This window comes from Mytilus californianus, unplaced genomic scaffold (assembly GCF_021869535.1).
Source record: "Mytilus californianus isolate M0D057914Y unplaced genomic scaffold, xbMytCali1.0.p SCAF_6, whole genome shotgun sequence".
NCBI classification, from domain to species: Eukaryota; Metazoa; Mollusca; class Bivalvia; order Mytilida; family Mytilidae; genus Mytilus; species Mytilus californianus.
Window position 1 is genome coordinate 37832820 of NW_026262712.1, and position 244930 is coordinate 38077749.

A 244930-nucleotide genomic window follows, 5' to 3' on the forward strand; every position below is an offset into this window, starting at 1 on the left:
GCCACTTTAGTCCTTACAGTAATTTTCTTTTTTAAATGTACTTTTAAATAGTAAGGCTTGATATTGTCATAGTTATTTTTGAGATTAAGACAACTCTCACTAGTCCAATAAGAAGTGGATTCTAAAACTATCACACATTGATTGAGTTAAGCAAACAATTTTAATTTCAATTTTTGTCTCGCCTTAGAGGTATATATTTATATATAAAACGCGGGTTTTATCTACATAAGACTCATCAGTGACGCTCAGATCAAAATAGTTAGAAAGCCAAACAAGTATAAAATTGAAGAGCAGTGAGCACCAAAGATTCCATATGTAAACCAAGCTCTCTGAAGGAAGGTTTCTCCAGGTTCTTCGTATGTTGTGCTGTTGCACCACTGTCCCAGGCTTAGGGGGAGGGGGTTGAACACTCATTCCTTATGTGCCTGTCCCATGTCAGGAGCCTGTGGTTCACTTGTTGACGTTGGTTCATATCTGTTATATTTGTTTTCCGTAAATTGTTTTGTTTTAAATCAGGCCGGTAGTTTTCTCAATTGAATTGTTTCATATTTTTCAAGTTGGTTCCTTTTATAGTCGACTATACGGTATGGATTTTTCTCATTGATGAAGGCCGTACGATTGCCTATCATTGCTTACATCCACTTCATTTCTTATTGGCAATCATACCATATCTCCTTATTTTTTTATTTTTTTTAACTAAATACGTTTAATATTCTCAGGTAATTTAACATGTAAGAATTAGCTTTCAGTACCTGTGACTACTTTAAGATCGGTACTCTTTGTCTTTCATTATAAAAATGTAATTGTTTTGGGCTTAATTCAATATTGATTAGTTGAGCTGTTTCCAACTGAATTGTACAGGTTTTTTTCTTCTTATATTGTGCTGTTACACCAGAGTGTTGAGCGCTGGTAAACGCGTTTAATCAGGCCAAATTCTATATTGGCTTTCCCAAATCAGGAGCTTTCAATTTAGTGGATGTCGTTGGTTACTTTCTGTCATTTTTGTGTTAATTTTACTCTTGTAAAAATGTTTATTTTCGTTTGAACTGTTTTAAATTTTTCAAAGTCGATGCCTTATATACTATAGTATCTGATAATACGGTATGAGTATTTGCTTATTATTGACGACAGCACGAGCCACTGTAGTCGTAATTCACGCCATTTGGACTCTGTTTGATAGTTGGACGCCCCAATTGGATCCAGGTATATTCATGTCGGAGTGTAAGGAATAAATCGAAAAAGAATGCATGCTAAGCATACTAATGCCTTTTGAAGAGAAAATTGAAAATATTTGTTGAACCGGGACAGACTGGCGGACGGACAGACAGAGTGATTGCAATATGAGTGTCGGTACAATATTTTATCAGTGAATGTATCTTAGATGCTAGTGGTAATGAAGTATGGATCAAAACGGGGTAATCTGTACTTGTTAAAAAATATTTTATACTATTTAGAATAATAATTGCATGCCTACTGGATATTTATACAATAGCAAGTCACAAGGATAATGGAAGCTGTGAAACACCATTTTACAATAAAAACTAAGCTTTTTGATACCAAAAAAAAACTAGGAGAAAAACCAAACAAATTATGCAACAAAACAAGTGTTGCTAGAATAATAATATATGTACATAAAGCATAAAATATATAAACAGGTTTTTATTAAATATGGGATTGACTGGTAGCAGGTTAGCCTCGATTACGGGTTCAATTATTTTGTTGGACCCCCTGATCGAATGATTTTAAGACTGGATTGTTCGATTTCACCACCAAGCGTGATGCATTCGCGAGTAAGAGCAGGTGTTGGTTTAATCGAAGAAAGACATGTGTGTCTTTGTATCGGGTACGCTAATTTACCTAGCATATAAAAATGCGACTGTAAGTGTTGGTCATGTACAAAAAGGTATAATCATTTATCATTATCATTTCATCATCCCTAATATATATGTAATATTTGTCGCTGAATATAAGACAAACATCAGTATCATCATCATCATAAGTATTATAGCTTGAGGCTAAATTCTTATCTGATATTTTAGCCAATTTATGTTGAGAACTTATTTTACGCATGCATCTCTTTTCTACATAGTTTTTATAAATGTCCAAGTTAAAGCTAATAGTAATAGATTTCATAGAAGTATGTTTATCAAATGATCATGTCTACTCACAATTAAAACAATTAGAAAGGGATTGACTCGTCCGACTAAAACGAAGCACAAAAACAGCAATTACTAGTATTTCCAAATAAACTCCATGTACCGATCTTAGAGTATTCACAGCTACTGAACACTATCTTAAAAACAACTACAACTAATAAATACAGAATAATTATCCAGTCTAGAATATTAATCAATTATTTCGTACTGTTACACCACTGTATTAGGTAAGTGGGCCCGTTAACATGTTTGACCCCGCCACATTATGTATGGATGTGACTGTCCCAAGTAAGGAGCCTGCAATTCAGTGGTTATCGTTTGTTGCTGTGCTTTCGTTCATTTTTTGTTCATTAATTAGGCTGTTAGTCTTATAGTTGTAGTTGTTTTACATTTGTCATTTTGTAGCCTCTTACAGCTGACTAATCGGTATGGGCTTTGCTCATTGTTGAAGGTCGTACGGTGGCCTATAATTGTTAATTTTTCGGTCATTTGGTCTCTTGTGAAGAGTTGTCGAATTGACAATCATACTACATCTTCTTTTTTTGTACATATCACAAATTAAGTAAAAAAAGTACATAAACACTCTTGAAAAGCAAGACCTTGTGTCATGTCAAAAGCATAGAGTGTCTGTAGGACCATTAGTATTCATAACTGTATAGCAGATTATATGTAGTTTCTATAAAATATAATGATAATTTATCAGTAAAAGATACGTGATTATTTGTTAGTGGAATTATATATAGCTAAATAAATGAATATTTATATTAAAAGAAACATCAGAAACGAGAATATGTGTCCATAAGTTTACACGCCAGTATCACATTTCCGTGTTAAGTGAGCTCTAAATCCAGGAAAAAATCCAATTCAGTTTGTAGTCTTAAACTTTGAAATCTCGTGCGAGATGTCTAAATTAATGTTCAAACATTGTTGTTTTGAAAACTTATATATCAAAGTCAAACGACAATCATTTAATTTTGTTTTGGTGCCATACAATTTGTGATTATGGCCGGATCCAAGATATTTGAAAGAGGGTATAGTTCCCGATAACTGAATTTATACTGCCGAGCGGAGCAACGCGAAAAAAAAATTAGACGATTTTATACTAAACATTTGTATAGATAACAAAGAAAACGTGAGATTTTCAAAATTATTTGGCGATCGAAAGGAGGGAGGGAGTACGCCCTCTACCCCTGTATCTGCGAATGCACGTTTAGGTATAAATGGACAAAAACCTCGTCCCATGCATTATTATAGTTGAAGACTAAAAAATACTATTTGATAAATGTATCAATGATATAAATTTCTGTCAAATTATCTTGAATTAAATTATAGAAAAATATTTTTTTAAAGTTAGTCACGTGCACCTTTTACATTCGGGTGTGTTTGAATCTACTTTTTTAACGTTAAAACTTATAAAAACAAAAAAAGAGATAATTAACTTCTCGCTTCGGATTTCATTATTTTAATATTTTCAGGCTAAATTTTTATTTGGTAGTTTTTAAAATTCACATTTTGAGAAGAACTGAAATATGGGTCAAGTGAAATGACAAGAAATGATGGGTGTATTTGATTACAAGTTGATAGCTTAAGTATTCCATTAAACTATTTTTGTCAATAAAATCATTCAAAGTTTAATAACAAAATATTTAAAGATTAAAAAATGTAGTTGGGATTGATGTTTACATTAAGTCTATATCAGCAAAAAATGCGTTCAAAAAGCAAAAAGTGCATGCAGTGTATGCTCCCCTCCGTCATGACTCAATGCAATAGGACGAAATATGTTGAGTTAGGTCGTTTATGTCGAGTAAAGTCATTTTATTGGAAACCTCTAATAATACACAGACACATTAAACAAACGGTATCCTCTATAGGCAACTGGAACCACAAATGATAACATTTTGATTCCTAAAATGATCTTCAGCCGTGAGGAAAATAATTAGTTAATATGTCTCCATTTGAAAATATTTTGATTGATGCAAAATAGCGTTTGAGAAAAATAAATTTAGTTCCGGAAGAAATTTTATTATTTCCAGGCTATCACTAAATTAAAATACACTTCTGGTTTCGTCCTTTCTTCACCGGTTGTGACATGTAAAAAAATTGTTAAATTGATGTTATGATGAAAGACTTAGAAAAACAATGTTTAGATACAATTTATTAAAAAAATATGTCAACAGAAATACAAAAAGAAAAGGTCTGTATTAATGGTTAGACATGATGACGTTCAAACTATAGTAACTGCATTAAGTAAACGCGCTCATGAAAGTATTTGTACACAGTTGCTTTCAAGATTAGTTGTTATTGTACATGTTGTATGCCTGAAACAGCCTTTGTAAGGAACACATTTTTCGTTTTATGAGTTAAAAGGTAACAATTTGAAAAGCGGTATGTTCATTTATCAACAAACAATATTTTCAAAATATTAAATAGTCTGATAATTTTAACTTTTTTTAACAGCGCACCTGTACATAGAGGTGTGATATTTGAAGTTTATGCTGCACATTATATGGTTTAATTAATTCAGAAATTCTGCTTACGTCATCGTCGTGATCGTAAGAGTAAATTTTGTCGCACGTTCGCAGGTTCTTATTTGTCTACTGACATTTGGACCAATTAGCACATAGATCAGTGACACTTCGATGATAGATGACTTTTGTTATAAAATTATTGTCATCGTTTTTGAAGATAAAGTACGACACAAGTTACATGTTCACTAAATTATATAAAAAAAAAACTTCAAACACACAAGACTTTTAAAAACAATTATGCTGTTAATGAAATATTAAAATTCCTTCCATATTACCTTTGACCTCTTTGAAATTGGGAACACTCATCAACGACTGTTGATATAGACACCGGAGAACCGGGATGCATCGGTATGAAATGTAGTGGTGTCCTCGCGTCCAGACTTTTATCTTATACGTTGGATTTTTCAAGTAAAAAAACCCCTTTACGAATATGTGATAAACGTGCATGTCAATAGGGAGATGTCCAGCTTTATCTGCAAAAGGACGATAAGAGAATAAAAAAAATACCATTTGCAAACTCACCCTCAGCACACCAATATCCTTGTAATCGTTTTTAAAGCTAATTTCCAAAATACGAAAACAGAATAGCCCTATATATTTAGACCTACAATCTGATAACTAAAATAACAGTATGGAAAATGAAACAAAAGCTGTATATTTTGTGAATATCAATGCAGTGGATAGGTTGTTGCACCTATTTTTTTCCTGCGACTCCTTAATGAATTGAAGTTAAAATAAATCGAAAACATTATCGAAACGGTTTGGAGAGGAATGGTGAGTTAATTTTAAAACAGCAATTATATATCCATCAAAAGTTTGAATTTTTCATTTACATGGTAATCAGGGCACCAGTAAATACAATGCTGGAACTTCATTTGGGCAGTATTTCTGTTCAAAATCCACATTGAGATCACAGTCTAAATCAACGTTATCATCAACTGTCTTGTTGAATTTAGATGTACATACTGTTGAAATGAACCGCAATTACAGATACAATTATTTTTAGGATAGTTTGGAATGTCATTGTGGAGATGACCCTTATCATATAACGTATTTGTTACGTTTAGAGGACGTGTTTTTCAACAAACTATCGGCATTCCCATGGGAACCAACTGTGCCCAACTTCATGCCCACTTGTTCTTTTATTCTTATGAGGCTGACTTCATACAGGAACTTCTTAGGAAGAAAGAAAAGAAGTTAGCAGTATCCTTTACTTTCCGCTATATAGATGATGTTCTCACAATACATAATTCAAAATTTGGTGACTATGTTGAACGCATCTTTCCTATCGAACTAGAGATAAAGGATACAACTGGTACAGTTAAGTCTGCCTCATATCTTGACTTACATCTAGAAATTGACAATGAGGGTCGGTTGAAAACAAAACTTTACAACAAAAGAGATGATGTCAGCTTCCCAATTGTGAACTTTCCATTTCTATGTAGCAACATTCCAGTAGCGCCTGCATTTGGAGTATATATCTCCCAATTGATTCGATATTCCCGGGCTTGTATTTCCTATCATGATTTCCTTGATAGAGGTTGTTGCTCACAAGGAAGCTATTAAACCAAGAGTTCCAAATGGTGAAGTTGAAATCATCCCTTCGCCATCACGAGTTGGTTGACCGTTATGGAATATCCGTTTCACAGATGATAACGGATATGTTCCTAATGTTGTTACTACAATCCCGTTCCCTTTTCACGAATGTGACCTACCGAATTAGACTATTTACCGGGTTTGTACTAACACGAGCAACACCACGGGTGCCGCATGTGGAGCAGGTTCTGCTTACCCTTCCGGTGCATCTGAGATCACCCCCAGTTTTTGGTGGGGTTCGTGTTGCTTAGTCTTTAGTTTTCTATGTTGTGTTTTGTAAACTATTGTTTGTCTGCTTGTCTTTTTCGTTTTTTAGCCATGGCGTTGTCAGTTTATTTTCGATTTATGAGTTTGAATGTCCCTCTGGTATCTTTCGTCCCTCTTTTATCAGTACGGCCCTGACGATGAAAGCGATATATACAAACAGGATTATGATTGTGTTAAGGAGTGTCTTGGCGATTCTGAACAGATATGTGGGGATGTATGGAGGTTATCAGTGTATCAAACAGGTAATGAGACTGAATCGTCAATATGCATGAAAACTTTTAGAAAAAGTTGTAAGCTTGATATGGAAAATGATGGTGTAAATCATGTTGTAAATCATTAAATAATCTTTTTTTCCATATCACAGTCAAACTATAAAACAATAATGTTATTTTATTTATCAGCAATTATTCACTGAATGTGTAAAATACTGTGGATTCATTATTATTTGTTGGATACCAATTTTTGTGGATTTCGTTGGTACAGGTGAACCACGAAATTAAATGTTCAACGACTAACAAATTTTCTATAGGCTTGTATGCAGACTTCTGCAAAACCAGGAAAAAAAATATCCACGAACAAGTAAATTTTTCTTAATCCATGAAAATTGGTACCAACGAAAATAAATGAATCCACAGGAAATTCCTTTCCGGAATAAAAAAAAAATGATTCCAGCGTTAACAAACAGAAGTGGGCAATAAATACTTTTTATAAAACTGAATCTTTTATTGGTGTTGAAAACTTTTTAGAAATGAAGGAAATGACGATCACATTGTACATGAAACTCGGAAGTGCTTCTAGATAAAATTATCACCGTTGCTTGTTTCCATTTCTTACAAATCTTTATTGAAAATAGCAATGATTCCTAAACCATATTGTCATAAAAAAACACAGTAAACACCCTTTGTGATGCGGCTACTCGAGGTAAAATGAAATCCATATTTCAATCAAAGCTCTGTATCTGTTGTCTTTCCTGTTCTGTCCTGATATATTGAGGTCAGAGTCATAAGTTAGTGCTACTTTTTGTTTCTTTTGTTTTTCCCATTTCGGTTGGTTATTGTATAATGGGATAATGCCGATAATATTGTTTGTACTCAATATCGTTTATTTTTCACCTAGTTCGGTAAATAAAAACATGAATAATTGCAAACAATAATTATAATCTGACATATTCGGTGAAATAGAAACATTAATCATTTGTCAATGTTGAACGCAACACGTGAAAAATAATTTTCCCCTTTTGACCCTTCTTACGGTGTGAATATTTCACACAACTTATTTGCTTTGCCGTGTCTGTAGTTGCGTTTTAAATTTCCATGAATGTAATTTATGTATTACTGATAAATTATTAAGTTAGGGATTTCGTTACCCCAAATTAATTAATAGCTTTACCAAATTCTTTCGTAGATTCAAAGATTTGGTTAGGAAATGTGGCTGTACCTGTAAAGTTCTTATAAAAACGGGATATCACATCCCATTGTTTACGGTGGTGTTATTTACAAAGCCCATAAATATAGATACGATCCATGTAAACAAATTGATCTTGTGAATAAACTTTTTTTTTTAAAAATGTCAACTTAACACAATAGTTAAATCTTTAAATATTGTTTTATTGGTAATAATATAGATTTTGTTTTTAAAAATTAAAACAAAACTAAATATATATTGCTATATATTTAAAGTTATGGTAACTCATTATCCTACATCCTGTTGATGTTGCTAACTTATATTTTGGCATTGCACAAGGTCATACGTTTCTCGGACTGTTTCTTATTTGCTTTGCCGTGTCTGTAGTTGCGTTTTAAATTTCCATGAATGTAATCTATGTATTACTGATAAATTATTAAGTTAGGGATTACGTTACCACAAATTAATTAATAGCTTTACCAAATTATTTCGTAGATTCAAAGATTTGGTTGGAAAATGTGGCTGTACCTGTAAAGTTCTTATAAAAAACGGGATATCACATCCCATTGTTTACGTAGGTGTTATTTACAAAGTCCATAAATATAGATACGATCCATGTAAACTAATTGATCCTGTGAATAAACTTATTTAAAAAAAATGTCAACTTAACAAAATAGTAAAATCTTTAAATATTGTTTTATATGTAATAATAAAAAAATTGGTTTTGAAAAATTAAAACAAAACTAAATATATATTGCAATATATTTAAAGTTATGGGAACTCATTATCCTACACCTTGTTGATGTTGCTAACTTATATTTTGGCATTGCACAAGGTCATACGTTTCTCGGACTGTTTAAGACGTACTTCACTAAATCTGTTGAATGTGTACTGATTGATACTTTTGTTTGGGAGATCATGACCTATTTATCAGATTGAAATGACTTTAAACTAGCTTTCAGTAACTCATATTTTGGTGTTTTGTATCTATTAGTTTTATATAAGTCGTTTTGTGTCTTGAACCGATCTTTTGATTTAAGCATGTTACTACTGATTTTTATAATTTGTTCTTATGTTGTACTTTTACACCACTGTCGCAGGTAAGGGGAGGGTTGAGCACTCACAAACATGTTAACCCCCGTTTAACCCTGTCACATTCTTTATGTACCTGTCCCAAGTTAGGACCTTGTAGTTCAATGGTTGTCGTTGGTTCATGTGTGTTATATTTGTATTTTGTTTATTGTTTTATAATACGTTAGAAATCAGTTTCCTCGTTTCACATTTTTCATGTCGGTGCATTTTTTAAGACGACAATACGGTATAGGTTTATCTCGTCGTTCAAGACTGTACGGTTGCCTATAATTGCTTACATCCGCTTTGTGGATAGTTGTCTTATTGGTAATCATACCGCATCTCCTTAGTTTTATATTTACCAATATTACTCGTTTATTTTCTTATATCCGATAATTAGCCAACGAATCAATGTTGTTCCTACTATTGAAAATAGAACATATGTATAAAAAAACCGATATAAAGTTAGATTGTAAGTATTTTTTATGTAAAACGTTATTTGATTTTATGTATAACAAATAAGATGACAACAAAGGAATACACTACGTTATATTTTTAAATGTTGTCGATGTGTTGGATGTTGATTGTTTAGTTCGAGTTGTCATTATTTCGGCCTCTATAAATGTGGTCTGTGATTTTGAAAATTTACATACATATATTGTCCAGCAATGGCATAATGATAGATTACATCCATTTTCCTGTGCGCGCAAAAAATTACAGCAACTTGTACAACTACAGTATGGAAAAAGGTAAAATATTTACTGTGCACATATATTGCTGGATTGATTGATTGGCGTTTATCGCCACATTAAGCACTATTATGTTATTTCGTGGCGGTTAGTTTTTATTGGTGGAAGAAGCCAGAGTGCCTGGAGTGAACTAACGATCTTCGGTAGGCAAACTGAAAACCCTAGTCAATTCAGATTAAAGTTGAATGCACCTACCACGTGCGGGATTTGAACTCACAACATCAGAATTGACAGGCTAGTGATACAGTAGTTCGACCACCAGTACTTAGACCCCTGAGTCAACGAGGCCCTTGTTGTTGGAAGATAGTTATGTAACTAAAAAGATGCATGTACAGATTAATCTATTTGATAAACTACATGACTTGGAAAATGTGTTTTTGTTTACATTTCCAATAATTGCAACATACTAGGTCAATCTAAATATTGTCATCTTTCTTTACTTTGAAACTGTCACGATTAAATGTTTATTAAATGTAGTACTGTCTTAAACATTTAATATATCCTCCAATATATATTAGCCACATATAAAAAATACTTTGTGATAAACGAAAGTGAATACAATTTTTTAAACAAATAATTTAGAGTCTCTTTTAATATTGCAAATTAAGTAAGATTTACAAACATTATATAATGTTTCTCTTTACTCTATCACACATAAATAAACTTTATTTTTTTTAAAATGTCTCATCATTATATTGTTGAAACTTAATTTAATAAAAAAAAAAAATCTTTTCTCTCTGTGTTTGAACTTTTATGTAGATAGTCATTTAGAGTTGTTCTGAAATTTAGAGTTACAATGGTGATATCTATAAGTTATCGAATAGCATAAATATTTATGTACCAATAACTGTGTAATTCATGAAACATTCATAAATGGTTTTGTTAGTAACATATTGCAACTGAAAAATATCTTCCTTGACTTTGTTTTTTTAGAAAATTAATACAATTTCAACAATTGTAAGAAATGAGAAGGAGAAAAGAAATATACCACATATTGTTCATTGTTCACTCCTCTTTATAAATAGAATATAGATGCAGTATATATAAATAAGAAGATATGGCATGAATGCCATTGAGACAACTCTCCATCAAAGTCGCAATGCATTAAAAGTTAACAATTATTGGTCAAAGTACGTACGGCCGTCAACACGGAGCCTTGGCTCACACCGAACAGCAAACTGTAAAGGGCTCCAAAATGACCAGTGTGAATTATTAATTCAAACAGGAAAACTAACGGTCTTATTTATTTAAAATTCGTAAGGGTTCCGCGGAACCCAGTGTCTCGCCTACTTTTGCTGTTAATCGCAGGCTCAACAAAAATGAGGAAAAAAATTAATAAAAATATTCCTCTCTATACTATCTTTTGATTGTAAGTAGCTTCTGTCGAAGTTTGGTAAAAATCCAGGATAGTTTATGAATCTAATGAATGTTTTAAAAACTTAAACATGTTAAACTGCAGACTGGAAGAAAACTAAGTCCATTTATAAGTAAAATACGGAAAAAATGGAACAAAATTTTAACAAAATTTCCTTCTAGATACTATAGCTTTTAATCATAAACAAGCTTCTGTCCAAGTTTGGTACAAATCCAGGATAGTTTAAGAAAGTTGTTAAAATTTTAAAAACTTTAACCACAGAGTGAATGTAATGTTAACTGGCAGAAAAACTAAGTCCATTTATAAGTAAAATACGGAAAAAATGGATTTTTTTTTTTACAAAATTTACTTCTGGATACTATCTTATGATCTTAAACAAGCTTCTTTCCGAGTTTGGTAGAAATCCAGGATAGTTTCAGAAAGTTATTCAAATTTCAAAAACTTTAACCACAGAGTGAATGTAATGTTAACTGGCAGAAAAACTAAGTCCATTTATAAGTAAAATACGGAAAAAATGGAATTATTTTTTTTACAAAATTTTCTTCTGGATACTATCTTATGATCATAAACAAGCTTCTTTCCAAGTTTGGTAGAAATCCAGGATAGTTTAAGAAAGTTATTAAAATTTCAAAAACTTAAACCACAGAGTGAATGTAATGTTTTCTGGAAGGGAAACTAAGTCCATTTATAAGTAAAATACGGAAAAAATGGAATTTTTTTTTTACAAAATTTACTTTTGAATATTATCCTATGATCATAAACAAGCTTGTGTCCAAGTTTGGTAGAAATCCAGGATAGTTTAAGAAAGTTATTAAAATTTCAAAAACTTTAACCACAGAGTGAATATTTGTGGACGCCGCCGACGACAACGACGACGACGACGACGAAGACGACGACGACGGAATGTAGGATCGCTATGTCTCGCTTTTTCGACAAAAGTCGAAGGCTCGACAAAAAAAAGATAAACGAAAAACACTTATGAACCACACCAACAAACGACAACCACTGAACTACAGGTTTCTGACTTAGGACAGGTGCATAAAAATGCAGCGGGTTTCAACATTTTAACAGGAGCCAACATTCACCCTAACCTGAAACAGTAGTGTAACATTACAACATAAAAAGACACATTAAAAAAGTGAATTGAAATGGTTTAACTCGATCAAAAAGACATTTAAACCAAAAAAAGTAAAAATACATTGAACGAATAAGTTAGATATATTACGCAATATAAATACAATATTAATAAAAAAATGTAGAAACAGCATCAAAAAGACAGCTCTAACCTGGGACAAAATGGTGTTAAAAATAAAGCAACGTTTACAGGTAAATTTGAATATACAAATTTGGTTGTTAGGAGTACGGAAGTAATATTTTTTTACAAAATTAATAAATTTGTTGTTCACAGTACGAGTACAGAAGTGAAAATTTATCGTTATACTATATACTTATCAAAGGTGGTACATATTAAAAATAGTTAGACGAGATATAACACAAAATAAATCAACATTGATTTACAGAAATGCATACAAAATTGTGTCAACAGGTCAAGTTAACACGAAAGTACGATTTAAGAGTACGTACTCGCAGTTACTGAAAGCTAGTTAAAAGCCAAGAACAATTAACAATAAAAAAAATCATGCATCAGAGACTAAAATCAATTAAAACACCTCCCAGGGGTTAAGTGTTTTAACGCCATGGACAGTCAAATATATCATGTTATATATAGATAAAGCAATCTCTAAATAGAAAATAAACGTGAATGTGTATTTATACACCCCAAAAAACATTCGAAAAGAATACAAATTTACTTATGTTTTAATTTGTTGATGACAAAATCGATGTTAGTGCCAATGTAAACAATATCCACAGAATTTATTACAATATTAATACGATAACCTCAATATTATAAAATAAAATAATGTTGGTGTCTCCGAACTACCCATCTCGTTGCCATGGTTGATGGCGACATTAAAAGATGGCGTGCAAACCTTCGATTTCAAACGTCCGGCAAATCCCATAGAACTACACCATCGAATTTTTGTGAAAAAGATAATATCTTTTATGTAGCAGCTGTTTCTTTCTTCAAATATGCCTTTTTCTTTTAAAAATATTTTAACTGACATACAATCCCACTATGCCTATACCAAAATATCAATGATTTTTTCAAAGTGTTGAGGTCATTTTAAAAATAAGAAACAGCAATCTCGGTATTCATAAGCTTTCAAAGAAGATCTAGACATATGCGAAGTTTTAAAAGATCAATGAACATAATGGGTGAGTCATTGCCATTCTTATAAAGACTGATAGACAAATCTTTTTGTTGCGGCATTTAAAAACTGAAATGATCAAGATCTAAATTATTTCCCTTGACGGTGTCATAGTGCCGGAAATAAAGTAAACAACATTTGGATAACTATTTTGAAATAAACATTTAAAGATGTGAACTTATATCACTTTGTGATTTTGATATTTGAATGTCTCAACAACTCTTCAAATCAAGCACTGTGTGAATACGAATTTTATGTGAAAAAAGGGGGATCACTCTCATATACTTGGTAGTGATATCTTTCGTAAGCTCAAGTTCATTCTCAACTCCACATGTGTGACTACCCTAAACAAATTATTACGTACTTACTTAATTACATTTCTCAAGTGTTTTAAACGACTCAAAGATGACAAGCGCGAGTAAATATAAAAATAAGAAGATGTGGTATGATTGCTAATGAGACAACTCTCCACAAGAGACCAAATGACACAGAACTTAACAACTATAGGTCACCGTACGGCCTTTAACAAAGCGCAAAACCCATTCCGCATAGTTAGCTATGAAAGACCCCGAAATTACAAATGCAAGGCAATTCAAACGAGAAAACTAACGGCCTAACTTTTGTACAAAATAATGAACGAAACAAATATGATACACATAAACAAATGACAACCACTGAATAACAGGCTCCTGACTTGGGACAGGCACATACAAAATGTGGCTGGGTTAAACTAGTTTAAAGGCGCCAACTCTCTCCTAACCTGGGACAGTGGTGTAACAGTACAACATAACAACAAACTCTAAAAAATCAGTTGAAAAGGCTTAACTCATCAGATGGATACGAATTAAATACATCTAAAAATATCACAGATTATACATCCCCACAACAAAAAGTACAGATCTGAGAGTACTCGTAGTTACTGACTGTTAGTTCAAAGCCACTAATAACTAATTAAAAAAGCATGCATCTTAGACTAAAATATCAATCAGTACACTTCCAACATCCGATGGATTTAATGTAAAGACGTCATTAACAGTCAATGAAAATCTAGACTCTGTGCAATGCCAAGATACATGTATCGACAGATTGAAGAGCCATGAATGTACATATGTAAACAAAATAATATTTAGTTTGATTTTAATTACCTGGTGACAAAATCGATAATACCGATAAAAACAATATTCAAAGATCTAGTTACAGTGTTGAATTGGTAACCTTTTGGAATAAGTATATTTAAAGGATCGATAGGCTTACCCGGATCGTATCTAAATTTCCGGGCTCGGTAAACCAGCTCTGCGTAAAAATTAGGATGTGCTATCCTGTTTGAAATAAGTTTTCTACGGGTACTACCAACCTTCAAAACCAAATCTTTATATTTTCAGAAGAATTTATTAAATGTTTTAAGTAATTTGTGGTCACTAAGTCCCTGGTTTTATAATTTACCAGTAATACATAGATTACGTTCATTTCCCGTGTAAAACTGAAATATCTAAATTTAGGAAAGGACAGACAGTACCGTTTATATTTGATTTATTTAAAATAAGTTCCTTTGGGTAAATTTTGGCAGTATATTTATAAAATTTCTGTTTATTTTACGCAAAAATATCATCAAGATAACGGTAAGTGATGTTGAATTTATCAATTAAATGCAAAGAGATATGACTAATTCCGTCCTATTTTGCTTCAGTAACAGGACATTATTTATATGTTGATGAAACCTAGTAGATCTTAGATATCTCAGAATATGATAAATTCAATTAAACGATTTTGCCACAAAATCAGAAACAAAAATACTCTAAATTCGATTTTTTTTAATCTTTCAAATAAAACATTTTAGAGCATTGAAATTATAATACATACTTTGGAAGCGATAATCTCACAATATACATCCGAATCAACAATTCTCTGAAATTTTACAAAAATTTCAAGATCGTTTGAAAGTATCTGAAACATGATTTTCAATCAAGGGAACATTATTCCTACCACTTTAAGAAATTTCTTCTGATTAATTAACCATTCATCATTAAAAAAAGATTTGCCCTGCAGTTTGGATAATTCATTCTATAATGGTTTACTTTTATAAATTTTGACTTGGATGGAGAGCTTTCTCATTGGCACTCATGCAACATCTTCTTATATCTATTTAAATTAGTTTCAAAAGTCAACCAATTGCAATATTTTGAAAAAAATAAACTTGATCTGCCGGGTTTCTACTAGAAATTATATTTTCTGATAGAGATATAACGATCTTTATAATAATATAAAAAAAAGTACTATATGTTATGCAAAAAGTAAATCAACAAAAATACCGAACTCTTAGGAAAATTCAAAACGGGAAGTCCTTTATCAAAGCTAAAACACATCAAACGAATGGAAACAACTGTCATATTCCTAACTTGGTACAGTCATTGCCTTATGTAGAAAAGAGGCGAGAGATACCAGAGGGACATTCAAAACTCATTAGTCGAAAATAAACTGACAACGCCATGCAAAAAAAGACCAACAGACAAACAATAGTACACAAAACACAACATAGAAAACTAAAGACTGAGCAACACGGACCCCACCAAAACCTTGGGGCGATCCAAGATGCTGCGGAAGAGTAAGCAGATCCTGCTCCACATATGTCACCCGTCGTGTTGCTCATGTTAGTACAAACCCGGTAATTCGGTAGGTCACATTCGGGAAAAGGGAACGGTATTATAGTTACTACATAAGTAACTTATCCGCTATCATCTGAGAAACAGATATTCAATAACGATCAACCACCTCGTTATGGCGTCCGTTAATCTTACGAAGGAACTCTTGGTTTAATAGCTTCCTTGTGAGCAGCAACCCTCTACCAAGGGAATCATGATAGGAAATACAAACTCTAGAATATCGTACCGACTGGGAGATATATTCTCCGCATGCAGGCGCTGCTGGAATGTTGCTACATAGAAATGGAAAGTTCACAATTGGGAAGCTAAAATCATATCTTTTGTCGTTAAGTTTTGTTTTCGAACGATCCTAATTATCAATGTCTAGATGTAAGTCAAGATATGAAGTAGACTTAACTGTATCTGTTGTATCCATTATCTCAAGTCACCACATTTTGAATTATTTAGTGAGAGAACATCATCTATATAGAGGAAAATAAAGTTAAAGAAAATGGCATATAGACTCTATATAGAAAAAGTCCATAAGCAAAAATGAAAGACAACAATACAAAACATGACTGTAGCACAATAACACAATGGCGGGATGTATAAATACCGAGCCACGCCCAAAGGATATTACCACAAACGTACTAAACAGTGAAGGTTACAATTGACAAAGACAAATAAAGAGAACAATAAAAAACACGGACATCAGATTTTATTTTATCTCAAATGACGCATTGCTTTTAAATTAACTTCCTGTACACATTTTGTTTTACAATTCTATCAGAATTCTTTAGTATAAAAAGAAGCTTTTATACTGTATTTATCAAAATATTTGTTCAAATAATCGAAAAAATTTCTGCTTTTACATTAGATTTAATTTCCAAACTATCGTCCTCAATTGTGCGAAATCGGAAATGTAAACGTGTATTACTTATTGTTCAAAATGTATTCTTTTTGGAAACTCATCCCCAAAATAGATCATCAATATAGCCATTGGTCTTTTTAATATATGCTGCGGTTAAATATATGTTTTGTGTTTTTAAGCATTGTAAATTTGCATTGATCATTTCATAACACATAATAAATATTAACGCCATTTAGCTAGAGAAGAATCGTTATTCGGCTATCAAATCAGTAATTTTTAATGTTTTGAGACAAGAGTATTTCAGATATGACACAACCTTTATTTTGTTTAAAGGAGCTCCTCAAATCTAACGTATATTCTGCCGTTTAAATTCGTGAAAAGTATCATGGTTATGAAGCTGTTTGGCTTGTTGATGTGTGTTTATTCTGCGGAATCATTAAAGGTAATATTATTTTAGTCTAATTAATACATACTTATTAATATATTTAAATACGAGAGCATAGTACCGACTGTTACGCTCACGAATTTCCATATTTTAATCATTTATCTATTTCTCATTGAAAATTTATTATATTATAGTTTCGTCCTATTATTCCTCATTTGACCAGGACAAGTTTAAAATAAAAAAAAAACATTTTTCTATTGCAATATTAAAAAATTAACTTCACAAACGCTTAATAGCACTCAGCATGAAGATAAAGTCTAAAAGTTTATAATTATCGGTGTTACTGTTTTCAATATACATGTCATTTGAAATTTGACGTGAATTAATTGTATCTAGATTCCAAAAACTATGACAAATATCAAAGATTTTATTAGATTTTGAAGAATGGTGTTTTAATTTATATGTTATAAAATTATGAAAAGAAAAGTAGGGTAAACCGAGATTTATTTAATGACACTACATGGATAAAACTAGAGGATTCTGAAATCTGACAATAAGTCAAAAACGAAACAAGCGAACCTCCTAAATAGTACACGTATATTTGAAAATATAACAGCTGAGGTTATTGCTTACAGGTATTTTTTAATGATGTGGCCTGAAACAGGACTTACCAGGGTTGCTGATTTAACTCAGTGAGGACAAAACGCATGGGTGTTTTGACATAATATACATATACATATTTTCAATAGTATGTTTGTCTACTATGCAACACAACGTTAGAGTTCGTGAACGATTTTTTAAAGACATACATGCATATGTTATTATTCACTCTTGTTCGATGCCTCTGCTGGTGGACCGATAGTCCCCGAAGGCATCACTAGACCTGTAGTAAGTACTTCGGTCCTGGCATAAAAATACGGAATTTGTGTTCCAAAATTGCTTTTACAAAATTTGGATAATTATTTTAAATTAAGGAATATATATCTCTCATGCAAAGATCTGATTCCTTGTCCGGCTGTGGCTATACTTTTTTGTCCATCGTGGTTTATGGCTCCTTTTCTTTTCAATAAGCTTTTGATTTTCAAAATGTTTGCCTCAAACATTACTAAATAGACATAGATTGTCGGAATGCGCAACTGGTGCAGAAAAATTGGTATCGTTTATGCTTCGATACCAAAATGATTACAAGAAAGTAAAAATGTGCGTTTTTAACTTTTTGTTAGACAGTTCTTATATCAAATTCAAGTTTATTCGACCACTACTATAGTTTAATAAACTCTTTAATTATCAGATACTTTAATCTATAGCTGATGTGATTTATCTCATTATAATTTGATGGTAAAATAAAAAAATAGCATGTTAAAAAAATACAAAATATGTCACTAACTAAGGCTTTCTTTCTCTATAAATTTACCCTTCTAAATATATAATTACAAAAAAAATAAAATACTGTTTAACTATTTATTAGAATATTTTTCTACCATTGAACATGTTGAAGTCTGTGGAAGTTTAACCGTATTTGACTTCCTTCCAGCTTTAAAGAAAGTAAAAGATATTTCACATTTTCTGGTCTTTCTAATTTTTGGGTATTGAGAGTTCCTGATAAAGGTGTATGAAGAGAAGTGATTTGAACGCACAAAATTACATATAGTGTGATTTTTTTTCCCTTAAATGTATAACATTGTCTATTTGACTTTGAAACAGCCTTCATTGATTGACTGTTTTAGGCAGATTAGTTTTAATTTACTTATTGCATGAATTGTAAGGACTGTGAACCACATCAATATGATAATATAAGAACATAGTAAGAGACTTGCATTCATATAAATCGGCTCATATGAATTAAAACCACGATAAAGACAAGGCTGATGATGAAGTGTCAGATAAGAGAAAGTACCAATCTGACAATAACCGTTCCTTTTGTTACCAGTATGATTGCATTTTAATTGAAATTAAAGTCACTGAATCATCTCATTGAACTGAGACTAAGGCTGGCCATCCAATTATCTAAGATAACGTCACAAGGCTTTGCATGTTCTGGCTTTTTATATATTCTAATCCTGTCTGAAATGTCTTTAGCTTCCTAATCATTAAATCTCAAGTATATCCGATGAAAAGACGTAATGTAAAAAGTATTAACTTTGTATTGTAACTGTTGATTTTTCAGTGTCAAGTACAAGTTATTGGTGAGTTCCTTTTTAATAGTTCATGTAAATTGTTTCCATATGATACCTTGATTATTTGTATTCTTTTTTTCTCTCGATATTATAAAATCATCAGCAAGATATTATTTACGACATAAAAGGAACTATGAAGGGTTTTAAATAACTGTATTGTGTACAATTTTTCATATTTTTTGCCGCTTTTAAATATGCTCAAAATACATGTTTTCCTTATGTATGTGAAGTGAGCGGCCGGTTCGTTATTCGTTATTCGATATTCAAATTTTCTATGCTGAATATAGTAAAACATTAAACATTTGATAACATTATAGTTATTAGTTAATAGTTGTAAAAATTAAGAGATATAGGAAATCTTTTTTGTGACCAATTCAAGTTATCGTAAATTCTCAAATATAAACCCTTATGTAAATCGAATATTTCTCTTTATGACCTATCGATTTTAATCAATAGGATATAATCAAGAATAAACATTTAAAAGATGATATTTCAAGGAACGAGGGCCAAGGGGTTTTCTAGATCTTCCTGGTCTCTCAATCTTCATAATATTATGCATATAGTTAGTTAATATATAGATATAAATGACATCAAAAGGAATTTGGGTAAACTTTTCGTCTTCTAAGTTTATGGAGGGCTCAAAGTGCAAGTTTGATATTCAAAATTTATAGTGAAAACCTACCAGAGACCGCTGAAAAATCCGTGAGACTCTCCTGGTCTTTCAATATCCACAAAATTGAAAACTATTGTAGACTTTGTATATATACAGATGCTGTTAACTATCTGCATAATATTAGCGAACCGGCCGCTAACTTCACATTCATGTTTTCCTTCTCCATTACACGGAAAAGTAAATTATATGTGTGCAGCATTAAACTTCTACGGTAAGTAACAAGATTAAGAGATCAGGGGGTCTCACCATCGCCCTGTGCCCTTTGTCCTGAATTTTCGACAATTTTTGGCTGAAAAGTGACAATTTAAGCCCTCCTTAGATATCGAAGATGCCTTTATTCTGGGAAATCCTTTTCATACCATCTTTATATATACATAGTCTAAGATATCGTTGAATTTTATGGACATTGAAATACCAGGGGGGGGGGTCTCGCCGTCATTTAAGCGGTCTCCAGTAGGATTTCACTATACATTTCTTTTTGGGGGCTTTCCATAAATATTTATATGTATATTTTTAAATGTTTCTAGAGTGATCGGTTTTTGTTTTTTTTTTGTGCTAAGAAATATTATATATAAAAGTACATCTTTGATTTCGTTTTATTGATAAAAATCTATATTTCATAAAGACAAATATGCAACTTACATAACGGTTTATATTTGACAGCTTGCAGGGGTCATAAAACGATTTCCTACATATCTTTTCACTCTTCTTAACTATGACAATCATGCTTCTAATGTTATCGAATATTTTAATTTTTATGATTTTCAACTAATTTTGAATATCGAACCGACTGCTATCAGCCGGTTGGATATTGAATATCGAATAACGAATAACGAACCGGCCGCTAACTTCACATTCATGTTTTCCTTCTCCATTACACGGAAAAGTAAATCATACGTGTGCAGCATCAAACTTCTACGGTAAGTAACATTTGCATATATATATAGTGATTTATCTTCACATTTCATTGTTTACCAATATGTTCGTGTTAACTCGAGCAGGTATGCAATTGCCTTTTAAACAGGTAGCAATGAGTACGTTGGATGTTTCATTGATACAAATATAAGACTGTTACCACATCATTATAAGTTGAACGGAAGTGATCCCCCGGATATGGAAAACGACATGTGTGTGCTTTACTGTAAAGAACAGGGTTACGTGTACTCTGGAACACAGGTAATGTTGTAATAATACAAAGATACGTTAAACATCTTACAGGGGGTATCCTCCGAAGACAACAGGAACCACAATTAATAACATTTAGAATCATCTTACAGGGGTATCCTCCGAAGACGACAGGAACTGCAATTAATAACACTTAGAATCATCTTACAGGGGGTTTCTTCCGAAGACAACAAGAACCACAATTAATAACATTTAGAATCATCTTATAGGGGGTATCCTCCGAAGACAACAGGAAACGCAATTAATAACATTTAGAATCATCTTACAGGGGGTATCCTCCGAAGACAACATGAACCTCAATTCTAAAATAACATTTAGAATCAGCTTACAGGAGGTATCCTCTGAAGACAACAGGAACCGCAATTAATAACATTTAGAATCATAAAAGGATCTTCAGCCACGAGGAAAATGATTAATCAATATGGATTAATTTGAAAACAGTTGGATTGAAGCACAATTTTGAGAAAAGAACTTCAATTCCAAAATAATTATTTCAAAGCTATCACTAAACAAATATACATTTCTGGCATTTTCCTTTCTTTTCTAAATGCGACATACATGTGAATTTTCAAAATGAATTGTAGAAATTGATGTAATGATGAAAGACTTAAATAAATAATTTAGTAAAAATACTACTTACTGGTAAAAGTAGATAGCATTGACAATAAAAACTTGTCAGCAGATAAAAGGTGTGTATTAATGGTTAGTCATGTTATCGCCAAAATTATATTGTTTTCGTTTAGTTAACCGACTCCTGAAAGCATTGTTACACAGTAGCGATAATTTTTTTACAGTTGTTGTTTACTGATTTTCATATAACAGCCTATGTAGGGACACAATTTTTAGTTTTATGAGTCAAAACGGATAATTTTGAATAAAGAAATAAATTATTTCTTTATTCAACAGATTCAACTTTTTGAAAATATCAAAAAGTCTTATAATGTTAAATATGAATCGCACAGATAAAATTCACAGGGATTCACCTGTATATAGAGTTGTTATATTTGTATACGTTTTAACTGCACCTGATATGGTTAAGTTAATTCAAAAACTCCGCTTACTTCATTGTATACTTAATTACAGGTTCTTATTTGTCAAATGAAGCTTGAACCTATTATAGATCAGCAACACTTCGATAACAGTTTTATTACAAATTTGTTGTCATCACCTTTGAAGATAGAGTACAGAACAAGTAACAAGCTAACTAAATTAACATGATTAATGTAAACAAAATACTTCAAACACAAAAAGACTTGTTGAAATCAAAATGGCTGTTACAGATCTGAATTGGTTTATTATTGTCTGTACAGATGAAAGGAATAACAATGACATAGACATGATAGAGGTCAACAACTATAGGTCATCGCCTTCGACAATGAGCAAAACTCATACAGGATAATCAGCTATAGTCAGCTATAAAAGGCCCCCAAACGACAAATATAAAACAATTAAAACCAGAAAAAAACGGCCCGATTTATGTACAAAATGATAACGAAAAGCAAATATAATAAACAGTTACAAACGACAACCACTGATTAACAGGCTCCTGATTTTGGACAAGCACATACAGGATGAATGTGGCGTAGTGTGTCTAGTTTGAAGGCGCGAATCCTCCCCTCACCTGGGACAGTCGTGTTACAGTACAACATAAGAACATGCTATTAAATTTGTTGAAAAGGGCTTAACTCATCAGATCGATACAAGCAGAAAGACATATAACAAAAACACAGAAAGGACTTGGCAGGGTAGTCATACTACCCCACAACAAAAAAGACACAGTACAGATCTGAGAGTACTAGCAATACTGACAGGTAGCTCAAAGCCAATAACAACTAATAAAATCATGCATCTAAGACAAACATATCAATCAGTACACATCCAACATCCAATTGATTTAGTGTAAAGTAATCATTAACATAAATCCACACTGAGATAACAGTCCCAATCGTCGTTATTATAAACGCGACTATTGAATTCACTCGTCCATACCGTTGACCTTAACTGAAAATACAGATTCAATTATTTTTAGGATGCTAGGCAATGTTTCTGTGGTGATGACCCTTATCAGTACGGTAATGCAAATGTATCCGATATTTATATCATGGATTATGATTGTGATCGGGAGTGTCGTGGCAATTCTGAACAGATATGTGGGGGTCCATGGAGGTTGTCAGTGTATAAAACAGGTAATAAGACTGAAGCGGGAATATGCATGAACATTTTAAGAAAAAGTTGTAAGATTAATATGGAAAATGACAGTGTAAAACATCTTTAAATATTCTTAATTTTCTAATATCACGATTAAACTGAAATAATTGTATTTATCAGCAATTATTTTCCTAAATGTATAAACACAATCCTTTTCTGGAGTGAAAAAAAAATCCACCGTTTTCAAACAGAAGTGGCCAATAAATACTTTTACATAATTGAACCTAACTTTTATTGGTGTTGAAAACGTTTGAGAAATCAAGAAAATGACGATGACATTGTAGATTTAACTAGGAAGTGCTTCTAGCTTAAATTATCACCGTTGCTTGCTTCCATTTCTTACAAATCTTTATTGAAAAATAACAGTGGTTCCTAAATCTACTTGTCATAAAAAAAAACTCGAAAAACCCTTTGTGATGCGGCTTTTCGAGGTAAAATAAAATTCTTGTTTCAATCAAAGCTCTGTAATATGTACATTGCGGTCAGATTCATATTTCAGTGTTTCTTAATGATTCCTTTGTTTTGCCCCATTTCGGTCGGTTATTGCATAATGGGATAATGCCGATAATATTGATTTTACTCCGTATCGTTTATTTGTCATCTAGTTCGGTTAAAAGAAACAGGAATAATTGCAAACATTCATAATAATCTGACACATTCGGTAAAATAGAAACATCAATCATTTACTATTGTTGAACACAATACGACGGGTGCCGCATGTGGAGCAGGGGCTGCTTACCCTTCCGGAGCACCTGGGATCATCCCCCTGTTTTGGTCTTGTTGGTTTTGCGCAGTCTTAAGTTTTTCTATGTTGTGTTTTGTGTACTGTTGTTTGTTTTCGTTTTTAGACATGGCCTTGTAAGTTTATTGTCGAATTACGAGCTTCAATGTACCTTTGGTATCTTTGACCTCTCTTTTGAAATTGCATATATCCATTTAAGACCTACAAATCAATGCACAAAGAACAACACCAATGGATTCAAAATAACGTTAAAAAAAGAACGAGATTCAAGGCGTCAACAAGCTGAATGTGTCCTGCTATTCAGAAAAAAAAATTGTGTTAAAAAGTTGCTTATATTCAGTAAGATTTTCATCCTTTTATCACTAAAAGAGGCGCTTTGCAATATTTTCATTGATTGAACAATTTCAATAGTATAAATCTTTGTCTTTCTTCAATATAAATGACAACAATCAGTTTTTATTCCAACGAAAGAAGCCAGAATAAAAACAAAATCATTAAATTTTGCAATTATATCAGTTAATAAATGATTAAAGGTTCATGTACAAAAAAACGTGAACTACGTATTTACCTCTAATATTTTACAATATAATGAATTGTTTAAAGAAATATTGAATACATTTTTGTAAATAATGTTTTTTTTTAGGATGCCTACCCTTAAAACAAGGACAAATTCAGTATAAGCTAGTCTCAAATAGCACGATACTTACATCACTGGCCAACCAAACCCTGACATCAAGAAGTAAAATTGGATGTGCACGGTATTGCACAATATTTGACAAATGTAAAGTGTTCGTTATTTCCACAAAAACAGGACAGTGCAGTTTGTATAACAGCTTCACCGTTATGTGTGAGGGAGTTAAGCACGTACAGGAATTTCAAGTTTATATGATGAATTAAGTTTAAAATATACTGGTAAAATAAAAAAAATCTGAATAAAAAAAAATTGCCTTAAATTTGTTATGCTACAGTGTATAGCTGTAAAATAGCACACGTTATTTTTAGATATCCTTTGATACTAAGTGCCGCATGGTAACTTTTGTATGACCCTTAAACACATGTCCATTTCCAATTTGATATTTCGCATGAAATAAATGTGTGAATGTTTTTGACTTAGGAATTGAATGTTTCTTTTTGAACATTTACGCGGGTGCAAAAACGTTGACCAAACTATATTGTGTATGAAGTGCAGAAGCGCTTCATTTTAAAAGTGTGCGCATGGCCAACGCGTTTACAACCCTATAAAATTACTAAATAAGCATTCAATTCTTATAATTACATTTTTTTCCTAGGATCATGAAAACACGATTTCTATCAATGTTTTCTTTTTTTTACCTGTGCACTTTATTGTGGAAGCTCGTGTCATCATGAATGTAACATTTCATTTTGAAATAAAGTTTAGTTTCAAAATGACGCAAGATTGCAATCAAAATAGCGTATTATAATGTAACATTCATGTAATGTTATTATTAAGGTATGAAACATTTTGTTCAAAACTGTAAATAACCCTAGAAATATTTTTGATTTAATAAGAAAAACTTTTCTGCGAAGCCTGAAAGAAATGAAAACTAGCGTCTTTGTGCTCATTGGATTTTTCAGTTTAATTTTGCTCAGATGTTGACTAACGCCAACTGCAGAAATAACCAAACATTATTCGTCATGGTTACATTTTTTTTAAATCATCGTTATATCAAATTGTGATTCATTTACATAATGCAAACCTCAAAATATCACTGGAACCTCTGACGATACTTGGTTTGACACAAACAACTGTATCCAAACAATTCATTTATTTCTGTTCAACTTAAATTATTGAACATTGTCTTCAACAATTATTCCGTTGGTAATATAGCTGCTACGTTGTCACCTCAATTCCTCCTCTTGTGTATTTATTGATTATGGCGATGTTTACAAAGAGAAATTGTATACTTTCTAGCAATCAAAAGCAAATAACTATTCAATTATCTTCATATTGCAAACATACTTAGTTTATGTTGAGAACACACTATTTTCGACAATTTACTTATAATCAGATAAGTAGTACATTTATGTGATTTAATAAATGGTAAACAATAATTGATAATAATCGTTTGGTGTAAAAGAATGTTCAGAAATCTGAGGAAAATGTTATGTAAGGAGTGTAATGTCCCTCTAAGGCACGCTTATTCAACTTTACAGTTTTAAATAATGGAGCTAATGGCATGCCTTACGGTACATTTTTTTCAGCACAAAGTAGAGATAACGACCGTTATATATTTTCAATTACAACGATTATATTTATTTTTGTAAAAACCATTGGAGTTCTTGAGGGCAAATATTGCATATTTTGTTATCTCTTGGTGTCTTTTGGCTGTCATTGTAAACTTTTTCAACATTATTTTTTTAAGTTAAGCAGCAAACAAAAACAAATATTTACAAAAAATACAGAACTCCAAGGTATATAATGAAAGGGGAAGTCAACATAACATGACAAAGTCAAAAGCTCGACTATATCAACCACCGGAACGAATGGAAAAAAATAAAAGATCTGTCTGATTCACATTGAATTGGTCAATTTAAAAACAAATACCGTAACCTTGATTATATTTCAACGTTTAAATAATCAAGAATTTTGGAATTTAACTGTGGAAAGTTACCCAATGAAACTTACTTTTAATAAATCGAATACAGGCAGTAGTTATTGTTCTATTCTAGATTCTGATATTTCAGTTTCACACGGGAAACTGTATACACAAATGTACGACAAAAGAGACGCTTTTTCGTTTCCGATTGTTAATTTGGACGGTGATGTTCCTTTGACCCCTTCTTATGCGTGTTTCGGTGTGTATATTTCACCACTTATTCGCCATGCCTGTGTCTGTAGCTGCAGTTTAGATTTCAATGAACGTAATTAATGTATTACTGATAAATTATTAAGTTAGGGATTTCGTTACCACAAATAAGTTAAAACCTTATTACATTCTTTCATGGATACAAAGATTTGGCTAGGTAATTCGGCCGTACCTGTAAAGTTCTTATCAAAAACGGGATATCACATCCTAATTTTTACGGTGATGATATTTACAAATTCCGTAAATGTAGACACGATCCATGTAAACTAATGAATCCTTTAAATCAACTTATTTTTAAAGGTTATCAATTTAACATAGCAGTGAATCTTTATATATTGTTTTATTGGTAATTACGTTGATTTTGTTTTAAAAAAAAATCAAGCAAAGCTAAATATTCATTTAAATATATTTACAGTTATGAGAACTCATTATCCTACATCCTGTCGATTTTGCCTACTTATATGTCGGCATTGCATATGAGCTTCTCAAACTATTTATGGCGCCTTTACACTAAATCCGTTGGAATCGTACTGATTGATACTTTAGTCGCGGAGGACATGATTTATTTATTAGATGTAATTGGCTTTGAAATAGCTTTCAGTAACTGCGAGTACTCTTATATTGTTGCTTTGTGTCTGTTGTTTTTATGTTAGTTGTTTTGTGTCTTAAACCAATCTTTTGAGTTGAGCCAATTGCTACTGATTTTTATAGTTTTTTTCTTAAGTTGTACTGTTACACCACTGTCCCAGGTTAGGGAGTGTTTTAACCCCGCCACATTCTGTATGTGCCTGACCCAATTCAGGAGCCTGTAGTTCAATGGCTGTCTTTGGTTCATGATGTTATATTTGTTTTTCGTAAATTCTTTGTAATAAATAAGGACGTTGTTTTCCTCGTTTAAGTTGTTGGGGCCTTTTTAAAGACAATACTGTTTGAGTTTTTCTCATCGTTCAAGGCCGTATGCTTGCCTATAATTGCTTACATCCACTTCATGGATAGTTGTCTCATTGGCAATCATACCACATCTCCTTAGTTTTATATTTACCAACATCACTCGTTTATTTTCTTATATCCGATAATTTTCCAACGAATAAATGTTGTCCCTTCTACTATTAACAGAACATATGAATATAAAAAACGATATAAAGTCAGATAGTAAGTATTTTTCTTGTAAACAGTGATTTAAGTGTACGTAAAACAAATAAATGACAACAAAGGAATACACTAACATTATGTTTTTAGAAGTTGTCTATATATTGGATGTTGATTTTTTAGGTCAAGTTGTTATTCTTTCGGCCTCCATAATTGTGGTTTGTGGTCTTGAAAATTTATAGAGATGAATGTCAAAAAATGGCATGATGACAAGTGCTTGTTTACATATGTCAGCTATTTGTATGCATCAATTCTTATAATTAAAGAAAAACTAATAATTATTTATTTTTGAAAAAAAATGTCTCATCACTATATTGCATAAACTTAATTCAATAAAACAAATCTTTTTTATCTGGGTTTGTCTCTTTTTATTGTATAAGCATTCATCTGCCAATTCGATACAAAACAGGATGGAAACTATTTAATGGTCATTGTTACAAACACAATTAATAGAAGATTGCAGAGGATTTCCATTTATAAGTCTTCTTCACACTGAAATAAATGTAGTAATGTTCAAACCAAGCACATGTGTTTGCACATATACCACACTTAGTACTTTTTCTGAAAAAGAAAAACTACTGTTGTTATTGTCAACATCTTACACATATAGAACAAAAATAATCACTATATCTTCAAATATACATTTTTGCACGGACCTGTTAAATATGCGGTATGTCATTTACAAAATGCGTATTTGAAAAAAAATAATCATATATTTACATGACCGTGGAAATTCGTATCCTGCTCAAATCTTATAAGTTGCTTTTATTATATATCAAATGATAGCTCATTTATTTGGTATCAACTACAAGTTTCAGAAAATGTCCATTGAATAAGAATCAAATGTTGTTCGGCAACGTCAATTTGTATGTCAAAATTTAAGTTAATCTTTAAAATATCTCAAGTATATCTTATTGGGAATAAACATGCTATTGCTATATTACAATGTTGAGAATACTCATGTATCGTTCAACTGAATTAGCAAACGCAACCAATAAGAGCAGAGCATATGAAACTACCAACATGAAACTGACATCTTATATTATTATATCCTATATACTAATGTTTGAGTTGTTCATCAGTGTTGATTTGAAGACAGTAAATAGACATGAAACAGAAGTGCAAATACTTTTGTTTCTAAGAGTTTATCAATTTTAATAGAACAATTCGTCAAGCATGAGGGCAGAGAGAGTTGGTTCCAATTGCAAAAACAGATAGCTTTGGAAAAATTCATCATTCAAACCTAATATGTAAATTTTCTTTCAAAACGTCTAGCACTTTGATAATTTATATTCTTATTTTTTGTTTTATCATTTCAAATTATACGGACTTTTCCGGTCTCATCCTACAACAAAAGAATTGTTTAACACGTTTAATGCACACTAAGGACGATGTTGTTTGTTTATTTAGCATCCTCATTGTTTAATAGTTATTGTGTCTAAAATATGGCTAGTTAAATAAACATATAAGTTTTAACTTCGACTCGTTGAATATCAAAATATGCATAGTCTTCTCTATGTCAAATTATGAAAAAAAAAAACATTCACACGAATAAAAACTCAACCAGAATGTTAGAGTGTGTCACACATATTGATGATAGGTCGCTCTGTCCGTTCGAGGTCAAAAACACAGTCTTACATAAACCATATTTTTAAAAACATCAAAATTCAAAATCAAGTATGGCTTTGAACTGTTCATTGCCCCAAAAGACATACATTCGCTTGTTATTCATTTGCAGCGTTGCGGCGTTAAAAATATATTATTTTTTTCTTCAGAGTAAAGGTCAAGATATCAAACTAACACCATCAATTAGCATCACGGGTATCTTCAACCTGTCGTAATAGATATCCCGTCCTGTTTTCTCGATCGTTACACAACCAAATGCGACGTAGTTCCTGAGTTCACCCCCGATTTGTGATTGGGATCGTACTTCATAAGCATTGGTTTTCATTTGTGGACTTGTTTGTATTTTCTTTGTTATTCTTTTTGGTCATTGTATTGTCTGTGCTAATCGGATTTGATTGCTCCTTGGCACTTAACTGATTAACAGTTAATGGAGCAACGACACACTTTTAATTTTATCTAACAAAAACAGAAAAGTCTGCACGACCAACGATGCACCGCTATTGACATTAATGGCAAGCCGAAAAAACATACATTGTTATCACTGAAATATCGAAATTGAGAGTGCACCACTATCGTCAACAATTATCGAATGTTATCTATCTCAGTGTTGACATATTTTGTATTATTAAAGAATCCAATAAAACCATTCAACACATATACAAAAGCAATAGATTATGCGAAATGAAATGAATTAAATTAATTAAGCAAAGTTTTAACCATCAATGTAAGTAGAGACAGGATAACTATACTTACAAAAAGATCCCATTAAATAACAAAATATTATACAATTAAAAGACTTTAGTCCCAAGATATCATTTTCAAGAGAATACTGAGAGACAACAAGTATAACAAAACCTACACAACCTACACCACAATCAACCACATTATACATCTATGAAATATAAAATGAAATTAATCATAAACACCTAGAGGTCCCACAGAGCAAACACTCACAATGGGCAATGCTCTTGGCACTGATTCTAAAATTTCTCCTAACTTAAATCGCAGGTTAGTCTTATGACATCGTTTGAAACGTTTTGAAATACAATATTGAACAAGGTGCGTACGTTCAAATTCTATTTACAATTTTCATGTTTTGAGAAAAATTTAATTTTGGGTTTGATAAGCATAGATTATTTATATATTTTATAACAATGACAGTATACCCGACGATTTGTTTCGAATTTGACTACATTTAATGTTCTTTTTTGTTTGATCAGCTTGTCAACGTTTGCATAAGTTTCGGTTTGATCGGCTTTTTATGTTTCTTTGATACATATGACGTGTCTCTGTACTTTAAACATCCCGCCATTGTGTTATTGTTCTATTATAATTTTTGCATACCAAATTATTTTATATCTCTACCTGTGTGACGTTTACATTCTGACGTCAAACACGCGATTCTACGACAGAGTTAATGTTAAAATTACGATTCGGTCCCAGTGCTTAAAATCCCTCGATTCTTTATGGGTTGATTTGGCATACATAAATAAAATACAAAAATAAGTAAGCAATGAACGAGGTTGTTAAATGTGATATATGCTTTTTTGTGCTTCTTTGTTAAATATTTGTTTATTTTTGTTGTGATTAAGATTGTGACACGGTGTTGACTGCTGTACCCCTATTTTGACATTTTTACCTATTATGTCTGTTTGTTTTATTCACACATCGTTGTCAATATAATGGAATTTGATGCGACTGTCATACAAGTGAGAGGATTAACGCTATAAAACCAGGTTCAATCCACCATTTTCTACATAAGAAAATGCCTGTACCAAGTCAGGAATATGTCAGTTGTTGTCCATTCGTTTGATGTGTTTGTGCTTTTGATTTTGCCATTTGATTAGGGACTTTCCGTTTTGAATTTTCCACGGAGTTCAGTATTTTTGTGATTTAACTTTTTTCTTGTCAACGTTTGCATAAGTTTCGGTTCTTAAAATATTTTGGCTTCGAGCATGGATCACTGAAGACATTTATTGTCCAATTGGGAATATGATGGAGTAAAATTGGTACTTTTAATGTTATTTCACGACAAAATAATATCTAAAGGAACTTACCTGGTGATAAGCAAACCCTCCCGTTGTATAATGCACAATATAAAACGGAAGAATATGATGAGAGTTAAATATAACAAGCTCTTTCTTATCTGGTGACATATGGGAGTCATGGCCTTGCTTAAGTGAAGCTCCCTGAATCATGGTAGGACATACAAAGACATTACCAGGTAAGACCTGGCAGAGAAGAAGCTGAGTGGCCCCTGAAATGTAACCCATCGAGTAACCAGGATATTCACTGAAGTAGACACCTCTGCCATAGTACCCGGTATCAGTCCTGTGCGCAAATCCTTGCTGGCCTAGAAAATTAAAAAAAAATGTGATAAAGTTTTATTTTTCAAATGAAACGGTGAAACGAGTATTTCACATCGGGTGTTATAAAATGCTGTTGTTTGATCTATATGCAAATTGTTGCAGATGCTAGTTTGTGCAAAGTATGTTATCAAATCTGGGTCATATACGTAGAAGAAAAAGGTTTACCTGGGACTTTGAAATTGTTTTCAACAATAGACTTTATGTTTGCCTCTTGTGTACCATGAAACGCTAATATTGGATAAGACATCTTGCTTCCTCTGTGCTTTTTCATGTCGTCTATTGCTTTGCTAAAAACATTAAAGTGATAAATATAATTCTCTAATTCTGTGGCAATTTAACCCTATCCGGACCGATAGTATAAAAAAAATTAATCAACGTGTGGTTGCCGATGATCTCAGAAGATGATTGGATGAGTTTAAGGGTCATAACCTTTATCAGCTCACAGGATGAATCAAAATATGCTAACAGGTGTTAATGAAATTGACAACTTTGTGGAATGTGGAAGGCACTCAAAGGGGATTTTCGTTTATCAAAAATGAAAATTTATTTAATTATCATTAGACAAACAGATGCTTACATAATTAAAAACCAATTGTTCAGAGAACAATTGAAGGTCTTTCCACATCAATGTTCTAAATTATTGATGAGAAGCTACATCCAGTTTACTCAAAATTACTATTGGCGTCCAAGCTTTGGTTTCTTCATACTGATTCAATTAATATATGGTTTCTATATACTTTTGCCTGAAATAAGGGAGATAATTGCCAACTTCCGGTTTAGAAAATGTCACTTCCGGTCTCATATGATAGCTTTATTTATACTGATTCCAAAAATATATGGTTTATATATACTTTTGCATGTAAAAAGGGAGATAATTAGCTACTTCCGGTTTAGTAAATGTCACTTCTGGTCTCATATGACAGCTTTATTTACACTGATTCCAAAAATATAAAGTTTGTATATACTTATGCCTGTAATAAGGAAGATAATATGCTACTTCCGGTTTATAAAATGTTACTTCCGGTCTCAAAAGATAGGTTAACCTATGGTCATTCAAAAAATATATGGTTTCTAGGTACTTTTCCATGAAATAAGTGCAAAAAATACTACTTCCGGTTCACTCAAGGTCACTTCCGGTTGACATTTTTCAAGGTCATAGGTCAACCAACAGTTTGCAAAAGACCCTATGGCTTTATCATGTAACAAGTTGGAGTAATAATCAATTAATCTTAAATTGAATCATTTCAGGGACAATAACTCCTATAAGATGTCATTGGATTGTTTCAGACCAAATGTATCATATCTTAATCACAATTAGGCAAACATTTTGCACTTGTTCTTTAATTTGTATCTTTAAAAGTGACAGAGGAGAATAAATAACAAGGAAAAGTCAAAATTTAGAATATGACCTTGACCTTTGACCTTGGCCTCAATTTCATTTAAATGAACCAAGGAACTCAAGTCAATATACCTTAGGTCTCTATCACTTACCATTCATGCTATATATTTATATATCCCTTATGTCAAATACAGAAGGGGAAATAACTCTCATATGGAGTTTACGTACCGCCACGGTCAAAATTGGACAAAACATCCTGAGGATATAACGAGCAATTTGGTAAAATAAATTTGTCGCTTTCTTTTACGGTTACGGAGGAGATGCAGTAACCAGGAAAACAGTGTTCGGGGAGATAACTCTTACAAAAAAAATTGTTCGGCTTAGAATGGGTGAAAATAAAAAGCGCATAAACTGTATGATATTATATAAGAAATATCTAAGCGACATCTTGCGAAACAAAAATTTTACTTGAGAACAAAATTAGGCGGAAGAAAAAAAAAAAAAATAATAATAATAATAATAATAATAATAATCAGAACAAAAACAATAGGTCTTTCCACAGAAAAGTGGAAAGACCTAATTACTCGTGAATTATCGGATTTTTATCCAATCTCGTTAGTTAAATTATCAATTTTAGAGTCCTCGCCGAGGCTCGGACTTTAAAATTTGATAATTTAACTATATCGATTGGATAAATCCAATAATCCACTGGTACCAATGTAAGATCTATATATATCCCTACTTCTCAGTGACACAATCTCCATCGTCAAAACATTTTTTAGTAAGCCTATGTGGATTTAAATCAAAAAGGCATGTTTCAAATTTGATAAAACTATTGTCCGTAAATTATGTGGTTGATATTACATTTTGCATAAACTTATCAGATTTCACTTATCGAAAACTCGTATATTGCAGTGATCTGGAAGGATTTTTTCTCTATGGGCCCAGGGCCCCCCAAAAATAAATTTTTTAGAATTAATGGGCCATGTTGTCAAATGAGTGGGCCATTCGTTAACAATAAAAAAAATAAAAAAAGTGTATATTTCACTGTACTTACAAGTATGATTCTAATTAATATCATGGAAATTGTACCTGTGATTTTGTTATTTCAATTTCAATGAATATACAATAACTTCTTCCAAACCGGGCAATATTTACGATAACCTTTATTTACAATGTTAAAACTGGGACTGTTCCCTTGTTCATGTTCATGTTTTTTTTACATTAAATTTGGTCTTCGTCGATACCATACTTATTCAAGACGTTCCGTATTAGAGGACGTTTCTGGCATTTCCTCTGCACTTGTATTATTATTACTTCATCACGATGACAAGAATAACAGTAGAGAGCAACGTTAATTGATAAGACACAACAACAATTCGCTGAAGGCATGTTTAATGTCAAAACGAGCCAAAGACCAAAAAAACTGACAAGGACGGTTAAGCCCCTTTTATGGAGACAAATTCTATGCTATTCATAAAAAGGCTTTTGGATTTTTCAATCGAAATAATAGCGAGCCTACTTAAAAGATTATAATTAGAGAAGAATTATCGACTGTACTAGCCAATTTTCACAAATTTAAAGTTGTTTATAAAAAATTATATCATGAATGATGGTTAATTACGTTTTTTGGGTAATCAGTCATACCGCATGTTGCTATTATTACCATAGGAAAACACCCGAGACGTCCCAAAAATATATAGGTGCTCATATCATTGTGTACTCACACATGGCGGCACGAAATACGATCGGAAATCCATTTGACGATATCTCAACGTTTCAAAACGAAGTGAAAAATATCATGCACCACGCGGGAGCTTACATTTGTCACTCTATGCGCCATTTCTGGTCGATAAGCGCAATTGGCGCAAGGCGCACGTCCTTCCCGATCACTGATATTGTAATAAGCTTACTAACTTGTATGGTAATTGCCATAAACATAAAGCAAATCACTGCAATTCCTTAACAATTTTACAGATATTGTGAGAAAAAACCTGTTACAATCATATATCGTCTATGTGTCTAAAATAACGACAGTACATTTTGTTTGTAAAATGTAGATTTTACAGATACTGCACATACCATTTGTATAAATATCAGAAGATAAAATAAAACTTTTTTACAAATACATCTTATTTCCGTTATGTATATAATGCTCATATTGACAGAGAATTCTGTTTCACCGTATCATCATTTACGTCGTAAAGTGTCTCTACGGGCTAGGTCTGCACACACATCAAAATCAGTATGTAGTTTTTCCTGCATATATTGTTTGTTAATAATCAAATCAACACACAATTAAATTTCTCTTACCCTTAGTAGTTGTACCAGGTTGCCAATGAAACCACGTACTGTGACTCTTGGCCGATTCATGAACTAGCTAAATCGTGGCAATCTTTCACAAATAAACGTATTCATTAAAAGGATAATCTGTTATCCATTCCTAGTGTCTTCAATTGACTCTACATAACATGTTAAACGATTAAATTTTAAATTAATCGTAATCATTAGACATTTTATTTTTTTCTTAATATGAACGTTAATCATCAAAACAGACATTTTTTAAATATACTCACTGAAAATGTTTCACTAAAGGTGGGTTTACCACATACTGTACTTTATTTACTGTGAAGCTGAAATTTACCAAAGATTCAAAATTTTTCATCTATTCTTTTATGAAACTATTTCCTCATTATTTTATTTTTTATTCGTGTTATATAGTTTGCTAGTGTCGTTTCTCACCAAGGAAACAATTTAAACAGAGTCGGATAATAGTTGTGATTTACCAGTTAAATTTTTGAATCAAAATAATGACAATAAAAATCCTTGGTTATAGCATAGATGTATAAACCCATAGATAAAGCTCGTCAAAAGTTCCCTACTGTTCTCTATTGTTAGATAAAAAGAACTATGACCAAATCGACTGCCTTTGATGTTTCATGTGTGTTGTCCTCAATCAAGTAACTCTAGCTACATCTCTTATCTGTTGATCTGTATTGACCAATACAGCAGAATAGATTTTCTTAATTATCTTCTCGAGTTATGTCCCTTCTGTTGTTAGAATATGTCTATTTTTAGCGCACTGGACAGACAAATAAAATGGTGAAAAAATGGATGAAATCGGTCAGAAATTGCGCATTTTACAAGGGAAATATTGAACTAAATTAAAAAAAATAATTTTAAGGCTTGTATCTTTATATTTTATAAAAACTATGTTCCTGTTAGTTCCTGAAAATGGGAATAGCACGTTGTTGAACTTCTAAAATACACCTTCTCTTTGATATGCTTCATTAAGGTGTCGAACTGCGTCGAATTTGGGAAAAAATTAATAAGAAAGTACATTCTTTTCTTTATTTCATCAGTTTTTCTACATTTTTAGAAGAGAAATTGTCTTTTTAAATCATTTTTATATTTATACGAATAAGTTAGTTACTTAATCATAGATGTATTTTATACATATTTTATACATCTATGGCTAGACTTGCTACATGTCCCTTCCTTATTCTTTTTTTTTAATTTTGCCCCTTTAACAATTTTACTGCTATAACTAGGAGATTACCATTATACTGACATCTGCAGAGGACAATCAGTATACTGGAAGTTAACAGTAAACATATAAATTAGTAAGAAAGAAATAAAAGAAAGGGAATTGTAGCAAGTCTAATCTATGGTTAAATTATAATAATTTCATTCATGATGTTTATTAAATAAGTTTATGTAAAGAGTTTTAGTGTACAACCAAAACATTCCATGTAAAGCATGCTAAATAAATATTATGGAGCATATATTCAACTTTTTCCATGTTTTCTATTAATTATATTTTCAATGGACTTGTTTATAATAGTTAACATACATTGTTTAAATAAGGTTAAATTGTGATAAATTATATAAAATCTAAAAAGGAAAATATGTAAATATGAGGAAAACTTTAGTTCTGGCTAAAAAAAAAATATCCGCATTTATTAATTTCTTTTCGAGAATAATTTGTAATATTGTTTTACCTACAGGAACATTATTTTTTCATAACCAAGTCATTCTAAAATATATATTTTGATTTTATTTCTTTCTGATTTTTAGCATGTTTAACTGCTAAGTAGCTTTTGATTGTCAGTTTTCTATTGTCTAGATTGTCAATCGGCATCTCAATGACCAACTGGTTCATGTCATTATCAGATAAGTGTGAACGCCATTATTACGCACATAGAACCTTTGAAGTCAGTGTTGAGCTTCATCTATGGGTTTATACATCTATGGTTATAGTTAACATTTTCGATGGAATCAGGTTGGCAATTGAAGACTCATAAAAAATCAAAGGCATAAACATCACTCGCAAATGCTGCTTCGAGATCATATAGGTAGCTTTAATGGTTCATCAACGAATATAAGTATTGCATAATGTTTGCCAAATGGTCACCTCATTCACACTCTTTATTGTATGGTAATCAAAGATAAGAATTTAATTTGAATTTAGCTAAACGTCTGAAAGAAAACATGCAGTATCATCACAAAAATATACAACACCATTGTTATTAGATATAAAAAAAGTAGATAGAAATTGTAGTTATAATTCGTTTAAATTCTCTATATTTTGATCACAACTAAATCAGATAGCAATATAACACATGTTAGATCCGAGGGACGTTATTGTATTACAATTATTTGAAATTCGAATAAACCATTTTTTTTTTCCATTTGCCATAATTATAAAATTACCTGTTTCCACTTCCACTTATTAATCTATAAAACTGTGACTCTGCAAGTCTAAAGTGAGTTTGTGCAGCTGATCCTTCTTTATACGCTCTTTCGGGATATAGGTCAAAGTAAACAACTTTGTTTCCATCCAGTGCTTCTTTTTCTCCTTTCATTAATAACTGTCTGTTTGAAACCTAAAATGGTATTCCACAAACGAAGTACTATTAGAAGAAAGAATTTTCATTTTTTCCTTAGTTAAATAATATAAGTTTGAATTAAGTTTTGTATTTTAATTATTTTGGTCTCGGCCATCAAGGAAGAGACATTGATTGTCAAAATATGCATCTGGTGCAGTATTTTTTTTACCGTTGTGGTCATTGACAGTTGTATGATGATATAAGAAAATGCCACATTACACCATCTATGTATTTTATATACAAATTCTAAGATCGTTCTTTATTTTTGTAATTATCTAAAAAGTCATGTTCAGTCTTTCAGTCAATTTTCAGACTTATCCACTTCATTATTCATTATTGTTTAGAAAATTCAGTATGATGTTTTTGGGTACGGGTAAATAGCAACAACTACTGCACAGTCTGAACATCAGCATGATAGACTCAACAGATCTTAATACACTGCTAGCGAATTATCTGAACGGAATAGATGTGCTCAACATAGTCGCCAAAATTTCCACTATTCAGTAAAGCTGAATATAAGTTAAATGATATATTAAATTCACTGTATCCAATGCCTTACATAGGACTGGCATCGTCATCATGCGGGGAAGGCAAATTATGTCGATTCGAACAAGATAGTCGGTAAAAATTGTCGAATATCTAATTACTTAAGCCGTTTTAGTGAATAAGAGTATTGCACAGAATGCACTGATAAAAAATGTAATCACAGGACCAAGTTAACATACAATTTACGTCGGCCTTTCCTTCAAATTTGTAACTTTCACTCGATTTCTGCATTTTTGAGCTATAATGTCAGATCATATTGTGTAACATAGGTTGTCCAACTGTTCACTAACAGTTAGCACAATGGAACAAAACTGATTTGCCATCTTAAATTATATGGTTTTATAGTTTTCTAAAAAAAAATCATGTATGACAAGGGAACTGTACCTCTTAATTATGTGTGTTTTTGTTACAATCATGTCCAAAACCGTAGCAAAATTACAGTCTATTAAAATAAAAGATGTCACGAAAATGAAGATCAAAAATATGTTATACGCTGAAAAATAATGTTCCTAGTTCTATTCAATGTCTACATAAAATATTATGACATCTTCTATGCACACTTTTCATTTTACAGTATAACCAAAATAATGACAACGAATGTACTCTGTCCTGAATCAATATTTGTTCCTTTTGTCACATTTACCATATTTAGCACATTTTTTGCGAGATTCATTACTAGTAATCCTCTTGGACTTTGTGTTTGATCTGGCCTTCCAACCTTTTTTATTCGAGTGCCACTGTTAAGTTTTATTAAGACGAAAAGCATGAAAGGCGTAACAAAGTATAAGCCTGGTATCTTTAATGAGTTTTTGTTGTTACGTCTTTCATTAATTGTGTAATTACTGCTTGTTATTTTTGTTTTAATGCATGGTATAACGGTGAATAAAACGATTAATCATTACATGTATTTCGGGCGAGTTTGTTCTATTCAAGTTAGATAGTTACATTTCTATTATTTTTGCAGTTATTTTTCAGATACTAAGAAATATAAAGAAAAAAGTGCTTGCCTTCTTTTGCAGTTGATTTAGCTCTTCGTCTTTTTTCTTCATTTCATCTTTAGTTTCTTTTAGTTCTTCTTCAAAGTGCTGTTTAGCTTCAATTGCTGATTTAAGAACTTCTCGTTTCTCTTCATCGCTCATTCTGCTAAACACAACTGATGACACCCCTCCCTTTAAAATTCTGTCTGTATTCTTAACAGTTGAAATTTCTGCAATTACAAATAGCAGTACGTGTTAACTCGGTCCAAATGTCATACATTATAGTACTGGCTTTAATAGTACCTATTATACTTTTAAACATATTTCATTTTTCAATGTACCATTATACTTCTCTTTAACCATATATTTTCTAAAAAAAACTTAAAAGCTAAGTAGTTCGAAGATCACATAATTTAAATTATACATTCTAAAGTGCTTTAACTTGAAAAAAATGTATTAACAAAACAACCAACTCTTTTGTAAATTCAAAAAAGGGGGGAGGAGTCCATAACACCTAACAAACCAAAAACTCGACTGTATCAACCAAGAATCATCAGCGACTGGAAAAAACTGTCATATTTTGATTTTGATGGGCTATACCTAAAGCTAGCTAAACCTCCACTTGTATGGCAGTTGTGTGTTTATAATTCCTTTATATTGACTATTGAGAAGATTGTATGAGCAACCCAATCAAACATAAATGACAGTTTAAAAACTACGTTATAGCGCTAAAACTTATGTATCAAAAACCAAATTCGTATTCGTTCCGTTTAATACTATGTAGCAATCCGCAAAACATGCAACAGAGACGGATATTATATTTCGTTGTCTGACAATCAATATGTAGTATTGATTTTAAAGGGTAAATTTTAGAGTATGTGTGGAACGGTTGTGACTCTGGTTTCCAAGCTGAACAATCGCGATGATTTAATGCAATAAAAGGAAGTTTTGATTTGAAGATATAAAATTCACTACTCATAGCATGCACTCAATCCTCTCAGCTGGTAGAACGATACCGTACGGTGTAAGTGCTTTTTATGTTACATTCTTGAATGATCATATTGGTAATGCAGTAAATCTAAGTGAATGTTTGAACGAAGTTTTATATTTTGTAAGCCTTGTTTTTTTCATCATTTTAAAATACTTACTTTTTCTGTGATTCTCTTCTGTTTCGAACGCCTGCAATAAAGTTATTCTATTAACAATACTTCAGTTTATATTACATGGATATGGGTGTACATTCTGTTATATATTATTATGGTTCGACTTCTCTCAGTTGACCCAAGATGAATTTTACTATTCTTTTTAGACCCATTTTTGTCAAACGCATACGTTTCTACGCATTTTAAGATCCTTGGCTTGGAAAAGTTTGAGCGTTTCGTACAAAAGAATTTTTTTTTAATGTTGTTTTCATTTACTTGACTTGTATAAGTAGATCACATATATCTAAATAACTATAGGAATAATGGAATCATTATGAAAATATTATAATTTCGTGTTACCTTCAGCACTTTAATATATAAGTGACATCCAACAATACATCATTTTTTTTTATTTTTAAACTTTTTATGCCTATTGTATACATATTATATTATATATATTAACAGTTAACAAACCTTAACAGTTTCGTGATCTTTATCATACACTACAAACAAAACTTCTGCAATCGCCGAGTTTGGATTTTGCAAGGTGAACTCTTCTACACACTTGTACATAGATTTGGCAACTTGATCAGCAGGATATCTAAGTTTACCTGTTCCCAATGCTGGGAAGGCAATAGAACTACATTTCTTTTTAGCAGCAGTAGAAAAACATTCCATTACAAACTTCTCTAGCTCCTGCAATTTGAATATAACCACATATGGAAAAACCTTTTCTTCTAGTGCTTGATGAGTTATAAGTATTTCGTTTTGAAAAAAAGCAATTAGAGTCATGTGTATACCTTATTCTAAATCAGCTGTTGTAGACGTCTGGACTAATAAGTACTGTTTGCTGTTGCAATGTATGTTTGTTATAAGTGAAATCCGATACTTGTATTCAAGTACATAAATTTTTAAAGCTATACTTTTTAACGTCTAGCACATTTGACTTTTGTTTCCGAATTTACCAGAAAAACGTTGTGCACATAATAAGTAATAATATTCTTTACACATCTTTATTTTTTTAATTGTGGAAACGTGTTGTTGTCATGATCATGATGATGTGAAACAAAGATGACATGCATAGCCCAAATTTAGTGAAAGTTGTATGATGATGAAATTGTATTAAAATAACTATGAAAACTGACACAAATTATTACTGACATAGCTTTAAATGAGAATGCAATATATTGATCAAATGCTATTGACATTAGACTTCAAAGTCTGATATACGTTAAGTAGCAGTTTAATTGACTTTTGCCTGCTTTGTCTGTTTGTTTTGCTCACGCATTGTTGTCAATATAATGGAATACTATGCGACTGTCATGCAGGTGAAAGGTTTGGCTGGCTATGGGACCAGGTTTGATCCACCATTTTCGACCAATTCAGGAATATGACAGTTGTTTTCCATTCGTTTGATGTGTTTGAGCTTTTGATTTTGCCATTTGATAAAGGACTTTCTGTTTTGGGTTTTCCTTGGAATTTCGGTATATTTTGCTATTTTATTTTTTACTTGTTACATGGTATCTAATTAATAAAGTATGAAAAAAACATATCATACGTTACTTATGACATGTTATAACTAATCATAATCAGTTATCCTATAAAGTCAGCTTGAAAAAGTCACTTACTTTGATTTCCGAACCTTCCTTACGCCACTGATTCAAGCTTCCATGACAAACAATTTTACACTGTAAATTACCACCAGATGTCACTGCAACATCTCCATAATTTATACCATTCGGATAGTTCTGTGAGCACTCTTGTTGTAAGGATGGACCACCATTTTTCAACAATGAGGCGGACACTGCGCCATGATCCAGCTTTAGTTCTTTTGACGTTGTATTTACAATTGCTCCAACCTTAATAGTCGTATTTGTTATAAAATCGAAATATTAGGTCCAGTAGCAAGGGTTTTGGAAATTATATCATCGCATTGCATTGCGTTGGAGGTATAATATAAACGAAAAGTTATCGTACTTTTAAATAGTAGTTGGAACTCGCACAATAAATGTTGCCCAAGATGATTCTTGATAATCCGTGCATACTATCACTGTTATGATCTTCTTCAAACGTTAGGGATGTCACAATATTTGTTTTGAACTGTGTGACATACCCTTACATAATTTCAATTTACCATTTTTTTTTTCAAACATACACATTTCTTTTTAAGGTCACGAACAATTTCTTATGAAGATCCACGCAGATTGCTACGACAAATGCGTAAAATAAATCGAAGATGATGATGGACATTTTTAAAACGAACAACAATTTTTTCATGTTTCGTGGACCGATATTGAAAAAATATTAGTCTTTATCCAAATGATTACTTATTGAATTGATTAGTATTCGTATGAAAGCATATTGCCAAGCTCTATTAAATTATCATCCAGCAAGTGCTTAATCTTCTATATCCAATTAAGCTTGGCATTTAGGTTACTACTAAAACATGAAGGCTTGCTTCAGATCTCGATCTTATTTTTTCAAATTGACCAGATATGACGACTTGAAACTAAGGTTTCTGGCCAATGTATCGATTTCAATTTTCCTATTGTCAACTTCCCATTGCTGAATATATACAAAATGTCTGTCCCATCGTTAGACATCGCTATTAACATATTGAGGGCGTGCATGTTCAGCTCATACGGAAATAATAAAATGTAATATCATGTTAAAAACACTTCTAAATAAAGGTAATTTGGAAGATCGACATCAATACGTTATCTTTCTTAAATTTGTTGACCGATACGATACTTCAGTGTCTCAACTCATGACAGACATGTCTTAGAGGTCTTTAATATTATACAGCAAAAGACTAGTCTGATTATTATTTTCAAAAAATTGACAATGGAATCACATGGTGAATGATGTTTGTATAGCAGGTGATACTTGCATAGTCAATGAAGGAGGTTAGCTACGTTTGAAGTGTTGCTGATCAAGATTTGTATATTCAAAAAGGGTGTATGAAATTTGAACTGTTTTCATTCATGTTTTTTTTTGGGCTCTCAGTCAATAAATGTGTTTGCTTTTGCATTCGTTGTAACTTCAGAAATTGTTAACATTTAAACAATTTGCACCATGTTTACTAAATTTGGTATTGAACGTTTATAATGTATAGAGTGTACTGATCTTTTTTATGACAAAACTAAAATATAATACTTCGTTCTCAAATATATACAAATAAGCCGAAATTAAATTATACGTTGCATCTTTACCTTCATTCTTGCTAGCTGTCCTTTAACTATCTTAATCGCAATATTTCCAGCCAATACATGGTGTTGATCACTTACAGCAGTTAAACCTGTAGGCAATATTATAATTAGCTTAAAAATGATGTTTCTTTATTTCAAACAGAGGGTGACTAAGGTCGATTTTTTAACGTATTCCAACCCTTTTGCATCTTAAAAATTGCAGTTTTAAATACAGTATTAAGAAAATGGAATGTTTATAGAATCATAAGTCGTCTATTAAAGTTTGCAAAATGCTTTTACACTAAGTCTTATCGTTTTTGCAAAGTTATCGAATGACCGCGAGTACCCACAAGAATCAAAAACTTTATAAATATATAGTAAACTATTGCATTGCACTTATCGTACATTAAAATAAGCTTCTCTTATTCAAAGATAAGTTTCATAGTTATTTGTCATCTAAGTATCTTACTTAAGGATGTTCCCTTCTCTTGTTTTTGACTTTTTGTGAGATATTCGAATCCTCTACTTTTATCAATGTAATGCCATTAAAAAAAATTCCCGCTAAGCCCTACTTTTTATTTCATTATTCTATCACATATAGTTTCAAAATCCATTTTTGAAAATCTTTTGAAATCCTTATTATTTTTTCATAGCTTTTGAAAGAAAAAAGGTGAATTTTAAATGTATGAAAAATGTAGAGAGAATCGTTTCCCGTCAAATTGTTTATTGCTTATTACTCAAAAACAAGGACACAGACCTTTCATTTTTTTCTGCCTTTTAAGTTCCGTTAATTATATACTTACATTTTATAACAGTCTTTTAAAAGCTTGTTATTGTGAAACAGAACAGCGAACATCTTTAAACATTTGGTCACTAGCGTATATGTTGAAGGTATTACAGAAACACGTGACAGGTAAAGTAAAGTAAGTATTATTTCAATTATTTTGTGTATGATCAAGTCTATCTTACAAACAGCTGCGCCACGAACGCATGATACGCCCGTCGTCTTGTGTGTGAGGTTTTATGCAATAATCATAAATCGTTTCTGAGATAAGGCGCGACATGTGATAACCCCCCTTTTTTATAAAAAAATCAATAACTCTAAAATGAAATTTTGAATCATCACCAAAAAGTATACAGATCTTTAGATTAATAGAATTAAGAAGTGTGTAAAGTTTTAAGCAATAATCATAAATCGTTTTTGAGATACGGGGCGACATGTGACCCCCCCCCCCCTTTTTTTACACAAAACTCAATAACTCTAAAATAAAATTTTGAATCATCACCAAAAAGTATACAGTTCTTAAGATTAATATAACTAAGAAGTGTGTAAAGTTTTCAGCAATAATCATAAATCGTTTTTGAGATACGGCGCGACATGTGAAAAACCCCCCCCCCCCCCCTGTTTTAGTTACAAAGTCCCATAACTCAAAAAGGTTTAATCTTATTTTCATCAAAAAGTAAACAGATCGTTTGACCATCATAAGAAACAATTATGTTAAGTTTCATGAAATTTGGATAAGTCGTTCTCAAGTTGCGGTGCGACATGTGGACGCCGGACAGACGGACAGACGGACAGACAGACAGACAGACATACAGACGGACGCCGGACATTTGTATACCATAATACGTCGCGTCAAAATTTTGACGGGCGCATAAAAATCAATTATATCAATTTGATAATTTGATAATATTTTGTCTTAAAAGTCTGCATTACTGAATTTGTAAATGAACCTTCAATTCACCTTGAGAAGTTGTCTTTGCTAAATGCATATTTGCTGCTTTCTGGAAGAGCTTGACAGTGTCATAAACAACGTCACATAAACATACTGTCTGTATGCAGCTAGATGGATGTACTCTGAAATAATCTTTTACAATTTCAACTATTACATTGGTTGCTGATTCCGGAGGATAGCGAAATATTCCGGTACAGAGTGCTGGGATGGCTATACTGGCAAATTTGTTCTTCTCAGTCACTGCTAGGCATGTTTCGATAGAATGGACTAAATACTTTTCTTCATTATGTTTGCCGCCTTTCCAGGTCGGCCCAACAGCATGTACAATCATTTTACAGCTCAAATCCCCAGACTCCGAACAAAACACCTTTCCATCAGAAAGTGGGCCACATTTTTTAATGTACTGATCACATTCATTTTCAATACTCTTCCCTCCTTCAAAAGAAACGATGAAAGTTTAACCGCGTTGCTGTCATAAAAAGCTTGGAACAGAGACAAAACAATTGCAAAGAAAAAATACAATTCATCAAACAATATTTCACAAAACAGCATTCGGACAACTTAAAAACAAGAACGGAATCAAACTGGTCATGATTCGTAGGAAGACGAAAATATAAAGAAAGAGAAGATCATATACATAACATGTTAATATTTAATTTATATTGGATCAGTAAAACGGTAAACAAAAGTTAAAATCAGCGATTCTCACTATCTTGCTATCTATAAATGTCAACTCAGACTTAAACCCGGACACTAAATTTTGAAGAAAATAAGAATACAATATTTCTTCCAAAAAACAGAACAGATTTTTTCTTTTATTTTCATAATACATGTAATATTAAAACATGATTATAATTAAACTAGAAACGAAATGAAAATGATAACTTACCTTTGTTTACAATGACTCTAGCCAATCCACCTTTATGCTGTAGATCTCTATTTGCCGCGTTAACTATGACGTCAACATCAAGTTGTGTAATGTCACCTTTTATTATTCTGACCTTCTTATTTCCATCAGTAGTGAAGCTAGCTATTTCTGAAGCATTTCCTAGAATCATATCTTCGCTATCATGTCTTGTGATGTCATCAAATTCATCATCACTACTTTCATTACCGTCTTCGCCAATTTGTTTCAATTTGGTCTTCCCCATAACTTTTTTCACAACTTTTTGAAACTTTGAATTTGAAGCTACAGAATTAATGCACTTTAGCAAGTACTCTACTTCTTTAATAGCGTCTTCAAAAGCCTGGCCCTTTCCCTTTACAAAAATACTATCATGTCTAATGATAAAGACCATATTTTGTTGTTTCAATTTATTTTCTAGTTTTTCCATTTCTTCTTTCATCAATTCCTGTAGAAGTTTCATGTCATCAGGAGTGAGCTGATACGTCTTTTCTTGTATTCCATTAATAAATATAAAATCGGAGAGTTTCTTGTGAACCAAATGGCCATCGGATTTCGATAAACAGTATATAGCAACTTCGTTTTGCTGATTTTTTGTTATTTCTAACATGGCAGTGTTTCCATATTCATCTTCTAAATCCTCAATATATCTTACAAATTCGCGTGAATGAAGAACAGGTATGTGCCAGTTTTCTATATCTAATGAGATTTCAATTATAGATTCCTTGAGAATTTCAGCGCATGTCTCTGCTTCGTTGATTGTCATAGAGTGCACATATATAGTATCATCTTGCAGATCCAATACCCCAACATTACCGCTTGTTTGGAATTTACTATAAATCTTCTTTTCAATATCAGGTCGATTTAAATATTGAATGAAATGTTTTGACCTCTCGCCAAAACACACAGAAACGATTTTATTTAATGTTTCAAAAATGTTAACTTTTGCAGCAGTTATGTCAGCTTCCGTTCCGCAAAATGTTACGACATTGCCTTTTGTATCTACTTGTACGTTAATGCCTCCATATTTACTTTTCAATTTATCAGCAAAATGTGTATATTCTAATAGGATCAATTGATGGTGTTTGAAGGAAATCATATCACGTGATTCTTGTGGTTTTCGTGTGATATCTTTCGTGATATCTTCCATCATTTCCTTTATAATTGCTGACAGTGTTTGTACAGGTGTTCTGAGGCCAACAATAAATATATCACACGATGTTGCCTTTTCAACAATAACACTAACTTCATCTTGATTATCTATATTGAGTTCTTTTATTCTAGACATTAGTAACGTGTGCAAATTCTCGGCAACTGAGTGTCTGTCTACTTGCAATGACTGTAAATATGCGTCTATACGTTCCTGAACATCACTGTTCCATGTTTGTGCCAGTTTGTGATGCTTTTGTTTATCATTTGATAGGGTACATTTTACTTGTACGTTCTTATCGTCAGATGACGATGGCCATGTGATTTCGGCATTAATCGCTTGTAACTGTTCGCGAAGCTGCGACTGCGATAGTGTTGAATGAAGTAAGAATTTTAACTTCTTGTTATCGATATTTGTAATGCAAACAGGTCGTGGCACCTGAAATGCTGGTTTGTCATCATTAACAGGGGATCCAAGGCAGTCGTAGAAAACCTGTACTGTTAAATTACAGTTGTCTATTATGTGTGATTTTTCGCATGCCACTGATGCACCTAAAATATTAGAAGCGGAAGTGAATTAGAAATTGGGTTATTGTGTAAACAAAATTATTTTCTTTGTTTTCTAACAGAAACTGTTTTTCTAAATATATTTTTTTTTTCGATAATTTTTTTTTTTTTTTCAATATAGTATAAACTAGTACACAGCAACATGTTTCATACAAAACGCAATCAAAATATATATCATATTTCACTAATGCAAAAAACGATTTAAACTAGTGACGCCATCAGTGACAAACATATGTTTAAAACAGTTTTTCAAGATTTTTTATACAATGACAGGGTTATTGCATGAATTATATGAATCATATAATATATATCTGTAAACATATCTACTCTGGACAATTTTTCCCAATTTACATGCAATAAACCTACATTTAGTCTGCACGGCTGGTAATCTACAAAAGCTGAACAATCGGTTCTGCAATGAAAACCGTTAGAGAGTTTTCCGGTTATGCTTGAGTGGAGTCATTGTAGCCGCTTCGCAAGGTATGTGCATTTCTAAAATCGCAACTTCTAATTCAACTTATCAAACATTGCAAATCGAGGAGTGTTATGCTGTGGTGAATGCTTTCATGAAGATACACATGTATCGTTTACTTTTGTGCATGGAGTTAAACTCCTGCAAAATCAATCGTCCCACGAGAAATTGCCAAAAAAAAGTGACATTAAACTTTTGAGATGTTTCTATTAACAGACCTGCAAGTTCAAATTTCGTTTTTTTTCTGTCCACGGGACTGAATGTCGTTTTGGACGGTTTACACGCTGTCAGAAGTTGATAGACGTCTTAATAAATCTAAAAGCTGTCACTGTTCATTAATTCATGCGTGGGGGATCGGTTCTGATTGATGACATCGTGAATGCTTGAGGGGAAGTGCAAATTAACCTATCTTATCGAAAGTTAATGAATATCACAATCTAGTAATGATAATATATGATAAATTAATAACTTTACCCAAACTTGGGTTTATCATTGATCAATGCTGAATGAATGCGACTTAAATTTCATTAACAAAAATTGCAACAATCACTTCAAATAAAGGCAAGTAACTTGCATAGTTTTAGTGAAGTTCATACTAAATATAAATTGACAATGGAAATGGCTACATCGTAAATATAAGTGGTTTAGATTTATGATTGACTATGCTTTTTCCCGCGTGTATGTAAGACTTTAAACTATGTTTCAGATGGATAGAACACGCCATCATTGTTTGCAGTGTGATCAATCATGAAAAAAAATATTCTCAACGTCAATAGCTGAACTTCCATGTACAATGACTCCACTCAAGCATAACCGGAAAACCCTCTCACGCTTTTTCATTGCAGAACCAATTGTTCTGCTTGTGTAAATTACCAGCCGTGGTCTGTTAAAAGTTTGATACATAAGAATGAAATATTCCAAATGAAGAAAAAACATGTCAGCATCTTCAAATATAAGCCAAACTAAAACTGTTTGTGATGTCATATGTCAGTCATAGCTTCACATCTTATAAATCTTGTGACATATAAATGATTTTAAAAAAAGATATAAATGCAATTGTAATAGGAACAAAAAGAAGAAAAAATTGATATTATTCCTTAGCTTCAGCCTTCAGACACACCGGATTCTGTTGAATAAACACAAAAATAATAAATACTGTTGAAACTAATAAGACAGATATCACAACCCATAACTCTCTATTCTTTAATGGCTTTTGCTCATTTTTCTCTGTTGATTGTATTATTTGGACATTATTCTCTATTCTGTAAACACCATCCAGACCCTCATTGCCTTCAGGGTAATATGTTTAAACGCTGCGATAGGTTATAGACGTATTAAACGATGGATATTCAACCTAAAGTGTAATTAACTTACATTTTGATGTGCAAACAATATAATATCATATAATACACCAGGGTTTATAACGGAGAATTTCATTCACGCTTACATACAAATGTTCGAATTCAATTTTTTAAATATCTATGTTGGTAAAAATACTATACAATGAAAGTTCATATTTTGATCCCGAATTAACTTACTTTTCGGATCCTGAAAATACACAACACAATAGCCTTGATCTGTGTTCATTTCTGTTTTAATGACCCCCTCCACGCCTGACCGTCTCTTGTTATCGAAGTAAAGTTCAATTGTACCATCTGTAGTTTTAGGACTGAAACCTTTCACTATAATACAGTCGGATTCTACTACATTGTGTACTGCTACGCGGTTTCCGTCAAGAGTCCTTTTTTTACAAACAGTTTGAAGTTGTCCAATATCTGCAAAGATAACGGTTAAGGTGGTACATAACACTACAGGGAGATAACCCTGTAAAAAATCAGCTGAACGTTTTAATCACGTTCTACCCGTATGAAAAACATGACACGTACTCCAGTCGGACAGCCGTACTGTAGCCGTACTGAGAACCATACTTATAATATTCATTTGGAATTTTCTTTGAATTGCTTATAAAAGATACCCCGGCTGGACTTTCAGCGAAATTAGCCGTAAACCGGCTCGAAATATTTAAATTAGCAGGAGTCCGGTTCATAAAGTCCAGCTGGACTTTAATAAAAGTACGTCTGAAAAAAAATCCAGCCGGCATTTCTGGCAAAAATATGGACTCTATAAAGTTCAGCTGGACTTTACAAAGTCCGGCTGAACTTTAAAAAGTTCAGCTGAACTCTATAAAGTCCAGCTGGACTTCAAAAAGTGCGGTTTGACTTTTAAAGATGATCTCAGCAGGGGTGAATCCAGCTATTTTCAAAAGGGGGAGGGGGTCCTAACTCAGGATAGGGGGGGGGGGGGGGGGGGGGGGGGTCCAACCATATGTCCCCATTCAAATGCATTGATTGTCAAAATAATTGGGGGTTCCAACCCCTGGAACCCTCCCCCTGGATCCGCCACTGCTCAGTTTTTCTTCAGATGGTTGATTCTTCTGATTTAATTTGCATCATTCATCCCTTGCTATAATCTGAAAATACAAAAAAACAAAACAGATGACATTATGCATATATACTGGTTATTTCTTTTTCTTTTTTAAAAAAATATAACAATACATTTTTTTACACAACAATTCAAAACAGGAAGTGACAGTGACATAACAGACAATGTGAAAACTATTGCATGGATATAAATATTTGATGTAGGTTTAAATTTTATTCTTTTTACACTTCAAAAATAAGAATTAAGCTAATTATAATATTGTAGTTATTTTATTAATATTTTGAATAAAAAGAGCATATCAGATAATATCACCAAAATGGTGGAATTCAATTTATTGTACTTACCAGAATTATGCAATCCAAAACACATGCAAACAGCAATCTTCCTAAATTGTCATTGATGCCAGTCAGAAGGATCCATCTTCTCTATTTAATGTGAAAAGAACTACTTCCAAACATTTGCTTTACATCCAATGATATAAAATTCTCATTTTGTTCAAGAAAGAAGACACATCTTCCTGTTTATTTCAAATTCAAATGTTGTTGTATTGCAATACATGAGGTTGTTTAACATGTTAAGGAGTTGTTTTAAATGTTCCTCTTATGACTAATTGCATGTGCCTTAATTTTGAATATGTGATATATTAAAAAAAGAAAATCATTTATTAATTTGTTTAATAATGAAATTTTTAATAAAAGTGATAGTTATTGCAGATATATGTATTTCGAAATGTGTTCTCCCACATATGGCCTCCATCTCAGTGGAGATAGTACTTCCTGTGACCTGTCCAGATTGACATTAATTGAAAACAGATGGCACATTTCTACAAGACTAACTGCTATTAAATCACAGTTATATGGCTCAAGTTTCTAATTGATGTTAAAGAATGAATGATAATTATTTATTTTATGCATTCATCTAATTAAATATAAATATACTAGAAAATGTATAAATTTGACCTGTAACAGATGTAATAGAAGTAAAAATGTTAAATAATTGTTGTATATTAAACAATTTTTTATTAACTTGGATAAAATTCAATCAGAAGTCACCAAAATTAAATTTTAACTTGTCATCAACAGTCTATGTTAAATATTTCTTAATGGAATTGAAAATCTAGGGAAAGTATCACATCTTATAGTTTGAACTAAAAGTATATTGCATAAAAATATTTCATCATTATTATTACCTGCAAACTTTCATTTTTAACTGTTTTACATTTTGAAAGAATTGTTCCTTTCAAAGAACAGAATCTATTATGGCAAACTTTTTATTTCTGTAAGGGTTACTAAGATTTGGCTGATGAAAATTTTCTAAGTCTAAATTCCTGCTCATAAATGAATGTAAAATTTTCTAAGACAAACATCCTGCTGATCACCCTACAGAAAGGAATAAATTTCCTCAAAAGTCCAGCTGTGTTTATTTTCTTGTAAGCATTACAAAAAGTGCGGTTGGACTTTTAAGAAAATACCGGCTGGCAAATAACCCAAGTATAAGAAAAAGTACGTGTACGGCTCATGTCAGACTGGACTTTTCAAAGTCAGACTGGAATACGGCTCAAGTCCAGCTGGAGTCCAGTTGAACTCCTGTTGAAATTTTCATACGGGCAATGTTGAGGAAACATTAACTTCTCAATGATCAAAATTGGTGTTTGTCAAACTGCTATATATCCAATTTTCCGATAACGTCAATGAAAGTGTGTGGTTCAAGTTTTTTTATTTTTTTTATTTTTATCAAAGGGTCACAGCAAATATTTTGTCAAAATTTTATGAAATTAAACGAGCCAAATTAATTTTAGTCAAGGTGTTTGGTACCTCCTTAAAACGACTAATAAAGAATTCATGGAAAAACTTTTGATGTGTACATGTATGGATTGTATTTTTGTTATCATTGTTATTGACGAAAAGTAAAATCACAAAAATACTGAACTCCGAGGAAAATTCAAAAAGGAAAGTCTATAATCAAATGTCAAAATCAAAAGCTCAAACACATCAAACGAATGGCTAACAACTGTCATATTCCTGACTTGGTACAGGCATTTTCTTATGTAGAAAATGGTGGACTGAACCTGGTTTTATAGCTAGCTAAAACCTCTCACTTGTATGACAGTCGCATCAAATTCCATTATATTGACAACGATGTGTGACCAAAACAAACAGACCGATAGGTAAAAATGTCAAAAATAGGGGTACAGCAGTCAACATTGTGTTATCATCTTAATCACTATAAAAACAAACAAATGTAACAAAGAAGCACAAAAAGGCATACATCTTTAACATCCTCTGGATGGGGGGGGGGGGGGGTCCTTCATTTCTGTTTTCTTTGATTTTTTAAGCCATTTTTCTCTATTCTTTATACTTTTTCCCAATTATTCTCTATTCCTTATATTTTAGCACCTTGTTATTCTCTCTTCTTTATTTTTTTGGTCCATTTATCTCTATTCTATATATTTTTGGCCCATTATTCTCTATTCTGTAAACTCCCATCTACTCCCTCATATTTCAAATGTTGTTTTTTTCAAATTATCTTTAGTTAGCTTGTGTTGCATTGCTGTGTTTGAAGAGTTGTCACCATCAAATTGTGATTTGACGCTCGAAAATATTCGTTTTACTGCATTTGCAACACTTTACGGTTAAATATCTAATTAACGGAGTTAACTCTTTATATACATTTGTACAGTACTAGATTTAGAATAGAGGCCAAAGACACCAAAGGGGTAATCAAATTCACAAGTCGAAAACAAAATGACAATGTCATGGAAAAACAGCGCAAAACCACATAAAGACAAACAACAGCATACAAAATACAAGATAGAAAACTAAAGACTGAGCAGCACAAATCTAACCAAACACCAGGGGTTATCTCAGTTGCTCCCGAAGGGAAGACAGATCCTCTTCCGCCTGTGGCACTCGTCGTGTTGCTCATGAAAGTACAAACCCGGCAACAAGTCTAGTTCGGGGTCACCTTCGAGAAAACGAGCACTGTATTCGGTTACGATATTTGAGGCATGGTGTTTCATATATATAAATAAAATTGACATTACACTGGTATTAGTATTTAGCAGATATATGTTTATATTGATGTGTACATGTATTTTTAATATTATAAATGACTCTTCATATACTTTTTGGTGTCTGTTGCCTCTATTCTTAATCTAGAACTGTATATGAAGAGTTATTTATAATATTATAATAGTGGGGTTCGTGTTGCAAAATATTCTAAATTTCTATGTAGTTGGTTGTAGCTGTTCAGTTGTTTGTCATTTTGTCGTTGTTTTCTTGGTCATGATTGTGTAAGTTTCTCTTGGATTTATAAGTTTGGATTTATTTTTGATATATTCCACCTCATATTTTTTTTTCATTAGCTAATAATTTAATTTTGGATGTAACACGTCTTCTGATTGGCTGAAAGTGTTTTGTCTATCAGCTCATAGACATAATTTTGTCATGTGACCGTGACGTCATCAATGTTTTTATCATGATTTACGCCTTTTTAGAATTAAATTATAAGGAATGACTGTAATATTTTTTCTGTCTATTCGAAATAACCTAAAAAATGTGGTGCACACCTTTAAATAACCCGCTACGCGGGTTATTCAGTGTGCACCACATTTTTGATGTTATTTTTTCATAGACAGAAAAAATATTACACTCATTCCTTAATGATTTAACATTATTTGTTTTATTCACACATTTTTGTCAATATAATAGAATTTTATGCGACTGTCATACAAGTGACCGGTTAAGCTAGCTATAAAACCAGGCTTAATCCACCATTTTCTACATAAGAAAATGCCTGTACCAAGTCAGGAATATGACAGTTGTTTTCCATTCGTTTGATGTGTTTGAGCTTTTGATTTTGCCATTTGATAAGGGACTTTCCGAATTTTCCTTGGAGTTCGGTATTTTTGTTATTTTTCTTTTTACTATAGAAATAAAATAAATTTAACTGTCTACCATGTCTATTATCTTTTTAGAATGCTGCAGATTTTTAAATGTTTCTATAAATTATGATCAATGAAGTATTGTCTACAATATAATATTTCAGAGTTTGAATACGCTCTTTCGTCTCTCTTTTTTAAATATGATACAAACAATGCACATACCGACCGGCTTTGAAAATGTAATGATTGCTGCTCCTGAATCTTGATCTCCAAACTCTACAGATGCCACGTCTTGTTTTGTTCTTGCTTCTATGAAGTTGGTAACATTATCTTCAGATGATTTTACATTCAATCCAGTAATCAGCGCCTTATTTATGTAATATTTTGGCGGGACATGTTTTTTCACATGTAACACAGCTCCTTCTACTTTATGTTCCTTTCTGAATATAACTGAAACATCTAAGAATTCAAGCATTAAAAAGGTTTTAATATGATCTAATATAGTACCGAAGTGAATGCATTTCTGCGTGAAACGAGTATTTCAATTTGATCATGACAGAATGCATAGGTATAAGTTCTTATTGAGATTTAACTATATTTTCATTGTTGTAAATTATGTTTACTATCCAATTCTTACTATCTAGAACAATCTAGAATGTTTCAATCAGTTTTCAAATTACGCAATATATACTATATTCAATATAAGAAATGCACAGGTTTTGAACACGGGCTAACTGTTTATAATTCCTTCTTCACTGCAGACTAATTGATTGAAATGTGCTGAATAAATCTCAGGGAAAATGTTTAAAGAAAGTTACAATGATTATGACTTAATAATTTATTAGTCATTTTTAAAGTCTGTGTGTGCATGTTGTCAAAATATACGATCTAGATGGGGTTCACAGAATAGAGATTACTGGCCTTAAAATAACGAATAGAGAAAAATGAGCCAACAAAGTTAAAGAATAGAGCATAATTGGCTGCAAAAGTATAAAGAATAACTGTGAAAAATATTAATAAGCCAATACACTATACTGATTACAGAAATGAACGATGCACAGAATAAACATAAATGTAGTTATATCTAATGGTAAAATCATTTTCATGAGAATTTTTTCAGAATATCCCTACAATCTACAAAGATAAAACAAAATGCCGTGGAAAAATTATAGAATATAGACATGAAGGAACACCATCCAGACCCTCATATATGATTTAAATTGGTTACAAAAAGTATATTTTTTAAATATGACGACATAATCGGTGTAAGATTTGACACATGATTAAATATTTTGTTTTTTAATCAAGAATAATATTAATGTTTGATTGATGGATCGTCTTTTCCTTAACGTCCAGTGACAAATATTTCATTAATATAACTGAAAACTGAAGAACAATGCATAATTACGCTGCTTATGATAAGGTTTAACAAATCTTTCATGCATGCTTTTAAAGATATCTATAACTTGAGAAATTGTGTAATATTCTATTTTTTTCAACCTCATGACACTATAGATATCCAGATTAATAAGGATTGGAATCTTGGTAACGGGGTGGGTGTTATTGTCCGTAATGATATAAATCGCGGGGAATGTGACAAGGCGACATTTTAATCCCCAAAATTTTTTATTTATTTTCGATCAAAGGGGAAGGGGTACAATTTCTATATGCCACCCACTTGAATGTGCCCCTATTTTTAGCGTCAAAAGCATTTGTTTTGGGTCATCAACTGAACATGTTGAATGCTTATTGGTAACGTGTGGTGGATATGAGCGCAGTCAACACTGATTTAATTCCATCATATTTTTTTCGGAGGAGTCCTAAATAGCTTTATGTGATTGGAATATAATATGATATTGGGGGTATGGAAGGGAGTGACTTTGGCCTTTCAAGTCCCTCTACTCCTGAATTAAGACTAAAACACAGTAGTATTAATATGATATTCAGTTCTATATCTCCAATATATACTAATACAAGAGGCTGTCAGAGAGACAGCAAACGGGATTTTCCTGAAGAGGTCGAATCCTGAACAGTTGAGCAAGTATGGACACAACATTTAAGCTTAAAACAGCTCTGAATTTGGATTGTGATTGAATATTTGATACAGCATGGGTTTGTGACACAAAATAAATGTGGTCAAAGAACTGAAAAATTTGAAATTGAACATTTACCTATTATGGTCCAATATCCAAAATCTAAGTACATTGCTAGAATCAGCATATCAAAGAACCCCAAGAATTCAATTTTTGATGAAATACTTCTTAGTTAAACCATTTCTGTTCAAATGGAAATAACTCAAACTTTATTTATAATGTTTTAAAATTAAATATGATTTAACCATAGACTCTAAAATTAGATATGATGTTATATTTATTTTTAAATTATAATCAAATATAATTTATAATTTTCTAATAAATCTGTCACTCCAATTATTATTGGGTGATTGCATTGACAATTACCAGACGTGTGTTATCTTATCACTTAGTGTAATCAAACTTTATACATATAGTTGATAGTTCCCAATATTTTTTCTTTCATTTGTAACATACTAATATAGATCTGCAAATTATCTTATCTTAATTTTAACTTTTTAACTTATGAATAATAGGTTATTATCTAATGAATTTTCAAATCTGGAACCCCAAACAGGATCAAGTAAAAATTAAAATTAACAGACACAACAAAAATTATATACATATATCACACAGAAAATAAGTTTTTACAGAATAACAAACACACCATAAAATTCTTCAAACAATTTACCAAGGAAAAGAAAAATTAATAATGAAAATCATACTTGCAAATCTGAAGGGTTATTTCCCTTTAAACAGAACTATGGTTCAACATAGTTCTCTAACATTACATATATAATTATTAGTAATGTTATTAACTTCAAAATGTCTATTTCTTAAAAACCTATAAAACTTATCTGTAATTATCTTCAAAGTGTCTAATAATGAACAGTAAATTTCAAACTTCATTTATTCAGTCCTACTAGTAAATTTCAAACTTTATATATACAGTCCTACAGATCTTATCAGAAAACAGAAAATTTTCAAATAAATCTGTCACTCCAATTATTATCATATGCTAAGATATTTCCAAGATCTAATCAAAAATGAAAATCATACTTGCAAATATGAAGGATTATTTCCCTTTGAACAGAACTATGGTTTAACATAGTACTCTAACATTACATATATAATAATTAGTAATGTAATTAACTTCAAAATGTCTAATAATATAGCTTATAATCATCACCACATAGGAAATAGAAAATTTTCAAATAAATCTGTCACTCCAATTATAATTGTGAGATAAGACATTTACCATATGCTTATGATTACAAGAGTAAAATATTTAAAAATACCACTTTTGGATATTAAAAATGGCAATAACTCAAAAAGGAGAAATCCTACAATCGTGAAAATTGAACTTGACCTTCATTTAGTCACGAGAAACAACATATCTAAATTTAAAAAAAATCATCACAGCGTTTTCATGTTATTGAAGAGACACTGTTTGGCAGCCGCCCGCCGTACATCCCCAATTAATAACCGATATTTCCTTCCAAAATCCGGTTAAATATGGCATATTAAATTATTTCTATGCAAAATTTCAACGCGAACGTGTATCGAACGTCTCTTAATTTTGGAAAGCAAAGCACATATACAAGGGAAGGATTTCCATCGAATGTTAACACCTTTAAGTCAACTATGTCGTCTCCACGCAAAGGCATTAATTCTAATTTATTTTTAATTCATTTTACGAAACGTAAAAAAAATGAAAGCAAATTGGCTCTCTATTTATTTTACACCAATACCATTTTTTAAATCTCGAGGCCAAAATAATGTGTACGGCTTGGGTAATATTGTCTTTTATCTATCTCAATATCCAAATAAGAACAATCAAGACATCTAAAGGTCATGATTACCCGGAAAAGTTGAGTGGCTAAATTAACCCCCTGTTTTCAATCGGGTTCAGGGGCTTCGGTGGCCGAGTGGTCTGAGTAGTTACTACTGTAATCACTAGCCAGTCAACACTGAGGTTGTGAGTTCGAACCCCGCTCGTGCGGGTGCACTCGACTCCAATCTTAATTGACTAGGATTGTCAGTTTTCCTATCGAAGATCGGTGGTTTTCTCCGGGTACTCTGGCTTCCTCCACCAATATAAACTGGCCGCCACGAAATAGCCCAAAAGCGGTGCTTAAAAGTGGCGTTAAAACACCAAAAATCAAATCAAATCAAATCAATCGGGTTCGTATTCCTTATTCATTATTGGTCTGTGTAGTGTTTTGTTAAAAAAAAATAAAAATTTTAAGCTATTCAAACGATTAAAATCAACGGCCTGATTCATGACAAAACAATAAACGAAAACAAATATGGCAGATAATTATCAACGACAACCACTGATAATTAAGATGAGGATAATGACGATGGACGGCTTCTTAACGTCCAGCATCAAATTAATATGCATATTCAGGACGAATACATGTTAATGTAATACGAATATTTACCCTGCTTTGCACTAGACCGACACGCTGAGCCGGATTTTTAACATGCTAGTTCACAAGGTAACAGTCCGCAGGAAAACATGTCACCTTAGCCGAACACATAATTCTGACTCCGGGCCGACCAGTCTGTGCCTTTACTCCTTAATGCAGCGTGCTTAGCGGATGAGCAGCAAATACTAATTTTAAAGTCTTTGGTTTGAACGGGCCGGGGTTCGAACCCACGACCTCCCGCACTCAAAGCGAACACGCTACCACGAGACCACCGAGACGGTTCTGATAATTAGACAGGCTTCTGGCTTGGGACTGGCACATACAGAATGTGGCTGGATAACAGATGTTTGTGAGCGCCAAAACCTTCCCTAACCTAGGACAGTGGTGTTACAGATCAACATATAAGAAACAAATTAAAAAATCAGTTGGAAATTGACTCATCAGATTGGGTTGAAACATGTACATACCAGAGCGGCCGTAAATTTTTCTTTTAAACAGGGAGAAGGGTAATTTTTTTGTTAAAATTATTCCTTGTCCCCTCCGCTTGTAAATAGATATATGAAGATGTGGTATGAGTGCCAATGAGACAACTCTCCGTCCAAGTTACAATTTATAAAAGTAAACCATTATAGGTCAAGGTACGGCCTTCAACACGGAACATTGGCTCACACCGAACAGCAAGCTATAAAGGGACCCAAAAAATTACTAGTGTAAAACCATTCAAACGGGAAAACCAACGGTCTAATCTATATAAAAACGAGAAACGAGAAACACGTATGAACTACATAAACAGACGACAACTACTGTAATCAGATTAAGTATGTTACCAAAAAAACTGAAAGAATAACACCTTGCTTACCTTCATTTTCATCAAAAGACACTAAGAACATGTTTTTGTTAGGTACAAATCGAATATCTATAACGTCACAGTTTGCCCCTCGTCTTGATTCAAAATAATACTTGATAGTGTCTGATGATGTTGTTTCTTTCATTCCCCTAACTTCGACAGTATATTTAGTCTCTGTAGCAGAGGCCCGAAGTTCATTTGACTTTTCCATTCTGCTTCTGTAATTATTCACAATAATGTTATATTTGTGAAGCCCCTCATGTGGGTGTCCAAGTAATCACATAATCACAAATTTTTGGCCAATATAATCACATGATCATTAATTATTTTTTTAAACAAGATAATCAAATAATCAAAAATATAGTCCTAGATTATCAAATAATCATATAATCATGAAATATTTGGTCTGGTAATCAAATAATCACTATAAAAACGGCCAAGTAATCACATAATCAAAAACCCCATGAGGAGGCTCATTTGTTTCAAACAAGTATCCAAGTTGTTTAATGTGAATTATGCTTTCGTGCAAAACTCTTCTTATCGCCTTGGCTTTCAAATGTTTGGGTTTGAGAGTTCCTGATGGAGATAAATATAGATAAGCGCTTCGGGCGCACGAAATTAATAAAGTGTCATTAGACAATAGTCTACAGAATACTGCATAAAAAATACTTAGGACGGAGCATTACGAACCATAAATAAAAACCGGGAAATAACATGGGTTTTTCAAAAGGGGAGGCAGATCATGCACCGGATATGGCACCTGTCGTGTTGCTCATAGTGAGTAAAAACTCGATGAAAAGTTTCTCCAGGTGATGCCACATTCCAGAAAAAAGGACAGGATTTTGGCTATGACAATTGGATAATTGGTAATTTGTGATAAAAATATTCTTTATCAGTGGACCAACTTATGATTGAGTCGTCGACGTAAAACTTTCTTTTCCTCTATATTTTTATTATAGTTTTCAAGACGATAACTAAAACACGAAAATGTTAAAAATTTTATTGAAGGGCAATTCCTCAAATAGCCGTTTGATATTTTTGTTTTTTTGTTTTTTTGTTTTTTGTTTTTTTTTGGAAATTGACAGTATATAGTTAATTCTTGACATTCTTAACATGTTTAGCTAGCTAGTTGTCAGAATTTTTCCAATTTGAAAGGATATCGATTTATCCGGCGTAATACTGAGACGATACTTGCATTTTCCTCCATATTCTATTTTAGCTAGCCTTGTTAACCTTGTTGCTTGGCACATTAGATAATCACTTAAATACTTGTTTTAAATAAAGATATGTGTACATGGTGTACCCAAAGAATAATTGAAAACAACTTTTGGTATAAATCGACCAGGTAGTTCTATAGAAGATTACCAGTGGCGGATCTACGGGGCGTAGAGGGCAACGCCCCTTTTTATCGCCAATTCTTTAACTTGGTATTCGCAGATGCACTTTCCTTGTTTTGATAGATAATTAAGAAATGACATTGATTAGCTTAAGATTATATTTTTGGTTCAGGAGGTCTTCATATCTGTATTCTTATCAGTGGCGGATCGTAATATGTAATAATCCAGCCATTTTTAAAATGGGGGTTCCAATCCAGGACAAAAGGTGTGTGTGTGTGTGGGGGGGGGGGGGGGGGGGGGGGTGTTTCCATGGGTTGGGTCAATGCTTTTCAATGGGGACATATGGTTGGAACCCCCCCCCCCCCCCCCCCCCCCCCCCCCACACACACACACACACACACACACACCTTTTGTCCTGGATTGGAACCCCCATTTTAAAAATGGCTGGATTATTACATATTACGATACTGCGATAAACTTATTGTCGCTTTGTTTGCGATGCTATTAAATAACAAAAAAAAATCGAAACGAATTTCAGAAAATACACCATTGTGTCTAACTAGGTCATGATCTTTAATCATTAAGGGACACAATTTTGTAAGCAATGGTAAACTGAAAATAGTTCGACAATTTTCATGCATGTATACAAAAAACCGTGACCATGGTCAATCGAGTGATGATTTAAAATATAACATACAATGACTGCTGCAAGTACGTCACCCTTGTCACGTCATAGCAAGAAACTGTTCTACATATGAACCATACATTTCTAGAGTTCTATTGTAAATATTTTACACGAATGTAGTGAAACTATTTTACCTTGATACTTCTGAGTCGACACTTAGATGATATGAAAACTCAAACAATTGTCAATTTCCTACAATCCCAAATTTACTTTCACTTTTGGTTTTGATTACCTGGTATCTATTTTTAGACATCTCTATGTGTGATGGATTTTCCTAGGCGTTAACATATTGTTTACTTTAATTATGACTACACAATAAATGTAAAATGATATATATATATATATATATATATATATATGTATGTCTGCCTATGTGTAGTGACAACTGTAAATTATACCTTGTCCATCGGATTTCTTATGATTAAGAAATGCCAGGCTTTAGAATATTTATAAAGTGCCTAGAAAATCAACCTAACAATGTTAGAGTAGATTTGATTCTTTACTTCCTCCCCAAGCGGGGCTGGAACCTGTACTTTTCACTTCATACTTCTACGGCAACACGCATTGCGCAGACGCCTTATCCCCTCCTCTAACTATAGCTGATAAAAATCAGCTTTCGTTTCGGGAGGTGGTACCTTCTCGTAGGAATTAAACAAGGACATCTAGACGCAATACACAAAGTATTTCAAGTGTACAGAAATGATCATCTACTCATCTCTTTAGTATAATTACAGGATGCTGTTCTATTTTTAGAAGCATACAATCACTGTAAATTAATATATATGTATGTCTGCCTATATATAATGGCTAAATTATTAGAGAATACAGAAAAAAGACCAGTCCCAGCCAGACCTTCATATTTCATATCTTATAGGTGATTTTATATTCCGTCAATTTCTTATTTCTGTACTGACTCGGTCAATTTATGACACGTTTTGCGGGTCAATAATTAGTATTAATTAAAATGTTTCTCGTTAGGTCTTAACAGTAAAGGAGGGGGACATATAGAAGGACAGCATATAAATTACTTTTACTGTAATAGCGTATGGATAAAAGCAAGAACACATTAAAGCGCATGTGTTCAGTTATTGAATAAAATGATAGACACTTGACGAAGACAACCAACAACCTTTCACATTTGTTTTGGTTTTCTTTTTTAATTGTAACGTTTAACAATTTGTCATATCGGCTTTTATAGCTTAATTACAATACGGTAAGGGTTTTGCTCATTGTTGATGACTCAGTATTCCGCCACCTATAGTAGTTTATATATACCTTATTTTGTCTCTGACTGAAAGTTATAATTATTTTCTTTCCTAAAAAAAAAATGAATGCAATAATAATCTATACACTTAAGGATGTAGTTAGGTGAAATTAAAAAAATCTAGAATTTAAAATTGATACTTATATAAGTCAGAAGAGCATTAGTTAAGGAACAAATAAGCTAAAAATATTGATAGGTCATGGAGGTATTTGAATTTTTTTAAATGGCGGGAAAGGGCTGACTCGGACGTTTACCTTACATTTAGCATTGGCATTATTTGTGTCTCAAATCGGTAATGACCTATTTATGAGCTATTGAAGTTTTCTATGAAAAGAAAAGTGGGTAATATGGGGCAAAATATTTTACCCTGTATCGTAGGAAAAAACCGCACATCTGACAAAAATTCTTAAACCTGACCTGACTACATCCTTAATGTAAAAGAGAGGCGAATGATATTAAAGGGGTAATCAAACTCATAAAGTCGAAAACAAATGGCAAAGCCATTGCAAAAAAAAAGCAAAAGAAAGGTTGTCAATTGTTTTTGGGGGGCGTTGTTGGATTGCTGTTTATCGGTATATACCCCCAAACCATATATTAATCATATGCATTGTATCATTACTTAGTATACAGTAGTTTGATTATGAAAAATTAGCAAAGAAGATATACTAAGTCGAATATTATGATATATTTTTAGAAAGTAATCATTAAAAAGATTTCTTGGTGAAAATATAAATGTAGAAACAAGGTTTTATTGCTTATTTTATAAAAAAAAAAAAAATCAAACACAGAAGACCGTATTACAGGATAATTTACAAAATGCATGATCACACAGAATATGTAATTCGGCAGGATACTATAATATGTTATCTTGTATTAAGATACTCGTTACTTAATTCAACATCTTAAATTTTATTTATAACTGCATTAATTGTTCACCATTAATCAATAACTTCTTTCGATATATCGTTTTGTAAATCTACATGTCAGGGTATCATACAATGTAAGAAAGGAAAGCTACATATAATATTTATTAAAGTTATGTACACCGGTATGTAAACATTATCACGTGTAATTGTTTATAATTGATACATGTGTTGAATGTATATAATAGGTTAAATGTTTTTCATTGGTTGAGTAAGAAGTGACCATGATATTTGAATAAGGTCAATTTAAACATTTCGTGCTATTATTTTGGCCGTTGTGTGAATTGAAGATATTCATTCGAGGTTCGCTTTTGGTGCAGTAAAGTTGTAAGTTTGTGCTTAACCTGAGTATGTCAGAGATTCGAGAAGGTAGTCCAATGTTTGAAGGTGAGACTGAGCATTCACACATTTCCAATGGTAATTCACAAAGTCGCAACCATATAGCAGAAGAGCGTCGTGATTTGGCCGGTACCTTTGAACTTTTTAAAGTGTATTTTGACAATAAACTAGTTGATCTCAAATCTGATTTGGTCCGTGAATAGGACGTTATTTCGAAATGTTAAAAGAAGAAGTTTCGCTAAAAGTTAAGCACGAGGGCAATAAAATCTAACACAAGTTTAACGAAGAAGTCATTACAGAGCTAAACAAGGTTGATAGCTTTGTTCCCCGTTCTGAGACGAAGGTATCACGTATTATAATAGACCTCATAGACAAGGTTAAGGGCAGAAACAAAGTAATACGTATAGCAGATACTTCAGCCAGTGGTTGGGCTACTGTCAGAGAATATGAATCAAATTTAATTACTTCGGATTCCGAAGATGAAAAGAAAATCCGATTGGCAGAGTCCAGAGCCATGCGTACTATTAAAGATAAATCCCGTCGTCCACATCCTAACAAGACAACTTCTAGACCAGTTCCTGTTGAAACTGCTCCTGATCCTTATTATGTCAATCAGTGCAAGCGTCAGAACCCGCCGCCCTTTCGAGTCGGCGTGAGCCGTCCCAACATAGCATGTGACATGCCTGTAAACAATTTGGTCACTGGAGAAAGAACTGTCCGCTACTCAAAAGCAACCAGTTCAACAACAACAATACACCTAATGATAAGTACTTATATTTATTTTTTGATTTTGATAGTGATTATTGTTTAAATCACGATATTGAGATTTTGCTTAAACAAGTAGGATTTTTTGAAAATTTCAAATCTAACACGGGTATTTTCTCTGGTGTAAAAGGAAGGTTTGCAAATAGTATTCGGTACTGGGAGCATATTGGTGCTAATTCTTTTATTTTCGACACATTGAAAAATGGATATCTTATTCCATTGATTGATAGTCCTTCGAACATGTACATGAAAAATAATAAATCTGCTCTTCAGAATAATGAATTTGTTAGCAAATCTGTCAATGAACTTGTTCTTTCAGGTTGCGTTATTGAGGTACCATTTCAACCTTACATTGTCAATCCGCTGAGCGTAGCTACCCAAAAGTCTGGGAAAAGGCGTCTAATTTTAGATTTGAGCACTTTGAATTTATCGGTGAAAAAAGAAAAGATTAAATTTGAAGATTGGAAAATAGCTGTGCAATACTTTCAGAAAAATGATTATCTGTATAAATTTGATTTAAATCTGGATATTTTCATTTGGATATATGTCTACAGCAGCACACTTATTTGGGTTTTTCGTGGGAAGAGAAATTCTATTGTTTTACTGTTTTAGCATTTGGTCTTTTCACGGGTCCCTACATATTTACCCAGTGTCTCAGACCATTGGAGTATTCAAGTATTGGGGAAAAAATGGTAAAACAATCGTTTTATATCCTGATGACGGATTTGGTATGAATAACGACAATAATGAATGTATCAAAGATGCTGAATTCGTGAGACAAATTTTTGGCACTGAGCCTTTTATTGCTCCAGTATTGGCAGTAAAATCAGATGCGACAAGGATGACAAGGCTCTAGTACACTAATGTGTATTGTAGCAGGCATGGTGGTTGTTGATAAGGCCCTAGTGTATATATACATTGTGGAAAGCATGGTTACATTCAACACGGCCCTAATCTATATAATTTATGTTCGCTTTAATTTATGAATTAGAACATAAATATATTTATTAAAGTTATGTACACCGGTATGTAAACTTTACCACGTGTATTTGTTTATAATTGATACACGTGTTGAATGTATATAATAGGTTAAATGTTTTTCTTTGGTTGAGTAAGAACTGACCATAATATTTGAATAAGGTGCTATACTTTTGGCGGTTTTGTGAATTTAAGATATTGTCATTCGCTTTTGGTGCAGTAAAGTTTCCCACCCTCCCACCCGACAAAATGTATTTTTCTTGTGTTATTTTTGAATTATGCTAATAATAATGTGTGTAAGAATAAAATCTTTAGTTTGATTCATAATTTGTATTTGCGTACATAATGAAAATTGTTTTTATCCTTGTAGATTGGGTTTTGCGTTTGTTACCTGCAGCGGCCTAGGCAGACAGTAACAGATGCACTTTAGTTTGCATTTGTCTTAAAAAAAAGCTTTGTTGCACACTGTCAGACGGGCTGATCACATACAAAGGTGTTGAGTTTATTCTATAAATAATATATGTTCGCTTAAATTTACGAATTAGAACATAATCGTATATTGACTCATTTCAATAGTCAATTAAGTCGTTTCCATTAGTAAACTGCTGCTGGTCCTTGTATTGTATGCAGTCTTCATACGTTTACAATATTGAACACCTTCTGTTGGCTACGATTACTGCCATTATAGCTTATAATGGTCACTTTCATGCATACAATCTTAATAGAAACAAAGTGAATATCTTGACAAATGAAGTTCCAACATAGACCGATGGAATTAAGAAGTGAAAGCCTTTCTGTTATGAGACAATAAACGATTTCAAATGGTAAACGTTTTTTTTTTTTTATTTTTTTTTTTTTTTTTATTTTACACTTTTATTTCATTTATTCTTACCTATAAGTGAAAATATATGAAATATCTGACAATTTTACAAAAACTTAGGATGAATAACAAAATTATTATTTTACAGAAACCTTCCATTTTTCAAAAAAATGTACATGAAATATTTATATTTATTTCTAAATTGTATCAAACTTTATTGAAAATTTTAACATTTATCAGTTGGATACATAAAATACCGATACTTTATACAAAATAGAAATGTGTAGTACTAGTTAGCACGCTAAATAATGAAATATTCCTTACTAAATTATATGATAAATCAATGTCTTCCATAAAGTTTTTCGATGATTAATGGCATATATTTTGGAGAAAGAAGAAGAAAACATAATTAGATAAAAACAAGGAAACTTGGATGTTTGGCAACAGTATACATATTCACAGTGGAAATATGTCTTATAAACAGCATTTACTCCTCCTGGAAATGATTGTTTCCTTTTATAAAATTTAGACAAGCACAAATATATATGAAAGCCTACATGTGATTATAATCACAAACAAAACAAAAAATAACAACAGAAAAACATATAACAATATCATTTATATATGATGTATGGTGGTGTTGATTGATTAATTGATTGGTGTTTAATGATACTTTCAGCACTATTGTGCTATTTCGTGGCAAGCCGGAGTGCCAGGAGAGAACCACCGACCTTCTATAGGAAAACTGACAATTCTAGTAAATTCAGATTGGAGTCGAGCGCACATAACACGTGCGAGATACGACCTCACAACCTCAGTATTAACAGGCTATCGTGCGTAGACATGCAATTAGTGTCAACAGCTTATTTGTGCTTCAAATGCTTACGTGCAAAAAAGAAAAAAAGAACTATCAATATAACGTTAAACTTTTAAAATATGTATCTGCAAAATTCCATGGAAAAGAAATAAGGGTCTATACTGGCCCATTGTGTATATGGCAAAATACTGACAATCTTGAACGGAAATAACATTTATTAAAAACTTATACGTGTACTTATTATACAACTTGTGAATGTCGATTTGCTGTTTCCTTATTCATATGTAATTAATCACTGATTCTATTATATTTTTACATGTGCATTCTTTAAGCTGTATTGGTTTTGAATAAAAGACTATATTATTATTTATGTTATTTGTGAAAGGTTACAAACGTTACATTAACTAGATATTAACATGGAAATCCTTTATAACCTGTTATTTCACCTATGACTTATAAATAGTGCTTAAATTGATAAGTTGGTGTCAAAAATTAAAAACGAGAAGATTGTTCTTAAAGTATGAAATGACAGGCGACTGACATTAAAAAAATAATAAAAAGATTACACTGGCCCTCAGAACCAGATGAACTTCTACACCCGAGTGGAAAACTTACTTTATAGTCATTTTTTCGAAGATTAAAATCTATATAAACATTCCAAAAATAAAATGTGCCACACGGCATGCCAAAAGCTGCAAATAGAACAAATTGTAAAATAAATATCCTATAGAAATTTTCAAACATGGAACCCATTGGTATGACATATATGCCTCAGTTCGACAAAATATATTGTTTACGTCTTGTTTTCCTTAAAGTTATAAATAAGTTATCACATATTTGTTACGAATACGGTGTGTTTTGCATAGGTAATAACCTCAAAATTGCCCGGGGCAAAAAAGAGTATATTGGTTATTGTGCCCTGATTCCAAATGACGTGACGTCATTGCATCCTTAACGACAATTGATAACACTTTTGTGATGAAATGTTTAAAAGTTTACCTGTTTTGTTTCATTAAATTGTTATAATTGAACTTTTTTTCTCTTTTCTGTAGAACTTAAATATATGATTAATGGATTATAACATGTCTTTTCCATATTGGCCCTGGTATCATCCCTCGACCCATATCGGCCCTCGGCTAAAGCATAGGGCAGATATGGGAGTCTCGGGATGATACCAGGGCCAATATGGAAAAGGGTATGTTATAATCTATACATATTACACCGAACGAATATTATTGATATGAGTATATGTCTAGATATCATATAACATGCTTAATGTGCACTATCAGCACTTATTCCATCAAATACACTTGGAAATCCTGTAGATGCTCAATTCCCTCACACACAATTTCAAAGCTGTTATACAAACTGCAGTGTCCTGTTTCCGTAGAAGTTACAAAGACTTTACAATTGACAGATATGGAGCAATGACATGCACAATCCATTCTGCTTCTTGATGTCAGGACCTGGTTGGCCCGTGCTGTAAGTATTGTGTTACTGAAGAGTAACGTGTAAAGAACTTGAACTTGTTCCAAGGGTACGAACCCTGAAACAAATTAAAATATTACAAATTCACTTTAAATAAAAAAAAAAGTAATTACGGGCTTAAATGATAGCTTACCACACACTTATATAGAAAATACAATGTTTGAGGCACTTTTTCATCAATTAAGGGAGATAATAAGCCAGTTATATCAAAGTCACTTCCAGTGTCAAATAATAGCTTACTTTACTCTGATTCTAAAAATATATAGATTCTATATACTTTTGCTTTAAATAAGGGAGATAAATTGCTATTCCCGTTAAACCTTTGACCTTGACCCCATTTGTTTTGGTGGACCAAAGACCTCAAATCAAAAGACCCTAGGACTCTTTCACTCATGGTTTACCAGTTGAAATTGCATTTCACTTGTTTTAGACATAGAAGGGGAAATAACTCTCATATGAAGTCTCCGGACTGCATGCATCGGTCAAAACTATTCTTAAGATCCTGAGGATATAATGAACAAATTGGTGAAATAATTTTGTCGTTATCTTTTACGGTTGCGAAGAAGATGTGCACACAAGAAAAACAGTGTTTGGGGAGATAAATTTTACAATAAAAAGTGTTCGGTTAAACAATGTCAGTCTCAAAAGCGCAATAACTGTTCAATATCATATGCAAAAAATCCAAGCGACATCTTGCGAAACCACCATACACCGCAATAAAAAATATGGCGGAAGAATAATAATAATAATAGTTAAAAACCAATTGTTCAGAGAACAATTGAAGGTCTTTCCACATCAATTTTCTAAATAATTGATAGGAAGCTACTTCCGGTTTTCTGAAAGTTACTATAATAACTCAATGTCATTGAATTGTTTCAGACCAAAGAATCAAATCTTCATCGCAATAAAGTAATCATTTGTACTACTTCTTTTAGATATATCTTTAAAAATTGACAGAGAAGATCATAAAACAATGAAAAGTCAAAATTGAGAACACGACCTTGACCTTTGACCTTGACCTCAAATTTATATTTTTGTACCAAGGACCTTTAATCCAAATACTTTAGGTCTCTATTACTTACCATTCATGCGATACATTTAAAATATCACTTATGTCAAATACAGAAGGGGAAATAACTCTCATTTTTTTGTATGGCTTTGGTTTAAATTGGATAAAAGATCTTTAGAATATAAAGTGCAATTTAGAAAAAATAAATTTGTCGATTTCTTTAACGGTTACGGAGGAGATGCTTGAACAAGAAAAACAGTGTTTGGGCAGATAACTCTTACAATAAAAAAAGTCTTGGGCTTAAGTAGATGAGTTTTTAAATCGCAATAACTGTTCAATATCATATGCAAAATATACAAGCGACACTTTGCAAAACAAAATTTCACGCAAGAAACGAATTTGGCGGAAGAAGAAAAAAAAAATAATTAAAAATAATTGTTTAGAGAACAATTGAAGGTCTTTCCACTGCAATTTCCTAAATAATTGATTATTGATAAAAAGCTTCTTCTGGTTTACGTAAAGTTACTATTGGCGTCCAACCATAGGGTTTTTCATAATGATTCAATAAATGTATGGTTTCTATGTACTTTTGCCTGAAATAAAGAGATAATTGCCGACTTCAGGTTAAGAAAATATCACTTCTGGTCTTAAATGACAGCTGTATTTACAATGATTCCACAAATATATGGGGTGTGTATACATATGCCTCTAAAAAAAGGAGATAATTGGATACTTCCGGTTTAGAAAATGTCACTTCCGGTCTTAATTCCTACCTTTATTCACACTGATTCCAAAAAAAAATAGTTTGTATATACTTATGCCTGTAATAAGGAAATAATTTGCTACTTCCGGTTTAAAGAATTCACTTCCGGTCTCCTAGAATAGGTGTATGTATGCCCATTTAAAAAATATATCGTTTTTAGGTACTTTTCTATAGAATTATTGCAAACATGACTACTTCCGGTAACCTAAATATCACTTCCGCATGATATTTTTAAGGTCATATGTCATTTAACTATTTGGAAAAGACCTTATGGCTTTATCATGCACCAATATGATGTAATAATCAATTTATCTTAAAATAAAACAATTCAGGGGCAATAACTCCTATAAGATGTCACTGGATTGTTTCAGGCCAAATGTATCATATCTTCATCACAATATAGCAAACATTTTGCACTTGTTCTTTTTTATATTACGCTAAAAGTATCAGAGAAAATGCAAAAATTAGCAAAAGACAAAATTGAGGACGTTACCGTGACCTTTGATCTTGACCTCATTTTCTAAGTGAGGACACAAGCACCTTGTATAAAAAGACTCTAGGTTTATACGGCATACGGTTTATGAATTACAAAAACATAACGATAAAATTATTTTGTAACAGTAGATAACTCCTATAAGATTTCACCGTACCACTTCGATTCCTAAGGATGTAACGAACAAATGTGAAAAAGAATGTTTTCGTTAACCTTTTTTGGTTACGGAGGAGATACACTAACAAGAAAAACAATGTTTGGGGAATAACTCTTACAATAAAAAAAGTATTCGACTTAACTAGATGAGATTTTAAAGAGCAATAACTGTTCGATATAACATCTAAAATATCTAAGCGACATCTTGCGGAACAACTTTATACCGCAAGAAAAGTATTTGGCGGAAGAAGAAAAAAAATAATGATCAGAACAAAATCAATAGGTCTTTCCTCAGAAAAGTGGGAAGACCTAATAATTAAAAACCAATTGTTCAAAGAACAATTGAAGGTTTTTCCACATCAATTTTCTAAATAATTGAGAAGAAGCTACCTCTGGTAAAATAAAAGTTACTATTTGCGTCCTATCATAGGTTTCTTCATACTGATTCAACTAATATATGGTTTCTATATACTTTTGCCTTAAATAAGGGAGATAATTGCCAACTTCCGTTTTAGGAAATGTCACGTTCGGTCTCAAATGATAGCTTTATTTACACTTATTCCAAAAATATATGGTTTATATATACTTTTGCCTGTAAAAAGGGAGAACATTGTCTACTTCCGACAGTTCAGTATTCCGTTGTTTTATCAGGTAAATGACAACTACTGAACAAACTACAGGTAGACTGAACAAATATGAATCGACTAAAAAAGTAATTGTCTGCACAGTACTGAAAAAAGTATTAACAAAATTATAGAACTTAAAGGTATATTTAAAACGGGAGAAGTCCAAATAAACCTGACAAATCAAACGCTCGACTATACCAACCAACGGAACGTATGGAAAAGAACTATCATATTCCTGACTTGCAAGGCGCGTTTTCCTTATAAAATTTCAATTCCGGTATCTATGTTGAGTTTGTTTACCTGTTTCATACACTGACAATCTCCATCCCTCTCCACATATCTGATTAGAATCACCGAGGCATTCTTGATTACAATCAAATTCCATTAATTAAGTAAAAATCACTTATATTAGCTGCCACGTACTGATAAGGGTCATCCCCACAGTAACATTCAGCTTTAATCTAAAAAAAGAATATGTTTTACCGTTTCCAACAACAGTATGGACGTACAACTTAAGGGAATACGCAACACCTACGGGATTTACCTCTTTAAAAATCAGCTGAACGTTCTACTTTTAAAAATACTATTGGTTATGAGAAATCAAGCTTCTCAAATGATAAAAATGATAAAAATTATTGTTTGTCAAGCTTCTGTATATCCAATGAAGCATGTGTTTTAAAAGTCTCATGTCATATATTTCCAACTCGTAGGTAATGTCACTTGAATGCTCAATTCATTTGCCAAAGGGCCACGTGACACTGATTTCATAACATTATAACCAAATTGTAATCTGTTGATTATTTGATCCCTGTAAAAGAGAGGCGAAAGATACCAAAGGAACATTCAAACTCATAACATAACTGACAGCGCCATGGATTAAAAAGAAATAAACCAAAAGACAAACAGCAGTAAACGAAACATGCAAAACACCACATAGAAAACTATCGACTGAGCAACACTAACCCCCCCCCCCCCAAAAAAAAAAAACCAGCAGTGATCTCAGGTGCTCCGGAAGGGTAGGCAGATCCTAATCAACATGTGGTGAGTTGCTATACAATTTACCCGTTGATCGTTAACCAAAATATAGTATTATCATTAGTTCACATTTGTTGCAATTTATTGCGTAACCCCGCTCATTGCAGAATGCAGAAATACAATTAATAGAATGAAATTAAATAAAATAATGATTATAAAATAGATTTACAGAATCAAAATTTAGCATGTTGAGTGACGGTTATGATTCAGATTACGAACAAATTGTAATTGGCGTCAAGGTTTACACGATGGTTTATTATTAGTTACTCAATAAATCTATCTCCCAATAATATTACTAGTATGTTTTAAATCTAAGACTGAAATTTGTGTGGTTTACCCCATTTTTTCTTTAAATGTCCTATACCAAGTCAGGAATATTGAAGTTGTTATCAAACAGTCCGTTTCTATGTATGTTGGCGTTTGCTTTTGTTGCAGTTCAGTGTTTCTGTTGTTCTGTTTTTTTTTCCTCTTATAGTTGATGTGTTTCCCTCGGTTTTAGTTTGCCACCCGGATTTGTTTTCGCTTAATCGAATTATGACTATTGAACAGCAGTATACTACTGTTGCATTTATTTACCAGAATGTGCGTTTTCAAATAACATACCGAGGTAATATCTAAACGTGATAATATAACTCTAAGTAAAGATAACTACTGAACTTAAAATAAAGCAACTGAATGTTCAGAAGGTACCACTGAAAGGAAAAATGAGGGTCTGGATTGTGTTTAAAGAATAGAAAAGAATACCCCAAAAAATGATTAGAGAAAATGAACAAAAAATATAAAGAATAGAGAATAATTGGGTCAAAAAATATAAAGAATAACTGTGGAACATAAAAGAATTGGGGAAAACAATACTGAATACCGACATAAACAATTTACAAAATAAAAAAAAAAAAAACTAATTGCAGAAAATTTTAAAAGTAAAGTCATTTTCATGAGAATTTTATTGTTAAAGCGTAATAAAGGACCCCCATCCAGACCCTCGATAATGTCAATAACCGCGAATAATAGTTACCTCCTAGAACAGTTTAGCATTCCACAAACACACAATTTATTCAAATAGTTAACGTGGCAAATGAAAAAGTTCAAATTTCACTCAAATGCTGTTAATAGTTTGCCAGACTTTTTTTATTTTTTCGTTTCCGTGATTGTACGGTAGATTGACGGTGATGAAGGATTCTGACAACATATATGACTACTGAACGCCTAACATTGGCTCCACGAGGAGCATGAAGCTAAACAGGCATATGTACACATTACGGTAAAAATGACAATCAAATAAAGCTTTAATATCTTCTTAGATATTATTTAAAACTAAGAGGGCAAAACCATTAAGACACAGATTGAGAATAAATGATAGATAGTCACACACAAAATAAAACTGCAGCGATACCATATCATGAATTAATCAAATGCGTATCCATTGGCTTCATCCGATGCATAAAACAGCCCCTGTCTTCGTCAAGGATGGGACACTTATGATATATTTCGAATACTTAAATGATTTAAATATATTTGTCTTGTTTTGGGTTGTAATAATTCTTATTTTGTGAAGAACCAAACTGATTCTAACAGAAAATACACTGAAGATAATATTACCAAAATGCTTGTCTTTTTGATCGAAAATATATTTGTTGAGTTTGGAGGATTGATATTTCAACAGACAGTCAGTATTCCAATGGTACTTATTGTGCACCCCTTCTTGCCGATTCGTTTTTGTACTCGTAAGAAGCAGAATTCATTTAGAACCTTCTAAAAGACAAAAAGAAAAGGCACCTGTCGAAATTCTTTAATTTTACTTTCAGATATCTTGATGATGTCCTATCACTGAATAATCCATAATTCAGTCAGTACTTGCATCTCATATACCCAAATGAACTTGAAATTAAGGGTACTACTTATACTAGAAGGACAGCTTCATACTTTGATATTTTCCTCAATATTGACACAGGTGGACGACTTTACACTAAAATCTATGACAAACGGGATGATTTCAACTTCTCTATTATCAATTTCCCTTTTCTCAGCAGTAACATACCCTCTGCCCATCGTAAAGTGTTTACATATCTCAATTGATACGTTATGCTCGTGCACGTTCACACTATACTGGCTTCATATACAGGAATTTGCTACTTACGCAAAAACTGTTCCAACAGAGTTATGAGGAGGTATTATTAAAAATGACACTCCGTAAATTTTATGGACACCACCACGAATTGGTTTATGTATACGATGTGTCTGTGTCTAAACTAACTAACGACATTTTTACCACGTCTTAGATTGTGGTTTACAATCTACGTCGTCTGGTCTGCTAAGTACCGAACGTGACCTATTCCTGAATATGACTGTTTTGCCGAGTGTGAATTCTCATTGCTATACGACGTGTTTCGGTATTTAAACACCCAACATTCATGTATTTAGTTATGATATTTCTTTCTCAGTCTGCTTGAATATTGTATTATGTCTTATCGTTTGTGGTATAAATTCTGTATTTTCGGAACATTTCACTATCTTTTAAATGTCAGTATAATCGAGTCACTCGTGGTTCGTCTACAGTGTTTTTGATTTATGTTATTTGTTTTCATGTGTGTTTACTGTTTGGTCTTACATCATCTTGCCTTCTATTACAGTTATTCTTTTCTTATTTTTCATATGTATGTAAAAGCTAAGATACTAAATCAGCTATTTCATTTATATGATTTTAAGTTTAAAGCTACTATCTGCACAGGATTTTTTTATTGTTTATACACAGTTTTGATTTACAAGAAAATACATGTAAAACATACAAGTATGCATTACTCTGTCCTGGATGTTCTTGCGTTTATTTGTACTGTATTCCTGTCACGTAATGTTGTCATTTTAGCGGTATAGTTAGTATTGCCATATAAGTTTTCATGTTTGGCTAGCCATAAAACCATGTTCAGCCTACCATTTTTCTTAAAATGTCCTGTACAAAGTCAGGAATATGGCAGTTGTTATCAAATAGTCCATGTCTATGTATGTTGGCGTTTGTTTTTGTTGCATTTCAGTATTTCTGATGTTCCATTATTTTCCTCTTATAGTTTCCCTCGGTTTTAGTTTGTAACCTAGATTTGTGTTCGCTTAATCGATTTATGACTATTGAACAGCGGTAAACTACTGTTTCCTTTATTTAAATTAACATGTCACTCTAACATTGCACTAATTTCATCTGTTCAGCAAAACTATGCATTCCGATGTTTTACACGAATACACGGATTATGGTTACATACAAGTGATCACTGATCTGTAGTTAGTACATGAATAAAACAATAGCATTTGAGTATTAATGATTATATATTATATAATCTAAAAACTCAAAATAATGTTTTTTTTTGTAGCCATATAAAAAAGAAGGTGTGGTATGATTGCCAATGAGACAACTCTCCACAAGAGACCAAATGACACAGAAATTAACAACTATAGTTCACCGTACGGCCTTCAACAATGACCAAAGTCCATACCGCATAGTCAGCTATAAAAGACCCCGAAATGACAATGTAAAACAATTCAAACGAGAAAACTAGTGGCCTAATTTGTGTACAAAAAATGAACGAAAAACAAATATATAACACATAAACAAACGACAACCACTGAATTACAGGCTCCTGACTTGGAACAGGCACATACATACATACACATGTTAGTGGGATCCCAACCCTCTCCTAACCTGAGACAGTGGTGTAACAGTACAACATAAGAACGAACTATAAAAATCAGTTGAAAGAGGCTTAACTCATCAAATGGATAAAACTACAAATACTACAATTACAAGTGGACGTGACCGGGTACTTATACATCCAAACAACAAAAAGACACTAAGTTCAGATCTGAGAGTACTCGCAGTTACTGACAACTAGTTCAAAGCCACTAACAACTTATAAAGAAAATCGTGCATCCAAGACTAAATTATCAATCCGTACACATCGAACATCCAATGTCATTAGTGTAAAGACGTCATAAACAGTCAGAGAAAAACATGACCTTGTGCAATGCCAAGATACAGGTATCGACAGATTGTTGATTCATGAATGTGTATATGTATATAACAATAATATTTAGTTTGCTTTTTTAATTTACTGATAACAAAATCAATATCAGTACCAATAAAAACAATATTTAATGATCTAATTACAGTGTTGAATTGGTAACCTTTCAGAATAAGTTTATTTATAGGATCGATAAGTTTACCAGGATCGCTTCTAAATTTCCGGGCACGGTAAACAATATTGCCGTAAAAATGAGGATGTGCAATCCCGTTTGAAATAAGTTTTCTACAGGTACAACCAAACTTCAAAACCAAACCTTTATATATGTGGAAGAATTTAGTAAAGGTTGTAAAACCATGTCTACTTCATTACAAAAATAAGTATATTCATGATTTTTAAATCTCAAAAGCATGAAAATTGAAACTAAAAAAAAAAAGTTTGATAATATTAAAAGACAAAGAGACAACCGATTTGTTAATCAATATCTATTTTCTACTGAATGCACCACAAGTTTGCCTAGTAGTACCACAAACTAACGAAACTGACAGAAATTATTGAACGTATTACCATGTGTTTTGATTAAGGAGGTGGCCATTGAATCTGAGAATCATCAATATTTTGGTCTTTTATATCACTTACCTGTCCAGCCTTTGTGAATTACTTTACAAACTAGATACACAAGACATGCATTAGATTTTGGAAAAATTTTAGCCAAATTCTTCCTTAAATAACAGCCAGTGCAATGTTCTGCCAAACATTTGAAAGCCGCGAATGTATAGGACCCGAAACACTTGAAGAGGTATAAGATCAAAAACGACAAACAAATAATATCCAATTCTATCTCAAGTCAACTTTGCCTTAGTTTCATAATAATTAAATTAATTATCAACGAGGAAATCAGTAAAAGTATGTTTGAATAGTGTAGCACTGAATTGTTGATACCATTGAAAGTTCCGATTATGTAGCAGACTTTTATATCTACCTTTAAACGATAGACTGAAAATCATTTTTGCAATGAAAGTTACTTGATTATTTTATTAAATATGTTCCCTTGCTATGATGATCGGCAAAACCTTAAAGTAAAAATTGATGCACCTTCACTTTAATCTAAACATCGATCTCGATACAAGTTAACAAAGCAACACGCTTGGATCATCAAACGCCCTTAAAAATTGTGTTAATCTTTTCAAACTTTAATGAGCATAGTGCAGCAATTGAATAACCAATAAACTATATTTTCTGTTATCATCATCTTTCGGATGCATAAGTACCGCTTTTTCAGAATTTATTCTTTTGTGACTTCGTCTGATATTTGTCTTGATCCGTCTCTGTAAGAATTCCATGTGCAAAAACTAATAATAAACAGGAGTAATTCGGGGATAACTCATCATGGAAAAACCTATTCCTAACATCGCATTGCTAATCTTTTCTTCAAAGTACAAGAAGTGTTCATAGAAATTGTTCGTTGTTTTATTTACTAAAAGACTATAAGGCAAATCAATAATATTCGTTTTTTATATGATTCACTATTTTCTTAGTATTTCTTACAAATGTTTATAATTTAACAACAAAATATGTCACACTGTTTGAGTATCGTTTGTAAAGGTGAGTGAAACTTGAAAACAACTCTTGTAATTATGAGAACTTATATTGAAGGGCGGTACAAAAATTGAAGACGCATCTTTAAGATGCAACGAAAGGACAAGACAAGCAGGCGCATGTGAAGCTAAAGTCTTAATAAAACAAACCTGGCAAAAATCAGGAAGTGATGCTGTAATTGATTTTGTTGTTTTGTATTTGTTTTTTGTTTTCTGATATAAGGTCGCTTCTTTCAAACACTCAATGTGCTTTCATAAATGATAACCACAATACTATTATTAAATGTCATATTGTGAATCAAGAAATGAATATGTACAAAGAAATGAACACAAGGTTTTGTTTTTCCGTTATTGTTTTCTAATATCAGGTCGCTTCTTTCAAACACCCAATGTGCATTTATAAATGATAAACACTATAATATCATTATATGTCATATTGTGAATCAAGAAATGAACACAAGGTTTTGTTTTCCCTTTTTGTTTTCTGATATTTAGTCTCTTCTTTCAAACACCCAATGTACTTTTATAAATAATAACCACAATATTATTATTTAATGTCATATTGTGAATCAAGAAATGAATACAAGGTTTTGTTTTATTTTCTTGTTGCTTTTCTGATATTAAGTCGCTTCTTTCAAACACCCAATGTGCTTTTATAAATGATAACCTCACTAATATTATTATATGTCATATTGTAAATCTAGAAATGAACACAAGGTTTTGTTTTCCCTTTTTGTTTTCTGATATTTAGTCGCTTCTTTCAAACACCCAATGTGCTTTTATAAATAATAACCATAATATTATTATTTAATGTCATGTTGTGAATCAAGAAATGAATACAAGGTTTTGTTTTTTCCTTTTTTTTTTTGCATTTCTGATATTAAGTCGCTTCTTTCAAACACCCAATGTGCTTTTATAAATAATAACCATAATATTATTGTTTAATGTCATGTTGTGAATCAAGAAATGAATACAAGGTTTTGTTTTTTCCTTTTTTTTGCATTTCTGATATTAAGTCGCTTCTTTCAAACACCCAATGTGCTTTTATAAATGATAACCTCACTAATATTATTATATGTCATATTGTAAATCTAGAAATGAACACAAGGTTTTGTTTTCCCTTTTTGTTTTCTGATATTTAGTCGCTTCTTTCAAACACCAAATGTGCTTTTATAAATAATAACCATAATATTATTATTTAATGTCATGTTGTGAATCGAGAAATGAATACAAGGTTTTGTTTTTTCCTTTTTTTTTTTGCATTTCTGATATTAAGTCGCTTCTTTCAAACACCCAATGTGCTTTTATAAATAATAACCATAATATTATTATTTAATGTCATGTTGTGAATCAAGAAATGAATACAAGGTTTTGTTTTTTCCTTTTTTTGCATTTCTGATATTAAGTCGCTTCTTTCAAACACCCAATGTGCTTTTATAAATGATAACCTCACTAATATTATTATATGTCATATTGTAAATCTAGAAATGAACACAAGGTTTTGTTTTCCCTTTTTGTTTTCTGATATTTAGTCGCTTCTTTCAAACACCCAATGTGCTTTTATAAATAATAACCATAATATTATTATTTAATGTCATGTTGTGAATCAAGAAATGAATACAAGGTTTTGTTTTTTCCTTTTTTTTTTTTGCATTTCTGATATTAAGTCGCTTCTTTCAAACACCCAATGTGCTTTTATAAATAATAACCATAATATTATTGTTTAATGTCATGTTGTGAATCAAGAAATGAATACAAGGTTTTGTTTTTTCCTTTTTTTTGCATTTCTGATATTAAGTCGCTTCTTTCAAACACCCAATGTGCTTTTATAAATGATAACCTCACTAATATTATTATATGTCATATTGTAAATCTAGAAATGAACACAAGGTTTTGTTTTCCCTTTTTGTTTTCTGATATTTAGTCGCTTCTTTCAAACACCAAATGTGCTTTTATAAATAATAACCATAATATTATTATTTAATGTCATGTTGTGAATCGAGAAATGAATACAAGGTTTTGTTTTTTCCTTTTTTTTTTTGCATTTCTGATATTAAGTCGCTTCTTTCAAACACCCAATGTGCTTTTATAAATAATAACCATAATATTATTATTTAATGTCATGTTGTGAATCAAGAAATGAATACAAGGTTTTGTTTTTTCCTTTTTTTGCATTTCTGATATTAAGTCGCTTCTTTCAAACACCCAATGTGCTTTTATAAATGATAACCTCACTAATATTATTATATGTCATATTGTAAATCTAGAAATGAACACAAGGTTTTGTTTTCCCTTTTTGTTTTCTGATATTTAGTCGCTTCTTTCAAACACCCAATGTGCTTTTATAAATAATAACCATAATATTATTATTTAATGTCATGTTGTGAATCAAGAAATGAATACAAGGTTTTGTTTTTTCCTTTTTTTTTTTTGCATTTCTGATATTAAGTCGCTTCTTTCAAACACCCAATGTGCTTTTATAAATAATAACCATAATATTATTATTTAATGTCATGTTGTGAATCAAGAAATGAATACAAGGTTTTGTTTTTTCCTTTTTTTGCATTTCTGATATTAAGTCGCTTCTTTCAAACACCCAATGTGCTTTTATAAATGATAACCTCACTAATATTATTATATGTCATATTGTAAATCTAGAAATGAACATAAGGTTTTGTTTTCCCTTTTTGTTTTCTGATATTTAGTCGCTTCTTTCAAACACCCAATGTGCTTTTATAAATAATAACCATAATATTATTATTTAATGTCATGTTGTGAATCAAGAAATGAATACAAGGTTTTGTTTTTTCCTTTTTTTTGCATTTCTGATATCAAGTCGCTTCTTTCAAACACCCAATGTGCTTTTATAAAGGATAACCATAATAGTATTATCTAATGTCATATTGTGAATCAAAAAATGTATACAAGGTGATTAAGAATATACGTCCTCTAGGAAAGAACAAGTAAGACATAAGAAGTGATTATAATCTAACGATTAAAAAGTATTCCAAAACTATCAAAAAAAGGGGCGAAAGATACCAGAGGGAAAGTCAAACTCATAGATCGAAAATAAACTGACAACGCCATGGCTAAAAAATAAAAAGACAAACAGACAAATAGTACACAAGACACAACATAGAAAACTAAAGACTAAGCAATACGAATCCCGCCAAAAACTGGGGGTGATCTCAGGTGCTCCGGAAGGGTAAGCAGATCCTGCTCCACATGTGGCACCCGTCAGTCATACACGTGTAGATATTCATAATAGAGATAAAAGATAGATCATCATACATATTGATAAATTTGTAATTTCGTGTAGTCAGGCAGGGACATCATTGTGTCTTACAGACAGCGCAACAATTTTAAGTTGTACCATTTGTCAAATTTAAAGTATATGAAACTATACTCATGTATATGACAGAGCAGAGGGGGGCATCGTTCATATCTGGTTTTTTTCCCTCATCAAATTATCAGATAGTTGCCAGATTATCTTAGAAATGTAACCCACTGTGGTCATAAAAAGAGGTAGATTTTCAGAGAGCCTCGACTAATTGATTAGAAATCAGTTAACAACATTGACTTAGATGTTACTCTTCCAGCTATATTTAATGAAAAATCCCTAGACACAATTAATGATATTACAAACACGCCAATCGAAGTTTGATATTCAACTATATATAGGAAGATGTGGTATGAGTGCCAATGAGACAACTCTCCATCCAAGTTACAATTTATAAAAGTAAACCATTATAGGTCAACTAAGCTTGATTTAGTTAATGATAATATGATTTAAAAATTTATAACAGGAGAAATGTAAAAGTATCTGTTTCTTCTTCAGAAAGCAAACAAGAGGAGGAGGCTTGCAGTAGAAGATACAGATTCTGACTATTTAATAAAATGTTAAAATGCTAATCAGGAAAATTCAATATTCATTGACAGTCATAATTAAGTCCTGTCATATGAATAAGCTATTCTATCAATGCCTTTGTGTTGGCAGTATTCACATGTCATGCTCTGACTGCTCTTAATTGTTTGAAAGAGTCTGCAAAATATCAAACGAAAATTCAAATATCCACAAGTCGGAGAAAAACAATCGCATTGAACAAAAAAAATAAATAATAGACAGTCTACATTACACCACATATAATGATAGAACAAGAAACAGGTGTCCTGGAGGAGAGCTGATAAATGTTAGTCTAAATATGCATGATATATTTGCAAGCTGAGAGTTGGCCTGAACATAAAACATTTTTTGAATATTTATATAATGTTTCAACAAATATATTATCGAGATATTTCAAGAATATTGGGAAGACATCCATAAAACATTGTTGAAATATTTAATTTACATTTTCAAGAAATATTTCTACCTAAACTTGCCTCTGATATTTTAAAAACATTTGGTAGACATCTATAAAACATATTATAGACATGAAAATGATATTGTTTGAAATGTTTGATATATATGTTGTCTGGATATTTTCAGTTGACACTGAATGATATAAAAATTATGTTATTTAAATATAAAATCAAAATATTTAAAAATAATGTTCTTTAAACATTCAGAACAAATATTTCCAGAAAATATGATATTCACATGAGTACAGCCATACATTTCACGTCAAAAAAAATTTTTGAATGATATTTTTGTGACATTTTGCAATATATTTTAAAAATATCAATACAATGTTTTTGTGCTACCTGGGCAGCTGCATTTGTTTGCACCTGTCCTACGTCAGGAACCTGATGTTCAGTGGTTGTCGTTTGTTGATGTGATTCATAAGTGTTTCTCGTTTCTCGTTTTTTATATAGATTAGACCGTTGGTTTTACACTAGTCATTTTGGGGCCCTTTATAGCTTGCTGTTCGGTGTGAGCCAAGGCTTAATGTTGAAGGCCGTACTTTGACCTATAATGGTTTACTTTTACAAATTGTGACTTGGATGGAGAGTTATCTCATTGGCACTTATACCACAATTTCTTATATATATCTCCCTTTGTTAATACAGTGTAAAAGTCACGAGAAACAACTTTTTTAATGAAAATTTCGGAATTCCGTAACAAAAAATTCGCTGTGTCGACTGTTATATAGAAGGTGCTTACTAATTATTTGATAGATACGATCATCTAATTATGTTTTATAAGCTTTAAATATGAACGGAAAGAATGGATATGATCAATTCATGACACAAAAATCCTACAGATTTAAACAGGTTTTGATTATGTTTATAAATTTTTAATAAGCCCTACGTGGAGTTATGTTTGTTTCCAGTAATGTTCCGTCTTATCAAATCGGAACATTGTACTTGGCATTTTCTATCAAATCCACTGAGGAGGAAATTCAACCACTTTGCCCCGTTCAATACATCGTCTTTTTTGGTCGATTTTACCAACGCATCTTTCAAGGCATACGTACAGAAGGGTGCAGTCCTAACCTGTACAGTAAGTTAACTTGCTAACCAGACATTTTGACTGGTCAAAGTTAACCTGCGACAGGATTTAGGACTGTTGTGACAAGGACCACAATCAAGTTAACTTAAAAAGTGGACTTATTTCTAGGACTGTTTTTATGACTGCCGAAAAAGTAAAGTTTGATACAAGTCCGCTACTATTATAAACCATGCTGGCTCGTATAACAGAATTATTTGACCGTATCAACCAAAACTGTCCATATTTGCACTTTTTTATGTAAATTTATATGGCTGCATAATAAATCAGTAAGTTTTTTTGTCAGGATGGATTGTATAATACAAATACAGCAATATTGGAACCTAATGACTACACAATTTTGTCCGCATCAATATAGAGTGCCAGCATGTCCTCTTTTTATTCAAAATTTTGACTGTTCACAAAAAAAAAATGTTTTGATGTCTTAGGCTGGCTAGTATTACAAAATTATTTGACCATATTTGCACTTTATTATGTAAATCTATATATGGCCGCATAATAAATCAGTAATTATTTATATATCTGGATGGATTGTATGATACAAATGACAGCAATATTGGAATACAATGACGACAAAATTTTGTCTGCATCAATTTAGAGTGCCAACATATCCTCTTTTTATTCAAAATATTCACTTGTAACAAAAATTCAGTAGTTTTGATACCTCAGGCTTGCTCGTATAACAGAATTGTTTGACCGTATAAACCAAAACTGACCACAATTGCACTTTTTTTTTTATGTAAATTTATATGGCCGCAAAATCAATCAGTAAGTTTTTTTTTGTCAGGATGGATTGTATAATACAAATGACAGCAATATTGGAACCTAATGACTACAAAATTTTATCCGCATGCATTTAGAGTGCCAGCATATGCTCTTTTTATTCAAAATATTGACTCACAACAAAACAAAAAGTGGATTTGATGTCTCAGGCTGGCTCGTATTACAAAATTATTTCACCATATCAACCAAAACTGACTATATTTGCAATTTATTATGTAAATCTATATGACTGCATAATAAATCAGTATTTTTTTATATCATGATGGATTGAATAACATGTATAATATAAATGACAGCAATACTGGAACACTATGACTACAAAATTTGGTCCGCATCAATTTAGAGTTCCAGCATGTCCTCTTTTTATTAAAAATATTGACGTGTCACTAAAAATCAGTACTTTTGATATCTCAGGCTGGCTCGTTTAACAAAACATTTTGACTGCATCATCCAACACTGACATCATTGATTATATTTGTACTTTAAAATGAAAAGTATGAAAAGGTATCAGCTGGGAATAGTATACTGACTGACTGTAAGAATATAATGCCGTTTGGTTGATTTTGTTGGTAGCTAAACGTCCAGGGGCAAATATTTCATTCATGTTTAGGACAAGTATATTTTTTATATCGGTAAAGATGAATAATCTGCCAAAATTGACAAGATAGTTCATAAATTTACAACACCTTACATATTTGGACACTACAATTTTCGTTTAAACATTTTTCTGAAGGCAGAATCGTGAATCCAAGGCAAACGAGGTGAATTACGAGGAAAAATATATGCATTGCATATAATTAGATTTACCTAGAGACAGTAGTAAATGAGGAACGAAGGAACGTAAACATCACATTAAAATAATTTTCCAATGCGTTTGATAACCTTCTTTCCTCCTTCCAATTGAAAAAAAAACTTTCCTTTTTTTTATGATAGCTGCATGTATAAATATCGATCAACAAGTAAGAAATTTAACAGCCACTATTTAATGTATATAAGAATATAAAATGAAAAAAGAATTGTTTAATGTGTATGATGTATACAGAGTCACTAACGACTATAATATATTTGCTATACTTGGTGAAAAAGAACAATACGATTATTTTTTTATGATAAAACCTCCGGTATAATATGAAAGTCATAATCACGTCAATCTGTCATAAAAAGACCTGTCCCGAGGTCTGGTCAGTAGCAGACCTGTCCACAGGTCTGGTCTGGGACAGACCTGTCCTCAGGTCTGGTCTGGAGCAGACCTGACCTCAGGACTGGTCAAAAGCTGACTTGTCCACAGGTCTATCTGGAGCAGACTTGTCATTAGGTCTGCAGCAGTCATAAAAAGCAGACCTAGGTCTGGTCTACGACCGACGAAGTTAACTACCTTGACTGCTTAAAATTTCTTAAGTTAACTTGGAAAGCAGTCAAAAAGTCAAGTTAACTATTCTAGATCTTTGGAATAAGTAACTATTTTAAGGAATATAACAATATTTACTTTTGCTTACGATTGTTCTCATCAAGTTCAAATGACAATCAAATGTAATGAATATCAGAATCAGATTTGATAGTATAACATGTTTTGTCTTAATAGCAATTTCATAAAAGAAAATGTTACCTTTATTGTATTTATAAACTCTACAAACATCAACAATCCAATGAAGGTTACATATGTTACCATTTTCGTCAAGATTTTAACGGGAGGAGCAAGTTCCACGTTTCAATAGAGCAACCACTTTACATGTCCAAATTGTGCAATGTCTCCAACGTCTGTCGACCTTCTGGAAAATATAATTATTAGAAAGCTTCAATTGGTTTATTGGTTTATTTCGCGATATTAAAGCTGTCGCAATTGCGCCTCCCGACCATGTCCATTACGATTAATTATTCAGAGAAGCAATGAAAGTTGACATTTGGCTTATTCGGACGATTAACTAAAGGTTTATTATTCAGATATTAATTAAGTATTGATGAGTAATCTAAATTCAAATAAAAGGAGATGACATATAGAAGTTCTTATTTGTCTAATTAACTTGATTATAAATATCTCTTCTCAATACAACAACAAAAATACAAATATGAAGGGGAATTAAGTGTTAATGTTATAATTCCTTTTTATTGTCTCATTCAATTATCTCCATAAAAGCTTCATATCTAAGTTGCAGTTGTTATATATAGTTGGAAAGCAATTGTTTCAACTTTGAAAAAAAAAATACGCATCGGTCGGCGTTGACTTTTTTCAAGAAGATTGTTTAGAAAGGTTAAAGCTGTGACAAGCAATGTTTTCAACAATCGCATTTTCTACATACCTATTATCTAAACTAATGACACAATATAACTATTATTTTCAATGTTTCTTAAGTGATTTTTGTTTACATTTTACACCAAAAATATCCTTATATGTAACCACTCATCATTTAAAGATTTAAATTTTGAAGTTTGAATTGTATTGATTTTTAAGTTTTATTTGTTTGTTTTTCTAACAAAATTGAAGGATAGGGATGAACGATTTCGACATTTAACTAATACTTGAAAACTGGTTAATACTTTTACTCGAAACAATTGTTATATGGAATTTTTGTATAGCCTATTTAAAAGAATGTATTTAATGTTTACTAGTAGATGTTTTGATTTGAATAATTCATTCTAGAGTATTTTTATAGTTCTGTCTAGAGTTCGGGATTTAATTCAAAATGTTAATTTCGATCATTTATTTTCAAGTATAGAATTGTGATTTAGAAATAAATTCAAATGAAAAATAACACTTCATATAATTGCGTACGTCCGAAACGCTTTTCTGGATTTACCATCATCAGAAACGCTCAGGGAACCACATATCGTGGAAAAAAGTTCTTTGAAAAAAGCTTTTTACAAACCAGGTTTCTTTGGTTCTTTTCGTCATCTTATTCATGAAAAGGTCTTTAAGTCAATATAATATTGTTTATTTTTTTCGGTAAATCATATTTCCGGAAAGATATGTTTCTGGCATGTACAGCTCAAATACATATACATATGTAAAATCTAACTAACCGTGTATGGGTTACTCGTGCATACAGAATAACTTCATAAACAGCATCTATTCGCATTATTTTGTATGCGATCCACTGCAAATGATATTAATTTTAGGAATCTGAGTATGTGAAATAATAAACATTACTTCTGACGATTCTTCATCTTCATCAACAGTTTTGTTGACTGGTTTCATGTTACATGTTTGCTTAAGACAACGAGAAGAGATAGATTTTTCGTCTGTATAGAGCAAAACCACAATATATTGGAGGGTTGCTATGATTTTACATAACAGTTACTAAATATGGTGCACAAAAATTATCCCATAACATGCATAATAGTATATGAATTAATAACCAAAACATGTTTTTTTTTATTTAATTTACATGTTAATGTAAAAATCATTGGATGACGGTCTACACTATCTATGCATGTTGTAGAAACCTTAGTGTTTCGACAAATTTTGCTATTTATAAACGGTTAATTTATAGAAAATGAACATAACGATATTTCATGCCAACACAAAATTGATGACTAACGAGATATACAATATAAAAAAAACTCATCAAAGATACCAGATTTAAAATTTTGTACGCCATATGCACGTTTTGTCTTCAAACAACTCTTCAGTGACGCTCGAATAAAAAAAGTGTAAAAGCCAAAATGAAGTATAAATTGAAGACCATCAAGGATCAAATTGCAAACGCTTCTCAAAAACAAAGACATTTAGGCGTGCGTAAAGACGTCTCTTGCAAAGAAACATAATAACAAGTTTGCAACCATATTTATTTTTCATATCAAAAGTGATTAATGATTTAATTGTTTTATTCAGAAGATGATCTTGTTGATTTGCGTACAATCTTTTTCTCTTGGTCCAGATTCATTGACTTCGGAGGTGTAAATGTGTTTCTATCTGCAACTGTGCAGGAAAATTTTAAGGTAATACAATTATTTGTTTATGTTGTTAAGCCAAATTTGTTTACTAAAAAATTGCACTTAAAACAAATTATTAGGAAATAGATAAACTATCTTGAACATGTTGAAAGAATAAAAGGAAAAGGTGCCTCTAAAGGGATTTTCAGTATTTACCTTCATCAGGATTTCCCAAAACGAAAAGAAATTTAAAGGCAGGTATATATTAATACCTGAATAGATGAGGAGCTATATATGACCAAAAGGGATCTATATAACCATAGCCAAATTCATCTAAGGTCAACTTTGCCAGGAGAAGATGTAATCTTAGCTTCTTCATAATTTCTCAGAAATTTATCAAGAAAGTGTTTGTATTTAACCAGATTTTGTTTGTAATGAAGTATTGATATTCAAATTGTATTATCATTTGTTTTTCTTTTGTTACTTATTTAATACAATCAATAAACAATACATCTAGTACAATTCAGAATCAGACTAACTTAAGTTTTTAGTAATATGCTGAATCCTACTAGACATTAAGTAAAAAGCAGAATCCTCCTAGTAAAATCTGGATATTTCAATTCTACTAGTAGATATTTGAAGTCTGATTTGTATGTGATTTTCATTAGTTTAAATCAGAATTCAAATTTCTACTAGGAAATATGGGAACTCCATTTGCACTAAGTGGACCCTTGATCGTACTGAATTCCAATTTGTAATATAACACAAACATTAATCATTAATCGTTATAATCAGTAAGTGAATTTCTATCTATATTACTATCAATCCCCTGTTATACCCAAGAAACAACCGGGCAAAAGTCTAATAATGGAGTAGGTAAATTAATTTACAGCATATAAAAGTATTAAAACTGTAAAGGAGATTTCAAAATACAGATGTATTTGGAATAAGCTGTTGGGTTGCTAGATTTCAAAAGAGTAACAACAATTGATATTTCTAGTATAAATATGCATAACATATTGGAATATATGATTATAAGTACCTGCTAATTATCCATGTCGTGTATTTGTATTTTGTGGATACAAAACTGCCCAAAAATGAAGAAAAAACATTAAGGTACAAATATTATGAGGATTTTATTAACCGTTAGAACTTTATTTCTAGCATGGCAAATTTGTGACACTTTTCAAAATCCGGAGAATACATTCTACGAAGTCGCAAAGTTTAAGTCTGATTTTATTCAAACACATTATATTCAAGACTCGCCGCTCCTAGGAAATCCTTGTGCTAATTTTGGGTCAACAGCATGATTGTACAACGAAACGTTTCTAGATTAATTGACACTTTAGTTAATCTACAAAATTCACATAGTATTAACATAGGCTTAGGACGTCTCTGGTTCATACATTACATGCAATTCGGAATCTTTACAGGCCATATGGGCTCATATTCCCTGTCAGTGTTTTATATCTCCTGAGTCGCAAGTTGAAGAGGATATAGGACTCTGACAGTAGTTATAGCCCATATCCCCTGTAAAGCCCGAATAACAATTATTTTATACCGGAGCTTCCTCATTTGAACATTTTATTCACATGGTATATGGGCTAATATAACCTGTAAAGGTCGCCAATCAAATTGCAGGATTAACCGGTATATTTCACTCCAGTATAATAAACCTACATATTAACAGAGGCTTAGGACGTCTTTGGTTCATAAACACCTACATGAAAATTATGCTCCCACATATCACGAGGCGACTGTGCGGTGAAGAATTTTGATAGAACGTTATTATATGACTTCAATTATCTGCAGGGCAGCTCTAGTTCTAGTGATCCTTGTTTATTATAAAATTTCAAATAGAACAGGATATCTAACGCCTTTTTTTAATAGAAGTCGCATGCTGACAGTTCCAAGGTTGACGATCTGAACCACGGTCAACAACGTAAATGTTTCGCCAAGTTTAAACTTTATTTTGAGCAATTTACTAATATCGAATTAGAATAGGAATAACAGTATCGTGTTTGAAAACTTGCCACCATACTGTTAAATCACAAATTGACAGTGGCTACTTATCAATCAAAGTTCTGTTATATTGTTTAAATATGTGAAAAGTTGCCTTAAATCTGACAGTTAAGGTCTCGTAAATCTCGAACAAGACAACCAATTATTTCCCAAACCCTTCCATCCTAATGTTGTATAAATATTTCATGCGAATTGGGTTATACAACTTTTAGTTATCTTACGACATATTGACATAAGGATAGACAGATGAAAAGACAGATAAACGGCATACGGTATACAATAATACGTCCCATCTAAAAGAGAGTATCTTCTGATTCTCTTATACATCCCATCTAAGACGATGTTATAATTACTACGTGGAAAAGACTTTTTTTTTATAGAAGTGCTTTTCTTTAAATGAAGTCTCTGCATTTATTTTTCACAACTAGTTGGATCTCCTCTTTTTTGTTTAGGTGCGTGTGAATATTGTACAAAGAAAATAACAAAATTGCATTGTGTGTGTATGCATAAATATTGGATAATGCATTCAAATGAACGGTAAATATATATATATATATATATATATATATATATATATGCATATATAAATGGACATCAATAAATTCCAAGAATCACTTTGATGCGATATCACTGGTTTGATCATAGACTGTTAAAAGTTGACCAATTGATAATTCCATGTCTTCTGTATACAAGAAAAGATTATGGCGATGTTGTGAGATTTGAAGAAAAAGAGACCAATATTAAAATGTTTGGTTATGTTTGAAGGATTTTAGTTCAACTATCATTGCAAGAAAAATATTTCACAGACAGTTTTTTTTCAGGAAAATCTGTCAAAATGCACATTTTTAGTACAGTATTTCGACATATAAATCATACACCCAATATGTAGACCGATAGACAGAAGAAAGGACAGACAACTACGTGTAAATAAATATGCCCCTTACTTTTCATCTCAAACATCAAACTGCACATATAGAATAACTCAATTTAACAACCATTGGCACAAGGAATTACCCCATGGTTATTTTAATTGAGAGGCAATAGTAGTTTACTGAAGTTAAAATTTTAAAAAATCCATAAAGGCGATACAAATCAAGGTGGGAAACAAAAGCTGATGGAATCGCATCCAAAAGGTGTGAGATGGAGTACTTTGACTGGAGAAGCGTTTTCTGCTATAAAAACTAATCATAGATACAGGATTTAAACTTTGAAAGCCAGTCAGGTGTTTCAGCTACAAAGACTCATAGTTGCTGCTCGATTAAATTTTTTTTTTGGAAAAGGCCAAAATAAAGTATGAACTTGAAGATCATTGAGGACCCAAAATTTGAAAAAGGGTTTTGTCAAACCAGGCATTACTTATTGTCCTCTCAATTATGTGCCTGTCTCTCCAACCTCGACTAGTATTACAGCACAGCTATATGCATGTCCCTGCGGTCATCATTCTTTTTCCTCAGTTTCGTATGAAGTTTTACAACAACAAAAAAACTCACAAACTTTACTGTCATAAACAACACTGGAATCAGTTATGATAAAAGAACAATTTACAAAATAAATATTTTATTGTATTAGCAAAGTGCATTCATCAATCAATAACTGGGACAAAACATAACAAAACTAATTTTGTAAGAATTAACAATGTGTGTGTATTGAATGATTTTAAATGAATAACATGGGTTAATAATCTTCACTCACTCACTTATTATAAATTGGAGCATAACACATGACACATTCTCTCAAATCTCAATTAAAAATATTTTTCTTCCAACTATCACGTAATTAACTTCCCTTGATCTGAGATCATTCAAGATTCAACTTTGCTTTTATATTTCAAATAATTACAATTTCATTGATGCCTTGCTACAAAAATGTATGTTAAAAACATTTAAAATAACTTGATATGCCGAGAAATATGTTCATAAAAGTAAAAAAAATCTTTAATATAATATATATTTCCTTCATTGAAAATTCCGTTTGAAATCATTACTCTTGATTGAAAGTTTCTAATTTTGGCACTTAACAGATTCAAAAGAATATGATATGTTTTTCTTTCATTGAAAATTCTGTTTGAAATCATTTCTCTTGATGGGTTTTTAATTTTGGCAATTTACAGATTCATAAGTTAACACAATTTTATAATTAATAATAGTACAACAAACGTTTTTAAGATTTTCTTATTTATGAACGTTTTTTTTTTTAAGATTATACACAACATCATACTGCGTTTAAAAAAAAAGATCACTTTCTAAAAAAATATTTCAGGAATGAGTAAAACAATGAGAAATCTTTATCTGTGTAAATAATTTTGTTAATTTCAAAATACCAATACTTTACAGTTGGGTTAGTTCTATTCACACACACATGTATGTATATATATATATATATAAAATAATTTTCACATGTGCAGAAATATATATTCATAAAATAAATAGTAAAATAAGTAAACAAGTTAACAGCTCTAGTTCAATCCATTTCATCCTTCCATTGGGACTCTTCAGGATAACTGATTTAGCGTCGTTAAGGAGAAAATTATGGAAGAAAATTTCATGTGAACGCATATATGACTTGTAAGACAACAAAACTTATTTACTGTGTCATGTGTCCAGGTTGTCACGAACATTATATTAGACAGACCGGGAATAGCCTCTGTGAACGGGTGCGCGTTCATAAAGAACAAATAAAACACCCACAATACAGAAACTCGCCAATAAGTGCCCACCTTGACACTTGTGGTAAAAAACAATTTCAAATAATGCCTATTTTTAAATGTAGACGGGATGAAGCCTATCGAAAGGAGATGGAATGTTATTTCATAACAACGTTCCGATCAAGATTTCTTCCGAGATCTTTTTTAATTATGAACAAGCCTCCTTAACGACATCGGTCATAACGACGCTAAATCAGTTATCCTAAAGAGTCCAAATGGAAGGATGAAATCGATTGAACTGGAACTGTTAACTTGTTTACTTACTTTACTATTTATTTTATGAATATATATATATATATTTGCGTTGGATAAAAACCGTAAGTTTTATATGTGTGCATGCAAAACAAATTTCTTGGTAGAGGGGTCTAAATACAGCACAAACAACACTCTATATATATATATATATATAGAATAATACATGGCAAAATCCGTATCACATGCTATATCATCCTGAGATACCAATATCAGCCCAAGGGCCTTTATTGTCATGTATTATACACGTTATCATATATTTAAACAGGAAAGTATATAGGAACTGCTTACTGATCCAAAGCACCTGGGTTACCTTCAGATTTATTTTTGCCTTGTTTAAAAGTTTTATCAAATATAGGAACTGCTTAATTATTCATCCGAAGCACCAGGGTTACCTAACAATTTGCATCCTGTTGTCTATAGAAATATTTTGTTTATAGTATTTTTTCCTTGTTTGTTTGTGTTTTGTATGGTATTTCATTGATTACTTTTAATCCTCCTTTAGTAATGTTCATTCTGAATAAAACCTACTAATAAAAAAAATAGTAACAATAAACCAACAATTTAATAACAAGTATACTGTAATATATATAAACAAGAGACTACTTTGACTGTCTGGTGAGTAAAATGTGCCCTTTTGAAATATCAAAATTTAAAGTTTAACTATCTCGCTGTTGGTAGTTTTTTATGGTTGCATTTCGTGTGCCAGAAAATATGAAAGCTCAATGTCTGTGACGTCACATGCCAAACAATGACGTCACGCTCTAATGATTGTTTCATTTGGGACCCATTGAAGAAAAATATTTTACTATTTAATCTTCGGTATTTTATTTGAAAGAGATACAGAAAGGATGAGAAGCTTGCATAAATTGAAACATGGACTTCATGTGAATTTAGTCGGAATCACTACATAGATGAGAAATCCGAGTAGGGGTGTGATAAAGGGTAGACATGCCATAAAGGGGTGTAATAAAGGTTTGCGCATCAAAGTTGAGCGATATGGATTGAACAGAAGGCTATTTATCAAATATTCAAAACTACTGTATTTACTACTAATTATATGATAAATATATATATATATATAAATACATTTCTTATTCAAACATAATATGGATGATTATGCACAAAATTGAAAAAAATAATATAGGTCTGACACCCAGGTCTCAAGGGTAAAAAAATAATATAATAAAACCAACTTTCATAGTTTCATTCAGTTATATCAACAGCACAAAAAAGAAAAATTTGCATTATGATGCAATTTTTCGACATATTTTTGTACAAATCAAACGCGCTAGTTAACATTTCGTACAATACGACTAGAACAAACAACATGTGAGAATAATTTTGTACATTACATTTCACTTTTGCATAGTAAATATATTGATGGGTCTGGATTTCTCTATCAATAAGCACCTAAAACGTAAAGCAATTATAAAAAAAAAAATAATAAATCAGTTATTCATTCAAAAATATCTTATATAAGAAAACTTTTTCACCAATATCAATTAAACCAATTTTAAAAACCTGGAGATAGGTTTTTTCAAAAGAACATTTAAAATATGAACTTTTTATTTATATATATTGCATATTTCGGTAAATTTGAAATATATTTCAAAACTTTTTAATCTATTTCACACCCTTTTGTTGGCTATCATTACAGCAGTCATATCTTTATCTTTCTCAAAAGTTTATTTATTTTTCAAAAGCCATATGAAGATGCAGTTTAAGCTTTTCACTGATTAAAATCTAAATGAAAAACTTTGCCTGATGATGTATACAAACAAAACCAAAATGTTTTGCAGTCACAAAAAACAATTTTTAAATATGCCTATTTTTCTTCTTAAGGTATAAGAAAAACATTCTACCAATGTCCTTTTTTAGAGATATGACATTCTCCCCTTTTGACAGTCAAATTTAAAAAAAAAAACTTAAAACATGCTGAATATCTAAAATTGGAAATATATAACTGGTTCTTCTTCCGGAATCAATATTTTCAATTAGGAGTGTGAGACAGTTTGCCAGGCCAAGGTATGTAAAGAACAGGTATAAGTCATATTGATATGAGTAATGTTAAGTCCTTGCATTAACTTGTTAAAACAAAGTAAAAACCTGCTTTAATGGAATATTGCATTTCGACTGTAAGCATACCACTTGTATACAGACATACTGTGAGTATTTTCAGTAATTTATCATTTGTAGGCTTAATACATGTTTTTAACACAAAGGTCCCATGCAGGTTTGTTCAAACTGGTTCACTAAAAAAAAAGCATAAGTTGACTTTATCTATTTGTTGTCAGTTGAATTATGAGATTTCAGAAAAATAAAATTTGTTCAAAGTTATTCTGTATGCATGAAATAGTAATTTTGGTATGCACATTTCAAATTTTTAATTTTTTGTTTTTTTTCCAGAACAAAATACTGTATATTCAAATATTTTTGTGTGCATTTATTATTGCAATTTTTGAAGAATGAACAAAAATGTTATTTTCATTATTGCGATTTTCAGAAAATCTACATACAGATATAAGTATCAGATACCAGAAAGAGAGTTCTAATCATTGCATTACTCAACATGCTCAAGGAGTTGCATTATTTGAATTAATAAAAACCTCGCAATAATTTCTGAATTTACAGTAAAGGGATTTTTGATTATAAGAAACTACATTTTACTACCCGTTTTCATTTTTAAAAGTTACCAAGTAATTCATAAACAATCATTAATACATTTTTTCTTCAGTATTAAAATGAAAAATAAAAAAATTATCACATTTAAAAATATTCTGTTTCAAAACTTATGCTTCTATACAAAGTAATTGAAAACAAGAAATTTGAAATCTACTATAATATGACACCTAACTTGCTAAAAAATCATCTATGACTTTTCATATATGATATTCGAAATACCATAAACATGGAAATTTTCATGCATGGGTTAATTTTTGCAACCATGTAAAATGTGTGAATGGTTTGTAGAATGCAGCAGTGTCAATGTGAGGTGCCAACTTATTGTTAATCAGGAATTTTGCCCAAGCAAGAAAAAAATTTATGTATTGAAATCACAACAATAACATACCAATAGATTCACACTTTAACAATAACCATAACTTTTTTTCAAAATAATCCTGACAATTAAAAACATAACTGTATCACATGTTTTTGGTCTTTTAAATTTAAATACTGGTACATTTTTGACCTCGAATATAAATAAACATTATTAGCACTGTATATCATTGGTTCAATTGTCATGTGTTCATTCTTGGTTTACAAGGATTTGTCAAAGCTTGGTTTACTTTCTGTTGTATAGAATTTTTTATCTTTTAAACCTTTTCCACTTCATGTACTTTTAACATTAAAGAAATACAATAATTGCATATATAGTGTTTTTAATTATCAATGTCTCTTTTCTGAAAACCAAAATGGTGAACAGTACTAAAAGGTAAAAACATCTGAGAAAAAAAAAATTGGAAAAATTCTCTCTTACTGCTGTTTTTATACATAAATATACCCAAAAAAAACCTAGGTAAAACAGAATTTGTTCAAACAAGAATGATCGAACTGCTCATGAAAATATGACACTCAAACTTTGTTCTATAGAATCAGAAGAAAATGTTCGCACAATATATATAAAAGTTACATTACAAAAAACTAAAATCAAAATATACATTTCACACATTATTCATATATGGGACATTTTTTTTTAATCATACTGATTTTTTTGTTCATTAGTATTCCTGCAAATTCTCCATTTTACATTAGATTTTATAAGAGACATAATAAAACTGATTGCTGTTTAATGTTTAAAACAGGCTGATACCTATGATAATTCTATTGCAAATATTTCTATACCTTGTAAATTTGGTTGACTCAAAATTTTATCACTGCCCTGTTGGTTTCAAGAAAAAGAGAGTTGACGACTCTATTACCTTGAATATACATGTAATCCATGACAAAAGCACACGACTTTGGAACTAAAATCAGATAGGATGCTTGCTGATAAAATTCAAACATTTTAATAAATATTTCAATAGAAAATGTATTAAACATAGAACGTATGAAAATATAAATATAATTCTGAGTGCTTGATTTGAAGAATTAAGAACTTTCAGAGGATAAAAAAAGTCTCTGGATTTTTTATATTGAGATCAATGGGAAGAAATGGTGTTAAACTGAATGAAAAACATACTTGAATTATAAGAAGAATTTCCAAATAATAAACTGAAAGTGTATTTGAGTTTTACATAAAAAAAAATCATTATCTACATATATATGTGTACCTGCACACAGGAAAATCATCTCAATTTTGTCTTATTTTCTATAAAAAAATTTACCATGTTATTTAAAGAAAAAATTTCTTATTGATCAATAAAAACGAAAATTCTTTGTGTGAATCCATCTGAAATTTATTAAGATTCCTAAGAAATCATTACAGCTGCCTTTGTGAGAGGAAAAGGACAGATACCATCACAGTATGTTTTATTATATTGCAATGGAACAAAAGCGAATTCAAACATTGATTGTACACCATGCAATAGCTTAGCCCTGACAATAGTGTTGAGTCAAAATTATGATAAAATAAACATCAATATTTGCATATATATTCCATTGATCATTTATCAAGCAAATTCTGCACAAAAACAATAGACAATAAAGTTACATTGACAAAAACATTCAAACAAAGAATCCCCAAAAACAAGAAATTGTCATAACACCATAGAAAGCAATATCCATAAATAAAAAAATACAAATACAAATTTTGAGTCACAATATGCATCCCCATGGTTATAGTTCAATCATGCGCACATTACATGTAAAAACACCAGGATAAATTCAGAATGTAGAAGATTTTGGATAAAAGATGTGCATGTCTGGTCTTTTGAGTAGAGTAAGTAGTTTCCATAGTTTTACATTCAAAATCTGACATATTGTCAAAAATACTTTCAATCTGATCAGTTAATTATAAGCTAACATTTTCCATATACGTTGTCTTAATTAAATCAATAGGAACAAAGCCCCTCAACTTCAACCAGTAAAACAATTATCCCTCTTGCCAATCACACTCTACAATCTTGTCAATGTTAAAGGAAGGAAGTTATATCCCTATTTCTAAACATTAATAAAACAAAACAAACTCTTTCATATCACAAAGAAATAATACTCAATAAAAAACCATCTTCATAGTAAAAGTTAGAAAATCTTGTTACCAATTTTCTTGCATAAATCATAAATGTTAAGTTTATATATGTTTCTTTTTTTAATCCTTGGTTTTTAAATCAAAACTTTTCCGACAAGTGTAACAGCTTTACTTTTACATTTTGGAGTCCCACCTTTGTATTCTTGAGTTCGATGACCACACAAGATAATAAAAGTCATGTATTAACATGTTTAGTATTGACCACTTGTATGAAATTGGGTAACAGTTCAGTAACAATCATCAAGTACTAAAAAAATGTTAATGAATTAGAAAAAAATACTTCAACCTTTAAACATAGAAAATTTTTTAAATAACCTAATTAATGACCTATCGTAGCTATGTTTTAACTCTCATAACTTTGGATAATCTACTTCTGTCTTCAAATAAACTTCTTATGAGTAAAACCTGTGTTAAACCCACGGAAACCATGACAAAGGCTTGTACTGCAGATAGAAAATTTACACGGTTAAAACTATTTTCCTGGGCATTTCTGTCTCTGGCTTCAAAGTTTCGTAACATTGTCTGTGCTAGTTCTGTCTGGTCCAAATTGGATTGTACGTTGTCTATCAGTTTCTGAAAAAGATGAGGTAAATTGTGATATCTGTAAATCATGGTGTGTAGTTAGAATTAGTATATTTTTTCTGTATACAGTCAGAGCTCTGACATAAACAAGTCAGAATAAAATGACTTCCATAGGTCAGATATAATTTGATGTAAGTGTTGTCTCCCTTCTTGCACTCAACAGAATATGACTTGTACAGGTCAGTTTATGTCAGACTTTAATTTATCATAAAATGACTTCCACAGGTCAGATTTTGCACAAAATATTGTGACTTAATATCTTCATATTCTAATAAGATTTATGCCCCTTTTTAATGCATTTTGACTTCGAGAGGTCATTTTTGTTCTGATTTGAAGCAGTCGTTACTACCACTTTGTTATCAATCTCCATAAAAATATGGTGATTACTAGTTTCGAATTAAAGAGTTTTAAAAAGTGGGGCTCATCTGACATCATACCTTCTCCTTTCCAGAATCTAAACATAATATATTTATCTCATCACTTTCAATTATTTCAAAATACAAAGAAAAACCAGGTGAGAAAAAATGGATCATACAATTTTCTGAATATCAAAAGATTTACAAAATACAATATTGGATACATTACATGACAATACTTCAAATCTTCCAAGGAAAAACAAGACACTTATTCATGATAAGACTATGTTAATAAAAGATATATTCTCATCCACTTTAAGCTAAATGTATTAAGAGCAAAACATTTATTATTTTAATATTTCATTGAGGTAAATACTGTTGTGCAAACTGACTCAAACAAGTCACATTATGTTCTGACTTACTAAACGTATTACAACTTTTAAGTCTAGTATTGTCATATTGATTTAAAAATGTATAGGTAAGCCAGATAAAAGACTGAGGAAATTAGGTCCCCATAAGTCACAATAATGAGGACTATAAAAAAGTTTATTTGGTATATTCAATATTAAATGTATTTTGTTTTAAACAGGTCAAATCATGTTCTGACTTAAAAGAGTCAGTCCAAAACTAAAATAAATTTATTGAAATATTTAAGCCGGGCATTGCCATATGATATTAAATGAATGTATGGGAACGTCAGATAAAAGACACAGGAAATATATGTTAAGATCCCCTAAAATAAATAACCATTTGACTTAATTGTTTCTAAAAATTTATCAAATAATAAACTCGAAAATGGCAGATTCAGAAGCAGTCTGAAAGCAAGGACTTTCTTGGATTAAAGGAAGTACACCTAGCTTTGATTGGAAATTTTGTTCTGTAAACTGACTTTAACAGTTCAAATCATGTTCTGACCTCAAAGAGTCTGTCAAAACTAAACTTATTACAACTTTTAAGTCTAGTATTGTCATATTGATTTAAAAATGTATGGGAGAGCCAGATAAAAAACAGAGGAAATAAGGTCCCCTAAAGTCACAATAATGAGGATTATATAAAAAAGTTTATTTGGTATATTCAATATTTAAATGTATTTTGTTTTAAACAGGTCAAATTATGTTCTGACTTCAAAGAGTCAGTCAAAAACTATACTTTAACTAATTATTGCAACTTCTAAGTCCGGCATTGTCATATGCATTTAAGAATGTATGGGAAAAACAGATAAAAGACACCCAATAATAAAGTCACAATAATGAGGACTATAAAAAAGTTTGTTTGGTATATGTAATATTCAAATGTATTTTGTTTACAAGTTTCATCAAATTATCTTAAAATTTTATTCTATTTCTGTATTTTCATGACTTTTTCTTTTCTGTTAAGTTAACACATGGAACTTTTGGTTGTAAAAAATATTATTTTCAAGACCATTTGACTGAATTGTTTCTAAAAAAACTTATCAATTAACATGATTAATTAACTAAACAGTAGCAGATTCAGATAAAGGGAAAAAGGGGGGGGGGGGGAGGGGCTTAGAGGAAGAAGACCTAGTTTTGATTGGAAATTTTGTTTTGTAAACTGACTTTAACAGGTCAAATCATGTTCTGACTTCAAAGAGTCAAACAAAACTAAACTTATTTCAACTTTTAAGTCTAGGATTTTCATATTGATTTTAAAATGTATGGGAAAGCCAGATGAAATAAGGTCCCCTTACGTCACAATAATGAGGACTATAAAATAGTTTATTTGGTATATTCAATATCAAATGCATTTTGTTTTTAAAGATTTTCATCAAATTATCTTAAAATTTTATTTTATTTCTGTATTTTCATGACTTTTCTTTTCTGTTAAGTTTACACATAGAACTTGTGGTTGCCAAAAAAAATAAAATTTTAATAACCATTTGGCTGAATTGTTTCTAAAATAACTTATCAATTAATTAACTCAACAGTAGCAGATTCATATTTAGGGGGGGGCTTAGAGGAAGAATACCTAGCTTTGATTGGAAATTTTGTTCTGTAAACTGACTTTAACAGGTCAAATCATGTTCTGCTTTCAAAGAGTCAGTCAAAACTAAACTTATTAATACAACTTTTAAGTCTAGTATTGTCGTATTGATTTAAAAATGTATGGGAAAGCCAGATAAAAGACAGAGGAAATATGGTCCCCTAAAGTCACAATAATGAGGACTATAAAAAAGTTTATTTGGTATATTCAATATTAAATGTATTTTGTTTTAAACAGGTCAAATCATGTTCTGACTTAAAACAGTCAGTCCAAAACTAAGTTTATTGAAATTTTAAAGTTGGACACTTCCATATGATATTAATGAATGTATGAGAACGTCAGATAAAAGACATAGGAAATATATGTAAGATCCCCTAAAATAAATAACTATTTGACTTAATTGTTTCTAAAAATTTATCAAATAATAAACTCAAAATGGCAGATTCAGAAGCAGGGCTTAAAGGAAGTACACCTAGCTTTAATTGGAAATTTTGTTCTGTAAACTGACTTGAACAGGTCAAATTATGTTCTGACAAATTGACTTAAACAGGTCAAATCATGTTCTGACTTAAAAATATCAGTCAAAAACTAAATTTATTGAAATTTTTAAGTCAGGCATTGCCATATGATATTAATGATATGTATGGAAAAGTCAGATAAAATACACACGAAATACATGCAAGATCCTCTAAGATAAATAACCATTTGACTTAATTGTTTCTTAAAACTTATCAATTAATAAACTCAACAGTGGCAGATTCAGAAGGGGACTAAGAGGAAGAACACATAGCTTTGATTGGAAATTGTGTTCTGTAAACTGACTCAAGCAGGTCAAATCATGTTCTGACTTATAAGAGTCTGTCAAACACTAAATGGATTGCAACTGTAACAGTCGGGCATTGTCATGATTGTGATGTGATTGTTAGAATGTATGGATACAAGTAGGAAAAAAGATCACAAATATTAAGTCACAATTTTTAGAACTATATTAAAGTTAATTTGGTATATATTTGATATCTTAATATTTCATTGAGGTAAATCCTGTTGTGCAAACTGACTTGAACAAGTCACATTATGTTCTGACTTCAAAGAGTCAGTCAAAAACTATACTTTTACTAATTATTGCAACTTTTAAGTCTGGAATTGTCATATGCATTTAAGAATGTATGGGAAAATCAGATAAAAGACACCCAATAATAAAGTCACAATAATGAGGACTGTAAAAAAGTTTATTTGGTATATTTAATATTCAGATGTATTTTGTTTACAAATTTCATCAAATTATCTTAAAATTTTATTCTATTTCTGCATTTTTATGACTTTTTTTTCTGTTAAGTTAACATATGGAACTTTTGGTTGTAAAAAATATTATTTTAAAGACCATTTGACTGAATTGTTTCTAAAAAAACTTATCAATTAACATTATTAATTAACTAAACAGTAGCAGATTCAGATAAAGGGAAAAAGGGGGGGGGGGGGGAGGGGCTTAGAGGAAGAAGACCTAGTTTTGATTGGAAATTTTGTTTTGTAAACTGACTTTAACAGGTCAAATCATGTTCTGACTTCAAAGAGTCAAACAAAACTAAACTTATTTCAACTTTTAAGTCTAGGATTTTCATATTGATTTTAAAATGTATGGGAAAGCCAGATGAAATAAGGTCCCCTTACGTCACAATAATGAGGACTATAAAAAAGTTTATTTGGTATATTCAATATCAAATGCATTTTGTTTTTAAAGATTTTCATCAAATTATCTTAAAATTTTATTTTATTTCTGTATTTTCATGACTTTTCTTTTCTGTTAAGTTTACACATAGAACTTGTGGTTGCCAAAAAAATAAAATTTTAATAACCATTTGGCTGAATTGTTTCTAAAAAAACTTATCAATTAATTAACTCAACTGTAGCAGATTCATATTTAGGGGGGGGGGGGCTTAGAGGAAGAACACCTAGCTTTGATTGGAAATTTTGTTCTGTAAACTGACTTTAACAGGTCAAATCATGTTCTGACTTCAAAGAGTCAAACAAAACTAAACTTATTACAACTTTTAAGTATAGTATTGTCATATTGATTTAAAAATGTATGGGTGAGCCAGATAAAAGACAGAGAGAATAAAGTCCCCATAAGTCACAATAATGAGGACAATAAAAAAGTTTATTTGGTATATTCAATATTAAATGTATTTTGTTTTAAACAGGTCAAATCATGTTCTGACTTAAAAGAGTCAGTCCAAAACTAAAATAAATTTATTGAAATATTTAAGCCGGGCATTGCAGGGCTTAAAGGAAGTACACCTAGCTTTGATTGGAAATTTTGTTCTGCAAATTGACTTAAACAGGTCAAGTCATGTTCTGACTTTAAAAAATCAGTCAAAAACTAAATTTATTGAAATTATTAAGTCAGGCATTGCCATTTGATATTAATGATAATGTATGGAAAAATCAATTAATAAACTCAACAGTGGCAGATTCAGAAGGGGGCTAAAAAAGAAAACATAGCTTTGATTGGAAATTTTGTTCTGCAAATTGACTCAAACAGGTCAAATCATGTTCTGACTTAAAAGAGTCCGTCAAAAACTAAATGGATATGCATAAAATCTGGTTCATAATTTTTGAAAAGATGGAGAGATTAATGAGTCTATATTTTGTTATTCCGACTCACAAATGTCACTATGTGACAAATTTCGGGAATTTTTCTCTCCTTTTGACTGATTCCTATATGTTGTATGGGTGCCATAACTATCACTACAACATGTACAAAGTCAGCACATTCTAAGGGACGCCATCAAAAGACCAATGTAGGATAACAAAACTTAAATCAAATAGTTTGGGGGTGGGGGTGGGGTTAAAGTTGCTGCAAGTTTTGTTTATCCAAAATCAATTTTACATAAATCCATATTGGTCAATCAATCTTTCCCAAATTAAGTTAAGAGGGGGGGGGGGGGGGTGGGTGGGTCAGTGAAAAAACTATGTGATGTGAATTAAGTTTTTTATCCTATATTGAACTTTTGATGTCGTCCCTAATGACTTGACCTATTACAGTATTTCTGTCTGAATTTTTTATGAATATTCTGTATTTACTAATTTAACTACATGTATGTTATTGCAAGTGTATTAATTAGCTTTGTTTATTACTTATATTAAACTAAACCTCTATTAATCAATTATCTTTACTCTGGTTATTGATTATATAAGAAAAACTCTGCCTATTACTATATGACTGTAATCTAAACTCTGATTGTTAACATCCTGGATTGCATATCTGCATGACCATTAAACTCATGGTATACCCATTTTATTTGAGGATATAAAAGTATTGTTTTTTCAATATAACATTTTCAGACACATTGAATCTGTGAAGACAACTTTCAATTTGACTTTAGAAATTAAAGAGTTTGTAAGCAAAATGTTGGGGAAATTTAATTATAATTAAGAATGTTTAAAATTAGTTAAGAAAAAAGCCGACATTAATAATGTTAAAAAAAATTTGAGGAGAAAAAACATACAAATTCAGACCAAATATGGTGAATTTGTTGTCCTTCAAGAAGCCGTACATATAATCCATAATATTTTCACTGTTTTTTAAATACATGTAAAAGTTGAAAGATAACTATCTATTGATTTTTTTTTAAATAGCTTTTTTCACAACACTTATAACTTTGTAATTTATGTTCCATTGTACACTTGTTATTCTTAATATCTTTAAAAATTGTTGTTTGGGAACAAAATCTTTTCAGGGTTTCTTATGGTACTAGCATGACAAGTGCATTCATATTCTAAAATACTCTAAACATTAAAAAAAGTCAGTATTTTCAGATCATTCTGAGTCTTTCTGACCTTATTAAGTCAGAACATTCAGACTTTTATAAGTCAGAACATTCAGACTTTTATAAGTCAGAACATTCAGACTTTTATAAGTCAGAACATTCTGACTTCCAATGTTCTTCTCACTTCTATAGAAACAAAGACTATCTATGTCTCAAATAAGAGGTAAATGCTTCATGTGGCTAAGCATCTGGGGTAAGAATTATAGATGTGTAATTTCAGAGGAAAACAAATATGCCAAAATTTTTTTTTTTTCATATAGATTAGACCGTTGGTTTTTCCGTTTGAATGGTTTTACACTAGTAATTTTTTGAGGCCCTTTATAGCTTGCTGTTCGGTGTGAGCCAATGCTCCGTGTTGAAGGCCGTACCTTGACCTATAATGGTTTACTTTTATAAATTGTAACTTGGATGGAGAGTTGTCTCATTGGCACTCATACCACATCTTCCTATATCCATGTAATTAATAAGATGTGATGCATGTGAGAGGAAAATAATACTGAATAGACAATTCTGTTTGCACAAACACTGATAAATATAATATGTAAAGGTGGTCTCTCAGCAGATTAAAATAAACAAGAAATAATTGTAACAGGATGCTGTTACGAAGTCTCCCAAACAAATTTAAGCTCCAAAAATTCGTCATTCCCATGGTTGCCTGACATTGGGCAAGTTCCAGTACAAATTGGTTTTGTCTAGTAAAGTGATATGCATAAGTGACGCCTAGGGTTTGACCCCGCATGTCATTCAAATCTTCTTGAAATGACGAACAGGAATATCATATGGTTTACCTTTAGGGGTGGTGATCCAGAACATTTCAAAAAGGGGGATGGGGATGACCCCAATGGACTTCCCCTATATTTCATTTGATTTGTTTTATTGTCCTGTGCAAGAATGTATATGGTGTAGGGGTGGGGATCTCGACCGTTTACAAGTTTTCAAACATGAGGGGTTGTGGTGACCCTCAGGGACTCCACCTTTATTTCATTTGATTTGTCTTATTGACCCTTACAAGAATATATATGGTTAAGGGGTGGGGATCCCGACCGTTTACAAGTTTTCACACAGGAGGGGGTGGGGGTGACCCCAAGGGACTTCCCTATACTTCATTTGATTTGTTTTATTGTCCTATTCAAGAAAATATATGATTTAGGGGTGGGGATCTCGACCGTTTACAAGTTTTCAAACAGGAGGGGTAGGGGTGACCCCCAGGGACCTCCCCAACATATCATTTGATTTGTTAAATTGTCCCATACAAGAATATATATGGTTTAGGGGTGGGGATCTCTACCGTTTACAAAATATAAGAACATTTGCAAATGGCAGGGGGTGGGGGTAAACCTGGAGACTAGCCCTGTATATTTCATTCAAATCAATTTGACATTATAAAGAGGAATAGAGAAATGACAGGGATAGGGGTGATCCCTGGAGACTTGCCCTACATTTCATTTGATTTGTTTTATCATGTCCCATGATCATAAATGAAGACCAGGTGTGTGCATCACTTATACACCTTATCGCTATTTGTCCGCCATTATTGGACATCACACAAGTTCCCGTAAAATTTTGACGTCATAATAGAAAATGTCTGACGCCACAATGGAAAAGTGATTGTTGTATGACGTCAAAAGTTCGAGCGGGACAGATTCTCGGGTCAAGCGGGAACAGCGATAAGGTGTATTGTTCTCAAGTTATAACTTTAAAAATAAAAAAAAAAACCCTTGGGTTCTTTAGTTAAACCCCTCCCTTCCTTTTTCTTTTATTAAAATTTTTCCCATTTTCGTTTCATTATCATCATATCAATATTCACAATGATCGTTTTTCTCATAGGGAGAAACGAATCAGAAAGGTTAAAAATCAGTTCGTGATTGAGTTTAAAAATAGAAAAATCACGTGACGATGTTCAGCTCGAAGCAATAATTTTACTTTTTAAATTGCACTGACTGGTTAATAATGTTAATATTGTTTAAGACAACACGAGTTATCTCCCGAAAATAACAATTCATTATCATAACAACATTTTCTGACCTGAACAAGTCAGAATTGTCAAACACCAGGTCATCTAAAAGACCACGCGTCCGTATTTACAGGTCGCGCGCCTTCATGAAACAGCAAAAAAAGCACTTGCAAGGAACTTCTTTATAGGCAAAAAATATAAAAATGCCCATGAAAATACGGAGGTAATATGAATTACCTTTCTAAAAATGCCCACAATGACCTAGATTTTCACTAAAAATCGTAAATAATCAATATAATATTCAATGACTTCTCGTTCGAGACACTTCCAAAACAACGACTCTCAAACACGTGATCTCTTGCAAAAAACCACGTGATCGTATGTGTCGTAGATCGGCGGCAAATTCAAAATAACTTCTGGTTTGACGGACTCGAGTGAAAACTACGCAAAACAAAAATTGACGCGTACAGGTCAGAATTTCAAAACACTTTCTGACTTGAAGAAGTCATTTTATTCTGACTTGTTTATGTCAGAGCTCTGACTGGTATACAGCCTTCATGCCTATGATAATTTATTGGTGTTTCAACTCAAAAGCAAGATGTTTTTCTTGATCTTAGATCTCCAGATACTAACTAGTACAGTCATCTAATCTGTAATTTTACCAATTGTGTCCAGTTCTTGATTGTGACTTTTTTGCTGAGCACGAATTTGCATGGCGGACGATGCATGCAAGTCAGTAGACTTACTCTGTCAAAGCACCTAGTCACATACTTTTTGGTGCTGATGCAATCCCTCAGTTTCTGTTTGTCATCTTGATTTGTCTATCTCTATGCAATTGCAACAATTGTATACATATCTTTTCAAGACCAATAGATTTTGCAATTCATAATCATTAAATTTGCTGAAAGTGTTAAATATATTGGAAATTAAACAAATAGAAAGGAGATAAATGAGATTTATGGTGTCAGGTAGAATCTGCCTCTAAGGGGATTATCAATGTTTGTGCACAAATTCTTGACCAATTCTGCTTGTTGAGCACAAACTCTTGACCAATTATGCTTGTCATGCACACACTCTTGACAAATTCTGCTTTTCTGCCATTAAAGTTTATTCTTTCCATGTGATGTCTTCCAACATTTGTAATAAGAATCTGCCATGGCATTTCAATTTCATTATTCTTTCTATACGATTTAAATTTGCAATGTTTACCATAGTTTAAAAAAAAGAAACTGTTAAACTCATAAGGAAACACTGTTTAACTTCAAATCTGTCAAATTTTTAAAAATCAGATGCATTTTATTGGGTTTTTGTCCAGTTAGCCTCTTCAAAGTGTGTATAAGTCTCCTCCAGTAAGAGTACCTCCAAATGCAAGAATTTAAGCTACTGGGTATGTGTGTGTACTTAATTATGGCAATGTGTGGATGTTCATTTTTGTTTGTCATTTATTGTGAAGTTACTGTTTTGGTGATTAATACACACTGTCACTTCTAAATAAAAAAAGTCTGACATTTAAATACCTGAAAATCTTCTACAGTCATATCAATTAAAGATCCAAGTTCTTCTTTGGCATTTTTCCAATTTGTTGCATTTTCATCATCATTCTCATCTGACAGTATTTCAAAGAAAACCAACTTTGAGGAAAATCTACTGAATGTGTTGTCAAAGCACAGCTGGTAGTCTCCTTCTACATCAGCTGTGAACCTGTAAAATAAATCTAATACCGTAAATTCAAAAATTATTGCAAGGTTTTTATTATTGCTAATAATGCGACAAGGTGAGTATTGCAATAATTGGAACTCGCATTCAGATATCTGATACATACAACAGTATGCAGATTTTCGTGAAATCGCAATAATTAGTCTCGCATTTTTGTCTATTCTTCAACAATCGCAATAATAAATGCCTGCAATAATTTCTGAATTTACAGTAATAATAATAATAATAATAATAATTCTTTATTTAAAGAGGGTTACACAATTAGCTATAACACTAATCTTCCCTGAGACCCTCATGAAATGCAATAAAATATTACAAACAAACAATTACAAAAATAATCAAAAAAACACACACATAAGACAGTCAGGGGTACTACTTGTACAAGTAATTTTTATTTACTTGAAGAAGTAAATAAAATATACTTATACAAGTTAATTATATTGTTTGAATAATCTCCCCTTAATTTTCTAAAAAAATTTACTTGTATAAGTAAATTTTTTTGACAATCCCACAAAAATTCTCAAGTTTTGAGATGTAAAATCATGCCTTTAACAATTTTTCTCAGGTTAGCTCATAATTTTTTATAAGAGTTCAATGTTTCATCTCATTAATTCAACGAAGAAACTGATTGAGCAAAGATCTTAAGTATTTGCGCAAGGCCTTCAAAAATTGCTCCTTGGGGGCTTGTAAATGAGCAGTGTTCTAAAGATAAAAGACAAATGAGATTTTCATTGTCAATGAAATTACACTTAAATGAATAGTAAAGACATCTGCAAAGGACAGACAATTCAAAATTCTGTTAGAGCAAAGAAGTTCTAAGAATTCAAGAAAAGAAGATAGGAATAAGGATGACTTTTTTACTTGTACAAAATGTATAAGTAAAAAAATCTGAATGCCTAAGGGACATAACTAGGCCAAAAAATAATTTACTTATACAAGTAAATAAAATACTCTTGTATAAGTATCCTACAAATTTACTTATATAAGTATATTATAATTACTTCTTCAAGTAAATAAAAATTACTTGTACAAGTAGTACCCCTGACTGTAAGAAAATCATAAGAAATTGTTATGAAAATATATACAATTTTCAAAACAGGTAAGAATTATGAATTCATATAGCATTGGCATCATTCAAATTACCCCAACAATATTTAAAGTTTAAGTAAGTGTGTGAAAATAATTATGCATATAAAATTACACAGCTTCTTCATGTTCTTAATGTTCCAACAAGTAATTTTTTAAATCTTTTTTGAATGAGCTTGTACTTGAGGTTGATTTTTTCAGGGATATTGGTAAGTTATTCCATAAAATAGATCCTGAATATATAAAAGATTTCTTATACAGCTCTGTTTAGGCTTTTGGAACTTTCAATTTTTTGCAAGACATATTCCTCATACAACATGTACAATATTGGTTTATTTCTGGCACTTCTTTGAATTTTTCAGTTAAATATACAGGGGCTTCATTCTTAAGGCATTTCTGCATCAAAACAGATTTATGGTATGAGATTCTGTTCTCTACTGTCATCCACCCAAGCAGTTTAAACAGAGGTGCTGATAATGAAAGTGGATCAGCATCTACTATTAGTCTTGCAGCCCTTTTCTGTAATTTTATTATTCTTACTAGCTCATTCTTAGCACAAACACTCCAAATAATACAACAATAATCTATCAGTGGGAGAATATAACCATTATAGAATAATTTTCTTGAATCAATATTTAGAAATTTCTTGATCTTAGAGAGTAAATGAAGTCTAGATGATATTGATGAACATAAGTAATTAACATGATTAAAGTAAATTCTAACACCTAAAAGTTTTTCAATTGATGATTTTACAGTAGTTTACTTATGTCCACATCTTTTGGATTCTTGTGGATATTTGTCTCATTTCTATCATACTCAATCTCCTTATTTGCATACCAAATATGTTGTGCTCGGTTTACACTTTAGGATTAATAAAGTTGAGAATGGAAACTGGGAATGTGTCAAAGAGACAACAACCCGACCAAAGAGCAGAAAACAGCCCAAGGCGACAAATGGGTCTTCAACACAGAGAGAAAATCCCACACTCGGAGGTGGGCTTCAGACTTTTTTCTTTTCTTTCTATAAAGGTTGTTGGTGCATAAATTGCACTGATTAACTCACATTGACCATGTTGACACAAACTTGAAAAAAGTCTGAAGTACTTTTATGTAAGGTTTGTGAGTCTGAAGTCCAGTTTATACATTTGTACATCAATAACCTCTTTAAAAAATGTGTTTAATCCTTATAATTAAAAAACTAAAAAATTGTCATTTTTTAAAAATTTAACCTTTGATATAACCCCAGGATTTCATAAATTGAATTTGTTTCGGACATGAATATATCACAGTGAACGTAACCAAAGTAGTTATTGTCAAATGATTTATTGAAATGTAAACCAAGGAAAGAAATTGTAACGGACCAATTACATGTACATTCAAGTATTTTCTACGTTTTTTTGTCGAAAATGTAACCCTCTGACGTAAAAATTGTCTTTTTTGTGTGTTTTTTCACCAATCTTCCTTCTGAATGCAATATATCAATGAATTTACAGTACCCTAACAGCATGTCTATTTGAATGATTAGAATTGAAAGAATAATTGAGAAGATTCTGATGCTGGTTTTGCTTTTCATTGATAGTTGCCTCCTTGTGAATAAAGTACTGATTTAACCTTTCCTTCGAGTACAAAGAGAAAAACTGAAGCATAGTGTTGTATTCATGACTCCATCTTTTTTTAATTTGTATTCAATGTCATTGGCCTGGATGTAAAAGAAAGAAATAAGCTATACATTTATCATATTTATAACATGATAAATAGATGAAAAATTAACGAACAATAACAATATTTAGTTATGCATGGTTTTTAACCATTGATAAAGTCATTTCGCTAGAAAACTAAACATTGTCATTGTTTCACTGTAAAAATATATTAGTTAAAGCACGGTTTATATAACATTTACATTGACAATGTTATTTAATAACTAAAACACAGGTCTCGAAACACTGGGTCATATAAGATTGATAGTTGGTTGCTTAACATCCAGTGGCAAATATTTCATGCATGTTCAGGACAAGGGTCATGTAAGAAGTATAAACTGACTTGGCTGCCTTTATATCCCTTGGCTCTGTATTTCTAATAGTTTGAGGGGCCTCGGTGGCCGAGTGGTCTAAGTAGTTACTACTGTAATCACAAGCCAGTCAACGCTGAGGTTGTGAGTTCGAACCCCGCTCGTGCGGGTGCACTCGACTCCAATCTTAATTGACTAGGATTGTCAGTTTTCCTATCGAAGGTCGGTGGTTTTCTCCGGGCACTCCGGCTTCCTCCACCAATAAAAACTGGCCGCCACGAAATAGCCCAAAAGCGGTGCTTAAAAGTGGCATTAAAACACCAAAAAATCAAAAAAATCAAATCTAATAGTTTGTGTAGTTGTTCATCTTAACACCAAAGAGGCTGTGAATTGTCTTTTGAGTCAAGGTTGTCCCTGTTGTCAGTTTGAATCTTCCTAAGTATGCTGAAGGTCCTCTTAATGTCAGCATTCAATGGAGTGTGAAATAGAGTTGAAGGTTTGCTAATTTTTTGTTGTCTTCAAAACCTTCCGATTGATGATTTGACAACATTCCAATTTTCTATCAATGCTGGTATTTACAGCATAAACAGAAGCCATATCAAGCAATTAATATCCTATCTCCTGTTGACTATTTATTCAAGCTTTTATCACTTCTTAATTAGCCTTAGGGTCAAAATCTACTTGAGTTGCGTAATGTCAGTTATACAAGAAAGCAATTGTAAACCATTCGTTCAATAAGTCTCAGTTTTTAACCACACTAGGAAATGTTTGTAAACAATTGCAAACAACCAAATAATGTAGTAAAAATGGTGTCTGAAATTTTTCGTTCATTAAATTTTTGATACACGATTTTGATATCTTCAGGGGGAGAACGGAAGGTGACCCTGCCTCTTTTTTTATCAAAATGTCTTCGGAATTACACAAAAAAAAAAATTCTTTTGAGTTAAGAGTTTCAGCCTTTCATAGAAAAAATTATGAATAGTAAAGACAACTTGAATTGTATAGACAGAAAAGAAATAAGACAACTATATTTATTTTCAGTAAACTATGAATTTTGTTTGCAATTTTGCCACAATAAAGTAAATAAGAGCTATCTCCTTTTGACTGATTCCATTAAATTTGTCAAATACATCCTTTAAATAAATTAGTTTAGAAAAAAAAAAAAAAATGAAAAAGGGAGATAACTCTACCTCAAAAATTATTTACCTGCACCAGTAAATACGTCACTTATATTCAAAAGTATAACCATGAATATCCCTGGCAGACATATGGTCCTTAACAATAGATAAGAGTCTAAAAAATTTGCCAAAACTATTTCTTATTTTGACCATTTTTCAATGTAGTTGAACTTTGAACTGATATGATGGCCACTAAGTCGTCTTATTAAGGTCATTTTGTCTTTGGTTTTTTGTCTCATTGACATACACCTTTAATATCAAAATAAGGAGGTATGATTGCAAATGAGACAACTATCCACCAAAGTTCAAATGAAGTGGATGTAAGCAATTATAGGCAACCCTACGGCCTTCAACAATGAGATAAACCCATACTGTATAGTCGGCTATAAAAGGTCCTGACATGAAAAATATGAAACAATTCAAGTGAGAAACTAACAGCCTAATTTATAACAAAACAATTTATGAAAAACAAAAATGACAGACAAGAACCAACAACAACCACTAAACCGCAGGCTCCTGACTTGGGTCAGGCACATAATGTGGTGAGGTTAATCATGCTTGTGAGTGCTCAACCCTCCCCCTTACCTGGGACAGTGGTTTAACTGCACAACATAAGAACAAACTATAAAAATCAGTTGAAAAAGGCTTAGCTCATAAGGTTGATACAAAGCAGAAAAACATCAAACATAAACACAGACCAGACGTGGCAGGGTATTTATCAATCCCTCATCCCTAAGGTATCCGGTCATTCCGTCCCCAAACCGATCCGGCCCCAAGTCGATCCGGCCCAAGTTGATCCGGCCCACGTCGATCCGTCCCTACGTCGATCCGGCCCCATAATAAAATATGAATAAACTATATTGACTTTGGAGAATTTTGTGACAAATTTTAACAGTATAAATGGAATTTGTAAAAAGTATCGTTGATGGATGACAACAGGTAAGTGAAGTATTGAAGTACCAGTCAAAAAATTATTTTACATCGATACGAAAATGAGTGTGATTGTGTCTGTTTGTATATAGCAGCTTCAACATATTAATATGAAGTTATTTTCCATGATAACTTTGAATGTCATGGCGATTTTTATTTTATCTAATTCACACACAGAATAGCTAAATAAATATTTACAGTCCAATGGAACCTATAAAATTTAACTCATCATAATGACTTGTTTAATCAAATCATTAGTCTATAATTAGTTTGTTTATTTAACAATTGTCTAATGATTGTGAACTAAGGTAATGCCACTCGTAATCACTTCAATCAAATCCTAAAAATTTGGTGTAAGTAAATGTCTTAAAATATGAAAAATATATAAAAAGTGTCCAAAATTAAAACGATATCAAGCTCTCTGGAAATGCCCAGAATGCAGGATTTTGCACCATTTATCGCACCCCTGTCAAAATTTTTCGCCTCGCTTCGCTCGCCTCAATTTTTTTTTCGCCCAGTTCTGATCGGCGAATAGTTCTGCCTCACTCAAAAAATATGCCCAGTTACGGCCTTGTAATTGTTCAATTTGATTAGCTCGCCAAGAACAAACGCACTATATTATTCTAAACATAAAGAATACTCATTAAGCATTCAATAAATAAATGTTATATAAACATATAGATTGTAGCCACATATGCACTAACATAATACAAGTCATACAGTTCACTCAATGTCAATTAAATCACTCGCTGTCAGTGTCTTCTTCTGGGTCTGGCACAGGAATGTCGTACATTTTTTTTATTCAACTGGACATCTCACTGCCTATGATAAAAGCAAACGCATTCTGTCTCCTCTTTTATAGAAAGTATTCGGCAAATCAAACAACATTTCTCAATTTGAGAAGTTTTAAGAACTTAAAACAAAAACAAAGTTTGTATGTATCAGCTTGGGGATCGGCTTGTACCGTTGTGTATGTAACTATTTGTTATTACACAGGATGAAAGACTTGTTAAGATCACAGTCAATTGAAAGAAAATGCTAATTACTGCTGATTAATGTTGATGTCTGTTGATTGTACTAAATTCTGTTATATACGTTTTTATTATAATTATACCCAATAATCTTGAAAACTTTTTTTACCTTACACCTTTTACATTATAATAAAAATCATAAACATTTATGAATTACAATTAATATATATCTTTATTTTTATTCCTTATAAATATATTTTTTTAATTGGGCCGGATCAACTTTAAATATTGGCCGGATCGACGTTGGGCCGGATCGACGTGGGGCCGGATCGACATGAAAGCATGCCTAACAACAAAAAAGACACTAAGTACAGATCTTAGAGCACTCACAGTTACTAACAGCTAGTTCAAATCCAATAACAACTTATATAAAAAAGATCGTGTATCTAAGACTAAAATATCAATCAGTACACATCCAACATCCTATGGATTTAGTGTAAAGACTTCATTAACAGTCAGAGAAAAACATGACCTTGTGCAAAACTTTACCCCACATATCTTTTTTAGTTCATATTCAGTGATCTTACTTGTGAGCAGCATCAGATTTACCAGATTCTGTTAACAAAACTCTGCCATCTGGCGCCTGGAGGAAGAAGTTTATATCCATGTCGCCTCCATCAATAACCTGAAATATCCAAGACTGAATCATTATGCCAAGCTACATGTAAGTAATGCAAAGTAAATTGGTAGTCATGTTTACAGTTACCCTGAATTGTTTTTTCTTCAAGTTCAGAAAGTAAGAACATTAAGTAATCATGGTAATTATTTTGACCCATCGTACTTAACCATGTGAGTGGTGTTTATTTATAAAATGGCTGAGAAAGCTAGAATTTTAAAGAAAAGCTGAGTCATTGAAAGCTTATATAAAGCTGAGTACGTAAAAGGTATATGTACATTTTAGCTGAATACATAAAACTGGAACCTCACAAATTATTTTTTGATTGGTTAACCATCTCACAACCATAACTACATTGTATGTTCACCAATCACTGCCATTATCAGTCTTCACGATAAACCAGTAGTCTGAAGCCCGAGGCTTGTAAACTTCCTGGTGTCTAAGCCTGGGAAAATCAGTCTTACAGGCCTTAGTATTTATACAAAAAGTTCTGAAAAATGGGGTGTGGTCCTGAGGTCCAAAAAGTTTACTGTGAAGACTGCATTGTTTGCTATTTAGATTTAGATCTGTGTTCTGATCTGGCTGCTAAAATATGTGAGCAGCAAATTTACAAAACAGCTCTGACCTCCGGATCCACATCCAAACACTTGTAGGGACATATATTTATTAATAATTTTTCGTTGCAATAATCTTATCATGTTTATGCGACATGTGATGAAATTATTCTTTGCAATGTGAAAATGAATGGATTATCTCAGTCTTGACTAGTATAAAACAGAGTCTAGTTTTCTCAATCATGTCAATTGAATTGTTTCATATTTTTCATGTCGGGGCCTTTTATAGCCAACTTTACTGTATGGGTTTTTCTCATTGTTTAAGGCCGTACGGTTGCCTATAATTGCTTACATTCACTTATTTTGAAAAATGGTGGATAGTTGTCTCATTGGAAATCATACCACATCTCCTCATTTTTATATCTATTCTTTATGGGACGATATTTTGTCTCCTTTATCATGTTTATTGCTTTCCTTTGATGTTTTGAATTAGTAGATAGGAGAGCATAAAAATATACAAAAAGTTGAACATAAAGAAAATTAGTAGTTTCTGATCTATCATATCAGAATGGATACGACCCCATGTATATCCTGTTTGTAAAAAAAAAATGTTCAGTTAAGATCAGGAACCAATGTCTTTAGAAACATACAAGTGTTACCACTCATTTTAAAGCTACGAAATCAAAGCACTGAACTATTGCAACAAATACAAACCATTCGTGATGAGTTTGACATAATTTTGCTAAAATGTTGGGAAGGGGGATTTTTTTCTGTGTAAATTTCACCTGATATTCCACTTCAAACTCAATATTTCTCGTCTTGATGGTTTCAAAAAAACACGATTGATGTCCTGCGGGAATATCTACTGTGAAATCATTGTCCATGCCTCTTGTAAAGTCTGCAAGGCATAAAAATAACAAAATTTTGGGAAGAATTTCTATATTCATTTTAGTTTTTCAGACACCTGTCACCAAACCGGAAGTTTGCGTGTTATTTTGACTGCTGAATACACGCGAAACTTTTATGATAAAATACTAAGAAATGAATCGATCTGAGTATTTAAAATAAAAACATAAAATATCTTTTGCATCATTTTCACATCAAAGGTTAAATTGTACAAAAGTATGAAATAAATCAACAGTAAAATCTCGTGACGATTTACATCTGATTTGCATATACGAGACTTGTGTTTCAATATAGTCCTAGTCTAAAAGCACGTTACAGCTTACTATATATTGTATTAAATTCGTAAATATTGTTTATACATACAGAAAAACGTTTTACATTTAATTTATAATTAATATATGTTTTTTCTCAATTTTTAATGATTTTTATTCAGAAACTGCGTAAGAATTCCATTTGATGTCATCAAGTTATGCGGCTGGCATCAATGTATCCGAAATCATGTCAAATTATGCAGGTGTGATAATTCCAAAATACAGCTTGGAACGTTTCATGCACTACGATTTTGAAGACGGATAGGGTCCAGGTCATCGAAATGAGTTGTTCAATGGTTGAATTTTGACTTAAGAATATTTTAAAATGTATAACGAACATGTCAGTTGATGATTTAGCATTGTTTTGATATTTTACAGAACATTTTTGAAGATTCTTACAATTAGAAAGTTTTGAAACTTTTCATTAACAGCAACTCAAAGAAATATGTCGTTTATCGATTCAAGAGAAAACATAAATGAAGCAGAAGAAATATCTATGTCTTATTTCACGTTCGAAGACACGGAGAGCTTTGGTGACAGTTTGACAGAACCCACAGCTGATGCAGAAACACCGGACCTGGAGGCGGAGCCTGATGGATGTGACCAACAGAGCACGGATGACCACACCTACAATCAAGCACCCCTCAGTTATGAGCTTCAGCAGGGTCTTAGAATTCTAAAAGAATTAATGTCAGATTCCAACAAATCTGTCAACTGGCACTTTCTGGAGCCTGTTGATGACAGTCACCCAGAAACAGCTGACTATTATGGAAAAATTAAAAAGCCTATCTGGTTTGGAAAAAGTTAGTAAAGTTTCACATGTTTAAAGTCTCTTTATGATGAATTTCACAAAAGAGCAATTATGTTCAGCATACTGATTAGATCACCCAAAAATATTAGAAAATGTAAATATTATTGGTATCAGGTCGTTCCAACCCCAAACCAATCTGGCCCAACTGGCACTTTGATTTCTGTCCCATAATAAAATAAATAATAATTAATATTAAAGTTGGAGTCGATTCGAGGTATTTGCACATGAAAAGTTGTGTAAATTTTGCTGATAAGAAATATTTTCAGGAAACAGTCAATGATGATATATGTCAAAATGTCAGATGGGCACCACACACAACTAAATATAAATTCACACAAACATCTCGCATGTTTCAAAAAAATCTTGATTAATGATACAGGAGGGATCCAATAGAAACCATCTCACACTTTAAAACAAAATCTTGCATGTTTAGGGCCTACTTCGATTCATCCAACTCGGGTTGACTAGATTGAGATATAAAATCAGGGCATGTGCGCAACCTTCCAGAATGAAAGTGAAAACTACCCGAGTGGACTCTCAAAAATAGAAGATATAAATATAACAGTTGTTGCTAATTTTCTTTTTATGGACATTGACATTTTGTCCATGAACAACTTTATATGTACAAATTTGTAACATAATAAAATTAAAAAACTATCATTTATTCACTTTCAGTTCGTACCAACCTATTACGTTCACATTTAAAATCCTCCTTCCCAGTCGTTCCCAAGTGAATTAATCTTCATAATGCATTCACATTTTACTCTTAGAAACTTTGTAGTACTGAAATTATGTTTTTTCTATTTAATTTATAAACATAACCAACATAATTTACACACTGGAAATTGCTATTATTCATCAAATTCATTATTCTTAGTTAACTACAAGTCATATCACTTGTAAGTATTTTTCATATGGGGCAGAATATACTTTCAATATTGACCTGGTCAGAGATGGTTTATAGAAATGCTATTCCGTTATAAAAGTCCCAGACATGACAAAATCTGAAAATTCAATTTCAAGAGAAAACCAATGTCCTGATTTATAACAAAACAATAGAATCCTCATCTATGACATGTTTGATGTAAATTCATGCTCATGTTTAATTGCAATATTGCTGATGAAATTGAGGTTTCATTTTTATATGACCGCTTTTTTTGCGGTTGTACATGTATATTGGTATCATGTCAGCGTCGTCTGAAGACATTTGGTTTCCGGACAATAACTTGTAAATGTAAATAGAAACCTATGAAATTTAAACACAAGGTTTATAACCACAAAAGGAAGGTTGGGATTGATTTTGGGGGTTATAGTCCTAACAGTTTAGGAATTAGGGGCCCAAATAAGCATTTTTCTAGTTTCCAGACAATAACTTGTGGAACGGTGTATGGATCTCTCTGAAATTATACCACAAGCTTCAGAGCTCCAGATAAGCTGCGTATTCGCATGATCACGCAATAAAAACAATTGAAAACCCAATGCAATTGACGATTGCAGTTGCAGCGTTCAAAAACCCAATTCATGCAAAGGAAAACCCAATAAATGTCAAAACCATGCGTTCTCAACCCTTATAGTCGTTTTCGTGTGCGTTATTTACCTCTTTCTATATATTATCGTTGGGTAAATCTATTTTTGTAATATTGATAATTGGAAATCTCCTTTTGTTCTAAAAATTGAGCATTACATCAAATAGTTGATCTGGGTACCTGTTGGAATTACCCGTTGCTCAAAAAGGTAAAGGTGCTGATGTAAACATATTTCGATCTTCTCTGTGTTTATCAAATTAGCGTAAGTGATCATAATTATTTTCATATTGCTCGGGATTTATGTCAATGAATGAATTAAAACGAAAATAAATTTCCAGTAATAATATTGAATAGAAGCATGTTTTCATAATCATGTTCAGCTTCTTTTTGATAGCTGAGGGATAATTATGATAACACAACTCAGCTAGTGTTATCAGGAAGCGTTCCTCAGACGCACGGGTTCATGCATAGCACATCCAGACAGAAAAGCATGCGTCAAGGGCGAGTACATCTCGGTTTGATATAATTTCATTATAACATGCCTAAATTCAATATCTTGATGATGACAAAACCCAATACATTAAGGAGCTTGGTGGTGAAAAACCCAATTTGATATTTGCTTGAGGGGTGAATTGGAATTAATAATGCAATTGAAAAAACTCTTTCACTCAATTACATGTACATAATAAATGGTGGGTAAAAACCCAAATTGTGAATTCTTATCTGGAACTCTGAAGTTTCCATACCACAAAGGGATGGTTAGGATTGGCTTTGGGGGTTATGGCTCAAACCGTTTAGGAATTAGGGGCAAAAAAGGGGGGAAAACAAGGGTTTCCTGGTTAATGGACAGTTTAAAAAAAATGCCATGTTATGTTTGGATTACCTCCCTTACACTGCTTTTAAATTATGTATAAAGAAATGTTGTATTGTCTTGAGGTGATTAGCTGTCAATTTATTTTTAGAAGTTACTATTTAATAATGCTAATTAAGGAGTATTAATTTTAGCCATGATTGTATGTCATTTTCTATTTTAAGACTTTTATGATGTATTTAAATGGGTAACTATGGTTGCAAACTCTATCAGAAATTTAAATTGAGATTATGACCATATCTTGAGGGAAAGAAATATTTTTTTTGGAAAAAGTGTGTGTGTGGGGGGGGGGGGGGGGGGGGGGGGTGAAAAAAATAATTGGGGGGGGGGGGGGGGCAGGCAATTTGCAACAGCATAGTCATGATAGTGTATTGCACAAAAGCAAATAAATGAATATAAATTCAAATCATATAACCAATTCTAAGTTCTTTGACTACAGTTATTCTGTGTCAGAAACCTATTATGTGTCAAATATTTAATTACAATCCGAATTCAGACCTGTATCAAGCGTGAATATTGTGTCCATTTTTGTCCATTTTTGCCCCAACTGTTCAGGGTTGGACCTTTGCAGTCGTATCCAGCTGCGCTCGGCGAAGCAATTTATTTTTTTTTGCTTTATAGGGCATTTGCAATTAAAGGATTTCAATTTTGACAATAAAAAATAAAATAAGATGATTTGCAAAATGTTAATCTTTTAGTTCTATTTAATGCTGTTATATCCATTACATTTGAGTCTAATTCAATGTACATGTGAATAAGCATGATAAGCAATTAATGTTGACATATTTGAAAAAAAAAAGAACACCATGATATATATTGAAAAAAAAACAGTTAAAAGGAGAAGGTACAGTTTGTATGCCATTGTTTGGATGGTGAAATTGCAAAAATGGTAAAATTATTCAAACTGTTCAGGACTTTAAAATGATTTTTTTAAAGTTATAAAGTAATTGGTTTATATAATCTGGACCCTTTAGTTCAGTTAGCATGGTTAGGTTACTTGTCATCACAAAAATGTTGAAACATGTTTTTGACCCAAAATGTCCATTATATTTCACACACAGTTTTGGTCAAATGATAATCATATTTTACACACATTAACAGATTTGTAAAATACATTTTTTTGCAATAGAATTGTTTTGGGTAAAACTGTATGACTGTTGCTCTTATCTAAATATTTATGACAAGATCTCAAAATGAGGCTATTTTGGGAGTTTTTGCTATTTTGCACTTAATGTAAGAAGTTTGAAACTTATAGTGCAAACATGTAAGACAAAATTCAAAAATATAAATACTGATGTCCAACAGATAGATGTCTAATGAACACCTGAATGATGTTAATAAGTAGAATTGTTATACGTTTGGAAATCAATGGGCCCCAAAAGTGGTCTCATAATACATTGTACCTTCTCCAATAACTAAAAATGATAGTTTACATTTATTTTAAGGTTGACATATTTGATCAGTTTTCAGTAAATTTAGAAAACTATTTAATGAATTTTAATGTGCCTATTGTTATGCGTTTACTTTTCTACATTGGCTAGAGGTATAGGGGGAGGGTTGAGATCTCATAAACATGTTTAACCCCGCCGCATTTTTGCGCCTGTCCCAAGTCAGGAGCCTCTAGCCTTTGTTAGTCTTGTATTATTTTTAATTTTAATTTCTTGTGTACAATTTGGAGTTTAGTATGGCGTTCATTATCACTGAACTAGTATATATATTTGTTTAGCGGCCAGCTGAAGGACGCCTCCGGGTTCGGGAATTTCTTGCTGCATTGAAGACCTGTTGGTGGCCTTCTGCTGTTGTCTGTTCTGTGGTCGGGTTGTTGTCTCTTTGACACATTCCCCATTTCCATTCTCAATTTTATTAAAGTACATTTTGTATGTACACTTGTATGTCATGTATGTAATGAATAGAATCTGTTAATCACTTCTTGAATTAACCATTTTGACTACTTATTTTTTATGGTAAATAAATACTTGAACTTTCACAATACTTATTTCATGCTTTGTCAAATGGGAGATAACTATGGAGTTCTTGGAAAGTTGTGTTAGAGTTGTCTCCCATGGAATGTACATTTTATCTTTTGTGCAGTATGACAAAGCAAATGTACGAGTTTTACTGGTGAATTTGGGAACGACATACTAGACATTGTGATATAGTTTAAACAAGTAATAATATATCATTTATGATATTTTTATACATTTGTACTTGTAACAGAATTCTAGATGTCAATAAAAATACAAATGTGCGATGTTTAATTACTGATAAAAATGCAAATCATGTAGTTTGAGATATTTTTGTACATTTAAATTAAGTTATGCAAAGTAGAGACACATGATAAACAACGGTTTTTATGGGGGGTTTTCATTTCTGTATTTGTTAAATTCATAGGCCATTCAATTTCTCTATTTTTGTCGAGCCTTCGACTTTTGTCGAAAAAGCGAGACATAGCGATCCTACATTCCGTCGGCGTCGTCGTCGTCGTCGTCGTCGTCGGCGGCGGCGTCCACAAATATTCACTCTGTGGTTAAAGTTTTTGAAATTTTAATAACTTTCTTAAACTATCCTGGATTTCTACCAAACTTGGACAGAAGCTTGTCTATGATCATAAGATAATATTCAAAAGTAAATTTTGTAAAAAAATAAATCCATTTTTTCCGTATTTTACTTATAAATGGACTTAGTTTTTCTGCCAAGAAACATTACATTCACTCTGTGGTTAAAGTTTTTGAAATTTTAATAACTTTCTTAAACTATCCTGGATTTCTACCAAACTTGGAAAGAAGCTTGTTTATGATCATAAGATAGTATCCAGAAGTAAATTTTGTAAAAAAAAAATTCCATTTTTTCCGTATTTTACTTATAAATGGACTTAGTTTTTCTGCCAGTTAACATTACATTCACTCTGTGGTTAAAGTTTTTAAAATTTTAACAACTTTCTTAAACTATCCTGGATTTGTACCAAACTTGGACAGAAGCTTGTTTATGATTAAAAGCTAGTATCTAGAAGGAAATTTTGTTAAAATTTTGTTCCATTTTTTCCGTATTTTACTTATAAATGGACTTAGTTTTTCTTCCAGTTAACATTACATACAGTCTGCAGTTTAAGTTTTTAAAACATTTATTAGATTCATAAACTATCCTGGATTTTTACAAAACTTGGACAGAAGCTCCTTACAATCAAAAGATAGTATAGAGAGGAATATTTTTATTAATTTTTTTCCTCATTTTTGTTGAGCCTGTGATTAACAGCAAAAGTAGGCGAGACACTGGGTTCCGCCGAACCCTTACGAATTTTTTTTATTTTTTTTGCCCGTTCTTGATAAATTTGGCCCATTATTCATTCTCTATTTAATAAACATGATCAACCCAAAGCTACCACACACTCGTGTATGACAAGAATGTATAAAAGTAAGAAATTTAGTTTTGAAGTTAATTTTATTTCCATTTGATTTAAAGGGGCATTAGCTACAAGATATAAAAAAAATTAAAATACAATTTGTTTTTGTTCAATCACCAATGAAAGTGAAATAATAATTCCCTTTTACCATGTTTACAAGCCAGTTTGGTTCAATTATGTCAAAATAAGCTAAGGAACATCGTTGATTAATTATTCACTTTCAACTGTCCCTTTATAACATTATATGCCAACAGAGGCATCATCTGTGTCCCATGGACACATTCCCCATGTATTTAACCCCTGTTTTTTAAATGATCGACAAATTGTGATGGGGTATTCAACCATTCCAGCGTCCTTGTGTCTCACTTTTGCGTTTCTGCTCCCGAACTGCTGGACAACTTTCACAACTCACATCAGTCCAGAACTCTGAAATGAATAAGTCTCAACATTTCATGGCCCCAACAAGTCAGAATAAAGCAAAAGTTATCTATCTTTTTCACGAACTTCAACAGGTTAAATAGAAATCACTGTTGAACATCTTTTATGATGATGGTTGACCTATAAAAGTTGAAAAATCGTAAATAGTGAGTCATTTCAAAGGCCATGTATATTTGTACACCAACTTATAGGTTCTGCACTAAACTGGTACTGCCAATATTAATATTTACAAACAACAGAAAGAACTCCTTCATCTGTAAAAATATAAACATCAATTGAAAACCTGAAAAAAAACAGTGGAACTGTTTATATACAAACAAACCATCTCCTAAATTGAAGTACCACAACAGTAGCCTGAATATTCCTTTTTCATCAAATTAACAGATCATACAAGTTGTTTTAGTCAAAATTAACTTTTACAGGTATCAGTTGGTTCACCGAGAAACAGGGTGATTGCTGATTGTAAGAGGTGTAAATTGTGGTTAATGGTCCTGTTTATATAATCCTCAAGAGAAAAATTTAATTTGCATTAAAACCGTAACTAAATTTGTCTTTTTCAGTGAAAGAAAAGTTTGACAACAGAGAGTATGGATCTATAACTCAGTTTGTTGGAGATTTTCGCCAGATGTTGGAAAACTGTTACAGATTCAATGGACCAGATCATTTTGTCTCTAAAAGGGCACAGAAGCTAGAAACAATGATGGAACAGAAATTAAATTTGTTGTCTCGGTAATACATTTATAATAAGCAATGTGATTTGTTTTTGTTGGGTTAATGATTCGGTGTATGTTGTATTTCTGGTAATCATGGTAATTAGAAATAGTATAAATTGTTATAGAAAAATAAGAAGATGTAGTATGATTTCTATTGAGACTCTCTCTACCAGAGACCAAATGACGTAGAAGTTTGCAATTATTATAGGTCTAAGTCCTTTTGTAAAATGAATTCAAATAATGAAGGTACATATAGATAGGTACTTGTACATGTACATGATGATAAATCCTATTTGAAGTTTAAAATGTCAGTCGGAAACAATATAATTTATAAAAAAAAAGATTCTTAAAGGTCAACGTTGAAAATTTAGATGTCAAAGAGCTACAAACCCATAGCAAAATGAAGAAAAAGACCTCAAAGTTGTATGCTAATTTAGAACACTAAAGATTAAGCAACATGAACTCTACTAAAAGTAGAAGTGGTCTGGAAAGGATATACAGTTTCTGCCACATCAGCTGCTCCTATAGTCATGATATGATAATGTTTAAACCTTCAAACGATATACATGATATAGTGAAGTTTCTCCTGAAAATATAAATTGGATTACTAAAAAGTATTATTATATATTGATCTTTGTACTGTACAAGTTCACATATGCTTTTATCTATTCAGAGACTTAAGAGAGAAGACAAGTATTTCTGCTACTTCTGGACAACAACAAGATGATTCATTCCCAATGATACCAGGTTTGTATTGATAATTACACCTTATGTAAGAATCCTGGGTTTTGATTGGTTGATATCCAGTGTATTTTTCACCAATTTATTGTTATCAAATGAATATCGTTCATTTTTTAACGCCGCCGGGGTATATGCAAAAAGGATATGCCTTTTTTACCCTCATGGTATTTGCCAAAAAATACTCTATCCGACTGGACGCTTGAAACGTCACGATCATCAATGTGTTTTTGAACGTTAACATTCAGTGTAGCATGTTCTTGAGGGGTATTTGCGAAAAATACCAGTCTTGAGAATGAATTTAACATTCTCTCGACTGGTATTTTTCGCAAATACCCCTCCTTAACATGATATATCTGTTCAAAATACCAATAGTGATAATAGGGATATTATAAGTTATATGGTTTGCTACTGAACCCTAACAGATCCATTCTGTGAGTAAAATCCATAGGGGTGAGGTCATAAGTGGTATCTCCTATGGGGATTAGTAGCGAACTTTATAACGAATTTATCACACATGGGACTTTTCCTGCCAAGTTTTGTATTAATTGTATAAAATTGAACATTATATAAATAACACATAGCTGAGAGGGTGATAGAGCAGATTGTTACCCCGAGAAAACATTGTCAACCGCGGCGAAGCCAAGGTTGACAATGCTTTTTCGTGGGTTACCAATCTGCTCTATCACCCTCTCAGCTATGTGTTATTTAATTTATTATACTGAATGTCCTATCATTATTGTCTTTTACAGATTAATTTTATTTTAAAAGTATTTTCTATGACGTCACGTATATAACAACGTTACGGGTATTAGAAAAGACAATAAAAGTGAGGCAAGATGTTTTATTTCTTATTTTGACAGTCAAATAATAAAATCTGAGCCAAAACGTAGAACTTAAGCATTGTATTTAATTACTTGATGTAAACTCAATTCATTGTCCTTTAAATTATCGATTTTTGATTGGTCTGGACGAGAGGGTGACATTCAAAAAAATTGTCACCCGCTCAGCCATGTGATAGAGTAAATTAACACCCTCGTATTAGCCAATCAAAATATGGCATTTTAACGTGAAGTATAATAATAAAAAATAATATCAATAATAGTAGACAGGTACGCCATGATACCCCTATGAAATTTACTGACCCCCTTAGCCTCAAGATGACGTTAAACCAATCACATGGTCACCAATTTACTCAATGTGCAATAATGGGCATTAGTTCATGACATAAAATTCCATATTTTTGACAGAACCTAATGCTAAGAAACGCATCTTTTTTTGCTGATCTTCATCTCAAAGTCATTGAGGCCTTTAAAACAGACCTGGGGTAATTAAAAATGTAAAGTTTAAAACAGAGGCCAAGGTCACTCCTCAATTCTAATTCATAAATGATGCTATATTGCTTAAGTGTGTATAGCATGAAAATGTGTTCCTATCTGAATTGATTTTCTAATAGATTGTGTTATAGATGTCATGCTATAATATCTAGAAAAAAAAGAGGGTCTTTAAGAATACCCTGTTTACCTTGATGCTATTTGAAGTTTGTGGGAAGAAATATGTGTATTAGTATATTTGACAATTTTGTCTAGTCCCTAGGTTGATACAAAGGTTAATTAAGTGCACCTTGCCCAGAACAAGAGAGGCGAAAGATACCAAAGGGACTTTCAAACTGTTATGTTAAAAAAAATGACTGCCATAGCAAAAGAACGAAAAACAATAAAAAATCAAACAATAGTATACAAATCATAACATAGTAAACTATAGACTCAGCAACATGAGCCCCACCAAAAACCGGGGGTGATCTCAGGTGCTCCAGAAGAGAAGCACACATGTGGCAATAAACAAAATGACTCTTGAATCCTACAGCTGTGGTAATCTGAAGAAAGTGATTTAAATATATACTGTAGATGTTGACCATCTACTATAATCTCTCAGGGCCATGTATGTACTTGGGTCTGGGTGGAAGGTCCTTCAATTCTGTTTTCTTTATTTTCTAAGCTATTTTTCTTTATTTTTTAAAAATTTTACCCATTATTCTCTATTCTTTATAAATATATTTTATTGCCTCATTATTCTCTATTCTTTATTTCGTTTGCCCTTTTTCTGTAGTATTGACTCATTATATATATAATTATTCTCTTTTCTATAAAGCCAATCCAGACCCTCATGTACATCTTAATAATTATATGTTTTCTTAAATCACTTAAACATAAAGCATGTAGTCATGTCTTTCAAGGTATGAGACGAAGGTCAAGGGCTGTCATCCCACATGATTCCACAGCTTTGTTAAATCAGCTCAGAGTAGAGGAACTCCAAAAGGGAAGAGATGCTAGAAAAAAACAGATGTTAGACAGGAAGGCTGTTTTGGAATCTCACATTCAGGGGATGATGGAGTGGGAAGATAAGTTGATGGAAGGTCAAAGAGAAAATGTCAAGGCCATGTGGGAGGTAATTTAAACTATCTTGTAGGTGTTGGAAAGATCAGTTTATGGGTAGGTATAAATGACAAGAATGCAAAAGTAAAAGGAACAACAATAAATTGCATGAAATTAAATCAAATATATGCAAACCATTAAACAAATTTTATATGCAGGAAAGATCAGAGTATTATTTCTAGATGCCCTATTGGTCATGCTAGAATAACACACGAGTATCCTTCTTATATCTGTTTAAAAAATGAAATTCGACCAGAATGCATACCTTGCGATTGCAAGTTTACAATTAAGCATATTTTAATTGAATGATGATATTCCTGTTGAAATAATTTTTTCATTTTTAAAAGAAATTGGAATATATTCCAAAATATGAATTTGTTGTATTAGTTTAAAACAATTTTAAGTTTTTATACGACCGCAAAAAAATTTTGTGGTCGTATATTGGTATGACGTTGGCGTCGTCGTCGTCGTCCGGCGTCGTCGTCCGAAGACACATTGGTTTTCGCACTCTAACTTTAGTTTAAGTGAATGGATCTTTTTGAAATTTGACCATTAGGTTAAATACCACAAAAGGAAGGTTGGGATTGATTTTGGGGGTTATGGTACCAACAGTTAAGGAATTAGGGGCCAAAAAGGGGCCAAAAATAAGCATTTTCTAGTTTCCAGACAATAACTGTGGAATAGTGTATGGATCTCTCTGAAATTATACTACAAGTTTCCATACCACAAAGGGATGGTTAGGATTTGCTTTGGGGGGTTATGGCTCAAACCGTTTAGGAATTAGGGGCAAAAAAGGGGGAAAAACAAGGTTGTCCTGGTTAATGGACAAATACTTTAGTACAAAACATAATTTAAAGCAGTGTAAGGGAGATAAATCAAATACATCATTGAAATTATCTCCTTTACACTGCTTTTAAATTATGTATAAAGTAATGGTTAATGAACAATAAAGATAATTTAAAACAGTGAAAGGGAGGTAATCCAAATACAACGTTTTGGTAACTTCCCTTACACTGCTTTTAAATTATGTTTAAAGAAATGCATATTTATAAAGGAAGACCAGTAAAAATATCTGCAAATGTTGCATCTTTTTTTTTTACAAAAAAATCAATATGAAAGATTTGACACTATATTTTTAATTCTATGGTAAATTTAAATGGGTAATTATGGTTGCCAACTCCATTGGAAATTTGAATTGAGATTATCACCATATCTTGAGGGAAAGAATTTTTTTGGGGAAAAAAGGGGGGGGGGGGATAAAAAGAAATTGTGGGGGGTCAATTTTTTCTCATTTCAGATTTCAGAAAAAAAAGAATTATTCTTCAAATATTATTTTTTTTTCAAATTTCAAATATTGAAAAATTTCAAGAAGTAATCTTTAATTGCACAGTATGGCGCATTAGATTTGTAAAATCTTTGATCACATTTATTTATTTGTTATGCCGAATCTAACAGTGTATTTAGATTTTTAATTTTGGGTCCAGTTTTCAAATTGGTCTACATTAAGGTCCAAAGGGTCCAAAATTAAACTTTGTTTGATTTTAGCAAAAATTGAATATATGAGGTTCTTTGATATGCTGAATCTAAACATGTATTTAGATTTTTGATTTTTGGCCCAGTTTTCAAGTTGGTCAAAATTGGGGTCCAAAATTAAACTTTGTTTGATTTCAACAAAAATTGAATGTATGGGGTTCTTTGATATGCTGAATCTAACCATGTATTTAGATTTTTTATTTGTGGACCCCGTTATCAAATTGGTTCATATTGAGGTCAAAAGGGTCCAAAATTAAACTTTGTTTGATTTCATCTAAAATTGAATTATTGGGGTTCTTTGATATTCCAAATCTAACCGTGTATTTAGATTTTTAATTTTGGGTCCTGTTTTTTAAATTGGTCTACATTAAGGTCCAAAGGGTCCAAAATTAAACTTAGTTTGATTTTAACAAAAATTGAATTCTTGGGGTTCTTTGATATGCTGAATCTAAACATGTATTTAGATTTTTGATTATGGGCCCAGTTTTCAAGTTGGTCCAAGATAGGGTCCAGTATTTAAACTTTGTTTGATTTCAACAAAAATTGAATATATGGGGTTCTTTGATATGCTGAATCTAAACATGTATTTAGATTTTTGATTATGGGCCCAGTTTTCAAGTTGGTCCAAATTGGGGTCTAAAATTAAACTTTGTTTGATTTCAACAAAAATTGAATATATGAGGTTCTTTGATGTGCTGAATCTAACCATGTATTTAGATTTTTTATTTGTGGGCCCCGCTATCAAATTGGTTCATATTGAGGTCAAAAGGGTCCAAAATTAAACTTTGTTTGATTTCATCAAAAATTGAATTATTGGGGTTCTTTGATATGCCAAATCTAACCGTGTTTTTAGATTTTTAATTTGGGTCCCGTTTTTTAAATTGGTCTTCATTGAGGTCCAAAGGGTCCAAAATTAAACTTAGTTTGATATTAAAAAAAAATTGAATTCTTGGGGTTCTTTGATATGCTGAATCTAAACATGTGTTTAGATTTTTGATTATGGGCCCAGTTTTCAAGTTGGTCCAAGTTGGGGTCCAAAATTAAACTTTTTTTGATTTCAACAAAAATTGAATATATGGGGTTCTTTGATATGCTGAATCTAACCATGAATTTAGATTTTTTATTTGTGGGCCCCGCTATCAAATTGGTTCATATTGAGGTCAAAAGGGTCCAAAATTAAACTTTGTTTGATTTCATCAAAAATTGAATTATTGGGGTTCTTTGATATTCCAAATCTAACCGTGTATTTAGATTTTTAATTTTAAGTCCCGTTTTTTAAATTGGTCTTCATTAAGGTCCAAAGGGTCCAAAATTAAACTTAGTTTGATTTTAGCAAAATTTGAATTCTTGGGGTTCTTTGATATGCTGAATCTAAACATGTGTTTAGATTTTTGATTATGGGCCCAGTTTTCAAGTTTGTCCAAGTTGGGGTCCAAAATTAAACTTTGTTTGATTTCAACAAAAATTGAAAATATGGGGTTCTTTGATATGCTGAATCTAACCATGTATTTTGATTTTGGACATTGGACCATAATAGGTAAATTAAAAAAATTCAAGTTCTTAGACCACATTCTTTCTGTGTCAGAAACCTATGCTGTGTCAAATATTTAATAACAATCCAAATTCAGAGCTGTATCAAGCTTGAATGTTGTGTCCATACTTGCCCCAACTGTTCAGGGTTCGACCTCTGCGGTCGTATCAAGCTGCGCCCCAGCGAAGCATTTTATTATCATGTTATCTTATTGATGAATTTTTATTAGAAAATAAGTAATTTCGCTTAAAACTATAGTGTTAGTACATTGAAAGACTTTCTGTCTGATTTTAAAAAAGCATCTTGTTATTATATTTGAAATCGCTCGCCGAGACATGGCCTTTTTGTGCTGATCCAGCGTAAAAAAATCAATCAATAAATGAGACAAAAATGACTTAAACTACAAGGGATTCATTACAACTATTCTCTAGAAAATTTAATGGTGTGGTTTGGAAATAGCTTTAAACTTAACAATGTATGAGTATGTAACCTAAATGGATTTTTAGAAAGCATATAGATTTTTTTTTAGTCCTCTACTTTACCTTTTGTCTGTGAATTTTTATTGAAACGGGTGATTTTCTTGCTCAGAAATGTTTGGCTTTCCAATTTTTGTCTCGCCTTGATGGAGTCAAAAAGTGAGACCTAGGTACGCTGTTTCTGGCGGTGGTGTCAACAATGTATTAGTTTTTGTCTCGCCTTGACGGAGTCGAAAAGCAAGACATAGGTATGCTGTTTCCGGCGGCAGCGTCAACAATGTATTAGTTTGTGATTAGGTCAATTTATGGGGAACCACTAGTTGTAGGTCAATGATATTTGGTATGCAGTTGTATAAGCATTGGCATATCTCATTTCCATGGAGATTATTTGGCTCAGCCCCCTCAGTCATGGTCTATAGACTTTGAAAATTTTGCTAAGTTAACATGGATTAGTTTGTGATTAGGTCAGTTCAAGGGGAACCATTAGTAGTAGGCCAATGTTAGTTGGTGTTCAGTTGTATTTATAAGCATTAGCACATCTCATTTCCATGGAGAATATTTGGCCCCGCCCCCTCAGTCATGGTCTATTGACTTTGAAACTTTTGCTTAGTTTACATGTATTAGTTTGTGATTAGATCAGTTTAAGATGAACTGCTAATGTTAAGTCAATGATATTTGGTATGCAAATGTACTGGCATTTGCAAGTATCTTTTCCATGGAGATTATATAGCCCCACCCCTGATCATGGTTCATTGACTTTGAAACTTTTACATAGTTTACAAGTTAATGTTTGTGTTTAGGTTTGTTTAAAGGGAACGACTTATAATAAGTCAATGGTATTTGGTATGCAGTTGTATTAGCATTGGCACATCTCATTCCATGGATATTGTTTAGCCATGTACCTTCAGTTCAGTCATGGTTCATCGACTTTGAATATTTGCATAACTTACATGTTAAAGTATTGCTATTTTAATTTCAACATTTGCATTATCAAAATTACAAAAAGGCGAGACATATCTCTGTGATAACAGTTTATTTGGTCTCTTGTGTACCTGATGAACGTTAATTAAAAACATGTGTCATGTTGACCCATGGAAATCATATGATTTTTGTCAAGCCTGCAACTTTTGTCGCACAAAGCTCGACATAGGGATAGTGATCCGGCAGCGGCCACGGTGGCATTAACTAACTACTTAAAAGCTTAATATTTCAGAAGGTAGAAGACCTGGATGCTTCATACTTTGTATATAGATGCCTTATGTTATGAAGTTTCCGTCTGTCATATGTCCTTTGTCCTTGACCTCATTTTCATGGTTCAGTGACTACTTGAAAAAAAATTTAGATTTTTTTCTAATGTTAATTTCTCTCTTATTATGAGTTATAGGGTAACTATATTTGGTATGTGCATACCTTGCATAGTCCTCATGCCTGTCAGACAGTTTCACTTGACCTCGACGAATTTCATGGATCAGTGAACAAGGTTAAGTTTTCATGGTCAAGTCCATATCTCAGATACTATAAGCAATAGGTCTACTATATTTGGTGTATGGAATGATTAGAAGATGTCCAACTGGCAGGTGTCATCTGACCTTGACCTCATTTTCATGGTTCAGTAGTTAAAGTTAAGTTTTTGTGTTTTGGTCCGTTTTTCTAATACTGTATGCAATATACATGCAATAGGTCAGCTATATTTGGTGTATGGAAATATTGTATGAAGTACATGTCAGTCTGGCAGGTTTTATTTGACCTTGACATCATTTTCACGGTTCATTGCTCAATGTTAAGTTTTTGTGTTTTGTCTGTTTTTCTTAAACTATAAGAAATAAGTCAACTATGTTTGATGTATGGAATTATTGTAATGTTTATATGTCTGTCTGCCAGACAAATATCATTTGACCTTGGCCTCATTTTCATGGTTCATTGGTCAATGATAAGTTTTTGTGGTTAAATTTGTTTCGTAGATACTATATTTTATACATCAACTATATTTGATCCATGAAATGATTGTAAAGTCACTAAAATGTACATGTCTGTCTGGCTGGGTTCATCTGACCTTGACCTCATATTCATGGTTCATTGGTAAATATAAAGTTTTCATGGTGTGGTCTGTTTCTTGTTTACTATAAGCAATAGGTCAACTACATGTAGTTTCAATGTATGGAATGATTGTTAATGTGATACTTATATTTAGGGCTATCAACATAAAATCAATAGTAGTAAAGCAAGTGAGACATTTCAGCATGTGCATTCTTGTTTTTTAACCAACTAAATATGTAATGGAGTACATTATCTTAACTAACAACTACATATTTTAAATATTTTCAGTTGCCATCCATAGGATTGCTGTTATTCCTTTGTCATTACCCACTAAACATTGGAGAGGTTGCACAGTTTGAGCTAGAGAGGTGTCTGTTCATGCCAAGAGAAAGTTCTACTCTACAGAGAGTGATGACAACCTTACTGAGTACACCATTCCAAAGACACAAGTATGTTGATATGAATTATTACCTCATTGATGTCACCTGAGCAGGTGTGACTTATAGAACACATGGTACACACTTCCAAAGAGACATGTATACTTAAGAAATAGTTCATGAGGGCTTGAATTCTGATTTTATCATGGCCTGGCAATTTTTACTTAACGTTTTACCACGAGTGATAGCAAGGTGTAAATTATGGCCATAAAGGGCAAACTCGTAGGAAGATCAGTATAAATGCAAGCCACCCTGAATTATTTCTATTCTAATAGGACAACACAGCAATTTTTTTGGATCAAATTAAGCGCTAGGTGAAGGCAAACATTTGCCGTTCCTGTAATTAGTCCCCTACCGAAGAAGTCTAAGGGGACTTTAGGTTTGCACTCCGCCCGTCTGTCTGTCCCTCGGTCAGTCAGGCAAATCAGTTTTCCACACTTTTTTCTTCGTGCTTGAAGATATTGATTTGATATTTGGTGTATTGTTTAATCATGACAAGTTACAGATCAATTTCAAATTTTGTTCCGGTCTAATTATTTTGTGCAGAGTTATGGTCCTTGGACTTAGAAAATTCACTCAAATAATCTATTTTCCACATTTTTTTTGTCATGCTTGAAGATATTAACTTGATATTTGTTATATAGTTTACACCAGGACAAGTTGTAGATCAAGTTAGCATTTTGTTCCAGTACAATGAATTTTTAACCAGTAGGGGACTATGTATTGCCAGGCAATACTCACAGAATGCTTGTTAAACATCATATTAATATTGACATAAAGAATGAAGAAAACTGAACTAGTGACATGCTTAAACTACTTAGATAGGTTAGGACAAAGTTAAATGATTATCTTACTACGGTATTATTTTTTACAAATTTGCTTTAAACAAATTTTTATATGACCGCAAAAAAATTTTTGTGGTCGTATATTGGTATGCGTCGGCGTCGTCCGAAGACACATTGGTTTTCGCACTCTTAACTTTAGTTTAAGTGTATGGATCTCTATGAAAATTTATCACAAGCTTCAATACCACAAAAGGAAGGTTGGGATTGATTTTAGGGGTTATGGTACCAACAGTAAAGGAATAAGGGGCCAAAAAGGGGCCAAAAATAAGCATTTTTGTAACTTCCAGACATAACTTGTATGTTAGTGTATGGATCTCTCTGACATTGTACCACAAGGTTCCATATCACAAAAGGAATGCTGGGATTGATTTTGGGGGTAATTGCCTCAAAATTTTAGGAATTAGGGGCCAAAAAAGGGGCAAAAAACAAGCATTTTTCTAGTTTCATGACAATAACTTGTGTGTAAGTGTATGGATCTTTCTGAAATTGTACTACAAGGTTCCATATCACAAAGGGAAAGCTGGAATTGAGTTTGGGGGTAATTGCCGAAACGTTTAGGAATTGGGGGCCAAAAAGGGGCCAAAAATAAGCATTTTTCTAGTTTCCAGACAATTACTTGTGTTCAAGTGTATGGATCTCTCTGAAATTGTACTGCAAGGTACCATACCACAAAGGGAAGGCTGGGATTGATGATGGGGGTAATTGCCTCAATATTTTAGGAATTTGGGGCCAAAAAGGGGCCAAAAAACACATTTTTCTAGTTTCCAGACAATAACTTGTGTGTAAGTGTATGGATCTCTCTGAAATTGTACTGCAAGGTACCATACCACAAAGGGAAGGCTGGGATTGAGTTTGGGTGTGATGAATCATAAGGGGGTTCAAAAAATTTGGGGAGGGGGGGATTTTTTTTTTTTCCTTTTTTTTCTTTTTTTCCTATATTTTCTTTTAAAATTTTCCATTTTAAGTTGGTTATTTCTGATTTTTATTTAAAAGCAAATGATAATGATATGGTAGGAGATACACACCAAACAGGATGTGTAAATTATTATATAATAAGTATTGTGCAATAGCAAGAAATTTTCAATTGCACAGTATTGCACAATAGCAAGTAATCTTCAGTTGCACAGTATTGCGCAATAGCAAGAAATCTTCAATTGCACAGTATTGCGCAATAGCAAGAAATATCCAATAGCACAATATTGCGCAATAGCAAGAAATTGTCAATTGTACAGTATTGCGCAATAGCAAGAAATATTTAATTGCATAGTATTGTGCAAATGAAGATACTTTGTATAAATTGCTTATTTCTTGACCAATTTCAATGGGGTTTTATTCTTGAATTCTTGGGGTTCTTTAATATGCTGAATCTAACCGTGTATTTAGTTTTTGGATTTTGGGCCAAGTTTTTAAATTGGTCCACATTGAGGTCCAAAAGGTCCAAAATTAAACTTTGTTTGATTTCATCAAAAATTGAATTATTGGGGTTCTTTGATATGCCGAATCTAACCGTGTATTTAGATTCTTAATTTTTGGTTCCGTTTTCAAATAAGTCTACATTAAGGTCCAAAGGGTCCAAAATTAAACTTAGTTTGATTTTAACAAAAATGGAATTGGTAGGGTTCTTTGATATACTGAATCTAAACATGTATTTAGATTTTTGATTATGGGCCCAGTTTTCAAGTTGGTCCAAATCGGGGTCCAAAATTAAACTTTATTTGATTTCAACAAAAATTGAATATATGGGGTTCTTTGATATGCTGAATCTAACCATGTATTTAGATTTTTGATTTTTGGGCCCTGTTATTAACTTTGTCCACATTGAGGTCGAAAGGGTCCAAAATTAAACTTTGTTTGATTTCATCAAAAATTGAATTCTTGGGGTTCTTTGATATGCTGAATCTAACCATGTATTTAGATTTTGGATATTGGACCATAATAGGTGAATGTCCAATTTAAAATTTTTAAGTTCTTAGACCACATTCATTCTGTGTCAGAAACCTATGCTGTGTCAAATATTTAATCACAATCCAAATGCAAACTGTATCAAGCTTGAATGTTGTGTCCATACTTGCCCCAACTGTTCAGGGTTCGACCTCTGTGGTCGTATCAAGCTGCGCCCTGCGGAGCATTTTATTATCATCTTTTGTTTATATTTCCTTGTTGTCCAGCCTACGACTTTTGTCGAAAAAGCGAGACATAGCGATCATACATTCCGTCGGCGGCGGCGTCCACAAATATTCACTCTGTGTTTAAAGTTTTTGAAATTTAAATTAATTTCTTAAACTATCCTGGATTTCTAACAAACTTGGACAGTTAAAAGCTTGTTTATGATCATAAGATAGTATCCAGAAGTAAATTTTGTAAAAATAAATATCCTGTTTTTCCGTATTTTACTTATAAATGGACTTAGTTTTTCTGCCAGGAAACATTACATTCACTCTGTGGTTAAAGTTTTTAAAATTTTAATAACTATCTTTAACTATCCTGGATTTGTACCAAACTTGGACAGAAGCTTGTTTATGATCAATATCTAGTATCTAGAAAAAAAATTTAAAATTTTGTACCTGTTTATCTGTATTTTACTTATAAATGGACTTAGTTTTTCTTCCAGTTAACATTACATACAGTCTGCAGTTAAAGATTTAAAACATTTATTAGATTCATAAACTATCTTGGATTTTTACCAAACTTGGACAGAAGCTTCTTACAATCAAAAGATAGTATTGAAAGGAATATTGTTATTATTTTTTTTTACTAATTTTTGTTGAGCCTTCGATTAACAGCAAAAGTAGGCGAGACACTGGGTTCCGCAGAACATTTACGATTTTTTTTTATGACTAGTCCGATCAGAGTCCTACCTAGAGTCGGTGGTTCTCTCTAGACACTCCGGCTTCCTCCACCAATAAAAACTGACCACCACGAAATAGCACAATAATGTTGAAAGTGGCGTTAAACACCAATCAATCAAATCATTAGGTAACCATTTAAGGTATGTCCAATCAGGTGAAGTGTATTTTTGAACTTGCTCTCTTTCACTAAAAACATAAATATGAGGTAATGGTTGAAGTATTAAAAACAACTCATTTCGGAGTAGAAAATAAAAAGCTTTTTATTCATTTTGTTAACAAGATTGTTGTCCTGTGTATTTTGGATCGGTTATTATTTGTGGTATACCTATCAATATGGATTCCAAGGCATGAATCATGAGTACAATAAGTTTGAAAGGTTTCCTGTGTTTTTTAAATTTTGGCAGCTGTAAACGGTTTTCAAACTAACCAGACTTCATGATTCATTCCTTGCCTTTGGAGTTTAACAGAGCATGCGTTTGACGTCAACTTCATAATTTGTATGATTAAGTTCAAATATGGTGCATTAAATGTGTCAGAGGCGAGTAAATTGTGATATTTAAATTTTCAGTCTTTCCTGCCAGCTGGATAAAGAAAAAAAGAGGTCAATTCCCTGAGCACCTGTGCATTTGACAAGCTATAAAGACATTTTTTTCAGATTAGTTGGTGTACCTGACAATGGCACTAATTTTAATTTTTCTAATTCAGGTTAGACAGAACTGGTATAATGCCATACAGAGTGTGGAATGAAAAGTTACGAGACAGAATGGCTCCATGGTTTAAACTTCTCAAAGACTCACAAGATCTTTACAAAGTATGAATAGGTTTACAGGTGTTGCAAACTTTATACAGCTGCTTCCAAGGAGTAGTTTATATTCTTTTTATGCCCCCTCCGTAGTTTTACCCTTGTCCGTCTGTACGTCCCGAAATTGGTTTCCGTTCTCTAACTTTAGTTTGCCTCAACCAAATGTTATGAAACTTATACACAATGATTATTACCACAAAACACAGATTAAGTTTGAATTTGGGTGTCATCACTTCTACTTTTCAAGAGTTATGCCCCTTTACAAATGGAAAAATTGCTGAATTTTTTGTTTCCGTTCTCTAACTTAAGTTTACCTCAACTAAATGTTATGAAACTTATACACAATGCTTATAACCACAAAACTGGATCAAGTTTGAATTTTGGTGGTGTCACTTATACCGCTCTAGAGTTATGTCCCTTTACAAATGGAAAAATTGCAGAATTTTTCGTTTCCGTTCTCTAACTTAAGTTTGCCTTAACCAAATGTTATGAAACTTAAACACAATGCTTATAACCACAAAACACAGATCAAGCATGAATTTGGGTGGCGTCACTTTTATCATTCTTGAGTTATGTCACTTTATACGTTGTATGCAAGAGGGGGCATCATCTGTGTCCCATGGACACATTCTCCATTTATTTACACATCTTTCTTTTCGTAACATATTTCTGTTGCATTTTATTCAGTAACTATAAATCTCAGTTCTTGATAGATGGCACTAAGGTCTTTCTGGTCATGCCATACTGTGTTGCATGTTTTCAGTTTTCGTCGTCGTCTGAAGACACATTGGTTTTCGCACAATAACTTTAAGTTAATGGATCTCAATGAAATTTTACCATAAGGTTCAATACCACAAAAGGAAGGTTGGGATTAATATTTTAGGGGTTATGGTACCAACAGTTAAGGAATTAGGGGCCAAAAATAAGCATTTTTAGCTCACCGGGGCCCGAAGGGCCCCATGTGAAGTTATGCCATCACTTGGCGTCTGTCGTCGTTTGTCATCGCCTATTGTCGTCGTCGTAAACTATTTCAAATATCTTCTCCTCTGAAACTACTGGGCCAAATACCTTCAAACTTTAAATAAATGTTCCTTAGGGTATCTAGTTTATAAATTGTATCCGAAGATTTGATCCATCGACAAACATGGCCGCCATGGCTACAAATAGAACATAGGGGTCAAATGCAGTTTTTGGCTTATATCTCAAAAACTAAAGGTTTTAGAGCACATCTGATATGGGGTACAATTGTTCAATTGGTCAATATCTATCAGTTATGAAATTTTCAAACGAATTGAACAACCCATTGTTGGGTTGCTGCCACCGAATTGGTAGTTTTAACAAAATTTTGCAGTTTTTTGTTATTATTTTGAATATTATTATAGATATATATAAACTGTAAGCAGCGTTAATGTTCAGCAAAGTAAGATCTACAAAAAAGTTAATATGACCATAATTGTCAATTGACCCCTTAAGGAGTTATTGCCCTTTAAAGACAATTTTGCACAATTTGTTCATCAAGTTTGCTAACATTTAAAAATCTTCTCCTCTGAAACTACTGGGCCAATTACCTTCAAACTTTAACTAAATGTTCCTTAGGGTATCTTGTATATAAATTGTATCCGAAGTTTGTATCCATCTACAAACATGGCCACCATGGCTAAAAATAGAACATAAAGGTCAAATGCAGTTTTTGGCTTATATCTCAAAAACTAAATCTTTTAGAGCAAATGTGATATGGGGTAAAATTGTTTAATTGTCAAGATCTATCGGCCCTGAAATTTTCAGACGAATCGAACAACCCATTGTTGGGTTGCTGCCACCGAATTGGTAGTTTTAACAAAATTTTGCAGTTATTTGTTATTATTTTGAATATTACTATAGATATATATAAACTGTAAGCAGCAATAATGTTCAGCAAAGTAAGATCTACAAAAAAGTTAATATGACCAAAATTGTCAATTGACCCCTTAAGGAGTTATTGCCCTTTAAAGACAATTTTACACAATTTGTTCATCAGTTTGCTAACATTTAAAAAATCTTTTCCTCTGAAATACAGGTGAGCGATTCAGGCTCTTGAGAGCCTCTTGTTCTAGTTTCCAGACAATAACTTGTGTTCAACTGTATGGATCTCCCTGAAATTGTACTGCAAGGAACCATACCACAAAGGGAAGGCTGGGATTGATTTGGGGGTAATTGCCTCAAAATATTAGGAATTAGGAGCCAAAAAGGGGCAAAAAACAAGCATTTTTCTAGTTTCAGGACAATAACTTATGTGTAAGTGTATGGATCTTTATGAAATTGTACTACAAGGTTCCATATCACAAAGGGAAAGCTGGGTTTGAGTTTGGGGATAATTGCCCTAAACGTTTAGGAATTTGGGGCCAAAAAGGGGCCAAAAAACACATTTTTCTAGTTTCCAGACAATAACTTGTGTTCAAGTGTATGGATCTCTCTGAAATTGTACTGCAAGGTACCATACCACAAAGGGAAGGCTGGGATTGAGTTTGGGGGTGATGAACCATAAGGGGGTTCAAAAAATTGGGGGGGGGGTTTTCTTTTTTTCCTTTTTTTTTCTTTTAAAATCTTCCATTTTAAGTTGGTTATTTCTGATTTATATTTAAAAGCAAATAATAATGATATGGTAGGAGATACACAACAAACAGGATGTGTAAATTATTATATAATAAGTATTGTGCAATAGCAAGAAATTTTCAATTGCACAGTATTGCACAATAGCAAGAAATCTTCAATTGCACAGTATTGCGCAATAGCAAGAAATCTTCAATTGCACAGTATTGCTCAATAGCAAGAAATATCCAATAGCAATAGCAAGAAATTGTCAATTGTACAGTATTACGCATTAGCAAGAAATATTTAATTGCACAGTTTTGTGCAAAAGAAGATACTTTGTATAAATTGCTTATTTCTTGACCAATTTCAATGGGGTTTTATTCTTGAATTCTTGGGGTTCTTTAATATGGTGAGTTTAACCGTGTATTTAGTTTTTGGATTTTGGGCCCAGTTTTTAAATTGGTCCACATTGAGGTCCAAAGGGTCCAAAATTAAACTTAGTTTGATTTAAACAAAAATTGAATTCTTAGGGTTCTTTGATATGCTGAATCTAAACATGTATTTAGATTTTTGATTATGGGCCCAGTTTTCAAGTTGGTCCAAATCGGGGTCCAAAATTAAACTTTGTTTGATTTCAACAAAAATTGAATATATGGGGTTCTTTGATATGCTGAATCTAACCATGTATTTAGATTTTTGGGCCCCGTTATCAACTTTGTCCACATTGAGGTCAAAAGGGTCCAAAATTAAACTTTGTTTGATTTCATCAAAAATTGAATTCTTGGGGTTCTTTGATATGCTGAATCTAACCATGTATTTAGATTTTGGATATTGGACCATAATAGGTGAATGTCCAATTTAAAATTTTTAAGTTCTTAGACCACATTCATTCTGTGTCAGAAACCTATGCTGTGTCAAATATTTAATCACAATCCAAATGCAAAGCTGTATCAAGCTTGAATGTTGTGTCCATACTTGCCCCAACTGTTCAGGGTTCGACCGCTGCGGTCGTATCAAGCTGCGCCCTGCGGAGCATTTTATTTGCTTATATCTCATAAACTAAAGCTTTTAGAGCAAATCTGACAGGTAGTAAAATTGTTTAATTGGTCAAGATCTATCAGCCCTGAAATTTTCAGACGAATCAAACAACTCATTGTTGGGTTGCTGTCACTAAATTGGTAGTTTTAAGGAAATTTTGCAGTTTTTATACGACCGCAAAAAAATTTTTGTGGTCGTATATTGGTATGACGTTGGCGGCGTCGTCGTCGTCGTCGGTGTCCTCCAAAGACACATTGGTTTTCGCACTCTAACTTTAGTTTAAGTGAATGGATCTTTATGAAATTTTACCACAAGGTTCAATACCACAAAAGGAAGGTTGGGATTGATTTTGGGGGTAATGGTAATAACAGTAAAGGAATTAGGGGCCAAAAAGGGGCCAAAAATAAGCATTTTTGTAACTTCCAGACATAACTTGTGTGTTAGTGTATGGATCTCTCTGACATTGTACCACAAGATTCCATATCACTAAAGGAATGCTGGGATTGATTTTGGGGGTAATTGCCTCAAAATTTTAGGAATTAGGGGCCAAAAAAGGGGCAAAAAACAAGCATTTTTCTAGTTTCATGACAATAACTTGTGTGTAAGTGTATGGATCTTTCTGAAATTGTACTACAAGGTTCCATATCACAAAGGGAAAGCTGGGTTTGAGTTTGGGGGTAATTGCCCTAAACGTTTAGGAATTTGGGGCCAAAAAGGGGCCAAAAAACACATTTTTTTCTAGTTTCCAGACAATAACTTGTGTTCAAGTGTATGGATCTCTCTGAAATTGTACTGCAAGGTACCATACCACAAAGGGAAGGCTGGGATTGAGTTTGGGGGTGATGAATCATAATGGGGGTTCAAAAAATTTGGGGGGGGGGATTTATTTTTTTTTCCTTTTTTTTCTTTTTTTCCTTTTTTGTTTCTTTTAAATTTTTCCATTTTAAGTTGGTTATTTCTGATTTATATTTAAAATCAAATAATAATGATATGGTAGGAGATACACACCAAACAGGATGTGTAAATTATTATATAATAAGTATTGTGCAATAGCAAGAAATTTTCAATTGCACAGTATTGCACAATAGCAAGAAATCTTCAATTGCACAGTAATGCGCAATAGCAAGAAATCTTCAATTGCACAGTATTGCGCAATAGCAAGAAATATCCAATAGCACAATATTGCGCAATAGCAAGAAATTGTCAATTGTACAGTATTGCGCAATAGCAAGAAATATTTAATAGCACAGGATTGTGCAAAAGAAGATACTTCCTATAAATTGCTTATTTCTTGACCAATTTCAATGGGGTTTTATTTTTGATTTCATGGGGTTCTTTAATATGCTGAATCTAACCGTGTATTTAGTTTTTGGATTTTGGGCCCCGTTTTTAAATTGGTCCACATTGAGGTCCAAAGGGTCCAAAATTAAACTTTGTTTGATTTCATCAAAAATTGAATTATTGGGGTTCTTTGATATGCCGAATCTAACTGTGTATTTAGATTCTTAAATTTTGGTTCCGTTTTCAAATTGGTCTACATTAAGGTCCAAAGGGTCCAAAATTAAACTTAGTTTGATTTTAACAAAAATTGAATTCTTAGGGTTCTTTGATATGCTGAATCTAAACATGTATTTAGATTTTTGATTATGGGCCCAGTTTTCAAGTTGGTCCAAATCGGGGTCCAAAATTAAACTTTGTTTGATTTCAACAAAAATTGAATATATGGGGTTCTTTGATATGCTGAATCTAACCATGTATTTAGATTTTTGATTTTTGGGCCCCGTTATCAACTTTGTCCACATTGAGGTCAAAAGGGTCCAAAATTAAACTTTGTTTGATTTCATCAAAAATTGAATTATTGGGGTTCTTTGATATGCCGAATCTAACCGTGTATTTAGATTCTTAATTTTTGGTTCCGTTTTCAAATTGGTCTACATTAAGGTCCAAAGGGTCCAAAATTAAACTTAGTTTGATTTTAACAAAAATTGAATTCTTAGGGTTCTTTGATATGCTGAATCTAAACATGTACAGTGATCTGGAAGGATTTTTTCTCTATGGGCCCAGGGCCCCCCAAAAATAAATTCAATGGGCCATTTTTAAAATTAATGGGCCATGTTGTCAAATGAGTGGGCCATTCGTTTACAATTAGAAAAAAAATTAAAAAAAGTGTATATTTCACTTTACTTACAAGTATGATTCTAATTAATATCATGGATATTGTTCCTGTGATTTTGTAATTTCAATTTCAATGAATATACAATAACTTCTTCCAAACCGGGTAATATTTACGATAACCTTTATTTACAATGTTAAAACTGGTACTGTTCCCTTGTTCATGTTCATGGTTTTTTTACATTGAATTTGGGTCTTCGTCGATACCATACTTATTCCAGACGTTCCGTATTAGAGGACATTTCTGGCATTTCCTCTGCACTTGTATTATTATTACTTCATCACGATGACAATAATAACAGTAGAGAGCAACGTTAATTGATAAGACATAACAACAATTCGCTGAAGGCATCATAGTTTACAAAATGTCAAAACGAGCAAAAAACCAAAAAAATTGACAAGGACAGTTAAGCCCCTTTTATGGAGACAAATACTATACTATTCATAAAAAGGATTTTGGGTTTTTCAATCGAAATAATAGCAAGCTTACTTAAAAGATTATAATTAGAGAAGAATTCTCGCCTGTACTAGCCAATTTTCACAAATTTAAAGTTGTTTATAAAAAATTATATCATGAATAATGGTTAATTACGTTTTTTGGGTAATCAGTCATACCGCATGTTGCTATTATTACCATAGGATAACACCCGAGACGTCCCAAAAATATATAGGTGCTCCTATCATTGGAGTAAACACTACACAGTTGTGTACTCTCACATGGCGGCACGAAATACGATCGGAAATCCATTTGCCGATATCTCAACGTTTCAAAACGAAGTGAAAATAACATGCGCCACGTGGGCGCTTACATTTGTCACTCTATGCGCCATTTCTGGTCGATAAGCGCAATTGGCGCAAGGCGCACGTCCTTCCCGATCACTGCATGTATTTAGATTTTTGATTATGGGCCCAGTTTTCAAGTTGGTCCAAATCGGGGTCCAAAATTAAACTTTGTTTGATTTCAACAAAAATTGAATATATGGGGTTCTTTGATATGCTGAATCTAACCATGTATTTAGATTTTTGATTTTTTGGGCCCCGTTATCAACTTTGTCCACATTGAGGTCAAAAGGGTCCAAAATTAAACTTTGTTTGATTTCATCAAAAATTGAATTCTTGGGGTTCTTTGATATGCTGAATCTAACCATGTATTTAGATTTTGGATATTGAACCATAATAGGTGAATGTCCAATTTAAAATTTTTAAGTTCTTAGACCACATTCAATCTGTGTTAGAAACCTATGCTGTGTCAAATATTTAATCACAATCCAAATCCAAAGCTGTATCAAGCTTGAATGTTGTGTCCATACTTCCCCCAACTGTTCAGGGTTCGACCTCTGCGGTCGTATCAAGCTGCGCCCTGCGGAGCATTTTATTTGTTATTATCTTGAATATTATTATAGATAGATATAAACTGTTAACAGCAATAATGTTCAGCAAAGTAAGATCTACAAAAAGGTTTTTTATGACCAAAATTGTCAATTGACCCCTTAAGGAGTTATTGCCCTTTAAAGACAATTTTACACAATTTGTTCATCAAGTTTGCTAACATTTAAAAATCTTCTCCTCTGAAACTACTTGGCCAAATACCTTCAAACTTTAACTTAATGTTCCTTAGGGTATCTAGTTTATAAATTGTATCTGAAGTTTTGATCCATCGACAAACATGGCCGCCATGGCTAAAAATAGAACATAGGGGTCAAATGCAGTTTTTTGCTTATATCTCAGAAACTAAAGGTTTAAGAGCAAATCTGACAGGGGTAAAATTGTTCAATTGGTCTAGATCTATCACTCCTGAAATTTTCAGAAGAATCAAACAACTCATTGTTGGGTTGCTGTCACTAAATTGGTAGTTTTAAGGAAATTTTGCAGTTTTTTGTTATTATCTTGAATATTATTATAGATAGATATAAACTGTAAACAGCAATTATATAATGTTCAGCAAAGTAAGATCTACAAAAAAGTTTATAGGACCAAAATTTTCAACTGACCCCTTAAGGAGTTATTGCCCTTTAAAGACAATTTTACACAATTTGTTCATCAAGTTTGCTAACATTTAAAAATCTTCTCCTCTGAAATTACTGGGCCAAATACCTTCAAACTTCATCTAAATGTTCCTTAGGATATCTAGTTTATAAATTGTATCCCAAGTTTTAATCCATCTACAAACATGGCCGCCCTGGCTAAAAATAGAACATAGGGGTCAAATGCAGTTTTTATTTGCTTATATCTCCAAAACTAAAGCTTATAGAGCAAATCTGACATGGGGTAAAATTGTTTAATTGGTCAAGATCTATCAGCCCTGAAATTTTCAGACAAATCGAACAACCCATTGTTGGGTTGCTACCACTAAATTGGTAGTTTTGAGGAAATTTTGCAGTTTTTATACGACCGCAAAAAAATTTTTGTGGTCGTATATTGGTATGACGTTGGCGTCGTCGTCATCGTTGTCGTTGTTGTCGTCGTCCGAAGACACATTGGTTTTCGCACTCTAACTTGAGTTTAAGTAAATGGATCTCTATGAAATTTTACCAAAAGGTTCAATACCACAAAAGGAAGGTTGGGATTGATTTTGGGGGTTATGGTACCAACAGTAAAGGAATTGGGGGCCAAAAAGGGGCCAAAAATAAGCATTTTTGTAACTTCCAGACATAACTTGTGTGTTAGTGTATGGATCTCTCTGACATTGTACTGCAAGGTTCCATATCACAAAAGGAATGCTGGGATTGTTTTTGGGGGTAATTGCCTCAAAATTTTACGAATTAGGGGCCAAAAAAGGGGCAAAATACAAGCATTTAGATTTTTGATTATGGGCCCAGTTTTCAAGTTGGTCCAAATCGGGGTCCAAAATTAAACTTTGTTTGATTTCAACAAAAACTGAATATATGGGGTTCTTTGATATGCTGAATCTAACCATGTATTTAGATTTTTGGGCCCCATTATCAACTTTGTCCACATTGAGGTCAAAAGGGTCCAAAATTAAACTTTGTTTGATTTCATCAAAAATTGAATTCTTGGGGTTCTTTGATATGCTGAATCTAACCATGTATTTAGATTTTGGATATTGGACCATAATAGGTGAATGTCCAATTTAAAATTTTTAAGTTCTTAGACCACATTCATTCTGTGTCAGAAACCTATGCTGTGTCAAATATTTAATCACAATCCAAATGCAAAGCTGTATCAAGCTTGAATGTTGTGTCCATACTTGCCCCAACTGTTCAGGGTTCGACCGCTGCGGTCGTATCAAGCTGCGCCCTGCGGAGCATTTTATTTGCTTATATCTCATAAACTAAAGCTTTTAGAGCAAATCTGACAGGGGGTAAAATTGTTTAATTGGTCAAGATCTATCAGCCCTGAAATTTTCAGACGAATCAAACAACTCATTGTTGGGTTGCTGTCACTAAATTGGTAGTTTTAAGGAAATTTTGCAGTTTTTTGTTATTATCTTGAATATTATTATAGATAGATATAAACTGTTAACAGCAATAATGTTCAGCAAAGTAAGATCTACAAAAAAGTTTTTATGACCAAAATTGTCAATTGACCCCTTAAGGAGTTATTGCCCTTTAAAGACAATTTTACACAATTTGTTCATCAAGTTTGCTAACATTTAAAAATCTTCTCCTCTGAAACTACTTGGCCAAATACCTTCAAACTTTAACTTAATGTTCCTTAGGGTATCTAGTTTATAAATTGTATCTGAAGTTTTGATCCATCGACAAACATGGCCGCCATGGCTAAAAATAGAACATAGGGGTCAAATGCAGTTTTTTGCTTATATCTCAGAAACTAAAGGTTTTAGAGCAAATCTGACAGGGGTAAATTTGTTCAATTGGTCTAGATCTATCACCCCTGAAATTTTCAGAAGAATCAAACAACTCATTGTTGGGTTGCTGTCACTAAATTGGTAGTTTTAAGGAAATTTCGCAGTTTTTTGTTATTATCTTGAATATTATTATAGATAGATATAAACTGTAAACAGCAATAATGTTCAGCAAAGTAAGATCTACAAAAAAGTTTATATGACCAAAAATTTCAACTGACCCCTTAAGGAGTTATTGCCCTTTAAAGACAATTTTACACAATTTGTTCATCAAGTTTGCTAACATTTAAAAATCTTCTCCTCTGAAACTACTGGGCCAAATACCTTCAAACTTCATCTAAATGTTCCTTAGGATATCTAGTTTATAAATTGTATCCCAAGTTTTAATCCATCGACAAACATGGCCGCCATGGCTAAAAATAGAACATAGGGGTCAAATGCAGTTTTTATTTGCTTATATCTCCAAAACTAAAGCTTATAGAGCAAATCTGACATGGGGTAAAATTGTTTAATTGGTCAAGATCTATCAGCCCTGAAATTTTCAGACAAATCGAACAACCCATTGTTGGGTTGCTACCACTAAATTGGTAGTTTTGAGGAAATTTTGCAGTTTTTATACAACCGCAAACAAATTTTTGTGGTCGTATATTTATATGACGTTGGCGTCGTCGTCATCGTTGTCGTTGTCGTCGTCGTCCGAAGACACATTGGTTTTCGCACTCTAACTTGAGTTTAAGTAAATGGATCTCTATGAAATTTTACCACAAGGTTCAATACCACAAAAGGAAGGTTGGGATTGATTTTGGGGGTTATGGTACCAACAGTAAAGGAATTGGGGTCCAAAAAGGGGCCAAAAATAAGCATTTTTGTAACTTCCAGACATAACTTGTGTGTTAGTGTATGGATCTCTCTGACATTGTACCACAAGGTTCCATATCACAAAAGGAATGCTGGGATTGATTTTGGGGGTAATTGCCTCAAAATTTTAGGAATTAGGGGCCAAAAAAAGGGCAAAAAACAAGCATTTTTCTAGTTTCATGACAATAACTTGTGTGTAAGTGTATGGATCTTTCTGAAATTGTACTACAAGGTTCCATATCACAAAGGGAAAGCTGGAATTGAGTTTGGGGGTAATTGCCGAAACGTTTAGGAATTGGGGGCCAAAAAGGGGCCAAAAATAAGCATTTTTCTAGTTTCCAGACAATAACTTGTGTTCAACTGTATGGATCTCCCTGAAATTGTACTGCAAGGAACCATACCACAAAGGGAAGGCTGGGATTGATTTGGGGGTAATTGCCTCAAAATATTAGGAATTAGGAGCCAAAAAGGGGCAAAAAACAAGCATTTTTCTAGTTTCAGGACAATAACTTATGTGTAAGTGTATGGATCTTTATGAAATTGTACTACAAGGTTCCATATCACAAAGGGAAAGCTGGGTTTGAGTTTGGGGATAATTGCCCTAAACGTTTAGGAATTTGGGGCCAAAAAGGGGCCAAAAAACACATTTTTCTAGTTTCCAGACAATAACTTGTGTTCAAGTGTATGGATCTCTCTGAAATTGTACTGCAAGGTACCATACCACAAAGGGAAGGCTGGGATTGAGTTTGGGGGTGATGAACCATAAGGGGGTTCAAAAAATTGGGGGGGGGGTTTTCTTTTTTTCCTTTTTTTTTCTTTTAAAATCTTCCATTTTAAGTTGGTTATTTCTGATTTATATTTAAAAGCAAATAATAATGATATGGTAGGAGATACACAACAAACAGGATGTGTAAATTATTATATAATAAGTATTGTGCAATAGCAAGAAATTTTCAATTGCACAGTATTGCACAATAGCAAGAAATCTTCAATTGCACAGTATTGCGCAATAGCAAGAAATCTTCAATTGCACAGTATTGCTCAATAGCAAGAAATATCCAAAAGCAATAGCAAGAAATTGTCAATTGTACAGTATTGCGCATTAGCAAGAAATATTTAATTGCACAGTTTTGTGCAAAAGAAGATACTTTGTATAAATTGCTTATTTCTTGACCAATTTCAATGGGGTTTTATTCTTGAATTCTTGGGGTTCTTTAATATGGTGAGTTTAACCGTGTATTTAGTTTTTGGATTTTGGGCCCAGTTTTTAAATTGGTCCACATTGAGGTCCAAAGGGTCCAAAATTAAACTTAGTTTGATTTAAACAAAAATTGAATTCTTAGGGTTCTTTGATATGCTGAATCTAAACATGTATTTAGATTTTTGATTATGGGCCCAGTTTTCAAGTTGGTCCAAATCGGGGTCCAAAATTAAACTTTGTTTGATTTCAACAAAAATTGAATATATGGGGTTCTTTGATATGCTGAATCTAACCATGTATTTAGATTTTTGGGCCCCGTTATCAACTTTGTCCACATTGAGGTCAAAAGGGTCCAAAATTAAACTTTGTTTGATTTCATCAAAAATTGAATTCTTGGGGTTCTTTGATATGCTGAATCTAACCATGTATTTAGATTTTGGATATTGGACCATAATAGGTGAATGTCCAATTTAAAATTTTTAAGTTCTTAGACCACATTCATTCTGTGTCAGAAACCTATGCTGTGTCAAATATTTAATCACAATCCAAATGCAAAGCTGTATCAAGCTTGAATGTTGTGTCCATACTTGCCCCAACTGTTCAGGGTTCGACCGCTGCGGTCGTATCAAGCTGCGCCCTGCGGAGCATTTTATTTGCTTATATCTCATAAACTAAAGCTTTTAGAGCAAATCTGACAGGGGGTAAAATTGTTTAATTGGTCAAGATCTATCAGCCCTGAAATTTTCAGACGAATCAAACAACTCATTGTTGGGTTGCTGTCACTAAATTGGTAGTTTTAAGGAAATTTTGCAGTTTTTTGTTATTATCTTGAATATTATTATAGATAGATATAAACTGTTAACAGCAATAATGTTCAGCAAAGTAAGATCTACAAAAAAGTTTTTATGACCAAAATTGTCAATTGACCCCTTAAGGAGTTATTGCCCTTTAAAGACAATTTTACACAATTTGTTCATCAAGTTTGCTAACATTTAAAAATCTTCTCCTCTGAAACTACTTGGCCAAATACCTTCAAACATTGTTGGGTTGCTGTCACTAAATTGGTAGTTTTAAGGAAATTTTGCAGTTTTTATACGACCGCAAAAAAATTTTTGTGGTCGTATATTGGTATGATGTTGGCGGCGTCGTCGTCGTCGTCGGTGTCCTCCAAAGACACATTGGTTTTCGCACTCTAACTTTAGTTTAAGTGAATGGATCTTTATGAAATTTTACCACAAGGTTCAATACCACAAAAGGAAGGTTGGGATTGATTTTGGGGGTTATGGTACCAACAGTAAAGGAATTAGGGGCCAAAAAGGGGCCAAAAATAAGCATTTTTGTAACTTCCAGACATAACTTGTGTGTTAGTGTATGGATCTCTCTGACATTGTACCACAAGGTTCCATATCACTAAAGGAATGCTGGGATTGATTTTGGGGGTAATTGCCTCAAAATTTTAGGAATTAGGGGCCAAAAAAGGGGCAAAAAACAAGCATTTTTCTAGTTTCATGACAATAACTTGTGTGTAAGTGTATGGATCTTTCTGAAATTGTACTACAAGGTTCCATATCACAAAGGGAAAGCTGGGTTTGAGTTTGGGGGTAATTGCCCTAAACGTTTAGGAATTTGGGGCCAAAAAGGGGCCAAAAAACACATTTTTTTCTAGTTTCCAGACAATAACTTGTGTTCAAGTGTATGGATCTCTCTGAAATTGTACTGCAAGGTACCATACCACAAAGGGAAGGCTGGGATTGAGTTTGGGGGTGATGAATCATAATGGGGGTTCAAAAAATTTGGGGGGGGGGGATTTATTTTTTTTTCCTTTTTTTTCTTTTTTTCCTTTTTTGTTTCTTTTAAATTTTTCCATTTTAAGTTGGTTATTTCTGATTTATATTTAAAATCAAATAATAATGATATGGTAGGAGATACACACCAAACAGGATGTGTAAATTATTATATAATAAGTATTGTGCAATAGCAAGAAATTTTCAATTGCACAGTATTGCACAATAGCAAGAAATCTTCAATTGCACAGTATTGCGCAATAGCAAGAAATCTTCAATTGCACAGTATTGCGCAATAGCAAGAAATATCCAATAGCACAATATTGCGCAATAGCAAGAAATTATCAATTGTACAGTATTGCGCAATAGCAAGAAATATTTAATTGCACATGTACAGTATTGTGCAAAAGAAGATACTTCGTATAAATTGCTTATTTCTTGACTAATTTCAATGGGGTTTTATTCTTGAATTCTTGGGGTTCTTTAATATGCTGAATCTAACCGTGTATTTAGTTTTTGGATTTTGGGCCCCGTTTTTTGCTCACCTGGCCAGAAGGGCCAAGTGAGCTTTTCTTATAACTTGGCGTCTGTCGTCGTCGTCGTCCGGCGTCGTCTGTTAACTTTTACAAAAATCTTCTCCTCTGAAACTACTGGGTCAAATTTAACCAAACTTGGTCACAATCATCATTTGGGTATCTTGTTTAAAAAATGTGTCCGGTGATCCGGTCAACCAACCAAGATGGTCGCCATGGCTAAAAATAGAACATAGGGGTAAAATGTAGATTTAGGCTTATATCTCTGAAACCAAAGCATTTAGAGCTAATCTGACTTGGGTAAAATTGTTTATCAGGTCAAGATCTATCTGCCCTGAAATTTTCAGATGAATCGGAGAACCTGTTGTTGGGTTGCTGTCACTAAATTGGTAATTTTAAGGAAATTTTGCAGTTTTTGTCGAGCCTGCGACTTTTGTCGCAGAAAGCTCGACATAGGGATAGTGATCCGGCGGCGGCGGCGTCGGCGTTAGCTAACTTCTTAAAAGCTTTATATTTTAGAAGGTGGAAGGTCTGGATGCTTCATACTTTGTATATGGATGCCTCATGTTACGAAGTTTCCGTCAGTCACATGTCCAATGTCCTTGACCTCATTTTCATGGTTCAGTGACTACTTGAAAAAAAAGTTAACATTTTTTGTAATGTTAGATTCTCTCTTATTATAAGTAATAGGATAACTATATTTGGTATGTGCGTACCTTGCAAGGTCCTCATGCCCGTCAGACAGTTTTCACTTGACCTCGACCTCATTTCATGGATCAGTGAACAAGGTTAAGTTTTGGTGGTCAAGTCCATATCTCAGATACTATAAGCAATAGGTCTAGTATATTCGGTGTATGGAAGTACTGTAAGGTGTACATGTCCAACTGGCAGGTGTCATCTGACCTTGACCTCATTTTCATGGTTCAGTGGTTATAGTTAAGTTTTTGTGTTTTGGTCTGTTTTTCTTATACTGTATGCCATAGGTCTACTATATTTGGTGTATGGAATGATTGTAAGGTGTACATGTCTAGCGGGCAGGTGTCATTTGACCTTGACCTCATTTTCATGGTTCAGTGGTCAAAGTTAAGTTTTTGAGTTTTGGTCCGTTTCTAATACTATGTGCAATAGTTCAACTATATTTGGTATGTGCGTACCTTGCAAGGTCCTCATGCCCGTCAGACAGTTTTCACTTGACCTCGACCTCATTTCATGGATCAGTGAACAAGGTTAAGTTTTGGTGGTCAAGTCCATATCTCAGATACTATAAGCAATAGGTCTAGTATATTCGGTGTATGGAAGTACTGTAAGGTGTACATGTCCAACTGGCAGGTGTCATCTGACCTTGACCTCATTTTCATGGTTCAGTGGTTATAGTTAAGTTTTTGTGTTTTGGTCTGTTTTTCTTATACTGTATGCCATAGGTCTACTATATTTGGTGTATGGAATGATTGTAAGGTGTACATGTCTAGCGGGCAGGTGTCATTTGACCTTGACCTCATTTTCATGGTTCAGTGGTCAAAGTTAAGTTTTTGAGTTTTGGTCCGTTTCTAATACTATGTGCAATAGTTCAACTATATTTGGTATGTGCGTACCTTGCAAGGTCCTCATGCCCGTCAGACAGTTTTCACTTGACCTCGACCTCATTTCATGGATCAGTGAACAAGGTTAAGTTTTGGTGGTCAAGTCCATATCTCAGATACTATAAGCAATAGGTCTAGTATATTCGGTGTATGGAAGTACTGTAAGGTGTACATGTCCAACTGGCAGGTGTCATCTGACCTTGACCTCATTTTCATGGTTCAGTGGTTATAGTTAAGTTTTTGTGTTTTGTTCTGTTTTTCTTATACTGTATGCCATAGGTCTACTATATTTGGTGTATGGAATGATTGTAAGGTGTACATGTCTAGCGGGCAGGTGTCATCTGACCTTGACCTCATTTTCATGGTTCAGTGGTCAAAGTTAAGTTTTTGAGTTTTGGTCTTTTTTTCTAATACTATGTGCAATAGTTCAACTATATTTGGTATGTGCGTACCTTGCAAGGTCCTCATGCCCGTCAGACAGTTTTCACTTGACCTCGACCTCATTTCATGGATCAATGAACAAGGTTAAGTTTTGGTGGTCAAGTCCATATCTCAGATACTATAAGCAATAGGTCTAGTATATTCGGTGTATGGAAGGACTGTAAGGTGTACATGTCCAACTGGCAGGTGTCATCTGACCTTGACCTCATTTTCATGGTTCAGTGGTTATAGTTAAGTTTTTGTGTTTTGGTCTGTTTTTCTTATACTATATGCTATAGTTCAACTATATTTGGTGTATGGAAATATTTTATGATCTATTTGGCAGTCACGCAGGTTTTATTTGACCTTGACCTCATTTTCAAGGTTCATTGCTCAGTGTTAAGTTTTTGTGTTTTGGTCTGTTTTTCTTAAACTATAAACAATAGGTCAACTCTATTTGTTGTATGGAAGAATTGTTAGCTGTACATGCCTGCCTAGCATGGTTCATCTGACCTTGACCTCATTTTCATGGTTCATTGGTCAATGTTTAGTTTACTTGGTTAATGTTAAGTTTATGTGACAGTTGTAATAAAGCTTTATATTTAGGACTATCAACATAATATCAATGATTAGTAAAGAAGGCGAGACATTTCAGCGTGTGCACTCTTGTTGGTTATTATTTTGAATTTTATTATAGATAGAGATAAACTGTAACAGCAATAATGTTCAGCAAAGTAAGATCTACAAATAAGTTGTCATGACCAAAATTGTCAGTCAACCCCTTTAGGAGTTATTGCCCTTAATAGTCAATTTTTAACAATTTTTAGTAAATTTTTGTAATCTTTTACAAAAATCTTCTTCTCTGAAATTACTAAGACAAATTTAACCAAAGTGGCCATAATCATTATTAGGGTATCTAGTTTAAAAAATTTGTCTGATGACCCCGCCTTCCAACCATCATGGCTGACTTGGTTAAAAATAGAACATAGGGGTAAAATGCAGTTTTTATACGACCGCAAAAAAATTTTTGTGGTCGTATATTGGTATGACGTTGGTGTCGTCGTCGTCGTTGTCCGGCGTCGTCGTCCGAAGACGCATTAGTTTTCGCACTCTAACTTTAGTTTAAGTGAATGGATCTCTATGAAATTTTACCATAAGGTTCAATACAACAAAAGGAAGGTGGGGATTGATTTTGGGGGTTATGGTACCAACAGTTAAGGAATTAGGGGCCAAAAAGGGGCCAAAAATAAGCATTTTCTAGTTTCCAGACAATAACTGTGGAACGATATATGGAAATATTTTATGATCTATTTGGCAGTCGCGCAGGTTTTATTTGACCTTGACCTCATTTTCAAGGTTCATTGCTCAGTGTTAAGTTTTTGTGTTTTGGTCTGTTTTTCTTAAACTATAAACAATAGGTCAACTCTATTTGTTGTATGGAAGAATTGTTAGCTGTACATGCCTGCCTAGCATGGTTCATCTGACCTTGACCTCATTTTCATGGTTCATTGGTCAATGTTTAGTTTACTTGGTTAATGTTAAGTTTATGTGACAGTTGTAATAAAGCTTTATATTTAGGACTATCAACATAATATCAATGATTAGTAAAGAAGGCGAGACATTTCAGCGTGTGCACTCTTGTTGGTTATTATTTTGAATTTTATTATAGATAGAGATAAACTGTAACAGCAATAATGTTCAGCAAAGTAAGATCTACAAATAAGTTGTCATGACCAAAATTGTCAGTCAACCCCTTTAGGAGTTATTGCCCTTAATAGTCAATTTTTAACAATTTTTAGTAAATTTTTGTAATCTTTTACAAAAATCTTCTTCTCTGAAATTACTAAGACAAATTTAACCAAAGTGGCCATAATCATTATTAGGGTATATAGTTTAAAAAATTTGTCTGATGACCCCGCCTTCCAACCATCATGGCTGACTTGGTTAAAAATAGAACATAGGGGTAAAATGCAGTTTTTATACGACCGCAAAAAAATTTTTGTGGTCGTATATTGGTATGACGTTGGTGTCGTCGTCGTCGTTGTCCGGCGTCGTCGTCCGAAGACGCATTAGTTTTCGCACTCTAACTTTAGTTTAAGTGAATGGATCTCTATGAAATTTTACCATAAGGTTCAATACAACAAAAGGAAGGTGGGGATTGATTTTGGGGGTTATGGTACCAACAGTTAAGGAATTAGGGGCCAAAAAGGGGCCAAAAATAAGCATTTTCTAGTTTCCAGACAATAACTGTGGAACGATGTATGGATCTCTCTGAAATTATACTACAAGTTTTCATACCACAAAGGGATGGTTAGGATTTGCTTTGGGGGGTTATGGCTCAAACCGTTTAGGAATTAGGGGCAACAAAGGGGGAAAAACAAGGTTGTCCTGGTTAATGGACAAATACTTTAGTACAAAACATAATTTAAAGCAGTGTAAGGGAGATAAATCAAATACATCATTGAAATTATCTCCCTTACACTGCTTTTAAATTATGTATAAAGTAATGGTTAATGAACAATTAAGATAATTTAAAACAGTGTAAGGGAGGTAATCCAAATACAAAGTTTTGGTTACTTCCCTTACACTGCTTTTAAATTATGTTTAAAGAAATGCATATTTATAAAGGAAGACCAGTAAAAATATCTGCAAATGTTGCATCTTTTTTTTTTACAAAAAAATCCATATGAAAGATTTGACACTATATTTTAAATTCTATTATAAAATAGATTAAGTTAGCACTATGGTAAATTTAAATGGGTACTTATGGTTTGGGGGAAAAAGGGGGGGGGGGGGGGTAAAAAGAAATTGTGGGGGGTCAATTTTTTCTCATTTCAGATTTCAGAAATTAAAAAGAATTATTCTTCAAATATTATTTTTTTTTCAAATTTCAAATATTGAAAAATTTCAAGAAGTAATCTTTAATTGCACAGTATGGCGCATTAGATTTGTAAAATCTTTGACCACATTTATTTATTTGTTATGCCGAATCTAACCGTGTATTTAGATTTTTAATTTTGGATCCAGTTGTCAAATTGGTCTACATTAAGGTCCAAAGGGTCCAAAATGAAACTTTGTTTGATTTTAGCAAAAATTTAAAAATGGGGTTCTTTGATATGCTGAATCTTAACATGTATTTAGATTTTTGATTTTTGGCCCAGTTTTCAAGTTGGTCCAAATTGGGGTCCAAAATTAAACTTTGTTTGATTTCAACAAAAATTGAATATATGGGGTTCTTTGATATGCTGAATCTAACCATGTATTATGATTTTTTATTTGTGGACCCCGCTATCAAATTGGTTCATATTGAGGTCAAAAGGGTCCAAAATTAAACTTTGTTTGATTTCATCAAAAATTGAATTATTGGGGTTCTTTGATATGCCAAATCTAACAGTGTATTTAGATTTTTAATTTTGGGTCCCATTTTTTTAATTGGTCTACATTAAGGTCCAAAGGGTCCAAAATTAAACTTAGTTTGATTTTAACAAAAATTGAATTCTTGGGGTTCTTTGATATGCTGAATCTAAACATGTGTTTAGATTTTTGATTATGGGCCCAGTTTTCAAGTTGGTCCAAGTTGGGGTCCAAAATAAAACTTTGTTTGATTTCAACAAAAATTGAATTATTGGGGTTCTTTGATATTCCAAATCTAACCCTGTATTTAGATTTTTAATTTTGGGTCCCGTTTTTTAAATTGGTCTACATTAAGGTCCAAAGGGTCCAAAATTAAACTTAGTTTGATTTTAACAAAAATTGAATTTTTGGGGTTCTTTGATATGCTGAATCTATAAATGTGTTTAGATTTTTGATTATGGGCCCAGTTTTCAAGTTGGTCTAAGTTGGGGTCCAAAATTAAACTTTGTTTGATTTCAACAAAAATTGAATATATGGGGTTCTTTGATATGCTGAATCTAAACATGTATTTAGATTTTAGATTTTTGGCCCAGTTTTCAAGTTGGTCCAAACTGGGGTCCAAATTAAACTTTGTTTGATTTCAACAAAAAATGAATACATGGGGTTCTTTGATATGCTGAATCTTACCATGTATTTAGATTTTTTATCTATCTTTTTAGGGCCTGCTATCAAATTGGTTCATATTGAGGTCAAAAGGGTCCAAAATTAAACTTTGTTTGATTTCATCAAAAATTGAATTATTGGGGTTCTTTGATATGCCAAATCTAACCGTGTTTTTAGATTTTGAATTTTGGGTCCCGTTTTTTAAATTGGTCTACATTAAGGTCCAAAGGGTCCAAAATTAAAATTAGTTTGATTTTCACAAAAATTGAATTCTTGGGGTACTTTGATATGCTGAATCTAAACATGTGTTTAGATTTTTGATTATGGGACCAGTTTTCAAGTTTGTCCAAGTTGGGGTCCAAAATTAAACTTTGTTTGATTTCAACAAAAATTGAATATATGGGGTTCTTTGATATGCTGAATCTAACCATGTATTTTGATTTTGGACATTGGACCATAATAGGTAAATTAAAAAAATTGAAGTTCTTAGACCACATTCTTTCTGTGTCAGAAACCTATGCTGTGTCAAATATTTAATCACAATCCAAATTCAGAGCTGTATCAAGCTTGAATGTTGTGTCCATACTTGCCCCAACTGTTCAGGGTTCGACCTCTGCGGTCGTATCAAGCTGCGCCCAGCGAAGCATTTTATTGGTTTATATCTTTGAAACTAAAGCATTTAGAGCAAATCTGACAGGTGGCAAAAATGTTCATCAGATTTAGATTTATCTGCCCTGAAATTTTCAGACAAATCTGACAACCCGTTGTTGGGTTGCTGCCCCTGAGTTAGTAATTTTACAAAAATTTTGCGGTTTTTTGTTATTATCTTATATATCATTATAATATCTAATATCTAATACTATTAATTATGATTTTAACCTTATTTTACATGATTTCCAAAGCATCAGTAAATACAGGTGAGCGACACAGGCTCTTGAGAGCCTCTAGTTAAATTGGTCCACATTGAGGTCCAAAGGGTCCAAAATTAAACTTTGTTTGATTTCATCAAAAATTGAATTATTGGGGTTTTTTGATATGCCGAATCTAACCGTGTATTTAGATTCTTAATTTTTGGTTCCGTTTTCAAATTGGTCTACATTAAGGTCCAAAGGGTCCAAAATTAAAATTAGTTTGATTTTAACAAAAATTGAATTCTTAGGGCTCTTTGATATGCTGAATCTAAACATGTATTTAGATTTTTGATTATGGGCCCAGTTTTCAAATTGGTCCAAATCGGGGTCCAAAATTAAACTTTGTTTGATTTCAACAAAAATTGAATATATGGGGTTCTTTGATATGCTTAATCTAACCATGTATTTAGATTTTTGATTTTTAGGCCCCTTTATCAACTTTGTCCACATTGAGGTCAAAAGGGTCCAAAATTAAACTTTGTTTGATTTCATCAAAAATTGAATTCTTGGGGTTCTTTGATATGCTGAATCTAACCATGTATTTAGATTTTGGATATTGGACCATAATAGGTGAATGTCAAATTTAAAATTTTTAAGTTCTTAGACCACATTCATTCTGTGTCAGAAACCTATGCTGTGTCAAATATTTAATCACAATCCAAATGCAAAGCTGTATCAAGCTTGAATGTTGTGTCCATACTTGCCCCAACTGTTCAGGGTTCGACCTCTGCGGTCGTATCAAGCTGCGCCCTGCATTTTATTTGTTATTATCTTGAATATTATTATAGATAGATATAAACTGTAAACAGCAATAATGTTCAGCAAAGTAAGATCTACAGAAAAGTTAAATGACCAAATTTGTCAATTGACCCCTTAAGGAGTTATTGGCCTTTAAAGACAATTTTACGCAATGTGTTCATCAAGTTTGCTAACATTTAAAAATCTTCTCTTCTGAAACTATTGTGCCTAATACTTCTTAACTTTGAATGAATGTTCCTTTAGGAATCTAGTTTATGAATTGTATCCGAAATTTTGATCCATCAGCAAACATGGCCGCCATGGCTAAAAATAGAACATAGGGGTGAAATGCAGTTTTTGGCTTATATCTCAGAAACTAAAGCATTTAGAGCAAATCTGACATGGGGTTAGATGTTCAAAAGGTCAAGATCTATCAGCCCTGAAATTTCCAGACACACCTAACAACCCATTGTTGGGTTGCTGCCACTAAATTGGTAGTTTTAAGGAAATTTTGCAGTTTTTGGTTATTATCTTGAATATTATTGAAGATAAAGATAAACTGTAAACAGCAAAAATGTTCAGCAAAGTAAGATCTACAAAAAATTTCAATATGACCATAATTGTCAATTGACCCCTTAAGGAGTTATTGCCCTTTAAGGAGAATTTTACACAAGTTGTTTTATGTTTTTTAACTTTAAAAATCTTCTCAAATGAATCTAGTATAAATTTTGTATTTCATTTCCTTGTACCTCAAGAAACATATACACTATGGCTAAAATGGAACATATGGGTAAAAAGCAAAAATAATCATTGATGAAAGATTTAAGCAAAAAAAAATAACAGGTGAGCGATTCAGGCTCTTGAGAGCCTCTTGTTTTAAAGAAATTCTTTAGTAAATTGTTTGAAAAATATGTGCCAGTTTGTTTGTTTGTTATTTTGTATTAACTAATTTTCTGAATGCTATATATATAAAAAAAAATATTATTAAGTGAAATCCTTTAATTAGATAATAATCTATTTTTATTAAGGTATGTATTTCATTGCATAACATTGTGTAGATAAAAGTTGTTGACACTTTATAGATAAGTTACAAATCTATATTAGTTTGTGACAAATGAAAGAAAAAATATTTGGAACTATTAATTATATTTGATTATAATTCGAAAATAGATATACATTGTATTACATCATATCTAATTTTAGAGACCTATTATTCATATCCAATGTTAAGAGTGTTTTCCACACTTTTTCTCATCATGCTTGAAGATATTGATTGATATTGGTATATAGTTTTATCATGACAAGTTCCAGGTTGGGATTGATTTTGGGGGTTATGGTACCAACAGTTAAGGAATTAGGGGCCAAAAAGGGGCCAAAAATAAGCATTTTTGTAACTTTCAGACAATAACTTGTGTGTAAGTGTATGGATCTCTCTGACATTGTACCACAAGGTTCCATATCACAAAGGGAAGGCTGTAATTGATTTTGGGGGTAATTGCCTCAAAATTTTAGGAATTAGGGGCCAAAAAAGGGGCAAAAAACAAGCATTTTTCTAGTTTCATGACAATAACTTGTGTGTAAGTGTTTGGATATTTCTGAAATTGTACTACAAGGTTCCATATCACAAAGGGAAAGCTGGGTTTGAGTTTGGGGGTAATTGCCCGAAACGTTTAGGAATTGGGGGCCAAAAAGGGGCCAAATATAAGCATTTTTCTAGTTTCCAGACAATAACTTGTGTTCAAGTGTATGGATCTCTCTGAAATTGTACTGCAAGGTACCATACCACAAAGGGAAGGTTGGGATTGAGTTTGGGGGTGATGAATCATAAGGTGGTTCAAAAAATTGGGGGGGGGGGATTTTTTTTTTTTTTTTTTTTTCTTTTTATTCCTTTTTTTTTTCTTTTAAAATTTTCCATTTTAAGTTGGTTATTTCTGATTTATATTTAAAAGCAAATAATAATGATATGGTAGGAGATACACACCAAACAGGATGTGTAAATTATTATATAATAAGTATTGTGCAATAGCAAGAAATTTTCAATTGCACAGTATTGCACAATAGCAAGAAATCTTCAATTGCACAGTATTGCGCAATAGCAAGAAATCTTCAATTTAACAGTATTGCGCAATAGCAAGAAATATCCAATAGCACAATATTGCGCAATAGCAAGAAATTGTCAATTGTACAGTATTGCGCAATAGCAAGAAATATTCAATTGCACAGTATTGTGCAAAAGAAGATACTTCGTATAAATTGCTTATTTCTTGATCAATTTCAATGGGGTTTTATTCTTGAATTCTTGGGGTTCTTTAGTATGCTGAATCTAACCGTGTATTAAGTTTTTGGATTTTGGGCCCCGTTTTTAAATTGGTCCACATTGAGGTCCAAAGGGTCCAAAATTTAACTTTGTTTGATTTCATCAAAAATTGAATTATTGGGGTTCTTTGATATGCCGAATCTAACCGTGTATTTAGATTTTTAATTTTGGGTCCCGTTTTTTAAATTGGTCTACATTAAGGTCCAAAGGGTCCAAAATTAAACTTAGTTTGATTTTAACAAAAATTGAATTCTTAGGGTTCTTTGATATGCTGAATCTAAACATGTGTTTAGATTTTTGATTTTGGGCCCAGTTTTCAAGTTGGTCCAAGTTGGGGTCCAAAATTAAACTTTGTTTGATTTCAACAAAAATTGAATATATGGGGTTCTTTGATATGCTGAATCTAAACATGTATTTAGATTTTAGATTTTTGGCCCAGTTTTCAAGTTGGTCCAAATTGGGGTCCAAAATTAAACTTTGTTTGATTTCAACAAAAAATGAATATATGGGGTTCTTTGATATGCTGAATCTTACCATGTATTTAGATTTTTTATTTGTGGGCCCGCTATCAAATTGGTTCATATTGAGGTCAAAAGGGTCCACAATTAAACTTTGTTTGATTTCATCAAAAATTGAATTATTGGGGTTCTTTGATATGCCAAATCTAACCGTGTATTTAGATTTTTAATTTTGGGTCCTGTTTTTTAAATTGGTCTACATTAAGGTCCAAAGGGTCCAAAATTAAACTTAGTTTGATTTTAACAAAAATTGAATTTTTGGGGTTCTTTGATATGCTGAATCTAAACATGTGTTTAGATTTTTGATTATGGGACCAGTTTTCAAGTTGGTCCAAGTTGGGGTCCAAAATTAAACTTTGTTTGATTTCAACAAAAATTGAATATATGGGGTTCTTTGATATGCTGAATCTAAACATGTATTTAGATTTTAGATTTTTGGCCCAGTTTTCAAGTTGGTCCAAATTGGGGTCCAAAATTAAACTTTGTTTGATTTCAACAAAAATTGAATATATGGGGTTCTTTGATATGCTGAATCTTACCATGTATTTAGATTTTTTATTTGTGGGCCCGCTATCAAATTGGTTCATATTGAGGTCAAAAGGGTCTAAAATTAAACTTTGTTTGATTTCATCAAAAATTGAATTATTGGGGTTCTTTGATATGCCAAATCTAACCGTGTTTTTAGATTTTTTATTTTGGGTCCCGTTTTTTAAATTTGTCTACATTAAGGTCCAAAGGGTCCAAAATTAAACTTAGTTTGATTTTAACAAAAATTGAATTCTTCAGGTACTTTGATATGCTGAATCTAAACATGTGTTTAGATTTTTGATTATGGGACCAGTTTTCAAGTTTGTCCAAGTTGGGGTCCAAAATTAAACTTTGTTTGATTTCAACAAAAATTGAATATATGGGGTTCTTTGATATGCTGAATCTAACCATGTATTTTGATTTTGGACATTGGACCATAATAGGTAAATTAAAAAAATTGAAGTTCTTAGACCACATTCTTTCTGTGTCAGAAACCTATGCTGTGTCAAATATTTAATCACAATCCAAATTCAGAGCTGTATCAAGCTTGAATGTTGTGTCCATACTTGCCCCAACTGTTCAGGGTTCGACCTCTGCGGTCGTATCAAGCTGCGCCCAGCGAAGCATTTTATTAATTTTGGGTCCAGTTTTCAAATTGGTCTACATTAAGGTCCAAAGGGTCCAAAATTAAACTTTGTTTGATTTTAGCAAAAATTGAATATATGAGGTTCTTAGATATGCTGAATCTAAACATTTATTTAGATTTTTGATTTTTGGCCCAGTTTTCAAGTTGGTCCAAATTGGGGTCCAAAATTAAACTTTGTTTGATTTCAACAAAAATTGAATATATGGGGTTCTTTGATATGCTGAATCTAACCATGTATTTAGATTTTTTATTTGTGGACCCCGTTATCAAATTGGTTCATATTGAGGTCCAAAGGGTCCAAAATGAAACTTTGTTTGATTTTAACAAAAATTTAAAAATGGGGTTCTTTGATATGCTGAATCTTAACATGTATTTAGATTTTTGATTTTTGGCCCAGTTTTCAAGTTGGTCCAAATTGGGGTCCAAAATTAAACTTTGTTTGATTTCAACAAAAATTGAATATATGGGGTTCTTTGATATGCTGAATCTAACCATGTATTATGATTTTTTATTTGTGGACCCCGCTATCAAATTGGTTCATATTGAGGTCAAAAGGGTCCAAAATTAAACTTTGTTTGATTTCATCAAAAATTGAATTATTGGGGTTCTTTGATATGCCAAATCTAACAGTGTATTTAGATTTTTAATTTTGGGTCCCATTTTTTTAATTGGTCTACATTAAGGTCCAAAGGGTCCAAAATTAAACTTAGTTTGATTTTAACAAAAATTGAATTCTTGGGGTTCTTTGATATGCTGAATCTAAACATGTGTTTAGATTTTTGATTATGGGCCCAGTTTTCAAGTTGGTCCAAGTTGGGGTCCAAAATAAAACTTTGTTTGATTTCAACAAAAATTGAATTATTGGGGTTCTTTGATATTCCAAATCTAACCGTGTATTTAGATTTTTAATTTTGGGTCCCGTTTTTTAAATTGGTCTACATTAAGGTCCAAAGGGTCCAAAATTAAACTTAGTTTGATTTTAACAAAAATTGAATTTTTGGGGTTCTTTGATATGCTGAATCTATAAATGTGTTTAGATTTTTGATTATGGGCCCAGTTTTCAAGTTGGTCTAAGTTGGGGTCCAAAATTAAACTTTGTTTGATTTCAACAAAAATTGAATATATGGGGTTCTTTGATATGCTGAATCTAAACATGTATTTAGATTTTAGATTTTTGGCCCAGTTTTCAAGTTGGTCCAAACTGGGGTCCAAATCAAACTTTGTTTGATTTCAACAAAAAATGAATACATGGGGTTCTTTGATATGCTGAATCTTACCATGTATTTAGATTTTTTATCTATCTTTTTAGGGCCTGCTATCAAATTGGTTCATATTGAGGTCAAAAGGGTCCAAAATTAAACTTTGTTTGATTTCATCAAAAATTGAATTATTGGGGTTCTTTGATATGCCAAATCTAACCGTGTTTTTAGATTTTGAATTTTGGGTCCCGTTTTTTAAATTGGTCTACATTAAGGTCCAAAGGGTCCAAAATTAAAATTAGTTTGATTTTCACAAAAATTGAATTCTTGGGGTACTTTGATATGCTGAATCTAAACATGTGTTTAGATTTTTGATTATGGGACCAGTTTTCAAGTTTGTCCAAGTTGGGGTCCAAAATTAAACTTTGTTTGATTTCAACAAAAATTGAATATATGGGGTTCTTTGATATGCTGAATCTAACCATGTATTTTGATTTTGGACATTGGACCATAATAGGTAAATTAAAAAAATTGAAGTTCTTAGACCACATTCTTTCTGTGTCAGAAACCTATGCTGTGTCAAATATTTAATCACAATCCAAATTCAGAGCTGTATCAAGCTTGAATGTTGTGTCCATACTTGCCCCAACTGTTCAGGGTTCGACCTCTGCGGTCGTATCAAGCTGCGCCCAGCGAAGCATTTTATTGGTTTATATCTTTGAAACTAAAGCATTTAGAGCAAATCTGACAGGTGGCAAAAATGTTCATCAGATTTAGATTTATCTGCCCTGAAATTTTCAGACAAATCTGACAACCCGTTGTTGGGTTGCTGCCCCTGAGTTAGTAATTTTACAAAAATTTTGCGGTTTTTTGTTATTATCTTATATATCATTATAATATCTAATATCTAATACTATTAATTATGATTTTAACCTTATTTTACATGATTTCCAAAGCATCAGTAAATACAGGTGAGCGACACAGGCTCTTGAGAGCCTCTAGTTAAATTGGTCCACATTGAGGTCCAAAGGGTCCAAAATTAAACTTTGTTTGATTTCATCAAAAATTGAATTATTGGGGTTTTTTGATATGCTGAATCTAACCATGTATTTAGATTTTGGATATTGGACCATAATAGGTGAATGTCAAATTTAAAATTTTTAAGTTCTAAGACCACATTCATTCTGTGTCAGAAACCTATGCTGTGTCAAATATTTAATCACAATCCAATTGCAAAGCTGTATCAAGCTTGAATGTTGTGTCCATACTTGCCCCAACTGTTCAGGGTTCGACCTCTGCGGTCGTATCAAGCTGCGCCCTGCATTTTATTTGTTATTATCTTGAATATTATTATAGATAGATATAAACTGTAAACAGCAATAATGTTCAGCAAAGTAAGATCTACAGAAAAGTTAAATGACCAAATTTGTCAATTGACCCCTTAAGGAGTTATTGGCCTTTAAAGACAATTTTACGCAATGTGTTCATCAAGTTTGCTAACATTTAAAAATCTTCTCTTCTGAAACTATTGTGCCTAATACTTCTTAACTTTGAATGAATGTTCCTTTAGGAATCTAGTTTATGAATTGTATCCGAAATTTTGATCCATCAGCAAACATGGCCGCCATGGCTAAAAATAGAACATAGGGGTGAAATGCAGTTTTTGGCTTATATCTCAGAAACTAAAGCATTTAGAGCAAATCTGACATGGGGTTAGATGTTCAAAAGGTCAAGATCTATCAGCCCTGAAATTTCCAGACACACCTAACAACCCATTGTTGGGTTGCTGCCACTAAATTGGTAGTTTTAAGGAAATTTTGCAGTTTTTGGTTATTATCTTGAATATTATTGAAGATAAAGATAAACTGTAAACAGCAAAAATGTTCAGCAAAGTAAGATCTACAAAAAATTTCAATATGACCATAATTGTCAATTGACCCCTTAAGGAGTTATTGCCCTTTAAGGAGAATTTTACACAAGTTGTTTTATGTTTTTTAACTTTAAAAATCTTCTCAAATGAATCTAGTATAAATTTTGTATTTCATTTCCTTGTACCTCAAGAAACATATACACTATGGCTAAAATGGAACATATGGGTAAAAAGCAAAAATAATCATTGATGAAAGATTTAAGCAAAAAAAAATAACAGGTGAGCGATTCAGGCTCTTGAGAGCCTCTTGTTTTAAAGAAATTCTTTAGTAAATTGTTTGAAAAATATGTGCCAGTTTGTTTGTTTGTTATTTTGTATTAACTAATTTTCTGAATGCTATATATATAAAAAAAAATATTATTAAGTGAAATCCTTTAATTAGATAATAATCTATTTTTATTAAGGTATGTATTTCATTGCATAACATTGTGTAGATAAAAGTTGTTGACACTTTATAGATAAGTTACAAATCTATATTAGTTTGTGACAAATGAAAGAAAAAATATTTGGAACTATTAATTATATTTGATTATAATTCGAAAATAGATATACATTGTATTACATCATATCTAATTTTAGAGACCTATTATTCATATCCAATGTTAAGAGTGTTTTCCACACTTTTTCTCATCATGCTTGAAGATATTGATTGATATTGGTATATAGTTTTATCATGACAAGTTCCAGATCATGTTAAAATTTTTGTTTTGGTCTGATAATTTTCTGCATGTTATGGTCCTTGGACTTGAAAAATTCACTCATATAATCAGTTATTCACACTGTTTTTAGTCATGCTTAAATATAATGACTTGATATTTACTTTTTGTTTACATCATGACAAGTTATAGAACAAGTGAGCATTTTGTTCCAGTATAATGTAATTTTTACTCGGTAGGGGACTATGTATTGCCATGCAATACTCTCAGAATGCTTGTTGCCCTAAACGTTTAGGAATTTGGGGCCAAAAAGGGGCCTAAAAACAAGCATTTTTACAGTTTCCAGACAATAACTTGTGTTCAAGTGTATGGATCTCTCAGAAATTGTACTGCAAGGTACCATACCACAAAGGGAAGGCTGGGATTGAGTTTGATGAATCATAAGGGGGTTCAAAAAATTGGGGGGGGGGGGGATTTTTTTTCATTTTTTCATTTTTATACGACCGCAAACAAATTTTGTGGTCGTATATTGGTATAACGTCGGCGTCGTCGTCCAAAGACACATTGGTTTTCGCACTCTAACTTTAGTTTAAGTGAATGGATCTTTTTGAAATTTGACCATAAGGTTAAATACCACAAAAGGAAGGTTGGGATTGATTTTGGGGGTTATAGTACCAACAGTTAAGGAATTAGGGGCCAAAAATAAGCATTTTCTAGTTTCCAGACAATAACTGTGGAACGGTGTATGGATCTCTCTGAAATTATACTACAAGTTTCCATACCACAAAGGGATGGTTAGGATTTGCTTTGGGGGGTTATGGCTCAAACCGTTTAGGAATTAGGGGCAACAAAGGGGGAAAAACAAAGGTTGTCCTGGTTAATGGACAAATACTTTAGTACAAAACATAATTTAAAGCAGTGTAAGGGAGATAAATCAAATACATCATTGAAATTATCTCCCTTACACTGCTTTTAAATTATGTATAAAGTAATGGTTAATGAACAATAAAGATAATTTAAAACAGTGTAAGGGAGGTAATCCAAATACAACGTTTTGGTTACTTCCCTTACACTGCTTTTAAATTATGTTTAAAGAAATGCATATTTATAAAGGAAGACCAGTAAAAATATCTGCAAATGTTGCATCTTTTTTTTTTACAAAAAAATCCATATGAAAGATTTGACACTATATTTTTAATTCTATTATAAAATAGATTAAGTTAGCACTATGGTAAATTTAAATGGGTAATTATGGTTGCCAACTCCATTGGAAATTTGAATTGAGATTATGACCATATCTTGAGGGAAAGAATTTTTTTGGGGAAAAAAAGGGGGGGGGAATAAAAAGAAATTGTGGGGGGTCAATTTTTTCTCATTTCAGATTTCAGAAATTAAAAAGAATTATTCTTCAAATATTATTTTTTTTTCAAATTTCAAATATTGAAAAATTTCAAGAAGTAATCTTTAATTGCACAGTATGGCGCATTAGATTTGTAAAATCTTTGATCACATTTATTTATTTGTTATGCCGAATCTAACAGTGTATTTAGATTTTTATACGACCGCAAAAATTAAAAATTTTTTGGTCGTATATTGGTATGACGTTGGCGTCGTCCGAAGACACATTGGTTTTCGCACTCTAACTTTAGTTTAAGTTAAGGGATCTCCATGAAATTTCACCATAAGGTTCAATACCACGAAAGGAAGGTTGGGATTGATTTTGGGGGTTATGGTACCAACAGTTAAGGAATTAGGGGCCAAAAAGGGGCCAAAAATAAGCATTTTTGTAACTTTCAGACAATAACTTGTGTGTAAGTGTATGGATCTCTCTGACATTGTACCACAAGGTTCCATATCACAAAGGGAAGGCTGTAATTGATTTTGGGGGTAATTGCCTCAAAATTTTAGGAATTAGGGGCCAAAAAAGGGGCAAAAAACAAGCATTTTTCTAGTTTCATGACAATAACTTGTGTGTAAGTGTTTGGATATTTCTGAAATTGTACTACAAGGTTCCATATCACAAAGGGAAAGCTGGGTTTGAGTTTGGGGGTAATTGCCCGAAACGTTTAGGAATTGGGGGCCAAAAAGGGGCCAAATATAAGCATTTTTCTAGTTTCCAGACAATAACTTGTGTTCAAGTGTATGGATCTCTCTGAAATTGTACTGCAAGGTACCATACCACAAAGGGAAGGTTGGGATTGAGTTTGGGGGTGATGAATCATAAGGTGGTTCAAAAAATTGGGGGGGGGGGATTTTTTTTTTTTTTTTTTTTTCTTTTTATTCCTTTTTTTTTTCTTTTAAAATTTTCCATTTTAAGTTGGTTATTTCTGATTTATATTTAAAAGCAAATAATAATGATATGGTAGGAGATACACACCAAACAGGATGTGTAAATTATTATATAATAAGTATTGTGCAATAGCAAGAAATTTTCAATTGCACAGTATTGCACAATAGCAAGAAATCTTCAATTGCACAGTATTGCGCAATAGCAAGAAATCTTCAATTTAACAGTATTGCGCAATAGCAAGAAATATCCAATAGCACAATATTGCGCAATAGCAAGAAATTGTCAATTGTACAGTATTGCGCAATAGCAAGAAATATTCAATTGCACAGTATTGTGCAAAAGAAGATACTTCGTATAAATTGCTTATTTCTTGATCAATTTCAATGGGGTTTTATTCTTGAATTCTTGGGGTTCTTTAGTATGCTGAATCTAACCGTGTATTAAGTTTTTGGATTTTGGGCCCCGTTTTTAAATTGGTCCACATTGAGGTCCAAAGGGTCCAAAATTTAACTTTGTTTGATTTCATCAAAAATTGAATTGTTGGGGTTCTTTGATATGCCGAATCTAACCGTGTATTTAGATTTTTAATTTTGGGTCCCGTTTTTTAAATTGGTCTACATTAAGGTCCAAAGGGTCCAAAATTAAACTTAGTTTGATTTTAACAAAAATTGAATTCTTAGGGTTCTTTGATATGCTGAATCTAAACATGTGTTTAGATTTTTGATTTTGGGCCCAGTTTTCAAGTTGGTCCAAGTTGGGGTCCAAAATTAAACTTTGTTTGATTTCAACAAAAATTGAATATATGGGGTTCTTTGATATGCTGAATCTAAACATGTATTTAGATTTTAGATTTTTGGCCCAGTTTTCAAGTTGGTCCAAATTGGGGTCCAAAATTAAACTTTGTTTGATTTCAACAAAAAATGAATATATGGGGTTCTTTGATATGCTGAATCTTACCATGTATTTAGATTTTTTATTTGTGGGCCCGCTATCAAATTGGTTCATATTGAGGTCAAAAGGGTCCACAATTAAACTTTGTTTGATTTCATCAAAAATTGAATTATTGGGGTTCTTTGATATGCCAAATCTAACTGTGTATTTAGATTTTTAATTTTGGGTCCTGTTTTTTAAATTGGTCTACATTAAGGTCCAAAGGGTCCAAAATTAAACTTAGTTTGATTTTAACAAAAATTGAATTTTTGGGGTTCTTTGATATGCTGAATCTAAACATGTGTTTAGATTTTTGATTATGGGACCAGTTTTCAAGTTGGTCCAAGTTGGGGTCCAAAATTAAACTTTGTTTGATTTCAACAAAAATTGAATATATGGGGTTCTTTGATATGCTGAATCTAAACATGTATTTAGATTTTAGATTTTTGGCCCAGTTTTCAAGTTGGTCCAAATTGGGGTCCAAAATTAAACTTTGTTTGATTTCAACAAAAATTGAATATATGGGGTTCTTTGATATGCTGAATCTTACCATGTATTTAGATTTTTTATTTGTGGGCCCGCTATCAAATTGGTTCATATTGAGGTCAAAAGGGTCTAAAATTAAACTTTGTTTGATTTCATCAAAAATTGAATTATTGGGGTTCTTTGATATGCCAAATCTAACCGTGTTTTTAGATTTTTAATTTTGGGTCCCGTTTTTTAAATTTGTCTACATTAAGGTCCAAAGGGTCCAAAATTAAACTTAGTTTGATTTTAACAAAAATTGAATTCTTCAGGTACTTTGATATGCTGAATCTAAACATGTGTTTAGATTTTTGATTATGGGACCAGTTTTCAAGTTTGTCCAAGTTGGGGTCCAAAATTAAACTTTGTTTGATTTCAACAAAAATTGAATATATGGGGTTCTTTGATATGCTGAATCTAACCATGTATTTTGATTTTGGACATTGGACCATAATAGGTAAATTAAAAAAATTGAAGTTCTTAGACCACATTCTTTCTGTGTCAGAAACCTATGCTGTGTCAAATATTTAATCACAATCCAAATTCAGAGCTGTATCAAGCTTGAATGTTGTGTCCATACTTGCCCCAACTGTTCAGGGTTCGACCTCTGCGGTCGTATCAAGCTGCGCCCAGCGAAGCATTTTATTAATTTTGGGTCCAGTTTTCAAATTGGTCTACATTAAGGTCCAAAGGGTCCAAAATTAAACTTTGTTTGATTTTAGCAAAAATTGAATATATGAGGTTCTTAGATATGCTGAATCTAAACATTTATTTAGATTTTTGATTTTTGGCCCAGTTTTCAAGTTGGTCCAAATTGGGGTCCAAAATTAAACTTTGTTTGATTTCAACAAAAATTGAATATATGGGGTTCTTTGATATGCTGAATCTAACCATGTATTTAGATTTTTTATTTGTGGACCCCGTTATCAAATTGGTTCATATTGAGGTCAAAAGGGTCCAAAATTAAATTTTGCTTGGTTTCATCTAAAATTGAATTCTTGGGGTTCTTTGATATTCCAAATCTAGCCGTGTATTTAAATTTTTAATTTTGGGTCCTGTTTTTTAAATTGGTCTACATTAAGGTCCAAAGGGTCCAAAATTAAACTTAGTTTGATTTTAACAAAAATTGAATTCTTGGGGTTCTTTGATATGCTGAATCTAAACGTGTTTAGATTTTTGATTATGGGCCCAGTTTTCAAGTTGGTCCAAGATAGGGTCCAGTATTTAAACTTTGTTTGATTTCAACAAAAATTGAATATATGGGGTTCTTTGATATGCTGAATCTAACCATGTATTTAGATTTTTTATTTGTGGGCCCCGCTATCAAATTGGTTCATATTGAGGTCAAAAGGTCCAAAATTAAACTTTGTTTGATTTCATCAAAAATTGAATTATTGGGGTTCTTTGATATGCCAAATCTAACCGTGTTTTTAGATTTTTAATTTGGGTCCCGTTTTTTAAATTGGTCTTCATTGAGGTCCAAAGGGTCCAAAATTAAACTTAGTTTGATTTTAACAAAAATTGAATTCTTGGGGTTCTTTGATATGCTGAATCTAAACATGTGTTTAGATTTTTGATTATGGGCCCAGTTTTCAAGTTGGTCCAAGTTGGGGTCCAAAATTAAACTTTTTTTGATTTCAACAAAAATTGACTATATGGGGTTCTTTGATATGCTGAATCTAACCATGAATTTAGATTTTTTATTTGTGGGCCCCGCTATCAAATTGGTTCATATTGAGGTCAAAAGGGTCCAAAATTAAACTTTGTTTGATTTCATCAAAAATTGAATTCTTGGGGTTCTTTGATATTCCAAATCTAACCGTGTATTTAGATTTTTAATTTTAAGTCCCGTTTTTTAAATTGGTCTACATTAAGGTCCAAAGGGTCCAAAATTAAACTTAGTTTGATTTTAGCAAAAATTGAATTCTTGGGGTTCTTTGATATGCTGAATCTAAACATGTGTTTAGATTTTTGATTATGGGCCCAGTTTTCAAGTTTGTCCAAGTTGGGGTTCAAAATTAAACTTTGTTTGATTTCAACAAAAATTGAAAATATGGGGTTCTTTGATATGCTGAATCTAACCATGTATTTTGATTTTGGACATTGGACTATAATAGGTAAATTAAAAAAATTCAAGTTCTTAGACCACATTATTTCTGTGTCAGAAACCTATGCTGTGTCAAATATTTAATAACAATCCAAATTCAGAGCTGTATCAAGCTTGAATGTTGTGTCCATACTTGCCCAAACTGTTCAGGGTTCGACCTCTGCGGTCGTATCAAGCTGCGCCCCAGCGAAGCATTTTATTTTTTTTCATTTTAAGTTGGTTATTTTTTATTTATACATAAAAGCAAATAATAATGATATGGTTTGATTTCATCAAAAATTGAAATATTGGGGTTCTTGATATGCTGAATTTAACTGTGTATTTAGATTCTTAATTTTTGGTCCCATTTTCATATTGGTCTACATTAAGGTCCAAAGGGTCCAAAATTAAACTTAGTTTGATTTTAACAAAAATTGAACTATTGGGGTTCATTGATATGCTGAATCTAACCGTGTATGTATTTAGATTTTGGATATTTGACCATAATAGGTAAATGTGTACTAATAAGACAGTACAAATGTGAGAAAACAAAAAAATGACATAAAACAGAAGCTACACTGGAGATGGCTATATTTTCACACTTTATAGTAAATACTTGCTGGGCAAATATGGTGACTGTTGGAATTTTTTATTGCAGAGATTAAGTGTTCTGCAAAAAAAGGAGGTTTTTTTTTGTATCGCTTTATCAAGCATTGTTGCTAGCCTCTTATCATTGCACAAAATTAAAATTATCGGAATTCAGGAAAAAACCAATCAAAGACTGTAAATATACACTAACAAAAATCACCTGTGTAATATCTCCTATACAACAAGGAATACAACAGCTAAACATCTTTAGTACTTTTCTATAAACCAATGACAAAACTTGATGGAGAGAAAAATGAACTACAGTTGCGTGTTATATATTGGAACTTTTTATACATTTTAGGTAGCTGACAAATTTGGTATAGATCCATACCTGTTTCAAGTTGTTGGTAAGTTTCTGGTTGTAATGAATCGGTACAGCACAAAATGTTAAACTGTTTATCATGTTTATTATTTCAAATTTCTTTGATATTGTTTGGATAGTTTGAAGCAAAGTGATAATGAATTCCAATATTTACAAACAACAGTAAAACCTTGTAGAATGCAAGTGTTTGATTATCTGTATGTTAACTCTATAATTCCTTTCAGTACTTTTCTCCATATAATATGCGACAAATATTCAGGGTTTACCCTGGGTCAATTTTCTTTTTCACAGACACTTTCGCTAAAACGAATATTTTTTTTTCCACCAACTTATTTTCCCTTTTGCAAACAAATAAAAGCTTTAGAAAATAAATAAGATGGATAATGTGGATCTGTTAAAATTCTTTCGCAATAAATTTTCACCAATTGTGTAATATTTTTGTTACATATTTTTTTCTCCACAAATGTGATAATGGCAACTGTCAGTGGAAACCCTGCAAATATTGAAAAAATTAAACATAAAAAACAGGGGTTTATATATTCTTGAATAGGACCTTATAAGTCCCCTACCGACGAAGTTGAAGGGGACTTTAGGTTTGCACTCACTCTGTCTGTCCATCCGTCAGTTCAGAAAATAAGTTTTCCACACTTTTTTTCTTCATGCTTGAAGATATTGATTTGATAATTGGTACATAGTGGTATCATGACAAGTTACAGATCAAGTATGAATTTTGTTCCGGTCTGATGATTTTGTGTAGAGTTATGGTCCTTGGACTTAGAAAATTCACCCAAATAATCAGTTTTCCACCCTTTTTTTGGTCATGCTTGAAGATATTGATTTGATTATTGGTATGTAGTTTTATAATGACAAGTTATAGATCAGTATAATGAAATTTTAACCGGTGGGCGAATATGTATTGCCATGCAATACTGTCAGAATGCTTGATATTTAAATGATTTCTTTTTTTTTAAATTTTACTTGATGGAGGTATTAGATTAAAATAAATAGAATGTAGACGTATATAAATAGTTTTGAATAGGATTATGATTAATTTGATATACCAAGAAATTGAGAGTTAAATTTTATTTAAACAGGGAAGAAAAATCCATTGAGGAGGAGGAAATTCCATGAGCTAAGTTTGTACAAGAAAGTTTGGATATTGAAGAGCTTATGTGACAATGTGGTGGTAAGATTCTTAATTTGTCAAAAGTATCTTTAGTAGTGCATATAGAAATTTATGAAGGATTTAAAGGAGGAGTTCATGCGATAATCCAAATCATTCAACATGAACATAAAACGGGATATTTTACTCAGATTTATTAACATGAATATCTATTGGTAATTTGTGCAGACCAATTTAGTCTCGCTTTTGTTGTAGGGGTCCATGAGACTTTTGCAAAACTCATTTTGTCTGATGACCAGAAACTTTATTATACCCCACGGAACAAAGTATAATGTTTTTGATCCGTCCGTCTGTCAGTCAGTCCATCAGTCCGTTCTCGTCATCGCAACTCTTCTGAAACCACATAACAGACTTCATGAAACTTTCTAGAAAATAAAGACATATTATGTGGATGTGCATATTGGCAGGAAATTATGATTCTATTTTTTCCTAGGAGTTATGCCCTTTGAAATTAGATTTTTGGCCTAAATATACTACTACAACAGTTTTTCATTGCAATTCCTCTAAAACCAAACAATAGAATTTTATGAAACTTTGTAGATAAGAAGAACATAACATGTAGATGTGCATTTCAACATGAAATTATGATTCAATTTTTTTCCTAGGAGTTATGCCCCTTTGAATTGAGATTTTTGTATAAATATACTTTTGCAACAGTTTGTCATCGCAATTCCTCTGAAACCACACAACAGAATTTTATGTAACTTTGTAGATACTAAGAACATAATATGTAGATGTGCATTTCAACATGAAATGATGATTCAATTTTTTTTCTAGGAGTTATGCCCCTGTGAACTTAAGATTTTTGGCCTAAATATACTTCTGCAACAGTTTGTCATCACAATTCCTCTGAAACCACACAACAGAATTTTATACAACTTTGTAGATAATAGGGACATAATATGTAGATGTGCATATCCTCAAGAAATTAATTTTTATTAGTTGACTTTTGTAGGAGTAATGAGTCTTTGAACTTAGGAATCTGGTGAGATTTTGTTTGTCCAGTGACAATGTGGGGGCGTGGCGTATGTGAGTGTGCTCTCAAAGGTTCTTAAATTATGAACATTATTTGAAGATTTTTTATGAAGAAGAAAAAAAGACATCGTTTTGATCCATACTGCTTGTAAATTGTGGAAACTGGTTTCAGCTTTGAAGTAGCAGCATTAGTACTATGCATTCATCATGTTCATATTAATGTTATGGCAAGGTGGTAAATCATGAATAGGACCTTGAATATGGTGGAGAGTTGTCTCATTGGCAATCATAACACATCTTCTTATTTTTATATTGACAATGTTATGAGTCCAATATATTGAGAAAAAAATCATACATGGGTTGGTCAGTTCTATTTTTTGGGACAAACTGCAATAAATTCATGAAATGATAAAATATATTTTAGGAAAATCAAGAATCGTTAGTAAAAACCATTGAATCACAGTATCCTGATGAACAGAAGGAATACAAGCTAGGAGAAGATGCAGATGGCAATACATATATTCATTTCCCACAATTCTGTGGAGTTGATGTCCGTATCTACAGACAAGCTTACATTCCCGAACCAGAATTTGATGAAACAGAGCAAGAGATGGAAGAGGATGATGTAGAAGAAGAAACAACCAAGTCAGCCAGGAAGAGAAAATCAGTATATGTAAATATATGAAACCACACACCCATTAAACAACAACTAACTATGTCAACAATTAATGATATTGGGTTAACTTTTAGGTGTATTGATCTATATTTAGCTCACCTGGCTGAAAGGCCAAGTGAGCTTTTCTCATCACTTGGTGTCCATTGTCATCAAGGTCTGTTAACTTTTACAAAAATCTTCTCTGAAACCACCAGGCCAAATTTGACCAAACTTGGCAACAATCCTCATTGGGGTATCTAGTTTGAAAAATGTGTCCAATGACCCCCTGCCAACCAAGATGGCTGACACAGCATAAAATAGAACATGGGAGTAAAATGCAAGTTTTGCTTATTAATTTGGAAACTTCTATTGATAGAGAAAGAGCATAAATGTTCACAATGTTGAGCTCTAAGTATTGTCGATGTAAGTCAAAACTGTCAGACGACATCTTATAGGAGTTATTGCCTTTAAATGATGATCTACATAACCAAAATCATCAAACGAATCTTTATTAAGTTATTGCCCTGTAACATGTTTAATGACGATTTTTATGCCCCCGCTGTAGCGGAGGGGGCATTCAGTTTTACCCTTGTCCGTCTGTACGTACGTCCCAAAGTTGGTTTCCGTTCTCTAACTTTAGTTTGCCTCAACCAAATGTTATACAATACTTATTACCACAAAATGCAGATCAAGTACAAATTTGGGTAGCGTCACTTCTACCATTCTTCAGTTATGTCCCTTTATAACTTTTATATGATATGCAAGCAGGGGCATCATCTGTGTCCCATGGACACATTCCCCATTTATTACCTAATATCTTAAAAACTTTAATAAATAAGTAGAAACTTTAAAAAGCAAAAAATGATCAGTAAGATAAGATCTACAAATAAGTCAAACATAACCAAATTTGTAAGTTGACTCCTTATTGAAGTTATTGCCCTTTGAAAACAATTTTTTCCCAAATTTGCCTATTGTCTTGATAACTGTAATAGATAGATAGAAACTTTAAATAGCACAAATGATCAGCAAGACCAGATCTACAAGTAAGCCATATGGTCGAAATGTTCAGTCGTTATTGAAGTTATTGCCCTTTAAGGGTAATATTTTTACATTTTTTCAATAAAAAATAAATAGATAAATAGAAACTTTAGAAAGGAAAAATTATCAGTAGGATCAGATATACAAATATGTCAACATGACTGAAATTGTCAGTTAACTCTCAATAGAGTTGTTCCCCTTTAATGATTTTTACTAAAATGTGGCCATTATTGAATATGCAGGTGAGCGACAAAGGCTCAAGAGCCTTGATTTAAAGTATTACACAGATATTATAACATTTTTGTTATAAAGCATTTATGTAAAGTATATAATTAAAATGCAGACAAAATTCTGACAGTGTTAACAAAATAAATGGAAAGACATCCAGATTCTTAAAGAATTTTCTGTCTGCTTCCTGTGAGAGAAAATCATAATGCATATATATTTGGTTTTAAAAGTGATTTTTTCTTTTTACTCTTTAATTTACAAGAATTAGTTATCAAAATATTTTACATTTCAGAAGAAAGAGAGAAGAGACAGATCGAAGAGTAAGGAGAAAACACCAATTCCTAAGAAAAAACCAAAGACTGTGAAAACCTTAGCATCAGAAATACCAGCACCATCTACCAGTCGTCCAAGTAGATTGAGACAGGTATAAGACAGTCCGGTGTCAATCTTTTGTGATATTTTGGGATGGTTTGGGATCTGGAAGGGACAGGTATTAGATATTCAGATTCCACTTTGATAATTCAGACTGATTTGGACTGGGACAGGTATCAGATTCGAGACTGAATCTGCTATTGTAATTATGAGCATGTTTGGGATTTGCTCAGAGTCTGGTATTAGATAGTCAGAACTGGTTCTACTATATATTTTTGGCTAGTTTGAGATTTAGACTAAGACAGGTAGTAAAAAGTTTTGAATGATTGAACTAAAATATTTTGGACTGGCTTTGGATCCTGAAACTGTACTTTACTATTTTGGACACGCACGGAAATTTGTTTGTGTAATAACTAGTAAATATTTTGTTATTGATTTGATGAATTTAATAATTTTAAATAAAAGAGGCAGAAGAACTTTTATGACCTTTGACAAGTTAGATCTTCATCATTGTACAATTTTATGCATGGCAAACAGTTTTAATCCTCACGCTGTGGCGGAAGGGGCATTAAGTTTTACCCTTGTCCGTCAGGACGTATGGATTATGCCCCAACAGTGGCAGAGGGGGCATTAATTTTACCCTTGTCCATCTGTACATCCGTCTGACCACCCCAAAATTAGTTTCATTGGTCTAACTTTAGTTTGCCAAATGTTATAAAACTTAAACATAATACTTATTACTACTAAATACTCATCAAGTTTGGATTTGGGTGGCGTCACTTTCACTGTTCTTGAGTTATGTCCCTTTGTAAATTGAAAAAAGAGCAGAATTTGCAGTAGATTTTCAAGCGGGGGCACCTGTGTCCTTCATTTATTTTGGTAAAGGAAACCATAGTGTTCAGACATGACATGGTAAATCTCAAATCTTAACTGAGTCCGAATGCAGTCTCTCATTTTGCCAAGTGACAAGCATAATTGTAATTGTTTTGATTAATTTCTAAAATGAGGTACAAACAGTATGAAGACACAATGGAAACTTAATTCTAATATTCTTTTCCCATTTGATTGGCATATAAAGTATAAATAAGTTTCTATTGCTAGTAATGAGTAATCATTTTGATTTTTACTGCAAATCAATGAATCACATGGCTCCAAGGAACACCTGTCCATTGAAGACACCAGAAACTTGCAGTATACCATGTATACAGTTAATTGTAATTTTATTTCATACTTAATTTAATGTGATGACAATTTTTATGGTCCCGCCATAGGTGACAGGGACATTAAGTGTTACCCTTTACCGTCTGTCCCTCCATCCCGTTTCTTTTTTGCAAAGCTTGAACAGGGGCATTTGTGTCCTCAGACACATTCTTCTTTTTTTAATGATGTTTTTTATTTTGTTTGTAAACTTTAAATGTACCTGGAGAACTTGGCCTCCATCATGTTGATTAGTCCCAAACAAGAATTTTGTTTTGTCTTTTGGTGTTAAGAATTGAGACAAAAAAAAATACTTCCAAAAGTCTAAAGACTGGTCTGATTTCTTCTATATACATGTTTTAACCTTTGAAAACAATTGCTTTTCCAGACACCAAAAACTGTTTTACCTGTAACAACTAATGAAGAGTCATCAACTGATGAAGATGAAATTGAAAGTACAGACGATGAAGCAAGTGAAGGTGAAAGTACATGTAAGAGTGAGTCGGAAGAACCAGAAGGATGCACGGATAGTGGTGTGGATAATAATACTCCTTTTAAAAATATTCTCAGGAACCGGATTATGGACAGGGATAATTTCAGTGAGACTTCCTCATTAGATAGTAATGATATATGGAGTGTTAAACGAACTAGATCGGGAAGAATAAGATATAATGGTGCAATGAGAATGAATAATGACCTTGCATTAGTGAATGAAAATTCTTATGACCTTGAAAGTACGTTTTCAGAAAATAGCAATGCAGGTTCTATAGATATGAATAAGTTTAAGAAAGGTACAAAAACTAGTCGTACAGATTTTAACGGGTTAAATTTGGCAAAGAATTTCAATGGTTTAAGTGAAAACGACGATAGTGATGTGTGCCATAAACCTGTTGATGAAACGGGCGATTGTTCATCATCAAACAGTGAAATGATCTCAAAAACTCAAAATTCAAATAGTGAAAATCCAAACAGTATTTGTTCTAGTACACAAAATATAAGTTCCGAGGAGTGTGATATTCAAAAACGAGAAACTAGTTGTTTTGAGGGTAGTAATCAAAATTACACGACAACAAGACCAGTGGACTTGAATGAGGATAGTAGCACTTCAAACGATTTTTCAGAAATTGACAGCCAAGATAGTGCCTTTGATGGCAATAATTCAGAGTATTCGTCTCAACATAAAAGTGATATTATGACGCTTAACCGAATATTTGATCAGAAAACGGGTGACAAAATGTTTGAAGACAGTGACACGAATTCATCATTTAATGTGAAATGTGATAGTCCATCTGATCACAGGCAAACTTCTGATTCTCCTCAACATCTGGCAGCAAAAACTTCTGCTGATCAATCAACTGTGGGCAATATCTTGCAAGAATCTGTCTCATCTGAGGCTTATATTTGTGAAAAGAATGAAAAAGCAAGGGAAACAACTCCATGTAAGGAGATTGATGAAAAGGAAGTTATTGTAAGGGAAGCAACTCCGTGTAAAGAATTAAGTGATGGTGCTGATACGGACACTGAGTTTGATGAGGAAAAGATGTTAACCGACAATAAAGAAAAGTTTGAGGATAAAAGTAAGTTATTGACATTAAAGAAAAACACATCTTGTCATGCTAGTATTGATGGTTTGAACTCTGACACAGAGCATAATTCATTTGATGAAAGGACTGTAGAGGTTAAAACTGAACCTTGTGATGTAACTGAAGTTGAAATAAAAGAGGAGAATTCAGACAAATTGGATGATGAATCAATAGACTTAAAAGTGCAAGAGGATTCTGAAGAATTAAAAACTGCGAAAACTGAGGAATGTTCAAATTTGCAAATAAAAAAAGAGAAGGATGAAAATGGTCCAGAAGGTAATCAAGGTAATGGGGTAACTGAGACAGACAACATGGTGTCCCTTGTCAAGGAGGAGGTTAAAGATGAAATGGAAGATCAGACAGGAGTGAAAAGAGAAAACAACTTAGAAGAAGAAAAGAAGGATCAAGCAGAAGTGAAAGAAGAAATGGAAGAAATAAAGGAGGAAGTTACAGAATCAGATGATGAAGAGGATGAAAGTGATTTGGTCACTGTAAGTTGAAATAGCACATATATGTCTTATGGTCACAAGATAGGTAGTTTTGTAAATTGATGGCAATTAAGTACTATTAAACTATCTCAATTAAACATGCTAAACATGCTAAATATTGTGCAGATTGGAAAACTGGCATTTTCGGAACTCTTGTATCAGAACATTTCAAGTTTCAAATAGTATCAGTCCAAATGTCAAGTAACAAATTCATTTAAAAACTTTGTACATGCTCTATATGACATAAGAAAACAATTGATACTCAATTTCAACAATTAATATCAATATATGAAATTAACTCATATATATATATCAGAAGATATGATTGGTAAACTAACAAGCAATCATGGCAGTTAGTCCAAAGTTTGTAAAGATATTAAGTGACAAGTCATCAGAAATAGAAACATTAATATAAAACACAAACAAATCAAATAACACATCTGAGCCGCCTAAAAATTAGGTTCCTAATAACTTGACCGTGATGACGCTGCCATTGCAATTGTATTTAAACTTTTGTTATAGGATGGAGAAAGATCATCATTATGTTAGCGAGATTTTCATTTTTGTTTTGATTTCCGTGTATCATTTTAGGGTCCAGAGATTGGTCCTTTAGAGTTGATAGCAGAAAGTGTTGAAGATCTACGGAATTTGGTGGAGAAATTTGCTGAACCAGAACCATATACTGTTGGCAGAGGAAAGAAAACAAGGGTATGCATTTGATAATGGTTAACTACTTAAAAAAAGACAGTTGTATTAAAATAGTGTGTTAAGCTTAAAGGTTGATTATCAATCTCATCATGATCTTAGATCTAGTCTGAGATTTCTCTCATGTCCAACAGCATTGTTAGCTCATGTGGCTGCAATCACTTAGCATCCGTGGTTACATTTTTTTAAACATCTTGTGAAAAGGCAAAACTGCTCAGAATGTCAAGATCCATCTATATCTGCTTCAATATTATCAGATGACTCCTTAAAGGAGTTATTGTCGTTTAAAGAAGATTTTTGACCAATTTCCATGTTTTTACATAATCTGTTAATAATCATCTGTGTTACTTAAAAGCATAAAATATAACTTATGAGAATGATAGAAATAAATGTTCTAATATCTTGTAAATGGTTGAGATATCCACCCCTAAACCATATATATTACTAGTGATTTTTCAGAGTTATGTCCCTTTTACCATGTTTACTAGGTGTGTCAATCTTCAGCATCTCAAATTTTTTAATTGATACAAGAAAACGTACCACATTAACATCTGAAATTACAGTATCCAATAGTTTTTTTCTTTTTGATAATAAAAGAAAAAAATAGCACATCAATTTCTTAAAAGACAGTATCCAAAAGTTTTATTTTGCATGACCATGATGACAAAATTGTTTTTGTTTGAGTGTTGTCATGGTAGTGACTAACAATTTTTGCACTTATTTAGGTTGTTAAACCTCCAGCAAGAAAAAGATGTGTAGTCCAGTTACATAACAGATTGTGCTACCTGCTGAAAGAGTTAGAACCATGGGAGCAAAAACTCATTCAAGCCACAAAGAAAGCTAGACTCAAAATGAAGAAAGAGTATGAATGTTATGATGAAAAGGTATGGACATATAAGAATTTAATATACAGATGAAATATGTCTTAAACACTGATTGGATCATATATATCTGCTCAAGCTATAGAAATGTTTTAAATGATTTAATTAATCATTTCTGAGGGGATTTTTTTTTTTATTTATTAATAAATTGTTTAATTCTAAAATTCTTGGAAGAGATCTATCATGTCTATGTCAGTTGGCAAGACTATTATTATTATCAGTTGGAATTTGAAAATTACAAAATCAATGTGAGCTGTAGGGAAATTTTAAAATGAAATAAGAAATATGAAGATGTGGTATGATTGCTAATTCCAATGAAACAACTATCCATCAGAGACCAAATGACATAGATGTTAGCATCTACTAGTATAGGCCACCATCGAGCCTTCAACAATTAGCAAAACCTGTACTGCATAGCAAGCTATAAAAGGTCTTGACATGACAAAATGTAAAATCATTCGAACAAGAAAATCCACTTCTTGATTTATGTACAAAACAAATAACCATAAACAGCAACAAATGACAAAGTCAATTACTACTAAATCTTAGGTAAACACATTGTTCAATGTAAGTTTTTCTGGTCAGGGAAACTTTTGAGGTACTTCAAAGGGGTTTGTACTATCTCACACCAGCAGTTCAGGGCTGTTGGAAGGTTTTCTAAAGAGGGGTGTGAAGGGGGTGGGTGTTTAGATTATTTTTTAAAATGAGTAAGCCAATTTCAGGGTTATATGCGTTTAAGAACATCAAATACATGAATATCCATACTCTTCCAACATGCTTTTAAACGGTTATTTGGCTGATATTTACTTGAGGAAAACGTATAAACCATAGATTGACTGAAGGTACTACTTATTTCAACATATTATTGGCTTAAATCAATATAACAGTGGTAACGTTCGAAGTCAACTTTACAATTTCATTCATATGATAACGACAGAGACCATGCACACATCACCTTTGTTCCGCAATTATTCCGGATAAAATATAGCAATACATTCTTATATACACATAGACCTACTTGTATTTAATCCTGCTCTATTTGGAGATTTTAAAGATGACATGGCTTCATATGTCTTTCCAGTTTACTTTTATTATAAACAAATCATGTGTTCATAATAAAAGTAAACTGAAAAGACAAATTTTATGAATGAACTATGTGTATCTTATCATAATATAATGGATAATAAGAAACAAGCAGTTAAATTAGCACTCGATTTCTTTTTGTATTGCATGTAGTGAGTAGGTTGGTGATGTCTTCATGTCATTTACCCATGTCCATTCTTTTTCATACGTTATGATAACATTACTAATTGTAAGTTCCGATCAAAAACAGATGACAGTGCGAGAAAAAGTTGTTGAACATTTCCAAATGAAAAAAAAACCAACAAACAATTCCAAGGAGCCAGAAAAATGTAATTTGCTGATTCTATAAATAATAACAAAGATGATCTCTCAAACTGTATCATAGGTGTACTATTCTGTAGCAGCATGATCACAGTAACCTGTGGAAGTGCTGATCCGTGCCTGAAAATTATTATTATATTTTTTTTTATGCCCCCGCCGTAGCGGTTGGGGCATTAAGTTTTACTCTTGTTTATTTTTTTTTGAAAAAGGGGTTGCGATCACACCCTTCACACCCTCCCTTCCGACGGCCTTGCAGTTATATGTTGTTTTGTTTTATTAGAATACTATTATGATTTTATTGTAAAGCAGGTGAAACATACTTATTTTTTTTACATTTTTAACAACTCAAATTGCTGGTTAGGGCTATTCCATTAAAATGTATGTGGGAGGGTAGGAAGGGTCTTTCAAAATATCCCTACAACCAAGAACCATTTTTTAGATAATTTTGCATAATGGTAATAGACACATACTGAAAAAAGACCCATGATCCACATTCAATAATTAAACTTCCCTTCCTACCCTCCCACATGCATTTTAATGGAATGGCCCTATTGTGACATAATTATATAAATACATGTTTCTTTTTCTTATAAAGGATGATGATGGTTGGGAGTCTGATCACTCAGAATCAACAAACTCAGCTACCGAAGATACAGGCATGGATGTAGATTCAGCACAAAAGCCTCGACAACCAAGTATTCCTAAAGATTTCTTGATGTCACAGAATGATGATAGTAGAACATCGGGTATGTTGAAACTGCAGTTGTCTCCCTTTTATAAAGTGTCACATTTAGATATTTGCAGTTGTCTACCTTTGGAAAGTGTCCCATTTATAATGAAGTTCACAATACACCTTATTGGTATTTATTCCACTGCAGATAACATGGATAAGTTCTGAAATTTCTCACACTTTCATGGCGTCACAAACCAGTTGAAGCTATCTGGTGCCCTGTTTAAACAATAAATTATGGATAGAAATTTGAAAAGAGGCATGTTTAAACCATAGTCAACCAAAGCATTTTAATGACTTTAATCTGTGTTTAAAAATTTGGATCATAAACTTATCAAAATCTTAAAATGTTCACCTTCTAAACTTTTTCCTCCCTCAGCTCATGATTACTGGTGACCTTTGTTTTTGCAACTCTTGACCAGAACAGGAAGTTACATTTTCCCCCAGATTGGACTAAATAGCACAAAGGTGTATGCCATCTAGTCTTGTTATTCACATTTTCTTTATAGCAGCAAAGACTTCTCATGAATATGATTTCTAGATGCTCACCATGTTTTAAATTCAACTTTTTAATTTTATAAAACAGTTTTTTTATCAATGGACTTTGCCAAAGGTGAAATATGTTTGTCACTATATTGTAAATGACATCTTTTTTTAAATTACAACCATTTATAAAAATTAAACTGCACTGCTAATTGCATATATATAGATTCATGGAAATATAATCGACAAAAGAAAAACAAAGTCGCATATTAAAAAGTTTTGCCTACCTTAATAGTAGTGATGCATTGATAGTTTAGAGTTCAATTTTATTTGACCTTTGACTTTATTTTTAACAGAAGACTGTGGAGAATGGGATATCAGTTTAAGAGGTAGGATTAGAAAGAGACGAATTATACCGAACAATGTTGAAGATCAAGGCTTGTCTAAGAAGCGCAAAACTGAAACCACACCTACTACAACATCAGCACAAGTGCCAAACAAGTCGGATCAGAGTTCACCAAACATGGTTTCCTTGGTGACAAGCAGTGCTAGTCATTTACTGCTGCACACATCAGGAGGTCAGACTTACTACACTGGGTTAAATCAGCAGTCACTTAGCAGTCTCAGAATGTTATCACACACTAAGCAAACGGCCCATCCCATAATACAGCAATTACTACGACAACCAGGGATGGACTCTCCAAGACCTTTAGCCAGTTCTTCTGTTGAAGATACCTCTCAAAGTAAGGATCTAAGTTCAATTTGTCATACATTATAAATATATATTCTTAGTTTACAGTACATGTATGTCAATATACTTGATAAATTGATTAAGTTGTTTCTTAACAAAACATAGAAATGAATAGAAAAAAGAAGCCCTAGAATTCTTATATTTGAAAAAGATATATTGGATATAAGTAAATTTAAAATAAGATAAATGAATTTAAAATAAGATAAACGAATTTAAAGTAGATGAGGTATCCATAAGGTATCTAGTTTTGAAATTGTGTTTGACTCTTATCTTACAGTTAAAAGGCTTGTATAGTCCGCGGTTTTATTCTCCAAAATTGACCCTGACAGCAGGAGTGTGGACTATAGAGTACAATAAGCAAGAAATAAGAGAGAAAATTACAATTTCGCGATGTGGTTTGTTTATGTTCCGCCATGTTTGTTATTGACATTGTAGAGGGCGCTCTTATCATTTTTCAAACCAATAATTTTACCCAATCCATATTAATAAGTTATTTTTATTCAATATCAAATTAATACTGAAAAATTTAAAAATGAAATGCTTCATTACAAAATTCTCTTTTCTTTTCAATGCATTGCTAAATATAAATTGTATCTGCTTGAATGAAATCGTACAAAAGAAGTAAAAAACGACAACTGTAAACTACAAAACGTAACCGGTTATTATTTGTTCTGTTTTGGTGTTTCCTATTGACAAATATGTTTTGTATTATCTTAAGACCCTTCAAACATTAATGTGATAGATATATTAAACACTGTTTTACATAAGGAGGGAACTGTTTTACTTTCAAAGTCGTATTATAGTGATATCTATTATGTACGGATTTCGACTCTCACCAGGTTTTTTCATCTTTTACACGTGCTTTTCAAACTTCCGGTTTAAACATACACAAGTTTCTAAATTGTTTTTTGTGTGATTTAGACTTATTTTAACCAGCGTGAAGTGTTTTAGAACCATTTACAAGCAGTTTCAGCTTCTGTTTGGTGATGGAAAATAGGTTTTTCCAAGAAAATACTGCAAACGACCGCACACGGTTTCATTAGACCTTTTCTAACAGTTACAAAAAGTTTTTTTACCTGAAATTTCGTGGGGAGAAGGGGGTGCGGACTATGTACCAGTGCGAACTATACAAGCCCGATTACAGTAATTGACAAGAATTGCCAGTTTTCCTGTCAACGGTCTGATGTTGTCTCCGGGTACTTGGGCTTTCTCCATCAATAATAACTGGTCTCTTTGATAAAGCCAGAGTTCTAAAAATGGTCTTTAAAAATTGAAAAAAAAACAAACCAAAAAGGGTAAATAATTCCAGGTCAGTTCTTCAAGCTCCCTGGAGACTGTAGTTGGATCTCTCTTTCATCCCCTATATAAAGTCTATGAGATAATTCAATTTTCATTTTTGCATGATGATTTCATTTACATATTTGGATTGAAGTTAAATTTAAGTGAATATTTATCTCACCTATACACATCATACATGTATTATCAGTTGAGTACAAAAACAAGTGGCGCCAAAAAGTTTGAGGAAGTTATTTTTCCCTTTGCATGTGATTTACATATGACATTATTACTACACTACTTATTCACACATCAATCTGTTAAACTCAGTTATGCAGGACACTGGTTACAGGTATTGCAATGTTAAATTTTAATGTTATCAGTTGAAACAAAAAGTGTAACTTATTTTATTCATTTCTTTTTTTCAGACAAATCCGTAGCATCAAAGAACATAAAAAAGGCAACTACACCTCAGAAATTGCCTGTGTCAACACCAAAAGTAGCACAGCCTCCTGGAAAAGTTCAATACTTTGCTGCTAACATTAACAGTTTACCTCCAGCTGTCATTCAGCAGTTGATAAAGTCAAATGCTTTGTCTATACAGGCAGGAAATAGTCAGCAGGGGATGATTTTGTTAACAGCTGTCAATCCAGCAGAGCCTGGATGTGCCCCCGGAGCTAAGGCAACACTTACTTTACAAAATCCAGTGACAGCTAAAACTACCAGTCCGTCTCAACAAACAACATCTTTATCACAGACTGTTGCAACAATAGATGGAACCTCAGCAAATATTGACAAGGTGGCAGCGGTTGTCACAGAAAGTCAAGTTGAGACAAACAAGTTAATGAAAAATGTTTTAACTACTGAACATTCTCAACAGAAGCCAACCATACCTGTGGCAAATGCACAGATGTCTTTGGCCCCAGGGAAAAATGTGCAACAGAATAAATTTGCTAATTTTGCAAAAACTATACATGCCACGCCTGCTACACCACAATCAGTTGTGTCAACTGTTCAGACTGTCCAGTCTACAACATTCACTCAACAAAAGCATGTAGCACCAACTGTTCCCATATCAGTGCCAAGGACATCCCAACCTAAAATGATTATTCAGCAGAGTCCTACAGTACTACCTGTGGCAAATCAAGGTCTGAGATTGCAGAATTTTGGTGGTGTCAATGTGATCAATCCTGGGGGATATGTTCTGAATACTGGACAGAATCAAGGTGTGGCACTCAATTTGAACCCTACTCTGAATATCGGCAGTCAAGGAACCGTGAACCTTAATACAGGTCAAAGTGCAATGAATATTGGTGGTCAGGGTTTAACCCTTCAGCAGATTCAGGCATTGGCTTTACAAGGTATTAATTTGCAGGGAATATCTCTACAAGGTTCAAATATAATTGTACAGCCAAATGCTGGTTTGAGAATCCAGACACCTGTGAGTGTTCATGGACAGCAAGTCGTAGTATCAACAATTGCAGGAACAGTTCAGAATGCGGGGACTTTGACAAACTCCAATTTAGTTTCAGTTCCGGTGCAAGGGACAGTTTTGTCTCATAAAATAAATAGCAGTCCAACCGATGCTGGCTTAAATTTATTAAATCCAGTATCTTGTTCAATTGGAGAAATTTGTCCACCTATAAGTCCAGTAATTGGATCAGGGCAGGCAAGTAAGGACTTGAATACCATAAATTATCCAGGAAGTGTTTTGACTGATTTTCCAAATTCTCCAATGTTTGGGCTACAGATTTCACCTGGGAGAACACAATGCAAGTATGCAAGCAATGTGACAGTGAAAACATTACTAGAAGCTAGAAAACCGTCTTTTACTGAAACATCCCCAGAGAACCATGGAACTATTGTTGTACAATCAACCGCAACTGGAATAAAGAAATTGAAACTGCCAAGCAAAGCTGCTTTAGATTCTGCCATACAAACTGTTGTGACTGAGGTAAAAACATCTTTACCTACCGCTAACATTAAAGTGCCGTCCCCGGTGACAATGCCATCAATTCAGCCTAGACGTAACATTACTAAAACTATACAAAGTATGAAAGTTCCTATTCCAACTACACCAAAAGTAGAAACTAAATCAAATGTACCCATAAATATACAGGTGTCGCCACCAAACTATGTACAGCCTATGTCTCCTGCTATTGGACAGTCAAATATTACTCTTGGTACACCAGTGCAGTCGGGGCAGCCTAACCTTGCCTTGGCTAGTCCAATACAATCTGGGATTTTGAACATGAATCAGGTGAACAATGCAGGTCAAATAATGTTGACAAATTTTAAATCAAATACGAATATTCCCACCGGACAGAATGTTGTTCAAGGTTATTTGACCCCGCAAGGTCTTATAATACCATCAGCAAATCTGAAAAACTTTCAAAATATGCAGAAAACTGTCAGTTCTAATGTTATTGGAAATTCATTAACAAGTGTTGAACCTGCATCTCCTTTATTAGTAAATTCTTCTCAGATTGGGGCATCATCATTAGCAAGTTTGCAGTCAAATTCTCTGATCTTTGGTGCATCTAGTATAACTGATAAGAATGAGTTAAAACATTTACAAAATGTGCAAGACTTGCGGAATATTGCAGCCATTAATTCAAATATTATTCCTCAGATTGGATCTCAGCAGTTTGTACAAAAGCCTATGGGATTATCTGTCGCAGGCAATCAACTTCAGTCTGGAAACTTTGTTTATCTTTCTCCGTCAGCAAATGTGCAACAAGGATCTCAAATTCTATTAAACACAAATCAACCATTGACATCATTTAGTACATCAGTTAAGCCACAGATTTCAGCTACTGGTTCTTTGAATACACAGCCGGGAACAATTGGTGCAGCTCAAATTCAGCGTAGTGCAAGTTACGAATCAAATGCTGAAAATTGCGATCTAAGGCCTGTTATTTCATTGCCACTTGGAGCTCAGAAGAAAGACACAACAAAGAGCACAATCATGTCATTGCCTCTTGCTTCAGTTAAGGCTGACTGTGTCACTAGTTCAGTTAGTTCTCTACCATTAGCTTCTGTGAGAGCTGAAGATGCAAGTCACAACCTGACAAAAAGTCAAGTTCCCATGCTAAATACGTTTGGGAGTAATGCAACTTTATTGAGTCACTTGAATAGTCCTATATTAAAAACTAATGTTAACCATTTTGCAACTTCTAAAAGTGATGGAATGAGACCACCAAGTGCTGTGTCCTCATCTGTTGGTCAAAATAATTTGTCAGATGGAAAAACCAATATTCAGCAGTCATATGTCAAAGAGATGACTCTTGGTCAAAAATCTGTTCTGTTAAGCCCACAAACCAGACAGGTACCAATATTATTAAATCAACAGGGATCCAGTTCGGAAATTATGAAACAACTGGCAGCTGCTCAAGTGTTAGGAACACCAGTTAAACAGATATCGAAATTACAAAATTCCAATGTAGCTTTAGCCAATGGTAATAAACTTGTCATCCAAGTTCCTGGACAGTCAAATGTTTCAACACCACAGTATGAAAATAAGAGGATGTTGCAAATACAAGGACAGATGCAGAATAATACAAGCACAGGGAGTGCTGGTAAATTGGTCATACCTGTATCAAGACCTACAGTTTCTACCCCTGCTCCAACTAATATTACAAGTACCATGTCTGGACTGAAAACAATTACTTCACTGCCAAATAAGGTAATGATACAGGTACCCGGACAGCCCCAGTCGGGTGGTCCAATGCTTCTCATATCGCCACAGAAACAATTCATACTTGGTTCTCAGACCGTGCAAAAATCTACAGCGAATAATGTGTCGCAGACACTGTCATTACCTTCTACGTCTGGTCAGGTGACGAATATTCAAAAACCTGTAGCGCAACCAAAGGACCAAGTGTATCTTCGTGCATCTGCACCAAATCTTGGTAAAAGTGTGGACTTTCCTGTATTAAAAGGACAAAATGTGGAAAATATTTTCAAGTTTCCCAATACATCTGTAAATAACTCTAATATTCAACAAACATCTGTGCAAGGTGTTGCTAATAATGCCATGAATTCTCATGTGGTGCCAAAAGGTGGTACTGGTTTGCAAGTAGGAAATAGAACGACAATAACTACAAATTCAGAAATCCCATATTCAAATTTAAAACCAAGTTTACAAACAACTGTAACTCAGTCTCCAGCAAAATCACCAACAACTCCACAGAAATTGTTTTTGTACAATATAAATGGACAGTTGGTGACAGCTCAAGGTGTACCTGTTACTGTAGACAATGGTATACTGAAAATATTACCGCAACCTAAAATCCAAATGTCAAATTTCAACTTGCCGAAAAGTCCACCTGCTGCCTCAAAACCTCATGGCAATGTACCGATTTCACCAAAACCAGGACAGCCAATTGTCAATACACAGCAGGCTTATTTGAATGTTCTCTCAAGTACAAATAGTGCTCTGTCATCAGCATCATTACCACAGTATTCTAAAAGTCAGACTTTACCAGGTCTAGGTCAAAATGTGTCAGATTCACTTCCCACCAATCAGTTCTTGGCAGGAATAGGAACGCAGCAGCCGAAATCTGTTGTCAGGAATTTGAATTCAAATTTAACCTTTGTGACATCAAATTGCACTGCTAGTAGTAATATGAAACATAATATGGCTGTTTCAAATTCTACAGCCGGACAAAACATGAATGTTAGCGGAATGTTACCACATGATTCCATCAATACAAAACCGTCTCATCGATTTGTTGTTATGCCAGAAACTGGTGGACAGACACAAATTGTATTTCCTCAACCAAACATTCATTCCAGTAAGGCTTTAGTAAACACTGTACATAGTGCATCCTCGTCCATTATGTCATTGTCATCTGCCAACTCGCCAATCGTAGCAGTCCAGACTGCATCACCATCCGTCAATTCACAGATCATCAAAAAGTCATTTGTACAAAGTTCACCGGTCATTTCCAGTCAGACTTCGAAAGTAATTAATGCAGCACAAAAATTTGTTAACTCCGTCAATATGAATCATCATAATAATATAAACGGTCAAAATGTTGTCACGACTAATCCCGCTACAGTTAAAAACACGACCAAATCCAACAGTAGCAGCACTGTGGATGCAGAAGAGGCGGCACTCAACTTGTTATCATTAGCCAATCAGAGATTCTCATCTTAGTATGCCTAAAATATTCAGTGTATTATAACATGGTAGCAATAGTGGTGATTTATTTTTGTTTCTTTGTGTTTGGACGGTACTGTAAATTCAGAAATAGTTGTGTGCATTTATTAATGAAATATTTGATCATCCATTATAAAGTTTGCTAGATTAACTATGGGAATTCAGGAATCGCTGCATACAAATAGTGCTATCATGAATGTGCTACTCATATTAATTCTTTTCCATATTAGCAAATACATCATACAATTTCTGAGTTTACAGAACTTTTTTGGATTCCAATTTTCATGACTCGTAGGAAAATTTTCAGTTCTTTCTTTCCAATTTCATGGTTATTAGACTTCAAAAACTATAGATTTGCAAATTAATGTATGATTGATGCAAATGATCAAAATTTTATGACCTATGAAGTTGATTAATGATACTTGTGTATAACTATATATTTTTTTAAGTTATATATGATGAAATAGACTGTGCATATAATTATTTTCTTTTTTTCTAATTTATTATTAAATTTTCATGTCAGGTGTTAAAAAAGGTAAAAACTTCATGAAGACAATGTTTTTTATGGTGAAAATAGCAACCATGATAACATAAACATTCCAAATAAATATAGGAAATTTATTAAGATTGGAACACAAAATTATCACTTTTACAAATTCCTCGTCTTACATGTCTAAAGTTTAAGTTAGATTCATTGGTAACGACAATCATAGGAAATTGTTTGATACATTAGTTGTTACCAGTATCACGATCTGTACTTTATCCATATTTTCTTGTAAATTGCAATTTATTTTCTGCAACTGGTCAACTGACCAAGCAATATTAATTTCAACACCATTTCATTTTTAATAGGTTTTTATTAAATAGAAATTGACCAACTGCAGGAAGTTATGGACTAGGTAGAAATGTTTGCAAAGGGAGATAATATCATGTAAAGTATCATTTAAATGTATATGACTGCTTTCTTGGAAAACCACAACATTTTCTCAGTTTATGAAAATTGGTGTCCATGAAATTTGTTAATCCACAGTATTTCAGTGTAAAATTCTTGAATGGGCATTATTATTAGTTCTAGTTCTTATCAATGTCATTTGTAAATACATTGTAAACTGAAAAGGCTATTTTGATATAAATCTATTCCAAGTTTCAGAATCCAAAGGATGATGGGTAATTTCACTGTTTGTACACCAAAATGAAAATGCTGTCACATCATTGGTTAAATATCAATTGTTTTGGATATTATTAGCCAATGATAACACTTTTTGAGTAGCTTTTTACACTATCACCCATCATGTGGGTAATTTCATTGTTAGTACATCAAAATGAAAATGCTGTAATTTCACTGTTTGTACACCAAAATGAAAATGCTGTCACACCATTGGTTGAATATCAATTATTAAGGATATTATTAGCCAATGATAACATTTTTTGAGTAGCTTTTTACAAAATTACCCAAAATCCTTTAGATACAGAAATTGGGAATTTGTTATGTTACTGAATCATCGGAAGGCATTTTTGTCAATTTTCTGAGTTTTCCATTGCGTTAAATTCAGTACTATTCTGACACTTCCCTTTGAGTTTATTATGATCTGTGCCATGTATTTTCAAAATGTTCAGTATAGTTGTTGTTTTATGTTTTTTGAAAATCGAAGACTAATTTTAAAATGCATAACACATGACTTAACAGATCTGGGTTGACTGCAAGTGTAATGTCTTAACAGTACTGATTTTTATGCAAAAAAAAAAATCTGAAAGAGATCTTAAATGTTAATTAGACCTTCCATTCTTATGTTCAGACATTTCCGATCACTTTAGGTCAAGATTGCCAGTTCAGTCCTAACACATGGATGTCCTGGAAGGTATGCACATTTATCATATATATGAGTAGGAGTATGTTTTTTTCTGTTGCAGAATGAGATATTCAATTTTTGTATAAAGTTATGAAATTCACATTATACTATTTAGTGCTTTCAAAGTGTTTGTTTGCTTACTATTTGTTTGATGCAAATTGTTTATTTTATTTTTTGTTGAATCTATCGATATTTAATATTTTTAAGTAAACGAAAACCTTTTTTTTTTCAAAGTTTAAACTGGTGATTCTTATGATACTGGAAATAAGTAAAATGATGTGTCCATTCATTAATGCAAATCATGAAAAGTTTAATAAAGTTAAAAACCGATTTGATTACTATGCTCGGATAACATTAAATGTATGAATGTTAGGATCAAAATGCTAGTTTTAAATGGTGTCATCTGAACCTCATTACACTTTTCTCATTGATCAAAACAACATTTTAATTTCTGAATATTCAGTATGTATATATATATACATAACCACAGCTTGTAAAAGAGTGGTCAATTAGACTTATGGTTTGACAAAAAAAATGGTTGGAATTGATTTTGAATTATGGGTTGAATCAAGTAAGATTTTATTCTTGATGGACTGTTTTGTTCTGGTTTGATGTTGAAATTCAATATTTGTACAGGTGTAGAGAAAAAAAGAATCCTTTTCTTTTTGCATCAAGTTTTAACTTCACAAATATAAGTAACTAATTTAATTGGAATATGAAATTTGTATATATTTCAAAGTTTTTGCATTATGACGGGTAATATAGAAAATTGATATTTCTGTATTTTTTTCGTTTGTAGTAATTTAATAGAACATTCTTTCAACTTGTGATTTTAATGTACTCTCTGAAGACTTCTTGTTTGGTATAAGAAACATAAAAAGAAAAATATCATTGAATGAATTAGGTTTTATTAAAATGATCATTTAAACAGTTTTTGAATGATAAAAGATGAAATAGCAAACATGCGATATTCATTTTTTTTCATGAGAAAAAGTGTGCATGAATGGGTTATTTTCGCAGAGATATAAATTTAGCAATTTATGATTTAAAACTTCTTTACATACTTCTGTTTTCACATTTTTTCTTGTTTCTGACTCTCATCTTTCTTAAATATCAAATTTATGTTATATCTTGTCTGCAAAATTAATGAAAATATCTCACTTTGCAGTAATTGGGTTTTCCCCTGTATTATATTTGATTTCTTCTGTGTGGTAGAATTAATGTAATGAAAGTGCTTACAATTGTGTGCCAGTGCCAATGAAATGAATGATATTTGAACAGGCTATGTTCATTCAGTTTTTGCAAAGTTATATGTATGTACATGATGTAACAGCCTTTTTCTATAATTCTGTAAATAAGTTATTTGCCATGGACTTATTTTAGTTTCTTGTCATTACAAAGAATTTGAAAAGTTCATTGGAAACCTGGATTGATAGTTGTATATGAAATTTGTTGCCTGTAAAATTAATTTCTTTGCAGTATTCAGTGTTATTATTTTTTCTTCAAAACTGACCATTACCAAAACAATATGATACTTTTGGAGTATTATAAATGCTGTAAGAATACATATTTTTCCACAAAGTCTCCTTAGCAATATGATAGTTGCTGATAAAAATTTCTCACTGTTACCATTTTTTTTTCAATCATCCAGACCAGTGTAGACAATTCACTGTTTCAGAATCTGATGCATTCCGGGAAATATTTTCAAAAATGTACACCAAAGCATTGTGATAGGTTAAAAATGTCCTAAACAATTGAAATTCCACCAATGACGTGATGTTATTGTCATTTTGAGGTACGAACAATAAAATTTACCCATAGTCCTTAAGATTCTGAAATGGTCAATTCAGAATGCCTGTTTGATGTAATTCATAATGGATTACCTATTGAGGTCATGTAGATGATCTTTACTTGTTCATAAGTGTTTGGTTTAATTTGAAGATAATGATAATCTGTAGGTAAAGTTGTTATATTTTTAATATTTTATCACTACTGTAGAAAAATTTTTGGTGTTTTATGCAGTGATCGATCTGGTAAAATGTTTTACTTTTTGATATTCTAAGATTTTTGTTAAAATAAGTATCAATTCACACAACAAGAAAATGGTTTGTACTTGAAATTGGGAATGTCAATGAATCTAAAATGTTTGGTTTTCAAGAAAACTTTCTATTGCTAAGAATTATTTTTTATGTCGTTCCAAAGTTATGGTAGTGCTTTTATGAATAATACACTATTTTTCTCATGTTGAATTATGATCTTGAGTCTTGATAAAGTGTTAAAGAATTTTATTGCAAAAAATTTTAACTGTTGAAATCTAACACAAATAGATTAATTCAGCTAAATTTACTTAACATTTTCTTTATTTTAAGTATGCAGTCTAATCAAAATTGTGGTATGATAATTATAAGTTTTAAAAAAAATTCAAATCATTGAGTTATTAATTTTATTTTTGAAAATTTAATGTTACTAAAAAAACAAGAGACATTAAGTAGTCAACATACAGTCTTCAGCAAAAGACATGATTCTATCCAATATATCAGTCTTGGAAGGTCTTGATTAAATTGAACGCAGACTAATGCTTATATTCACTATTCTTTAAAAGTATAATTTTGGCAGTAATTTTGCACAAAAAAAGTATGATAAATAGAAAGAATACTTTATTGGAGCTTGGACAGTAAAGTTGTAACAGGCAATCTGAAGAATAAAGTTGTTTAAAAAAAAAAGTAAATAGAAAGTGCCAAAAATGTGTCGCATATTGTTGACTGGAAATCATTGTTCATTTTAATCTCACTTTAAAAATAGTTGAAATGAACCTGCTGAAACCAACCATACATCATAACATTAAAAATATGTCAAATGGTCATACTAAAAACACCAATCTTAAGTTATGAACATTATGTTATTGTTTCAAATTGCTTTTACTGTATTGATAGTTTGTTTAAGTTTTGTATAAATGATGTGGAAACATTATAAGGAATAATGTTTTTTGAAGTTTCTAATTGTTTTACATGTAAATACTGAATGCTGAGTTAAGTTAAAAATGAATGATTGTACAAAGTATGTTATTTAAAACTGAAATTGAAATAGAATCTTATCATCATCTTTTGTGTGTTTTTTCTGCTCTGTCCCTTGAACATGTTATATGAGCACCTGAGTAACCCTGATTTATTTTTGCGTTTGTGTTGTTTAATATTTAGTTTTCTGTGTAGGATATTTATCCCCAGCTTACAATAAAAAGCCCATTATGAATCCTGGTCTGTGTATCTGTCTGTCCATCCTGTCTAATTTGAGTATTAGTTTCTGGTAGTTAAACAAAAATTTATGGTCACTGGAAATTTAGTCAACTTGTTCACTATAATTTAAATTTTTGTCTCGCCTACAATGAAAGTTGGGATGGAGAGACATAGGTGTTGATTTTCAAGCGACGGTGTCAACAATTGTTAAGTTTTCAGCTGAAGTCAGTTTGATAGGAACTACTTGTGATAGATCAATGATATTTGCTAAACAGTTGCATTACTGTCAGTACTTCTCAGTTTGTTAACAATTTTGAGGCCTTGACTCCTAGGTCATGGTGTGAGAACTTTCAGTTAAATAGCAATTTTCTACGTTTAGTTTTCTGCTTCGGTCAGTTTGAAAGGAACTACTTTTGATAGATCAATGATATTTTCCTATAAAGTTGCATTACTATTAGTACATCTCAGTTTGTTGACCATTTCAAAGCCATGCCCCTAGGTCATGATTCGGTGACTGAATTATTTAGCAATGTTGCTGTCCATTAGATTGTCTTTTTTTGAATTTTCTGCGGACAGACCAGACATATCTCTGTGTCATCAGTTTATTTAGAATACATGCAAAATAAGATTATGACCTAAATTGAGTGGTTTTCTGAAAATGGAAATGTGATGGTGCAAGCAGGGCAAGTAGTAGTGACCTATGAACACATAATCTGGTTTTAAATATTTATCTCATGATTTGGCCTGATGTTTGTTGTCTTTCCTCCCACTTACTGATTTTATTGTTACCAAAATTGTTTGTCTTGACTGCAACAAAAGTCACAGAATGCAAGACATTGGGATTTTAATCTGAGGAGGCTGCATAGACTATTTGTATAAAGCTTTATATTTCAGAAGGTAAACGACCTGGATACTTCATGCCTTATGTTATGAAGTTTCTGTCTGTTATATGTTCATTATCCTCAACCTCGTTTTCATGGTTCAGCAAGTGCTTGAAAAAACAGATATTTTTAATTTATATTTTTTTTATTATAATAGGATAACTAATTTTGGTATATTGGATCCTTTAAATGTCTACATGTTTATTAGACAGGCCTCACCTGACCTTGACCTCATTTTATGGACCAGTGATTAAGGTTAAAAATTTGTGGTCAAGTCTGAATTTCATATACTATAAGCAATAGGTCAACCATATTGGTGCAAGTAATGATTGTAAGGTGAACATATAAAAATAAGAAGATGTGGTATAATTGCCAATGAGAGAGCAAATGACATAGAAATTAACAACTATAGGTCACCGTACAGCCTTCAACAATGTGCAAAAACCATACCGTATAGTTAGCTATAAAAGGTCTCGAAATGTGAATATGTACAACAATTAAAACGAGAAAACCAACAACCTGATTTATGTTCAAAACAATGAACGAAAAAAAACCAAATATAATATACAGCAGCATAAGACAACCACTGAATTACAGGCTCCTGACTTTAGACAGGCACATACAGAATGTGGTAGGTTAAACATGTTCGTGGGCGCCCTAACCTTGGACAGTGGTGTAACAGCACAACATATGAACAAACTATAAAAATTAGTTTAAAAGGGATTAACTTGTCAGATCGATACAAAGCAGAAAAGAAAAACAAGTAACAAAAACACATAACAAACTTGACAGAGTATTAATTTTATACATCCCCACAACAAAAAAGACACTAAGTACATATCTGAGAGTACTAGCATTTACTGACAGCAAGTTCAACGCCAATAACAATTAATTAAAAAAATCATGTATCTTAGGCTAAAATACCAATGAGTTCACACCCAAAATCCAATGGATTGAGTGTTAAGACGTCATTAACTGTCAGAGAAAACATGACCTTGCGCAATGAAAAATTACAGGTATCGACAGATTGTAGAACTGTGAATGTGCATATGTATATAACAATAATATTTAGTTTGGTTTTAATTTACTGATCAATATTTATACCAATAAAAACAATATTCAAAGAACTTTACCCGGATCGTTTCTAAATTTCCGGGGTCGAGTCAGTAAACAACTTCTCCATAAACATTAGGATGTTCTATCCTTTTTGAAATAAGTCGTTTAAATGTACATCCAAAATTCCATTCCAAACCAAATCTTTATATCTATGGAAGAATTTAGTTAAGGTTTTAAGTATTTTGTGGAATCGAAATCCCTGATGTTGATATGCAAAATCTGAATTTTTCCTGGAATGTAAAATGTAAAATTCTAATATAAATAAATTATCGTCCTCGTGTTAGGGCATTTGTTTTTGTCTCGCCTTGACGGAGTCAAAAAGCGAGACTGGTATGCTGTTTCCGGCGGCGGCGGTGTCAACAATGTATTAGTTTGTGATTAGGTCTAGTTTATGGTGAACCACTAGTGGTAGGTCAATGCTATTTGGTATGCAATTGTATTACTAGCATTGGCTTATCTCCTTACCATGGAGATTATTTGGCACTGTCCCCTCAGTCATGGTCTATTGACCTTGAAACTCTGCTTAGTTTACATGTATTAGTTTGTGATTAGGTCAGTTTATCGGACCCACTAGTGTTAGGTCAATGATGTTTGGTATGCAGTTGTATAAGCATTGGCATATCTCATTTCCATGGAGATTATTTGGTCTCGCCCCCTCAGTCATGGTCTATTGACTTTGAAACTTTTTCTTAGTTTTCATGTATTCGTTTGTGATTAGGTCAGTTTAATGGGAACCGTTAGTGGTAGGTAAATGATAATTGGTATGCAGTTGTATAAGCATTAGCACATCTCATTTCCTTGGAGAATATTTGGTCCTTACCCCCTCAGTCGTGGTCTATTGACTTTGAAACTTTTGCTTAGTGTACATGTATTAGTTTGTGATAAAGTCAGTTAAAGATGAACCTCTAATGTTAAGTCAATGATATTTGATATGCAAATGTATTAGAATTTGCAAGTTACATTTCAATAGAGATTATATAACCCCACTCCCTCATTATGGTTCATTGACTTTGAAACTTTTACATAGTTTACAAGTTAATGTTTGTGTTTAGCTTTGTTTAAAGGGAACTACTTATGAAAAGTCAATGGTATTTGGTATGCAGTTGTATTAGCATTGGCACATCTCATTTCCATGGACTGTAACTTCAGTCATGGTTCATTGACTTTGAATATTTGCATAACTTACATGTTAAAGTATTGCTATTTTAATTTCAACATTTGCATTATCAAAATAACAAATAGGCGAGACATATCTCTGTGTTAACAGTTTATTTATTTTCGATCCTCTTCAAATTTCAGTTAGGTGTTCCCTTAATAAATTATATGATGAGGTCAATAAACAGATAAATATGCAGATGTTTATAATATATGTCACACTCTCAATTTTCCTAAATCGAGAACAATAGTGAATACATTTAAGAATATAATTGAAAATGGAAACGGAGAATGTGCCAAAGAAAAATCAATCCTACCAAATAGCCAATGCAGCGTGAAAATCCCGCACACGAAGGCGGGCTTCATCTGGCCCCTAAATAATACTATTTACTAGTTCAGCGAAATGGACACCACACTAAACTCCGAAACATATAAATGAACCAAAATTTAAAAAAACACACACGACTAACAAAGGCCAGAGGTTCCTGACTTGGACAGGCGCAAAAATGCGGCGGGGTTAACATGTAGTGTGATATCTTAACCTTCTCATAATGCCTCTCACCAATGTGGAATAAACAAACACACAACAATACGCACAGTAAAACTCAGTTTATAAGAAGTCCGAGTCCGATATTAGAATAGGTAACAGAAGAAACTAAGCAAAATTATAATGATCATACATTAACAAAGGACTTCTAGCAGTTACTGACATGCCAGCTCCAGACCTCAATTAAACTGATCGAAAAATAATGTCTTCATCATATGAAAATCAAGCACAGCCATTTGAAGATCTTCCATTTATACCATACTTAACTCTACTAAATAACGAAAACGTATTAAGTTAGATTAAAAGACAACCACTGACGAAGTTTCTGACTACCTTATACTCATGTATCAGGTATGCTGGAGACCGTACTGTTTTGCAGGCAAATGTATAGGCCAGAAAAACAAGTGAGCATAAAATCCAGATTGGCATAAATAGTACCATCTTTGAAGATACATTAACTGTTATTTAAATAACGACATAGAAGGGATATGGTGCGGTTGGCCGCATGGGCATGGAAAAAAAACTCCATACACTTCAGACCTAAAGCAAGGAAACAGAACTTTTTTTGTCTTTATCTCAAAGTCACATTGGGGTATTCAAGTTATGCGTAAAATTTGACACCTTACTACAGCTTCAAAACAACCCCATACCCTCGCACCTTCTAGATATACAATGCAGGGAATTTGATGCTATCAAAATTCAATCTAACTGGTGTTAAGTGATGCGTCGGTTGATTGCTGTTGATTTAAGAGAAAAACTCAGATGTACAATCATTAAATCTACTCCTTGATAATTATATTATATACATGTTTGATATAGAGCTCTATAAGGGAAACATAAAAATAGATAAGAAACCATCTGGAAGGGTACAACCAATGCATAAACTTAGTGGAGAAAACACCATTAAACATACTTATACTAATAAATCAATTAATATAAACACTGATCGGTGTCTACATTTGTTATAACATAAAACATGTAATTCTTAGAATTGAATGCTCCTTTCGTGTAAGTTAAAAGAGAGGCGAAAGATACCAGAGGGACATTCAAACTCATAAGTCGAAAATAAACTGACAACGCCATGGCTGAAAAAGAAAAAGACAAACAGACAAACAACAGTACACAAAACATAACATAAAAAACTAAAGACTTAGCAACACGAACCCCACCAAACATTGTCCTTGGGAAACAATAGAAATTCGATTTTTCTCCATATACGATGTATGGGAAATGCAAATATTTCTAAAAAATGCTTTTATAACTATTAAAACTCATATAAATTTTACAAGTTTAATTTCAGAGGATAATACAAATAATTAACGATATTTAGACGTGGTGCAGAAATAGATATTTCTTATTGAATTAGCATTATTAATATGTGAAAAACAAACAAGCAAACAACCGTAATTATCTCTTGTTTACTTATGAAACGGATTTATTTCCATAAAGAAAGAGCTAGATTATAAAAACTCTTCTTCGTTTGAACTAATACATATTCATACATAAACATAAGACCGTTGGTTTTCCTGTTTGAATTGTTTCACACTAGTCTTTTTGGGGTCCTTTATAGCTTGCTGTTCGGTGTGAGCCACGGCTCCGTGTTGATTGCCGTACTTTGACCTATAACTGTTTATTTTTTACACATTGTGACTTGGATGGATAGTTGTCTCATTGGCACTTATACTACATCTTTTTATCTATATCAATTGTTATGCATGTACAATTTAACCGGAAAACAAACTATACAAAACATTTCCTTTGGAAACTTTACATTTTGAATTGTTATCCAAAGAAATGCTTTTTGTCGAGCCTGCGACTTTTGTCGCAAAAGCGAGACATAGCGATTCTTCAATCTGTCGGCGTCGTCGTCGTCGGCGGCGGCGTACGTCCACAAATATTCACTTTGTGGTTTAAGTTTTTCAAATTTTGATAACTTTCTTAAACTATCCTGGATTTCTACCAAACTTGGACAAAAGCTTGTTTATGATCATAAGATAGTATCTAGAAGTAAATTTTGTAAAAAAAAATCCTGTTTATCCGTATTTTACTTATAAATGGACTTAGTTTTTCTGCCAGTTAACATAACATTCACTCTGTGGTTAAAGTTTTTCAAATTTTAATAACTTTCTTAAACTATCCTGGATTTGTACCTTACTTGGACAGCAGCTTGTTCATGATCATAAGATAGTATTCAAAAGTAAATTTTGTTAAAAAAAATCCTGTTTATCCGTATTTTACTTATAAATGGACTTAGTTTTTCTACCAGTTAACATTACATTCACTCTGTGGTTAAAGTTTTCAAAATTTTAATAACTTTCTTAAACTATCCTGGATTTATACCAAACTTGGACAGAAGTTTGTATCTAGAAGGAAACTTTGTAAAAAAAAATCCTGTCTTTCCGTATATTACTTATAAATGGACTTAGTTTTCTTCCAGTTAACATTACATACAGTCTGCAGTTAAAGTTTTTAAAACATTTATTAGATTCATAAACCATCCTGGATTCTTACCAAACTTGAACAGAAGCTTCTTACATTCAAAAGATAGTATCTACAGGAAAATGTTTAGTAATTATTTCCTCATTTTTGTTGAGCCTGCGACTAACAGCAAAAGTAGACGAGACACTGGGTTCCGCGGAACCCTTACGATTTTTTGATTGTTTTTTCTTCTATGCAATTTATTCATTGATAAAGAGAGACAAAAGATACCTAAGGGACATTCAAACTCATATGTCGACCAAAAGACAAACAAAAATATACAAAACACAACGTAAAAAACTACAGACTGAGCAACACGAGCCCCACCAAAAACCGTTGGTGATCGCAAGTGCTTTGAAAGAAAAACAAATTGAAAATGTATATTTACCCAATGAAATATTTTTTTGGTTGTCAGTTTCCTGGGGAAACTAGTCAGAGATTAAAGATGAACACGTATTGTTTCCCAGTGAAATATTTGTGGAGTGTTTTGTTTCCTATTGAAGCTAGTCAAGGGTGTTTCCAAAGGAAATGTTTTTGTTGTCTGTTCCCAGAGGAAATTATACATTTTTCAACTATTATCCATGTATAATTTACCCTCGAAAGAGACAACAAGAACTATTCCTTTGGAAACAATATATATTCACCTATTTTCCCTGACTAGTTTCCACAATAAACAAATCATCGGAAAAACATTTTGCTGGCAAACGATACACATTCATCTATTATTCCAATAAACAAACCACCAGAAAAAAACACTTCCATGGGAAACCATACTTTTTTCATATATTATCCCTGACCCCGGGAAACTAACAACCAAAAAAACCATCTTGAAAATTTATTCATTTTCAAATTTTAGCAATGAATTAATTGCCTAGAAAAAAAACTATCAAAAACGATTCTCAGGGAATCAATACATTTTCAACTGTTATCCATGCCTAATTTCCCTTGGAAATAGATAACAAAACATTTCCTTTGGAAACTATACATATTCATATGTTATCCCTGACTTCTTTCCTTGGGAAAACTAACCACCAAAAAACATTTCCCTAGGGAAACCATTTGTTATATTACCCCTAACTAGTTTCCCATAGCAAGTAACAACCGAAGGAATATTTCCCTGTGAAACAATACATATTCATCTATTATCCCTGAATAGCTTCCCCACGAAACTGACAACCAAAAAAATATTTCCTTGGGAAAAAAATACAATTCATTTTTTTTCTCCGGAGCACCTGACATCATCCCCGGTTTTTGGTGGGGGTTCGTGTTGCTCAGTCTGAAGTTTTCTATTTTGTATTTTGTATACTGTTGTTTATCTTTTGGTCTTTTTCTTTTCTCTTTGCCAAGGTGTTGTCTGTTTATTTTCGAATTATCAGTTTGAATGTCCCTTTCGTATTTTTCGCTTCTCTTTATATCAATGAATAAATTCCACAGAAAAAACAAACAACAAAAAGCGTTCCTTTGGATAACAATTGAAATTTAATATTGTTTGTTTCCCGGTAAAATTATTCATGCATAATAATTGAATATGTGTTATTTCCAATGTAGAAACGTTTTTGTAGTCTGTTTCTTATGAAATAAATCAGTAAAAAAGATATACGTTTGTTTATTATTCTGTTTTTTTTTTCTTATATAAATAATGCTAATGCGATAAGAAATATTTCTGTCTGTAACACTTCCAAATATTATTTATGATGTGTGTAATCCTCTAAAATTAAACTAGTAAAATGTATATGGGTTCAAATAGTTATAGTAATAAATAATTTTTAGAAATCTATATATGCATTTTCCGTACATTGTATATGGAGGAAAGTCGAATTTCTATTGTTTCCCAAAAGGAAATTCCTGATTTACCAATTAAACAAGATACACTCATGTATACTTTTTTTTATAAATGTCAAGACCAAAGGAAATATCGTCTTCATGTGCACGAATCAGCTGGACGCATTTGTTTTTAATTATCCTCTCAAATGAAATACAAAACAAGTAGCGTATAATTCAGTTGCATTAGTATTACTAAATCATATTGATAAATCTCTGTATCTTTCCTACATCATATATGGATAACTGTTGAATAAAATTACAAACTAAATATCCTACTTTTTAAGAAACAGAAATCAAAAAACAGTTCCATGTAAAAACTATAATTTCGATTATTATCCATGAATATTTTCCCAAGGAAAAAGACAACAAAAATGTTTCCACGAGAAACAATTATTATATACATATTCAATTGTTATCCGTTTATAGCGTAGGAAAGATGCGGAGATTATCAACATGATTTATTGCTATCAATGAAAATCAATTATATGCTACTGGTTCAATATTTTATTTGAGAGGATACTTACAAACAGTATTATATTATGAGATGTCTTGGTTCAAGAAGAATATTTTTTTATAGTCTTAACATTGCTGACAACTATAAACAATAGAGTATCTTATTATGAGGTTTTAGTAAGAGTTAATGGAAAATTATCCAGGAAAAATTATATCAATAAAAATTATCTTGGTAAAGTAATTAAATGTAATTGTTATTCTAATAAAATTTATAAAAGCTACAAAATTTTCAAATCATGATTTAGCAATGCTACTAAAATTCAGCCTACTCCATTGGAATAATTCATCATATCAAAGGGATACAAAACACTGAATATTATAACGAACAGAAAATAGGTATTAGAATATTTTGAAAAAAAATATACACAAATAAACTACTTCTTTCTTGTTGAGAAAATCAATAACATTCCAATGGAAGTTGTTTTGTGTGGGAAATGACTTCCCGCCATATACAATGTACAAAATGTAAGAAAAATGAATAGATTTCTGAACATGATTCACTATTACTTATTTTAATCATCTTAACTTTACAATACAAAAGAAAGGATATGGGGTATCCATCCATGACACAAAATCAGAACATGCACAGCAAGAAACATAAAAAGAAAGGAACAGCGCTTTTATTTCTGTTCTTGATCTCACAGAGCAAAGAACTTTCACCTCACTGCAAGTTTAAGACGGCCTCTAGCACCGGTTTGAGCGGAATTCTTTACAAACTGACGATCACGCCTCGACTGTGTGTTAACTTTACAAGTTTAATAAGGGAGGATTACACGAACAATCAGTGATTCAAAAATGAGTATCTCATATATGATAATTATTTTTATGAAAAAGAATAGCCAAAAAGATTTTTTATCTCAAGAGAATGAATAATTTTCAAAGGAAACAGACAGCAAAATTATATTTCCGTTGGAAACTACATATTCAACTGATATTCATGAAAAGTTTCCCAGGTAAATAGAAAGTCAGATGGTGCTGTTTTACGCATACGTATTTCCGATTTTTTCCACCAGAAATCTTATAGTTTCCCAAGGAAAAATTTCTTATATGGTTTCCCTGGAAAATAAATTGACGACATCTTTTGTCAACTGCTTGGTTTCCCTCTTCTTATATTTAACGAAAATTCCGTTTTTTAATATTATGGAGGACCTGAATGCCAAAATATGCGTGAAAAATAAAGAAAAGCATATTATAGAATAATGGATTGAAATGATGCGATCCTTCCTACCTTAATTACACAGATACCTCACACATCATTTGAAGACTTATTGAAAGAGGAACAAAAGGTATATAATTTTTAATTTTAGTTTCCTGTGTATAATTTGGAGTTTAGTATGACGTCCATTATCACTGAACTATAGTATACATATTTGTTTAGGGGCCAGCTGAAGGACACCTTCGGGTGCGGGAGTTTCTCGCTACATTGAAGACCCATTGGTGGCCTTCGGCTGTTGTCTGCTCTATGGTCGGGTTGTTGTCTCTTTGACACATTCCCCATTTCCATTCTCAATTTTATATAATAAATTTTCACAACAATGCCGATAGAGGGTTTACGGAGGAGCTAAATGGCAACATATGCGTTAAAATAAGGAAATAACATATCATTGAATAATGGAAAGGACTGCTGCAACGCATCAAACCCACTAGTTTATCGTTCGACGCTAAATTTAGAAATACTTAATATCTTTTTAGATAATTTTGGCTTTGCGTCAATTTTCTGTGTACTCTAATTTCTAATAGGATTGTTTCCTGTTGACGACTCATTGGATTAGAAAGAAGATATTTTGAAGACACGCAGTCATTCTATAATCCAGAGAGGGGTTGATACACAGAAAAACAGGAATGTTATGACAATTTATGAATGTAATATATACACACTAGAATGGTTATAAGGTTTCAACTACCTAAGAAAAAGTTGACCTTAGAAGAATTTGGCTATTTCTTTAGGTCCTGATTAGTCATATAGCTCTACAACTGTTTCGGTTCCTATACATCACTGACTTCCAAATGTTCGGCTTTGGGTGTTTATGATGACGGTAAATCCAGAAAATCGCTTCGGATGCCTTCAGTTTATAACGTGTTGTTTTCATTTTTTTTTATCACAGAGATAAAATAAAAAAACTGATTGCATATATTGTTTTGTTGTACTACTCTCTGTGTGTTTTTTTTTTTTAATTTACCATGTATCACCATTATAATGAACCCTGCATTATCTACAAAAAAGCTGTATCTTAAAACAAATCAGTTTGTATATCAAAAATGTTTTCCTATCAAAACAGCTTTTAACAATGTTTAATTGTATGTTAAGACAAACAAATAGATGAATGAATATAAGCTCCATTACTATTATTATTCATAAACAACCGATTGTTAACATATGCCGGTGTATTTGACATGTTTATGATCTTCTTAATAGTTCAACGATAAGATTAATAACGAAGTAAACTCGGGGAGTTTTAATACTATTTTTAACAAACTTTTACTTCACCATTTTTTATGGCATGGATGAACAGCTGCAACATGTGATACGTCCAGTATCGTTGGTTTTAACTGCACCAGAAATAAATACTGACACATGGTTAGTTTAGATAAATCAGACTTCATAACCCCTATCTTATCATAATAAATTTATTCAAATTTATCGTCCTTATCAAATATATTGTAACTTGAGGTTGAGACCTATTCCAACGTCCTGATAATGCGTGTAATATTTTCTGCTGGACGACAAATATCTACGATCTCAACCCTTTCAGAAGATTATGGATTCGCCATTCCCTATTCGAAGATCATTAATATTCTGATTTTTCTACTTCGCCCCCCTTTATCATCGAATACTTTATTATTGATCAGAAATTTAAAATCGCTAATTTTCAGCAGCTCTTTTTATTTTTCTGTCGAGTTATCTTCCTTGTTTTCACGATATAGTAAAGAAAGAATACATTTTAGAATTTTTCCAATTTCTGTATATTTTCAGTCAAGATCGCTTTTTGCTTTTTCATATCATTGATTGCTTTTGGTCCGATTTGCCATGAAGTTCAAATGGAACCTACAACAAATATGCACATTTTAAAATGGACTTAAAGCAGAATCATCGGACAAACCGCAAATCGGACAAAAAGCAACGGACAAAGAGCAAAAGTGTCAGACAAAAAGCAAAATAGACCGAAAGCAACGGACAAAAAGCAAAAGTTTCGGACGAAAAACTAAATTTTCGGACAAAAAGCAAAACGGACCGAAAGCAACGGACAAAAATCGAAAGTGTCGGACAAAAAGCATATCCCGGAGAGAAAGCACTGTATCGAACGATACAGAAATGAAGTTCAAAGCGAGATAAATATAAAATAAATAGCTAAAAGAACAAAAAAAAATAAAAATAGAAATAAAAAAAAAAATAAATAAAATTTAAGAGCATCTCAAACAGATAGACTCTGTTGTCTGCTCTATGGTCGGGTTGTTGTCTCTTTGACACATTCCCCATTTCCATTCTCAATTTTATCGTCTACAGAGAGCAACCTATCAACAAACCAAAACTCGGCTGATGAAAATTTTGATCGACACACCGACACTGGCATGGGAAACAAGAAAATAACAAAAGTAGATCCCTTCCGAAAGGGTGCTCAGGGTCGATCAGTAAAAGAACCAGAAAAGATATAGATGGGGGTAAAAAGAAAAAAAGAAACCACTTACAGCTTGCAGTTATATCAGAGGTCTACATGTAAAGAAAATCTGCTAAGATTTACCTCAAGAGATGTATGTTATGGATATGGCTGACACCGACTTGGATCTGCCAGTAAAAAGCGATACACTACTGTTGAACAAGTTTGTCTACAAAGATCAACATACATAGACAATAACTGTTTAGTGTCTTTAAATATCAGCTGTATTTGTAAGAGGCTAAGAAACAGGTGTAATGCTAGCTTCAACAATAATACATAGCTTAAAGTCAATAATTATTCATTAAAACATAACATAACTAATTTCAACAGTAAAACGCTTCATAATTTCGAACTGACTATGACATTCACTGATGATTGACATTGTTGCATGGTTGATTTTGTGTATTACGCAGTCGAGTTTTGAACGTGAATGTGTATTGCAGTCGCATTCCAATGACGTACTGTGCAACCGACTCTGCTCACAGGCAAACATGAACAGCCGAATAAAACTCCATGTTCTACGGCTCCAATCTTCAAGTTCAAAACTTGAATGTGTACATGCACATACAATCAACCATGCAACAATGTCAATAATCAGTGAATGTCACGGTCAGCTTGAAATTCTGAAGCGTAGGACAAATCTTACACTTTTGTCTTAAATCGGACAATATTTTGTTAATTCGTTTTACTGTTGAAATTAGTTGTTATGTTAGAATAAATAATTATTAACTTTGAGCGATGTATTATTGTTGACCATGCTAGATTCATTTCGGCGTACCGGTCATCAGCTGATTGTGTGATTATTTTTTCTAATATTTCTACGCTTGCCTCAAAGGTAAAATAAACGAAAGCTTATTTATTTTAAATCGAAAATAAATGCAATAAATGTGAGTTTTTCTGTCTTTCAAAGCAAAAACAATGTACAATATTAACTGCAGGATAAAGACAATAACTGTTTAGTGTTTTTAAATATCAGCTGTATTTGTACTCGGCTCGAAACAGGAGTAAAAGCTCGCAGAAGCTCGCATTACACCAGTTTCTTAGTCTCGTACAAATACAGCTGATATTTAAGGACACTAAAAAGTTATTGTCTATATCTCGGATTCGCAATCCGTTATCTCGGATTCCCAATCTGTGAACTCGGATTAATAATACGTTATCTCGGATTGATAATCCGTTAACGGAAGCCATAAAGGGACACATAAAAAATAAAATTAATCCGTTATCTCGGTTTCTTATTCTGTTATCTCGGTTTCCAATTACGTTATCTCAGAATCCCCAATCCGTAATTTCGGATTTGCAATCCGTGATGTTTTATTGATAATCCGTTATCTTGGAGTGATAATCCGTTATCTCGGTTTCCCAATCATTGATCTCGTATTTCCAATCCGTGATCCAAGATTAATATTCCGTTATCCCGGATTGATACTCCGTGATCTCGGATTGATTTCAGGGCCAAAGGTCGAGGTCACAATGTGTCTGAATTTTTTGTCATTTCCTTGTGCACAATCTAGACTCGATTTAAATTGATGAATCACAAATATGTATAACAGGAAATGTATGGCTCATTGACTTCAGTTTTGCTTGAAAGCTGATCTTAAACCAATATGTTCGTCATATGCAAACTTGTCTCTCATTAGCCGACATGCCCTCTACAAACTTTCCAAATTTCTTGCTGATGCAACCACTAATATGGCAGCCACATACAAAACCTATTTCTGATTGGTCAAAATTTAGAAATCTTCTCTGAAACTATTTTGACCAATGGAATGCATATTTGTTCGAATGATGCAATGAATGTCTTTTAGATTAGAAGCTATCATTATCCTTTAACTTCAATTTCCGCTATATAGATGATGTCCTCTCACTAAATAATTCAAAGTTTTGGTGGATATGTTGAACGCATCTATCCAATCGAACTTGAAATAAAGGATACATCAGATACAGTTAAGTCTTGACTCAGATACAGTTAAGTCTTTACGTCCACATGTATTTGTAGTATTTGTATTTTATCCATCTGATGAGTTAAGCCTCTTTCAACTGATTTCTATAGTTCGTTCTTATGTTGTACTGTTACACCACTGTCCCAGGTTAGGGGGAGGGTTGGGATCCCGCTTACATGTTTAACCCCGCCACATTCTGTATGTATGTGTCTGTCCCAAGTCAGGAGCCTGTTATTCAGTGGTTGTCGTTTGTTTATGTGTTACATATTTGTTTTTCGTTCATTTTTTGTACATAAATAAGGCCGTTAGTTTTCTCGTTTTAATTGTTTTACATCGTCATTTCGGGACCTTTTATAGCTGACTATACGGTATGGGCTTTAATCATTGTTGAAGGCCGTACGGTGACCTATAGTTGTTCATTTCTGTGTCATTTGGTCTCTTGTGGAGAGTTGTATCATTGGCAATCATACCACATATATTTACATCTAGACATTGACAAGAGCAAAACTTTACGAGAAAAGAGATGATTTCAGCTTCCGAACTGCGAACTTTCCATTTCTATGTAGAAACATTCCAGCAGCACCTGCATTTGGAGTATACATCTCCCAGTTAAAAGAGGTTTGTTGCTCACAAAGAAACTATTAAACCAACAGTTCCAAGTGTTGAAGTTGAAATCATCCCTTCGAAAATTTTACGGACGCCATCACGAGTTGGTTGACCGTTATGGAATATCTGTTTCACAGATGACGACAGCTATGTTCCAATTGTCGTAACCACAATCCCGTCCTCTTTTCCCCGAATGTGACCTAACAAATAAGACTTATCACCGGGTTTGTACTTATATGAGCATATCGACGGGTGCCATGTGTTGAGCAGGATCTGCTTACCCTCCCGGAGCACCTGATATGACCCCTAATTTTGTTTTAAAGGGTTTCGTGTTGCTTTTGCTTTTGTTTTACATGTTGTTCTTTGTGCTTCTAATTTGTCAATGTCTGTGTTGTTTATACCGGTAACAGTCTTGTCTATCCTTTGTCTTGAAAACGTTTCAATTTCTAAATTTCACACTCAGTCAAGTTTCAGGGTTAGAAAATTTACATGACCGATCGATGGCCTACGAATTTGGTGATGACTTATTGTTACATAAGAGTCATTAGCATATTAACATATTTCATAGGAGTAACACGACGGGTGTTGCAAGTGGAGCAGAATCTGCTAGCGCTTCCGGAACACCTGATATCACCCCCGGTTTTTGGTGGGGTTCGTGTTGCTTTCCCTTTAGTTTTCTATGTTGTGTTTTTGTATACTGTTGTTTGTCTTTTTGGTCTTTTTCGTTTTTTGCCATGGTGTTTATTTTCGACTTATGAGTTTCAATGTCCCTTTGGTATCTTTCGCCCATCTTTTTCTGAAAAGTCCACTTTTCCATCGCCCAATAATGTAAGGGTATAGAGTCAAGTTCATATCCGTCAGTCCGCACGTTACACATTGTTTTTGAACTCCGGTATACAGTTTGGGATCGGTTTTGGTTGATTTAACTTTGATCGTTCCAGAATTATGGTTCTTGATAGACTTAAATTTTTTTTTAATGATAAAAGTGAACCATTTGACTGATTGCTTAGAAATTTTACATGAATGTAACACTAAATAAACATGATAAGTTTGGGATTGATTTATCATTTGTTCAGTAATTACGACCCTTGATAGATTTAAAATTAACAACATTTTCATTTAAGGATGACAAATCGAGAATCAATAAAAAGGAAATTTACAAAAACATGGGAACTTTTTTTTTACATAATTGACCTTGACTTTAGTTGATTTTACTCGTACTGTTATTTATGGTCGTTGATGGTTACTGGATGGGAGAAACTTTACAAATATTTGATCAGAAACATACAAAACAAGAGACTGCCATAGTCATTTAATTAGAGAAAATGGCACACGGCATCGTACTTCTTTCAGGATAGATTTAACTATCCCCTCGCCCAACAGATTTGAGGAGGGGTGTACATAATGTTTGGTTAGTTCGTCCGTTTTTTCCTTCGAATGTTCGTTCCAGCTAATCTTTACGTTAAGAGCTATTCAAAACCAGGTTATCCTGGTCTACATTTTACGCATGAGTGACTTTAGTTGATTTGCTTTAAGGTCTAGATCATAGCAAGTACTTGTCATAGATGAATGATAATCATATTTTTTCAGTGGATGTGTCTTGAAAAATAACAAAGATCCATACAGGTCCATATCTTGTAACAATTGGGAATCCGAGATCAAGGATTATAAATCCGAGATCACAGATTGTGAATCCCAGATACCAGATTATCAATCCGAGATAACATATTATCAATCCGAGATAACGGATAATTAATTTGAGATCAAGGATTGGAAATCCGAGATAACGGACAGGGAAACCGATATAATGAATTGGGAAAACCGAGATAACGAATTATCAGTCGATTAGGAATCTGAGATAACGGATCGTTAATTCGAGATAAAGGATTGTTAATTCGAGACAAAGGATTACGAATCCGAGATAACGGATTATCAATCCAAGCTTACGGATTGCAAATCCGAGATCACGGACTGCAAATCCGTGATCACGGATTGGGAATCCGAGATAACTGATTGGGAAACCGAAAAGTCCATTTTTCCATCGCCCAATAATGTAGGGGTATAGAGTAAACTTCATATCTGTCAGTCCGCACGTTACACATTCGTTAGAAGAAATGATCTAGTTCATTATTCACGTTTTAACTTTAATACTGAAATATAAACCATTTCATTATACATTATTTATCACTAAACATTGAATATCGAATAATGAATAATGAACTATTTCATTATTCATTATTGAATTTAGAAAACTGATGAATTAATAATTAAATTAATAATGGACGTACTTCAGCGCGGTAGAAAATACAAGGTTATCCTGCATTGTTTTTTCTAAACTTTACCAACTTTTGTGACCAATTTTTTACTAAGGGCACGCTAACATTGCTACAAAAGAACTTGAAGTTTTACAACTTAAACGTACACTCGATTAGGCATTTTTATACGTACTGTGAATTACTGTACACATTTTACCATAAATGCATTGTTTGAGCTGTTTTCTGATCTTTGGTCGGGTTGTTGTCTCTTTGACGCATTCCCAATTTCCATTCTCAATTTCATTTTAGTATTTTGTGCCATAAAGCACGTCTATCAACAGAGCCAAACGCTTTTCTGTAGTCAACAAACATCAAGGTTCGTTTTATCTCAAGTAAAAATTCATCAAACAGTTCGTATTAAAATTGTGATCAGTTGTACCATTATGCTTTTTCTCTTATGATTATGGTCTGGTATCTATTTCTCGCGTGAAGAGATATTTCTCATATCACACTGCTAGGAATATAACACATGTCAAAAGCGTACGAAAAACTTTAATGTTATGATGTAAAAGTTTGATACCGCAACAAAGCATATGACGTCATACTGGTATGCCAGTGCAAAAGACTAGATCAAGTATTCGTGGAATTTTTTATTTAACACAATAAGAATGTTTACTATAAGAGAAATAGGTTTAACAACTCGTGAGAATTAGAACGCTGGGTTGCCTGTTCTGAACCTCGAAACAGATGACACTGATAATGGAGAAGACCCAGATGACGACATTCTTTGTCGAGTTTTTGTACAACAATGATGAAATTTCCTTTTGAAAAAATTCATGCATTTTGATCGGCTATACCAACGAAGGAAATGAACGATGGAAGTTGAATGAAAATATCGTTGAACAATTCAAACAACGCGAGGATTCTGAAGCAAATGAAAACAACGAATTCAAAGTGAAAGTGAAACTGACGAGTCAGAGGCTGATGCTACCGAGGCAGATTTGACATACGAGTATATGTAAAAAACGGTATGGTACTATTTATTTTGCATTCTGGGTACAACCGATTTCCGAAATTATTAAAGCCAATGAATACGCGACGACAAGATCGTGCGTAATAAAATGGCGAACAGGCAGGGTACGCTTGTAATGTTCATGTCACAATATTTTCACTCAAATCATGACATAACTTGTAATAAAAAGATTATTAATGTATTTGTTTTTATTAGGTTAGAACTTTAACATGCAAAATAGCTGACTTCCCAAGTCAAGTTAATTCCTGTCAAACCGGAAAAATGAATGAACCGACCCACTGTCCAAACCGGCCCTTATTCAGAGTTCAATAGCCAGCCGGTTTACACAGGTTTTACTGTATTTAAATGATATAGTAAAAAAGAGAAATCTGTAAGCACGTAACTTGTCTAACTATTTCACACAAGAAAAAACACATAGACATAATTAAATTTTATTACCCTACACCCCATGAAAAAGTTACTTTTCTTAGTTACATCTAACAGTTAAACTTTAACTGCAGATAATAAAACTAGTCATTTGTCAAACTAACCTTGAATCATTAATTTTCTCTTACACAAACACAGTAAGTTATAGCCAAATTAACCAGAGGTCATATTTACAAATCATTGAAATATTACATTGTTTCCCCTTTTGAAAAACGTGTGTCTCACATGTGAAAGAAACAAATTTAACTTATTAAAGTATGGAAGACCACTTTTCAAAGTAAAACATAAAATACGCAATAAATGTACATGTAAAAATTAAAATATATCAAAAATGTATCAACGTTTACATTCTTGTACAATAAAATAAAAACAATTTCAACACATGACAAATAAAAGAATTCAAATAAGTCATGCACAATGAAAACATGCAACGGTCATTTTAATGCTCACAGTTTATAAACTTCAAGAAAAAGTTTTGATTAGGTATGAATCTGTTTGGTGGACGCTTTACATTATTTCCTCGACCGTTTTCAATATTGTCTGTTGGAAAATGGGAGATTTCACACTGTTCGTTTTCTCTTAATTCTATGTTCTTTTCTTCACTTGCGGTAGCATGATAATCTGTGTCTTTTTGAATAACAGTTTAAACCAGCCAATTGCCAAAATCATTACAATATAGTTTTAGTCGAATGTAATGTACAACTCTTGGTTTTGTTAATTCGGACTTTTGAATTCGATAAACCAAGTCACTAATACTGTTTGTAATAAGATAATATGACATTCAGAATATTTTGACAGTTGTTACACCCCCTCTGTTTTGAGACAGAGTATGGTGTATCTATAAGTGTCTATAGAGACGACTTTTCGAAAAATGTCTGTAGTATTGCATTCGATAAAACACTGAAACTGAAGAAGGTCGTTTGTTAAGCAGATATATTTGTCGTTACGATTTTCTTACATCTTGTTCGTGTAATACTGTCTTATATCAGAATAAAGATTTGTTATGTTTCTTAATTCTGACTGAAATACTACTAAGACTAATGTTTTCTTTGACCTTTACAGGTCTTTACATGACTTCACGGTTCAACTAACAAGCAAGCTAACCAAAGATATTACCTTTGGCTACACACTCAATGGAATCTGCTGTAATTTTCAACGAAGTTTTTTTTTGTAGAATATCCCAATATATTTTAATCTTTATTCTAGTTTGAGGTCGTACATTTAAAAAAAAAAATTATTCTGTTTAATTCTAAGATGTATGGGGAAAGGGGCAGGAGGATTTGTTTTTGATCGGTTATTTATTTTTGTAAACTAAGAGAACAGATTATCTATTTTCTGCACTGTTGAAGCAAGATTTTTCATTTTCATTAAAGCAAGGGACTGATTATTTATTTTCACAACTATATTTATAATATTTGAAAACATACAATTTTTAAATTCATTTTTTATTATAAATAATACATGAATAGTCCAATCATTATGTACCATTTAATCAGAATTGATCATCATCTTCTGTAGAAATGAATCTTCTGAATTCCCAACATACAAGATATTAAAGTTTGGCTGTAATTAGTGTATTTTAAAAGTATTGCAAATCATTTATGCCGAGCGGAGCGAGGCTAAAAAAAATTTGAAGGGTTTTGGAGCCGCTGAAGGCCCCAAGTTGCTATAGAACTAATGATGCAAAATGTGTTTCCCATACCCTTTCTTAATCTGAAAATGAAAGTTCTGTTTTAATCATTTTTTGACAATATTTTGGTCTCAAAGCAACATGTATAGATTCAGTGTAAGACTTAAGTTTTTAGGAACAACATCAAAAGACAAAGATAAAGCAAAAATTTAATTCACATAGTTAAGTATGTGGCTGCTGTTTTTTTTTAAACTCTTGATCAAGTTAATAACAATATTACAAAAGGAATGCAACACTAACAGAATACAGAAGGGCAATCAATGAACAAAAGACAAATAAATAAGAAACATTGATCCCCAAAAAACAGGAAATACGTCTGAGGGAGAACAGAACTTGCTTCTTGCAAGACACTTGCCGTGAAAACAATTTGATATGAAGACAAGCTTTTGGTTTTGAAATTTCCTACATGAGGCATTTGCCTGAATGTAGTTACTGCCATATGTAATAAAAGTGAGTTAAGTGTTCCTGAGACAATAAACCTCAAGTTAAATGAAACCCATTTTTCAGACATTTCAAGTATTTTAAATAATATTTATACTTTTATTATTCAAAGAAGTGATTCCCGATTTTTTTGTAAAAAAAGTTGAATTTTATGAAGAATCTGGTGCAATCACATGCTCTGAAATAGACCTGCCGAGTTATTTATTTTTAATACATTGCAAGTCAGGTTATTTATTTTCAAACTACCACAGAACAAACCATTTATTTTTGTGATTATCAAGGCTGAGTTATTTATTTTCAAAATCCTCCTGCCCCCCCCCCCCCAGAATATCAAATGGTCGTCCCCTTATTTCATATAACTCATTTCATCTCATATCATAGCACCAAGTTCAACCGGCTTCTGTGACGACTCCTCTCTTTTTCTCAACCTATGCAAATCTAAAAAAAAATGAAATGCTATTTGAAAACACAATCTTTAATTCCAATGAACTTCACTTTTACTAACAGAGTTCTAAGAATATCATATGAAAAGAAAATTAGTAGTAATAAGTAGCGAGAATTAACGGATGGGAGTTTAAGGTTGTTGTCATATTTAATCATTTGTTTAATTTGTATTATAATATTGATGAACGAGTTTGGCACACCGGTACTGCTGTTATATCTTACATAAAATTTGCCCCCATTGATTTATCTGACAACAACTGATTTAATGTCTGTTATAATTCTATATTTACAGCTGCATCATTATTTGCAGACACTTGACTTAACCATTGTTTTGTAGTAGACCTATTGGCAAACAATGTTTATGGAAAGTAAGGAGGCTAAAGATATAATCATATTGAATCATCTATATCATGTATATGTAGATACAAGAAGAACAATATATGCCTATTGTTTCGTTGTTGCTTGAAAAAAGCTCATATAGATTCCAAGTTTCGACGTTCATTACAAATCTATACGCCAAAATGTCCATGCATTACATATATGATTTCATACGGCTGAACCTAGTAGATTAGAGTGAAATAATTTCCACTTGTCTTTTTCAGGATGCATCTTATATAGTGCACGGTCAGTTTTCCCGCCAAAACGGGAGTTTTAGGCATTCAGCACGGCAGCGCCGAAGCGATCGGTACTAAAATTACTTGGTAACATTTGTTTGTAATGACTGAAAATTAGAAATTCAAGACAAGGAGTTTTCGCCTAGATATTGTATGAAGGCTATAAAACGCAAGGTGAATTTAACGCTAGTTTAAGGAAAGACAATTTGATTTAATACACGAAGTTCACGGAGCGATCGTTTCTGTTGCTTTCCAAGTCAAAAAGTTAAAGGTTAAATTTTTCTAAACGCTGAATTTCAGAAGAATTTTACACAGTTTTGGCAATTTATAATTCAAATATTAAATACATAAGTGACACTACTAGTACTACAGAAGTTAAGAACAAGATCAAAAGGCGAAATAAACTAATAAAAACCAAAGACAACATCGAAGGGGGATGGTTCGACAATATGAAACTAATCTAGTGGCAATCGACTCTGACGATCATTAGGAAAGCAGAACATATGGCACAATGTAAACATGGTAAACGCAACTTAAAAGGGAAAAAAGCTGCCGCAAAACCTAACAATAATTTCATATCGAGTGCTCCATTTCAATTTGTTTCTACTTTTAGAATCAGCCCTCTAGTGACCCCAAGTCATGTTACAACGAACAAGCTTTGTACCATGTTAAAGCTAGCACGAGTGGTAATCAGCAACGAAATCAACAACAGGGAGCATTTTACGGGAGTGGATTGTTCCAGCACTGGAGACACCATCATTCAATACAAGACCTGGCACAATGTAGAAACCAAATTTCATAAAAGATAAGTATTGTTTGAATGTTTTACGTGATAATACTGCATCAGTTTTTCGATTAACGAACCTGATAATCTCACTATTGATTATTATGAGTGTGAACAAGATCAGGCAAACATTATGGTAAGGACATGCTACAAAATCACTTCTTTTTTTGGAAAAGTATAGGATGCTATGATTTTATTTTGGACACCATTTTGAACGGTTACAAAATATCTTGTTACAATACTCAACCGTCAATACGTTTACAAAGCAATCGATCGGCAATCATCCATAGAAGCTATCTTTTGATAAGGAGCTTGATTGAAGAATGTGAACCACGTTTTTTAAATCAACTAACAGTGCCTGTGTCGAACATCAAACAGAAACATCTCGTGTAAATTCGAAGATATTCGCATAACCATGCAATTTATTACAAATCATTCTTTCTTGTTCCAGTTACACGTTGTGTCAGCATATCACCATCCAAAGATTTCTATACTTCATACAGAGTTTTAGGGTTTTTCTTGAAAGTATGAAAACACTGTTAAGTTGTATAATTGTTTAGCCTTTCCTTTTCAGCTTGTTATATATTTACCAAGATCACCATACAACTTATAAAGAAATGGAGGGTTGAAGGTAAACACGTTTTAGTTAACTATGGTTTAGGTACCCACATGGACGAAAATACTTGTAAAAATATGTCAGGACAAGTGAGACAAAATTTAATTATGAGTGTTTTTGTTCTTCAAAAAATGGAAAATCTAAATGGTCATCTATGAAAAATTTGGATTATTGGTTTATTCAATTGACACCTACCATGGTATTTTCAAAATAGCGAATGGCAGAGTTCAAAAGGTTTTAAAACTAGTAATGACAGGAATATTACATACGATACAATAAATTTCAAGCAAGATTGTTTGCCTCTTTGGTGGGACAGCTATTACTGTCATATGTAATTGTTAATTTTGCGAATATTATGTTTTAACAATTAAATATTGAGATTTTAGAGAAAACTCCATTAAACAGTTGTATCCTGTTATCAAAAGCACGTTGATACAAATTAATTTCTTGAAAGAAAATTTGGGAAGAGTAAATGCTAAAACAATTACTTCTGATTTTTCATGTCAGTCTTTATTTAACATTGATGCTAGTAATACATGATTTGATGATTATATTGTAGAAACACGTGTTTATCATGTTTATATAGCTCATGGTATATGGTCCAAGTTTGAGACTACTATTTGTTCTTCGCGGTAGGAGCTCAATGCCAACAAACATATTCTTTTTATTTATGGTAGATATTTCAAAAGAATAATGACTCAAATTTATGGTCTAGTGACAATCAGAACATAGTTAGTGTTGTTGCCAAAGGTAGAACAAATTCACACCTGATTTTAGGTTATTATTCTGTCCGTTTATGAAAATGGTATGACACATCGCTGCAGAATGGGTTCTTATAACTTTCAATGAAAACACGGAGTACATAACATGACATAAGTAGTATTACTGATAACGACGACTTGAGGGTTTGTGCACAATTATTTACGCTTTTAGATGACACCCCGTGAGAACTTCACAAGATAGTCTGGTTTGCTTATGCTGTCAATCACAAGTCATCGGCATTTTATTCCCGTTATTGGTTTCAAAGGTGGAAAAAATAGCCTATATCGAATAGAATATCTGATTAATTTATTTTACAGGCCAAACCAATTAATGTGGCTTTATCTTGAGCATGTCTAGTGCAACAAAAATATCCGCCCAGTCATATTATGCAGTCAAGCGTTGTATAGAATAACTGAGATGGACAAATGAAATTACGAATGAAATTTCTCCTACTGATTTTGTTGTGGTGAAAATATTCTGCTAGGAGCTAAGAGACGTCTATCAGTTCCAATTAAAAAGAAAAAACCTGCAGACTTGCATTCGCAGATGTTTGATGAATTTTATTGTGTATACAATCTATATAACCATCGAAATATTTGTGCTTGCTTTTTTCCATATCCTGGATTTTTGCATATGTCTGAATAGTTAAATCTGCATATCTTTCAAAGTTATATATCAGTTAAAAACCATGTAAACATAAAAGTAAAACCGATATTTACAGATATGGTAATATACTAATTATCGCTAGAACTGGGAATAAACTGTGTCCATTAAAACATTTTTAGAGATGTATTTGGAGTGTAATTATCATAATCAAACAGATTGTGGTTTGTATTCATTTCGGAATTTGACATATTCCAAGCAGACAACAAACGTCGTCTTCCATATACAAGAATGAGGGAGGTTTTTATAGAAAGCTAGTGACGCATCTCCTGCTTGTAATTTTGTAATTTCGGATAGACTGTTCGAAAGATAGGGAGGATCGAAATTTGAGACCGAGAAAGATGGTTATGTGAAGAAATCGTTTTCCGACAGAATGTTGGTTATACTTAATTTGGCTCTCGAAGGCAGGCTTCAGCTGGTCCCTAAATAAAAATATGTACTAGTTCAGTGAAAATAGTCATCATACTAAACTCCAAAACATATAAATGAACTAAAATGAAAAAAAAAAAAACCAAACATACAAGACTTACAAAGGCCAGAGGCTCCAGACTTGGGACGGGCGCAAAAATGCGGCGGGGTTAAACATATTTTGTGAGATCTGAACCCCCCTATACCTCTAGCCAATGTAGAATAAAGAAACACACAGCAATTTGCACAGTAAAACTCAGTGTAAAAGAAGTCCGAGTCCGATGTCAGAATAGGTAACAAAAGAAACTAAGCAAAATGACATTGATACATAAATTAACATAGGACTACTAGCAGTTACTGACATGCCAGCTCCAGACCTAAACTACACTCATTGAAAGATAATGTCTTCATCATATGAAAATCAAGCACAACCCCTCCCGTTAGGGTTTATTATCATACCATCATACAATATATAAGAAGAACATAACCCGTATCATGCCACCAACTGGTTTTTAGATTAAATGTGTTTATTTCTGTTGCAAAGACCCTATGAGTGAATCAATATTAATACCAAAATATGCAATCCTTAATGCCCTGACAACAGTATCGTAACTATATCCCTTCTGAATAAGTCTGTTTAAAGGTTTGGTTAGCTTTTGAGCTAAATGCCGACATTTTTGTGCTTTGTAAAGAATATTACCATAAAAGATTGGATGTGAAATACCTGAATGTATAAGATGTCTGCATGTTGATTTATATTTACGAACGATTTCCTTGTACCGATGATAAAATTTAGTAAAAATTAATGTTTTGACTAGTTTGTGATATCGAAAACCCTGGTGTAATAATTTTTCAGTAATACATTGATTTCTTATGTTAAAATCAAATACGTTGTTACATACACGAGCGAATCGAACAAGTTGAGATAAATAAACACCACAAGATGGCGAAAAGGGAACGTCGCCCTCTAAAAATGGACAATTGATAATAGGAAATGACAAATCATCTCTTTTATCAAAAAATTTGGAATTAAGCTTCCCGTTAAAGATATAGATATCCAGGAAAGGACAGTTTTCACTGTTTGTATAAGCTTTATGTAAAGTCAGTTCGGGCAGGATAATTCTCTTTGGTGCATGTACATATTGACGTCATCAGTATTGAGAGCCAATGTATTATCCAAATATCTAAAAGTGTTATTAAATTTTTGAATCAGATGTTGTTTCGATTGGTCTTTGCTGACTTTAGTCATAAATTGTAGCTCATAACAATGCAGAAACAGGTCCGCAATTAGCGGTGTACAGTTAGTCCCCATGGGAATTCCGACAACTTGACTATACACGGAATCTCCATAGCGAACAAAAATGTAAAAAGTGAAAATTCAAGGGCAGTTAGTAGCATCAAAGCAGATCCAATTGACATAGTTCTTTTGTTTGTTGTTACTAAAAATGATCTAAAAGAGTTTGAACATATATATTCGCATTCTGACTTTTTAAAAGCCCATTTAATCAATGAGATTTTTTTCCTAATAAGATTATGAGGCAAAGTGGTATATAGGGTAAAAAAATCAAAACTTTAAAAAGATTCAAAATCACCAATATAAGCATTCAATTTATCAAGTACTTCCAACGAATTTTTGACACTCGAAAAGTAAATAATTCTACTATTTTCAAAGGCTTTATTTGAACAATTTATTACAAGGTTTTTCGATTGTACCAAGTGTAAGTAAGTAGAATAGATAGTTTAGTAGTGGAACAATGGCTTGAAGTCGAAATAAATCTATATTTGTAAGGCGTTTTGTGCAGCTTGGGAAGCCAGTACATAGTTGAAACTTTCATTATATTTTGTTCTGCTTGTACATTGGAGATCGTGCTAAAAGTTTATGTTTGTTACAGTTATTCTTTGCACGTACTTTGACAATATTTTCTTTCCTGTATTCCAGTATTTATTTGACAGCACCTATATAAAATATCACATACGGATCGTACTTGCTGTTTAGGTAAAAGTCACTGGAAGTCAATTTGAGCCTTACTGACGAAAAATAAATTAATGGTAAAATACGTTTTTTTCATGATACATAAAACAAAGGCATTGGCTATTCTTCCAGCTATCCGGAACAATAGCAAGAAATGTCTATTCTGCCGGCCATCCGGAAGAATAGCTTTTCTCTGCTATTATGCTATTATTCCGGCCATACATAAAAATGAAAAATGAGTATGTTTATGGTTTAGTGGTTAATGTAGCGTCCAAAGGAAAATGTAGTGGCAAAAAATTCCCTCAAATGCATGCATACACTGAGAACTATTCATATATTGCATGTTTTCCGAGCGGACGTTACTCATTATAAACTCAAGAAAAAAAGTAGTGAAGCAACAAAAATCAAATAATCAAAACAGAAATATTACGAGAAAAACTCCTCAAGAACCAACATTGATGTATTCTTCTACTGTCTGTTCCATGGAACACACCGATTCCCCGTAAGTATAAACAGCTTGTCAAATGAGATAAAAAAGAACAATATATCAACATCTATATATTGATATGCAGCAAATACAGTTTGGAATTAAAGTCACTAATGGTATTGACAAAACAAGTTTCCATTCAATCAATAAAAAATTCCAAATGCAAGAAAATTTACTACAGCTTAATATTCATTTTTTTTTATTCTAAAGGAATTTGGGGGGGGGGGGGGGGGGGGGACAAAATTACTCTCCTTTTTAGTTGTTCTACCTATGAATTTCTTGTAAGTTTAAGAGTCGGGCCACTCATTTATGGCTTCAATAGACATGCATCTATGATTCCCAAAGAAGATCCTGAATTTATCGTTTCCTTGAAGTTTGATTCAAATCAGGTCGTCAAATGATTTTGCACGATTTTTTATTTAAAATGTTTGGTGATTTCAAACACATAGGAAATAACAGAAAAGGGAAGGCACGTGTAACCTCTCCCCAAAGTAAGATTGTGTTTACGATAGAAAAATACATAGAACAAATTTTGTTATTAGATAAACAGAATAAAAAGGGGGGCTACCCCAACCCTGCTATCCTATTCCGAGTCCAGGCATATCAGTGCATGCTCATAGATCCCCTTTGTAGTAGAACTTAGAAATAATGCATCCAAGCATATTTGATTAAGTCATTATCCCGTGAATTGTTGAGATGCGTTTTGTCTCCTCAGTTGGTATAGGTAAAGATAATGGGGGTAAATCAGCAATGTCAGTTTGATTTCAGGCTTTATTCATCTCAGTTTACATGCATACGCTATTGTTCTGGAGTCACTTCTATAGAAATTTGATTTTAAAATAATCACATTTTCTCTAATTTTCTTTAGGACATCTTTAAATATAAATCACGATCTCCAATTTTCAAAACGTCCATTACATACACGCGTTTGTAATCCGACGCCTCATCCGGGAAACTTTGCGCGCCACATGACACTTCTGTTGATATTGAACATTTGCGCATCCGCAAACGGATGGCCAGAAGAATAGAGATTTTTAACTATTCTTCCGGCTAGCCGGAACAATGGACACTCAGTAAATAAAAGTAATTTCGCTTACCAACAGAAGTCAAAATTAAGAACGAATTTTAGCCTCAGTTTTGACATTAAAGTTTAATAATAGACTGACAAATTAAGTACAAACAAAAAACTTAGTTTTCAAGATAAATAAACCTTGACGCCTACATAACTGTATAGAATTAATCAAAAAAAAAAAAAAAAAAAAACCTCAATAATAACGAACAGTGCCAACCTGTCAACCCGTCCATTAGTTAATTGACAGGGCCAATTTTATAATAAGTACCAAATCCGATCTAATCCTAAAGCAGGAAACGTACATATGTATATGCTGCTTGAATCCAAATGGTTAAACAAAAATGCGTTTTATTGTAAACTATCATTCAGTCAGCTATATTCAATTGATGAAATATCGATTTATCAGTCATATTTTGTCAGATATTAGACCTTCGTTTAATTAAGGGATCCGAATCCATGTGAAGATGGACTACCCTAACTTTAATTTAACCCATTATCATATTTTGAATATGAACGGTACCATTTTACAACATCAATAATTTACCACCGTGAAATGAGCATAACATTTATGCAAAATAATCAAATCAAATTTATTCTCAAGGTTACAAATTGCAAAAGCAATATGCTTTTAAAAACTTACAATTTTATAAAAATATTTATTATGTCCTAATTGCAATTACTAAATTAAATTCAGTTTCTATTATTTGACATTAAATCTATAAAAAAAAACCATAGAAACAGGCCTTACTGAATTTTAAATTTCGACGTTTTCCACAAATATGTCTTATGAAAAAAATGAAATAACAAAAATACCGAACTCCGAGGAAAATTCAAAATGGAAAATCCGTAATCAAATGGCAAAATCAAAAGATGATGGTTGGAGTTTTTAACGACCTTGACTGGCTATACAGCCCTCGCACGGTCAAAAGCTCAAACATATCAAACGAATGGATAACAACTGTCATATTTCTGACTTGGTACAGGCATTTTCTTATGTAGAAAATAGTGGACTAAACCTGGTTTTATAGATAGCTAAACCTCTCACTTAAAGCTTGTATGACAGTCGCATAAAAGTCCATTATATTAACAACGATGTTTACTATTAACAAAATATGCCGTATGGTATTATGAAAAATTCCTTCAGCTTTGAAATATTTTCAGTTTAATGAAGAAATATATTATTAACTTAGCATGCAACTCATTTTTATGCCAGGTACTACTTTTTCGCCTTAAACCGAATGTAATTTAAAAGAACCTCAAGTATAGTTTGCTAGTCATGGATAAAGCAAACTGTTTAAAGTGATAGTTCCTGAAATGCCTCTTTTTTCGAGTGAGAATAAAAATGTGGTTGCAGAAAACCGGAATAGATAATGTTTACACTAGCTATATGAAATACAAAACAAATCAACAATGTGCACCTTCTACCGTATTCAGGAATAAAAGGTACATAGAACAATAACTTTTTACAATGAAGAATAAATAAGACATATCACATGATAATGCTCTTTTCAGTTCAATTACGAGTTGTTAAAAAATACGTTTGCCATCTTTCACTAATACTTACATAAAGCTATGATTCCCGATATCACAACAGGTACTACAATACAACCCGATGTTATCAGAATATCGCGATCACTCAAGCGCTTTTCTGAAACGACATTTTACAACTTTCATTATAATGGTATCATATTTGTAACTCCTAAAAATGTTTATGGTTCATACTTTTTCTAGGATATAGAGTGTATGTTCATATGAGAACTTTTTAGAACCTTTTATTACAGGAACCCCCTACTCTGATATTTTGACAAGGGACTCTCGCAAGAACTTATTGAACCAGCTTTATATGTAATTTTATGATTAACAGATAAAATATTCAAGAAGTACCAGTAAAAGGCGAAAACAGATTTCGTAGATTTTCATCAATAAGTTTTGACATTATTGCGAAACAACGGTTTCAATTCAGACATTATGGACATCATTATGGCCTTATGAACGATAGAGATAACATTGAGATTACAATACAGATTTAAAGGGTCAATTTTTGATCTAACTACTAAAGACACAGCATGCGGGGATGACCTCACTAGCCTTTGAGTAGTTGAATAACAGCAACGCAAGTGCTGTGCTTTGTTATTGTTTTTTTTATGTTAACGAAGTGACTTTGGGTAAGGATTTGATACCGACATGCATGATTTTTCGGTATGCTATTAAATGATATCCATAATGTAAACAAAGACATATCAGCGGAAAATTCAAAAAAAAAGGAAAAAAAAAGAATAACAATCTTTAAGATGTTAACGTGCAAGCAGTTCCCTTCAAATCGAAAAAAATAATACATAAATAGGCAAACAAATTAAAAAGGAAGAATAAAATGAAAGGGCATAGCAGGAAACTCAATTTCAATTATCTTACTATGGATGACAATAACCAAGAATTTGAATGGGGTTAACAGAATAGAGAATAATGGCCAGAAAAAATTATGAATACAGAAAAATTGGAAAAATAATAAAGAACAGAGATTATACAGAGTGCAAAAAAATAAAAAAAAATACTGTCAACACGATAAAGAATAAGGCAGTAAAATACTAATTACAGATATGAATCAGAACGAACAGAATACACAAATCATGAAATAACTAATAACTATAATAGTAAAATGAGTTGATAAGTGTAATGCCCCCAACAGTTAAAGAATACAGACATGAACTATATTTCCCCTTTCAGACACTCATTACCTGATTTGGGTTGATCTGTTCTGTCTGTGGTTGTATTCACAGTATCATTTTCTTTTTTGTTCATTTTGATATTCAGTTCTGAAGACTTGAAATCTGCAAGTAAGTTATTCACATAAATTGATTAATTCGTACTCACATACACTAACTTATTCCGTTTATTTTTTGTAAGCCTTTCTCTTTCACTACTACTTTAACACCTCGTAGATTGACACATAACACAGATTGCGTTTGGTATTAAGAGGAAAATAAGTAATGGTGGTTAAGCATTGCGATCGGATCGAAAAATAACTTGTACCGGATCGTGAAAGCAAATAAATTCAACTGCAAGATATCTAAAAGTATGTGGTGTAAAGTCAACAAGCGGAATCATTGGGAAAAAAGGAAATGTGCTATCAAAATGTTTCAACTTTATTAAAAATACTGTGCATTTAGGTAAAAGAAAAACGTAGTACGTGTTAAGAAAACACAAAAGACTACATATTACCTTATGTCAATCATTAATAAAAAGAAAATGTTTTGGATTCATAATGGTCATATTTCAATGATTTTTTTTTTATTTGTTTGTCATACGATACAGTAAAAATAAACTATATAGAGTTAAGAAGATGTGGTATGAGTTCCAAACAAACATGTATAAGTTTTCCTTAAAAAGATTAATATTCCTTTTCAAATAAAGGAAGTGTTAAATTTTAATAAAACTTGATCGTGAAAGTTCAGTAACGTGTTTTTTTTTAATTGCAAACAAATGCCTGACGGGACAAGATTTAAAGGTTTTGTCCATCGTTGAAGGATACACGGTGATCTTTAAATGCATATACGTCATTTGGTCTCTGATGAATAGTTGTCTCATTTGCAAACATACTACATCAACTTAACTTTTCAACAGAAAGTTACATTTCTTTTACTATGGATGTATGGCAAGACGTTTTTATATTTATTGTTGTGTTTCGATATCTTATAAAGGTAATAAGATATCAAATGAAGTATATATTATATCTTGTATTCTTAAGGATATATAATATATTAATTTGAACCTAACTTATGAACAATAAGTATCATTGAATCTTTACTGTTAAATGAATTGGTGAAGCGGAAGGGGGTCTTCTCTGATACATTTAATGTTCGCGTATTGTATACATCATAGTACACAAATATGGTGAATATTTCAACTAACGTCCCTGAAATGTTGTGGGATTGATTACCTAGTTTAGTATAAATTTATCAATTGTATTCTATTATAGATCGTATAAATGGATTCAGTTGCCTGTTATCTATGCATACATGCATAACAGATGACTCTCTTCGCGCGGACAGATCAAGTCTCGCTTAGTTAGGAGATAATGAATTGGCATACGGTTTTATTCTTTGTATGTATCCCCAAAACTGTTCAATCCAAATGTAAATCATGTAGTTTAAAGTATCTAATACAATAACGACAGGAATGTGTTTGAATCGTATCATTTATTGTTTTACCAGCCGCTATTTAGATATTGCGCGGCATTGAAACAATCTAACACAACACATTTTAATCACGATTGATTTCTGATAAGTTGTATTTATATATAAAATTTCCTCCATGGAATTTATAAATTTTGATGGTCATTTTGAAAATGGAAACCGACGAATATTTTTTTGAAACAGGGTACATACCAACTGTTTCAGTATGATATATTCGATTTTTTAAACTATCGAAAGAATACAATAGCTATTTTTCAGTTTTGTTGTTATGACATTTTGAAAAGTGTTTTGTTTGTAATTTCATACCTGTTCCATTAAACCGTTTTGAAATGAAAATTTTGGTGACATCTCCTGTATCCTCATTCAGAAATCGTATCTGACAACCTAGTATTTGTCCAACTCTTAAATCAGTCATTGTAAAATTTACTCGGAACTCATTAAGAGTTTGATTGCACCCACAGTAAATGAAATTACATTTTCTTTGGTGTTTTGTTATGCAGATGTTATCAACAATTGCTATATGCTCTCGACTGACATTGTTGAATATAAATTCAGCACTGTTGTCAAAAGGTCTCATATTCGCTTTGCAATTTAAAACACAGGACACTGTTCCGTTGTACTCTGTTGTATCTATTGTAAGCTCAGTTTTGGGAGCAATATAAAGACGATCTGAAATATAAATGATCCGATCGTACAATAAAATTTCAGAGTTTTGTGAACCCCGAAAAATTGGTGAACACAAATATAAAAGGTGCACACCATAATGAACATGTGTATTAAGTTTCAAGTTAATATCACCACACCTTAAAGGTAAACTACTTTACTAGAATATTAAACTGTATACTGTACAGGCGAACAAAATAAAGAATGGACGCACATAACAGACAAAAATTTCTCTCTATTTCTGAAACGTGGAAATATTCGCGTTTGGGATTATATATTGCGATCACATAAAATGCGCGAAAATATCCCCGTGCGAAAATTGTGTAGAGAACAAAAAAGTGAATTTGAAAGTCAAACTTATTATTTGTACAAGAATTGCACTCCACGTAAAACGTGCATGCATATAAATCAACATAAAAGAAAATGTCAACGCTCGAAAATATCCGTTTTTATTTTAGATAGGTACATAAAGAACATTGTTTGGTTTTACATATTCATTAGCGCTGAACCATTTTTTTCACATTGAGTAGTGGTGTAACAGCAAATATAAGTGTACAAATCAGTTGCCAGGGGCTTAACTCAATATATTGGTACTACTTCCCCCCACACCCCCCACGAAAGAAAAACAAATAACATAACATCAATAAAGAAATACTGCACCGATATACTAATTCTCGCAGTTACAGAAAGCTAGTTCAAAGCCAATAACACCTAATGTATAAACCAAGTTAACCCATGCTAATCTTACTTTCATGTAAATTTGACCTGTTGATACAATTGTAATGTTTCTCTATTTTTAATATATACTAGATTTGATAAGTGTTTAGTATGACTATAAATTTCCACTTCTGTTTCTCGTACTATGAACAACAAAATTATTTATTTTGTATCAAATATTTCCGTTCTCCACCTTACAACAAAATTAATTTCTTATACCTGTGTACAATTTTCTATTTGGCGGCTAGGTTATTTGTTCAAGGTTATGGTTTACTTTCTGTAATTATTTCACAACTCACAGCTGTATACTTCTGTTGCCTTTATTTATTCACCCCTTATTTTATTGATTTTGTATTTACATTGTGTCATAGATCAAATTTATTCGTTCAGTGTATGTTCATTTGTGTTTATATGTCTTTTGATTGAGTTAAGCCATTTCAATTGATATTTTATAGTCTGTCTTTCTATGTTGTGATGCTACACTATTGTTTCGGGTAAGGGTGAAGGTTGGTTCCTATTTAAACGTTTAAAGCCGCTGCATTTCTTTGCAACTGTCCTAAGTCAGGAACCTGATGTTCAGTAGTTGTCGTTTGTTGATGTGGTTCATAAGTGTTTTTCGTTTCTAGTTTTTTATATAGATTAGACCGTTAGTTTTCCCGTTTTAAATGGTTTTACACTAGTCATATTTTGGGGCCCTTTATAGCTTACTGTTCGGTGTGAGCCAAGGCTCCGTGTTGAAAAACGTACTATGACCTATAATGGTTTTTCTTTTACCAATTGTGACTTGGATGAAGAGTTGTCTCATTGGCATACATACCACATCTTCTTATATCTATGTATCAATTGAGCACCCATCAAACGATTTTTAAGCGTAAAGACGTTATAAACAGTCTAGAGAAATGCATTGCATTGCATATGTATATATTATCATAAAATATGAAAAATCTTGACAGCAATTTGTAAGTATGAGTTGTTTGGTTGCAGTTAAAACTAAATTATATTCGAAGTATGATCCAAATATTTAACAAATTGATAATTCCAAGTGTTATTTTTAGAAAACTTAAAAAAATGAAATATTGCCTTTAAGAGTTCAGACTGATAGCTATTTGACTCCTGGTTTTTGAAAACGGTTTATATATAATTTAGAGTAACTTTTAACAGAAACAATTGATATGCTATTTGTCTTATGCAAATCCCGTCCCCGATAGTGACGTCAACAAATTCAACTTATCACAGAAATGTAACTTAGCACGAATAACTTAGTTTGCTATTGATGGAGGAAGAAGTGATTGGCGTCTATCGATCGAAATCCACCACCATGTTTTGTTTTATGAAAATGGGTATATTGAGCACATTGTATAACGAAGCATGTGTAGTATACACATTTTATATTTCATCAATATGTTTTTTTATATTTTATAATTTTTAATGGTAAAACACCTATCAACATGATCAAGAAATGTATTGCAAAACTATCATTTGAAGGGATTTAAACAAGGTAATTATTGGTAAAATACTCTATTGAAATGCTCATTTATTCTTAGTTTAAAATTTAAAGAAACCAATCCATCAAACGTTTTAATTAACAAACATTATAAGGTGTAAAATCAGGTGCGCATGGCTAAACTCAATACATCAATCTCGTGTTGATTTTTATGAATGAGTTTCACCGGCTGGTCCAGGGTCAATCGGCGTAGACGACTAAATCGAATAATTGGTTCTGACTGTGACGAAATAACGTATGCATTGTGACATAGGAAATATACGGGAAATTGTACGAATTCGAAAATCGTCTATATATTGGTGCCAAACCCCAAATACAACTAGCATAAAAAAATTTGTTTTGGTTTATCTAGTTATAAAACAATCTCACCATATTTTTCGGAAAACTAACTGTACCATGACAGTTGGTTTACATATGTACCGTTGGTGAATAGAGTCTAGCGTTTGATTTTCTTTTTTACAATTTTACGGGACTTTAATTTCTTGAATTTACCATCGACATCGAAGGACAACGCCGTGGTAATCATTTTAGAACTACAGAACAATATTTGATTTTGAAAAGGCATCATATAAAAACAGTCTCGTGAATATCCCCTATAGTGGGTTGCTGCTTACAGGAGGCTGGTGAAGTAAGAGTTCCAAGTGGTGAAATTAAAATCACTCATTTAACGTACGCCATCACGACTTGGTTGACCGTTCTATAGAATACCAGTTTTACAGATGGCGACGTATATGTTCGGATTGTAGTTACCACAATATTGTCCTCGTGTCTTCGAGTATGACTTCAGAATAAGACATATCATGGGGTTTGTGTTAAGGTAAAGGGTGCCGAAATTGAAATCCATAAATTCTTTTTTTTAATAATTTGTCAAAATGTAGCTAACATCATGCTTTTCCTAAAATATGATAAAACGTATGGTTCACCGGACTTTTTTTTTCACGCGACAGGTTGAGAATTTGCGATAGCTGAAGAATTGGAAGAGTAAGGTCGTCTCTTTGTTTAACATATTATGCACACGTACTATCTTACGCAATTGTAAAACAATTTGTAGGTGGTGTTGGAAACTCTTATCAACTGTCGTCCGCATTTGTCTTTTTAAAGCACTTCGGACGCATGATATATTTCTACGTGTTTTTTTCATCTTTTAACTATCATCAAAACAAAAGCAATTCATAAATACAGTGACAGACAATAACGCGACTTGTTCTTTGCTAATAATTGTGAAGAACAATTTATTGCTGTAGTCATTTAAAAAATGTAACATACGTTTATACCTTAAGTTGCCGTAAAACTGTTTCATACAATCGGGTGCTAGTATCTCAGGAGAAGTGTAAATTAATCATTAACACCAACACACAAGATCAAAAATCAAGGTTCCGTAACCATTATTAAAAAAAGAGTGATAAAAATTATTGAAAACGTGCTAACATATGCTAGTCACAACATTTGATAATGAATTCGTTAACAGTTGTGAGTGCTCTAATCACATAATACAGAAATACAACAACTTGATGTATTTTTTCAGGTTTTCGGTGTAATGGATAAAGGTTTCACACTATTGGTACTTGTCCTATTCATGTATTTTTTCAGTTGCCTTATGGATAGCTATTAATTTGATTGTTTTATAATCTTCAATATGCAGTATAGGTTCAGTTGTTTCTTTGGATGGAGTAAAGAATACCAACTCCATTTTTCGTGTTCTATAACATGACACAAAAATGTTAGTATTTATAGTTGACATTTGTTAAAACAATGATAAGCACTTGAGTGCCCAATTGTTGTTGAGATGTTTCAAAATTCTTCATCAACTACGTTATGATAAAACAAGTAGTTAATACCTACTTTAAATCTTTATTTCTCGTGATTATTGCAATTTGGGATGCAAACATTTTGTATCGAGTATAATTTGTTTTTGATACATTGCAAAACTTAAAACACATTGGTACACAACGATCAAAATATTCAACACTACCTATATTTACCTTTTTCATTGTTTGCTCTGACTAGCAACGTAGAGTGAAACAGCACTATTAATATGTATAACATTACGGACATGGCAAGCTTTAAAAAAAAATCATATATTTCAAATTAGGTTTGATTAGAATCATTTTTAAAATGTTTATATCAATATTATTAAGAAAATTTGTACTCAGATATAGCAGTTGGAAACAAATTGTGAGTTTTACAATATATCCCCCCTATAGAATGCGGTAGTTGAGTTTGCTGTCTTCCCAGTTATGACATTGAACTGCTTAATGTTCGGAGCATCATGAGAATGAACAAATAGATTGTCAATATCTTCTTGGTAGGCAACATTGTATGTCAACAAGTGTTTGAGTTGGTAACTATATTACACGAACAATTGTGACATATGAATGTCAATTCATATAGCATATGATTTGTATAATAGCATGTAACACATGTATTTCCCACAGATTGCGATAACAAAAATATCCGGATGTTTTTCGAGTGGTCAATGACAAACAAAAAACAAAAGGAATAACAAAATATATCTAGCCCGAAGAAGGGAAAGACATGATAGAGACTGAGTATCATTGATAGTGCTGATATTGAAAAGAACAATCCAGAATGAGTCCATATACTGGAACTTTGATAAGATGATTAAGGCTTCAAATTTTCTACTTGACAATATCGATGAACGTTTCCGTTTTGTAAATATTTTTATTTGTTTTTATTTCACCCTTTAAATATCAGACTTTTTCCTGCACTGTTATGAATCACAGTGTATGGCCAGTTTGTTAAACATTTAATTGATAGATTTTGTAACAGTGACCGTGATAATATTTTTTCTTAAATTCGCAAAATCTTGTGCACATTTACCAAAGAGAACTATCTGTAAATACATCTGATATTAGCAGCAATGATTGTTCTTTTCTTTTTTTACATTTTTAATATTTCAGTTTCTGATAGAAAATAAAAAGAAAAAAAGAAAAAAAAAATGCGATAGCACTTTATTTTGTCAGTTGATTTTATAAACTTCCTATTTTTGAAAGTACGTTGAAGTTCGGTATTTTTTACGACAAAAGATACATTTACATAAACATGCGCTATCAACTAATTATGTGACTAATTTATCATCTTCATGTGTGTGCATATTGCGTTTATCATTTACCTTTGAATGTTCATTCATCTAGATAACTCAATGTGAGTACATCAAGTATAATACTTTCACCGTGCACATTTAATACTTGGATCGTGCTTTATTGGAAAAAGGATTTGGTCTGTTAAATATAAGAACTACAGGATTGTATCAATGGTTTTTCAAATTGTAAATGGTTGAGCCGAATCTACACAGAATATAGCATACGTTTAGGCATACAGATAAGTATAGAAACATGAAAATAAAAACAATCGAAATAGCATTTCTAATATTATCATCAATATATTCCTTATATGTAACGCTTTAGAAATGTGGTCTACATAAAACAAATTAAAATATCATTCTTAACCTCAACTATTGTAAGGGTGAAAGGCAGTTATATCATTCCAAATAAGCAGCAAATTATTTTTTAATCGTGAATTTTGAACAAGGACTTATATATAGAGTAACAAAAAAGGTAAGCACAATGCGTATCAATGTGGAAAAATCTGTGCATGCTCATTTTGTCCTCTACTGGTTAGGTTTATAGTTTCATTTACCTTCAGACGGAAGATTTAAAGTGTTAATGACTTACAGCAAACATGAGTAATTGTATTATCTGAACTTGAAGTAAAAAATATATTACGTTTAAGAACCTGCAAGACGTAAATGTATGTTACAAATTTAGTACACCAAAACTGAATTTTTGAAAAACGACCGTGTTCTATCTTTAACATAGCTGGCTTTATCCAATCATATACCACATGTTGGAATTTTTCGTTTGGAAATAAATATGAACGTAATTGATTTGAAGATGATACGTAGATAAAGAGGTATGTGCAATACAAAAACCCGTACATTTAAAGGTCTCGTAAGGATTACACTAAACAGCAGATTGTACGTCAGTTGAAAATAAGTTTTTGTTTTTATAATTAGAAAGACATTAATAAGTATAAGTACACAAACGTCTCACTTTCTTATGTGAACATAATAAGCTTGTTTTCAGTGCAAATGGTTAATAATGCATTAGACATATGATCTGTTATTTTGACAAAAATCAATAATATTTGGAGCGAAACTTTCCGTTTTTGATTAGCTAAACACATCTTGAATCAATAAATATACAATTTATAAGTTGCACTTTTCAAATACACTGTTTCCAAAAACCACACCTCTTTTGAGGAGATATATAATACTCGAAGATATTTTGTTTTGTTTACGTACTGGTTCCCGGATATGATTCTGTATACTTTATCTCGTAGAGACATAACTTCGAAATGTTACTAGTATAAATACACATGGATATCGGCTAAACTGAATTCTGAGGGAAACCGAAAGTGAAGGGAGGGGAGGTACAGAATTTTAGTTTTAAACTTTTAGAAGTTCGAGGCATATACATGTTGAACATATGCCGCACAGTCGAATGTTTTGACCTTTGCAAATTAATAGTAGTGCAAATGAACTTTCAATGATATGATTTGTTACGAAACTTCATGTAAAAATGGTACAGTTTTAGCCGTAAAAGGAATTCCTACTGGAAATTTTATTGTCTTTTTTTACAGAATTGCAACCTATACGCAAATTACAAAAAATGTAAAAAAAAATTAAACATACCAATCGCCTCAATAATATTTTGTCCTGTGTTCGCTATTGGTAGCTGATTATTGTAACCGTAACAATAATAAACAAATGAAAGACATGATTACGTCATAGACCTTTATCGAAAAATTGAAAAAAGTTATATGACTGACTGAACTCACATTATGTTAGTAATATATTCACAAGCTTTAATAAAAGGTAAGTCATATTAAGGTGCACGTCGATTTATAACATGATTAGAATCTTGTATGAATGTTTGGGTTGTTTGCACTTTTTTTTTAATTACGAAATTATCTTTATCATGTATTGGATGTAGTTCATTGTCCGAGTTGGTATAAAGTTTTTGCCCTTTTCGCTTTTATTAGTTCTAAGTATTACGTTTGGGATTTGTAAGATATTCTAGTATCGAACACCACTGGTGATACTTTTCTAGCCAGCATTGGTGCAGTAAGATTTGTACAGTAAATATAGTAAAATGCATGCTTATACATTATGTGATTTAGATAAAAGTCTTTGTTGTAAGTCAATAAAATAGACCCCCCCCCCCCCCCCAAAAAAAAAAAAAAAAAAAACTCTACTAAATTAACCAAAAGGAGTCAGCATATAAAAGTTCAACAGTGTGTTTTAAAGTTTTTTATCAATATCATGATAATGACAAATGCTTCATACAAAAGTCACCTTTCAGTTATTTCCCAAACAGAGGAATCATACTTTCACATCAAATCGGTTGTGATAAAATCTGGTAAACTGTTTGACAAATTTAGAATATCTATATCCCTCTCGTAGAATAATGTTTTAACGCACATTATGGTTCATAGAAATCTGAGATGCAATTTTCAATCAGATTTATAGTAGCTTATAGGTTTTCTATTAATTACACGACAATGGACCAGAAATAAAAAGTGCATACAAAAAAAAAATTTTTTTTTTTAAATTTCCCAATCCCTCATACCTTTGCTTTAAAACGTTTGATTAAATGTATAATGACGTGATAATGAATTTAGTTTTCACGGATTTTGAGCTATATGGGATCAAATGGCCTTACCTCTATTTGTAGTCTCATCAATGTGTATTTTCACACAGCTAATACACGATATGTATGTTGGCACTTATTTTGCTGGAATTACTACATATGAAGATATAATGAACCATAGAACCGTAAAAGCCAGTTTCAAATGGTTCATAACCATAGAGTTTTTCAACATGAACTTCTGGTTTACCTCCTGAATTATATTAATGTAAGATTTTACATTAATTGCAAACCATAATTTTGAACTTAAAGTGTCTAACCAAACCAACCGAAGTGATTATACATCGCTACCTTTTACTCCGTCAACAATTCCCGTTACTTTTCACGAAATCAACACTTTATATAAGAGTAAAGCTGTATTTATCGATTATACTTATGGTGACTAAACCAGCGGCCAGTCTAGTTATCGGACTAGCTAAAAATAGATGTCAGTGATACATCCTGTACCTTAATTCTAATTTTGAATTAATGTGTATTGTTTAAATTTGTGTAAATGATTGATTTGTTTTATTGGGAACTTATTATAATTCATTGTTCAGTAATAAGGCCGAGGCTTTTTTTAACAACACTGTTTAATATGTAATGATTTTTCTCATAACACGGAAATGCATTTGAAGCTACTACGAGCAAAAGTGACAAAATACATATGAAGTATATACAAATTTCGAACTCTTCTAATTCTTGTTAAATGTTTTCTTCAGCTTTGACTTAACATGATAATTGAAATTGTTCTTTATTGGATTTTCCAACTTCAAATGGTTCTTTAAGCATGTTAAACACTGTTGATATTATATAAGGAAAATTCAAAATGTTGGTTTATTAGGATGAGATTTCTCCTTCGGTAACATCTATGAATATATTCACTATGTTAAATGACAAAAAAGTCCAAAAAGTAACTTACTAAATTATATGAGCTAAATGAAATAGAAAAGGAAAAGAACTGTGTTCCAAACATTTTTGTTTGAATAGAAATATATATGATTAACATCAACCTGATAAAAAAGATACATATTTAATTTAAAAAGTGAAATAACAAAAATACCGAACGCCGAGGAAAACGGAAAGTCCCTAATCAAATGGCAAAATCAAAAGCTCAAACACATCAAACGAATGGATAAAAATTGTCATATGCCTGACTTGGTAAGGCATTCTCATGTAGAAAATAGTGGATTAAACCTGCTTTTATAGCTAGCTAAACCTCTCAATTGTATGACAGTCGCATACAATTCCATTTTATTGACAACGATATGCGAACAAAACAAACAGACATAATAGGTAAAAATGTCAGAAATAGGGGTACAGCAGTCAACATTGTGTTACAAACTTAATCACTATAAATACAAACAAATATGTCAACAAAGAAAATCAAAAAGGCATATAGACAAAGCACATTAGTAAAACTTAGAGTATAGGCACAACTAGACAAGGGATCAAAACTGTGCATAAAGATGATTTTTTGTTTTCTTTTGTTTAAAACCGTTTAATATTATTTCAAATTTCAAGAGAAGAAACAGTATTTCCCATAAATGTAGTTCAACGCCTCTGTGTATGCTAATATGTACAGTAATCGATGATTGGTAGGTCTGTTAACCATTTCCCAGTATCTTTATGTCAACTGTAGCAGCTTAAGTTGCGTGCATTTACACTTAAGTAAAGTATTAGGGCTAGCAAATTGAGAACTAAATGCATGACCGAATCTAAGCATCGCAATGATATTTCAATAATATAACACTCTTACACAAATAGCATTTATATTACAGATTAAGAGGAAAAGCCATTATTATATTCCGTTCAAGTTCGATAAAATGACAACAACTTGTTATTAACTCTGACATGTTTTAATGTACAAACACGTGAGAAGCTATTTAACCGAAAGAGACATAAAAAGAGAATCTAAAACCGCATACGACCAACTTAGCAAGAGATTTTCAGTTTCTAAATAATTTCAACTTCTATCAATGGATAATAGAACAAGGTTTTAAATATACTACGCTGCAAAAATTCACTGACTACTCAGCTGGTTAATTTAACGGTCATTTATGTACTCTTAGAGATATAATCATTTCAAAATATAATCTCGGCATATATCTTTAAATTGTGCAATGTAAGCAAATGTAAGTTTCATTCTTATTTACAGTATGCAAACTATTACAGTTAAATAATAATATATGATCAAGTAATCTTAAGGTTTTGTTTATATTAAGTAATAAATAACCGTTGTTAAATACCAGGTAATCGATTGACTGAATACAACGTGACAATGCATTGTCAGTTGTTATGATCAATAATTCAATATGATTTAAATCAGTCATTTGTATTTTTTTTGAATGGTGCTTTTATTGGATAATTATATTTGAATAATTTAACACCAAATATTTGTATTTGAAAAAACAACAAAATAATGTAGCCAAACGTACTACAATATGAAAACAATTAAGATAATGGAATTATTTTTTTAATAGGTTATTTTTAGAGATTTAAAGAACTAAAACGGAGTGTATCTTTAACTTTATTATATCAATTCTTATAATTTTTAATGCCAAACCAATTTTCTAAATCTAGTACAGTGCTTTTGATA

At 32.3% G+C, this 244930-nt stretch overlaps 4 protein-coding genes and 1 long non-coding RNA gene across 8 annotated transcripts; 2 read left to right on the forward strand and 3 right to left on the reverse strand.

Annotated features, from left to right (window-relative positions):
* Nucleotides 1–28540: 28540 nt before the first annotated feature.
* Nucleotides 28541–63091, reverse strand: LOC127704149 (protein mono-ADP-ribosyltransferase PARP14-like). The gene is made up of 16 exons (XM_052208038.1): nt 63010–63091; nt 60866–61071; nt 55725–55961; nt 50716–50952; nt 46975–48690; nt 46095–46520; nt 44374–44459; nt 42790–43020; nt 41636–41857; nt 41168–41198; nt 40050–40249; nt 38321–38493; nt 36184–36240; nt 32434–32555; nt 31957–32252; nt 28541–28834 (listed from the first exon to the last, which is right to left on the reverse strand). The coding sequence occupies exons 2-16, from the start codon at nt 61062–61064 to the stop codon at nt 28823–28825; spliced, it is 4245 nt and encodes a 1414-aa protein (XP_052063998.1). The 5' UTR covers nt 61065–61071; nt 63010–63091; the 3' UTR covers nt 28541–28822.
* A 30526-nt stretch (nt 63092–93617) lies between these two features.
* LOC127706774 (transmembrane emp24 domain-containing protein 5-like) lies at nt 93618–119046 on the reverse strand. Its single transcript, XM_052211448.1, has 4 exons — nt 118848–119046; nt 117420–117517; nt 110462–110645; nt 93618–100797 (listed from the first exon to the last, which is right to left on the reverse strand). The coding sequence occupies exons 1-4, from the start codon at nt 119007–119009 to the stop codon at nt 100561–100563; spliced, it is 681 nt and encodes a 226-aa protein (XP_052067408.1). The 5' UTR covers nt 119010–119046; the 3' UTR covers nt 93618–100560.
* Nucleotides 119047–119437: 391 nt separating this feature from the next.
* LOC127705427 (uncharacterized protein KIAA2026-like) lies at nt 119438–201029 on the forward strand. Its single transcript, XM_052209741.1, has 16 exons — nt 119438–120082; nt 126886–127054; nt 127712–127785; nt 130013–130224; nt 136077–136237; nt 140625–140730; nt 176945–176990; nt 178060–178151; nt 179548–179796; nt 181337–181468; nt 183002–184687; nt 185276–185392; nt 186115–186273; nt 188270–188420; nt 189244–189630; nt 191342–201029. The coding sequence occupies exons 1-16, from the start codon at nt 119725–119727 to the stop codon at nt 196072–196074; spliced, it is 8832 nt and encodes a 2943-aa protein (XP_052065701.1). The 5' UTR covers nt 119438–119724; the 3' UTR covers nt 196075–201029.
* On the forward strand, nt 144575–176223 carry LOC127705431 (uncharacterized). Of its 3 annotated transcripts, XR_007983875.1 has the most exons (4): nt 144575–144666; nt 163682–166665; nt 167718–168095; nt 176027–176223. It is a non-coding gene; the product is annotated as an uncharacterized LOC127705431 (long non-coding RNA). The 3 variants fall into 3 exon arrangements; XR_007983874.1 differs by lacking the exon at nt 176027–176223 and having other exon boundaries at nt 167718–168154; XR_007983876.1 differs by lacking the exons at nt 167718–168095; nt 176027–176223 and adding an exon at nt 166927–167620.
* Nucleotides 201030–222041: 21012 nt separating the features above from the next.
* LOC127705430 (uncharacterized) lies at nt 222042–241410 on the reverse strand. Of its 2 annotated transcripts, XM_052209745.1 has the most exons (6): nt 241338–241410; nt 238606–238684; nt 234046–234408; nt 232282–232374; nt 231111–231194; nt 222042–222162 (listed from the first exon to the last, which is right to left on the reverse strand). In XM_052209745.1, the coding sequence occupies exons 2-6, from the start codon at nt 238676–238678 to the stop codon at nt 222095–222097; spliced, it is 681 nt and encodes a 226-aa protein (XP_052065705.1). In that variant the 5' UTR covers nt 238679–238684; nt 241338–241410; the 3' UTR covers nt 222042–222094. The 2 variants fall into 2 exon arrangements, with proteins under 2 accessions (XP_052065705.1, XP_052065706.1); XM_052209746.1 differs by lacking the exon at nt 234046–234408 and having other exon boundaries at nt 241338–241408.
* Nucleotides 241411–244930: the final 3520 nt, after the last annotated feature.

Excerpts from the sequence above, each read along its gene's own strand:
- LOC127704149 (XM_052208038.1), bottom strand. The coding sequence starts at position 61,064 with ATGGAAAAGTCAAATGAACTTCGGGCCTCTGCTACAGAGACTAAATAT. Across the intron at positions 41,199-41,635 it reads AAGATCACGAAACTGTTAAG|GCGTTCGAAACAGAAGAGAA; the intron begins GTTTGTTAACTG and ends ACTTTATTGCAG. Across the intron at positions 36,241-38,320 it reads ATAAGTGGAAGTGGAAACAG|CTTCACAGTAAATAAAGTAC; the intron begins GTAATTTTATAA and ends GGTAAATTTCAG.
- LOC127706774 (XM_052211448.1), bottom strand. The coding sequence starts at position 119,009 with ATGAATATAGAAATTCTTCCCAAAATTTTGTTATTTTTATGCCTTGCA. Across the intron at positions 110,646-117,419 it reads AAATCTGATGCTGCTCACAA|GTTCACAGCTGATGTAGAAG; the intron begins GTAAGATCACTG and ends TTTATTTTACAG. Across the intron at positions 100,798-110,461 it reads TGACTGTAGAAGATTTTCAG|AAACTGATAGACAACGTACA; the intron begins GTATTTAAATGT and ends CATCTTTTTCAG.
- LOC127705427 (XM_052209741.1), top strand. The coding sequence starts at position 119,725 with ATGTCGTTTATCGATTCAAGAGAAAACATAAATGAAGCAGAAGAAATA. Across the intron at positions 120,083-126,885 it reads GCCTATCTGGTTTGGAAAAA|TGAAAGAAAAGTTTGACAAC; the intron begins GTTAGTAAAGTT and ends TGTCTTTTTCAG. Across the intron at positions 188,421-189,243 it reads TGATGATAGTAGAACATCGG|AAGACTGTGGAGAATGGGAT; the intron begins GTATGTTGAAAC and ends TATTTTTAACAG.
- LOC127705430 (XM_052209745.1), bottom strand. The coding sequence starts at position 238,678 with ATGTCCGTAATGTTATACATATTAATAGTGCTGTTTCACTCTACGTTG. Across the intron at positions 234,409-238,605 it reads CAGAGCAAACAATGAAAAAG|ATCGTCTTTATATTGCTCCC; the intron begins GTAAATATAGGT and ends TTTATATTTCAG. Across the intron at positions 222,163-231,110 it reads ATCGGGAATCATAGCTTTAT|ATTTGCATAGGTTGAGAAAA; the intron begins GTAAGTATTAGT and ends ATTTTTTTTTAG.